Genomic DNA, 288,358 nt, shown 5'->3' with positions numbered 1-288,358 from the left:
CCCAGAGGCCAACTCCAGACCAAACCAGAGTACTACTGGGTTTGATACACCCAGAGGGAATTCTCTACAGGCACAAGAGCCCTTAGAGAACAAAGCGCATTTAAGTAGTCAACCCTCATGCAGCAGAACACCCTGCGGTGGGCAGAGCCAAGTCTCCCAACTAGTCAGCCTAGGAGTTAACCTCACCTACTCACAAGCGAAAAGTAATTAAAGATCTTCTTTAACAGGACAACATACACAACACAAGAGTCACCTTTGAAGTACACGCAGAGGAGAAGAACGAAGTAGTGCAAGTCAAATATAAAGGACACATACTACATAAGATAACCCAGCAAGAACTAAGAACTCTAGGGAATCTACCTAACACATCGAAGCAAACACAGAGAGTCAGCCAGAATGGGTAAACAAAGAAACATGTCCCAAATAAAAGAACACAAGAAACCTCCAGAATGGAACCAAATGAAACAGAGGTAACCAACCTATCAGAGACAGAGTTCAGAACACTAATGATAAGAATGTTTAAAGAGCTTAGAGACGACATAAAGAAGAATAGAGAAATCATAATGAACAGCCAGTTAGAACTAAAGAACACAATTACTGAAATAAAGAACTCACTTGAAGGAATTAACAGCAGGTTAGATGAAGCAGAGGTTCGAATCAGCGATATAGAAGACAAGTTAGCAGAGATCAACCAAAAAGAACAACAGAAAGAAAAAAGAATAAAAAACAATGAAGATGGTTTAAGAGACCTCTGGGACAACATCAAAGGCAACAACATGCGCATCATAGGAATACCAGAAGGTGAAGAGAGGAAGCAAGGGATCGAGAACATATTTGAAGTAATAATGTCCGAAAACTTCCCTAACCTGATGAAGGAAACCAACATACAAGCCCAGGAAGTGCAGAGAGTTCCAAACAGGTCCACACCAATACACATTACAGTTAAAATGGCAAAGGTTAAAGACAAAGAGAAAATATCCTAAAAGCAGCAAGAGAAAGGCAGAGAGTTACATACAAGGGAACTCCCATAAGACTATCAAATGATTTTTCTACAGAAACATTGAAGGCCAGGAGGGAGTGGCAGGAGATACTCAAAGTGATGGAAAACAAAGGCCTACAACCTAGATTGCTTTATCCAGCAAGGCTATCATTTAAAGTTGATAGAGAGATAAAGAGCTTCCCAAAAAAGAATAAGCTAAAGGAATTTAGTACCACCAAGCCAGCATTGCAAGAAATACTAAAAGGACTTCTGTAAATAGAAGAAAGATCAAAACAATCTAACTACAAATTTAAAAATGGCAATAACTATGTACCTATCAATAATCACTTTAAATGTAAATGGATTAAATGCTCCAATCAAGAGACATAGGGTGGCTGAGTGGATAAGAAAGCAAGACCCTTGTATATGCTGTATACAAGAGACTCACCTCAGATCAAAAGACACACACAGGCTGAAAGTGAAGGGTTGGAGTAAGATGTTTCATGGAATATGGAAATGAGAAAAAAGCTGGAGTTGCAATGCTTATATCTGACAAAATAGACTTTAAAATGAAGAACATGTTAAAAGACAAAGATGGGCACTATATAATAATAAAGGGATCGATCCGACAAGAGGACATAACCCTAGTAAACATCTATGCACCCGACATAGGAGCACCTAAATATATAAAACAGATACCGACTGACATAAAGACAGAGATCAACAGTAATACTATAATAGTAGGGGACTTCAATACACCTCTGACAACAAGGGACATGTCATCCAGACAGAAAATCAATATGGAAACAACAGCCTTGATTGACACATTGGACCACTTGGATTTAATCGATATTTTCAGAGCATTTCACCCCAAAGCTGCAGAATGCACGTTCTTCTCAAGCGCACATGGAACGTTTTCCAAGATAGGCCATACGTTAGGCCACAAAACAAGCCTTGATAAATTTAAAAAATTGAAATCATACCAATTGTCTTCTCTGACCACAGTGCTATGAAATTAGAAATGAACTACAGGAAAAAAACTGGAAGACACACCAATTCATGGAGGCTGAATAACATGTTACTAAATAATGAATGGATCAACCAGGAGATCAAGGAAGAAATCAAAAAATATCTTGAGACAAACGAAAATGAAAACACGATGACCCAAAATCTATGGGATGCCGCGTAAAGCAGTCCTAAGAGGAAAATTCATAGCATTGCAGGCCTACCTAAAGAAACAAGAAAAATCACTAATCAACAGTTTATCTTCACACTTAAGGGATCTGAAAAAAAACAGCAAAATAAGCCCAAAGAGAGTACAAGGAAGGAGATAATAAAGATCAGAGCAGAAATAAATGAAATAGAAACCAGAAAAACAATACAAAAGATCAATGAATCCAAGAGTTCGTTCTTAGAGAAGATAAACGAAATCGACAAACCTTTAGCCAGAATCATTAAAAAAAAGACAGGACCCAAATTAATAAAATCAGAAATGAAAGAGGAGAAGTGACAACAGACACCGCAGAAATACAAAAAATTTTAAGAAATTACTATAAGCATCTATACGCCAACAAATTTGACAATCTGGAAGAAATGGACAATTTTCTAGAGGCATACAACCTTCCAAGGCTAACTCGAGAGGAAACAGAAAACCTGAATAGACTGATTACCACCAGGGAAATTGAATCAGTAATCAACAATCTCCCAACAACCAAAAGCCTTGGACCAGATGGCTTTACAGGTGAATTTTACAAAATGTTCAAAAAAGAATTATCACTTATTCTCCTCAAGCTCTTCCAAAAATCCAGAAGGAGGGAAGGCTCCCAAACACTTTTTACGAAGCCACTATCACCCTGATCCCCAAATCAGACAAAGACACCACAAATAAAAGAAAACTACAGGCCGATATCTCTAATGAACATAGATGCAAAAATCCTCAACAAAATATTAGCGAACAGAATTCACCAATACATTAAAAAGATCATACAACATGATCAAGTGGGATTCATCCCTGGTATGCAAGGGTGGTTCAACATCCGCAAATCAATTAATGTGATACACCACCTTAACAAAATGAAAAATAAAAATCACATGATCATATCAATAGATGCAGAAAAAGCTTTTGATAAAATCCAGCAGCCATTTATGATAAAAACCCTTAAGAAAGTGGGAACAGAGGGATCATATCTCAACATAATAAAGGCCATATATGATAAACCCACAGCTAACATCATACTCAATGGGGAAAAGCTAAAACCATTCCCCTTAAGATCAGGAACAAGGCAAGTTTACCTACTATCTCCACTTCTATTCAACATAATGCTTGAAGTTCTAGCCACAGCAATCAGATAAAAAAAAGAAATAAAAGGCATCCAAATCGGTAAAGAGGAAGTAAAATTGTCATTATATAAAGATGACATGATATTATATAGAGAGAACCCTAAAGACTCCACCAAGAAATTATTAGAGCTGATAGAAGAATTTAGTAAAGTAGCAGGACACAAAATTAATATTCAGAAATCAGTTGCATTTGTATATACCAATAATAAAACATCAGAAGGAGAAATTAAAGAAACAATCCCATTTACAATTGCTTCAAAGACTATAAAATACCTGGGAATAAATTTAACCAAAGAAGTGAAAGATCTGTACTCAGAAAATTATAAGATACTGAAGAAAGAAATGAAAGAGGATAGAAATAGATGGAAACACATACCATGTTCATGGATAGAATGAATTAATATAGTTAAAATGTCCATACTGCCTAAAGCAATATACATATTCAACGCAATTCCTGTCAAACTACCAACGACGTTTTTCACAGAAATAGAACATATAATCCTAAAATTTATATGGGACCATAAAAGACCTTGGAGAGCCTCAGCCATCTTGAGAAGAACAAAGTGGGAGGTATAACGATACCTGACATTAAATTATCCTGCAAGGCTACAGTAATCAAAACAGCATGGTACTGGCATAAAAACAGACAGATAGATCAATGGAACAGAATAGATAGTCCAGGAATAAATCCATGTCTATATGGCCATTTAATCTATGACAATGGAAGCAAGAATGTACGGTGGGATAAAGACAGTCTATCCAATAAATGGTGCTGGGAAACCTGGACAGACACATGCAAAAAAATTAAGCTGGACCACCTCCTTACACCACATACAAAAATAAATTCAAAATGGCTTAAAGACTTAAGTGTAAGATCTGAAACCATAAAATTCCTAGAAGAAAATATAGGAAGAAACTTCACAGATGTTACCCGGACTAAGATTTTTACTGATATATCCCTTGCGCAAGGGAAGTAAGAGAAAAAATAAACATGGGATTACATCAAACTAAAAAGTTTTTTCACAGCAAAGGAAACCATCAATAAAGCAAAAAGGGACCTTACTGAATGGGAAAAGATATTTGCCAATGATATATTTGATAAGGGGTTAATATCATAAATTTATTAAACAACTCACTCAACTCCAAAAAAAACAAACAACCCAATTAAAAAATGCGCAGAGGAGATGAAGAGACATTTTTCTAAAAAGGACATACAGATGGCAAACAGACATATGAAAAAATGCTCAAATTCACTAATCATTAGAGAAATACAAATAAAAACCACAGTGAGATACCACCTCACCCCAGTCAAAATGGCTATCATCAATAAATCAACAAACAACAAGTGCTGACGAGGATGTGGAGGAAAGGGAACGCTTGTGCACTGTTGGTGGGATTGCAGATTGGTGCAGCCACTATGGAAAGCAGTATGGAGGTATCTCAAAAATCTGAAAATGGAACTACCTTATGATCCAGCAATTCCATTCCTAGGTATCTATCCGGAGAAATCCAAAACTCTAATTCAAAAAACTTTATGCACTCCTATGTTTATTGCAGCACTATACACAATAGCCAAGACATGGAAACAACCGATATGCCCATCGGTAGATGACTGTATTAAGAAACTGTGGTACATTTTTACAATGGAGTATTATGCAGCCATAAAGAAGAAAGAAATCTTGCCATTTGCAACAACATGGATGGACCTAGAGAACATTATGTTAAGTGAAATAAGTCAGACAGAGAAAGACAAATACCATATAATCTCACTTATATGTGGAATCTAAAGAAAAGAATAAGTGAATGAACTAATCAGAAACAGTTTTGGAGACAAAGAGGAAAAACTGAGGGTTGCTAGATGGGATGGGGGTGGGGATAAGAGGGGAGGTGAGGGGATTAGAAAACAGTCAGTAACCACAAGATGGCCACGTGGTTTTGAAAATTAATTTGGGGAATGTAATCAATAATGTTGTAAAGATTTTGTAGGGTATCCGATGGACACTTGTCTCATTAGGGAGACCACCTCAGGGATGATGGAGATGCCTGATCACTGCACTGTACACCTGAAGCTGAAGCTTCACAATAATAAATGTCAATTACAAGTTTGTATGTATATATATATATGTTTGTATATGTATGTACTTACAAGAAGCCGAGTACAGCATTAGGAATAGAGACAGTGGAAATGTAATGGCTCTGTACGATGTCAGAGGGATAGTGGATGGGGGGTGGGGGGTTCACACAGTGTGAGGGATATAAAAGATAAACGTCTAGTATTACTTTGTCTTGTGCACCTGAAACTAATAAAAAATAAATATATTTTTTAAAAAAGAGTTATGAAAAGGGGAAAAAAAATGAAGGGGTACTTGGTTTAGTACCTATATGTGGCTGTATCTTGCATATCCATCTTGAGAACCCTACAGGATGCAGAGATACCTAGGCTGCGGCAGGGTTCAGATAGTCTGGAGTCCTCAGCCCAAAGACTGCTTCTTGAATGTGCACATGAGTAGTCACTTGGAAGGGCTTGTGCTTGGTTTATCGTTCTGCTGTCACCATCTCAAAATTATTAATACACTTTTTAAAAGTGGACTCATATTTTCATTTTGCACTGGGTGCCGCAAATCATGCAACTGGTCCTTGATGAAGCCCAAAAGGGTTAATAAAAGTGAACCTGAAGGGGGATTGCCCAGGCCTGCATCCCCTCCCTAGGAACCACCCAGGCTCATCCCCTAGAAATAAATATGTCCAAACTCTTCGAATAAAAGTAGATAAGACCTTAACTGGAGTAATCTGGTTTTGACACCTGCGGAAACTGTTGAAATCTGTCCATTACTTGAACTCTAGCTTCGTTATAATACAATTAAAATAAAATGAACATTAAGGCTTCTCCCTCCACCCCCGTGGGTTTTCTGTATGCATTCTGGGTAAGAGCATGCACAGAAAGAAACTAGTTATATAACCAACATATATCAATCAAATTACCTCAGTCTATAAGTCACATCACCTAATGTAAGGAAATTTACCTACCGTTTCCTATAGAAGAAAAAGCTAACCTAAAGTAAGGGGCAGTTGGCTGCCCTGGCAACTTCTATGCTGGCATCTTTCTTCTTGAATAAACTTCCTTCCTTGCTCTCCTCATTTCAGGCTGAGTCTGTTTATTTCTTCACCTTTTGCGAACGACCATGGGTTACTTAACTTCCAATTACACAACAGTCCTGATCCTGCCCTAATAACTAACTGTACACAGTCCCACCATTACTTATAACAAAACTTTCAGCTTTTAAGACAGAGGATAGAACTTTTAGTTTGTTCTAGGTTTTAGTTCTTCCTCTAATTCTCCTTTCATCTGAGGCCACCCGCCTTAACACTTTCATAAGTCTGTTTAGTTGTACCTGGTTTTGATATGGGCCAAGCCAGTAGTCCTCCCACCCCCATTGAAATTCTTTCCTACAGGAATTTTAAGTTTCCTTTTTCTTAAAGTTTCCTTTTTCCCCATTATTTTTTAGCTCCTATCCCTCTGCTTTTTAATTATTTTGTAATCATAAGAAGTGTTTTTACCCCCTACTTTAGATAATTATCCTAAAATTTGTGATTTATACTTGTTGATTATAATCACTGAAGCCTAATATTCTTTCCAACCCATTCTGGGCCCAGCTCCTGGACAACTGACACCACCTGAGTGACCAGTTGAATGGCCACAGGCTCCATAAGAGCTGACGGGTTTTCCATCACATAGCCACCCCTCATCAATAGCTTCGAGCTCCGCTCTTTAAGAAATTTATTAATTAAAATCTATTTTTCCTCATTCAGGGGCTTTGGGGATACAGATGATACCCCAGCAAGATTACCAGTCCCAACCAAAGAACACAACATGGTCTTCCAGGCAGATCTCAAGAGCCCTTCCTCTCATTTAAGTTCACATAGGGCAAGAGTTTCGTGAATCCCCCAATAGGTAGGGACAGCTCTATGTCCCTGCCCAGCAGGAAGCAGATACAGAAGATAAGACCTCCTGTCCCTCAACTTCCCATAGAGATTTTATGGGGATCCCATCTCTCAGGAGAAAACAAGGCAGGCAATTGGAGACAGGCATTGGGTCTCTGCATTCCTGCACGTCCAACACAATGCAACCTACAGAATGCAACCACCCAAAAGACCTCCCCTCTCCACCCAAAACTTCTCCTTTTCATTGTAATCATCCACCCCTATGAGGAAACAAATGGGTACAAAAAAATCCCGAACTAGATTAAGCCAGTCACTTGCACCTGCATGGTAAAGGCCACAACAACCTTCATTTCACTGGGCCTCATTATATCATCATTATAATATCATACATATGCCCAGAAGTTCATTGATATCATTATAACAGACTGAATTCTCTTGGAACAGGCACAGTCTAAAAAGATAAGGTAATAGCCTATTGTCAATCACAGGTGCCAATCAAGTGGTCCCACGCCCAGAGAGAAACAGCCCATTCTAGAGAAAAACGATAAAAACTTCAAGTCCTCGCCCGTCAGTGCATTTTGGAGCCCCTTCTTTTGCTCTGCCCGCTCCAAAGTTTTTGGAGTGTACTTTTTCTCCTAATAATGATGTCTCGGCCTTTGGCCTTAGGCCCATTAAGCCTTTTGTATCACACTTTTGCTCAGGCCCGCTTGCTCCAATCCCTTTGGAGTACACTTTCTCTTCTAATAATGGGCCCTTGAGCCACTGCTTTCTGTTCAGGCCTGCTTCTACCTCTTTGAAGTGTACTTTTTCTTCTAATAACCTGCTCTTTCACTACTTTAACTTGGTATCTCATTCAGTTCTTTGCTCGAGATACCAAGAACCTGGATACTGTACCGAGGACAGCCCAACCTCCGGCCAAGATTCCCAGTTTTGCACGTGGCCCAGGTTCGACTCCCGGTCTGGGAATCTAGCTCAGGCTCTGCCGGGTTCAACCCCCAGTGTGGAAACCAAGCCTGGACATCGTTCCAAGGGCCCGCTCTCTGGTAACAGTTTGCCCACTAGAACCCTCTTTTCTTTTTCACTCAAGTAGGAAGAAAATTATTCTTTCACACACTCGTTTCAAAATTATTTATCAAGTCTCTTACAGGAAAATAGGCTTTCTTGGAATGGTAGAAAGTAACTTAGATTGATTTCTCCCAATTTCTCTTCAGTTTAAGAATGTCAATGATCTATATAGAGTAAAAGTCAGCAAACGATGGTCCTCAGGCCAAGGCAAAATTCAGCTCGTGGACTGTTATTGTCCTGTCTGAGAGCTAAGAATGTTTTTTATATTGTTTTAAAACAAACAAAGCATGCAATAGAGAAAACCTAAAATATTTACTCTCAGGCCCTTTACAGAAAATCATTTCCCAGTCCTTGATTTAGAGAGTAGTGACAATCTGTCTTCCCTCTCCACTAAAGTCATAATAGAAAAAATTACTCTAAGCTTTAGCAAAAGGAACCTGTGTGTGGGGACAGAGCCAGGAGAGCAGTTGCCAGGCTCTCGGCCTCACGTGGAAAGGTGCTGGCTCGGGTAGTAGATGGTTATCAGCTGTGTCTAGTTGTCCATCAACTCTTACCGGTTAGCCATTAGCCACTGATATAACTGCCATGGCTACACTAGCAGCAGTTGGCATTTGAGCTAGCAAGCGCGGATTGTGGATTGTAGAGAGGTGGATTGCAGTTAGCACGGCGGATTGCAGTTAGCAAATGAGGTTGGTTGGCAGAGAAGCATACGGCGGGTTGCAGGTTGTGTGGTTCCTGCTTCCTGTGTCTCCAACCCAGCCACCAGAGAGACTATAGTGATATGACTCCCCTATCTATGGCTCCGTGGGTGTTCTTTTTTGGCCTCACTATGTCCTGCATTCTTATGTGGGGAGCAGGACCAGAGACTCCACATGACACCCTGCATGACTGTGGGGACAGAGTCCCAGAGAGCAGTTTCCAGGCTCTCGGCCTCACATGGAAAGGTGCTGGCTCCGGTAGCAGATGGCCGTCAGCTGTGGCTAATTCACCATCAGCGGTAGCCAGTTAGCCAATCAACCACTGATATAACTGCCTCGGCTGGGCTCGTTGGTCGAGTCAGTCGGTTGGCAGGCAGAAAAGTGGACAGCAGGTTGCGGGTCGTGTGGCTCCAGCCTCCAGTGAGACTATAGTGGTATGACTCCCCTACCTAATCATATCCTGCGTACTTATGTGAGGAGCGGGAGCAGAGACCCCGCAGGCCACCCGCAAGACAAATGGAGCATCGAGCAAGGTCTCCCGCAAGACAATGCACTGTGGTCTTCAACATCCACTGGGTCCTTAGTCCTGATTTCCTTCTGGTTCTTTCTCACTCTCCACAGAAGCTATTTCAAGCCGTTCCTCCAATGTTTAAGAGCATCCCCTTGAGCTCTGTGCTCTTGGCAAACCCACAGAACTCTCTGAGGAGAGTAATCCCAAGCACAACGCTTTCCAGTAAAATGTTTGTGGTTTGTGCCACTTGCCAGAAGTCACTCTGCTGCCTAGCCAGGGGGCCAAGGTAGCTAGTTAGGTAAAGGGAGGGTACAGGGGAACTCTTCCCAATGGGGTGCTTGTTAGAGTGAGTGTTGGCAGACCCACCCCGTCGGATGCTCTCTGTTAGAGTACAAATGCTTAGGTGAACTCAATAAAGAGGAGCCCTGAAAACCTCAGGTCATTCATCCAATCCTGTGAAGCCTGTTGTTAATCTCAGTTTTAGAAGCACTGGGACCCAGAGTGACTGGACAACTGCTAAGCTGGTGTTCTGTGTGGTTCCTAGGTCCTGAGCCTCCAGGCCACAGAGTCCCATGTGTCTCTCTCTTGCAGTCTGCTGGAGCCTCAGTATCTGCAATCTGCTGCAATCACCACCCAGCACCAGCTTTTCTTATCTCACAGAGATGGTCTTTCTCCCTTGCCTTCCTCAAGCTTGCACTTACTACCGTGTTTCCCCGAAAATAAGACCTAGCCAGACCATCAGCTCTAATGCATCTTTTGGAGTAAAAATTAATATAAAACCTGGTCTTACGTTATATTACATAAGACCCAGTCTTATTTTACTATAAGATTGGGTCTCATTTTCCTGTGTCAAGAGCCTATCAAGGGTGAGGTGAGGCACAGGCCACCAGGTGCAGACAGTGAGGGGTATGTTGTTAGTATTTAAAACAAAACTGCTTAGTTGGTCTGCTTTTAACCATCTGCATGTAAGTTATGCAAGTAATTCCAAACAACGTCAGATAAAATACTCCTTCCTGAAAATAATCATTGGTCAGTTATAATGATTGCAGCAGTTATTGTTGAGTGTTTATAATACGTGTATAAGCTTGAAGTAAGCACATTTTGATTACTCCTTTAATAAACATTGTTTTGCATGGAAGGCAGTTTAGAGAACTCCGAGTTATGTAGTTGGCAGCCAACATACCCAGCCGTTGGTTTGGAGAGTCCAGTTCTAACAGATTCACTGGAGGTCACTCTGGGTACAGTTCCTATCTCCAGTCCTTGGGATACTGATACAGGATTCTGGTGTCTGATGTCCGGAGTTCATGGTCTCACGTACCCGAAGAATGAGGACTCAGACTGGAGAGAGGCAAGGCAAGATTTAAGCGGGAGCAGTTTTTATTGTAAAAGCGTAAGATGACAGGCATAAGAGAACGGGCTCTCCTAGGAGAAGGGGTCCAAAATGGAATGCCCCACAGGACCATCAGGTTGTGCAAAAGAAAGATGACATAGAAGTGCAAATTAGAAAAATGGTTTTAGAGGTGGCTACGGTGGCCATGCGGGGGCCCGGTGCCCTGGAGCCGCGATCTTGTGGCTGCTGCTGCAGTGCCGACCGGGAGGGGGTGGGGGAGGATGGGGGGGGCGTGGATTCAGGTGGGAGAGAAGCGGAGGGCAGAGGTCCCCAGAGGAGTTATCCGAGATTGCGGAAGAACAGAAGGGAAGAAATTCAAGTCTCCAGATTGACATTATGCCGTACAAACGCAGAACTCACTGGTGCTTGGATTTGTTTTGAGCCCGGCAGGTCCTGAATGACCTGTTCCAAGACCGGGTAATCCTGTCACAGGAGTCTTTAAGCGGCAGATGCCCTACTGGCTGTTTAACTGTCCAACCCGTGCCCTCAAAGGACGGGAAACAAAAGAGGTTACAGAAGAATGAGCAAGAGGTTTTCGGGTTCCCTAATAGGGGCTTACCTCCTGGCTGGCCCGAGAAAATATGTTACTGGAGAGTGGGCCCTTCTTGGTGCGTTGTCCAGGTTCTTAGTGTCTCCAGCAAAGAACTGAATGAGATACCGAGGTAAAATAGTGAAAAACCAGTTTACTAGAAGAAAAAGTACACTTCAAAGGGTTTGGAGCAGCCCTTGAGCAAAAGCAAGGCTCAAAAAAGGCAAGTCTCACAGGAGCCTGGGAGTTTTATCTGGAATGGGCTGTTCCTCTGCAGGTGTGGGACCACTTGATTGACATTTGTGATTGACAAGGGGCTGTTACCTAGCTCTTCATAGTACACATGTTCTCTGCAGTTTGAAATTGTTAACTACATGATTGGCCCTTCCCCCCTACACCTTAGCTGATAGTTTTGGCGGGCTCTGCAGCTTGAATGGCTTTGTGAGCTATTAAAGTGATTTCCTCTGGCTTTGTTTATGGTCTCCGCCTTAATCCCCTCCACCATGGCAATGTCCCTGACTGCCTATAGTTGTTATATCTCAATACTGTATTTTTGCTTTTAAACATAGATTCAACAATTGTAAAGGTGGAGAAACAGAACTTGAGTTACTTAAATTGTCATCTTATATGTGACGACTTGAAATTTTTGTCTGTGTTTAAAATTTAAAATAGTGAAACAATTCAAACTGATATTTTTGTTTGGTAAGTACAAATTTCAGTTCATATTTGAAATATTATTTGAGTAAAATCTTTAAAGTTGACATTTCTTCTTTTTTAATTAATTGTTTAAAACCGGAGAACGATTCAAGAACATATCCACATTGTAACAGTGACCCTATACTTTCTATTTTCAGATTTAAACCTCTAATGTAATCCAATTTGACAGTATGGGTTGGCTAGGGACTTTTTGAAAGTTGTTTTTTCCTCTTTTCTTTACGGTCTTTCCCTCCCCCAAACCTTAATAACTCTGTTTGCTATGTATTTACTATGCCCACCCGGTTCAATTGTTCTGTTTATTTCCAGCCTAGTGCTTGCCTGGCCAGGTGACTTGGGAGAGGTTTTTGCATCTATAAGGGATCCACTCCTGACCCTGAGGCAGTCCAGCCTCTGGGAAGCACTTTTTTTTTTTCAGGAATTGCCTGACCAACTTCTCCTTTCCGTTGTTCTGCCTCCCCTGGCATGTCTATAAAACCCTTTGCGGTATTAAGAGCAGGAAGGCAGTCTTTCTGACAAGGAGTTGTAAGAGACTGTTAGCATGAGAACTGCTATCTTCAGGTCAGGGTTAACAGCCCCTAGCCTGAAACAACATAATTATAAAATTCCAGGATGTGGGCAGTTGCAGCATGGAGACTAGAAGTCCTGTAGCTTATCTTATACTCCTGGTCTCCTTGTCCTGTAGTAAATCTTATACTCTTTGAAACTATGTAAGTCCTGTAAGTTTATCTTGTACTCTCAGAAGCTATGGAAGGCCTTGAAAATGCTATATAACCCCTTGGCTTTAAGTGTTTGGGGTCCTTGTTAAAAACCCGCTGCGTCGGGCAGAGACGGGGACCCCAGCCGGCTGGTAATAAACCTCGCTGTGTGACTTGCATTATTGTGCGGGTTCTCTGTCTGTCTGAGGGGGACAATTCCGGACCTTAACATTTGGGGGCTCGTCCGGGATGCCCCCCCTCAGGGGAACAGACAACTCCCGATACCGAGGTTTACATAGGGAACCGCGGAAGGAGGTTTGGCCACCTCCGATAGGGGAGGACTGAAACAGGTCCTCGACCGGAGAGACTGAAACAGGTCTCTGCCCGGTCCCAAACAGGGGAGGACTGAAACAGGTCCTCGACCGGAGAGACTGAAACAGGTCTCTGCCCGGTCCCAGTTGAGAATTCTCACGGGAAGGAAAGTGCGGGTTACGACCCTGGAGGCTTCGTTACTTGAAGTCGTGGGAGACGTCCCCGACGAGAAGGTGGCCCAGCGACGTCCACAGTGGACGCCGTTTGGACGGGCCCTAGGTAAGAATCTTGAGCGTGGTGAGACTGGTGTGATTGAAACGGCGCCTGTGGATGTGGTGTGGTTGACCGGCCGGTGGGTGTTGAAGAGTCCCGTGCGAAGTTGTGTATTTGCTGGCACTGTGTCTTTTGTCCTTTCTTTTGCCTTTTCTTGGTTTCTCTTTGTGACAATTATGGGACAGGTTCAGGTAACACCTAAGACCCTGCTCCTGAACCACTTTCCTGAAATCCGCGCCAAGGCTCGTAATCATGGTGTGGAAGTGAAGAAAGGTAAGTTTGATACATTCTGCTCTGCAGAATGGCCTACTTTTAATGTGGGCTGGCCCCCCCAGGGAACTTTTTCCCTAGACATTATTAAGAAGGTCCGAGATATTATTAATCGGCGCCATCCGGACCAATATCCCTATATTTTGATGTGGCAAGCCTTAGTAGAGAGTCCTCCCTCCTGGCTTAAGCCCTTTATCCCCGACAAGCCAGAAGATCCCCCCCCCCCTTAAAGTCCTGACCGTTTCGGGACCCTCCCGCCAGTCGGCAGTGCCCACGGCCAGCCCGAAACCCCCGGAGAAGCCGACCCAGGGACCCATCCTTCAGGAGGGGTCAGACATATACCCCTCCCTGATAGACCTAGATCTGGAAGAGACCCCCCCTCCTTACGCTCCGGTGGCGCCGCTCCCACCTGAGGCTGCCGCTCCTTCCGAGCTGCCTCACTCTACCGCCTCCCCAATGGCTCCCCCTCCCCCGGGTTCCCCTGCCCCAGCTCAAGGGCCGGCGAGAGGACTGAGGCCTCGCAGACGCCGGGAAGAGACCCCAGAGGAGGAACCATCCTCCTCCACCTCCGCTGGGGCGCCGATTCTCCCTGTGCGAGCACTAGGAGGAACTGGTCCAGATGGGGAGCGAGCATACCAGTACTGGCCTTTTTCTAGCAGTGATCTGTACAACTGGAAGGCTCAAAACCCTCCTTTTTCTGAGGACCCGAAAGGCCTAACTGACCTGTTCGAGTCTGTCATGCACACACACAGTCCCACTTGGGATGATTGCCAGCAGCTTCTTAAGACCTTATTCACCATGGAGGAGCGCGAGCGAATCCTCACTGAGGCCAGAAAAAATGTCCCCGGCGACAACGGAAGACCGACGACCTTGCCGAACCTGATAGACGAGCGCTTTCCCCTGAATAGACCGGATTGGGACTTTGGGAACGCAGAAGGTAGGGAGCGTCTCCGAGTCTACCGCCAGACTCTTATGGCAGGTCTCCAAGCGGCGGCACGCCGCCCCACCAATTTGGCCAAGGTAAAAGCTATAATGCAAGGGGAAAATGAAAGCCCGGCCGTGTTTTTAGAATGCCTCTATGATGCTTACAGACAGTACACCCCGTTGGACCCCCTGGCAGAGGAAAACCAGTCGGCTGTAATTATGTCCTTTATAAACCAGGCTGCCCCAGATATTAGGAAGAAATTGTACAAACAGGAGGGACTGGGAGAAATGTCTATCCGGGATTTAATGAAAGTAGCGGAGAGAGTCTTCAACACTCGAGAGACTCCCAAAGAAAGGGAGGATAGAATTAGAAAAGAAAATCAGGAATTACAGGAACGAATCAGGAAGGAAGACAGAGAGCATCAGAGTAGGGAGAACAGGAGGCAGCAGAGGGAGATGGCCAAGATCTTGTTGGCAGGCGTGCAAAGCACAGTCAGGGTGGGACCGAGTCCGGCCGGACCAGCCCGACCGTGGAGACCGCGGCCCCGACTGGATAGGGGACAGTGTGCAAACTGCAAAGAGTATGGACATTGGAAGAGGGAGTGCCCCAAGCGCCAGGGCCAAACAGGGCAAGACGCACGGGTCCTGCTGGCGGGGATGGAGAGTGACTAGGGGAGACGGGACTCGGATCCCCTCCCCGAGTCTTGGGTAACTGCGTATGTGGAGGGGAAGCCAGTAGGATTCCTGGTAGACACAGGAGCCCAGTACTCAGTTTTGAATAAGCCCACAGAGCCCTTATCTCAGAAAACCAGTTTGGTGCAAGGGGCAACTGGGTCCAAGGCTTATCGGTGGACTAGTAGGCGCCAAGTGGACTTAGGGCGCCACCAAGTGACCCACTCCTTCCTAGTTATCCCTGAATGCCCTGCCTCCTTATTGGGGCGCGATCTCCTGACTAAGATCAGGGCTCAGATCCATTTTGAGCCGGATGGCATTAAGCTATTGGATGGCCAAGGACAGCCCCTCCACATTTTGACCCTGTCTCTTGTGGATAAACATCGCCTGTTCGCCCTGCAGGACAACCCTTACAACCCTCCCTCTACAGAATGGCCCCGTGATATGGATTATTGGCTTAAAACATACCCTCAGGCGTGGGCGGAAATAGCGGGTGTGGGCCGGGCGGCCCGCCGAGCACCAGTAGTGGTGGAACTTAAAGCCTCGGCCCAGCCTATCCGGATCCGCCAGTACCCCATGTCTGCAGAGGCACGGAAAGGGATTGCCCTGCACATTAACCGTTTACTAGAAGCTGGAATACTGAAACCTTGCCATTCTGCCTGGAACACCCCACTTCTCCCCGTTAAGAAACCGGGGGGAAAAGATTATAGGCCAGTCCAGGACTTGAGGGAAGTGAATAAGAGGGTTGAAGACATCCACCCCACGGTCCCCAACCCTTATACCTTACTAAGTCACTTGCCCCCTTCACATGTCTGGTATACTACCTTAGACCTAAAGGATGTGTTTTTTAGCATAGCCCTGGCACCCAGCAGCCAACACATTTTTGCCTTCGAATGGAATGATGGCAATACGGGAACCCCCGGGCAGCTGACCTGGACTAGACTACCGCAAGGCTTCAAAAACTCTCCAACTCTGTTTAATGAAGCCCTAAATCAGGATTTGGACTCGTTTCGCCAGAGCCATAATTCAGTTACGCTCCTGCAGTACGTAGATGACTTGCTTCTGGCGGCCCCCTCCGAAGCTGAATGCCGACAGGCCACTGGAGACCTCCTTCAGGAGCTGGGGCAGTTGGGCTATCGGGCCAGTGCAAAGAAGGCTCAAATATGCAGGCAAACAGTCACCTACCTGGGGTATAAACTAAAAGAAGGAGCCAGATGGCTGACAGAGGCCATGAAAGAGACTATTCTTAGACTTCCAGTCCCGACCTCAGCACGAGAGGTCTGTGAGTTTTTAGGGACGACAGGCTACTGCCGGCTGTGGATTTTGGGGTATGCTGAAATAGCAAAACCTCTGTATGAGGCAACCAAGGATAAGGTCCCTTGGGCCTGGGGGTCAGACCAACAGAAGGCCTACGATGAACTCAAGGTCGCTCTCCTAAGAGCCCCGGCTCTGGCATTGCCAGACACCCTGAAGCCCTTCACTCTCTTTGTTGATGAGAGGAGGGGAATAGCGAAAGGGGTGCTAATGCAGCGTCTGGGGCCCTGGAAACGTCCGGTTGCCTATTTATCCAAGAAGCTAGATCCAGTTGCAGCAGGATGGCCCCCGTGCTTAAGGATCATTGCGGCAGTAGCCCTAATGGTGAAGGATGCTGATAAACTCACTTTTGGGCAACATGTGAAGGTAGTAACCCCCCATGCGATCGAGGGGGTCCTGAAATATCCCCCTGGTAGGTGGATGACTAATGCCCGACTAACCCATTACCAAGGACTCTTGCTAGATGCACCCCGGATCATATTCGCTGAACCCACCGCTCTGAATCCAGCCACCCTGCTGCCGACCCCGGATCTGAGAGCTCCCCTGCATGATTGCCAAGAGATCATGGCAGAAGTCACCCAGGTGCGCCCCGACCTCCAGGACACCGCACTACCCAACAGTGAGTTGGTATGGTACACTGATGGAAGCAGCTTCGTTATAGATGGTGTGCGGAGGGCAGGCGCAGCGGTGGTAGACCAAGGGGGAAACATCATTTGGAATGCCTCGCTTTCCCCAGGGACATCAGCACAGAAGGCCGAACTGATTGCGCTGGCGGAGGCGCTGGAACGGGCCAAAGGGAGACGAGTGACTGTCTACACCGATAGCCGCTACGCCTTTGGCACTGTCCATGTGCATGGCGCTATCTACCGGGAAAGAGGCTTTGTTACAGCGGAAGGAAAGACTCTGCGCAATCTTCCTGAGGTACGAAGACTGCTGATGGCTGTACAAATGCCCCGGACAGTCGCAGTTGTCCACATCCCTGGGCACCAGTCTGCCCAGACCCTGGAAGCTGAAGGAAACCGGCGAGCGGATGAAGCCGCCAAGGCAGTGGCAGTAGCTTCATCAGCTTTAGCACTCACCCTGCCCACACCTGAGCTCCCTCGCCTGCCCCCGCAACCTGACTACACTCCAGAAGACCTTCCGATGGATCCAGAACCACCACTGCCCGGAATCTGATCAGCAGGGGTGGCATCGGGATACAGAAGGAAGATTGATACTGCCGGCACAGTTAGGACTGTTTCTTCTCTCCAACCTGCATCAAGCCACCCACTTAGGAAAAAAGAAGTTGCTGACAATTCTCGAGTCCGCCCGCCTCCGGTTTCCCCGACAAGCGGCTCAGATTCAAGAGATTGTAGATCAGTGCATTGGGTGCCAGGCTATGAGACCCAGTAGGAAAGGACCCCAACATACAGGTACGAGGGTACGGGGAAGAGCGCCGGGACGGAGTTGGGAAGTGGATTTTACTGAGGTAAAGCCTGGGAGGTATGGGTATAAGTACTTGCTAGTAATGGTTGACACATTTTCGGGCTGGGTAGAAGCCTTCCCCATGAAACGGGAGACTGCCCAAGTGGTTGCTAAGGCATTACTAGAAGAAATTATTCCCAGATATGGGGTTCCTGAGGTTTTAGGCTCCGATAACGGCCCAGCTTTCATCAGTAACGTCCTACAGGGACTAGCCCGGGCGATAGGGACCAATTGGAAGTTACATTGTGAATATAATCCCCAGAGCTCAGGGCAGGTAGAGAGAATGAATCGGACTCTAAAGGAGACCTTGTCCAAACTGGCCATCGAGACTGGCGGGGACTGGGTGACCCTCTTACCCTATGCCATCTTCCGGGTCCAGAACTCACCATATGTACATGGTTTGACACCTTTCGAAATTCTGTATGGGGCACCACCCCCCATTATTGTTCGTACTCTACCAGATCATGACCCCAATGTGGCCCCAAGTTATCTGGCCAGTTTAAAGGCCCTACAAGGGGTCCAACATGAGATATGGCCCCTAGTGAGTTCCCTGTATGAAATTAAGGACGCCCCGAACCCGGAACATGGCATCGTTCCAGGGGATTGGGTATGGGTAAGGAGACACAGGTCCCGGACACTGGAGGAAAGATGGAAAGGTCCTTATGTGGTTATTCTGGTTACCCCCACTGCCTTAAAGGTTGACGGCATTGGGCCTTGGGTCCATCACTCTCACGTGCGCCGAGCCAGCCAGCTGGAGAAGACGCAAGCTAAGGAGTGGATCGTACGGCGACACCCTGATAACCCTCTGAAGCTGCAGCTCTCCCGACCTCGGGGAAGCGTCAAGCCCCCTGCCTCAGCTAACGATGGAATGGCTGCTAGCCCTAACTCTGCTCAACATCTGGGAGAAGAGCCACGCGGGGATCAACCCACACCAACCCCATAAGCTAACATGGACCCTAACAGATGGACAGACCCAAACAACCCTTAATAGCACCACACATACTGCCCCCATCAATACGTGGTGGCCAGACTTGTTTTTCGACCTGCGTGACATTTTCGGCACTAAACGTGGACGGCAGTATGACTACTCAGTCAGGTCCAAGCGGGCTGTAATTGACACCTCTCTAGGACATAGTGCACAAGGGTTTTGGGCCTGCCCAGGGAACCTAAGAAACAATTGGAAAACCTGTGGCGGCCCAGACCGCTACTATTGTGGTAGTTGGAGTTGTGTCACCTCCTATGACGGGCCCCGACAGTGGGACGTTGGGAACAGGGATCTAGTTAAATTCTCCTTTAGGGACCCCCACAACCGGGTGCCCCAGGTACGTGTCCAGTTTAACCAAGACGTGGCACGAAGAGAGCGTGGTTGGTTATCAGGATTAACTTGGGGGTTCCAATTAGATATAGGCCGTTGGGCATGGATAGGCCCCCACCCCGGCGGTCTCCTAACTATTCGACTATCGGTGGAAACGATCAGCACTCAGGTGGGTCCAAATAAGGTGCTGGCCCCTCTCGTCCCTACCAAGAACCCAGGTATATCAAGGGATAAAAACACCGCAGGAGGGACTGCGGGAACCCAGCCAAAGACCTCTGTAACTCCTTTGACGCCTGCTACGCAGCCAACCGAAGACTCATTGCGAAAACTGGTGCGCACTGTATACGAGACCCTTAACGCCACCAGTCCTAACCTCACAACCTCCTGTTGGCTGTGCTATGATATAAAGCCCCCGTTCTATGAGGCAATAGGACTTAATGCCACCTACAACGCCTCTAACGGTAAGAACCCTTCTCAGTGTTCATGGGGGATTGTAAAATTGGCTTAACCATGCAACTAGTGAGCGGCAATGGGACCTGTCTAGGGAAGGTGCCCCAGGCTAAACAAAGTTTATGTGCCTCCATAGACAGCTCCCCTAGTTGGAAAAGTGACACTAAGTGGTTAATCCCCAGAACTGATGGATGGTGGATATGTTCAAAGACTGGCCTCACCCCGTGCCTATCTACCTCGGTCTTTAATGCCGCCAATAAATTCTGTGTCCTAGTAACAGTGCTGCCCCGCATCCTCTATCACCCTGAGGAGAGTATGTATTCGCATTGGGATAGTGACACAAGTATGAAAAGTAAAAGAGAGCCCATCACCGCACTAACCATTGCCACCCTGTTCAGTTTGGGAATAGCCGGAGCCGGGACCGGCATAGCTTCCCTGGCTACTCAACAATCAGGAATGACCTCCCTAAGGGCGGCCATAGATGAGGACATAGAAAGGTTGGAAACCTCGATTAGTCATTTAGAGAAGTCGCTCACCTCTCTATCCGAGGTAGTACTCCAGAATAGAAGAGGACTTGATTTGTTGTTCCTCCAACAAGGGGGACTGTGTGCCGCGCTGGGGGAGGAATGTTGTTTTTATGCTGACCATACTGGTGTGGTAAAAGAATCCATGGCAAAGGTGAGAGAAGGGTTAGCTAAGAGAAAACGGGAAAGGGAAGCTCAGGAGAACTGGTTTGAGGCTTGGTTTAACAGATCTCCCTGGCTCACCACCTTAGTATCTACCTTAGTGGGCCCAATTATCTTGCTTGTGCTTATTCTAACCGTGGGCCCTTGCATATTAAACAAGCTTATTAATTTTGTAAAAGATCGTGTTAATACTGTCCAGCTCATGGTCCTAAGACAACAGTATGAGACAGTGCCCACCCGTGAGGACCTCTACGGCTGGCCCGTACATGAGCAAGATTCCTCATTATGAACAACACACGGGGGGAAATGTAAGAGACTGTTAGCATGAGAACTGCTATCTTCAGGTCAGGGTTAACAGCCCCTAGCCTGAAACAACATAATTATAAAATTCCAGGATGTGGGCAGTTGCAGCATGGAGACTAGAAGTCCTGTAGCTTATCTTATACTCCTGGTCTCCTTGTCCTGTAGTAAATCTTATACTCTTTGAAACTATGTAAGTCCTGTAAGTTTATCTTGTACTCTCAGAAGCTATGGAAGGCCTTGAAAATGCTATATAACCCCTTGGCTTTAAGTGTTTGGGGTCCTTGTTAAAAACCCGCTGCGTCGGGCAGAGACGGGGACCCCAGCCGGCTGGTAATAAACCTCGCTGTGTGACTTGCATTATTGTGCGGGTTCTCTGTCTGTCTGAGGGGGACAATTCCGGACCTTAACAGAGTCCACTGTCTTCCCTTAATGCTGGCATTTTGGAATTGTTGCAGAGTCCAAGACCAGAAAGAACCCAAGCAGCACTCAGAGAGTTACGAGAGTCAGCTTTATTACGCCGGCGGGCTCAGCGGGATCCTTCCTAAAAGACTGAGCCCCCTAGCAAGGTTTTGAGCAGGTTTTTATTGGTTGGGGACTTCCTTGAGTTGGGGAAGCGGTAGGTGTCATCTGGTGATTGGCTCAAGGTGTCGTTTGGGGTTATGCGGAAGTGGACTGGGGCTTAGGCTGGGGACTTCTCTCTCCGCTCGGGCCACCATTTTAGCTCAGTTCCATGTGGCAGGGAACCATTTTAAGGTCAGTTTCCCCATCAGAATAAACCTGCTTTTCTTCCCACCAACCTCGCCTCTTGAGTTTTTGGCTTTCTTGCAGCGAGCAGCCAGACTGGGACCTTTTGCTCAGTAACAACATCTGTGATACAACTTAGCATTTTTTCCTTAATTGTGTCTTTTGCATGCAACACAAAAGTATTAATGCACTTTTTCGTATACTGTGCTTTTTTTATTAAAATTTTTTTTACTCACATAAGTACAAAGTTCAATAACATAAAATTTTGCACTTTCTGCATTTACTTCCTGGCCATTTTATTATTTGCTGCATTTCATGATTACTGAAAATGTGTTACAAATGATCCACTCTAAATAAACCGAGGTAAAGCCGGACAATGGAATATTATAAAGCACTGAAAGTGAATGAGTTATCAAGCCATGTAAATACATGGAGTGATGGGCGGCCGGTTAGCTCAGTTAGTTGCAGGTTTGATCCCCACATGAGCCACTGAGCTGCACTCTCCCCAAGTAGATTGAAACAACTACTTGACCTGGAGCTGATGTGTCCTGGAAAAACACACACACACACACAAGACAGAGTGAATATCAAATGCACATTAAGTGAAAGAAGTCAATCTGAAAAGGCTACAAATTGCAACTATGACATCTGGAAAAGACAAAACTATAGCAACAGTAAAAAGATTGGTGCTTGCCAGGGGTTTGGGGAGAAAGGGGATGAACAGTTGGAGCACAGAGGACTATAACGGTGGATACTAATGATGGATACATTGTTGTGTCTGCTTGCTAGAATTCATAAGTCAGGTAGAAATCTAGAAGGAAGATTTATTAAAGTAAGAGAAGGATCGGATGGGCAGAGTCTGCTGGAAACTACTGCAAACTGAGTCTTTGTTTGGTCTCAAGTTTTATATTTTCTAACCAGGATGTAAATTGCTTTGGCCTCTAGTTGAGGGTGGGGGAAGTGGTGAAGCGGCTATCACTACCTTTGCATATGTTATGTAGATTTAAGTTGGAGCTAGGCGTGGATCCCATACAAATGCAAAACCTCTCCTAAATCACAGGGCCAGCACTGGGCTGAAGTAAATAGTAACACTGAAACTGATATAGTAAATGTATAGGAAACAGAATCAAGAGCCAAAGAAAGAAAAAGCTTTCAAAAAGTCCCAAACTAAATTATACTTGTTAAATCAAATTAGACCAGAGATCAAAATTTCAAAATAGAAGATTTAGTGCCGCCATTACTGATACAAGAGAATTAGCATGTCCCTTGGTAGACAGGGAGGTCCCTGGTGGAATAAACAAAGACAGCCATATCCTAAAACTCTAGTTTTTGAAATCACTCCTTCCCTCCAGGACAAAATGTAACAGGGCCTTAAGGTTAATCATAAAATTATTTTGGCCTGACAAATGGAGCAGACCTGATAGATAAAGAGTGGGTTACTTTGCTAATTCCTTCAGGGTGGACAAGCAGAACAAACCTGGTAGACGAATTTCATTAGAAGGCGCCAGTTCCCTTCTTCAAACAGCTCCCCTTCCCCAAACAGACAAAGGGAAGGTATAAAAGTAAGAGCTTTTGCCTCAGTCATGGGGCACCCCCCATTCGGGATCCCATCCTGCTCGAGAGCTGCAACCTCTTTTCCTGCCTCTAATAAACTATCCTCTTTTTAAAACTTTTTGCCTCTCCCTGGTCCGTGTTTCCATTCTTCAGCTTCACGAGACACGATCCCGGCCCACACTCAGAAACTGCTAGCAGATCCAACATCACCTACATCATTACAATCCCTCTGTCTTAACATACATGTTATATATTTGTCCAAACCCACAAAACAAGAGTAAATTCTTACATAAACTATGGACTTTGGGTGACAAAGATGTGTCAATGTAGGTGCATCAATTGTAACAAGTATACCACTCTGGTGGAGATGTTGATAATGAGGGAAGCTGTACATGTGTAGAGGCAGGAGGTATATGGGAAATCTTGGTACTTTCAGCCTCAATTTTACCATGAATCTAAAACTGCTGTGAAAGAAAAACAAAGTCTTAAAAAAAAAAAAAAAAAAAAAAGGGTCTTAAAAAGAAAGATCCATTCTGGGTGTCTCATAAACTCAGTACATCTTTTGTGTCCCTCTTCTAGTCCACAAGTTTTCAGCTTCCACTCTCCCATCTCCCAGATGCCACACTTGCTCCACAGCCTCATCTGCCTCTCCCTCACTACCTGTGACCTTTCCCTGTCTCCCGGCTCCTTTCCAGCAGCATTTAAACATTGCTCAAGCATTTCCCTATCTTGATTATCCCCTTCACTGCCAGATTTCTTTAAAGAGCTTTCTGCACTTGCTGGCTGCACAGGTTCACCTGCTACTCTATGTTCAGCCCACTGCAGTGTAACTGCCAAACCATGTCATGAATCTTCTCTTACCAAGACCCACAGCAAGTTACTGTTAAGTTTGTCAACAAAATCCAGCCTAAGAGAAAGCTCGTAAGAGTTTATTTGAGCCAAACTGACGACAATTGCTGGGAAGGAAAATCTCAAGGACAGAAAATGCTCCGCAAAATGGCGGTTTGCAGTTTATTTTATACGTAGAATCAAAAGAGGAAGGTTACATGAAATCCACTAGTGATAGATGAAGGGGGTGGGAGAAAGCACAGTGGGAACATCTTTGGGATTGGATAAAGTAAATTGGAGAAACAGGTACTTCTTTCACATAGGTAGTACGGATATAGTTCTCATAGAGATGTTAATCAAGAGACAAGAACAATAATGAGGAATTCTGTACTTTGCTGCTCTGGTCTGGAAAAAGGAATTACTGACATTCCAAGGATGTCATTTTAGGTGCAAAAAACAATAGACAGGTCCAGTTAAAGGCACAGATTAACTTTATGAAGGAAGCTGAAGATGTGACTTCCCGCCTTGGCCCATTTAGTTATGAAATTTTTATGCTCACGCCATCTTATGTGAATATTTTAGTCTCCTGAGCTTGTCAGGTTTAATATGTGGCCCCTTTTCCATCCACAAGTGTGGGGAGAGAGTTCCAGAGAGCAGTTTCCACTCTCTCCGCCTCGCGTGGGGAGGTGCTGGCTCAGGTAGTGAATGACCATCAACTGTGATTGGTTGGCCATCAGCTGTGACCGGTTAGCCAATTGGCTACTGATGTAACTTCGGGGCTGCATTGATTGGTTGGTTGGTTGGCAGGCAGAGAAGTGAATGGCGGACTGCAGATAGTGTGGCTACTACTGCGTGTGTCTTGCCCGGCTGCCAGAGAGAATATAGTGGTATGGCTCCCCTATCTATGGTTCCATGGGTGTTCCTTTTTGGCCTAGCCATATTCTGCATTCTTATGTGAGGAGCAGGACCAGAGGCCCCGCAGGCTGCCCCGCAGGCTGCCCCGCACGGCAAATGGCGCAGCGAGCAGGGACTCCCGCAGGACAACAAGTTAACAGTCACTTGTGAATATAGCAGGTCCTCGAATAATGTGATTTTATTCAGCATCATTTTGTTATACTGTTGATGAGATGTGTAGGAACTTAACTTATATCAATTAACCTTTGGTAAAACTGAGTTCATTATATGTTGTTTCGCTTAAAGTTGAGACGGGTTAGTTAGTATGACATCAGGTAGTTAGGAATTCCATGGTAGACTGAGCAGCAACTGAACTGACCATATCTTCCAAGCCTCAAGATAACCTGCAAAAACCTTAATTATACTCTAGGGCAATTGGAACATTTTCAAAAGTCTCCCCAGGCTGGAGCAGCAGAGTGGATCTGATAAATATCATACTGGTTGGCACCAGCATTCCAACATTCCCCTCCTGGGTAGAAATGGAAATATAAAAGTAAAAGCTTTTGCCTTAGCTAGTGGGCTTCCCAGTTTTGGGTACCCCCTCCCACTCGGGAGCTGCAACCTCTTCTCCTGCCTCTAATAAACTATCTTCCTTTACAACTCCTTGCCTCTCCCTGGTCTGTGTGTCTGTTCTTCGACTTCACGAGACATGATCCTGGCCCACACCCAGAAATTGCTGGCAGATCCTACATCAAAATCACAGAACCTGTGGCCAATGTTAAATGAGGACTTATTGTGTTTCTTAAATTACTTGACTTTGATAGTTGATTGATGTTTATTTCTTAAAATTCTCCTCCAAGATGCCACACTGTCCTGGTTTCTCCTGCCTTTTGAGTTGCTGACTTCCAGACAGACCCCCTTGCTAGAACTTTTTTTTTTGCCTGTCTCAGAGGTCTTCAGGGTTAGGTCCTGAGCTGTCTTATCTCCCTCTCCACAATCTCCTTGAATAATATCACCTTCAGAATAAGAACACCTAGGCTCAAAGAAGTAGAGTGATTTATCCAAGGTCACCTTATGTGATAGCATCAGAGTGAGGGGCTGTTTAAGTCTATTGTGTGCTAGGCATTGTGTTGGGCACTGGGGGATGCAGATTCGAATAAAATGTTATCTCTCCCACCTCCAAGTTTTGAAACCTGCATACCCCTATAGCTCTTCCCTTCTCCCCCATTTTATTTGGCCCCTGCTTGTCTAGCTTCTACTTATTCAGGTGTAAATTTAGATGTCACTTCATTCTGGGAAGCTTTTCTCAGACTACTCTTAAGAATGGCTGGGCTCTTTTCCCCTCCTGTGAGCTTTATACCACCCTCTATGTACTCCCTTGCATTTCTTACATTATAATTGTTCTTCCCCATTTCTTATAGTTGTAAGATCTTTCCTCTGCTTGAGCTGAGAAGAGCAAAGCAGGCCATGCTTCCAGGAACAACATCAACTCTTCCATTTTTCCAGGAAGGCCAGCTGCCAAGGCAACAGACAATAAGCTCATTGAGGGCAGCTGGTCTCTGTCTGAAGCACCATCACATCCTTAAAGAGATAGAAAAATTATACGCAATCAGGAAAATGGCCTTGGTAGAGGGGATTAAGGGAGAGACCACACAAAGCCAGAGGAAATAACTTTAATAGCTAGTTAATAGTTTCAAGCTGAAAAGCCTGCCAAACTTCAGGTGTAGAGGGGAGGAGGGCCTTTCAGCTTGTAACAAAGCCATTCAGGTTACAGAACCCGCAAAACTATCAGCTCAAGTGTAGGGTAAAAGGGGCAATTAGCTTGTAGTTAACAATTTCAAACTGCAGAGAACATGGGTAGTTTGAAGAGATAAGGTAATAGCCTTTTGTCAAACACAGGTGTCAATCAAGTAGTCTCACACCTGGAGTGGAAAAGCCCATCCCAGATAAAACCCCCAGGCCTCTTCGAGCCTCGCCTCTCTTGAGCTTTGCCTTTGCTCGGGACCGCTCTAAACCCTTTGGAGTGTACTTTCTCTTCTTTTTTTATTTTCTATTTTTAACTTTATAAATTATTTTTTTATATTCTAATTTATTTTTTTCATTAGTTTCAGGTGTACAAAACAATGCAATAGTTAGACATTTCACCCCTCACAAAGTGATAACTCCCCTCCCCCAATCTATTGCACCTCTGACATCATATATATCTATTACAATTCCATTGACTCTATTCCGTATGCTGTATTCCATATCCCGTGACTATATATATTAAATTATAGTTGCCATACAATATTATTCAACTTTAGCTTCAGGTGTACAGTGCAGTGATCAGGCATCTACACTGTCCATGAAGTGGTCTCCCTAATAAGACATGTTCCAATATGACACCCTACAAAATCTTTACAACATTGTTGATTATATTCCCCAAACTCTCTTTCATAACCCTATAGCAATATTGTCGTTACCAATTTATGCTGTTTTATCCCTTCCCCTTCTTCCTCATCCCCACCCCCCTCCCTTCTAGCAATCATTAGTTTTCCTCTATATCTGACACTATTTCTGTTTACTTTGTTCATTTATTCAGATCTTTACATTCCACATATAAGTGAGATCATATGGCATTTGCCTTTCTCCGTCTAACTTGTTTCAGCCAGCATAATGTTCTCTAGGTCCACCCATATCATTGCAAATGGTAATATTTCATTTTTCTTTATGGCCGAGTAATACTCCATTGTATAAATGTACCACAGTTTCTTAATCCAGTCATCTACCAATGGGCATTTTGGTTGTTTCCATGTCTTGGCTATTGTGCATAGTGCTGCAATAAGCATAGGGGTGCATACATTTTTTTAAATTAGAGTTTGGGATTTCTCCAGAGAGATACCTAGGAGTGGAATTGTTGAGTCATATGGTAGTTCCCTTTCCAGTTTTTTGAGATACCTCCATACTGATTTCCATAGTGGCTGTACCAATCTGCAATCCCACCAACAGTATACCAGGGTTCCCTTTGCTCTACAACCTCACCTTGTTGTTTGTTGATTTATTGATGCTAGCCATTCTGACTGGAGTTAGGTGGTTATCTCATTGTGATTTTTATTTGCATTTCTCTTATGATTAGTGAGGCTGAGCATTTTTTCATGTCTGTTGGCCATCTGAATGTTCTTTTTAGAGAAATGTTTCTTCATGTCCTCTGCCCATTTTTTAATTGGGTTGCTTGTCTTTTTGGTGTTGAGCTGAATGAGTTTTTTATTTATGTTGGATATTAACTGCTTATCAGATGTATCATTGACAATTATCTTCTCCCATTCAGTAGGCTGCCTTTTTGTTTTACTGATGGTTTCCTTTGCTGCGAAAAAACTTAAGTTTGATGTAATCCTATATGTTTATTTTTTCTTTTACGTCCCTTGCCTGAGGGGATATATCAGTAAAAATATTACTCAGAGTAATGTCTGCAAATTTACTCCCTATATTTTCTTCTAGGAGTTTTATAGTTTCGGGTCTTACATTCAGTCTTTAATCCATTTTGAATTTATTCTCATATATGGAATAAGGAGGTGGTATAATTTCATTTTTTTTTTTGCATGTGTTAGTCCATTATTCCCAGCATCATTTATTAAACAGACTGTCTTTACCCCAATTTAAATTCTTGCTTCCCTTGTCATATGACCATATATGAATGGATTTATTTCTGGGCTCTCTATTCTGTTCCATTGATCTATCTATATGTCTGTTTTTATGCCAGTACCATCCTGTTTTGATTACTATAGGCTTGTAGTATGATTTGATTTTGGGTAGTGTGATACCTCCCACTTTGTTCTTATTTCTCAAGATTGCCATGGCTATTCAGGGTCTTTTATGGTTCCATATAAGTTTTGAATTATATGTTCTATTTTTGAGAAAAAAATGTCATTGGTAGTTTGATAGGAATTGCACTGAATCTATATAATGCCTTAGGTAGTATGACATTTTAACTATATTCTTCCTATCCATGAACATGATATGTCTTTCCATTTATTTGTATCTTCTTTGATTTCTCTCTTCAGTGTCATAATTTTCTGAGCACAGGTCTTTTAATTCATTGGTTAAATTTATTCCGAGGTATTTTAATGTTTTCAAAGCAATTGTAAATGTGATTGATTTCTTGATTTCTCCTTCTGATAGTTTATTATTGGTGTATACAAATGCAACTGATTTCTGAATATTAATGTTATATCCGTCTACTTTACTAAATTTGTTAAAAAACTAAGTTCTAGTTTTTCAGTGGAGTCTTTATGGTTCTCTACATATAGTATCATGTCATCTGCAAACAATGACAATTTTATTTCCCCCTTTCCAATTTGGATACCTTTTATTTCTTTTTCTTGTCTAATTGCTGTGGCCTAGCAAGTAGTCCATCTTAGAAATTCCAGAACTATGTTGAATAAAAGTGGTGAAAGTGAGCAGCCTTGTCTTGTTCCTGATCTTAAGGGTAAAGGTTTTAGCCTTTCCCTATTGAGTAAGATGTTTGTGGGTTTATCATATATGACCTTTATTATGTTGAGATATGATCCTTCTATTCTCACTTTGCTAAGAGTTTTTATCATAAATGGCTGCTGGATTTTGTAAAATGCTTTTTATTGATATGATCATATGATTTTCAGTTTTCATTTTGTTAATGTGGTGTATCACGTTAATTGATTTGCAGATATTGAATCAAACTTGCATACCAGTAATGACTCCCACTTGATCTTGGTGTATGATCTTTTTAATGTGTTGCTGAATCTGGTTTGCCAGTATTTTGTTGAGGATTTTTGCGTCTATGTTCATTAGGGATATCGGCCTGTATTTTTCTTTTTTGGTAATGTCTTTGGTTTTGGAATCAGAGTAATAGTGGCCTTGTAAAATGTGGTTGGGAGCCTTCCCTCTTTCTGGATTTTTTTTGGAATAGTTTGAAGAGAATAGGTGTTAATTCTTTATTGAATGTTTAATAAAATTCAACTGTGAAGCCATCTGGTCCAGGACTTTTGCTTGTTGGGAGCTTGTTAATTACTGATTCGATTTCTTTGGTAGTAATCAGTCTGTTCAGAGTTTCTGTTTCTTCTTGATTCAGTCTTGGAAGACTGTATACTTCTAGAAATTTATCCATTTCTTCCAGATTGTCTAATTTGTTGGCATATAGTTGCTCATAAAATTTTGTTAAAATTTTCTGTATTTCTAGGATATCTGTTGTCACTTCTTCTCTTTCATTTCTGATTTTATTAATTTGGGTCCTCTCTTTTTCTTGGTGAGTCTGGCTAAGGGTTTTTCAATTTTGTTTATCTTTTCAAAAAAATCAGCTCTTGGTTTCATTGATCTTCTATATTGTTTTTTTTTGGTCTCTATTTCATTTATTTTTGCTCTGATCTTTATTATTTCCTTCCTTGTAATACTCTTTGGGCTTGTTCTGCTCTTCTTTTTTCCAGTTCCCTTAGGTTTAAAGATAGCCTGTTGATTAGTGATTTTTCTTATTTCTTGAGATAGGCCTGCATTGCTATGAATTTACCTCTTAGGACTGCGTTCACTGCATCCATAGATCTGGGTAGTTGTGTTTTCATTTTCATTTGTCTTGAGGTATCTTTTCATTTCTTCCTTGATCTCATTATTGACCCACTTGCTATTTAGTAACATGTTGTTCAGCCTTTATGTATTTGTAGGTTTTTCAGGATTTCTTCTTATAATTTTGATTTCTAGTTTCATAGCATTGTGATCAGAGAAGACATTTGATATGATTTCAATCATCTTAAATTTATTGAGACTTGTTTTGTGATGTAGCATGTAGTCCATCTTGGAAAATGCTCCATGTGCACTTGTGAAGAATGTATATTCTGCTGCTTTGGGGTGAAATGCTCTAAAAATATCGGTTAAATCCAACTGGTCTAAAGTGTCAATTGAGGTCACTGTTTCCATGTTGATCTTCTGTCTAGTGGATCTGTCCATTGGTGACAATGGGGTGTTAAAGTCCCCTACTACAATAGTGCTACTGTTGATCTCTGACTTTATGTCAGTTATAAACTGTTTTATATATTTAGAAGATCCTATGTTGGGTGCATAGATGTTTACTAGGGTTTTGTCCTCTTGCTGGATCGATCCCTTTATAATTATGTAGTGCCCTTTTTGGTCTTTTATTGTAGTCTTCATTTTAAAGTCTATTTTGTCCGAAATAAATACTGTTACCGCAGGTTTTTTCTCATTTCCGTTAGCATGAAATATCTTATTCCATCCCTTTACTTTCAGACTATGTGTGTCTTTTGATCTGAGATGAGTCTCTTGTAAACAATATATGCATGGGTCCTGTTTTCTTATCCATTCAGCCACTCTATGTCTTTTGATTGGAGCATGTAGCCCATTCACATTTAAAGTGATTATTGATAGGTACATATTTATTGCCATTTTGTTGTTTGTATTTCTGGTCTTCCTCTGATAGTTTGTTTTCCCCTTTCTTCTGTTTAGAAAAGCCCTTTTAACATTTCCTGCAATTCTGGTTTGGTGGTAATGAATTCCTTTAGCTTATTCTTTTCTGAAGCTCTTTATCTCTCCTTCAATTTTAAATGATAGCCTTGCTGGATAGAGCAATCTTGGTTGTAGGCCTTTGTTTTTCATCATTTTGAGTACTTCCTGCCACTCCCTTTTGGCCTGCAGAGTTTCTGCAGAAAAGTCAGCTGATAGTCTTATAGGAGTTCCCTTGTATTTAACTCACTGTCTTTTTTTGCTGCTTTTATGATTCTTTCTTTGTTTAACCTTTGCCATTTTAACTATAATGTCTTGGTGTGGGCCTGTTTGGGTTCATCTTGTTTGGAACTCTCTGCACTTCTTAGGCTTGTATGTAGATTTCCTTCGCCAGGGTGGGGAAGTTTTCGGTCATTATTTCTTCAAATATGTTCTCAATCCCTTGTTCCTTCTCTTCTCCTTCTGGTATTACTATGATGCGAATGTTGTTGTACTTGATGTTGTCCCACAGGTCTTTTAAATTATTTTCATTGTTTTTTATTCTTTTTTCTTTTTGTGTTCAGATTGGATGATTTCTGCTCTCTTGTCTTCTAAATCACTGATCCGCTCCTCTGCTTTATCTAAGCTACTGGTGATTCCTTTGAGTGTGTTTTTCATTTCAGGTATTGTATTCTTTAGTTCTAACTGGTTGTTTTTTTATGATTTCTCTATCCTTCTTTATGTCCTCACTAAGTTCCTTAAACATTCTTATCATCAGTGTTCTAAATGGTGTCTCTGATAGGTTGGATACCTCTGTTTCATTTAGTTCCATTTCTAGAGGTTTCTTCTGATCTTTAATTTGGGAAATGTTTCTTTGTTTCCTCATTCTGGCTGTTGCTCTATTATTGCTTCAATGTTAGATAGATCACCTATGTCTCTTAGTTGTTGCTGGATGGTCTTATGTAGTATTTGTCCTTTATATTCGGATTGCACAGTCTCCCTATTCTCCTGTCCCGTGTGTTCCAGAGGTGTCGCTGTTGTAGTTGATCTTTAATTGCTTGTCTGGGGATGGGACTGATCCTCCTCCCTGGCTGATTAGCTGGGAGAATTAGCTCTGCTCACAGTGTATGAGCTGCTGTGTGGAGGTTGACCCCCTCAGAGGAGGCTTGGCCCCTGAGGGCTCTTGTGTCTGTGGAAAATTTCCTTTGAGTGTGCCACTTGTAGGTTCAACCAGGTAATACTCTAGTTTGGTCTGTCACTGGCCTCTGGGTATATTGGTTCTGGTGTCTCTTGGGTGGGACTCCCACTCAGGGCTGTTTCAGCTCTGCCTGTTACCGGGCTGTGGCTACCTGGTAGGTGTCTCAAAGCTGTATGCCATTGGCTGCTGCCCGTGCTAGACCTGGAGTCATGTGGGGGTGGTCTCTGTGAATTGAAGCTGGCTGCCACCAATATTGGTCTTGAGGCAGTTTAGCAAAAGGCCCAGAGCCCCCTAGGCCTGTTGCCACCTTACAGTTGCCCGTAAGGCCCGATTATTGAAAGAGACTCTTTAGGAGCATGTGTCTAGCTATTTGACCTGGTGTTGAGGGTACCCTCAGCGATATGGCACTAGCTGGGTAGGATGGAGTTCAAGTGAGTTACAAGATGTGATTGGTGGTTTTGTGAGACGTTAATGTATATCCTGGATATACACCAATATCTGGCCTGTGATCCCTTTGTACAGCATACTGAGGACACTATAGCCAGCCTCCACCTCAATTTTACAAATTCCCAAGAGTTGCTCCAGAGTGCTGCGGTGCAGGTTTGGGGTCACTGAACACCGCAAAGATGATCCCAGTGCTCTGCGGACCGTCTGCTATTGTAAAAAGCCTTTTCCACAGTTTGTGGGGATGGTTTCAGTCACCCAGGCACCCAGAGTGTCCCCTGGCAATGCAGCTGTAGGTGGGCGAGGTGGTGTTAGAGGTGGGTAATGGTTGTGGTCAGTGGTTTCTACAAATTCAGTGTAGTCTCAGCTCCTGGACCAGTGCTAGGCCCTCGTCCTAGCACTTGTTTTTGCAAAACAAAAACAAAGCAGGGCAAACCAACAATACCAAAAAACAAATACACCCCCACAAAACTTGATAAATAACGATCAGACAGGAGAAACAAAAATATATAAAAGAGACAAAAACAGCAGAACAAGATGCAAAAACAGTAACCAAAGCAATAACAAGATAAACAAACTCGGGAAACAACAACAACCAAAAGAAAACAGACAAAAGAAAAAGAAGAAATAGGAACAGAAAAGATGAAAGAGAAAGAAAAGAAAAGTAAAAACAGGATAAACAGAAAAAAGGGAAAATGGTATTAATAATACAAAAAAAAAGGGGGCAGGAAGAAAAAAGAGGACCAAAAGAAAAGGAAAAAAAAAAAAAAACCAAAAGAACAACAACAACAGCAGAAGCAAAATAAAGAAAAAAGGCTCTCTGCCCACTTTAATCTGCAGGCCATTTGCTCAGCAATAGAGAATCTCTGGGTGACTCTGGCCTCCCTCTCAGGTTTGCAGTGAACTCTCAGGGACCTGCAATTGGATGCCATGGGCTCTGGGGGCGTGCTCACCACCAAAAATCCCCACAGGTTGTTGTGGGCTGTCTGCTGCTGTAAAAACCCTCTATCTCCTGTGGAGGTGGGGGACAGGCACAAGGGGCTCAGGGTGCCCCTGGCAACGCAGCTCTAGGTGGGTGGGGCAGGACCCCCCACCACCACGGGGGTATGGTCAGTGGCCCCCACCAAGACTGAGCAGCGTGGGCTCCTGCACTGGCAACCAGCCTGCACAAATGCGCCACAAATAACTTGGCCAGATCTCGCCGCCGAGCAGTTCCCCACCCAACACTCGTGGGAAAACTCTTAGTCTCTACCTGTCCCAGTCAACAGCCCAAGTGTCAAGCAGAGCAGCCCTACAGTCCAGTCACCACCCTGGCATGGCACAAGCTGTGGGCAGAGCTGGGACCTAAGGCAGCATGCGCTCACGCACATGCACACGCCTGCATCAATTCCACCAGGCCAATGCAGTCTGAACCTGACTCTCTGGGAGGGCTTAAGCCTGAAAAAATGGTCCCATCCTGTACAACACTTTTGTGTAAGCTCCACACGGGAAACAATGGTCCCCAAACCTCCAGCTCTCGCACCACAGGTGCTCAATTCAGTCCTTCCCTGCCGGCTCCTGGGCCCCCACCAGTGGAGTCACTCCCTCCTCCAGGGACCAGGTGAGTGCTCGCCAGTGAGCAAGTCTGTGTGCTGGCTCCACAGGAGGGCGACTGGGTTTCTAGTTGCCCTCCACCCCACTGTGTTGAGCGAACAGAGTCCTCACTGATTTCTGTTGCCAGCTATCATGGAACTCTCCTTCCCGGCAAAGGGACTCTGGGCTGGGGAGCCCCATGTGGAGCCAGAGGGCCCATCCCCAACAGAGTAAGCCTCCGCCACTCATGTGCTCCTCGCAGGGTTAGCTCTCTCTCCATGGGCCTGGAGTCAGTCTGCCTCATATCTCCACCGCTCCTACCAGTCCCAACGTGGTAGCCTCTTCTTTAAATCTTTAGTTTAGAGGTCTGTTCAGCTAGTGTTCAGATGAATTCCAAGGTTCTATGTTGTATACATTATTTGTAATTTTGGTGTGATTCTGAGAGGCAGTTGGCATAGCGCCATCTATTCCGCCATCTTAGCTCCTCCCTTCTGTACTTTCTCTTCTAATAATGGCCTTGAGCAAAGGCTTTCTGCTCCGGCCTACTTTTAGCTCTTTGAAGTGTACTTTTTTCCTAATAAACTGCTTTTTCACTACTTTACCTCATTATTTCATTCAAGTCTTTCCTCCAGATGCCAAGAACCTGGATATCACCCGGAGAAGGGCCTGTTCTCCGGTAACATATCTTGGTGAGCCAGCCAGTAGTAGCCTGCTGCTTCTCTGCTACCTGGCTCCCCATCCCCCTCTCCCCCCCAACCCAGCTGGGCACTACAGTAGCACCTGAGAGGAGTAGCCAAGAGCGCAGCTCTGGAGTACCAGGAGTACCTGGTTGCTGCCCAGCTGCCACCAGGCCACTGCAGCCACTGCCAGCTCACACTCCTGTAGCCACCTCTAAACCCACGTTTCTAGCTTACACTTCTACGGTGCATCATCTTTCTTTGCCCAACCTGATGGTCCTGGCGGGAGGGGGTGGCATTCCATTTCAGACCCCCTCTCCTAGGAGAGCCCTTTCTCTTATGTCTGTTCTCTTATGCTTTTTCAATGAAATTGCTTCTGCTTAAACCTGGCCTCTCCAGATCCGCGTTTCCATTCTTTGGTAAAAGCGGGATCACATTCCAGGGAAAATACATCAGGATCCTAATTCATTTTGGCGAGCCAGCCAGGAGTAGCTGCCCAGACATCAGGATCCTAATTCATTAATACCTATCATCCAATACCTGGCACATGGTAATTACTCAGAAATTGTTTGCTTTACTGAGTATGAATGAATAAATGAATGAATGAACCACTTGACTTTATGGTAAATGTTGGAATAAACTTTGAGAAAAGTCCCTGTAGGAATAGAATATATGAAGGTCTGCCTGGGAACATTTGGGGATGTAAACTCTCACAGTGGCTGGGGTACGTGCTTGGCCTTGGAAGGATTGGCTACCCTCCCAAGGATCAAGAAAATATTTACAGGATGTGGAGCCTGGCCTTCGCTTTGGCGCAGGTGGGCCGAGCTCCGACACATCTAATCTCCTACCAAGGACTGGCCCCGGCTCCTACCAGATCCGAGGGCAGTTCCTTGTGTTGCTAACACGTATGCTTATTGGCTCCTTGCCGCTGTTGTTAGTGATGTCCTCAAAACCCCAGAGAGCCGAGGCAGGCACAGCAGTAGGTGTTGTTCCCCGGCCGCCTCGGCTGCTGCAAGATATCCTGCCCGTGCTGATGACTTTACTTGACTGGGATTTCGCCCACGCTGATGAAAGGCCGTTGCTGTTTCTACGAGTCTAATTGACTGGGCCCTGGTGGTATGATGAATTGCCTCCTTGCTTGTTAGTGGTATGATAACATATCCCCCTAATCTCTGTCTTGTTTTACTTACTTTCGCTTTGTAATAAAACTCTTTAACCCCTTCATCCCAGCTTGTGGTGTGTGTCTTGCGTATGGGGCCTTGAAATTAAGTCTGTGCACAGCAATCGATAATACTTATCGATACAGTCCCAGGCACAGAAAAGATAATAGAGTAGGAAAGTTATTCTGTTTGAAGGTAGCCGAAGGGAGTAGCTGACCTCAGGAAGCCCGACCAATCCAGTGAATCTGAATTTCATTTAATATAGTTCTTGTGTGGGGAAGTCTATTTTTCTTTGTTATTAAAATTCTGAAGAATGTTACTTTATGTAGACATTAATGAAAGTCTAGTTTGCTCAAAAGGTAAGAAAATCAATACAGTATATATGTTGCTAGATGAAATAGTCTTTAAAATTCAAGTTAAGCATTTAATAGCATTGCCACCTAGTGGGTAGTAAAAAATTCGTCCTGGAGCTATATGCCACAAATATTATTTGGTAAAATTATTGTGAATAAGATTGTTAATATTCTGAAACTAAACTTAAACAGGTATTTCAGGAAGAATTCTGTTGGCCTGGTAGTTACTGCAACTTAGGAGATCTGACTGACTGCTTATCATGAAGTAAACTGATATTTCTAGTAATAAAAGTTCAAGATTTCTTCAAAATTTTTTGTTCTTAGAATACATCCCATTAAGAGTATACAGAGTACTGTGTTCAAAATATTCTTGAATTAATTCTTGTGTCTGTGGTTAAATTATCAACTTGATAGACAGTTAGGACTGCTTTAGGGTTTGTATTCATCTATTTTCATTTAATTTTTTCCAACACTTTATTATAAAATTTTCAAACAGTAAAGCTGAAAAAAATTTACAGTAAACACCTGTATACCCACTACCTAGAGTCTTCCATTAATACAGTACTATATTTGTTTTATCACATCCATCTAAACATCCTTGTATCCATTCATCTTATTTTTTGAAACATTTCAAAGTAAACTGCAGACATTAGTATATTGTCCTCTAAATACTTCAGGATCTATATCATTGTCAATGAAAAAACATCCAGCCTAAGAGAAAGCTTATAAGAGTTTATTTGAGCCAAACTGATGACAATTGCCAAGAAGCAAAGTCTCAACAGATTGAGAACATGCTCCGGAAAATGGTGGTTTTGCAACTTATACATTAGAATCAAAGGAGGAGGGTTACATGAAATCCATTGGTTGTAGATTAAGGGGGTGGGAGAAAGCAAAGCAGGAAAATCTCTGGGATTGGATAGAAAGCAAAGTGGAGAGACACACACGTTTTTTTACATTGGTGGGTACAGGATAGTTAATAGCATTTTACAGCACATAGAGATGGTACTTGGGGAACAAGGTAACAGTAAGGGATTTTGTAGTTTCCTGCTCTGGTGTGGTGGGTTGTGCCCCCTGGCAGGTCTGGAAAAAGGGATTACTCTGACATTTCAAGGGTATGTTATTTAAGATGGAAAAAGACAATAGATAGGCTCACTTAAAGTAAAGATTGACCAAGGACATGACTTCCCCCCATAACCCACCTTAGCTATGAATTTTTTTATTCACGCCATTCTATGTGGTTATTTTCAGTTTCCTGAGCTTGTCAAGTTTAACATGTGGCCCCTTTTCCATCTACATCATTAATGAAGTTTTTGATTTATTTTTTGCAATTGCAAAACATTTACAGAGTTCAAAAGTAAAAAAGTATGCATTCAAATAATCTCACTCCCATCTTGTACCCCACTCCCATAAGTAACCATTTTTCATTTTCATTAGTTTCTGATTTAGCCTTTCTGTATTATTTATATAAAAAATAAGCAAATACAAACATATATATCCTTATAATTTTTCTTTTTAACAAAAAGTAAAATGCTATATATACTTCCTCACTCCACTCTTTTCATTTGATGATATATCCTAGGAATTCACCACCTCGGAGATCTTCCTAATTCCTTTTTTATGGCTTTATAGTACTGTATCTCGTAGATAAACCATAACTAACTCAACCGGTCTCCTATGGATGTGCAATTAGGTTGTTGCCAATATTTAGGTATTATAAATAACGCTTTGGTGAAAAGCCTTGAGCATATGTTATTTTAAATTTGTTGTGGTATATCTTCAGAGTAAATTCTGAAGTCAATGTGTCAGTGTCAATGTGTAGGTCACAACTACATAGGCTACGCAAAACATATCTAAGGCCCACATACAGCCCATGGCCACTATCTATGCTATCCTCAATCCTTTAAATAATTCTGTACCAAAATCGTCTCCAGAAAATAGCTGACTGGATCCTTGTTAACATCATTTGAATTATAAATTCCAAAGCATCCATTGGTGATATGTTTCACCATCTCACATCTTTTAGCTGTGGTTATACTAATTGAACAAATGGTTTGTCAAAAATAAATTGGTGCAAATATTTGTGGTTGCCAAGGTTTTTATGACCAAACATTTTCCAGTATTTCCACCTCTTCACCCTTCCTTTAATCCTTTCTAAGTTAATCTTTAAAAAAAATTATTATTGAAAGTTTCAAATGCATATAAAAGTAGAGGGAATAGAATAACAAATCCTTATGTATTAATATACACTAACATCAACAGTTATCAATACAAAGCCAATCTTGTTTTATTTAGATCAATGGTCCCCTACCCCCAACAAAGAGCTATCCATCCCAAAATGTCAACAGTGCCCATATTGAGAAAGCCTCCTGATTTATACCTTTACCCTTCCTTCCCACAATTATTATTTCAAAGCAAATATCAGATATATCATTTCATCTGTAAATACTATTTACAGATAAAAACCACTGAAGTAAAAACCACAATACCATTATTACACCTAATATCTTTTTTTTTTTTAAAGAGGGTGCAGCTCACAGTGACCCATGTGGAGATTGAACCGGCAATCTTGGTGTTATCAGCAACACGTTCTAATGAACTGAGCTAGCTGGCCACCCACCTAATATCTTCACATAAAATATACAGTGTTCAGATTTCCTTTATTTTTTATCATTTTTTTCTTTTTTACAGTTGGTTAGTTGAAATCTTAAATGAATTCATACATAACATTTGTTGTTTTGTCTCTTTTTGGACTCTATAAAGCCTTCTTTCTGGTTTTGTTTTCGTCTTGCCATTTAGTTGTTGAAGAAGCAAAGTTATTTGTCCTGTGGAATTTCCTATATTTTGGATTTTGCTGATGACATCTAACATATTTCTCTGTCTTCAGTATTTCCTAAACTGGAAGATTTTCAATTCAGATTCAATTTTTGGGCAAGAATATTTCAAAAATGGTGCATTTATCTTTAAAGGGATTTCTAGGAAAATGCCAGTAAATCTTTGTTTCTAAATATAACTTTGGTGATTTGGAAAATAAATTCTGAACTTTTTTTCCATTTACATATTTAATTTTTAAATTGAGGTATAATGGATTTATAACATATTAGTTCAGGAATACAACATAGTGATTTAACATTTGTATATATTGAGAAATGATCATCACAATAAGTCTAGTAAACATCAGTCACCAGGCATAGTTACAGAATTTTTTTCTTGTAAGAACTTTAAGAACTTTTTTTTTCCATTAGAAAGCTTACATACATTTCTTTTCTTTCTTTCTTTTTTCTTTTTTTTCTTTTTTTTTAAATTGGGGAAGGGGAACAGGACTTTATTTAGTGTGTACTTCCAGGCCTTTTTTTCCAAGTCAAGTTGTTGTCCTTTCAGTCTTAGTTGTGGAGGGCGCAGCTCAGCTCCACGTCCAGTTGCCGTTTTCTAGTTGCAGGGGGCACAGCCCACCATCCCTTGCGGGAGTTGAAGCAGCAACCTTGTGGTTGAGAGGACGCGCTCCAACCAACTGAGCCATCTGGGAGGCAGCTCAGCTCAAGGTGCCGTGTTCAATCTTAGTTGCAGGGGGCGGAGCCCACCATCCCTTCCAGGACTTGAGGAGTTGAACTGGCATCCTTGTGGTTGAGAGCCCACTGGCCCATGTGGGAATCGAACCGGTAGCCTTCGGAGTTAGGAGCATGGAGCTCTAAATGCCTGAGCCACCGGCCGGCCCAAGAACTTTTTTTTTTTTTTTTAAAACTTTTATTTATTTAAGTGTGTTTTTCCAGGACCTGTCAGCTCCAAGTCAAGTAGTTGTTTCAATCTAGAGGTGGAAGGCGCAGCTCACAGAGGCCCATGTGGGGATCGAACCAGCAACCCTGTTGTTAAGAGCAGCGCGCTCTAACCAACTGAGCTAACCAGCTGCCCCCAAGAACTTTTAAGATTTACTCTCCTAGCAACTTTCAAATATGCAATACAGTATCATTAACTATAGTTGCTATGCTATACATTATATCCCTATGATTTATTTATTTTAAAACTGGAAGTTTGTACCTTTTGACTATCTTATTTTGTCCACTCCCCATCACCCCCAATCACCCCCTTCTGGCAACCACCCATTTGTTCTCTGTATTCATGAGCTTGGTTTTTAAAAACATTTTATTTGTTTGTTTTAGAATCCACATATAAGAGAAATCATATCGTATTTGTCTTTCTCTGTTTGACGCGTTTCACTCAGCATAATGTTCTCAAGGTCTGTCCATGTTGTAGCAAATGGCAAGATTTTATTCTTTTTAATGGCTGAATAATATCCCATTATATATATATCTATCTATATATATATCATATATAAATATATATCACATTTTCTTTATCCATTCATCCATTAATGGACACTTAGTTTGTTTCTGTATCTTGGCTATTGTAAATAATGCTGCAATGAACATGGGGGTGCAGATATCTTGACATTCTTATATCAGAAGATTTAGGAGCAGAGTCTTTGGAGCTCATATTCTGTTTTCTCAGATGACAGCTTCACCTGGCAGCTTCACATGGGATAATGGTCTTCCTGGACGCTCACCCAAGCCTAGACAGTCCCATGTAATTTCCCCACTTACAGCCCGGTACCTAATGAGATGACCTGTAATGAAGACGAATGATTTCTAATTCCCTGATAGCTTCTGAACAGCTTGGATCTAGTCTCTTGGGGACAAAATAAAAAACTCTATTCATCCTAGGGAGACTTGAAGGACAACCTGATTTAAAAGAAGGAAGAGTTTCCTTCTCTCTGAGATCCAGATCTCATTGGAGAGAAGGTGACAGTGGCAAAAAAAGGCACTGTGTTGCCATGCTGGTGGAACTCGTGGGAAATCTTTCTTCTGGAACTTGCCAGTAAATTTGGGGCTAAGAGGCAGTAAATTAATACCTGGCACATGTCCTAACACTCACAGTTTCTTTGTCTATGGAATACAGAGAATACTACATTGTTCACTTAGCAGGTTTTTGTGCTTATTAAAGTGAAATAGCACATGTGAACTGTTTCATATAAGATACAAATGTTAATATAGGATTAAGAATTATTTGGCTTTAAGGATGTTTTTCCTTGGTTTCAATCTCTTTGATGCTAACTTTGTTGACTTTTCTCAGGCTCTAGGTCACTTGAAGTTTTTCCTCAGATTTATTTGCTGAAGCACAGTCATTTGATTGCTGATAGGTGGGCTCTTGCCTTCCACAAGGGAGGGGTTCTATCCATATTCTCCTTTAACATCCAGACAGTCTCTCCCACGAACTTGCCTCTGTTACCTCAGCTTCTTTATTTTCTAGTTTTATTGTGACATAATTTACATACAACAAAATTAACTTATTTTAAGTCTATAGTTGAATGAATTTTGGTAATTATATATAGTCTTATAACCACAACAACAATCAAGATAGAGAACATTTTCGGGGCAGCCAGACGGCTCAATTGGTTAGAGCATGAGCTCTTAACAACGGGGTTGCCGGTTTGATTTCCACATGGGCCAGTGAGCTGTGCCCTCCACAACTAGACTGAGGACAATGAGCTGCCACTGAACTGCCGGATGGGTGGCTGGATGGCTTGGTTAGAGCAGGAGCTCTCAACAACAAGGTTGCTGGTTCAATTCCCACATGGAATGCTGGGCTGTGCCCCCTGCAACTAAGATTGAAAAACGGCATCTGGACTTGGAGATGAGCTGCATCCTCCACAACTAGATTGAAGGACAATGACTTGGAGCTGATGGGTCCTTGAGAAACAAACTGTTCCCCAATATTCCCCCCCCCTGCAAAAAAAAAAGATAGAGAACATTTCCATGATCCCCCAAAGAGCATTCTTGGCCTCAACTTTTTTTTTTAATCATAAAGTTTAATTATGGTTCAGAAAAAATTGAGTGAATAGCTTTCTCTGAAATAAATATATTGACTCTGTAGACTGCAGTCATTTTGGGGTGAGGCTGGTGAGTTAAATTACCCTATTTCATATTCTGAAAATGATAAAAAGTCCCATTTCCAGTCTTATTATAGAGATGCATGTGCCCCAAATGGCTGAGAATAAATACTACAAGGAAGGCAAAAGCTGGAAAGCTAGTGCATGATACAGGCTCTAAGAGAAATACCCAAAGTGGCGACAAGGAACATTTGGCTGGAATTTGAAGTTCTTTCCTGAATCTGTGACTGGTCAAACATGGTGAATTCATTGGATGTTGCGTGCTGGGGACACTTCTTGGTGGTCTTGGTCTTTGCCCTTTTGCTCCACATGGTGGAGGTTAGATCCCTGCACAGCCGCGAGAATCTGAGTACTTCGGTGACCTCTCTGAGCTCGCTGCAGCTATAACAACCCCACTACACCCAGAGCTACTCGCCTCAACTACTTTTTTGAAATTTACTTTTTAATTATTATTATTAGTTTCAGGTGTACAAAGCAATGTAATAGTTAGACATTTACATCCCTCACAAAGTGACAACCCCCTCCACCAATGACATCCCCTCACCCCTCTGACATCGCACATAGCCACCACATTTCCACTGACCCCATTCCCTGCAGTGCACTCCACTCCACATCCTGTGACTATATATATATTATAGTCAATATATATATATTGAACCACAGTTGACACCGATCACTATTCATCTTTAGCTTCAGTTACACACCGCAGCAGTCAGGCACCTACACCGTCCATGAAGTGGTCTCCCCAATAAGACAAGTGTCCATCAGTTACTCTACAAAATCTTTACAACATTACTGATTATACTCCCCTAACTATCCTTTGTATCCCCGTGGCAATTTGTGGTTACCGATTGTGCCTTCTAATCCCCTCACCCTCTCCCCTCGCCTCAACTACTTTTGATAGCTTGCATTACTAGGTCCTTGCTTTTTCCACTTTCACTGCACACTCAGGCTCATTTTCTGTGCTGGTCACCACCACATTCCATTTTTCTGAGATACGTCTCCATTTTCATCTACTTTACAGAATAGAAGTAACTGTCAGGTTTAGAGTTCAATAACCAAAGAATCTTTTTTGGCTCAACTAAAAGGTCCACCCTATTATTTCCTTAGTCATTTTACCTCCAACTGTGGTGATCTTTAGTGATCTTGCTATATTTTCTAATGCCTTAAGGAGACCTTTTAGGGTAACAGCCATCTGCTCTTCTCCAGGAATAGCCACTACACCTGGGGTGGGCATGGGAGAAACAGCAAGTTTGTGGGACAGTGCACCACACCCCCTCCCCTTGTATACCTATCTCAGCCAGAGTTTATTGGACCATGTAACCCAAGCTGAGCCAATCAGATTCTCTTCCCTAGGAAATTGAAATGTGGACCATGGGGGCCCAGAGACTGTCATTGGAGTTGTATGGCACTAATGGCATGATCCTGAAGACAGTCTCAGGATTCTTGATGCTGAAGTCCCCAGAGTTGTCCCTATTGTTTCTTTCCTTCCCATCCCATGAACTTCTTCTTTTTTCTTAAGTTAATCAGTTTATATCTGTTGTATGCAACTTGAAATACTTTATTAAACTGGAACCTGTAGTAACAGATATTAATTTCTTCCAAAAGGTAGAAATTTCTTTATTCACTACTGGAAACCTATTCTCAAGAGCTATCGAGGGTGGAAAATATAAGATAGCTTACTTGGTGAAGCTTCTCCCTGTACTGGAAAGACATATACCCAGACAATCTCTTTCCCCTTTCTTTACAAAAGTTCCTTCCTGCCAGTCTTAAGACTTTCCTCTACCTCAAGATTTTTATTTATTTATGTTTTTCACATATGCTTTTCCTTCATATTATTTCCACATATTATTTTCCTTCATATTTGATGATAATCCTCCCTTTTCCTCATGTCCATGAATAAAATTCTATGTCTCCTGTGTTATTTCTACAATTACCCAAAAATTTTCTGACAAATTTGTTATTGAAACACATCTTTTATGTTGATAAACATTACTATAGAGGACAGACATTCCTGAGATTGCTGATGCATAATATCAAAAGTTCAAATTCTAGGCCTCACATATCAAAACTTATGCCGAAATTTTTTCATTAAGAACAAGATTAACAAGAGATCCAAGATGGCGAAGTAGATAAACACTGTGCCTGCTTCCTTCCATGAACACATTAAAATCACAACTAAAGTGTAGAAAAATGAACCTGGAGAATCATCTGAAGTCTAGAAGAACAGAAGTTTTATAACTAAGGATATAAAGAAGAAGCCTCATGGAGACTAGTAGGAGGAGTGGAGGTGTGACATGGGCTAGCCCCAAACATCTGTGTGGCAGTTGAGAACCAGGAGGAATATCTCAGCTGCAGAGGTTCCCCCTGGAAAAGCAAGGGACCCAGTAGCAAACCAGCCTCCCCAACCTGGAGTACTGGTGCCAGGAAGAGGAGCTCCCACAACATCTGGCTGTGAAAAACAGTGGGATTCCAACCATCCAGGTGGGATGGAAGGCTGCAGGAAACCCAAATACTCTTATGAGGTATGATCAAAACACACGATGAATATTTAAATTAAAAAAAAATATTACAGTAAAAGACACATTGCCATTAATCCCCATCAAAATACTGCCTCTCCCCCCCCACGTGCTCCGAACACATTTATCCCATCGTTCTTGACTCTTTCTGAAACAGTTCTGGACGTCCTCTTTTGTGAGTGTCTTTAGTTGTGCTGTCATGGCTGCCTCCATGTCCTGAATCGATTCAAAACATTTACCTTTCATGGTCATTTTGACTTTGGGGAAGAGCCAGAAGTCGCACAGTGCCAGATTCAGTGAATAAGGTGGATGAGGAAATACCATAACGTTTTCGACAAAAATTGCTGTATCAGAAGTGATGTGTGGCAGAGCGTTGTCATGATGGAGGATGAAACCATTTGCCCATTTCATGTTAACGTGTTGTTTGTGATCCATGATTTACAGCACACTTTAAAACACACCTTCTCTCAACCATAGCTCTCACCCGACTGACTGCACCAAACAAGTTGAAACTTGTCACACACGGTTACTAAGGTTTGATGCACCACTTCCCATATTGAAGATCCCTGCCTTTCCATCGGATGTCATCGGGTAGCAGCACTCACTGTAATTTTTTATCACACCTTGTAAATAGCACACACACAAACTCTCTCACTTGCAGGGACTCACCTTGGGCTATGGAGGAGGGATAGTAACTTGGGGGTGTCAGAGACATATGGCAGCAGATTGAGGTGTGTGGCTTCAAAGTGAGAGCTGGAGGACAGTTGCCATTTTACCTGTGTGGTGTTCTCCTTACGTGGCAGCAGTGTACCATCTTTCTTGTGTTGAACCCACCCCCACAGGCCAAATCTGAGTCTGATTGGCCTGGTGAGCTCTGTTTGCTCCATCCTGCTGACTCACTGGGAGTCCGTCCTACTCAACTCTCCCAACACCAGAGGAGCTTTCCTTGTGAGCAGCCAGCCCCACCCACATTGCACTCTTTTTTTTTTGCAAACTATCAGAGTCCACGGACCCCAGGTAGGCAATGACTAGCCTCAGTGTGCTCTGAGATTTTGCTGAGTAGCTCCAGGCTCAGCACTGGCACCAAACCACAGTCTACATTAACATGTTGACTACAACTCTTTCCACTCTAGTGACTCCCCGAGACCGTGCCTCACCCAACTTGCATACTGCATGAGGCTTTATTAATGGCTAAACCTTAACGGAGCTGGCAGGTGGCAGCAGGCCTCGAGGTTTCCAGGCATTTTGAGGAGATACCCCAGGCCCAGTACAGGTGGCAGATGTCCTTGGTTCACAATATGGTCTCTCCCACATGCCTCCACGGTTAGCACAGGCAATAACTAACGATGGATCACTCTGTTGCTCCTACCAGATAGTCCGCAGACTGACACAGGCAGTGGGTGACCTGGGTCTGTACTGGAGTCCCCTTGCAAGAGGCCCAAGAACAAACATACTTCAATGTTGGCTCAACCACAGCAGAGCACTGCCAAATTAGCCCTACAAATGGTACACTCAAAGGGTGGTCTCAAAAGGCATGTGAGCCTGCTGGGATAAATCCCACTCATGGGGTAAGCCACCCGCACAAAACCTATAAGCTGTGAATGTGGCCAAACCCCATAGCCAATCAGCATAAGGATCAATCCCACCTACTGATGCGCCAATAGCAATCAATCAAGGCTCAACTATAACAGAAGGGCACATACAAACCACATAAGGGACACTCCTAGAGCACCCAGAGCAGGTGACCAGGAAGACCGTGTGAGGGCCACACAGGGCATCTACTACATAAGGCCACCCAGCCAAGACTGGGAGACATAGCAGATCTACCTAATACTTAGAAACAAATAGAGAGGCAGCCAAAATGAGGAAACAAAGAAATACATCCCAAATGAAAGAACAGAAGAAAACTCCATAAAAAGAACTAAACGAAATGGAGGCAACCAGAGATAGAGTTCAAAACAATGATTACAAGGATGCTCAAAGAACTTATTGAGAACTTCAACAGAAAGATAGCAAGCATAAAAAAGGACACAAAAACCATAAAAAAGAACCAGTCAGAAATGAAGCATACAATAACTGAAATGAAGAATGCACTAGAAGGAATCAACAGCAGACTAGATGAATCAGAGATCAAATCAACGATTTGGAAGACAAGGTAGCAGAAAACACCCAATTGGAACAGCAAAAAGGGAAAAGAATCCAAAAAAATGAAGACAGTTTAAGAAACCTCTGGGACAGGATCAAATGTTACAACATTCTCATCATAGGGGGACCAGAAGGAGAAGAGAGAAAGCACAGGATTGAGTATATATTTGAAGAAACAGTGACTGAAAACTTTCCTAACCTGGTGAAGGAAATAGACATACAAGTCCAGGAAGTGCAGAGAATCCCAATCAAGATGAACCCAAACAGTCCCACACTAAGACACATTATAATTAGGATGGCAAAGGTTAAAGACAAAGAGGAAATCCTAAATGCAGCAAGAGAAAGGCAACTGGTAACTTAAAAGGGAGCTCCCATAAGATTGCCAGCTGATTTCTGGACAGAAACTTTGCAGGACAGAAGGGATTGGCAGAAAATATTCTATGTGATGGAAAGAAAGGATCTACAACCAAGATTACTCTACCCAGCAAAGCTATCATTTAGAATTGAAGGACAGACAGATAAAGAGCTTCCCAGACAAGGAAATACTAAAAGAGTTCATCACCAACAAACCAGTATTACAAGGAATGTTAGAGGGACTTCTTTAAGATGAAAAAAAGAAAAAAAGATAAAAATTATGAATAATAAAATGGCAATAGCTACATATCTATGAACAATTACTTTTAATGTAAATGGATTAAATGCTTCAATCAAAAACATAGGGTGGCTGAATGGATAAGAAAACAAAATCCTTACATATGCTGCTTATAATAGAATCACTTCAGATTGAAAGGCACACATAGGCAGAAAGTGAAAAGATGGAAAAAGATATTTCATGGAAATGGAAATGAAAAAAACAAAAAAAGCTAGGGTAGCAATACTTATACCAGACAAAATAGACTTCAAAACAAAGGCTATAGACAAAGACAAAGAAGGACCCAGTAATCCTACTTGAGGGTATTTATATGAAAAAACCCAAACACTGCTTCGAGGGGACATGTGCATTATAGCATTGTTTATAATGGCTAAGATATGGAGGCAGCCTGGGTGTCTGTCAGTGGAAGAATGGATATAGAGGAGGTAATACATACATACAATGGAATATTGCTCAGCCATGAAAGGGAATGTGTTCTTACCATCTGCAGTGGCATGGATGGACCTGGAGGGTACTGTTCTGAGTGGGGTGTAAGACAGAGAAAGATAGATGCGATGTGGTATCACTTATATGTGGAATTTAAAGAACAAAATAAACAAACAAAACAGAAACAAACTCTAAGATACAGAGAACATACTGATGGTTGCCAAATGGGAAGGGGATTGGGGTAAGTGAAAAAGGGGAAGGGATTAAGAAGTACAAATTGATTATTACAAAATAGTCATGGGGATGTCATTGGCATAAGAAATATAGTCAACAATATTGTAATGATGTCAATAATATGTATGATGTCATATTGTACTAGATTTGTTGGGGTGATAGATGGGAGGGGGTTGTGGGGCACAGTAAAAAAGGTGAAGGGATTAAGAAGTACAAACTGATTGTTACAAAATAGTCATGGGGATGTAAAATAAAGCACAGGTTATTTAGTCAATAATATGGTAATAACTATGTATAGTACTAGACTAGTTAGAGGGATCACTTCTTAAATTATACAAATGTCTAACCAGTATGCTGTACACCTGAAATTAATATAAAATAATATCAAATGTCAACTGTAATTGAAAAATTAAAAAAGGGGGGGAAAAGGTGAAAGGAAATAAGAGCTCCAAATTTCCAGGTATAAAACAAATAAGTCACGGGGATATAATGTCACTTGTTTCCATGTCATGTGGTTGCTGGATTTATCATGGTGATAACTTGTTTAGGTATATAAATGTTGAATAACTATGGTGTACATCTGAAACTAATATAATATTTTATGTAAGCTATATTTTAATAAAAATCTTAAAAAAAGAAAGAATAAGATTAACAGATTTTCAAAGAAAGAGGTTTTTCTCCTCTTGAGAGCCCTTTTAAAATGTAGGAGCTGATTAGCATTACTTTTGATACAATAAAGTTGAAATGAAATAACCATAAATAAGAAAAGATCACACACAAATGGCAGAACCACTTAGGTATTTGCTTTGCATCAGTCTTAGAGTTTATCATTATAAACTCTATATATTATAAACATTATATTTGGAGTGGTTACTCCCACTCCAAAGTATGGAGCGGGCAGTTGAGAAGGGTAGAATAGGAAAGATAAAAAGCTTTCTACTATGTGTTGAATTGTGTCCCCCTCAAATTCATATGTTGAATTCCTAACTCCCAGTACCTCACAATGTGACCTTATTTGAAGACAGGTTCTTTACAGAGGCAATCAAGTTGACATGAAATAATTAAGGTATAACCTATCTTCTTACTCAGTTTATGCTGCTGTAACAAAAATATCAGAGACTGAGTGGCTTAAGCAGCAAACATTTATTTTTCACAGTTCTGGAGTCTGGGTAGTTCAAGATCAAGGTGCTAGCAGATTTTGTCTGGTGAAGTCCTGCTTCTTTTTTCATAGGTGGCCACCTTCTCACTATCCTTAAATGGTGGAAAGGGTGAGAATGCTCTCTGGAGTCTCTTTTATAAGGGCACTAATCTCATTTATGAGGGCCCTACTTTCATGATCTAATCATTGCCCAAAGGCCCCACCTCCAAATACCATCACTTTGGGGATTAGGTTTCAACATTTTGGAAGGACACAAATATTCAGGCTACAGTACATCCTAATCCAATCTAGCTGATGTCCTTACAAAAAAAGGGGAAATATGGACACAGAGACACATCTAAAGGGAAGATGATGGGAAGACACATAGGGAGAAGAAAGAGATCTATAAGCCAAGGAGACAGGCTTGGAACAGATTCTTCCCTCATAGTCCACAGAAGGAAACAATGTCTGCCATTAGAAAACAGAGCTGAAATCATTCATCTGAACATAAATCTTAACATTTTTTGATTCCTGTAACACTAAAAAGACATAACGCATAATTTGCTCTCTCTTTCATATAGGATGTTCCTAGTAACCCATCAGCTGAGCATGGACTATAGTGTACTCTTAGAGGTTCCCATTCTAAGGGAATGCAAGTAAAACCTCAATCATGTTCCAGGAAGGCTTTCTTTCCCATTGTGATGGCAATTTATCTGTTAATTTGACTGGGCTATGGGTTGTGCAAATATTTGGTCAAACATTATTCTGAATGTTTCAGTGATGTTGTTTTTGGACGAGGTTCATATTTAAATCAGTAAACTAAGTAAAGGAGACTGCCCTCCATAATGTGGGTGGGCCTCATCCAATCAAATGAAGGCCTGACCCTCCCTTACAACCCACCCTAAATCTATATCTCCTATGGCTTCCGTTTCTTAGGAGAACTCTAATACACCTGTCCTCCCTTATGTAGCCAGCAATTTAATCTCATCATATAAATTTACTTAACAACTTCTGTAAAATTAATACCATAAATTTTGTGAAATTTTCTCCATGCCTTTCAGAAATGGTCTGGGTTTAAGAAATAAAATATAAATATCAAATGAAGGTGAGATTAAGAAAAAAATTTCTGCTTGGAATGAACTTGTTTTGAAAAAGGAACACTGACACGCCATTGTGACAATTCAGCAGTTCCTTTACACAAATGACAACCAGCAGACCAAAATATGTCTTTTGTAAATAATGAACTTCTCAGGATCAATACTCACTGTTCTGAAACTTGAAAATGAAAACACCCCTTTATTTATTTTTTATTTTTATTTATTTATTTATTTATTTTTTTAATTAAAGTTTATTGGGGTGTCAATTGTTCAATTGTTAGTAAAGTTACATAGAGTTCAGGTGTACAATTCTGTATTACATCATCTATAAATCCCATAGTGTGTTTACCACCCAGAGTCAGTTCTCCTTCCATCACCATATATTTGATCCCCTTTACCCTCATATACCATCCCCCTCCCCCCTTATCCTGTGGTAACCACTAAACTATTGTCTGTGTCTATGAGTTTTTGTTTCTCATTTGATTGTCTTGTTCTTTTGTTGTTTTTGGTTCATATACCACATATCAGTGAAATCATATGGTTCTCTGCTTTTTCTGTCTGACTTATTTCGCTTAGCATTATAGTCTCAAAATCCAACCATGTTGCCACAAATGGTCCTATTTCATCTTTTCTTACCGCCGAATAGTATTCCATTGTGTATATATACCACAACTTCTTTATCCATTCATCTATCGAAGGACATTTTGGTTGTTTCCATGTCTTGGCCACTATAAATAAAGCTGCAATGAACATTGGAGCACACGTGTCTTTATGGATAAATGTTTTCAGATTTTTATGGGTAGATACCCAGGAGAGGGATTGCTGGGTCATACAGTAATCCTATTTGTAATTTTTTTAGGAACCTCCACACGGCCTTCCATAGCAGCTGCACCAGTCTGCATTCCCACTAACAGTGTATGATGGTTCCTTTTTCTCCACAGCCTCTCCAACACTTGTTACTATATGTCTTGTTTATGATAGCCATTCTAACTAGAGTGAGGTGATACCTCATTGTGGTTTTTATTTGCATTTCTCTGATGATTAGTGATGTTGAGCATTTTTTCATATGTCTATTTGCCATTTGTATGTTCTCTTTGGAGAAATGTCTCTTCAGGTCCTCTGCCTATTTTTCAGTTGGGTTGGAAAACACCCCTTTAAAATACAAATACAAGAAGATAATTATAATAGCTTAAGTAAAAGGTTTATGTTCATCGTGGACTGCTTTCACTGTGCGTTTTATTTTCATTTCCTTGGTACTTTATAATTGCCTGTTTACTATCTTTTATTTGAAGCTGATTTATCATCTTTAAAATTACTATGTGTCTCATATTATTTATTGAAATGTTATCTTAAAAATGAAAACTCCAGAGGGCCGGCCCGGCGGCTCAGGCGGTTGGAGCTCCATGCTCCTAACTCCGAAGGCTGCCAGTTCGATTCCCACATGGGCCATTGGGCTCTCAACCACAAGGATGCCAGTTCGATTCCTCAAGTCCCGCAAGGGATTGTGGGTTGCGCCCCTGCAACTAGCAACCACAACTGGACCTGGAGCTAAGCTGCTAAGCTGCGCCCTCCACAACTAAGACTGAAAGGACAACAACTTGACTTGGAAAAAAGTCCTGGAAGTACACACTGTACCCCAATAAAATCTTTTAAAAAAAATGGTAATACAAAAAAAATAATAATAAAAATAAAAAATAAAAACTCCAATTCTGCTACATTGTTTGAATTTGAACTTTTTCTTCCTGCTCTTTTATTTTTTTCAACTTTGTGCACATTATAAGTAACCTAAAATCTACATTAAACTATTTTAATAAAATTCAAAATTGGGGAATTGGGTAAGATGGATCACTCTACAAATAATCCTATGAACTTTTAAATAAGAATGTAATGAACAGTTATTTGTTCCCCGGGGCAGTTTTCAGAATAGAGATTATCTTGTAATATAATCTGCAATTTCTGCACTTTGGCTGAAAACCTTGGGAATTTAGTTTAGCATTAATAAATGGTAACAAATTATTTTACCTTTTGTTTTCTTTTTTCAAATTTTTATTGGGGAATATTGCGGAACATAGCGTGCCCCTCCAGGACCCATCAGCTCCATGTCATTGTTTTCAATCTAGTTGTGGAGGGCGCAGCTCACTGGCCGACGTGGTAATCGAACTGGCAACCTTGGTGTTATGAGCACTGTGCTCTAACCACGGAGCCCACTGGCAGCTCAGCTCCAAGCTCAAGCTTTTGCTTCTCACTGGCCCATGTGGGAATTGAACTGCGACCTTGGTGTTATGAGCACTGTGCTCTAACTACTGAGCCAACAGGCTGCCCACAAATTTTTGAAAGGTACATGCCATCTCAGTTGGTTCTACTGCCTGGCATTAACAATTTAATTTATCATTATTCTTTTACCATGCTAAATGACTGGGTGTTTTTTTTTTGGTTATGTTTGTTTCTTTCCTCCCTTCTCTGTTCACAAACTGATTATAAATGCTATTGGGCAAGATACAAACAGCCCTACAATGCACAGCAATAGAGTTTGTACTTAGCTAGAAGTGGCTGATAGAAAGATTATAGAAAATATCCATGAATTTTTTAAAAAGTTGTATAGTGTAATTGCAATAAATTAAAGGTTTATACATAAGCCAACATTACTGCATAAACTTAATCTTTTCAATATCCATAGATAGCTTCCTTACTGCAGACTTCGGTATATTTGGATGCCTAGAGAAAAATTCTGATTAAATTACAACTACTTATAACTTTTTTCCAGATCTCTAAAAAATTACTTTTCCTATAAATTTGGTCTTCAAAAACAGTATGAAAGCATACATTTTTGGAGACATTCCTAGTAGTTTGGGAGCTTGAGGATCTTCTGTCTTTTGAGAGAGGAATATTTTCAGAACCTCCCTCTTTCCACATGTAGATTTTGAGTCAGAAGATCTGAAGTCTCAGTCTGCCATTGCTTAGTGGTGTGAGATCTTGGGGCTGTAAGTTAGCTTCTCAGTCTTGTAAAAATGGGAGTAAAAAAAAAAAAAAAATCTCATAACACTACTGAGAGGATGCAGTGGGATATTGTCCCATTACGATATAATGTGAGACACAAATGTGAGCCACATCTGTAATTACAATTTTTTCTGGTAGCCATGTTAAAAAAGTAAAAAGAAACAAGTGAAATTAATTGTAACAATATTTGTATTTAATTCGATATATCCAGAGCACCATTTCAATGTGTAATCAATACCAAAAGTTATAGAAATGTTTTACCTTGTTCTTTTTTTACTAAATCTTTGAAATCCAGTGTGTATTTTACATTACAGCATATTTCAGTGAAGACTAGACACACTTCAAGTGCTCAATTGTCCTTATGTGACTAGTGGCCACCCTGGATGGACAAGAATAGATCTGAATGAAGTTGTCACATAAACTAGTTGATCATGTAGCAGGCAGAGCAGAAGGGATCTAACCTAAATTGATGAAATGGTTGTTGCAGAATCTGGGGGCTTCACAATTTTTCCTAAAATAGGCATCATTTCCTTTGGGATGTCGAAATAATAAAAATCATAATAATAATAAAGGTCAAACAACACAGTATGTATAAAGTAAAAGTCTCCCCACACCATTCTAAAACTAACCAATACTATGAGCAACTACAGACAACATTTGGGTAAGTGGGTTTCATGATAAGTCTGGAAAAGCATCAATTCTTTTATTGCTTCAGCAGGTTTTTAACAATGGTAATCGTTAGACTTTACCCTGTGGTTTGCTTCCCATTTTCCTATGAAGACATTTTTCTTTCCTGGCTTTTTAGTTCTGGAAAGAAATAACATTATCATTGATGTAGGTGATGTTGGATCTGCCAGCAGTTTCTGAGTGTGGGCCGGGATCATGTCTCGTGAAGCCGAAGAGTGGAAACATGGACCTGGGAGAGGCAAACAGTTTCAAAAAGAGGATAGTTTATTAGAGGCAGGAGAAGAGGTTGCAGCTCCCGAGTGGGAGGGGGTCCCGAATGGGGGGTGCCCCATGACTGAGGCAAAAGCTCTTACTTTTATACCTTCCCTTGCCTGCTTGGGGAAGGGGAGCTGTTTGAAGAAGAAAACTTGTTTGAAGAAGGGAACTGGCGCCTTCTAATGAAAGGTTTGTTCTGCTTGCCCATCCTGAAGGAATTAGCAAAGTAACCCACTCTTTATTTATCAGATCTGCTCCATTTGTCAGGCCAAAATGAATTTTATGATTAACCTCAAGGCCTTGTTACATTATGTCTTGGAGCGAAGGAGTGATTTCAAAACCTGAAGTTTTAGGATATGACTGTCTTTGTTTATTCCACCAGGGACCTCCCTGTCTACCTAGGGACAGGCTAACTCTTCTATATCATCATGAACTTTGCTTTATATTTTGCCTAGTGCAGACTATAACTTTTTATATATTTTTGAATATATGCTTACTGATTTTGGCTCTTTTCAATGATTCCTTTTAATTATGTGGCTGAATGAAGAAATTGGAATTCAGATTTACTACTTGAACTGGCTGGTGTTTTAAAATCAAGTGACACAATGCTTGTAGTAATACTTATTTCCACTAGTCCTCAGAATTCTAACTCTGGAAACCCAGTGTTCTACTGATGATTTCCAATCCATGGATTGTGTCATGAATTTAGATTTTATATTGAGACAGGTTCGTTAGCATATTGTTAGGCAGACAGGAAGGTCCCTGGTAAAATAAACAAAAGACAGCCATATCCTAAAACTCCAGGTTCTGAAGTAACTCATTCACTCCAGGACAAAATGTAACGGCGCCTTGAGGTTAATAAATTATCTCATAAATTCCATTTGGCCAAACAGAACAGACCTGATAGATAGGAATGGGTTATTTTGCTAATCCCTTTAGGGTGGGCAAACAGAACAAACCTGATAGACGAATTCTATTAGAAGGCACCAGCTCCCCTTCCCCCAACAGACAAGGGAAGGAATAAAAGTAAGAATTTTTACCTTAGTCACGGGGCATCCCATCCAGGAACCCCCTCCCAATCGGGAGCTGTAACCCTTTGCTTTTAATAAACCTTCCTCTTTTACAACTCCTTCCCTCTCCTGGGTCCGTGCTTCCTTTCTTCGGTTTCATGAGACAAGATGCCAGCACTCACAGAAAAATATTACTCAAACGAAGCCAGAACAATATGACTATGCTTTGTACATTTTGAGCTCTGTCAAAAAGAAATCCTGTGAGGGAGGTGGCAGGAGGGGGCACCGGGGTCCCGAGTATACAGATGACAAAGCATTTCTTCAAAGCAGTGCTATATAGTTAGATCTTTCCTTCCCTCTGAGAATAACCCAGGAAAAGTTCAGAGATGGGAAAACATCTCTTAATACCTATGGTAGGTGTAAACAAAAGATCTGACAAAACTCTGGTAAGCCCAAATGTACCATGTCCACATAGAAAGTTCTTTGAGAATTTTGCAGAGTAAGGAAAAGCTGGACTTACTACTAAGGATTCCCCGCTCCTTCAACTTTCTGTACTCTCAACGTCTATAACAGTACTTGGTATGTAGTGTGCTTTCCGGAACTCCTATCAAACCACAACAGAGTCAAAATGTAAAATGTCAAAATATCAAAGCACTCAATACAACTACCAGGTTTCCCCAAAAATAAGACCTAGCGAGACAATCAGCTCTAACGCGTCTTTTGGGGCAAAAATTAATGTAAGACCGGGTCTTATGTTAGATAAGATACCTAATATAAGACCCGGTCTTATATTAATTTTTGCTCCAAATAATTCATTAGAGCTGGCTCTTGTTTTCGGGGAAACACGGTAGGAGTCCGCAGAACGGGGATTTACAGAAATATAAGTAGTCGTGTACTACATATACAAAATTTTGTTCTCCTGGTGTTTACATCTAATGGAAACACTTTTTTACCAGAAGTAAAGGGGCAAAAAATAAAAAAGGATGCAGTTCCCAAGGCAGGGTAGGAGATCAGGACCTGAAGCAACCACCTCCCGAACGGTCAGAAACACCCTGACCTACGCCTGAATGTTCCCGCCCAGATACGCACTATTTCCAAAGCGCAGACGCAAGAATGGGTGAGGCCGAGGCAGGCGGATACAGGAGTTGATTGGCCGGATTCCGGCGGCCCCACCCCTCTTCGAGTCAGGGGTCAACGTAGTCGTCAGGGCGAGCAAGCTGAGTAGGTGAGGTTTTACTGCAGCGCGTGGCAACTGCTCTGGTGGAGGTGGGGGAGGTCTTGGGTGGGCCGGGGACCTTGTGCTAGGCTTGATAACGCTCTTTGCGTGCGCTGTGAGGACTAAGCGTTTTCATCCGTTGAGAGAGAGCAGGCGGTGTACACAGGGGTTACCCGACTATCCATTTCGCGCTCCCGCGTGCCGGAAGTCGGTCTTCCTGTGACTCCGCCGGGCCGCCGCCGGGTCGGGGTAAGAGGGTTTGGGAACGGTCGCGGGGACCAGGAGGGCGGTGAAGTGCGGGGCTGCTCCATTCGCTGGGCGGGTTTTGGCGCCTCTCCGTTCGCGCTCGCTATTGGCTGGCGGCGCGGTCCGTGAGGCGCGCGCGGTGGGAGAGCCCAGTGCCCTCTGCCAGTCGGGGTCGGGCGGGCGGTGGGGCCGGCGGTGTGTGGGACTCAACTTAGCTGTGCGCGCCTGGCTGTCGGGGAGGCGGAACGTCCACCCTTCTGACCTCGGGGGTCTGCACGCTGGGCTCGTGGAGAAAGCCGCTGAATCCAGGTCTCACGTTAAAAAACGGTACCTGTGTTAGTGACACCGGTTCCTCTGCGTATCAGTATTTCCTTTGGACCCAGGCCTGTGCTAGCGTTTTAAATCTAGTTTAAAAGAACAAAAGTAAGGGCGCAGGGTAGCTGACAGGATTGTGACAAACCTGAGGAATAGGACTTACCTTGATCAGTGGCTTTCAGCTTACGTAGTTGTGACACACATGAACACATTTTTCATCTCAATTTAGGACGCAGCCATCCAGCTAAAGAGAAGTTTCAGGAAGCAGGACTTACTCCCCACATGCTATGCACTCCGATGTTTTCTGCCTTTTCAATTCCATTTTGTTAAATTACATTTTTCTAAACGGTGTGCGTGACCCTTTGAATAATTTTGTGGTTCCCGGCCACAGCCCGCAGTTTGAAAAAACATGTCCCTGGCTCACTTAGTGGGTTCCGACCAGCGTTTGCTTCACTTGGAATAGAATAGAAAATAGGTGCATGATACAAATAAATTGTTTTGTTACCTAAACTTTTTTTTGTTTGCGTGTGTGCGCTAGGGCACACAATAAAAGGTTCATGAGATGGGTCTTATTTCAAAGTTTGAGAGCCACCGCACTGGGTGAAAGCATTGCCACCGATATCAGGGATATATCTGTTTCAGCGATAGATATGGCTGGGGATTCAAACGTTGGCTTGTTCTCTTTTCCTTGCTTCCATTAGTGTTTCAGTTCCTGATGATGGTTAAACATTTCCTATAAATGTAAATTCATAATCTCATTTGATTGGATATTAAGTCACTATTAAATTATTGCTGGTTACCAGAGCCAAGTTTATCACAGCTTAAATCTGCCTTTGAAACAGCAAAGTTGGGATGCTGTTCTTCAGGACAAGGTTGGGTATACCCAGCTATCTGTTTTGCTTTTTTCTGGTGACCATTTCTCAGATCTTTGAGAGCCTTGTTGTACTTAATCCAGGACACTATCATGTTTTGTAAATTTGTTTGGAATATACATATTTTTCCTTTTGCAGCAAGATTTTTCCAACCAGAATTGTGTGTGTGTGTATAAAATATAGGTATCAAGAGTCACTAACTTTAGTCACTTTAGTCATTGATAGAGCTGAATTTGGGTACAGTGAAAGAAAAGATAATTCCACCATACAGTAAGTGATATGATTTTTATGATTGTAAGTACTTTGAACAACAGCAAAAATCTAGACTCCACCTTCAGGTGCAAACCGTATTCCGTTTTTGAATTACTACACTTTTATGCTTCACCAGGTGTATAATGAATCCCAGTATGAAGCAGAAACAAGGAATTCAAGAGAATGTAAAGGTATGTAATAGAATTATTTGAATCTGTTGTAGAAAGCATGTTGTTAGAAGTATTTTGACATAATTTAGCCAAATTTAATCTGGCTGTGGTTTCTATAAATCTTGAATTACTGAATTTTTAACCAGAGACCAAGTACAATAGAGAACTTTTAAAGAATTAATTATGGTTGAATGTTAAGTTTTCTGATCCATGAACCTGGGATATCTTCCCATTTATTTACTTCATGCCTTCTTTAATTTCAGCACTGCATTGTAGTTTTCAGAGTACTGAGTTTTATATTCCTTTTAATTTTTTTTCCTAAATATTTTTAATGCTATTGTAGATTGACTTGTTTCCCTAATTACATTTTCGGTGTGCTCATTGTTACTGTATAGAAATATGATTGATTTTTGTATCTTGTTCTTGAATCCTGCAACCTTGCTGAACTTGTTTATTAGTTCTAATAGTTTTTAATAGATTCCTTAGGATTTTCTGTAAACAAAATTATTATTGCTTTCTTTGTGCTATCTTTCATGAAACTACTTTTTAAAAATTGTTTATGTGTGTCTTTAGAATTAGTGTCTGACCAGAGACAGATTTTGCATCGTATTGCACATATTTCCACAGTGTACCATACTCATTACCATCTAACCTGTTTGTTTTGCAACACTTTTTGAATCCCTATATTATACCGTCATTGGAAATCTTATCCCAAATATTTATTCTTATAATAACAGTAAGGACAGAGTTTGCTTAGTTTTGAATTTTTAATTTTGACTGGCTTCACTCTTAAGGTTCTAAATGAATTTATAACTTAGCTAGGTTCTACCACACAACCTGGGAGTGAGACTACGTCTTTGGGAAAACTGTACATACCAGTTTGCAGATTTGAATTAAATAGAATACATAAAAGCCTTTTATAAGCAATAGCAGTTGTTTTTTGATAGGTTGTTTTCTTTTTCTTTCTTTTTTTTAAAATTTTTGTTGGGGAATATTGGGAAACAGTGGTTTTTCCCCAGGACCCATCAGCTCCAAGTCAAGTCGTTCTCCTTCAATCTAGTTGTGGAGGGCTCAGCTCAGCTTCAAGTCCAGTCACCATTTTCAGTCTAGTTGTGTGGGGCACAGCCCACCACCCCATGTAGGAATCCAGCTGGCAACCCTCTTGTTAAGAGCTTGTGCTCTAACCAACTGAGACATCCAGCCGCCCCATAGGTTGTTTTCTTTGTCTTGCCTTACTATCCTCTTTACATTATTAATGCAAAGTATTATTCAAGAAAAATAATTTATGGATTTTGAGTCTATTGGCTTCCATTTAGGATGATGACAACTTCCCAGTGTGCTCTGTGCGTGTGTGTTTAAACTTTATATTACGAAAATTTTCAAATATTCAAAAATAGTCAATAGTATAATATTAACTTCCCTATTATCAATAATTATCAATATGTGGCCAACCATGTTTTCATCTACATCTCCATTCAGTCCCCCGACCCCCTCCTAATTATTTTGAAGCAAATCCCAGACGAATACTTTATATAATTTCAACAGTTAAGAAAAGTGGAATATTTACTAGCTAGAGTAAAACTATTAGTATCTTGGATATAAAAGGACCTGGTTTAGTCTGGCTTTGCCTTCAAAACAGTGTCCTTTGGTGTTATTTAGCATCTCAGCTTCAGTTTACTTATTTGGTATCATGTTCTTGCTAATGAGAGAATTGGACTAAAACTAGATTTGGAAGCATGAATTTTAGGACGTCATGGATCCTTTGCTAATTACATGTAAACTTCTGGGTGAGTGTGCTCTTGGTATGTTTTTGATTTAGAAACTTCACAGAATATCAGATCGTTTTCCAAAAAAATTAAGACTCATTAATATATAAAAACCTTTTTGGCTTTAAAAAGTCTTGTTCCAATGCATAATCTGTATAAAGAAAATGATAATAGCAATATTATAATTTTGGGCTTTGATGCTATAAAGCTTGCATTATAAAAATTGAATCTTGGGCGGGCCCAGTGGCTCAGGCGGTTAGAGCTCCATGCTCCTAACTCCGAAGGCTGCCAGTTTGATTCCCACATGGGCCAGTGGGCTCTCAACCACAAGGTTGCCAGTTCGATTCCTCGAGTCCCGCAAGGGATGGTGGGCAGCGCCCCCTGCAACTAAGATTGAACATGGCACCTTGAGCTGAGCTGCCTCCCGGATGGCTCAGTTGGTTGGAGGGCGTCCTCTCAACCACACGATTGCCGGTTTCGACTCCCACAAGGGATGGTGGGCTGCGCCCCCTGCAACTAGTAACAGCAGCTGGACCTGGAGCTCAGCTGCGCCCTCCATAACTAAGACTGAAAGGACAACAACTTGAAGCTGAACGGCACCCTCCACAACTAAGATTGAAAGGACAACAACTTGACTTGGAAAAAAGGCCTGGAAGTACACACTGTTCCCCAATAAAGTCCTGTTCCCATTCCCCAATAAAATCTTAAAAAAAAAAAAGTTAAATCTTAGAAGTTGTCTTTTATTTTTGTGACAGTAATTTAGCTGGCTTCTTTCACCATTATTTGTAGCAAGGACTTAAATAAATTAACACTTATTAAGGTTCCAAAGTTATTTTTTTTTCTATTTGTCTGGAGACTGCTGACCAATCTAGAATATAAATTATATCTGAAATGTTGGTGTAACATTTGTTCTCACAGTAGCTGGCATTTGTTCTTCAATTAAATAGTGAGATAATAATCAGCAATAGAAACTACTGTGGGAAAGGTGAACTCTTGCTATGTGAAGTACAGTGTGGAATTAGTAACTTTCTCACGCTGCTTTGGTATCATGTTCTTGCTAACCTTGTTTGAATATTCGCCATTGTTTGCTATCCCATGGTGGCACTATAACTAACAATTTTTTGCAAAAATAGAGTGCTTTCAGATTAGGAAATATATAGGAAGGTATTTACATATTACAAGGAAGGCAGTATTTTTGCCAAAATAATAGCTTGGGCATTTTGCAATATTTAGTGTGCCTCAAGCACTGACATTTTAGCTGTCTCCTAAAGAATGGGCTTGAAGCAAAACTGCTTCTATAGTCAGGTAACAGTTGTGTGTCTGGGGGTTCTACTACTCTTATGTTTGGTTTTGTGTAAAGTATGTCCTTAAAAATTATATTCTTTTGGTGAATACATATAAATGTGTTGTTGGGGATAGTCATGATTTAAAGGAAATCTGAGATGAATCCTTTTGATTAGGGATAGAAGTATTTTGCAGTGTAAATAATTAACCTTTTCGCAATTTACCTGTTTTGTGAGATTCCACCATAAATGTTATGAAGTTTGGTAAATTTCTAGTTTCTGTGTGGAAGATCTTTTTAAGAGGTAATAAAAATATTCCTGTTGTACTGAAATTTCACCATATAGTTTGAAATAATAGAGCTTAAAATTTTGTTACATTTTTGTTTTAGCTAGACATGAGTTGTTGACAAAATGACTATAGCAAGAGCATATATTGAAATGGAGGGAGAAAAGCCACTAGATTTGTGCCAGGTTTGGGCAATACGATTCATTCTTAGAATTTCTTCAAACTTTGTTATAATGTTGGGGGAAATAAGTTTGCTAGTTGATTAAACCATTGTCTTGTTCATATGTAGCATTATAAAATTATATGGTAGATCAAATATTAGTATTCTTAGTGTTTCCTTTTTCTAAATTACAGTATGACTAAGGCACAAACAATCCACATAGCACTCAGTAACCAGATAATGAATTATCTTGATTTTTAGAATAGTCCTATTCCAAGAAGAACTCTGAAGACGATTCAGCCTTCTGCCACTGGATCTCTTGTAGGAAGAGAAAATGAGGTATGTATTATTGAGCAAGAATGGGGTAGAGGTGATACAACTTTTACATTAAAAACATCTGCAGGATTTTCTTGGTTAGAAATACCTAAATCATTGAAATTTGGAACTAATTTAAGAATAATAATTGCATATTCCCTACAGAAGTGGTTTTGTTTTTTTGTAATTAAAGTTTATTTGGGTGACAATTGTTAGTAAAATTGCATAGATTTTAGGCATGCAATTCTGTAATACATCATTTGTGTGTCAGTTTTCTTTCCATCACCACATATTTGATGGTTTTTGTTTGTTTTTATCATTTTTATTTTAACATTTTTAAAAATTAGTTTCCGGTGCACAAAACAAAGTAATAGACATTTATCATTTATATCCCTCACACGGTGACAACCCCCCTCCCCCCATCCACTACTACTCTGACATCGCACACAGCCATTACATTTCCACGGTCTTTATTCCTAATGCTGTATTCCGCTTCTTGTAACTATACATATACATAAAATTGTAGTTGACATTCATTATAGTTCAGCTGCAGGCGTACAGTGCAGTGATCAGGCATCTACATCTTCCCTGAGGTGGTCTCCCTAATGAGACAAATACCCATTGGATATTCTACAAAATCTTTACAACATTATTGATTACATTCCCCAAATGGACTTTCGTAACCCCCTGGCAATCTTGTGGTTACCGACTGTGCTTTCTCTTTTTTTTTAAAGATTTTATTGGGGCAGGGGAACAGGGCTTTATTAGGGAAAAATATGTACTTCCAGGCCTTTTTTCCAAGTTAAGTTGTTTGTCCTTTCAATCTTAGTTGTGGAGGGTGCTGTTCAGCTTCAAGTTGTCCTTTCAGTCTTAGTTGTGGAGGGCGCAGCTCAGCTCCAGGTCCAGTTGCCAGTTTCTAGTTGCAGAGGGCACAGCCCATCATCTCTTGTGGGAGTTGAACCGGCAACCTTGTGATTGAGAGGACGCGTTCCAACCAACTGAGCCATCCGGGAGCTCAGCGGCAGCTCAGTTCTAGGTGCCGTGTTCAATTTTAGTTGCAGGGGGCGCTGCCCACCATCTCTTGCGGGACTCGAGGAATTGAACTGGCAACCTTGTGGTTGAGAGCCCACTGGCCCATGTGGGAATCAAACCGGCAGCCTTCGGAGTTAGGAGCATGGAGCTCTAACCATCTGAGCCACCGGGCCGGCTCCCGCCTGTGCTTTCTAATCCCCTCACCTTCCTCCTTCTCCTCACCCCTCCTCCCATCTAGCAACCCTCAGTTTTTCCTCTATGTCTCTAAGACTGTTTATGATTAGTTCATTCAGTCTTTTCTTTAGATTCCACATATAAGTGAGATCATATGGTATTTGTCTATCTCTGTCTGATTTATTTCACTTAACGTAATGTTCTCTAAGTCTATCCATATTGTTGCAAATGGTAAGATTTCATTCTTTTTTATGGCTATGTGATACTCCATTGTATGTACCACAGTATCTTAATCCAGTCGTCTACCGATGGGCATTTTGGTTATTTCCTATGTCTTGGCTATTGTGAATAGTGCTGCTATAAACATGGGGGTTTTTTGAATTAGAGTTTTAGATTTCTCCAGATAGATACCTAGGAGTGGAATTGCTGGGTCATGAGGTAGTTTCATTTTCAGATTTTTGAGATACCTCCATACTGTTTTCCATAGTGACTGCACCAATCTGCAATCCTACCAATAGTGCACAAGGTTCCCTTTTCTCCACATCCTCACCAGGACATGTTTGTTGATTTATGGATGATAGCCATTTTGACTGTGGTGAGGTGGTATCGCATTGTGGTTTTTATTTGAATTTCTCTAATGATTAGTGAGGTTGAGCATTTTTTCATGTCTGTTTGCCATCTTGTATGTTCTTTTTAGAAATACGTCTCTTCATGTCCTCTGCCCATTTTTTAATTGGGTTGTTTGTTTTTTTGGAGTTGAGTGAGTGTTTTTTTTTTTTTTTAATTGGGTGGGGAAGGGGAACAGGACTTTATTGGGGAACAGTGTGTACTTCCAGGCCTGTTTTCCAAGTCAAGTTGTTGTCCTTTCAGTCTTAGTTGTGGAGGGCGCAGCTCAGCTCCAGGTCCAGTTGCTGTTTTCTAGTTGCAGGGTGCATAGCCCACCATCCCTTGCGGGAGTCGAACCGAAAACCTTGTGGTTGAGAGGGCGCGCTCCAACGAACTGAGCCATCCGGGAGGCAGCTCACCTCAAGGTGCTGTGTTCAATTTTAGTTGCAGGGGGCGCTGCCCACCAGCCCTTGCGGGAGTCGAGGAATTGAACTGGCAGCCTTGTGGTTGAGAGCCCACTTGCCCATGTGGGAATCGAACCGGCAGCCTTCGGAGTTAGGAGCATGGAGCTCTAACTGCCTGAGCCACCGGGCCGTCCCCGAGTGAGTTTTTTATAAATTTGGGTTATTAACCCCTTGTCGGATATGTCATTGAAAAATATCTTTTTCCATTCAGTAGGATCCCTTTTTGTTTCATTGATGGTTTCCTTTGCTGTGAAAATACTTTTTAGTTTGATGTAATCCCACATGTTTGTTTTTTCTCTTACTTCCCTTGCTCGAAGGGATATATCAGTAAAAATCTTACTCCGGGTAATGTCTGTAAAGTTTCTTCCTATATTTCCTTCTAGGAATTTTATGGTTTCAGATCTTACATTTAAGTCTTTAATCCATTTTGAATTTATTCTTGTATATGGTATAAGGAGGTGGTCCAGGTTCATTTTTTTGCATATGTCTGTCCAGGTTTCCCAGCACCATTTATTGAATAGACTGTCTTTACCCCACCATAAATTCTTGCTTCCATTTTTGTAGATTAAATGACCATATAGGCATGGATTTATTTCTGGGCTCTCTATTCTGTTCCATTGATCTATGTGTCTGTTTTTATGCCAGTACCATGCTGTTTTGATTACTATACCCTTGTATGATTTGATGTTGGGTAGTGTGATACCTCCTCCCATTTTCTTCTTATTTCTCAAGATTGCTAAGGCTCTCTGGGGTCTTTTATGGTTCCATATAAATTTTAGGATTATATGTTCTATTTCTGTGAAAAATATCCTTGGTAGTTTGATAGGACTAGTGTTGAAGCTGTATATTGCCTTAGGTAGTAGCATGGACATTTTAACTAGACTAATTCTTCCTATCCATGAGCATGGTATGTGTTTCCTTCTATTTGTATCCTCTTTAATTTCTCTCTTCAGTGTCTTATAATTTTCTGAGTAAAGCTCTTTCACTTCTTTGGTTAAATTTATCCCCAGGTATTTTATAGTCTTTGAAGTAATTGTAAATGGGATTGTTTTCTTAATTTCTCCTTCTGATATATTATTATTTGTATATACAAATGTAACTGATTTCTGAATATTAATTTTGTATCCTGCTACTTTACTAAACTAAATTTGTTTATCAGTTCTCATAGTTTTTTGGTGGAGTCTTTAGGGTTTTCTCTATATATTATTACATTATCTGCATGTAATGACAATTTTACTTTTTCCTTACCAAATTGGATGCCTTTTATGTTTTTCTTGTCTGATTGCTGTGGCTAGAACTTCCAGCACTATGTTGAATAGAAGTAGAGAAAGTGGGCAACCTTTCCTTGTTCCTGATCTTAAGGGGAATGGTTTTAGCTTTTCCCCATTGAGTATGATGTTAGCTGTGGGTTTATCATATATGGCCTTTATTATGTTGAGATGTGGTCCCTCCCTTCCCACTTTCTTAAGCGTTTTTATCATAAATGGCTGCTGGATTTTGTCAAATGCTTTTTCTGCATCTATTGATATGATCATATGATGTTTTATTTTTCATTTTGTTAATGTGGTGTATCACATTAATTGATTTGCGGATGTTGAACCACCCTTGCATACCAGGAATGAATCCCGCTTGATCATGATATATGATCTTTTTAATGTATTGCTGAATTCTGTTCACTAATATTTTGTTGAGGATTTTTGCATCTCTGTTCATTAGAGATATTGGCCTGTAGTTTTCTTTTTTTGTAATGTCTTTGTCTGATTTAGGGATCAGGATGATAGTGGCCTCGTAACAAGTGTTTGGGAGCCTTCCCTCCTTCTGGATTTTTTGGAAGAGCTTGAGGAGAATAGGTGATAATTCTTTTTTGAATGTTTTTTAAAATTCACCTGTAAAGCTGTCTGGTCCAGGGCTTTTGGTTGTTGGGAAGTTGTTGATTACTTTTTCAATTTCCCTGGCGGTAATCTGTCTATTCAGGTTTCCCATTTTTTCTTGAGTTAGCCTTGGAAGGTTCTATGCTTCTAGAAAAGTGTCCATTTCTTCCAGAAGTCTAATTTTTTGGAATATTGTTGCTCATAGTAATTTCTTAAAATTTTTTGTATTTCTGCGGTGTCTGTTGTCACTTCTCTTTCATTTCTGATTTTATTAACTTGGGTCCTCTTTTTTTGGATGAGTCTGTCTAAAGGTTTGTCAGTTTTGTTTATCTTCTCTACCAACTCTTGGATTCATTGATCTTTTGTATTGTTTTTCTGGTTTCCATTTCATTTACTTCTGCTCTGATCTTTATTATCTCCTTCCTTGTACTCCCTTTGGACTTACTTTGCTGTTCTTTTTCCAGATCTCTTAAGTGTGAAGATATACAGTTGATGAGTGATTTTTCTTGTTTCTTTAGGTAGGCCTGCATTGCTATGAATTTCTCTCTTAGGGCTGCTTTTGCGGCATCCCATAGATTTTGGGTCGTCGTGTTTTCATTTTCGTTTGTCTCAAAATATCTTTTGATTTCTTCCTTGATCTCCTGTGGTTGAGCCATTCATTATTTAGTAACATGTTATTCAGCCTCCGTGAATTTGTGTGTCTTCCAGTTTTTTCCCTAATTTCATTGCACTGTGGTCAGAGAAGACAACTGGTATGATTTAAATTTTCTTAAATTTATCAAGACTTGTTTTGTGGCCTAACGTGGTCTGTCTTGGAAAATGTCTATGTGCATTTGAGAACGAGTATTCTGAAGCTTTGGGGTGAAATGCTCTGAAAATATCGATTAAATCCAAGTGGTCCAATGTATCATTTAAGGCTGTTGTTTCCATATTGATTTTCTTTTGGAAGACCTGTCCCTTGGTGTCAGAAGTGTGTTGAAGTCCCCTACTATGATAGTGTTACTGTTGATCTCTGTCTTTATGTCAGTCAATATCTGTTTTATGTTATTAGGTGCTTCTCTGTTGGGTGCATAGATGTTTACTAGGGTTATGTTCTCTTGTCGGATTGATCCCTTTATTATTATATAGTGCCCATCTTTGTCTTTTAATATGTTCTTCATTTTAAAGTCTATTTTGTCAGATATAAGCATTGCAACTCCAGCTTTTTTCTCACTTCCATTTGCATGAAATGTCTTACTCCAACCCTTCACTTTCAGCCTGTGTATGTCTTTTGATCTGAGGTGAGTCTCTTGTATACAGCATATACAAGGGTCTTGCTTTCTTATCCACTCAGCCACCCTGTGTCTTTTGATTGGAGCCTTTAATCCATTTACATTTAAAGTGATTATTGATAAGTACATAGTTATTGCCAATTTTTTTTTATTTGTAGTTAGTTTTCATCTTCTGTTTACAGAAGACCTTTTAATATTTCCTGCAATGCTGGATTGGTGGTACTAAATTCCTTTAGCTTATTCTTTTCTGGGAAGCTCTTTATCTCCTTCGATTTTAAATGATAGCTTGGCTTGATAAAGCAATCTAGGTTCTAGGCATTTGTTTTCCATCACTTTGAGTACCTCCTGCCACTCCCTCCTGACCTGCAATGTTTCTGTAGAAAAGTCATTTGATAGCCTTATACGAGTTCCCTTGTATGTAACCCAGTGTCTTTCTCTTGCTGCTTTTAGGGTTCTCTCTTTGTCTTTAACCTTTGCCATTTTAACTGTAATGTGTCTTGGTGTGGACCTGTTTGGGTTTATCCTGGTTGGAACTCTCTGCACTTCCTGGGCTTGTATGTCAGTTTCCTTCACCAGGTTAGGGAAGTTTTCGGACATTATTACTTCAAATATGTTCTCGATCCCTTGCTTCCTCTCTTCACCTTCTGGTATTCCTATGATGCGCATGTTGTTGCGCTTGATGTTGTCCCAGAGGTCCCTTAAACCATATTCATTGTTTTGTTTTTTATTCCTTTTTCTTTTTGTTGTTCTTTTTAGATGATCTCTGAACTTGTCTTCTAAGTCGCTGATTCGATCCTCTGCTTCATCTAACCTGCTGGTAATTCCTTCACGTGTGCTTGTTCTTTATTTCAGTTGTATTCTTTAGTTCATTATGATTTCTCTATCCTTTATGTCGTCACTAAGCCCCTTAAACATTCTTATCGTCAATATTCTGAACTCTGTCTCTGATAGGTTGGTTACCTCTATTTCATTTGGTTCCAATTCTGGAGGTTTCTTCTGTTCTTTTATTTGAGACGTGTTTGTTTCCCCATTCTGGCTGACTCTGAATATGCAAAAGAATTGCATATTCTTTTGCTTCAATGTATTCAGTATATCCCCTAGGATTGTTGGTTTTTGCTGGGTTATCTTATGTAGTATGTGACCTTTATATTTGACTTGCACCACTTCCCTATTCTCCTGTGCGTGTGCTCCAAAGGTGACTCTTGTGTTGTGTATATTGTCCTGTTAAAGTCAATCTTTAATTGCTTTTGGCTTGTGAGTAGGTTGGGTTGACTACTAGGCTGACTAGTTGTGAGACGTGGCTTTGCCCACAGTGGATGTTCTGCGTGAGGGTTGAACGCTCAAATGAGGCTTGGCCTCTATGGGCTCTTGTGCCTGTAGAGAATTCCCTCTGGGTGTGTCACTTGTTGGTTAAACCTGTAATACTCTGGTTTGTTCTGGAGTTGGCCTCTGGGTGTGTTGAATCTTGTGCCTCTTGAGCTGGGCCCTGGTGGAGGGCAATTTCAGAACAAAGCAAATCACCAAGCACAACAACAACAAAGAAAAAACCAAATACATGTAAAGTGTACCACATGTAAAATCACCCGATAACCCACACTCAACACAGGCAAAAATATCAAAAATACAGAAACAAAACAAAACAAAAAAAGCAGCGCCAGTTTTGGCTTAAGCCCACCAAATAACCTCCCGGTTGTCCTCTGCTGTACCAAAGAGTCCTCTCTGTCTTATGCAGGCAGAGCCAGTCACCTGGTGCTCAGCATGACCTTGGAACTGCAGTTCTAGATGAGTGGGGCTATGTGGTCTGGATGGTAGTTTTAGAAAGTAAGTGCAATTTCTGCTTTAGCCTGCATATATGCGCACAGAGAGTAGCACAACCAGCCCTTTGCCCATGTCTCCTGAGTCTTAGAGTACTTCTTGCGTGTGTGTGTGTGTGTGTGTGTGTGTGTGTGTGTGTATGTGGAGGGTGGGAGATATCTGAGCTGCTGAAAGCCCAGAGCTGGGTCTGCTGCCTGCTGCTGACCCCTGGGTGTATCTCCCCAGTTGTAATTGCCCTGCTCTAGGCAGGCCAGAAAAGGTGGGGGCAGGGGATGGAGGAGTCTTCTCTCTCTGAGCCCACAGTGTCACATTCTTTCCAGCCTCTTCCCTGGGTCAGAGCTGCAAGCCGGGTCTCCCCAGATCCTGAGAGCTGTGGCTCCTCTGTAATCTGACACTACTCTTCAGTTTAGGGGCCAGCTTAAGTCTCTGGAAGGGTGTGGGTAGGATTGGGAGCATGGGGGGAGGGGCCCAGATATGTAGTTTATGTCTTTTGTGGGACCTAGGGCCCAGCTGGAGGTCTCAACTGTGGTTACTGCCTCAAATGTTGGATATACTGTTCTTTAGGTAGGAGAGATCACCTGTGGGGACGCAGGGAAAGAGCCCACCTCCTGGCTCTTTTGGTTTCTGTTCTGTCGTGGGACCCCATGCATCTCCGGAGCCATGGATGCGGGCCGCATCTGCACTCTGCTCCCTTCCCTCTTCCCCTGCTCTCCCAATTTGCCCACCTTTAAGTAATCCTCTTATGAGTCTCTTAGCTGTTTTGTGTGATGAGCAGAGAGCCTTTGATGGGTTATAGATGTTCAATTTGTGGTAAGTTCCATAGGAGAACTCAAGAAACCACCTCGTTGCCGCCATTCCTATGACGTCCAGTTTTTATTTTAATAGTTCAATTGAGGAAGTTCAAAATTGGTATGAATATCTGTAGTAGAACTGGGGCGATTTAATAAGTTATGAATTAACCTACAGTAGTAGTGTTGGATGTTTTAAGAATAAAATGTAAGATTACTTCATTTACTTCTGTATGTAAAATTATGGATGAAAGTGTCTAGACTTTTGCTGGTGTAAAATATTGCCTTACCGTTGTACTAAATTATTTAAACAATAAAAATAATTTCAGGTAAGCCTTAGACCAAGTCTAATCCAAGATAGTTGTTGCAAACGAAATTCCTAAAATACAACTGCCTTTTGATAGAGTTTTAAATCGTGTGTTTTTTTTAAAGATCCAAAGATGTCAAAAGGATATAGACATGAGTGCTCATTTTTTATGACAAAACCACTCAGCTTTTTTTATTTCTTAACAAATTTATTAAACAGTGATTGCATATTCTTTTTAAAAGTTTTGCATGTTTTGCTTCTACATTATCTTTGATTTTTTTCTTTTAATATCTTAATATCTGCCTTTAACCAATGGCTCCTTTCTCCTTCCTAATTTTTCCTCCTTTCTTGGACTCTAATGATACATGTCTTACTCTAGCAGTTCTTTCTTCTAAACACACATTCTTCAGAAGTTGTTTGCCTGCTTTAGTTTCCAAATCCACTTAGCTTTCTAGTTTATTAAATAAAAATGAATGATATTGATGTACGTATTTCCATTATAGTTGTTTAAAAGCTTGTCCAAAACGAAACATTGGAATGACCAGTTAACATCTAATACTTCAAGCTCTGGAGTTGTTATTGTCCCAGAATATAGTGAAAATAAAAATCCTGAAGGAATTACCCAAGAAGCGTTTGATCTTATGATTACAGGTATGAAAAAAAAATTATATATATATAAAACTTCCACATTAAGTTTTAATTGTAATAAAGGTAAATAGTATTTGTTACACTGTTATGAATTTTGCTCACAGCCTCTTAATCTGCGGACACTATTAGATACTGTAATGTTTTTGATAATTAAATTTTCTCATGGTTGTAAATATACAAACTCTGTAAATTTGGACAAGTCGTGACTGTTTGGTGAGTTCCAAATATGGATGAAATATTAAAGAAAATGGTAGTGATTAATATGGAATCTTTGATATTGGATTGCCTTAAGGGTTTACAAGATTTGGAAATAGTCTTTTCAGAAGAAAAGTGCTAGAGACTGAATTTGATGAGAGAAATTTGAATATACCAGGACAATATAAAATAAGGGAGCCATTAGAAACATGGCTGAAGTAGAGGGAGTCACGATAAATGAGCAGCACTGTGCCTATAATAAATACTAGTTTTTAGTGGCATGGCAGTGGACCTCAAAAAAGGAAGCTAGTGATGGTTTTTAAGCATTGTGGAAGATCATTGGATAAAAAAATTGACGAAAAAAGGTAAGACATAGAGAAGTTAATTGAATTACCCAAAGTCATAGTGACATTTGGGCTCATTTTGATTTGCCTGGAGGACAGTAAGGAAAAAGATAAGTAGACAATAGGATTTTATCAGGCAAAAATAGGAAAGGTTGGCTGCATGGAATTAAAGAAGCTCTTTAGTAGTATTGTAGAATAAATAGGTTTTGTGACACTCATCTGACTTGGTTAAAATGAACAAAGATTTGCAGCCAAAAAACCCACTAAAGTCAAATACAGAAACAACTATACATATTGTTAGTATAACCACACAGATGAAAAAAATTAATCCATGTAACTTGAACATAGGACTGTAGTGGGATATATTGAAATCCTCAAAATGTTGGGGAAAAATAAAATAGAAAAAAATTGATTTGGTTTCTAACTTGAATCTTTTAAAAATGAGTATTACTAAGTAGAATAGGTAGTACTAAGATTGTAAATTTTATCGAAATGTAAAAAATTATTGGTTTTTTACAGCAGCATCGAACAGTAGTGGTTTTCAAAGTTATATGTAAATCATTAATTTATTTTAGAAAATCCATCCTCTCAATATTGGAAAGAAATGGCAGAAAAACGGAGGAAGGCACTCTATGAAGCACTGAAGGAAAATGAGAAAGTATGTACTGAATATAATTTGTGGCATTTTTTAACATTTCAGTTTTTTAACATTCTTTCTGCTGCTTAGCATATTTGGTTATAGCATTATAAACTAGTTTTAATTTGGGCCTAAGAAAAGTTGTATTAGGAAGGCAACTCTGTTACCAGAATTATTATACAAAAAGAACCTATTGTATTGAGAGTCAAAGATAACACCTTTGTTAGGAACTTGATTCTAGACGTGTTCATTAATTATATACTTGGAGGCATATAATTTATGGAATACTGAACTTTATTTATGTTGTATAGCTTCATAAAGAAATTGAACAAAAGGACAGTGAAATTGCCCGCCTAAAAAAGGAGAATGAAGAATTGGCAGAAGTAGCAGAACATGTACAGTATATGGCAGAGGTTATAGAGGTATGTATTTAACATTCACCTGATTCAGAATCATCTATTTTTCTATAATAGTGAGATAGTAAGAGTGATCAGTAAGTGTTTGGGGTCTGGAATCAGATTTCCTGACTTTCAGTCTTTGCTCCCTGCCTGGCACTGTTGAGTTTGTTGAGTCAGGCGGGTTATTTATCCTGTCAGGGCTTCATTTTCCTCATCTATAAAATGAAGATTAATAGGACCTACTTCGTAGATTTGTTATGAAAATAATGAGTTATAATAGATGAAAGTTAAGAGAGGTGCCCTCACCTATAGTAAGAGCCCAATAACCTTTAGATATTATTTATAAATAATTAATAATATTAAGAACATCTGTTTTCTTGTAGGGATTAAAAAAGAATTGTGTCTGAAAAATACGTGTAATATTGTATTTCAGTTGACAAAGTTTTAGACAGTTTTAAATTAATGCCAGTGTGATATTACTGTTATTTATAAAACTGTTAATTGGTACACTAAATAAGTTTGGTGGTCTTAATCTGACTTCAAATTTAGAAGTAGCTGATGTGTTTGTAAGAATTAGCCTGATGACTGTTACTTTACCAGTCTTACCCTAAAAAATGTCTTAAACTTAACTCATGTTTGCAGAAAATCATCTTGCAGATGGGATGAAAGATTTTCTTTTGTTTCTTCCCCCTTTCTTCCACTGCCCCTGCCTCCTCCTCCCCCTTCCCCCCCCCCCACACACTCTCTGGTTCAAGCCATTGTTTCTCAGTCTACTTGTGTAGGACACAGCTTCCTGGCCCATGCTGGTATTATGAGCCTTGCGCTCTCCCAGCTGAGGCAGTCTGGTTGCCAGTCGTTGGTTGGCTGCTCAGAGCAGCTCGCCGCAGCGCTTGCCAGCTGCAAGATTTTCAAATCAAAACTTCTTGTACTGAATTGCTTACATTTTATAGCTGTGACAGAATTAATGTTGAGGTTTTCACTTGGAAGTACTATAATAGGTGTTTCAACTGCCATGAAAGTGTTGGTGCACAGCAGATTAGGAAATTAGGAAACCTGGTCCTTCACTGCAGATAGTTTGAGAAGTACTGATTTCATTTGTACTCTGAAAGCATTTCAGCGCTTTAAAAAAATGATCAATTTATAAAGCCCAATGACTTAAATATGATCTAGCATGGTAGAGACTTGACATAATACTTGATTGTTGGTAAGTAAATTTAATTGAGAGATATGAAAAGTACCTCATTACAACATCGAGGGTTAATTATATTAGCATCTGATAATGGACTTGGGTTTTAAAGTTTTTGCAATAAATTATTGGTTTATTTAAAAGAGATTGAAAGGTGAACCTCTCGATAACTTCGAATCACCGGATAGTCAGGAATTTGATTCTGAAGGAGAAGCTGGTGAGGATTCTGAAGTGGAAGACTTGGAAATTGGTACATGTGCTGAAGAAATTGTATCTTCCTCTACAGATGCAAAACCATGTATATGAAATTCATTGATATTTGACTCTTGAGAAGTTACACTGCCAAGGTTTACCTCCATTATAGTTCTTTGTAGCAGAGCACATAACTTTATGCAAACTTGAAATCAAACTTCCTTGTTTGACTCCTGGGACCCTGTTATCGCAATAAAATACAAACTGTGTATTTTTAACCCGTGATGTTTTATGTAGATAGTATTTTCTCCGATGTCACACATGACAATAATACAATAAATAAACTTGTCTCCTATTGAGCATTATGTGTATCTTGGAAGAATGAAGTCTAAGGAGCCTATGTAGAAAATTTGTCTATTTCTATGGTTTTATATTGTTTTCTGTGTATTCCTCTGTTATTTTGGAGGAAACAAGGAGAAAATGAATGTATCCCTCTTTAGACTGAAATAGTTGAGATTTTACTGCCAAATCTGGTTGTACCTCAAGCTCATTTTGGGGACTTAATTTCCAGACCCCTATGACCAGATACTCTTCCTGAGTAGTTTTGGTAACGGGAGTGTAAGAATCTGGTTTCAAAAGCTCCCAAGTGAACATGATTAGCTGTATCAAAGCTCAACTGGCTGGCATGGTCACATTCTTCTTCGAAGCTTAAAATGGTGATAATTCTCTAGGAAGCATAGTGAGGGGCAGGTAAAAATCCAATTAAGAGTTGCAGGAATAGCTGAGAGTTCTGAAATTTTCACACATGTCATATTTGGTATATTACAAAGTGTGTGTGTGTGTGTGTGTGTAAGAGAGTGTGTGTGACTAAGAAATAAGAGGGGTGAAATTAATTAGGGGTTTCCCATATATATTGTTCTGAAGGAAAAAGAAGACAAAGGGAAATTGCAAAGTATACAGCATTGGGATTGAATATGTTCTGTGAGAAGTATACAAGTACCTTTGTATAAATTTACACTAAAGAACAATGTCAAGTATTAAAGGATTACATTAGGCAAGTTACTTGTCCTTATAGAGCTTTTTCTTTGTTTTGTTTTTTTTTTTTGTAATTAAAGTTATTGGGGTGACGATTGTTAGTAAAGTTACATAGATTTCAGGTGTATAATTCTGTAATACATCATCTATATATCACATTGTGTGTTCACCACGCAGAGTCAGTTCTTTTTCCATCACCATATATTGGTTTTTTTTGTTTGTTTTTAAGGAGGGCACAGCTCACAGTGGCCCAGGCCGGTATTGAACCAGCAACACTTTGGTGTTATTAGCACCACGCTCTAACCAACTGAGCTAATTGGCCACCCCCTTTATTCTAATATTGATATAAAATCTACCTCAGTGTCATTGTGAGGATTAAAACCTTGACTATAGTGCCTGAACTAAATGCTTAAAACTGGAAGCTATTGGGGCCAGCCCGGTGGCTCAGGCGGTTGGAGCTCCATGCTCCTAACTCCGAAGGCTGCCGGTTCGATTCCCACATGGGCCAGTGGGCTCTCAACCACAAAGTTGCCAGTTCGACTCCCGGTTCGACTGCCGCAAAGGATGGTGGGCTGTGCCCCCTGTAACTAGCAACAGCAACTGGACCTGGACCTGGAGCTGAGCTGCGCCCTCCACAACTAAGATTGAAAGGACAACAACTTGACTTGGGAAAAAAAAGTCCTGGAAGTACACACTATTCCCCAATAAAGTCCTGTTCCCCTTCCCCAATAATAATAATTAAAAACACAACAACTGGAAGCAGTTATTAATCTATAGCAACATTGTTCAATAATACTTTCTGAGACGTTGGAAATATCTGTGCTGTCCAGTATAATAACTAGTTAGCTGTACGTGGCTGTTGAGCATTGAAATGTGGTTATTGTGAATGAGGAACTGAAATTTTAGTTTATATTTAAGTAGCCACATGAGGTTAGTGGCTACTGTATTAGACAGTGCAGCTCTTTGTTTTAGGTATTGGCCACTAGCCTAAAGATAGAATTGAAAGGTGGCCAGATGACGCAAGCTCTGAATAATAGGGTTGCTGGTTCGATTCCCACATGGGCCAATGAGCTGCACTCTCCACAACTGGAGTGAAGGACGACTTGGAGCTGATGGATCCTGGAAAAAAACACTGTTCCCCAATATTCCCCAATAAAATTTATTTTTAAAAAAATTGAAGAGCTAAATTTTATGTATTTTTTACAATAATATAATAATTAAAATCTGGGTTCGGGAGGGGGAAATCAGCTGAGAGGCTGTTAGAATGAGAAGAGCTAAGTAGAATAGGATAACTTGGCAAATAGTATTAATGGAAAATTCCAAAAGTGCATTAACCAGGATTTGGTGGTAGGGAGCAAAAGGGGGGAAGAATTGAAGAGAATTACAAAATTTAAGAGTTAAAAGTATTAATCTTCTAGAAGAAAATATAGGAAAAAATATTAGTGACCTTGGATTTGGCAAAGATTTCTCAAACGGGACAAACAGCATGAAGTGTATCAGTAACTCGGGCTTCATAAAAGTAAAAAAAAATCTTTTTGAAAGACTTGTAAGAGAACGAAAAGACAAAGCACAGGCTGGGAGAAAATATTTGCAAAACATTCAGCAAAGGATTTGTGTCTGTAAAGAGTTCTTACACCTCAATAAGTACACAACCTTATTTTTAAAGTTGGGGGGGAGATTTGGACACTTCATCAAAGAATATATACAGTTAGCGAGTAAGCACATGAAAAGATGTCAACATGACCAGTCATTAGGAAGTTCAAATTAAATCTACAGTGAGATGTGTACCTATTGGAATGGCTAAAGTTTAAAAAATAATGTGATCATACCAAGTGTCAAGGATGTGAAGCAATAGGTACTCCTGCAGTGCTAGTGGCAGTATTAAATACTATAGATGCTATAGAAATGTTCAGCAATTTCTTAAAAGTTAACATACATTGCATGTGACCCAGTCATTCCACTCCTAGATATTTAAGAAATGAAAGCATATGTCCACGTGAAGACTAGTCTGCAAATTTTCAGTTTTATTTGTAATAGCCAAAATGTTCATCAGCAAGTGAATGAAGCAATGAATTGTGGCATATCCATACATTGGAATATTGCTCAACAGTAAAAAAGTGACGATTGGTGTACATAACCTGGATAGGTTTCAATGATGTTGAGAGAAACCAGGTAAGAGTACCTACTGTATGCTTCCATTTAAGTAAAATTACAAAACTTCAAACTGTAGTTTGAGAAAAGGGAGTACATGCCTAGGAATCTTGGGGTGGTTTTGAGGATGGATTTCAAGAGGAAACTTGGGGTGACCCTAGTAGGTGAAAAATTTGTAAGAATTTAAATGATGAGTCTGATTTTCAATTAGATATCAAATGTCGACAAATGTCGGCCTGGTGTGCAATAGATCATACCATGTTCTGGTAGAAAACAATCTCAGCCCCAAGATACGGCAGCTGGAAGACCTGCACTGAAATAGGGCTGAAAGGATGCAAGTGGGGCACCCGTCAGTGTCCACTACAACAGGTTGGGTTAGGATTTGGCATTTCTGGGTGTGTTGGCTTAATGTCATCTAATCCAAATGAACCATTGCTCCTCATAGTTTTATAGGTAATACATCTTCCCATGAATTCCCATTTTATAAAGTTAATTTCCATGAGGTAATTTTAAACAGCAGTGCTTTTCATAAGTTTGGTTATTGCAGTAACTGGAAATTTATATGGAAGTTTTCAGCTACCTAAAAGAAAACACTGAAGAATCATATATTGACTTTTATTATTTATTTCAATTTTCCAGTGTTGCAGATAGCTGCGTCATGGAACTGGATTTAGAGAAGTTAATTCCTGTGAAAACCAATTAGGAAATACAGTACCTCAGCAAAATTCTCAGGCCATCCAGACCAATTCTCACTAGCCAACATCTGCAGATGGTATTTTAAAGTGTTGCAGTCTTTAAGTTCCTGCACGCAAGACAAGTTATTGCATGTCATGACAGAGAGGACGTAGCAAGTCCAAAATTTAACCAGGAGGTGATTGTTGATTTCACTTTTGATGGTAGACTCAAGTCTGTTATCAAAAATACCAGTGAGAATGGGAATAAACTCCAGATGTTTTGCTCTTTTCTGGTTGACAGGGTTTAAGTAACACCAACATGCTACACTCTGGAGCAGCGGGATTTTTATTTTTGGTGCCATATTGTGATTTTGCAGCAAGTGAGCTACTTCTTTCATGTACTCAGCTGCAAATTTCCCAGCAGTTGGTCCTCCTGTAAAACAAGTATTTGCATTTTCAGAAGTTTTTGGTATATTTAGTAAGCTAGTGACATGGTGTGTTCATGTGTTCATATTCTTGTTGCTATATACTGACACTTTGGATACTTGGAGTTTTCCTCTTTTTCCCCATCTTGTTTGCTGCTGTGAGGATGAGAAAATGTGTGTTGCTAAGAGTAATATGAAAAGCATTCAAAGATTCCTGCCTGCCAGTTGTCTTTCATGAAGCATCCAGGAGTCCGTATTTCAAGGTGAAGGAAACCTGGCTGGTTCACCTAGCAAATCTCCCTCATCTCATTCCTGATTCTCTGCCTTCAGTATTTGAAAAAAATTCCAGAGCATTAGAGCAAACAAAACCAAAAGGCTGAGATGCAAAGCTGGATCTAGCATAAGAGGTTTTTCGTGAGTCCATTGCTCTGCCGTTCTCATTCTTGCCCATTCTTACAAATTTCTAAGTCCAACTCTTGCAGATCTAGGACCAATATGACCTTACAAGGTTTTCCTTGCTTTGGTTACTGACCTAACCTGGTCCTGGACTCTACTTTCATCATATAACTGCATCTCAGAACTTCCTAGTTCAAATCTCAAACTCCAAGAAGGCATTGGATGAAGACTACATGGTGAGGAGTAGCTGCCATAGTTGGCCAGATTCTAGCCACTGGAATTTTGACCTGGATTGAATTTCTCTTACTTGCACTACCACTGTGCAAAATTACCGTGATCCCAAAAGTGTTCTAGTCAACAAGCCCTTTCCTTCCCACCAGTACAGCTAAATCTAAATAACATAAAGGGTTCTGATCCTTTTATAATTAGCTAGCTCTTCCCCCAAATGGGAATACAGCTATGTAAGGAACTGAGCCTGCCTGGTGTGGTGGGTGTCATTTACCCCTCCTTCACATGGGAGTTCTGTGTTTGCTGTATTCTCTCTAACTCTGTGCCAGTGGCGCTCAGCCATTCTGACACCTAGAACCCTTTGGTCCTTGAAAACAGCAAATGTTTTCTCTTATGGATACCATTTGAAAGATTTAGTCTATCAAAGTACATCTAAGTAACTCATTTTCCCATTAAAAAAAATCTCCCTGTGACACATCTACCAACCGGAGCTTCTAATTAGGAGATGTGTTGTTAAGGACTATAAAATTTCATTACATATCCTGAAATTTATTAGGAGTGAGTTTGGACTTGACAATCACTAGAGTGATGTGTGTTTAAATGGCTTACCACTTAATTTTCTAGCCAAGTATATATATTGATCGTTGCTTTTCACAGATGCACCTATTGGCTTTCCTGGCAGGTGTTTCAGGAGCATTAAGTTCTTAATGATTTTTCTAAGCTATTTTCTCGGTAATGCAGTTTTACAAGTTAAAAAATCAAGTAGTTTTACTCTGTTGGAATCATATTGCTAGGTTGGAATTATATCAACTTAGTATAGATTCTTGGATTTTTTATGATAATGAGAACTTTGATAGTCAATTCCAGTATATACTATATTTTTAATAAAAGTGGGAGAACAATCAGTATTATTTGACAGACACGTTTTTAAAACGAGATCCTTGAGGAGAAAATAATTGGTAATATCTTTGGTGGTACAAAGACAACTAATAATTTAGGCAAAGGAAATGTCATTGGAATTTTAAGAGTAGAGCTATGAAAATCACTAACAGTGTTATAACAAGCACAAGGATTTTGAAACCCCTATTTTAGCACAGCTGGTTAAGTCGGTACCTGTGAAGGTCAACAGTCCGATTCTATAGGCGGCTTGAGCCCTCTTCTCAATGGCTAGAGATTTGTTCTTCAACATATGACCAAGTACCACAATTTTTTCTTTGTGAAAAATACTCTCGGCTGGAGGGATATGTTCTTCCTCTTTCTTAATGAAAAGGCCCTTAACAGTGACACTCCAGAATCTCTGGAGGCACTGATACAGCCCCACAAAATACTGATAAATCTGAGTCCAAAATTGCACATAATAAACACGGGTCTTGGCCATTGTGTAAAAAAGGCCAATGGTGCTTCAGTTATACCACTGGCAGTAACAGAACAGTCAAGAACTCTGGAACGCATCACTTAGCAACACAATAGAATGGAATACACAAATCGGGAAGCACTGTGCTGGGGATTTCGGCTGGGAACACATGCAAATAATGTGCTTTTTACCCTCAAGGAGTGCAGTTTCCTTTTTCTCCAATTAGCTTGACAAAAAATTGGAGAAGTGAATATTATCCTCATTTATAGATGAAGGAATTTCACGGTAAGAATAAATTCAAATTAAGAATAAGGTGTAGTGTGTTGTGTATATACCAACTCAAAGGCATGTGAAAAAATAAAGCAGACTGTACACGAGACTAGTAATTCAAAAATAATTTTTATTTTAACTTACATGATTGAAACTCTGATGAATACAAATGCCACAATACTAAAAGCACCCCCTTAAACCAAAATAAAATGCAGAAGTGAATACAAAAGATAATGGAGTTATTCATGCAATATTCAAAAAATAAACCAAACAAAATACTAGCGTTTGTGATTTGACTTTCTATAAAAAGAACCATTTCAACCAACTATAGACTGTACAATGTACTTTTAAAATGAAGGATATATGCATATATATAATATTTATAAATATACAAACATATATACAGATAACTTCACAGTTAAAAAGACTATTTGCCAGGAAGCCTGGCAAACAATTTTCACTTCAAAATGAGTTGTTTTTAAAGGTCTTGCTAAAATGTAAATATTTAAAATGACATCTAAATGGTATTTTATACAAAAACATCCAGAGTAGTTATTATTCCACAGTTTGTTCCACTCACACATATTATTTGATATCTTGGCATATCCCACCTCATACACTCTTAAGAGGAAGAAAAGTTATTTAATAGAAGCTACTGAGTGGTCTTGTATTTTATTTAATGGACTTGATACCTTGATTTGAGCAATTACTTGAAGTTGTTATTTAACTATTTGGCCAAGGGATCCTTGCAGTGGGGAGTGACCTCACTTGGGGTAGTAACCATACCTCAGGGCGGTCTTCTTCCTAATCTCTTGGTAACCTTTACAGAAGCAAGGATCACTGTTAATGTCCGTCTGCTTCGCTCCATTAGGATTTGTCCAACTTCGTATTCTTCCATCTCAAAGAGCATCCCAGCTTTCTGAATCCATGGCTTTTGGTTTTGATTAGTCTTAAGCAGCAAAATACCTCTATTGTAAAAGTATTAGGTTGGTGCAAAAGTCATTGCGGTTTTTGCAATTATTTTTAACCTTTTAAACCGCAATTACTTTTGCACCAACCTAACATAAAAGCTCTTGTTTATTAAAAAAATTCAAACTTTGTCTTTTTTTTAAAAATGAGTATGGGTATAATCTTATTAAGGTAGTTCATAGTCATCTACCTGTCTTTTTACCATAATGGAAACATGCTTTTGGAATTTTTAGGGTGAAGAAAAGAAATAGTGGAGAGTTGAAAAAAATTAAAAAAACATTAAACTCTTACAATGTCATTTTACCAGGTTCTGCAGGCAAATTTTTATTTGAAGAAATTATTTGTGCTTTGCGTTTAAGGTAAAATTAGGTAACTAAGGGGGCCACTGAACTCTGAGAGCACGACAGAAAAACTACAAGATGTACATATTCATCAAACTATCACAGGACTGTTTCACCTACTAGAAGAACTTCCAAAAAAGTACAAAGATGGCTATTTAAAAATTCCATACATATTGGATATGACAGACTCTTTCACTAGGTATTGTCAGACGCAATCAATGATGTAATCTAAATTACACACAGCGCTATTGTACTAGCGGAAGGAAAAGTACATGGGTACTGTGAAACCCGATTGTGAATTCTTTCTATAACATGTTAGATTTCCAGACGACCTCAACAGAACTCTTCAACTTTTAAACATTCCAGGTAAATCACAGCACACTCTTGATTAAAAGGGCCTTTTGTTAAGACAGCTGTTAGGCAGAGCTAACTGGTGATTAAAAGGCTGTGGCTACTTCAGTTCCATGACGACCTCCAACTTTAACACAGTCTCGAGGAAATCTGTCCAATTGTTCATATGCCAGCCGCCCATCTTCTCCTGGATGTACAACAGGAAGAAAGAATATCAATTTGAACTTAACTTTTTAATTCATCACTCTGGATAATAAATTAATACCAGTTGCTTAGATATGAACTACTGTTTTTTGCTAATGTTAGGTTTAGGTAAGGAAAGTAATTTTCTGTTGTTATTAATTATATTGTTTCTATTAGGTAATGTTTTGAAAAACCAAGAACTTTTGAGCTAATGCCAGAGACTAAAAGAATGCCAGGGTGAGAAACAAAATAGAACCTGTGAGCATGTGATGTTAATGATTTCACATAATAGATTTATTCCTGAGAAGCCACGTGGATTGTATTTTAAGTGCATCAGGGATTTCAATATGACTGCTCTTTGACTTCAGTGCATTGAACTTTTATGTAACTTTTACTTCTATACATTCTATGAGTATATTGGTACATACAAATGATCTTTCATAAAAGTCAAATTTAGGCTTCCAACTTTACCTAAAAAAATTACTCTTTGCCATGTAAACGTGGTGATGACGTCTACCACCAATAGCTAGTTCAGTTTTGTCAGTAGTACTATCTTGAACACCCAACATGTATTTGTAAATTATTTGAATATTTTGTTTTATTTTTCTTATTTAAAAAAATTATTAGAAAATGGGAAAATGAAGTACAGAAAACTAGTGGTAAGAAGCAGGCCACTACATTTAATGCAAGTGAGACAAAGATGGAAATAATTAGTTGTGCTCAATTGGAAGTTTATTGTGAAAAAAGATTCATGAAATGCTGGAAATATATCGATATTAGTGGGTTTTAGAAAAGGACTGTAATCATGGAATTTATAATCTATTGTAGTCTCTGGAAACAGAAGCCTTCCAATAAACCAAAAGTCTGAAAGAATCACTTAGGAGGCTTTTAAAAGTTCCATTGCAGAGGTACACCTCACACCAACAAAAGCAGAATCTTTGGAAGCGGACCAGGCATGGGTATATTTTAAAGCACCCCTGGTGATTCAGCCATAAATTGGTGATGTGACAGGGCATGGGGGCTGGGTGCAGGTAGCCACGCATGTAAAGAGCTAAGGTGAAGCAGGTTTGTGACTACTGGAGATGTATGTGCAGCTGAAGTGACTTGGGCACATTCAACAGGCGTCAGCTTCCTTAGGTTACACTGGAAATAGACACACGGTTGGCTGTGCTTTATAAACATCTGGCTAACCTTCATTGTTATTTCAGAACACGAAGGAATAAAAAGAGCTCAAACTAATAATACCCTGGGCACATTTTTAGAGAATTAAATAATTTCTATGCCGAATACAGCCATACGAATAACTTTTATCCTTTGAACAGACATGCTGGCTAAGATTTCTGTGCCTGGAATGTTATATTCAATAGCAGAAAGAAGCCTTATTGAACTGGAAATTATACAAAAGAATAACAATGAATGTGATTTTTCACGGTGATTATAAATGCTAGGAGATTCTCCCTTATGTTGTTAAACTACTAGAGTCAAAGTAGGGTGGCTTTTTTCCAACTAGTATTATTGACCAAATTATAGTTGAGGACTTGTAGGAGTCTAGTTTTTACACTTTATGAGTATGTTGTAGTAGTAAAATTATTTATAACAACTATTTATATTTTTTATGCAGAGTTTAAAAAGCCTCTCTCTACCCTCCGAACTCCCCAAAAGAATAAAAGTATGAAACCTGCTAAACGTAAACCTTTAGAAAGAGAAGGGGAAGATTTATGTGGATATTCCAGAATAAAATGAATACTTCAATTCTTTTGTTTGGCGTCATGGCTCAGGTGGGATGGCCAGAGGGGTAATCAGAGGTTAACCCTAGAGTTAGGGTGAGGTGGTGACACCTGGGGGATTGCTGCCTCCTGGGAAACCTCAGCCAATCATTGTCTTCCAGGTGGTGTCAACCGCAATCTGGTCATCCCATTTGTACACCCCATTGTACTGATTAGGGTTTGACGTCTATGTTCTTGAGTCCAAATAGTGCTGTGGGGACAGAGCCCCAAAAAGCAGTTTCCAGGCTCTCGGCTTCACATAGAAAGGTGCTGGCTCAGGTAGTAAATGGCCATCGACTGTGATCAAATGGCCATCAGCTGTGGCTAGTTGGCCGTCAGCGGTAACCAGTGAGCCATTGGCCACTAATATAACTGCCGTGGCTACGCTAGCAGCAAGTGAGGGCTAGCAAGAAGATGGTGGCTGGCAAGTGCGGATTGCAGTTAGCATGGTGGAGTGGAGGTTGCAGATTGCAGAGAAGTGGACAGCAGGTTGCAGACAGTGTGGCTCCTGCTTCCTGTGTCTCCAACCCAGCTGCCAGCAAGACTATAGTGGTATGACTCCCCTACCTATGGCTCCGTGGGTGTTTCTTTTTGGCCTCACCATATCCTGCGTTCTTATGTGGGGAGCGGGAACAGAGACCCCGCAGGCTGCCCCGCACTACAAGTTCACAGATTGACGAACAATCTAGAAAGGCTTCACAGAGCAGCCCTCACCCTCAGCCTCCAGACAGAACAGGAGCTGGAGAGAGACTAGAAGGATCAGTTCTACTTTGTATGTGTGTGCATGCCCACAGATAGCCATAGGGAGAAGATTGCTAAAACAGTACACATGAAACTTCTCCTAACAGTTCCCTTTGAAAGTGAAAAGTAAACATCATCTTAAAAAAAACTCACCAAGAGACAAGAGAGTTTCTGAGGCCACATTTCTGATTTCTTCAGCATCAGACTGACACAGGGTTACCAGCATTTTAATGCTTTCGGTAGCCTATAGGGAGAAAACCGTTAAAATTGTGTTCTGACAGTTGTATCTGAGGTTGCACGAGACAGCATTTCAGAGCTGGTGGAGACTTTAAAACCATCTTACCCAGGGTTCCCAAACCTAGCTGAGTGTCAGGAGCTCTTGTAAAAGTACAGGTTCCTGGGTGCTACTCCAAGATTACTGTATTAGAATTTCCTGGGATGGAGTCCAGGATTTGTACTTCTAGGAGCTCTGATGATCAGCTAAATCCCTCATTGCACAGAGCTCTCCAGGCCTAGAGAAAGGGAGTGACTAGCCTGCTTTTTCAGAGTAGAATCCACTTCTCGTCATTTTTTTCACTGTATCTCACTGCTTCCAAAACATCTCTAATTTAAGAATTCCTAATATTTAGCTTGTATGCCATTCTGGAGAAGGAGAATAAAGGTCAACAATGGGAATTCTCCTATTTGTTTATTCCACATTTATTGAGCACTCTATGAACCAGGCAGTTCACAGGTGTGGGGGATTCAGCAACAGACAAGACACAGTCCTGGCCTTCAGGAGTTCACGGTCTAGGAGAGCAGCAGATTGTTAAACAAATAAAATAATTACTACAATGAACAATAGGCTGAGTTGGGGTATGAGTGAAAAACACAGAAACATAATCTGGTCTGCTCAGAAATTTTCGTGGAGGAAATAATATCTTAGAGGAGTTAGCCATGTGTGGGCATGTGGGGTGTGTGTGTGTGTGTGTGTGTGTGTGTGTGTGTGTGTAGAGCATTAATTATGAACACAAAATGGACTCTAATAATTTTGATATCTCTGTCAGTCATAAAGTGACAGTCATGCCAGTGCATCCCGTGAAAGGCATACCCAGTGAATGCCCTAACCAGGTAACTTCAGATGCAACGTGAAGTATGACCATCTGGACAGCTGTATTGGACTGCTGATGAGCTTTACCGGACTGCACATGGGTGCACTGCACCCAGTCTTGAGCATAAAATCAGAGCTCTGACAGCCCATCACTCAGGCATCAAATGACAAGTGACAGCTGCCACCTGCACATGTCTTAGACGGAACACTTGAAACCTTGCCTCCTGACTATCTCACCAGCCTGGACTGACACCCAACGCTACATACCCCAGCACCGCAAGGACTCCCGCTGAACACCGGACTCTCATCCTTCTTTTGTAAGACTCTGTTTACCTTGCCTAACTCGGTTGCTTTCAAACCTATGTGACCCTCTTGTGTGAAACCGCTCTATCTTGACTACTGGAGGCTATCTTCTGGCCGGAGCCTTGGTTAATGACCGTGGGAAACTGAGTCAGTAGGGCTAGATCCATGACTTTATTCTAATAAAGTCTGACATTGTGGAAAAACACAAATGTGTGTGAGACTGCTACTTTGATAGCCACATCCCGTTCATAACAGTGTGTTTGGAGGTGGGGAGAAGGAAACAAATTCTAGGCAAGGGGAATAGCTTGTGACAGGGACCAAATCAAGGAGGGCCTGATAAGCCACAGTAAGGGTTTTGGATTTAATTCTAAGATCATGGAAAGCCATGTAAGAGATTTAAACAGGATTTGTATTTTATTATGAGCATTCTAATTGCAGTGGAGAGGATGGACTGAAGGGCGTTCAGATGGAGGCAAGAGAGACTGGTAGAAAGGATGCTCAAATCCAGGTGAACAGAGTGGGGATAAAGAGTGGATAGATTCGGGCTGTCCGGGTTGTATGATCCACTGAGATACAGAAGAGGAGGTGGGAGTGAGATGGGTGGAGTTTGAGATGACTTCCTAGTGGGAATATCCAACAGAAAGCTGGATAATAGGACAGGAAGACCTGGACAGAAAATGTTGGGAGTTATTAATTAGCATATAGATGATAAAGACACAGGCGTAGATGTTACCCAGGGAGAACATGTGGAGGGGGAAGAGAGCCTGGCAGAGTGTCACTACCAACAGCACTATTTAGAGCAGGTCAAAGAAGTAACTGCCTGCTACAAAACCAAATGTTCTTGCAAAGATTTTGAGGAGTTGATAATGGGTGACAAATTACGGTTTTCTTTCGTGGAAGAAAGCTAGGCCTATGAAGCGGTAGTGGCAGTGCTGGATGCCAGAACATGGTGAATTGCAGTGTAGACGCTGGGTTATTTTAACCCAGTGAGACAGATGGGTGCTTAACGTTGGAGGGCCACTTGATTTGAGGACTTCAATCTCAAGGTTGTTTCCAGTTTGATAATAGAAAAGAAAAATGTGAGGTGTCTGCTTGCTATCATTAATTTTTCCCTGACAAGTTAACTATTGTTGATTGGTTTGGGTGGATGAAGACCTGAGTCTGCACTGGTATTCACACCATGCTGCACAGAACCCCACTGTGAGCTGGAGGGCTGGCGATGGTTTAGAAAGAGGCCTTTTATTCAGCCCAAATGATCCTATCCTCTTGGAGAAAGGAAAAATGGGAGGAATCGGTTCTCCCAGACTTGGGATATGCTAGAGTTCAAAATTGTAGTTTTTACTGTAACCTGTGCAGCGTGAAAATCCACAGCACAGATACAGATCACTGTATCCTCATGTCTTGATTTACACTAATTCTGTATCACAGCTATCATCACTAAGATGGGACTGTATGTCAGGAGAGCACCCAAATAAATAGCAATCACTGTAGATGTTCTTGGCCGTGGGAAAGTAAATTTTTGACCAAGTAACAAAAGGCAAAATTTCCCAGAGCTGTTTTTCTTCATAGGTCATTAACTTTCTCTTTTGATGTGTTAATCCCTTTCTTCACTTCCAGACAGGCCTGCAGGACCCCTTGTCCCAAGCACCCATCCAGGATTTTAGCAAGCTCTAAGGTGTGGCCTCCTCATTCTTTTCTCAAGAGTAATTAGTCTTATTTTTTGTGATTAAGGTATGTTAAACATTAAATCTTGACTACTGAAAAGTAAACTCGTTAATGTTGGGAATTTTCAGTGCTTACTTTTTTCATTTACATTTTAGCTCTTTCACGAACACCTGACAGTTAAGATTGTAAGCTGCTTAATAAAAAGAGTTTATGGGAAAGAATCTGGAAATTTATTGGCACATTGAATTTTAGAACTTCTTTGCAAATGTTATGTGTCCCTGCTATTTTTTATACACAATAAAAATTGGTGAAATCATCATGTCATCTCTCTTTTGAGATATGCTTTTCTAGTACTAACCCAGAGGCAAACTAATTCCTTTGGGCTATTGAAAAACATAACTGTTTTCTGAAACATTTTTACTATAACAAAACAAAAATCAAAAGTCACATTTAGGGGGCCGGCCCGGTGGCTCAGGCAGTTGGAGCTCCGTGCTCCTAACTCCGAAGGCTGCCGGTTCGATTCCCACATGGGTCAGTGGGCTCTCAAACACTAGGTTGCCAGTTCAACTCCTCGAGTCCCACAAGGGATGGTAGGCTGCGCCCCCTGCAACTAGCAACGACAACTGGAACTAGAGCTGAGCTGCGCCCCCCACAACTAAGACTGAAAGGACAACAACTTGAAGTTGAACAGCACCCTCCACAACTAAGATTGAAAGGACAACAACTTGAAGCTGAATGACACCCTCCACAACTAAGATTGAAAGGACAACAACTTGACTTGGAAAAAAAAGTCCTGGAAGTACACACTGTTCCCCAATAAAGTCCTGTTCCTCTTCCCCAACAAAATCTTGGAAAAAAAAAAAAAGTCACATTTAGTTTCTGGGAAAAGAAAAAAAAAAGGACCCCAAACTAATATACAGTGCAAAGGAGATGAGAAATGATGCTAAAATGGGCACTTCTACATGCCCATGGAAGGACGTTGTTACTGCTGTTGGCTTAGTCTTGCTCAAAGCTGAACTGGAGGGGCTTTGAGGCTAGGCATTACCTCCAGGGTTTTCAGGGCCAGGCATGCTGCCTTCTGGAGCTGGAGGTCTGTCCTTGTTAGTGCTTCACAATAGTAGAGCAAGGCCTGGAAGAGAAGGAAGGACACCATGAGGGCATTTTGATTTGTTTGTGGTTTTAGAGGTATATATCATTTTTAGTACCTGAGATGAACTACACATAAAACAAGATATTTTGCACTACCTTCAGGTAAAAAAATAAAACCCCAAAACAAAACCGTTAAAATTCATGTTCATTAGAAATAAATCCATTCATATATAGTTATTTAATCTATGACAATGGAAGCAAGAATTTACACTGGGGTAAAGACAGTCTATTTAATAATTGGTGCTGGGAAAACTGGACTGACACATGCAAAAAAATGAAACTGGACCACCTCCTTACGACATATATGAGATCGAATTCAAAATGGATTAAAGTCTTAACTATATGACCCGAAACCATAAAATTCCTAGAAGAAAATATAGGGAGTAAATTTGCAGACATTACCCTGAGTAATATTTTTACTGATATATCCCCTCAGGCAAGGGAAGTAAAAGAAAAAATAAACATATGGGATTACATCAAACTTAAAAGTTTTTTCACAGCAAAGGAAACCATCAATAATACAAAAGGGCAGCCTACTGAATGGGATAAGATAATTGTCAATAATACATCTGATAAGGGGTTAATATCCAAAATTTACAAAACTCTCATTCAGCTCAACACCAAAAAAAAACAAGAAAGCCAATTAAAAAATGGGCAGAGGACATGAAGAGATATTTTTCTAAAAAGGACATACAGATGGCAAACAGACATATGAAAAAATGCTCAACCTCACTAATCACTAGAGAAATGCAAACAAAAGCCACAAGGAGATACCACCTCACTCCAGTCAGAATGACTAGCATCAATAAATCAACAAACAACAAGTGCTGGCGAGGTTGTGGAGAAAAGGGAACCCTCGTGCACTGTTGGTGGGATTGTAGACTGGTGTATCCACTATGGAAATCAGTATGGAGGTATCTCAAAAAACTGGAAATGGAACTACCATGTGACCCAGCAATTCCACTCTTAGGCATCTATCCAGAGAAATCCAAGAAGCTAATTCGAAAAAATATGTGCACCCCTATGTTTATTGCAGTGCTATTTACAATAGCCAGAACTCGGAAACAACCAAAATGTCCATCGGTAGATGACTGGATTAAGAAATGGATTGGTGTAAACTGGATTAAGAAACGTTTACACCAAAATTCAAGGGTGTAGCTGTATGTCTCAGTTGGTTAGAGCGCAAGCTCTGAACAATAGGGTTGCTGGTTTCATTCCCACATGGGCCAGTGAGCTGCGCCCTCCACAACTAGACTGAAGACAACGAGCTGCCACTGAGCCTCCGGAGGGGCAGCCAAATGGCTCAGTTGGTTAGAACAGGAACCTTCAACAACAAGGTTGCCGGTTCGGTTCCCCCGTATCCCCTGCAGCTAAGGATTGAAAACGGTGACTGGATTTGGAGCTGAGCTATGCCCTCCACAACTAGATTGAAGGACAACAATTTGGAGCAGATGGGCCTTGGAGAAACACACGGTTCCCCAATATTCCCCAATAAAATTTAAAAAATTAAGATAATTAAAAAATAAAGAGATTAAAAGCATTTAGGAGAGCAGCTTGGGGCTTCTGAAATTCTGGGTCCTTCCGGCAGGCAAGGTCTGATGTTTCAGCCAGGATTTGGAGCTTTCTTGTGCTAAGGAGGCCGTGGCCCTGAGAGTTGAGGAGGCTCTGCTTTTCGCTCTGATTCTGGAGAGATCAGCTAAGAGACTAGTGGATTACTTGAAGCTAAGGATTACTTGAAGGTGCGCTAATTGGGCGAGCAGGGGAAGGAAGGAAGGAAGGGAGCGGAGTGAAAATGCGCGGGCCCGCGTGGTCTCTGCTGGCAGCGGCGGCGGCGGCGGCGAAAACCGCGGTGGCACCCGCAGTTCCGGGCACGCACGGGATCCCAGGGCGGAATGGAGAGGACAGAGACCAGGAGGTGGGCTCTTTTCTTGCATCCCACGGCTGATTTCTCCCGCCGGGAGGGCGGCTAGGGGGCCCTAGGGTGGACAAAGAACACAGACTCCATACCTGGGCCCCTTCCCCCCCCCCCACCTTTCTTCCAATCCTACCCCCGCCCTTCCAGAGACTTAAACTGGACCCTGAACTGAGGAGTAGTGTCAGATTACAGAGGAGCCTTAATGCTCAGGTTCTGGGAAGCCTGACAGGCAGCCCTGACCCAGGGAAGAGGCCGGGAAGAGTGTGATTTTGGCTGGGCTAGGAGAAAAGAGACTCCTCCACCCCCAGCCACCACCTTTTCTGGCCTGCGGGAAGAGAGTGACGCGCAGCTGGGCTGGGAGAGAGAAGACCCCTCCATCCCCAGCCCCCACCCTTTCTGGCCTGCCTAGGGCGGGGCAAGTGCAACTGCCGAGACACTCCCAGGGATCAGCAGTAAGGCAGACATCTTCCGCCCACACCCCCCCCCCCCATATACACACACACTGAAGAAGTGCCCTAAGACTCAGGAGTAGTGGACACGGGGCTGGTGGGGCTACTCTCAGTGTGCATATGTGCAGGCAAGGGCAGAAACTGCACTGACTTTGTAAAAACTATCATCCAGACCCCTCAGGCCCACGCATTTAAATCTACAGTCCCAAAGTCACTCAGGGCACCAGGTGACCGGGTCTGCCTGTGCAATAAGCAGGGGGCTCTTTGGTACAGCAGAGGACAACCTGGACATTACTTGGTGGGCTTAAGCCAAGACTGTCACTGCTTTTTGTTTTGCTTTGTTTTGTTTTGTTTTGCTTTGTCTTTATATCTTTGATATCTTTGCCTGTGTCGAGTGGGGGTTATCGGGTGTTTTTAAACGTGAATGTATTTGATTTTTTTCTTTGTTGTGGTTGTTGCTGTTGTGCTTGGTGATTTGCTTTGTTCTGAAACTGCCCTACCAGGGCCCAGCTTAAGAGGCACAAGATTCAACATATCCAGAGGCCAACTCCAGACCAAACCAGAGTACTACCGGGTTTGACCTACAAGTCACACACCCAGAGGGAATTCTCTGCAGGCACTAGAGCCCATAGAGGCCAAACCACATTTAAGTGGTCAACCCTCACGCAGCAGAACACCCTGCGGGGGGCAGAGCCAAGTCTTACAACGAGTCAGCCCAGGAGTTAACCTCACCTACTCATAAGCAAAAAGCAATTAAAGATCTTCTTGAACAGGACAATATACACAACACAAGAGTCACCTTTGGAGTACATGCAGAGGAGAAGAACGACGTAGTGCAAGTCAAATATAAAGGACACATACTACATAAGATAACCTAGCAAGAACTAAGAACTCTAGGGGATCTACCTAATACATCAAAACGAACACAGAGAGTCAGCCAGAATGGGGAAACAAAGATACACGTCCCAAATAAAAGAACAGAAGAAACCTCCACAACTGGAACCAAATGAAGCAGACATAACCAACCTTTCAGAGACAGCGTTCAGAACACTGGTGATAAGAATGTTTAAGGAGCTTAGAGAAGACATAAAGAAGGATGTAGAAATCATAACGAACAACCAGTTAGAACTAAAGAACACAATTACCGAAATTAAGAACTCACTTGAAGGAATTACCAGCAGGTTAGATGAAGCAGAGGATCGAATCAGCGACTTAGAAGACAAGGTAGCAGAGATTACCCAAATGGAACAATGGAAAGAAAAAAGAATAAAAAACAATGAGGATGGCTTAAGAGACCTCTGGGATAACCTCAAGCGCAATAACATGCGCATGATAGGAATACCAGAAGGTGAAGAGAGTAAGCAAGGGATTGAGAACATATTTGAAGTAATAATGTCTGAAAACTTCCCCAACCTGATGAAGGAAACCAACATACAAGCCCAGGAAGTGCAGAGAGTTCCAACCAGGATAAACCCAAACAGGTCCACACCAAGACACATTATAGTTAAAATGGCAAAGCTTAAAGACAAAGAGAGAATCCTAAAAGCAGCAAGAGAAAGACGGAGGGTTACATACAAGGGAACTCCCATAAGACTATCAAATGATTTTTCTACAGAAACATTGAAGGCCAGGAGGGAGTGGCAGGAGATACTTAAAGTGATGGAAAACAAAGGCCTACAACCTAGATTGCTTTATCCAGCAAGGCTATCATTTAAAGTTGATGGAGAGATAAAGAGATTTCCAGAAAAAAATAAGCTAAAGGAATTTATCACCACCAACCCAGCATTGCAAGAAATACTAAAAGGACTTCTGTAAATAGAAGAAAGATCAAAACAACCTAACTACAAATTTAAAAATGGCAATATCTATGTACCTATCAATAATCACTTTAAATGTAAATGGATTAAATGCTCCAATCAAGAGACATAGGGTGGCTGACTGGATAAGAAAGCAAGACCATTGTATATGCTGTATACAAGAGACTCACCTCAGAACAAAAGACACACACAGGCTGAAAGTGAAGGGTTGGAGTAAGATATTTCATGCAAATGGAAATGAGAAAAAAGCTGGAGTTGCAATCCTTATATCTGACAAAATAGACTTTAATATGAAGACCATATTAAAAGATAAAGATGGGCACTATATAATAATAAAGGGATCGATCCAACAAGAGGACATAACCCTAGTAAACATCTATGCATCCAACAGAGGAGCACCTAAATACATAAAACAGATATTGACTGACATAAAGACAGAGATCAACAGTAACACTATCATAGTAGGGGACTTCAACACACCCCTGACAACAAGGGACAGGTCTTCCAGACAGAAAATCAATATGGAAACAACAGCCTTAAATAATACATTGGACCAATTGGAATTAATCGATATTTTCAGAACATTTCACCCCAATGCTGCAAAATACACGTTTTTCTCAAGCGCACATGGAACATTTTCCAAGATAGACCATATGTTAGGCCACAAAACAAGTCTTGATAAATTTAAGAAAATTGAAATCATACCAATTGTCTTCTCTGATCACAATGCTATGAAATTAGAAATGAACTACAGGAAAAAAACTGGAAGACACACCAATTCATGGAGGCTGAATAACTTATTACTAAATAATGAATGGGTCAAGCAGGAGATCAAGGAAGAAATCAAAAGATATCTCGAGACAAACGAAAATGAAAACACGACGACCCAAAATCTATGGGATGCCGCGAAAGCAGTCCTAAGAGGGAAATTCATAGCTTTGCAGGCCTACCTAAAGAAACAAGAAACAGGATGGCCACGGGTTTGAAAATTAATCTGGGGAACGTAATTTGGTGGTTACCAGAAGGTAAAGGGGTTGGGGGGTGGGGGTTGAGGGTGAAGGGATCAAATGTATGGTGATGGAAGGGGAGCTGACTCTGGGTGGTGAACACACAGTGTGATTTATGGATGATGTGATACAGAATTGCACACCTGAAATCTATGTAATTTTACTAACAATTGTCACCCCAATAAATTAAAAATAAATTAAAAAAAAAAAAGAAACAAGAAACATCACTAATCAACAGTTTATCTTCACATTTAAGGGGTCTGGAAAAAGAACAGCAAAATAAGCCCAAAGGGAGCACAAGGAAGGTGATAATAAAGATCAGAGCAGAAGTAAATGAAATAGAAACCAGAAAAACAATACAAAAGATCAATGAATCCAAGAGTTGTTCTTATAGAAGATAAACAAAATCGACAAACCTTTAGCCAGACTCTATAAAAAAAAGAGAGAGAGGACCCAAATTAATAAAATCAGAAATGAAAGAGGAGAAGTGACAACGGACACCGCAGAAATACAAAAAGTTTTAAGAAGTTACTATGAGCAACTATATGCCAACAAATTTGACAATCTGGAAGAAATGGACAATTTTCTAGAGGTGTACAACCTTTCAAGGCTAACTCAAGAAGAAACAGAAAACCTGAATAGACTGATTACCACCACGGAAATTGAATAAGTAATCAACAATCTCCCAACAAACAAAAGCCCTGGACCAGATGGCTTTACAGGTGAATTTTTACAAAACGTTCAAAAAAGAATTATCACGTATTCTCCTCAAGCTCTTCCAAAAAATCCAGAAGGAGGGAAGACTCCCAAACACTTTTTACGAAGCCACTATCACCCTGATCCCAAAATCAGACAAAGACACCACAAAAAAAGAAAACTATAGGCCAATATCTCTAATGAACATAGATGCAAAAATCCTCAACAAAATATTAAGGAACAGAATTCAGCAATACATTAAAAAGATCATACACCATGATCAAGTGGGATTCATCCCTGGTATGCAAGGGTGGTTCAACATCCACAAATCTATTAATGTGATACACCACATTAACAAAATGAAAAATAAAAATCATATGATCATATCAATAGATGCAGAAAAAGCATTTGATAAAATCCAACAGCCATTTATGATAAAAACCCTAAAGAAAGTGGGAATAGAGGGATCATATCTCAACATAATAAAGGCCATATATGACAAATCCACAGCTAACATCATACTCAATGGGGAAAAGCTAAAACCATTCCCCCTAAGATCAGGAACAAGGCAAGGTTGCCCACTATCTCCGCTTCTATTCAACATAGTGTTGGAAGTTCTAGCCACAGCAACCAGACAAGAAAAAGAAATAAAAGGCATCCAAATTGGTGAGGAGGAAGTAAAATTATCATTGTATGCAGATGATATGATAGTATATATAGAGAACTCTAAAGACTCCACCAAGAAGCTATTAGAGCTGATAGATGAATTTAGTAAAGTAGCAGGATACAAAATTAATATTCAGAAATCAGTTGCATTTGTATATACCAATAAGAAAACATTGGAAGGAGAAATTAAAAAAACAATCCCATTTACAATTGCTCCAAAGACTATAAAATACCTGGGAATAAATTTAACCAAAGAAGTAAAAGATCTATACTCAGAAAATTATAAGACACTGAAGAAAGGAATGAAGGAAGATATAAATAGATGGAAACACATATCATGTTCATGGATAGGAAGAATTAATATAGTTAAAATGTCCATACTGCCTAAGGCAATATACATATTCAACGCAATTCCTATCAAACTACCAACGTCGTTTTTCACAGAAATAGAACATATAATCCTAAAATTTATATGGGACCATAAAAGACCCCGAATAGCAAAGGCAATCTTGAGAAATAAGAACAAAGTGGGAGGTATAACAATACCTGACTTCAAATTATACTACAAGGCTACAGTAATCAAAACAGCATGGTACTGGCATAAAAACAGACACATAGATCAATGGAACAGAATAGAGAGTCCAGAAATAAATCCATGCCTATATGGCCATTTAATCTACAACAATGGAAGCAAGAATGTACGATGGGGTAAAGACAGTCTATTCAATAAATGGTGCTGGGAAACCTGGACAGACACATGCAAAAAAATGAAGCTGGACCACCTCCTTACACCATATACAAAAATAAATTCAAAATGGCTTAAAGACTTAAATGTAAGATCTGAAACTATAAAATACCTGGAAGAAAATATAGGAAGAAACTTCACAGACATTACCCGGAGTAAGATTTTTACTGATATATCCCCTCGCTCGAGGGAAGTAAGAGAAAAAATAAACATGTGGGATTATATCAAACTAAAAAGTTTTTTCACAGCAAAGGAAACCATCAATAAAACAAAAAGGCAGCCTACTGAATGGGAAAAGGTATTTGCCAATGATATATCTGATAAGGGATTAATATCACAAATCTATGAAAAACTCACTCAACTCAACTCCAAAAAAACAAACGACCCAATTAAGAAATGGGCAGAGGACTTGAAGAGACATTTTACTAAAAAGGACATACAGATGGCAAACAGACATATGAAGAAATGCTCAACCTCACTAACCATCAGAGAAATGCAAATAAAAACCACAATGAAATACCACCTCACCCCAGTCAAAATGGCTATCATCAATAAATCAACAAACAACAAGTGCTAGCGCGGATGTGGAGCAAAGGGAACGCTTGTGCACTGTTGGTGGGATTGCAGATTGGTGCAGCCACTATGGAAAACAGTATGGAGGTATCTCAAAAATCTGAAAATGGAACTACCCTATGATCCAGTAATTCCACTCCTAGGTATCTATCCGGAGAAATCCAAAACTCCAATTCAAAAATCTTTTGCACTCCTATGTTTATTGCAGCACTATACACAATAGCTAAGACATGGAAACAACCGAAACGCCCATCGGTAGATGACTGGATTAAGAAACCGTGGTACATTTATACAATGGAGTATTACGCAGCCATAACGAAGAAAGAAATCTTACCATTTGCAACAACATGGATGGACCTAGAGAACATTATGTTAAGCGAAATAAGTCAGACAGAGAAAGATAAGTACCATATGATAAGTACTTATATGCGGAATCTAAAGAAAAGAATAAGTGAATGAACTAATGAGAAATAGTTTTGGAGACAAAGAGGAAAAACTGAGGGTTGCTAGATGGGCGGGGTGGGGTGGGGGTAAAGGGGAAGGTGAGGGGATTATAAAACAATCAGTAATCACAAGATGGCCACGGGGTTTTGAAAATTAATCTGGGGAACGTAATTTAGTGGTTACCAGAGGGTAAGGGGGTTGGGGGGTGGGAGATGAGGGTAAGGGGTATCAAATATGTGGTGATGGAAGGAGAACTGACTCTGGATGGTGAACACATAATGTAATTTATAGATGATGTGATACAGAATTGCACACCTGAAATCTATGTAATTTTACTAACAATTGTCACCCCAATAAATTTAAAAAATAAATTAAAAAAAAAGAAAGAAACTGTGGTACATTTATACAGTGGAGCATTACTCGGCTATAAAGAATGAAATCTTAACCATTTGCAACAATATGGATAGACCTAGAGGACATTATGCGAAATGAAATAAGTCAGTTGGAGAAAATATAATCTCACTTATATGTGGAATCTAAAGAACAATAAATGAGCAAAGTAAACAGACATTGTCTCAGAGATATAGAGGAAAAACTGATAGTTGCTAGAAGGGAGGGGGGTGGAGATGAGGGAGAAGGGGAAGGGATTAGACAGCATAAATTGGTAACTACAGTATTGCCATGGGGATATGAAAGACAGTTTGGGGAATATAATCAATAATGTAAAGATTTTGTAGGGTGTCAGATGGGCGTATGTTTTATTAGGGAGACCACTTCAGGGATGGTGTAGATGCTTGACCACTACACTGTACACCTGAAGCTGAAGCTGAATAATATTGTATGTCGACTATAATATATATATATGTGTATATATATATATATATATATATATATATATATATATATATACACACTCATGGGATATGGAGTATATCATAGCATAGAATCAATGGAACTGTAATAGATATATACGACGTCAGAGGGGCAATAGATTGGGGAAGAGGGAATTATCACTTTGTGAGGGGTGAACTGTCTAATATTGCATTGTTGTATATCTGAAACTAATACAAAAAAATTCATGTTCATTAAAAGAAATGTCTCTTTATTCAATACATTGATCCTTTATATGCTACCAGGTCACGAACTCTGGGGAATACGAAGTTGGAGGATACAAAGTTAGTCCAGCTTTCAAGAGACCCTAGGGTCTAGTAGAACTGTTAAGACTTTTTAGAAGGAACTGCAGAGAAGAAACATTAGTTCTATAAGAAAGCTACAAGATGCCAAGTCACTCACATAGAAGAGAGTCACTTACCCTGGAGGTCAAAAACCAATTGATGGTAGCTATGCAAAAGTCGAAGTGAAATGGGACATTTATTATCATGATATTCATAATAGTCAAAAAGTGGAAACAAGCCAAATGTCCATCAACTGATGAATAAAGAAAATGTGGTCTGTTCCTACAATGGAATATTATTCAGCATAAAAAGTAATGTTCTGACACATGCCACAACATGGATGACCCATGAAAACATGCTGGGTGAAAGAGCAAGACATAAAGAACACATATTATGTGATTCCATGCATATGAAACATCCAGAATAGGCAAATTCATAGAGACAGAGGACAGATTAGTGGTTGCCAGGAACTAGAGGGAGGGGTGCAGTGGGAGTGACTGCTGATGGGTGTAGGATTTTTTTTCGGAGTAATGAAAATGTTCTGGAATTGGTTTTGGTTTTAATATTCTAAAAATCTGTTATATACTTCAAAGAGTGAATATTATCATATGTGAATTATATCTCCTCCTTTTTCAGTGGGGGTGTGGGTAGCTGGCCCCCAGAACAGCCTTTTGAGTTAATTTCACCATAAGACCAGAACTTTGTAAGAAAGAACAATATGAAGTTCATGCTTTTAGACCAAAATGGTATTAGAATGGACTATCGTCTCATGAGCACACAAATGTCCTACTGTACTCTAGCTTAGGTAATGCCTTAGGAAACTTAAACTCTTTTTAGAGTTCAACATTTGACCTTTCCATGGACAAGAAGGGGCCTATCTGAAGGCTAATTTCTTGAGCCTATCTGAAGGTTGATATAAGTTAGTTTCTAGAATGACTGTTCAAACTGTAAGGTGCTCCCAGAGGACCAACCCCTCTGCTTGGACTGGGCCCCAATGTGCATGAATTTTAGATGCCTGTTACTCCTGGTGGCAGTTGAATTTTTTTTTTTCACTGACCATTTTATTTTATTTTTTTAAATTAGTTTCAGGTGTACAAAACAATGTAATAGTTAGACATTTCTACCCCTCACAAAGGGATAACCCTCCTCCCCCAATCTACTTACTACCCCTCTGACATCTTATACAACTGTTACAATTCCATTGACTATATTCCTTATGCTGTACTCCACATCCTGTGACTATGTATATATTAAATTATAGTTGACATTCAGTATTATTCAGCTTCAGCTACAGGTGTACAGTGCAGTGGTCAGAAATCTACACCATCCATGAAGTGGTCTTTCTAATAAGACAAGTGTCCATCAGATACCCCACAAAATCTTTACAACATTATGGATTATATTCCCCAAACTGTCTTTCATATCCCTGTCGCAATATTGTGACTACTAATTTGTACTTTCTAATCCCCTCACCTTCTCCCTCATCTTCACCCCTCCCATCTAGCAACCATCATTTTTTTCCCTATATCTCTGACTGTTTCTGATTAGCTTGTTCATTTATTCTGTTCTTTAGATTCCACATATGAGTGAGATCATATAGTATGTGTCTTTCTCAGATTGACTTATTTCACTTGGCATAATGTTCTCTAGGTCCATCCATATCGTTGCAAATGGTAAGATTTCATTCTTCTTTATGGCCGAGTAATGCTCCATTGTATAAATGTGCCCCAGTTTCTTAATCCAGGCGTCTACCAATGGGCATTTCGGTTGTTTCCAGGTCTTGGCTATTGTGAATAGCGCTGCAATAAGCATATGGAGTGCATATATTTTTGTCAAATTAGCATTTTGGATTTCTCTGGATAGATACATAAGAGTGGAATTGCTGGGTCGTATAGTAGTTCCATTTCTAGTTTTTTGAGATACCTCCATACTGATTTCCATGGTGGCTACACCAGTCTACAATCCCACCAACAGTGCACGAGCGTTCCCTTTTCTCCACAACCTCGCCAGCACTTGTTATTTGTTGATTTATTGATGCTAGTCATTCTGACTGGAGTGAGGTGGTATCTCCTTGTGGCTTTTATTTGCATTTCTCTAATGATTAGTGAGGTTGAGCATTTTTTCATACGTCTGTTTGCCATCTGTATGTCCTTTTTAGAAAAATATCTCTTCATGTCCTCTGCCCATTTTTTAATTCGGTTGTTTTTTTGGTGTTGAGTTGAGTGAGTTTTTTATAAATTTGGGATATTAACCCCTTGTCGGATATTTCATTGGAAAATATCTTCTCCTATTCAGTAGGCTGCCTTTTTGTTTTATTGATGGTTTCCTTTGCTGTGAAAAAACTTTTTAGTTTGATGTAATCTCATATGTTTATTTTTGGTGGCAGTTGAATTAAGCCAAGGAAGAGATAAGTTATCTCTTCCCTAATTATGAGAGTGGTGGCTTTAAAATGAAAAATATTCTAACTCTGACTCAATAGTCTGATGACTTGACCCCAAACTACTCATAAAATGTTTGTGTGTGAATACACACATGTATATTCACTATAACATTTTTCAGAGTTGGAAATTACACAAATGTCCATGACTATGGAATAAGAAAATAAATCATGGTATATGCATACTCTGAAAGGCCAATAATCCATCAAATAGAATGAAGTAGATCAATATGTTCTGACATGGAAAATAGCCATGATATATTACATTTAAAAAATCAGTTACACAACAGAACAGTATGATCTCATTTAAGAAAAATAAGTACATATGTTAACATAGGTATATAGAAAAAATCTGAAGAAATATACACTAAGTTTTTAATAGTTTTCAGTGGGGGCTGGACTTACATACTTAGCTATTACAGCATATTTTTGTAGTTTAAATTGTTTTACAGAATATATATTACTAATAAGCGGAAACAAATTATTTTTATAAAATAAAAATGGCAAAATATTAATGTTAATGACAGGAAATTAAGCACGCTTTGGGCTTGATGGCCATGATTTTGTGTCCTACCTTTTCCCTGAAATGCTCGTTCCTGGCAGCTGCCGCCAGGTAGAGCCTCACAGCTTCCGTGACTCCATTGTTGTCCCCAGCTAAGAGGAGAGCCAGCGTTCTGAGTACCTCCCGCTGGGCCGGGAGGCTGCTGGGTGCAAGGCCGCTCATGGCCTGGAGCAGTTTTTCATCTCTTAGTGATTGCAGAGTCTGCACTATGGAAACTAGAATGAAAAGGAAACAGCATTTACCATCTGACAGTAAAGTAATGAGCTCATTAAAAATGTAAATGAGACTCAAGTATATACATAATAACAGATCCAAGTACATATGATAAAGGTGATGTTTCCAAATAGTGAGAAGAGAACAGATTATTCAAATAACTACATTAAGGCAAATGACGCGTTTCTCCAAAAATAAGACCTAGCTGGACCATCAGCTCTAATGTGTCTTTTGGAGCAAAAATTAATATAAAACCTAGTATTATATTATATTACATTATATTATATTATAAGACCCGGTCTTATATTAAAATAATCAAAGGAATTGATTCTAAAATTAGACCGGGTCTTATATTAATTTTTGCTCCAAAAGACGCATTAGAGCTGATGGTCTGGCTAGGTCTTATTTTCGGGGAAACACGATATATTATATAAGACCTGCTATTATATTTATATTATATTATATTTTATATTATAAGACCCGGTCTTATAGTAAAATAAGACCGGATCTTATATTAATTTTTGCTCCAAATGACGCATTAGAGCTGATTGTCCGGCTAGGTCTTATTTTCGGGGAAACACGGTGGCAAGTCATAGGAGAAAAAGGTGAAGGTGAAGCTCCATCGCATAATTGCTACTAAAATAACTTATAGATGAATAAATAGTCAAATGTAAAAACACATAGTGAAGAAAATACAAGTAAACACTTTACAGTCTTCCTGATGGAGCAAAATCTGTTGTCTTTGTCTTTTAGTCACACCCATCTGACAAAACCCTAACCCTGAGTAACCCCAACTCTGAGTTCTCTCTGTCTGCGCTCAGGTAACTGGGCTCTGATGGAATCCAGTTAGTTGATTGGAAAATGATAAAAAAAAAAATAGGATTTTTAGTCCCATTTGGACAAACTGACCATGTTCCATGACTAAGGAATGTATGCTAATCCCTAACTAGATTTCCAGCATGGGCATCCATGAACCACAAAAACATTAGGTAAGAGTATGTTTGGTCAGTAGAGATGGGAAAATATAAGCAAATATTCACATTCTATCAATAGAACAGCATCCTCTGTTCAACGGACAAGTTTGTGAATTAAAGATTTTTTTGCTTTAATTTCTTTCCTGTTTCTCCTGCTGTGGATGTTCTGGTAATTTTACTGCTTTATAAATAATACACTAGTAAAAACAATCTCGAGATAGTATTATATATAACAACTAAATAAATAATGGGAAACAACCTAAATGTTCAATAATCAAATATATTAGTATACATTCAAATGTAGCAATATTGTACAAGTAAACTAAATATTTAAAAGAATTAATAACATGACATATAATGACAAATAAAAAACAGAACGTTATATTCTGTAATGCACAATCACAATTTTGAAATTTAAAATCCAGGCATATTCAACTGAAAAATACATTAAATTTTTCAAAGTAGAAGAATGAGTGATTTGAACTTTTTTCTTTATACTTCTCTATGTTTTCTAAATTTTCTTATAATGATGGCCTTTTCCTTTCATAAAGAAAGAAAAAAAAAAAGACATGGAAAAGTCTAGCGTTTTTTTTCTGTTTCATTTTCCATTCCTACTGATAGGTGAGTAGTTGCTCCCTGGAGCCCTGTAATAAGAGGCTTAGAGACATCAACTGCCAATGATGGAAACTGAGTAATATAGAAATTCACTCAGAAAATTGATTTAGACTGTGACAAATTTAGAATCAAGAAATGAAGGATATAGTAAAATGAGGCCCTGTGTTCCTAAGACAGAGTCTCCTGCCTTGGCTTTCTCATTCTGCTGCTCTGAACTAGCCTTGTATTCTCAGGGGCTGGGCACAGACTCTCCCCTGTTCAGGCTACTGTGGCACTGGGTGGAGGAAAATTTTCTTCTTCTCACTGTGATGCCAACCACTGTGCTGGACATGTTGTTGCAGGGCTTAACATCCTGGAAAGAGAAGGGCTGAGCCTAGGTCTGGACCAGCCACGTTGCTGCCGCCCGGGGCTGTGCCAAACTGTCCTGTCCCAAAGGACACACAGCTCACTCCTCCCATCCCCTTCACCAGCACTGTCAGGTCTCAGAGGATTTACAGAGCACATACTTGAGAACCAGAAACAGCCCCTCACTGCCTGGCTGTTTCCCAAAGAGGTTTTAACTCATTGCAGATACTGATTTTGTTTCTAATATGTGAAGCACCCCATGAGAAGGCAATAATGAGCTTCATTGCCACACCCCAACATTGGTGCCGTTTTCCTCATTCCCTGGATATACAGCCTTAGATTTGGTTTTCCGTTTTTCCTTTCCCTTCCCAATGTGTCTCTCTTTCCCAATGAGGCTCTCTTTGGAACCTCATTTCTGCTTATTATTATGAAACCACCACCAAAGTGGCAACATAAAATAGGATTGCCTGTAGGCTTGATCCAATGAATGGTGAATACATTGATGACGGAAAGAAACTACAGTGAGTCTTAAATCATTTACCAGCTTCCTGGTAACGGTATACCCTGCTGGATGGTTGAGATGGTCTCAGTAAATCCCTGGTTCATTGCCAAGAGGCTTACTAATATGAAAGGTCCAGAAATCATTTAACAATCAAATCTCAGCCCAGCTGTTGACTTGGAAAGAAAAAAACTACCATCGCTAAAAACTATGACAAAAAAATGACCAGAGATAACTTCAAATTGAGCCACTACACATCACACCTTGCTTGGCCAGCTGGTTCAAGTAACTCTCCAGGTCGCTCACACCGTGGCTGGTGAAGTAACTGTAATACTGGAAAACGGTGATGATCTCTGAGGACAGGCTGGAGGAAAGCAGAGGCTCGGCCTGGTCCAGGATTTGGGACACTAGGGTTCGAAACACTATTTGGAAAGAGAAGATACAAAGCAGCTTTTAAGAAACATGACCATTCATTCATTCATCTTTTTTATTGCAGAATAGGATAGAGTGAAGTATGCAAGTGAACTAATCCTCAGGGATGACTTTTCACATATCTATATACCCCTGTTTAACGGCCATTTAGATCAAGCTACAGAGGACTGCTGGCACCCCATAAAGCTCCCTTGTTCCCTTCTCTGTCTACAGCTACCCACCCACCCTCTACCATAGTTCATCAATAATCTGACTTCTAGCAACATAAGTTAGCTTTGCCTGTTCCTGAACTTCATTTAAATAGAATTATACAGTATGTACTTTGGTATCTGACTCTTTTACTCATCAAAATATCTGTGAGATTCATCCAAAATGTTGCCTGTAGCAGTAATTTATTCTTTTAAAAATTGCTGTGTAATGCCCTATTATATGAATATATTACAATTTATCCACTGTCTTGGGCATTTGAGTTGTTTCCAGTTTTTGGCTCTTGTCTGTAAAACCACTACAACCTTCTTATACATGTCCCTTTTTGTGAACATAAGCACACACAAATATATCTCTTGATATATTTAGGAGCAGAATTACTGGATCAAAGGAGAGGAGTATATTTAGCTTTAGTACAAACTGCCTAACAGTTTTTACCATCTGACACTCCTGTATTGGTGACATACTAAGGAGCAATACAGAAATACAGAGCTTTAAAAAGTCACCGTTGATGCGCTGAATTATAACACGTTCTATGTCTTTCTGCTCTTAGATCTTATTGAGTAGATGATGTTTTCTCTGGAGAGTAAAACTTTTTGCAGTGCTAGCTGTGGGGGAACTGGTAGGGGGAAGGAACCCGACCAGCACTCACTCTCGCACCCCAGGAAAGAAATGCTTTCTTCCCCTGTACTGCTGTCCTCTACCTGGGTCTGCAAGTCCTGGGTAGTCTCTGTTGACAATTCTGGCAAAGCTGGCTTCCAGCTGTTTAATCACTCTGTCAGCTGAGCTGTGGTAGACGCCAACTGGGCTGCAGCACCTGGTCCAGAAGGACAGCAAAGACAGCTTTTTGTGGAATTCTGGAATGGCTGGAAAAGAAGAGCAACCCAATGAAGCAGATGAAGAGATATAGTTGGATGGGGTGGGGCAGGCAGCAAGACCAGGGGCCTTTTTTTGGTTTTGTGTTTTTTTTTAGACTGTTAGTTGGCAGATGGTCCAAAGGACAAAGAAGTCATGATGAGGAACTCATGTAGCCTGGGCAGCAAACGCAAAGCTGTTTGCTTTCAGTGATAGAAAACCAGCAGCTCTGCTCTTGGGAGATGTTCCAATCATCTCATCTCCTGTAACTTTACAGCAAACAAACCTACAGGATCAGAGAATCAAACCTCAGAAGGTTTTTCTGAAGGGCATGGAATAGAACAGTAGGTGGCTGCAGGAGGTTTTACCCTGCCCAATGGCTTTCAGACTGAAATTGAAGGGCACTGTGCCAGGGACCAGAGGGTCAACATTTCACTCGGGTGTGGTTGTGGGCCTGGAGGCGGGCCTGGGAGAGGAAAGTATGTGAGCCACTTGCAGCCTGAATGTCCTGCCCCTTTACATGTCTTCAAATGCCTGCCAAGATCACCTGCTCCGGCAAGACTGGATGCAGGGGGCAAAAATGTCCAGGGAAAACCCACAGGGCGTTTAGGCTTAATCAGAGATAACCTACAAGAACCTAGAGTTTCACTATTCCTATTAAGTATCCAATGTGAAAAAAGACATAAATTCTTGTCTTTAGAAAAGAGACCTGTTGCCAGACCATACAAATTCAAAGGCATCTTCCCTGTGTCAAATTCTCCTCCTAAAACTCTCTGACCCTTGAATCCATGTATTTCTACATTTTCCTGGTAGGGTTTGGGAGCATCTTGCATTTGACAGTCAGCCACTATGGAAGTTGTCTTAGCCACCTCCAAGGCATACTGATCATGTGTTCCAAAATGGTGTGCCAGCAGAAAAAGTCTGTGAAACTCTGCTTAGGGGGGGATGCTGGTTCTGCTTGTACACTAGTATCTGACTTCTGGAGGTCCCTGTCGAAAAAGTGGTGTGTCTGGTCTGACTCCGAAGACTGAAGCAGGGTGTTAATGAGACCACACTGGTGTGGAGACATCCCCATACTCCATGACCCAAGAATGCTTTTCTGCTATCTATCCTGACAAAACAGTGAACAGATGCAACAGAAAAGTGGCCCAGTGGTGTCACCATCATCATGAATGGTAGTGTCATTTGCAGGAGCTTACCTTCCACCACAGAACTGATATTCCCTATGTTCTCGTCACTGACCGCTGAGAGTTTCTCCATCACGTGGATTTGCTGAGAAAGCTTCTTTAAGAGATTTCTTGCCACAAAGGGGGTTTTGCTCGAGAAAACAATTTGCTGATAAAACAAACAAAACCACCGTTATCAATTATGTTGTTGTCAATAGCGCTCTCCCTTCCCAACCTCATCCTTCTTACACGTAGTGGTGATACTAAACAAATTCTATGGTATTTTTGTTCTAGTGTGATAATGTTCCCATTCCATGCCAGTTACAACATCTGATGAAATCAGACATGTTTTTTGTTGCTTTAAACTTTTTTCACACCTATATATATTCTGGAATTTTCTCAGTAGTGTGCAAAGTTATTGTAAATCCACAAATCCTCTGAAACGTGGAGGGAGTATTTAGGTTCCATATTGGTGTGTAAGCAGAAAAAGGTTTATTTTACAAGTGTAGTAATTTTTCATAGCATGAATTATTTCATTGTTTTCAAGCTGAAAATTAGGAGCATGGCATGTAATAGTCATAATTATAATCAAGCTATTCACTATAATTAATGAGTGCTTATTAGGGAACAGGTGCTAGTCAGAGCCTTATACCTGAATTAGCTCATGTTATTTCTCACAACAACCCAATGAGGTGGGCACCATTGATATCTCATTTTACTGATGAGTAAACGGGAGTACAGAGAGGTTATGTTACCTACTCAAGACCAGATAAATAGTAAGTGATTTCACTTGTGTGCATGTCACAAGAATGAGGAAGGGCCCGAGAGAGGAAAGAACGGAGATCACTGCTGTCTGAAGGTTCTAGTTTTTTCTGTGTCCCAGTCAGCTGGTAGGCATGGATGCCAAGATGTAGACCTGTACTGTCCTAAAGTATTTGGATTCCTAAAACAAATAGGATTTTCAAATGCAAAAGTCTAGTGCAGCAATGATGTACTAATACCTTTCATGTAAGTAAAAAATTAGAAATGAAATACTTTATTTTAAATATAATTATAGCTATTATGATTTCTTATGGAATGCCCATTTTTTATCTCTGGGCAATTATATACCAAATGAATAAATAAACTCACTGATTCAGAAGTGGGTCTGAGTTAGAAATTAAATTTTTAATTCTCATTCCTTCATTCTACATCTTTGTATCACCTCTTTTGTTTTTCTAGTGTTGATTTTCACCACAGAAAAGTTGAATTACAACCATGGCCTTATCATAGGGAGAAACACTGCACTGAATATTGTATGCCAATTAGTCTTTGGGAGAAAATATTCACCCTTTCATGAAAGAGAATTTTCTCATGTCTCACAAAATGACTTTACCTCTAAAAGGTGAACAGGTGGTTTGCTAAGCACAGTATCAGATTCAGTAAGCACAAAGAGCTGTGAAAACCATCTCATTCAAATGGTTGGTGAATAGAGAATAGCTATAAGTAAACAATACTCCTTGCCCATTTTGGTCAGAAAAAAAAATGCACCTTCTGTCAAATTGGTTGTCAGTATTATGACTTGTAAATCCAACAAGAAGAGGTCAACTGGGGTGTTAGCCAACCAAGTGGCAAGGGTCGTATTGCCAACATTTTTTCACAGCACATCAGTCGTTTGAGGTCACTTTTGAGTTCTTTATTCATGGAGGAGAAGCACATTCTTCATCTTATCATCAGTGTGTTACCGAAGAAGCAACATTGCCCTATTCCTGGACTTCCTGGGGCAACTTCTGCCTTACTGCTTGTCTTCCAGTTGGTCCCATGCTCTTTGGAACACAATTCCTCCTCTTTTTACTGACCAGCCCATCTCTTCCTGACCAGCTCATCCCTCTGAAACCTTTATTCATTTGCCTTCACATTTTTTTCCTGTTCCCCACATATCTAAGCAAGCTGAGAAAAAGAACAAGATTGAGAGAAGACAAGCAACAAGACAAGGAAGAAGCATTTAAGCAAATGCTTGGGGGAAAAACGCTTTGTTCAAGACAACTGAAACCCTGCCTGCAACAAAAGAATTTAAAAATATTTTGCATCACTGTTGCAAAATCTTAAGTAGTAACCAGGTTGAAATGAGAAGAAAGATAAGCTCCATGATGTCCCAGAATGAGAGCTAACTGATGTTGATCATAGCCTATAAAAGTGTTCTTTCCCATTGCTAATAACTTATTTGCAATCTGGGAAACCATGGTTCTATTCTGCAGCATTTTGCTTTTAGCTATCCAGGTGGTGGAAAACTTATGTGACATACATTAACGTATGTTCAGTAATACTGGCTTTCAAAGTCCATTTGTGGAAGGCAGAATACTAATTCCTTAATTTTCTTAATCACATTATTTTTATCCACTATCAAAATTTGAAAGTGAGAGCTAACTATATTTTGCCTACTTTCTTGTGAGGTCTGGGGGTCTAGGTTTTAAGATGGTAAATCCAGGGTCGAGGGAGGACAGGCACACCCATCAGAGTTTTTGAGTTGGCTCAAATCACAGCAGTTCTGTTCTCTTATTTATGAATTCTAATGGCAAAACAAAAAAAAGAAAGCACACTTTCCTGGTATGTAAACAACTTGGGCTCTAAACCACAAATTTAATCACCGATCCTACCTGAACAAGTTGGGTGCAGTACTGTAGGTGCCTCACGATGGTGATATCCAGGCTTTCATTTCCCGTGGTCAGTGGGAGAGGGCTGCCTGCCACACTAGTCCCGACTCCTGTATCTTCAGTCAGTGCCTCACTAAGATGCCCCCTGGCCTCCGGGTGTACTGATCTGTAACTGTTGAAGCAGGAAAGTGAATGAAACATTAGCTATTTCTGTGCGGAAACCACAGGTCAATTTAACATGGCTGGCCTAAGGCTCCAAGTAGCACCCACTGACGACAGTTTTTTGCTTGCCTACCTTGAAACACCGAAATACCTTTCAAAAAACTACTTAAATTCAGCCTGGTCACGAATTTGCCTAATGTTAAAAGATCATATAAACAAATTGCTTCCAGAATTCTCTGGTTGGTTTTCAAACACAATGAGCCCTTTGGAAAGTCGTCTCACCAAGAAGTCTTTGAAACATGCTCTCATGTTCCACTTGTACTTTCCTACTCTGTCAATGAGATGATCTGCCAAATTTTCTGGGATTAAACTCTACTCTGTATTTATGGTTTTCTAAGAACAATACCATTAAGAAATAATCTGTCAAGGCTTTTTTCCTGGCCTCAGATCAATTGCTACTTGAAGAAAAGGAAAAAGGAAAGCTGCCAAAAGGAGACATGATGTTCTACTAGGGACAAAAACTAAATAGGGCATTTAACTCTTTAGAGCAGAGCTTAGTTTTGATGTTCAGGCTTTGTTTAAACCCCACTGCTGAACTGTCTAAAGTTATACGATGGTGGGTACTTACATTTGCAAATAGATCTGTTGCATCTAATTTTATTCTTAAAATGAATCTGTGTACTAATGAGGGAATTGTCTCATTTCACACATGGAAGGACTGATTGGCAGAGAGGTTAACCAGAGTGTCCAGGTTCACACAGCTAGGCAGCTTCTGACTTCTAGTCTTAGACTTCCCAGCCTCCACAATTTAAAATGATCATGCACCAGAGCCTACAGGCGTTGGATGATCTGTTCTGATTCACATTTGCCTCCAAGGAGAGAACACTCAGTTTGGGTCCAGGCAGTCAACATGGATTTAAAACACAAGCACATTTTCCACAATTTCCCCTCATACCTCCGATGACATATAATAAAATTGATCAAATCAGGCATGTTTAACATGTCAATGTTCTATAAAATGTACAAAAGTTGTGATGTTTTTGTTGTTAAAATGCTTCTTGTAGCAAGAAGAAAAAAGTTTAGATTGATGCCTGACCTTGATACATTATGCAATAGTTTAAGATCACAAGTTACACAGAAAGATTTTTTTGTTTAAGAAGCATTTCACAAATTCAGTCAAGTTAGAAAAATCTCAGTCTAGAGTGTAGAAGTATAACTTAAGCCATTATATTCATTTCATAAATTGTCTTTGCTATGCTTTGAATCTGATCACAGGATCAATTTTATTTTTCACTTTCTTTTTGAAGAAGAGACCCTCCAGGATCAACAAAACCCCAAAATACTACCGCTGCCCACAAGGAGGTTTGTGTAACTTGGAAACCTGTTAATGTAACATGTCAAAGGTAAGATGGGTGGGAAATCCACCCTTTCCTTTGGGAAAGTATTTGTGTATTTTTTTGCAGCAACTGATGGAGGTGAGAATGTTTCCCTGGGCTTGTTAGTTTTGCTTCCCCTGAAGCTACAAAATGGACCCCAGGCTGCTAACTCTAAAAACACGGTTTGGTGGTACAAGGAAGCTTGAGCAGAAAGGGACAATGTTACACCTTCATCCTCCCTTCCCACTGCTCTACCCCAACCCCACCTTAGAGAAGGCCATACTCTCCACCTGGAGGGCTACAGATCCAGTGGTAGTTATAATCATCCTTTCTTATATTCTAAGGGAGATATGTATTAGGGGGCTTAAACCTGGCTTTGATAAGAGCAGTGATGAGCTTAATCTACTGCAAAGATCCACTGGGCTGAAGAGAACAAGAGATAAAGTGGTGGGGATAGCAAAGCACAATAAAAGGAAGAGATTAGAAATAGATGCAAACCAAGGCTTACCTATTTTTCTCAGTCTCAGTGTCTGAAAATACTGAGTCAGCACCTCCTCCAACAGTACAAACCTCATCACCATCCTCTTCCTCGTCAAAATCAGAGGTGTTCAGGAAATCAAAGCTTTCTAAAGCGCTCTCAACTGTAAGACTTAAGCTGGAAGACCTGCTGCGGCTTCCTGTGGGCTTGCACTGCAAAGGCAGAAGGCACCAAGGAGACCATCAACACATCCAGAAGGAGAAAGAGGACACATGACACCCAATCTGAGATGTAACATTTTCTTTGTTTCAAGCTTTTATTTATTTTGTTGGCATTCAAAAAAACACATTTAAAATCTTCATATTAAAAAAAGAAATACAACCATGGATAAAATAACACATCTGGGACTTTTCCCAAAATAATTCAGAGGAAAATAAGCAGGTAGTAGAACAGACGAGACAAGATTGGCCTGAGTTGAACATGATAGAAGCTGGGCTGGGGTGGGGCACATGAGGATCCATTATATATTAGCTCTACTTCTGTTTGAAATGTTTATAATAAAATATTTAAAAATTATATTGAGAAACAGAATTGCTACACTCCCTCTGCCTAGTTCTCAATGCCAGTAGGGAGATTGTGAAGGCTAGTATAGTGTTTATGTAGATTAAGGCCACTTGATAATTATGAGTATGTTCATAATTTAATGAATCGAAATCATTTGTTTTATTTTAACTAATTATCATTATTCGGTTCATTCTAGTCAACCAACAGACAAATTGAGAGCATCATGATTGAGCATCAAATTGAGAGCATTGATGGATACTAATCAATCTCTTATTCCAAGTTCCAAGTGGCAATGTCTTCAGTGTCCTGAGATGGGAGCTAGCTATCTAAGGCACATGTTTTAAAGAATTAAGAAAACAAGTCCCAGAAACAGAAGACCTCTCAAATTCACTTAACCCACACTCCCTAGGTGAGAAGCTTTAATATTAATTTTACATTCACAGCATATAATTTTTCTTTGAGCCTCGAGGAGAAAATGAATGGCACGGCACAAGAAGTAGGGCCTGCTTCCTCTGTCTTTAAAGGAACAAATTCTATCACTTCTCTGACTGGGCCCTGGAATTACATGAGCAACCCCATTCAATGGCCTGGAGAATTCCATATTGCTGGACATACACAGAAACATTACGGGCACAAAGTCAGAAACATTACGGGCACAAAGTCAGAAACATTACGGGCACTTCCAAATATTGAAGGGGATGCTGGGATGGATTGAACAGGACAAGTCTTGCAAGTTAGAAGAACTAAATGTCCTCCATCCAGTTAGGTGGCACTCCTTGCTGACTTCTTAAAACAAGGCAGGAAGGGCCTTGCAGGGGTCTGTCTCTGACACTCAAGATGGCACAAAAGCACACGGTCTTTTAAAACATAGTTGTTCATTCACCCTCAGAGATCTCCGTCCAAGATGCAGCATCTAGTTTCTGATCCTCAAGATGTTTAGCATCCTAGGAATGTGAAGGGGAAAAAAAAGAGAAAGCTTTGTCCAGCTGATGCTTTAATTCTGGCTGAAGACAAAGCCTTTTGCCTCAGACCTACACTCTGATGCTCTTTGCAATCTCAGAGAGAGGGAAGGAGACAAGCCAGAATCAACCCACTTCTAGGGTCTTCTTTCCTAAGATATCTGCAGAACTTGATCATGCATAGTAGAGATGTGTTTAAGTATTGGTCACAACAAAGAAAGGGGCTGTTAAAGATTTTAGTAGCAGGATAGTTTTGGAACAATAGCAGACTGAAATAACACTCTGGAGAGAAATCTGTGACCACCAGGTTTTTATAAGACAACATGACTTGCTTAGTGTTTCCTGGTGCATTGAGCTACTTATCAGAACCCTAGATGCCTAGAAATGGGAGTTCCATCACTGCTGGCTGTCTTTAAGGCGTTTGCTTTAGGTGGGGTCAATAGTGTCTTAGCTCTTTAAATTTAATACCTTTTGCTGACTGGTCAACAGTGCAGAGAGAGCTTGTTGAGGGGATAAAAGATGCTCTCACTGGAATATTAGACAAACAGCTCCCATGCATGAGCTCTGAGTTGATGTTTTTCAGTTATGTTTTACAGAAAGCAGTTCAGAGTGCCCTTTCCTGCTTTTCAGAGGTTATGCCTGCGGCTGAATCTATCGTGAGCACTCGAAGATCTGGGGAGTCACAGCATGAATTATCATCGGTCCTGGGCACAACTTCCTTTCACAGCAAGGTCAGTGTGACCAAGAGGATAAGATGGTCAAAGTCTTGGGAATGAACTTGCAGGTGGCATTGGGAAGGCCACATTTTAAAACACTCATACAAAGGGATATAACAGGCTTCTGCGGTTGACTCTTAGCTTGCTGCTGGCACCTTATTTTCCAGTCTATTTTCTAGAACAGGTTCCCCAAAGATTGGCTCTTTCAAGAAAAAGGATCCCAGTTCTCTTCTCTATGGCAATATAAATCAGTGGAAAAGCAAAGAATATAAGAAGCGGTGGTGGGATTTGGTACAAAAATCTAATTTCTATCTTCTTGTGCAGTACTTTATAAAATTGTGGAGTTAAGAGATGCCCATGGCTCTTTCTTACATTGGGCTGCTAACTCTGACTTCAACCAGGGACTGGGTTTCCTGCTTTCCTGATACCCCAAGAAGGATGTTAACCAATAATCTCTCAATGAGATTATGATGATCAAAGTACCACTGATTAGAATAACTAATTCTGGAACTAAAGGAGTTTAGCATTCTTTAGAGCTCTTCATGTAACTCCTAATCATGTTAGTTAATATCTATCATCAGGAAAATAAAAATTGATATGTGCTACTGGTGTTAAAAATCAATGCCATTTAAATGGTGCTTATCTATTCATCCTGTGATGGGACAGGATAAAAAAATAAAGATGCTATTTTATTTTATTTTTTTAAACTTTTATTTATTTAAATGTGTTTTTCCAGGACCCATCAGCTCCAAATCAAGTAGTTGTTTCAATCTCGTTGTGGAGGGCGCAGCTAACCTCACAGTGGCCCATGTGGGGATCGAACCAGCGACCTTGTTGTTAAGAGCACCGTGCTCTAACCAATCAAGCTAATCGGCTGCCCCCAAAGATGCTATTTTAAATAGAAGGTTATCTTAAGACATTCTCTCTCAAAACCTAACCCCATGTCCCTGTAAAGGTACTTACTTTTAGAATATCATCCAAATGCATGATTTCTTGGTTCAGATCCTGAAACTCTTTATACTGCTCTTTATGTGGTTCTAATGCAAGGAAAAGCCCATGAAAGGCATCCTCTAAGCTTCCATCTAGAAAGGATCGACAGCCTTCAGATTCTCCACTGACAGACCCCTCGAAGAGCAGCCTCTCGGTGGCTGCTGGCACCTCGGCTGAGGTGAGCCTCTTAACCAGCTGCTTTGTGATGTTGCCTTCAAAAGTGTCCAGTTCCACGGGCTTGAGCTCAGAGGCCTCATCGGACTCTTGCAGAAGTGCCTCTGTGACGTCCTTCTCAAGGAACAGGTGCTCGGTCGAGGCACCTGTGGACGCTCGGCGGGCCTCTGCTTTCCTGGACCCCTCTTCGTCTTCTTCCAGGTGAGGCTTCAGCCCTTTGCTGCCTCCCGAGGAGGTTCTGGAACATGCTGAACTGGAGTCTGTGCCCTCATTCTGGGAGGACAGGCTGCCGTGGTGCAGCTCAGCGGGGGTGATGGTGATTTCTGGATTTGCTGAGCATGTGTTGGAGAGAGAGCCAGCTGCGCTGGGGGAGAGGGCACAGTCCCCATTGGGCAGGTTGTTGAAGTTGAGAGACAGTGGCATTTTCTCCTCAGCTGCCCTTCCATTCTCAATGATATCATCAGGTAGATTAGACTGTGGATAAAAGACATCATATTATTATTTTAAAGACAAATGAGGCGTTTGGCATGGTTTATTTCCAGATAAAATCTAAGGCATTAAAGTAAACAACCAGAACTTTATAATAGTATTTATTTATTTTGTGTGTGTGTCTAGCAAAAGAAAACAAGCCCTTAAAAATTATTTCCATGTTGAATCTAAGTGAAAGTTCGATGTACTATTCCCATGTTTGACATTTTTCAAAAGAAAAGCTCGGGGCCAGGGAAACGATGACTATTTCCTACATCCCAGGATCTCACACTATGTGGCAGCCATAGTTATGAATAATAACACTACCATTTTTTATTTTTTTGGCATCTATCTTAAAAGACTCCAAATTCATGCTATTTCACTAGAAAGATGTGATGCTTTGTTCTCCTTCGGTTCTTATAAACTAGTATTTGAAAACCTCTACCCACAAATCCCAAGCTCTTGAAAATGTTTATTGATGTAGTAACCATGCCACAGATAATTCAAGGACCAAAATACATTTGCATCGCTTCTATAAAAACAGGAGAAAAAGACTGACACATCGAACACCTATCTTCCAGGACTGCAAACCCCAGAGCTCTCCCTCTGGAAGCCTGAGGCCTCTGTCAAGCACCGCCAGGTGGGTCAGGTATGCTCTGTGATTCAGGGAGCAGAACTTGGAAGAGAGAGGTCAGAAATATCCAGGTAGCCAAGATAGTCAATTATGCAGGCATAATTTCTAAGTCATTTTTCCTTAGACAGTAGTCTGTGTATAGTGTCTAAGTGGTGAATGTTACTCTGTGGGAAAAGTTTTCTAGTTATTTGAGATCAACTCCTTCAAAATGGATAATCTCTCTTGGATTCCAGATTTGATTTTTTTTTATTTTTATTGGGGAAGGGGAACAGTACTTTATTGGGGGAACAGTGTGTACTTCCAGGCCTGTTTTTCCAAGTCAAGTTGTTGTCCTTTCAGTCTTAGTTGTGTCGGGCGCAGCTCAGCTCCAGGTCCAGTTGCCGTTTTCTAGTTGCAGGGGGCACAGCCCACCATCCCTTGCGGGCGTTGAACCGGCAACCTTGTGGCTGAGAGGACGCACTCCAACCAACTGAGCCATCCGGGAGCTCAGCGGCAGCTCAGCTCAAGGTGCCGTGTTCAATCTTAGTTGCAGGGGGCTGACCCCACCATCCCTTGAGGGACTCGAGCAATTGAACTGGCAACCTTGTGGTTGAGAGCCCACTGGCCCATGTGGGAATCGAACCGGCAGCCTTCGGAGTTAGGAGCATGGAGCTCCAACCGCCTGAGCCACCGGGCCGGCCCCCCAGATTTGATTTTTAATTTAAATGGTAAATATGTAATTTCATTATATATAAAGCAATGAATTATCATAATAGTGTTGGAAATAACAAAAATGTTACAGCAAGTGAAACGGGGAGCAGACAGTAAGACAAGGCCCCCCCCCCACCTCCTTCCCGTCTTCCTCCAGCAGTGCGGCTGGTTCCATCACTGCTGGATCTGGGGCCACTAGATCCCAACACCTGCAGTCAGATGTCAACCCCAGCTCTCCAGTCTCATGTCGTTGGAAAGTGATTAATTTTCACCACAGGAGGAATAAAAGCAAGTCACTGGGGCACTCAAGTAACTTCTCAGGCTCAGTTTCCTCACCTCTGAAATTGAGTGTTTTCCTCTATTATTATTGAACTGTGTTCTCAGAGTCCTGGTGGTGGGGTGAATAAAGAGTTCCAGGGATCCTCCTCAGGAATTGCAAAGGAGGTGTGGGTTCCAGGCTTTTCTTTTCCACACCAGTTTACTTCAGTTCCTCCCTTCGCTATTTGTATCCCCCCCGTACATGTTATGCCTCTGGGAAAGATAAATGGAGGGCTTCTGGGGAGAGATGGGTGAAGGAGTCCTGCTTCCTGGACTTCTTCTGGGGGAGGGGATCCCTTAGCATCTCACTGAACCCTGGGGTCCTCCAGTGGCCCTGCCCATCCTTGTTTCATCTTCAGCACACACATGTCGTGGCAGCTCTGAGAGAAATGGGAGGCACTGGCTATGGCAGGGAGAGAGCAGGGCAGTCAAGATTCTTATTCAAATTCCAAAGTTCTCCCCAGTATTTATCTGGGGTCTCACACTCCCCAACCCACCTTGCACCTACTTAAGTGGCAAATGTTGAGTTAGAAGTTGAGATGACTTCCCAAGGGGAGGGCCTATAAACAGGCACTGCATGTTTTAACTGAGTTGGGACCCAGTAAAGGGCTGGTGCCTGGGAGAGAGTTGGACCTGGAACTCAGCCTTGGAGGGCTGGGAGATATAGGACAGGAGGAGGAGGAGGGAGTGCATTCTAGAAGGAGCTGTGTAAAATTGGTTTAAGTCCTTCTGAGTCAAGTGCCAGTTTTTGAATGTGAAAACTGTGCATAAAGATTGATATCAGTGATAAACTAGTTTATTTTGTGAAATAAAATCTTCCTTGACCTTAAGTGTAATTGCATTTTCTAAAAATGAAAATCTTGTTACCATGGATATCTTTGCCACCACAGAGAAAAATCACAGCACAGAAATAAGATTATTAGGACAAACGTCCTCTCCAAGTTGCATGCAGGACCAAGTGCCCCAGCCAGGGGACAGGACAGTGGTAACCATGACCCAGTGAGCAAGACAGAGAAGAAGAGACATGCCAGAGCACACATGCCACAAGCCCCCGAAGCCACGTCACACCAGGCAGGCCACCCACACTCACATAAAACTCTAGCACGGCCTTGGGTCTCAGCCTGAGGGAAGGCAGGTCACTGAAAGAGCGGCTGCGGTGCAGCTTGGCAAAGAAAGAGTCTTGCAAGGCACTCAAGACAGACAGCCGCCGGGGCTTATCTGGTGAAGGGTGCAACCATCTCTTCAGAAGTCAAAGCAAGATGGGGCAGGAGTTAGTGGAAAGCATCAGGTTACCATTTGTGTTTGCTTTTTAGCAAGCGTTTCTGATTAAAACATCCACTTCTTTAAAAGGCTAGTCTTAGAGAATATTCAGAGAAGTCTACATGTTATTACCAAAGAAATAGGTTAAGTGGGTGAGGGGAGAGAAAAGACAGAGAAGAAAGGTTCACCACCTGTGTGGATACGGCCAAAGGCATCTTGGAGTATGTCTTCTTATTCCTGCTTGATTAGGGTGAACTTTAAGAACAACATTATTATGAGTTACTGAGAATTCCTAATGCCATATGTCAAGCATTTCAGATACAGGATGCAAGCACTGCCTCAAGCTCATGTCTCTACTCCATAAATCACACTGAACTTACGAAGAAGGGGTGATCTTTGAAGGTGGGTGTTTCCGGGGTGCCCTGGCTGTAAATGGACATCCTTCTCTGGAGGGCTGCTGCCTTGTTCCCGGTGCTTGAAGATGGGGTTACGTCCTCCACGTCAAATGGACTGGAAAACAACAAATCCCAGTGAAGGCACATTGTTAGAGTCACCTACAGTTACCACACTGCCGGCCAAGAAAGCACCTCATTTTACTAAAGTAAACTTGAACCACTGGGAACTGGGCTGGTTTGGGCCAAGTTGGTTTGTGAGAAAATAAACCAAGAGAAAAGAAAGTAGAGCAGAAAACTGAGTCTAAGACCCACCCAAGGGACCACAGATTATCATCACAGCTTTAAGCACAACTTATCTATATACCTAAATATATCTCTCTCTTATTAATATTAGAAACATAAATATATTAGTACTTGCCCCAACACAGATACTGGAAAAAGTCTGTAAAAATTCTTTGAGCTTTGTAGGGATAGACACTTGAACAATACAAGAGATTATTAACAATAGATTGTTGTCCAGTTCTAAAGAAATCACTCAAAAAAAGAATCCTGTTCATTTCAGTTGACATAGAGCCTCTTGCGTGATTGAGAGAATAATAGTCTGTCTACGTTGACACCACTTATCCTTATGCCATCCTGTTCATCCAGCCAGAGGAATGATCCTGCATTTGAGATGTCCATGACTACAAGTTAGGAGGACGGGCTGAGTAAAAACTGCTGACACTGTTTCAATGACAAGGCAACAGGGTGCCTGCTGCTTCCATTCCCTGACCCTCTATATTGTAAAGGGGAGCCTGAACATTAATACTCAACACATCATATTGACTTGGTAATACATCCAGGGCATAGCATCACATGTGAACCACGTGTGTATTTAATAACATAGCGTGATGTTTCTCGCGGGGTGATATCAGAAAACCACTTTTTTCCACCCCCCTTCTTCGCCTCCCCCACCCCACACTCTGGTTCAAGCCATTGTTTCTCAGTCTAGTTGTGTAGGACACAGCTCCCTGGCCCATCTGGTATTATGAACCTTGCGACCCCCTCCCCCCCCACCGGCAGTCGGTCACAGGTCGGCAGTCGGTCTCTCACAGCAGCTCTCACCGGCTCTGCCGGACACTCATGGCAGCACACAGCAGCCCGGGGCAGCTCACACCAACCTCCGGGTGCTCACGGCAGCCCAGCTCCAGGGAGAAGTGTTTGTTGTTCACAATCTTAGCTGTAGAGGGTGCAGCTCATTGGCCCATGTGGGAATCGATCTGGCCACCTTGGTGTTAGGAGCACAGCACTCCAACCACCTGAGCCACCGGGCTGGCCCAGAAAACCACTTTTTAAGTTCATCAGTTTGACAAAATGTATCTCCTGTCCTTTGGAAGAATTCTATTTCAGTAACTAGAGTGTGGAGAGACTAAGAATATTCAAAATTTCCCAGAGTAGTGAAAAGTATAGGAGATAAAGATAGATAAGCAATTAAAATACCATAGTGAGAATCAGGATGTTTCTTAAGTAAAAATATTTCATTTTGACAGTTATTTTCTTCAAAATTAATTTACTGGAGAGATATATTTCCTCATACATATTTAAAGGTAGAAAAGGGGGGAAGGAGGCAGAATAAGAGCAGAATAGTGATAAGACAGAGGCTCTTCCTATGTTAGCATGTGTGAACATCACAGGAGAGCTCGTTAAACAGATTCTTGGGCCCTGAGAGATGTAAGTTTGGGGTGGGGCCTAAGAGTCAGCTTCTGGAACAAGCTCCCTGGCAATTCTGATGGTCTATGTACCACCTTCGAACAGAACTAGCCTGTAGCACATATTGCTATGTGATGAAATTGAAAAGAGAAACTTACTACCAGGTGATTTCCAGGTTCAGTTTGATGGTGCCAAGATCATTGATGTCAACAGCCACCACTTGAGGTCGGGCTGCAAATAGCTCTCTGGTTTCACAGGTCACGCTGCCCACCAGGAGGTGGGTTGCCAGCCCTTTGACTTCTGTGACCTAGTAAGAGAGCATGAAGGAAAGGCCTTAGAGGACAGCAGATGAGACAGGAAGGACACTCTTTTCCTTTTTCATTCCTAGCCAGTTCAGTCATTTCTTTCAGAGCATAGCTGAAATCAGAGGTGGGTATTTCCAAAGCCCACCTTACACTGACTTTGCCCCCTCAATATGAGAGTGGCTGTTTTCGCCATGTACTTGTGGTACAGAGAGGAGTCTGTGGGACAAGGGGGCAGCAGGCAGAAGTTATGGGCAAGGTCCCCACCAGTGGGGCCATCCCGCTGTGGCACCAGGAGACAACAGACGGCGATGACAACACTGTACCTTGATGGAAATTAATCCAGTGATCAGAGGCAGGAACACCATTTCCTCTCCATCCCAGCTCTGCTTGCCATTCACTTCTATTTTGCCTTTCAGTTTCCACCTCTGTCGGCCATACTTCATGAAAATCTGGGGAGAGGACACAAACAGCACATGTTTCACTGCCTTTATTGACCAAACATTGAGATCAAAGGCAAGTAAATGAAGCGGCTGCCACTGCTCACTTCTATACTATCTTCACTCTACCCTCTTAGTGCCTTCTCTTCCAGATCTCTTGGGCTCTGGAGTGTGAAGCAGATGATGACTGGGGAAGCAACTGTAAAAGGGGGAAAGTTCTGCATCTCTAAGGCAAGAAGTGTGGAGGACTTTCTTTAGTAAAAGTCATCACACAGCGCCCTTCTGCTCGCTCATGTCTCGGTTCTTTCTCTGGTCAGTTCTTCTTCAGTAGAACCACCATTGGACTAGTTCTCCACACTTTCCTGCTCCTTTAGAGAGATGAGAGACCATCAGCTAAAATCTACTTAGCAGTCAGAACAAGAATAAGACATCCTCCTTCTGGATGAAGGAGACGGAGCTGGACGAGGATTTTGAAATCCCACATACTCTGGGGAGAGGGTGTGCAGTCTCCCCTTGGTCAGACAACTTTACCCTTTAGGGAAAGACTCACCCCACCCCCGCCCCCCGCACCAAGAAGTATGATTATAGAGGGTTTTAGAGAAGATAGATGAAAAAATTATGTAAGTTCCCTTTTGAAGGTGGAAAAGATAAAAAGCTTTTTTACTTTATGGAGTGTGTGTGTGTGTGTGTGTGTGTATGTTTATATGGATAGATACAGATAAATTATATACATTTATTTTTTATTATAGTTGTAATATGTACACTACAGAGGGTGCCAAAACATTTTATACACATTTTAAGAAAGGAAAAAACTGTATGAAAATTGTACTACTCAATATTTACTGATAACAAAAGATGAATACAAGTCATATTTGACTTCTGCAATTACAAGAGGTGCTCAAAGTGGTTACTATCAGCGTCCTGACACTTCTGATTATGGCAAACTACTAAGTAATACATAGATAAGATAACATCTCTTAAAATGTGTAAACATTTTTTGGGCAACCCGGTATTATATTAGTTTCTGGTGTACAACATAGTGATTCAACATTTATATACCTTAATATTGAATGTATTTTTGTAAAGAAACATCTAAATATTATTATTCAACCATGATACTTATGAGCAGTCATGATCCTAGACTGGATTTGAATCAGAAAAAGAAAACTGCATAAAGTACAATATTGGAACACTTGGCAAAATATGAATATAGAACATATATCAAATAACGTTAGCTAAAATGCCAATGTTAAATTTGCTGGTGTTGAGGGTTATATAACGCTACATGAGAGAATGTCCTTCCATTTGTGAATGAAAAAGGGGCTATGTAATAAACCTGACAAGTTCAGGGGGCCCCATGGCAGACCCAACAAACTGAGTGATCAAAAGTAAACACACAGGATCTGATCTGATCACAAATTCCTAACTGGGCAGGTCATGGCAGGTAATCACATCCCAGGCGTGTAGCTTCCTTAGCAAATGTCAGTCTTTACCTTCAGTGAACCCTGTCCATTTTTCTTGTGCAGGTAAGATAACATACCTTTGAAATGTCAGAGTAATTTTCTTTTCTAAATCCCTCAAATGCACAACTATAGGCACCAGACCACATCCTGTCATTGTTATCTTATTCCCAGAATACCATCTCTATGTGTTGTAAATGTTAATTATTAACTATCCTATATCCACCAATGTGCAAGTATGTGTCTCTCCATTTTACTTTTTATCCAATCCCAGAGATTTTCCCACTTTGCTTTCTCCCACCCCCTTAATCTACAACCAATGGATTTCATGTAACGCTCCTTATGTCTCCTCCTTTAACTCTAATGTATAAAATAAACTGCAAAAGTGCCATTCTCTAGAGCATTTTCTCTATCGGTTGAGATCTTGCTTCTGAGCATGTCCTCAAAAATTTGGCTCAAATAAACTCCTGTAAAACTCTTCTATAGGTTTGGACATTCTTTCCTTGACACATTCTTAGAAGAATTTGGGATGAGGAATCAGGATGTTTGCACATTATTCTAAAATGGTTCAGCAAAATAATAACAATAGTAATAATAATGCAGCAAATATGGCATTATATTAAAAACTGATGAGTCTAGATGAAAGGTATATGGGAGGTCTTATATCAATCTCCAAACTTTCTTATTGGCTTAACTTTTTTCAAACTAACAAATGTAAAAAGGTAACTTAAGAAGCAAAATAACGACAACTAACCCCTCCCTCTCAAGTCTTGAATTCCAACACCCAGCCCAACAAAACACTTACTTCGTATTGATCTCCAGGACAGAGGCGTGCGAAGCCGGCCAGACCTGCAAGCAAGCATTGGGGTATGAGGTGCAGAATACATTTCCTCTCTTTATTAGCACACACTGGCACATTGCTACAACTCAAGTAAAGTGTCAGACTTTTGTGAACTCATGTAGTTACTTTGGGGGGCCTATCTGTGGGAACGGCTATTGTCAGAATTCCATCTTTCAGCGCTGGGGGGGACATTCCTGGATGGGGGATAAAGGAGGGCTTTCTGCAGCAGAGAAGGCTCTTCAGTGGGGGCTAGAGCTCATGGGTGCCAGTACCTTTGACCGATTTAAGGTCCAAGCAGGTTCCAGGATCATGGAATTTGGGCCATAAAGATATGTTAATTTATCTACCGAACATATACCCATGTAAATAAATGACTCTCTTGGTTTTCTTTCTGTCCCAAGATTTGTGATTTCTAATGAATACTTCCCATTTCGGTTAAGATTCCATGTACTTATTCCCATGGTTGTTCCCCAATTCACTCATTCTTCTGTTTTCCTTATCCTATGTATATAGCATAATACCTATTGTGTTAGGAAATCACTGAAGATTGATTATCACTACACAAAACTAGTAATTAAGAAAACAGAATCAAACCAACCAACCAAATGACAATCACCAGCATCCCCAAAATAAAGGTGGGGCTTCTTCTCTACTATACCATCCAGCAAGTCATTTCTAATGGGATTTGCTCATTTTGAGACCCAGTATGACATCTGGTGCAGCAGGAAACACAAATCTTTCAGACTAGAGGGCCACTATCTTGGGACATCTCAGGAACCCTGATTTCATCTGTCTTTTATTATTGAGAGCTCACCATGTGTGAGGATCTGTGCTTTGGGGGCAACAATCTGGAAATTAAGAAAGACTTTACAGATACACATAATACAGAGCAGCATATGCTTAAAACCCACAGGAATGAAACAGACAAAGACCTGTAGACAGTAAGGTGGAGTTAAATTTGAGGTTGATTTCTGTTTTATCTACCAGCTAGCCTACTTTAGATAATTTACCTAACTCCAGTTTCTTCACCTTTATACTAGGGATAATAATGTCCAGCTCACAGATTTGTTTGTAAGGACAGTAAGATGGCATCTGTCACATAGTAAATCCTTAATAAGTGGTGATAATTATGTATCCAGGAGTGTGATAATACTATTTATTGATCATCTGTCATATACGATTTATTTAAAAGATGTAACCGATATTAAAAGATATAGCAAACTGACACATGTGAGGGGCAACAGCAATGAAGAAACAGTAAAAGGAAATTTTCGCTTTTTTCTGTATTTTGAATTTTCATAAGACTGTTACTTGTATAATTAAAACAAAACAAAGAAGCTGTATCTCATTTAATGTAGGATAGTTTCATGAAGGAACGTAGCATTTAAATAACAGAATTTCACCTCAGTGATATGAAGACATGGGTGAGAAGATGCCTCCAGACAGAGTGAGTACCTTGTATTCATTCAATAATATTTCCTGAAGGCCTACTGTGTGTCAAGGATGGATAAAGTGTGGGGAAGAATGCATGTGAGTCATGTGCACAAGGAACACAGGGGACTAAGTTGTTAATAGAGGTTTATCAGTAATCCCAGTTTTACTGTAATCAGCTGTTCCTATGCCAAGCACAATGCAAAGTCCTTTATCCTAATAAGGCCTGTAAGACAAAGTTTTAATGAAGGAATAAAACAAATTTAATAAAAGTGGGCACTTTTAGCACTTTTTCATTTTCTGGTGAAAAGAACCAATCACATTTTATGACAAAAAATTCCAGTTAAGAATTCAGTACAAATGTTTAGAGTGAACTTTTAATAAAACTATTTATAATGTAATACGTATTAAGAAAAAAAAGGGAGAATATAAAACTTTATGTAGAGTATGACCTCCACTACATAAAAATATATCCACAGGAAAAAAAGTCTAGAAAAACATACAAACTTAAAAATAAGTACCTCTGGTAGGGATAATGGAGAAAGCTAAATGTTTGACATTTGGTAATTTTTATTTGATTTTTTCTTCAAATATCATGTATTTCTTTTGTAAGAAAAAAAACATGAAAAAGATCACCCAAGTTGGCAGGCAGCATCCACACAGAGAAAAGGTTGGTTGGATATTCATGACAATTTTAACAAAGTTTAGCACTAGGTGGAGCGATTTTGTACGACTTAAAATTTTTTGGTATATGTTTTCCAATGTTTTAAAAAATGAGAAGGTATCACTTTAAAAAAGTTAAAACAGAGATCTGAGAAGACATGAACAATCTCTCTCTTTTCCTACCACTGGCCTGAGTGAAAATAATTTTGATTAGCTGGTAAAAAAGCATCCCTAAGGTTCTCAGATTCCTCACATACAGACGTTCACGAGACAAACTGATCCTCTGGCTGCACAGCCTCCTCAAGCTACCCCTTATTGACTTTTGAATTCTTAGTTGTTTTTATACTGGTTTACACATAATTTTACCCATTAAAAATGACGGAGATGGTGTCACACAATGTGTTTTGCCTTCTATGAAGAGTCCTGTGAAGTTGTGAGACTGTGGGGCAGTGAATCGGCTTTCCACCAGTCGGATGGACATCGCCAGGGTTACGGTGATGGCGAAGCTCCAGGCTTAGAAAAGCACGTGCTGTTGCCCTTATCTCCCGATAGATGGCAGCAACCCAGCAGGTCGTCAGGCCTCCCCACTCACTGAGCCCGACGTCCATTGACAACCAGTAACAAGTAAAACATAACAAGTCATTGAAAAATATCTACTGAAATAAGAGCGGAATTAATGAAGCTGATTTTCACTAATAATTTTCTGGAAGATTTAGCTTTTTTTTTAATACTTCTGAAAGAAAACATAATTGACTGGTTTTCTAATAAAATACAAAGTGCTCTTTAAAACCTCTGCAAATTAGTTCACAATTCATCTGTTGCCTGTCTACCTGTGCAGTGACAACAGAAGCCTGATTTAAAAAAAAAAACCCAAAAAACCGATAAAAAGTTGATTATCACTACACAAAACTAGTGATTAAGGTGCTGGATTAAAAGGAAAAATTGGTGACTAAAAGGGAAAAATCCTTTGAAGTTTTTCCTTTCAAAATTACCAGACATTTCATACCTGAAGAACTTATCCAAATGGGAGAAAGGTACTTGGCAGTGATGTGCTTGAGCGTCTCAGCCCTTGTTATTAAAGCAAACTTTCTTGGAATTGCTTCAGTGGTATTACACTGACACCCTGATTATAACAAGAATGTAGCAAATGGCCATAGCCAGGCCAAAAGTGTTCTGGTGCTCTGCTTCTTAAAGTTCCACCTGCTTGTGTAAGCCATGTATGACAGTGGGTGCAGAACTGAAACTAACAGTGAGGCAATTAAATTACAGCCTAATGTCCTTTAAACCTGGATAAGGTTTCTTTCCACCTCTGGTCTGAGGCCTGCTAGGATTCTCACACCTGGGGAAAGCTTAAAGTTTCTCAGCAGCTATGTGATTACTGTTGCACTGACAGAAAAGCGTTGTTATGTCCACTCAAAAGACTGTTGTGGAGTGGGGACCAGGGGGGGACTTTATTTCCATGGTGCATCTTCCTTCAGCTTTTGAATGTTTTACCCTAAACATGTATTACTGATAAAAAAGCTCCTCCACACCTTGCTTGGAAGGCCCATATATGACAGTTTGCTCAGGGACCTTCCTGGTAGAAGGTTCCCATCTTTCCTAGTTCTATAATGATCTTCCTTTCCAAGAGTCACACTTTCTACTCCAAGGAAAACAGCTGTACAACTGAACAGCCAGGAGCTCCTGTTACAAGCCTTACTGGTTTATTGACCAGGAATAAATAATGCAGATTTATGAGCTCACTGATAGTTCTTCCCTCTCTGGAGGACTGACCTGCCCCAATAGCTGTAGGGGCCAGCAAAGGCTTTTGGATATACACACTCCCTGGAACTTAATTTGAACTAAGTAATAATTAGGAGGGAGAAGAACTAGTTTTCCCTAGGAGATCACATCTTTTAATCTCCATCCTGGTCAACAGTTCCTGGGTCTGGCGCTCCCTTTTTAGCCTGGCATTTGAGGCTCTTCAAAGGCTAGCCCTGCCTAATTCTCCGCACTCTTCTCCCAACGAGTCTTCAGCCTCACCGACTCTCTGTCATTTCTGAACACGCTGTTCCCTCTTTGGTGAGTGCTATTCCAGTGCTGTTCATCTGCCAGAACGGTCCCTCTCATTCTAACTCAAAAAGTTGCATTTGGGAGCCTTCCTACTCACAGACACTCACAGACAGGTGAGAGGCATCCCTCTTCCTCTCTCCCCCAGGCTCTGGTCACACTATTGGCCCAGTAGGTCACTTATTCCACTGAATTAAAAGGCACTGGCTCCTACATCCATTTTCTCCAGTAGACTGTGTAGGACTCAAGGCCAAGGACAATCAATCAGGATGTAGCCTAGTGCTTGGCCAATATCAGGAGCTCAGTAAGTGCTTGATCAATTGTCTTTGTCATTTTACCTCCCTACTCTTCTCCCCACTCCCAACAAAAACAGTTGTCTATGTGTTGGGGGTGGGGCAAAAACAGAAGTGTGGACAGATGTGGCAGAAGGAAGTTGGGTTACGAGGCCTGCGAATGTTATGAAATATCCTGTTTATGTCAATGCGTATGGTGGGGTGGTTATTTTTACCAGAATGAATAACAGATAAGAAAGTAGCTAATTATAAAGATGTAAGATTTCTTGGCAGTGTGAGAGGGCTTTCCTTTATTAAGAGAGAGAAGAATTTCCATGGGGATGTTACCCTGGAAAGCCTTCACAGATGTAGTTTCTGAGTTTTTATGTTAGATTAGGGAAGTGGAAGTAAGATAAATCCACAATGAATGAGGAGAATTAGGTCAGGTCTAAGAGACCCCCACTGGAAGAAAACTTGAGTCCAGATAGAAGCTAAGGATACTGATCACATAGGAAAGAGACGACAACATAGAGAGACAGAAATGGAAGAGTAGGAGCCACAGAAAGTTTTCAGTCCATCATGACAACCCATTATAACCAGAGATATTTTGGCCAGGTGCCCAGGTCCAGTGGATGGCAGGCCTCCAACATCATCCTCTCACTGACCACCAGCCTAGAAGTTCCAGATCTGGTGGGCAGGGGGTCCTTTTGTTCCTCCCATAGGAGAGACCCTCCCATAGGAGAGACCATCCTTTGAGCAACAGTTTGTTGTCTGCTTAGTTCTATTAGGACTTCCCTCCTGACAGTGGGCAGGGGTGGGATGTACTAGGAGCCAAGGGCCCTGGAATTCAGTTTCAAGTTTGACTCCAACTTATGGTATGACTTCCGGGGCAGGTCATTGAACCCACATTTCCCATTGATAAAATGGGGGAACTTAGCACCCCACCAAAAATTGATGCTCTTGAAAATAGTGAACACCAGAAATGGAGGAAATATGGTAGTCCTTGTATTAACAGTGAGGAGATTTGTGTGATCTGAATCACTCTCAAGATTCCAGGCTCTGTGACTGTGTGATCTGCATAGATGGTACTTGAGTGTTGAGAGCAGGAGAGGGAAGTGTTTCTTGTTGAACACTGATTCAGGGCACTTCTTTTCCAAATTTAGGCTGCTGATAGAATCATCCTGAGAGAGAGAGTGTGTGTGTGTATAAATATATATATGTATATATTTATATACATATTTATATATATATAAATATATACACACATATAAGTATATATATTTACATATATACATATATGTACATATATATACATATATGTACATATATACATATATACATATATGTATATATATATGTATTGCATATATATATATATATATATATGCAAAAAAAAGCAGTAGTTCACTGTAATCAGAAGTGTCTGGATGCTGATGGTAACCACTTTAAGCACTCCTGTAATTGCAGAAGTCAAACGTGACTTTTGGTATCAGTATATATTGAGTATTATAATTTTAGTACAGTTTTCCTTTATTAAAATGTGTATACTTTTTTTGGTGCTCTCTCTCGCTCTATATGTATATATAGATATAGCTATATCTACATATATACATATATGTAGATATAGCTAGATATATGTAGCTATATGTACATATATCATATATAGATAGATATATATAGATATAGCTATATCTATATATATCTATATATTTATTTATTTTCCAGGCCCCTCCCCACAACTTGCTGGGATAAGGGCAGGGCCTGAGTGGTTATAGAACCACTGGCTCAGGTGAGGACGCAAAATGAAGGGAATGGACCTAAAAAACTGAAAAAGCACAAATGCTGACCTCAGTAGTAAAGTGTTGAGACTTAACCCTGAATAACAAACTGCTTCACTACCATATCAGCTAAAGAGCAGAACGCACCATTTTGGGGGCTGAGAGTCAAGGTCGTTTTATTCCAAGTCTACTCATGTCATGCAGAGTACTTGACAAAACCGTTTTCCGCCTGAGTTAGATGACTTATTCGAAAATGAAGCTCACCCCCTTCTCTATTCCCTTAATTGCAAAAAGGACAAGAGGGTGATTAAATCCCCATTAGCAACTGAGTGATCAAGCTGCTAAGAAAGCTCAGAATAAGATTTGCACAAGCACAGCCTTCTTTGCTGTTGTCAAATGGGCCAAAACTCAGAAAAAAAATGTACTTGCTGTGATGGCTGCTTACTTGACAGCCCTGTTGGTCACTGAGCTGTAAATGTGACAGCACCTGGGTGACATTCCATCTTCTAAAATCAGAGTTTTAGAAAAATGCTGTAGTATAAATCAATAATGCTTCTAGATCAAAACTTTCTGGAGAAAGACACTGGGAAAAAGAAGAAAATGCACAGTCCTCTGGGGGTTTAACAGGAAAATAAAATAAAATTTAAAAATTGTAGGTAGTTTACAAGGAGCACGGAGCATAAAGGAACAATTTAAATCCCACCACGAAGAAGCTGCTAGACAAATCTAGAATGTGTGATGTTCTGTACGACAATGGTTTCTACGACAAGTCAATGGCAGGAAAAAAACAAGGAGGGGTCTGTTTTAGATTAAAGGAAAGCTAAAAGATACACCTAATGACCAATTGTGATGTAATTTGATTTGAACAAACTAACTGTACAAAGCATTTTTGAGACAACTGAGGAAATGTAATAATGGAATGGATTAATAACAAAGGCCTATTCATTTTATTTGATGTGATAGTGTTTAGCATTGTGATTCAGTAAGAAGATGTCCCTATGCTTTAAGAGATGCATCTTGAAGTACACAGGGGTAGAGTCACATACCTAGGTTTCATTTCATCAAAAGACTTCTATTTCATCAAAGGAAAAACAAAGAGAACAGATGAAGCAAATGTGGCAAAATCTTGCTCATTATTAAATCTAGGTGATGGACTTATGGGGGTTCATTGTAAAATTCTCTTCACTTTGTGTATGTTTGAGATTCTGTCATAAATATAGAAGTGTGTAGGTAAGTCGAGGACGAAAGGGTCTAGAGCATCAATAAATGAACATAAGCAGGAAAGAGAGAGAGTGAGTGGCATACAGTGTCTTTGCAAGGAAAATAAAAATAACGTGTGCTCCCAAAATACAAGGAGCTCTGTGGAGATGGTTCTTCACCCTCCCTGAATGGGGAAAAGAATACCTTTCATCTTGATGGAGAACTCCCCCAGTAGATTCTCCAGCTCTGCTTCAATGGTGCACATATTCTGGGAAGGGTACAGGAGACAGGCGTTAGAGCTAGGTTTCTTACACACATGAGCTCAAAGCACGTGACATTCTAACAACTTGAACAACAGGAGGCATTTACCTGCTTGCAATGAGCTACACAGCACTTCTAATGAAACATTCTTGACAAAATGTGTAACCTAGGTCTAAGCAAGCTTTTTAGAGCATAGAACAAGTTAAATTGTATCATAAATACATGAATCCAGAATGTGGAATATTTTATAAGATGTGTCCTGGATTCTACAAAAAAGCAGTATCATGGAAAAAAATTCCAGATAAGAGAGACCAAATGAAATGTGTTAACCTGGATTGCATCCTAATTTGAAAGACAATAAACTAAAATAGTTGTAAAAGACACTATTGGGCCAAATAGGGGAAATTTGAAAACGCACAGGATATTTGTTAACACTATAGGATGACTGTTAATTTTCTTAGTTTGATAATGGTATGTGGTTATATAGGGGATACACATATTACATAGGTTACCATTAACAGATCTGTGCAAAACATATTTATGGGGTGAAATATCATGATATCTACCACTTACTGTCAAATGACTCAGCAAAAATAAATAAAAAATTAAATAAATAAACAGCATAAATAAATAAATAAATAAATAGATAAATAAATAAATAAATAAGAGCTTATGGAAGGGGGGAAGCAAATATAGCAAAATGTTACCAATTGTTAAATCTAGATGAAAGTATGTGGTGTTCAATATACTAGTCTCCACTTTTCTATACGTTTGAAGTCTTTCTTTAAAACATTTGGTGCAAAAAGAGTACAGGGGCTCAATTCTACTCAAAGTGAGTGAGGCAGAGATCCTGCTGCAATGCCACAGCACCCCAAAAATGATTCCTGGGTCTGACCAGAGTCTGTCTTCTCACTATAATGTAAGGGAACAGTAGAGGCAGAAGGAATGACACCATTTATGCTTCAGGTTAGATATGTAACTACCTTTACCTTACTTGTTCAGTATCTGAGGATCTAAACAGAGCAATCAGAGGTAGAAATCAAAAGGAAAAATACTGTGGCCAGGGGCTGTCTCAGTGAGGTTCTTCTGCAGCTTGGCCAGTAAAGCTTTTGGTGCCATCTCTGCTATCCTAAGCAGCAGTCCCCATCCCAGCCCCTGGGGTGGCATCTGCAGGCGTCTCCCACAGCAAGGCTGGAGGCTTGGGGCGGCCTCTCCTAACCCACAGCAAGCTCAATGAGCATGGACAGAAATGGCTTCCACATGAGTATTTTTTGCTGAGGATTGATTTATAAGGCTAGGGGTTCTGATTCTTATTTGTTCCTTTGTTCTGCTCCAAATGATCCCTCTCCTGAAAGCTTTTAGTACCTCAACAAGCTTAGCAAAGCTGGGGAGAACTTCCTGAAGTTTGAGCTCTGTGCAGCTTGAAAGCTTTGAAAACAGTCTCGGTACTGTAAACCAATTTTCTCCCTCAGAGCACTGGGCATCTCTGTGATGGAATGAATTTACGGTTTCCAGAAATATCAACAATGTTATCATATATGTCAAGATTGCTGCCATGTCTTGGAAAATGGGGGGCAGCTAGTTTAACAGTTGAGGACATCCATGGTCAGAATTTTCTTCTGTCTCACCCAAGTACCCTTTGATGAATATTGTTGCACTTGCAAAGGCACCCAGAGCATCCTGCCCTAACTGTTCTTTGTGATAAAATCCTGTTTGTTTTTCTTGGTCTCCACCAAGAAGGTACAAAATCACCTGATGCCAAGTGATGTATGAAGCTGCAGAAGTCCTGGACTTCTTTTTTTCTCTAAGGCAGCCCTTCCTCTTGCTGAAATTACACCCTACATCTTTGAGTTTGTGAGCAAAGTATGATGCCATGTCTTGGCCCTTGACCAAAGGTGGGTATTTCTGAAATGACCTGCAAATGTTCAAGGACAGGCAGCTCCTACAGGCCAATTATCGGCGTGGGGACTGTGAACAGCCTCTATAATTGGCAACCGCTCTTTCGATTTCAGAGACATGAAGAAATGAGGTCTAATGAATTGGGGCTGTTTCTAAGCCAGAGGTTCTCAACCTGTGGGTCCAACAACTTGGGTGGGGAAATGTCCCTAAGTCATGAAGATAGAAACAAGCCATAGCAGTATTACTAGTGCCTGTGACTTTGACACTGACAGAAATCATATATATGTTCATATCACATCATTTCTTGCAGATACCTTGAAAAAGCACTGATATTTTTCACTCCTTTGAATGTCACAATTTCGAATAACTAGTGCCACTGGTATAGATCAATTTAATTTGATGTGTTAACACAGCAGCAACATAGCACAGTATCACACATTTGATTTTTAAAATATTTTAATAACTGTACTGATAATAATGAAACAATTATATTTCAATGTAATTTGTTTCCTTTGAATTCCTATGTATTTTATTTTCTGCATTTAAAAAGCATTATTCTGAAAGAGGCACTTAGGTAAAGAAGCCCAGTTTTAGACCATAAAGACAAGTGTAGTGTAGACAAGAGGCAGTGCTGGAGTGTACATACAAATCGATCCTGCACAAGTCATCCAAGAGGTTCCCCCAATCCCCACCCCGGCCAATCCCAGGGCTGAGACAGATGCCCACCTCTGGGAATTGTCCAAAGACCCCCATCAGGCTGATGACTTCACTCATGAAGTTTGACCTCTGTACAACTCATGGGATAGTGAGAAGTGCAGCTTTAATAATTCAGTCATTTCATCAAAGACATTGGTATTAGGTGACGCAGCGAAAAGCAAAAACCTCCCTGTGTCATGTGTTCGGGCCCAGAAGACAGTGAGAAACCAGGACAGCACACTTCTGTTCAGTATTCTTTGTCTCATCTTCTTTAAGATAGAATGGGAATTTCTTACAATAAATTGATCATAGGCAGAAGGGTTAGTGACACCCAATATCCATGCTGATCTTAACCACAAGGTTCAACTTCTGGGGATAAAGTTCGATGAGACTGTATACTAGAATTTGGAAGTACATTTAAATGATAAAAACCAGGGCATTGTGACTTAGTCATTCACTGAAATCATCAAAAAGCATTTGTAGTCCACTTGTGCAGACACTGTATAGGGCAGCGTGGAGCACACAGAGAACTGTAAGGCTTGGACTGTAATGGCTTCGTAGTGACTAACATCTTGTGGTTTTACAAGTGCATGAATAGGCTTATTACAAGGCACCAGGGATGATTGCATGACAGGTGACTCTTAGGGACTGACAAAGGCATATGCTCTGGAGTCCAGTGAAGGTACTAAGAAAAATACAACCAATGACCTACCCAAGAGTCATTTTAAACAATTCTACTGACGGCCTCAAAAAAGAAATAAAAAGCAAGAGAGGCAAATAGTAAAATGTATCTCTCTGAAGAGCAGAATGAGGTTACAGGTTGCCATCCCTTTTTCTTCGCAGTTACCCACATTCACAGCAGGCCAGGTGAGGCTGGGCAGCTGAGCAGGTGAGCACATACCTCGGTGTACTCTTTGTAGCTCCGGTTGATCTCTGACAGACTCTCCCGGGCGGCCTTGCTGGCAGGGGACATTGCGAAGGCTTGCTTCATTTTGCTGGCACCATCTTGGAGGCGTCTTTGGATACAATAAGCTTCATAGAGCTCATCTACCTGCCAGGATCAAACAGGAAACACAAGGGAGGTAAGTACTGATCACACTTGAAAAAAGTTACACAGGCCATTGTTAAGTGCTTAAGACACTGTTCCAGGGCCAGCCGGGTGGCTCAGGCGGTAGGAGCTCCGTGCTCCTAACTCTGAAGGCTGCCAGTTCGATTCCCACATGGGCCATTGGGCTCTCAACCACAAGGTTGCCAGTTTGATTCCTTGAGTCCCGGAAGGGATGGTGGGCTGTGCCCCCTGCAACTAGTAACGGCAACTGGACCTGGAGGTGAGCTGCGCCTCCCACAACTAAGACTGAAACGACAACAACTTGACTTGGGAAAAAAAAAGTCCTGGAAGTACACACTGTTCCCCGATAAAGTCCTATTCCCCTTCCCCAATAAAATCTTTAAAAACAAACAAATAAATAAAAAGACACTGTTCCTGACCTCAATGAGGAGATTCTTGGAGAAGTGTCATCCTTTTAGACAGAGACCTATCATTTTTGTTTTAGCCACTATAATTCATTTTCTACTTCAAAGCAGATTTTACTCTAAGTCTTTTTACCCAATTACGCAAGATGAAAATGAACTTAACGTGCGTGGACTGTGTGAGACTATGGGATAATGAAGATAGGAGCCTCCTATATATGCAACAAACACTAGAAGAGTTTATATAGTTTCACATGAGGTGAAAACTTTGTAGTATACTCGGCTATTACCACTGTATTTGAAGACAGACTGTCACAAGGTGATAGTCACACATTCAGATTTAGCATTTTTTTCTTAATTAAAAAAGAACTAGAGACTATTTACTGAAAATGATTTTTGTAAAGTCTTGCTTGGCTCAACAATAATAAAGAGAGAAAATGAAGTTAGGTTATTCTTAAATTAGGGTGAAGCACAATTGTCAAAACTTATCCAACTGAACATTTAAGAACTGTGATATTTTTTGTATCTAAATTATACCATAATCAAAAAAATAAATAGAAGCAATGGGAATGAAAATTTTCCCTGCTACACCTCTACATTTATGCTTCTAAACAATCATATATCCTTTGCAAATGACTACTGATCACACTCTATAGAAGCCTGTTATCACTTAATGGTTCTCAAGCAGGGATTCTCAATCACCCAAGGATATTTTGCCACCAGGGGATGTTTGGCAACATCCGGACACATTTTTCAGTGTCACAGCTGGGAGGTGCTACTGGCATCTAGTAACTGGTAAAGGCCAGGGATGCTGCCAAATATCTATAATGCAGAGGACAGTCCCTCTATAACAAAGAATTATCTCCAAATATCAGTAGTGCTGAGGTTGAGAAAACCTGTTCTAAAGTTAATTCCTGATGATATTTATCTTTATAGTCTTATACTATTGTTTTCATTAAATAACAACCTATCTTAGCCAAATGGAGTTAAACTTTAGGATAAAGGATAACTGTACTCATCTGAGCAGAAACCGGCCCATCTGCAGGCAAGCATCTGCATTACCTATAAGCCAGCAGTGGCTCTCATCAAATAAACTAATTAACTGACTCATTCAATTAAATATAATTTGTTAGGCATCCTGTGTATATGGTGCTGCAAAGAGAGTCCTACCAACCTTCAATAACCACTGGGATTGGCATATCTAACAGTGATGCACACAAGATGGATAAACACACACCTGCCTAATACTGATTTGGTTTTCCTGCTTTTTTCAAATTAAACAGTGAGTAACTTGTCAAAGCTTGCCTGCCACATAAATACCTTCTAATGGATGCCATTAATAAAAATGCAGGTCAAAAATAAAACTATTTTTGAGTTTAGCAGAAACAGAAACAATTTCAGATCTGCCTAGGTAATAGATACCTTTCAAAGTGGGAATGTACAAAGGCAGTAGCATATACATACAAAATCATCATAGAATTTTAAAAGGAGAAGATTCTTAGGATCATAGAGACTGAATACATGCACCTCCCAAGCCCCACTTCCCAGAGTAGAAAGACAAGGTCCACATAGATGGTACAGCCCAGTGAATATGATGGGAAACTGACCTTAAAATGGTTCCCTGCCACATGGATCTGAGCTAAAATGGTGGCCCCAGCGGAGAGAGAAGTCCCCAGCCTAAGCCCCAGCCCACTTCCGCATAACCCCCCCCAAGCCACACCTTGAGCCAATCACCAGATGACACCTACCCCTTCCCCGACTCAAGAAAGTCCCCAACCCATAAAAACCTGCTCAAAACCTTGCTAGGGGCTCAGTCTTTTGGGAAGGATCCCGCTGAGCCCGCCGGCGTAATAAAGCTGTGTTCTCCCTGATCTCTGCGTGCCACTTGAGTTTCTCGGTCCTTGCCGTTTTTCTGCAACAAATATGGGGCAGAGCTGGGACTAGAACCTAAGGCTTCTGACTCCTAGTAGAGAGATCTGCTAAACCCCGCAGTCTCTCCACTTGGAAGAGAGTTTGATGTGTATAGATGGGAACAGGAATTGTGACTGGTGTGATTTAGTAGCTCCCAATGGGAGACTTTTTCTAGGTTGCACTAGTATCTCCTGATGGCGTTTAGAACAAGGGGGTGGCAGCCCTGCTTCCCACTAGACTGATTGGACCATCCATAACTATTTGTAGGGTTCAAGGCTGGATGTCAGGGACCCTGACAAACTGGTGCATGTCTAGGGGGCACTAAAAATGAAAAGATAGCTGGAAACCATGCCACATAAAGAAGAGTGGAAGGAGCTAAGAACTTGAGAAAGATTTAGGGAGGTACTGACAGCTGTCTTTAAGTGCTTTAAAGGCCTTCATGAAGAAGTTTATGGGGTACCAGGTTGTATGTGGGACCATACTGAGAAATTAGGGAAGCATGACGTTTTTTGTAGGGTCAGTTTGGTTCAGTCTTATCTCTCACCAGAGTATCTTGAGACTAAGCCCTCCACCAGGCATGCTGCATGCTACATGGGAATCTCTTAATCGTGTTTGTTGAACTGAAGTAGAGTCATAGCTGTGCTAGATTATTAGGCTCTCCAAACTCATTTCTTCTCTATTTTCTTCTCTATTTTTACTGCCTATTGGAAGACTTGATTGCGAATCAGCTTAGGAGTCAATTCAATAAGAAATTCTCCATGGACTAGATGCTATGCTTAGGCCAAAGTTGTATTGATCAGTAAGTAAGAACTGAAAAACAGAGGCAAAGACAACAGGAACTTTAATACCTTACTAATGTGAAACTCCAGGCGTCTCATGTATCTCTCAATCGTTTTAATTTGCTGGAATTAAAAGAAGAAGTTTGAGAAAGTACAGCCATTTACAGTTCAATTAATCTAGATGTGTCAGAATATCTTTATCATCTCATACTCAAAAGAACCAGAAAAGGCTAAATATTTCCCTCCTATCTGTTGCTATTTTAGAGATTCCCTAGTATTAATTTGGGAAGTATTTTTAAAAAATAGTGAATTAATATTCTGAGAGATAAACTTGAGTTGGTTATTGGAATCCTTGTGTTTCACATCAAGGGAGGCCCATCAAATGGAATGCACTGGATTTCTGGCAGCAGTATCATATTGGAGTATAACTGAATTCCTTTATAACAACATATTTTATTAGCTTGAAGATAAACTGTTTTCCCTCCACATTTTAGTGTTTCTGAAATTGAGGTGCATTTTACAAGTGCCATTGCCTGTGCATTCTCAGAGATAGTCACAGTTATTTATGTGTCATCGCTTCATTTGAGTATACATATTATTATTACATGCATTAAATTTAATTACTCTTTCAAATGTTTGCAAACAGATTATACTATAATTCAGCATTAAAGGCATTGTATATGAAAGGCATGGAAAGAGACAGCATCATATGTAACTAAAAAAATTACATTTAAAATAGGCCTAAAAGCTTTGTTACTAAATATAAAATACAAATTTGAAATGAAAAGAAAGGAGTGTGTCATAGTTTAACTGGAATCATTTTTTTTTCTTAGTGGCACATAAAATAATGGTGTGTTTTCCAATCAAAGATGTCTTTGATTTGATGAAATATGATAGTTTACATTTAGATAGAAGACAGAGAAGGACTTCCAAACACTTTGGAGTTCTGAAACTTTTCAGCACACTGAGAAATCTTACAGCCAGGTGGCATTTTTATGAAAGTGATCTTAAACATGTATTGGATCTGCAGATCATAGTCCTTATTCATCATCTCATTAGATAAAAGCATGAATTTTTCTGGGATTAGAAAAATCATCAGTTCTCTAGTATCTTACTGTTATCTAAGAGGGGATCACTGGCCTCTACTCAAGGACACAGGGTTTTATTTTTCAGTAACACCCGAACACGGAACAATAACTTACCTTGTCTAGGTCATAGAGCACACCCTAAAATAAAAAAAAAGGAGTATCTGGATTAAAACATATCTTTCTCAAAATTGTTACTGAAATTAACAGAGGGTTTTAGTCTGTATTTCTGCGTTGTCAGTGAAATAACGATCAGCCTCGTAAAGTTCACTGGGTTTTTTGATATTTGCTTTAAAAGAGTAAAGCTCCAGGTTATTTTAAATACCAGTAAGAATACTTTTAAGAGTTCCTATTTATTTATACTCCATGTCTCCAGAATTCCACCCAGTCCTCTCTGCCCCTTGGGAGCATTAAGGATTTCACATGCTTTGAGCTCTTCTCTCTTACATATTGAGGGGCATATAAATTCATGTTCATTTTTTAATTTTTTAAGAATAAATAATATAATAAAAGGTAACAATGATATATGTGTTAAAAAAATACTTGCCTTCCTGCTTAAACATGTAAAATTGGTACTTATGGAGGGTCCTCGAGGGTGGTAATGTGCGTTTCACAAATTATTTTTAAAGCAAGTACATTTCCTGTGTGCTCACAGTATCACAGTGGAATCAGTACTTCCCCACATCCCCCATGGAGAGGGTTTTTATGGAATGTTATATCTTTCCTTCCACTCACCATTGTTCTCCAAGGAGGGACACTGGTTGCCCATTGAGGATGCTCAAGAGCATTCAAAAACTCTGAAGGCCATTCCATAAGGAGCTCCACATAGATAGGGGCCATTTACCCTCTAACATCATTAGGATATAAAACCCTTAACTTCTATAAAGCCTTTAACCTCTAGACATTGAAAAAAACAATATGCATTTTAGCACATCTCCTAAAAAAGAAAAAATAGCAGCTATTAATGGATAGCTATACTTCCTGGAAATATGTAGACTTTCACTGGGCTTTCTGATGCCCTGAAACATTAAGATATTATCATTTAGAACTGAACAAAGTCATTTAAAATCGTATATACGTTAGAAACACCTCTCCAACCAGACAAGTTATCAAAATTCATTAGAAAAGAGGAAATTTGCAAGCATCTCAAAGAATGCAATGTGTAGTTCAACTGGCTCAAGTGCTCCTCCAACTTCCCCTAAGTTTATTGACCCTCCTTTCCTTCTCTGACTTCACTACCTGTTACATGTTTAAAATACCAGAGATAAAGCTAAAGTTCTGGGTTCCCAATTCTGTACTAATAATATGCTAGGGAAATTCCAACTTTTCATTTCCTTTTATTATTGAAGGGAAGGGTTATAGGGAGTTTTTTTTTTTTAAGTATTTTTCCCTGATTATAAAGTTTATCTGCATAAACGTGCTTGGAAAACACTTAAGCATATCAAGAATAAAGCATTTCAAATACATCAGGAAGCAGACAGTATTTTGCCCCTTGGATCTGCTTTTCTTGAAGGTTCTTCCTCATCCCCATCCCCATCTAGTAGAAGATACTTAGCTAAAAAAAAAAAAAAGAACATTGTGTTAACATCTTGATGACTGGGTGGTACCTACCAGGCGAGAGTTTCTTCTCATATCTTTTAACTGAGCTGTCAACTTGTCCAACTCCGTCTGGTGAACCTCCAGATATTCACTGCAAAGACAAGACAAGGTATAATTATGAACTTTGTGACTGTCAAGTGAAATCTGGTGTTGCTGACCTTTTCCTTCTGCAGAGATTAAGAATTTGAACCTCGCTCTGTGGAGGGCAGAGTTGGTGGGGAAGAGGCACTATATTTTACCAATTTCTCAACATTATGAAAGCTCTAGTAATTGCATCTGATACTATCCAGATGATCAAAAAGAAGAACCCCCATGAGGTTGAAAGCCCAGAGCAGAAAAAAACAGTGAGGAGGGAAAGGGCCAGAAAACTATGGAGTCCATCCTAGGTCTGGGCTCACAGAATTCTATTTACTGCAATACAACACTGACTGTACATGTGTCACCAAACATTGGGGGGGAAGTCTTATTCTAGAAAAATAATCCCTATTAATATACTCGTGAAGGTTTCAGAACCCTTCTTCAGCAAGCTTTAAAATAGATCTGCCTGTCTACCATGGTTTAAGTGGAACCCAATACTATACAGAGTTCAATATAATCTCATTACTCTTTCAGCTCTCCTTCAATGTTATGGACATCATGTTGAAACCCAATAAATTTCACATTTTTGGGACTCATTTAAGGCTTCCTTGATGATGGTACGAGAATAAAATATCTACTACACAAATAGACATTTAAAATTTATCTCATAAACTTGTTTTACCTTTGACCCCCCACCTTCCCAACATTCTAGAAAGGAAAAAGTTTCAATGCATTGTTAGGTTTCATGTTCTTACTCAAGTCCACTTTTCAAGGCCCTGTAAATCTGTTCCACCCTTTTAGGTTGAGGCTCTTTGGGAGGGCTGTTGTTTTTGTGTCCTAAATTGTGCATTTTCTTCAGTTTGGCCTGAGGCTTCTTGAGAGCAGAGGTATTTTCAATGAAGGAGTTACATCTATGGAAAGAGAAAAGAAATTGTGAGTCTCAGGCATCCAAAAGGATTTGACGAAAGAAATTCCTTTTAATCATCTTGTATTTGTATTTGTGTCTTTTGGGGAAGGTAACATTCCCTTATATATTAATAGATCTGAGCCATCCTACACCAAGTTTTTTGGTATTAGATTTAACTGCTGAAATCTGGAAGCTTTGCTGGGCAGCGGCCTCCCCGAGTCACAGCCTAGCTTCAGGTAACGTGCACTCTGAGTAAAAACATATCATGCCACCGAAACCTCATAGGAAGCCAAGGACAAACCCCCCCAAGTAGAAATAATGAACAGGCAGAAAGATATAAACTAACTGAAAAATATGTGCATTAGGCAACGTCAAGTACAAGCATCTATTAAATTTGACTAGGATGTGAATGAATGCCTTTTTGATAAAGTGCCATAAGTATGACAAATGGCTAATTTGTATACTGTTAAAATAAAGAAAAGCACAGAGCTGCACTGACAGCTTTTTCTTAAGCTTTATTTTTATGGAGCACATTATGTTTAGGTATTACATAAAACTCAACATCTCTGTTAGTGGCAGGGGGGCAGCCCAGTGGTGAGATGGACACCCGATAACTACCACTCAGACTACTGATCTGACTAGGAGACCAAGAGGCCAAACTGCTCCCTGACCCAGCTATCAATTGAAAAGCATGACCTCTGAATCATTAGGTACGTGCTATGCATCTCACAAGTTAATTATTAGTTATTTTCCTCTGCCATCACTGCGTGCACCAAAGCAGACTATACAAATCAAAGCACATCAGGCTCCTCAGAGCATAAGACCTTTATGCTGTCAGAAAATCTGAAAACAAACTTTACTTCATGTTACCTATTTCACTATCTGTGATTTCTTTCTTGAGTTCCCCTAAGTCCTATTTTAGATGAGGGGAGAGTCCAGGGAAACTGGAAGACTAACTTTCCCATGTCTGAATGACATCTGCTCTTCAGAGGTAGTCTTTATTCACTGCATAACTTCATACCAAACAGTCTCCAAAATCTGGATGCAATGGAAAATGTGCTTCACAAAGGGGTTTGTGTGTGGCGGGGAGGTGATTTCAAATTCTATTACAAAGCTATTGTAATTAAAATAGTATGGTACTGGCATAAAAACAGACACATAGATCAATGGAACAGAATAGAGAGTCCAGAAATAAACCGATGCCTATATGGTCATTTAATCTATGACAAAGGAGGAAAGATAGTGTCTTCAACAAATGGTGTTGGGAAAACTGGACAGTGCATGCAAAAGAATGAAGCTTGACTACTATCTTACGTAATACACAAAAATTAACTCAAAATTAAAGATTTGAACATAAGACCTGAAACCATAACACTCCTAAAAGAAAACATAGAAGATAAACCACTCGGACTGGTCTTGGTCATGATTTTTTTGAATCTGACACCAAAAGTAAAAGCAACAAAAGCAAAAATAAACAAGTGCGGCTACATCAAACTAAAAGGCTTCTGTACATCAACAAAATAAAAAGGCAATGGGAGAAAATATTTGCAAATCACATATTTGGTAAGGGATTAATATCCAAAATATATAAAGAGCTCATACAACTCAATAGCAAAACATCAAACAATTTGATTAAAAATGGGTAGAGGACCTCAGGAGACATTTTTCCAAAAACATACAGATGTCCAACAAGTACACGAAAAGGTGCTCATCATCACTAATCATAAGGGAAATGCAATTCAAACCCACAATGAGATATTACTGCATGCCTGTTAGAATGGTTATTATCTAAAAGACAAGGGATAACAAGTGTTGGTAAAGGTGTGGAGAATAAGAAAACCCTTGCACACTGTTGGTGGGAATGTAAATTGGTGCAGCGACTATGGAAAACAGTATGGAGGTTCCTCAAAAAAATTAAAAATAGAACTCCCATATGATCTAGGATTCCCATTTCTGGGTATTTGTCCAAAGAAAATGAAAATACTAACTTGAAAAGATATATGAGATGTGATTTAAAAATACCATGAATGTTTAAATAAAAAAATTTATTACAGTAAAAGACACATTGCTCTTAATCCCCCTCAGAATACTCCCCCATGATTTGAACACACTTATCCCATCGTTCTTGCCACTTTCTGAAGCAGTTCTGGAAGTCCTTTTTTGTGACTGTTTTTAAGTGTGCTGTTGTGATGCCTTGATGTCTTGAATTGGTTCAAAATGTTTACCTTTCATGGTCATTTTGACTTTGGGGAAGAGCCAGATGTTGCATGGTGCCAGATCCAGTGAATAAGGTGGATGAGGACACACCACAATTTTTTTTTTTATTAGTTTCAGGTGTACAAAACGATGTAATAGTTAGATATTTACACCCCTCACAAAGTGATAACCCCCTCCCCCCAATCTAGTACCCCTCTGACATCATATATAGCTGTTACAATTACATTGACTTTATTCCCTATGCTGTACTCCATATCCTATGACTATATATATATATATTAAATTATGGTTGGCATTCAATATTATTCAGCTTCTGCTTCAGGTGTACCATGCATCAGTGGTCAGACATCTACACAGTCCATGAAGTGGTCTCCCTAGTAAGATAAGTGCCCATCTGACACCCTACAAAATGTAATGTTTTTATTAGACAGAAATTGCCATACCAGAAGTGATGTGTGACATGGAGCCTTTCCATTGATAAAAAAATACAGTGGTAAAATACAGTGATAAAAAAATACAGTGAATGCTGCTGATGAGTGCCATCCAATGGAAAGACAGGGATCTTTGATACAGGAAGGGGCGCGCAGAACCTTAGTAACAATGTGTGACAAGTTTCAACTTGTTTAGTGCAGTCAGTTGGTTGTGAGCTACGGTTGAGAGAAGGTGTGTTTTAAAGTGCTGTAAATCATCCTCCATCATGACATTGCTCCGTGTCATACATCGCTTCTGTTATACGGCAATTTCTGCCAAATAAAAACATTACAGTGTGTCTTCATCCACCTTATACACTGGATCTGGCACCGTGCAACTTCTGGCTCTTTCCCAAAGTCAAAATGATTCAGGACATCGAGGCAGCCATGACAGTGCGACTAAAGACACTCACGAAAGAGGACTTCCAGAATTGCTTCAGAAAGTAGCATGAATGATGGGATAGGTGCGTTTGAAGCGAGGGGGAGTATTTTGAGGGGGATTAATGGCAGTGTGTCTTTTAATGTGCTAATTTTTTTTTTTATTTGAACATTCACCGTATTGTTTGATCACACCTCGTATGTATCCCCACGTTCACTGCGGCATTATGGAAGCAACCTGTGTCCATCAACACATGGATGGATAAAGAAGATGTGGTACATATATACAATGGAATATTATTCAGTTATAAAAAGAATGAAATCTTGCTATTTGTGACAACATGGATGGACCTCGAGAGCATTATGCTAGGTGAGATAAGTCAGAGAAAGACAAATACCTATGATCTCTTATATCTGGAATCTAAATAAAACAAACAAACCCCCCCCCCCAGAAGCCATAGATACAGAAAGCAGGCTAATGTTTACCAAAGGTGAGGGCTGAAGGTGGGCTAAATGGGTCAAGGAGGTCAAAAGGTAAAAAGAAAAAACGGTAGCATTTCAAACTAGAGAAAAAAGGACTACCATATATGGTGTTGCAATGGATATATGAAAGGCCTTTACTGTTCTGTAAGAAAATACGTCAATATCCACCCCCAAAATATGTAATAGACTTGCCTTAACTAGTTATTCCCAAAGCAAATACTAAGGGGGAAAAAACTTATGAAAGGACATTTAACCTCATTAGGGATGATATAAGAGACTGGAGAGATTTTTAGAAAATGCTCAATATCAACAAATGTATGAAAAAAATGCAAATCTTTTGTTGCTGGTTAAAGGATAAATGGGTTCAAACATTTGGAGGCACTTTGGTAATATTTATCAAAAGACCTTAGAAAAGGGTGGAGGGGTGGAGGTAGGGAGAGCTATATATGTATATTGGTAGCTTAACCTAAATATTCTGCCATCTTTTTTTTTTTTTTTTTTTTTAGGAGGAGTTCTAAATGCTAGAAAAGAAATGACAGCACTTAATTTTGGTATGTTACATCTTTGGTATATTACATGTGCGTGTTGACAAGGCCACATGCCCACAGACCCTCTTCACAGAATCAAAGCTTGCATCCTTCTCAAGCTGCATCCCAGGAGAGAACCACGCACGACTTGCCTAGATCGTCTCTCCTGAAGGCCGCTGAATCCCGCAAACGACTGGCTTCTAATGATGCCATTGGGCCCTCCCGGGGAGAAGGACTGGGATCCTACAAACATATTTTCTGGGAGTCGGGCTGGTAGTCCTGTAAGACAAGGGAAAGATTATGGTAAATTACAGGCAGGTTCAGACAGAAAACACACTAAACTTGTCTACAGTGAGAAAAGGTGTGACTCGAGGTCTGGTGGGGTGAGTCATGAGGCCGTTAGATGCTAGTAAAGCTTCTTTCTGCCACGTTCTTTTTAAGCCAAAGGGTTCACTTTCGGGAGAAAAAAACAAAAAACATAAAACCACCAAACCTACCTCCTGAGACATAAATAAAAATAAATTACACGCAATTATCAGTCACTTTAGGTATCCTTCAGGTATTTTATTTCAAAATAAGTTTTCAACCATATCTTCAAAAAAGCATAAACATTTTGTAATGTTGACCTTCATTCAACAACAGTGAAAACACAGAAATAGGCCAAGTCAAAGTTTCAGCCAGGTCCTGCATCACATTCAAAACACAGTCAGGTCATAGGGTAGAATTTGACACTTAGAAGTCATAAGACTAAAAACACAAGGTTTCTTTAGAGATGAACTTACTTAAATTTGTTCTCTCTTTTTCTACCCTGAAATATATTTGGAAAGATAAGATTGTATCGCTATTGTGGCAGTGCAAAAAGAGAGAGCGCTCACAAAAGCAGTGATAATCTAGGTAATGATAAGAACCTGAGAAAAGGGGGGCAGTTGGTTAGCTCAGTTGGTTAGAGTGTGGTGCTGATAGCACCAGGGTTGCCGGTTCGATCCCCATATAGGCCAATGTGAGAAAAAAACACAAAACAAAACCTGAGAAAAGAGACAAGAAAGGAAAGAGGAAAATGCAGCAAAAAGCATACCCCAGTTCAGTCACTTGCTCCCTTTGGTAAAGGCTTAGCACGACTGACCAAGATACACTGTCAAAACACAACTTCAGCTAGACAGAAGCCCAAGGTTAGTTCCTCCAGAAGATTAGTTCCTCCAGAAGACTGCCCTAGACTGTTAGGTACTTCTATTTCCTTGAGATCAGGAAGAGTCAGAGCACATACCACTATCTTAGCAGGTGACCTCAGTCCAGAGAAGTGGGGCTCTCAGGAGAAAGGGGAGGCAACTACAATCCAGATTGAAGAATTCCACAGTGGACAGAAACCATGCTGGTGAGTTTAAATAGCCTCAATTGCCCTTTAAAGAAATTATGAAAAAGTTTTAAAGAAATTATGTAAAATTTCTTTTTTTAAAGAAATCATGTAAAATCCTCAGCCTATGAAGAAAGCTGAAAAATGACAGCAGCAGAACTCTGGTAGTCCATCTAGATGTGATGGAAAAGCCAATTTCATTATATATACCCTACTCAAAACTATCCAAAGTAGCTCTGCCAAAGGAAAAGAGGTTTGAGTGAACAGTTTCCCCAGAGAGGACACAGCCTCCTCCCCCATGCTGCTGCAGGTCTTTAAATCTCCTTCGCCCCTCACCACCAACCCCAGCTCTGGGGGTTCTATGCATTCTTGCAGGTATTGGTGCTGACTCACTAGGCAACAGGCTTGCTCTTTGATCTGGGTGGGACGTGAATCCCACCCATTCCGGTGAGGGTGAAGTGGAGGTGTGGAGGAGGGAGGGAAGCATTCTCTAGAATTTTTAAGATAATAAAGTGGAAGTATGTACGTGCAGTAAAATTACCATCTAGTGCATGAATGGCAGGATAAAAATGCAGTTGCAGATAAGGCTCTATGGTTATTTCTCCCCACTCCCCAGGCTCAAAAATAATCACGATTCACTTAAATCCTTAATGATGCTCTCCCAAGTGCTCTTTGTTGCTTACTGAAAGGTCTGTCTACTTTTCATTGAAAACAACTTCTTAGGTTCATAAACCATGCTTGGGCTACCTTTGTGTCACATGCAAACTTGTAATAAATATCAAGAAAACACCGTAGTTTATGTTCTTTCTGTGCTCAATAATTTTATAACCAAAACCCACCTTACAGTCTCAATATAGCAAATTTGATTAGCATTGTATCTCACTTTGTCAATTATTGTTCAATAGGTCTACTGCATCATGGAACTCTTTGATCACAGGAAAAGACAAAAGTATTTGAAATATTTTAACTGTATGATTGTCTTGCATTCCCTAGAAATTATGTTTTTTTAAACCAAAAAGATTTTTTTCTCTTATTCATTGGATCACTAGTTTCAATTCCAGTATTGATGCCTGGCTCCTACTCTTAGGCATTCTGATTTAATTAATATGGAATTCGACCTGGGTATTGGGATTTTGAAAAGGTCCCCTGGTGATTCTGATGTTCAGCAAAGAAAAGAAAAAAAGAAAAAAAATGATGCCGAGTTGGTTGACATTTTAAAACTTAAAATAATCTGCTATAATGTCTCAAATCCAACTTTTAAAATACTCTATTCAGTCTTTTTTTTTTTTTTTTTTTTAAAGAGTTTATTGGGGAAGGGGAACAGGACTTTATTGAGGAACAGTGTGTACTTCCAGGACTTTTTAAAAGTCAAGTTGTTGTCCTTTCAATCTTAGCTATGGAGGCACCCTCCGGTGCCGTTCAGCTCCAATTCCAGTGCCATTGTTAGTTGTAGGGGGCGCAGCCCACCATCCCTTGCTGGAGTTGAGTTGAACCGGCAACCTTGTGGTTGAGAGCCCGCTGGCCCATGTGGGAATCCAACCTGCAGCCTTCGGTGTTAGGAGCTCCAACTGCCTGAGCCAGCCCTACCACTGAATGGGCCGGCCCTACCATTCAGTCTTAAATAAGCCTCTCTTTCTAAAGTTTAAATGTCTTGTTAAATGAATCAAACACAAGAAAGTGAAACATATGAGCTGGATTGTAAAATAACTTTTTCTTCCTCTTTTTCTGTAATAAGTAAGAAACATTCTTGAGAACAAAACAAATATTTGTCCTAGACTCTAAGACTATAAAATGCTTTGGGGTGAGTAAAATCCTCAGAAGCTTTTCATTATTTACACGTTGAGTGGATGACCACTGGGAACATGTCTGGATAACTGCTCTCAAAGTTCTGTTTTGCCTTTCTGGTCTCAGAAATGATGATTATCTATCAGGAAATGATTTGGAGGAGAGCTGGGTTAAGCTGAGATCTCTATCCTGCCATTAACTACCCTAAAGGCTGCTAGCACCACCCATAAAATAAAAAAGGTCATAAAATGAGCCTGTGTGCACCGTTCACACAAAGTTAGGGTCTTGGAGAAAAGAAGGAGTAGGCTGGGATGGAGCAGAGCTGAGCGATTAGGAACAAGAGCATACAAAAACACCTTCCCACCCCTAACTCTGAAGTAGTGGGGAGACTTCTTTGGTGCTAGTCTTTCAGCTTCTGCAGTTCTTCCCCAGTTGCAAGTTCTTTTGCAAGTTTCTGTCATCATCTTTTTGACAACTCCACTCCCACCTCCTGGCACAAGTCTTCAGGCTGCTCTCTGGCTTTCTAGAAGTCCCACACACCCATCTCTGCCTCGCTTCCAGGCAAAACCTCCGTTGAAACTACACTACTCATTTTCAAGCTTTAAGGATTGAAACCGGTTATCCATGCCGGAGTCATTTGCTTTTTAACAGGAGATGCTCCTTGGGACCAAAAGCCTTCACCTAAAGAAAGGACTATAGTAGAACTGCAGTATTACTGCTGTAGGCATGTAAAGTGGTACCCAAAGTTTGCAGGACAATTTGGCATTGTCAATTTAAAATGTAAAAGATACTGGTCCTTTAACATATTACAGCTACTCTTTGGTATCTCTTGTAGAGATAAACTCAAGTTCACAAAAAAGCATATACATGGATGATCATGACAGGCAACATAATAGCAGAAAAGTGGAAATGATATAAATGTTAATCATTATTGGAATGCTCAATATATTATGGCATAACCATGGGATAGAATACTATGTAGCAGTTAAAAACAATATGCCCACCTGACCTGAAGTCCTTGAGTCTGTTTAAATTATAAGGTAGCTCATCAAGTCAGCAGGCAGTTTTTAGAGAAGAGCCCCAAGCCTAGAGAGCAGGATCTGGGGAGGGGGCTGACACAGATAAAATGAGATCAAGGGATCAAGAACTCCCCCCTCACCCAAGTCTCATGCCCTGTTTGGATCAGAAATAAAAGGTTGAACATAAGTACAGTTCAGAGGGAGAAGCAGCCAGCTATCTGGAGAATTTAGCGATAAGCTGACTTAAAAATAAATGCATGAGTGATAGAAGTCAACCTAGGAGAGTTATTGGCAGGATGGGCAATAAAAGTCATTGTCACCCAGCAGACCCAGGTAACAGGCCCTACAGTGCAGCCCATGGTAGTTCTGCCAGTACAAGTAGAAAAAATGGAAGAAAAATGTTTGGAAAGTTCCATCTAGGTGGCAGTTTTATGTCCCATTATATTTTACAAACTGGTGTGGGGACAGAGCCAGGAGTGCAGTTTCCAGGCTCTCAGCCTCACGTGGAAAGGTGCTGGCTCAGGTAGTAAATGGCCATCAACTGTGATTGGATGGCCATCAGCGGTGGCTAGTTGGCCGTCAGCTGTAACCAGTGAGCCACTGGCTACTAATATAACTGCTGTGGCTACGCTAACGAAAAATGGGGGCTAGCAAGAAGATGGTGGCTGAGCTAGCAAGAGGGGATTGCAGTTAGCAAGGTGGATTGCAGCTAGCAAGTGAGGATGGTTGGCAGAGAGAAGTGGATGGAAGGTTGTGGATCCTGTGGCTCCTGCTTTCTGTGTCTCCAACCCAGCTGCCAGCGAGAATATAGTGGTATGACTCCCCTATCTATGGCTCCGTGGGTGTTCCTTTTTGGCCTCACCATCTCCTGTGTTCTTATGTGGGGAGCGGGAGATGAGACCCTGCATAAAACCCTGCATGACACTGGTATTCTGGCTCATACTTTCCTATAAGTTTGCTTAGCCTGAGTGAGCAAACCTGTCTCCCCAAATTTGAACAACTCCTGTAGGGGACCCATAAGTGTTGGCATGCTAAGTGAAGGGTCCTGGTAGCACAGCAACAGGCCAACCTCCTTCAACACCTGCCAGGCACGAATCCTCAAACTGAGCAGTGCAGAAGGGAAGTGTTGGAGCCATTGACTAACCTAGATAGTAGCTGGACAAAGCCTCTAGTCAGCTAAAAAAAATGTCAATACTGATTGTTAAGAGTTAAGTATACTGAGACCCATTAAAAGAAATAGGAATCATTCGATTATTTTTAGTTTTTTCAAGGATGAAAGCACCCTGCTGTATTAGGAAAACACAGAAAAGTAGATAAAAGGCAGGGCAGGGAGGGGGAGAGAAGAATCATACTGTTTCTGTCATCCAAAAACAACCACCAGGACCAGGATAATTTTGGTGTATATCATTGTCTTCAACTCTTCCCTTTCCATTTAAAACATGATAATTTTGAACACGTTGCATGCTAAATTTTGTGTTTTGCTTTGTCTGTCAGATTCTTTTTTTAGAGCTATGTCGAGGGGTTTATAAATTAGCTTTTTTCTTAAACTATTTTTAAAAGGATATTTAGGTCTCTCCCAGATTCCGTGTGCTCCTCTGGATAATAAAAGGAAATCCAACCAGCCTACATTAGGCATTTTGATTTCTGATTTTAAGATATGGCCAAAGTCCAAATGAACCCCTTTAAGGATGGCACGAGCGTCTCTCTTTGGGAAACAAGACAGCACATTCACATCTGCACACTCTTGATGATGTTTTAGATCAAACATCATGAATTTAAAACAACACAATAGCTGGACATCATTGCCCTAACCCTTGTAAAGTTTTTATGGTATCTTCCTCTTTTTTACTTAAACAAATCTTCTATCTAATTAAAAACACAAATAAGTAATTCTGGAAGATCCCCACTGATGATAAAAAATATAAGAGATTTCTGAATGAAGATAGTAAGGACATCTTAGTTCTTGCCAAAGCCTTTCTCATGAGGGGAGAATGTCAACTTAAAAACCAATAGTTGCCACAGTTACAAAGCTATGCCACTTCCACAAGTTAGACTGACACTAGCCATCTGAGATAAGGCAATGACCACTAGGTAAGCTGGTAGGTTGCTGGCAAACAAAAAATTCTATAATCAATTCAAGTGTTTCTGGTGCCAAGGATAGCAGCAGGCAAAGGAGCATGACAGAACCTTTTTTTATGCGAGGCGGGGGATTTCTGGAAGTGTTCTAAAACTTTGTGATGATTATTGCACACCTGTATACATTTACTAAAACTCAAACTGTACACTTACGATTAGTACATTTTATCAAATATATGGTGATGGAAAGAGAATTGACTCTGGGTGGTGAACACACAATGAGATATATATATATATATATAGATGATGTATTATAGAATTGTACACCTGAAATCTATGTAACTTTACTAACCATTGTCACCCCAATAAACTTTAATTAAAAAAAAAAGATTAGTACATTTTATGGTATGTGACTTTTACATCAATAAAGCTATGAAAAATACCATCAATTTCTAGAAAAAGTCGTCATTCCTTCTGCAAGAGAAAGTATACCAAGAAATTGAGACTTAAAAAGGAAAAGCTGAATCAATAAGCAACCACCTGAGGAGCTGAATGCTTTCATGACAAGATCCTTTCCTCCAATGAGGCCACGTGAAATGCAGGACGCTGATCACTTTCTTTCTTTTTTCTCCCCTTCTTCCGCCTCCTCCCTCCCCACTCCGGTTCAAGCCATTGTTTCTCAGTCTACTTGTGTAGGACACAGCTCCCTGGCCCATGCTGGTATTATGTCTTGCAATTCCCCCCCGGCTGAGGCAGTCGGTAGCCAGTCATCGGTCGGCTGCTCACAGCAGCTAGCGGCAGTTCTCGCCGGCTGTCAGCCACCAGTCATTCCTGGCAGCACATGCTGACCTCCGGCTGCTCACGGCAGCCTAACTCCAGAGAGACTCATTGTTCACAATCTTAGCTGTAGAGAGCGCAGCTCACTGGCCCATGTGGGAATCGAACTGGCGACCTCGGCGTTAGGAGCACCACATTCCCATCACCTGAGCCACCGGGCCGGACCCCCCGCTTTGTGTTCTGACTCATTTCTTCAAGCCTGATTTTTGTTCCTCCTCACTCCTTTCCTAACAATGCCATCCTGTTTGTGCTCCCCACATCTTGGTCAAAAGCTGAAGTATAATTCAGGTGTCTGAAAGAGGCAATGCGGACTAGATGTAAATAGCCTGCTAGGCTAAATGATTATTCAAGATGAATCCTAAAAATAGGTGTCTGCTTATTTTATGGTTGCAAGGTACCTATTACAGAAGAGTTGACTAATCTTTAAAAAAAGTAGGTATATTTAAGTCTTTGGCTACTTTCCCCCCCTTTCTTCTGCTTCCCCACTCCCCCCACTCCCACTCCCCCCACTCCGGTTCAAGCTGTTGTTTCTCAGTCTAGTTGTGTAGGACACAGCTCCCTGGCCCATGCTGGTATTATGAACCTTGCACTCCCCCTGGCTGAGGCAGTCGGTCGCTGAGCACACGGTAGCCCACAGTAGCCCACAGCAGCCCACAGCAGCCTGGGGCAGCCCATGGCCACCCAGCTCCAGGGAGAGCCGTTGTTCACAATCTTAGCTGTAGAGGGCGCAGCTCACTGGCCTGTGTGGGAATCGAACCAGGCATCTCAGCGTTGGGAGCACGGCACTCCAACCATCTGAGCCACCAGGCCAGCCCCTTTGGCTATTTTTTTAATGCACTGCTTTAAAATAAGTCAGGGCAATGGTAATATTTACTTCTCAGTTGTTAACACTGTCTGCTAACCAAATGATTAATGCATGCATGATATCTAACAATGACAAAGACAAGTGATGTGACTGGATGAAAAAGTTTGTAGAACAACTCAATATAGATTCACTCCTTGCAAGAAGATAGAAGAAGAGTCAAGATGGACTCTTAGGCAAGTACTAAACTTGCTTAACCTCAAACTGGTTATCTGTAGAAAGAGAGTAGCATTTCCTCCCCATTTTAACAGACACGCATTATAAGGTTCAACTGAGATCAAACTATTATTCAATCTTACCATCACACAGCCACTTAGATATCTTCTAACCTGACTTCCCATTAGCCCCATGGATGGCAGGACTTCTGCTTAAAAACATACATAAAATGAGGAAGTGCTTTACAAAAGGTAAAGTACTTGAGAAACACAAAGATTGCAGTAATGAAGAGTTAGGTTCAACTAACTTAGAAGAAAAAGGAACTCATTTTCAGATCTCTGGAAACTGGTATTGATGGTTCTCTTTCCATGTTTTCTAAGACTCCATCAATCAACACATAATTATTAAGTACATATTATATTCTCAATACTCGCAGGATGCTACCTTCTATCCAAGATCCAAAAAGAACCATAGACTATCTCTGCTTTAAACAGTTGTAATAATTTAATTAGAGAAGATAACATGACTGTACCTAAGCATATGGAGACAATTTGTGATGTAAGAAATAACAGAGAGAAATTTTAAGTGGCACCAATTTCTGAGTGCTCCAAGGAAAGTAGCAAAGTAGAGATGACAAGAATGTGGATTCTCGAGTCAGACAAATCTGTGCTCCATTTGGGTTCTACCATTTACAGCTGTTTGAACTTATGCACGTTACTTAACTTTTCTGAATCCCAATTTCCTCGTTTTACCACAGAGGATTTTTGTGAGATGCAAATGGATAATACACACAGTGCCTGGTAAGTTAATTCTTAATAATAATTTTAAATAATAGTGTTATCTCAAAAGAGAGATAGATAGATAAATGAGACAGAAGCAGTCTGAAAGTTTCATAAAGAAGAAAAAACCAGCTACGTCCAGAAGAATAGGCATGATCTGAACAGGTGAAATCGAGGGATGTGGGAAATGTGCATCTTTTTGAAGATGGTAATTTTTAGATAATTTAAAAGCTGAACTACTCTAAACACTGATAGGACAAAAACAAGGGAGCCCAGTTCAAAAGTCAATTTAAAAAAAAAATTTGATTTTGAAATAATTTGAAGCTTATAAAAAAGTTGCAAAAAAAGTACAAAACTGACTCTGGGTGGTGAACACACAATGTAATTTATAGATGATGTGATACAGAATTGTACACCTGAAATCTATGTAATTTTACTAACAATTGTCACCCCAATAAATTAAAAAAAAAAGTACAAAAAGCTCTCATATATCCTTCACCCAGGTTCATCATTTGTCGACATTTGTCACATTTTACTTTGTCATCCCCCCTTATACACACATATGCCCGTTAATTCCTGAATCATCTCAGAGCAATTTGCATATAAATGTTTATATATTTTTTCTCCTCCCCATTGCAAATGTGATGCAAATGTACTCCAAAATTCATCAATGTGTATTTCCTGAGAACATGGGCAGTCACTTACATAACCTCAGTACAATGATCAAAATTGGGAAATTTAACATCAATACAATTCTATTTTCTAATGTACAGACCTTATTCAAATTTCACTGATTGTCCCAATAATGTTCTGTATATTGTCCCTCTACCCCCATTCTAGGAGCACAACCAGGATAACACTATGCCTTTCCTGTCATGTGTCTTTAGTCTGCTTTTATCTGGAAGGGTTCCTTGGCCTTTAATGTCTTTCATGGCATTGACATTTCCATAGAGTACAGACCAGCTGTTTTATAGAATGTTCCTTAGTTTGGGTTTGTCTGATGCTTTCTCATAATGACATTCAGGCTATGCATTTTTGGCAGTGATGTCAAATAAGTGATAATGTTGTCCTTCTCAAGGTATCGCCTCAGAAGACGCAAGGAGTCACTTGGTCCTATTACTGGTGATGTTAACTTTGGTCACTTGGTTAAGGTGTTGTTGGCCAGTTTCTCCCTTGGAAAGTTACAATTTTTTACCTTTGTGGTTGGTAAGGAGGTACTTTGAGGCTATGCAAATATCTTGTTTCTTTAACACAGGAGTTATAACATCTGTTAATGATTCTTGACCAAATCAATTATTACCATGGTGGTGACAAAATGGTACCCTTTGAAATCAATCATTTTTTCTACTGTATAAAAGCTTTCCTTATTCCTTTTATTTATTTGTTTGTTTCTTTATTGTCAGGTAGACTCATTAATTCTTATTTATTTATTTATTTTTTAACAGGACTTTATTGGGGAACAGTGTGTACTTCCAGGACTTTTTTCCAAGTCAAGTTATTGTCCTTTCAATCTTAGTCGTGGAGGGTGCCGTTCAGTTTCAAGTTGTTGTCCTTTTAGTCTTAGTTGTGGAGGGTGCAGCTCAGCTCCAAGTCCAGTTGCCGTTGTTAGTTGCAGGGCACGCAGCCCACCATCCCCTGCGGGAGTTGAACTGGCAACCTTGTGGTCGAGAGCTGGCGCTCCAACCAACTGAGCCATCCGGGAGCTCAGCAGAGCTCAGCTCAAGGTGCTGTGTTCAATCTTAGTTGCAGGGGGTGGAGCCCACCATCCCTTGTGGGACCAGAGGAGTTGAACTGGCAACCTTGTGGTTGAGAGCCCACTGGCCCATGTGGGAATCGAACCGGCAGCCTTCGGAGTTAGGAGCACGAAGCTCCAACCGCTTGAGTCACCTGGCTGGCCCGATTCTTATTTTATTCAATGGGTTTAATCCCTTAGTGTCATTTGATGCAAAAGCCAACTAACTGTTCCTGAAGCAATTTTTGAGCAGCTTAGCAGAGGGATATTGCCTTTGAACTACCAAATTCTGCAGTTTTGGTAGGAATTAACACACTGAAGGCCTCACTTGGATTATAATTATTTTCCTGAACATCTCCTCTCTTTAAACAAGCTACCATCTTCTTGAGAGTCGGTACCATCTCTCTGTATCAATTCCTTTGATTCATAGTACAGAATGGGATAGAAAAGCATTGACTCTGGAGCCATGCTGACCCAGGTTTCATCCAAGTCACCCATCCTTTCTGAGCTCCAATTTTTCTTGTCAATAAAATGAGGATAATAATACCTAAGTCAGAGAGGTTGTTACCAGGAGAAAATGAGATAACATATGGAAAGGCCTTAGTGTGGAGTAATGGTCTTTCCTATTAACTAGAACTTGCCTTTTGAAGCTGTATCTGACTTTTACCAATGAAATGGAATGTACTAATTACAAACCCATATGTGTTATATAGGTGAAGAGATATACAAAAATAAAGTAATCTGACATTACTGCTCCCCTCTTTCTCTCTATTTTAGTCCCCCACCAAGTAATAGCAGCAGAACATGGTGAAGCTATTTTAAGGGTCTGGCTGAATCATTTGAGGAGTAAAGAAAAAATGTTAATAGCATGTCTACTCACCAGGACAGTCAGTTGTTGGAGCTTCTAGATAATTAGCACCATTTCAGCCTGTGGAAATGAAAACTCTGTTTTTTCTCCCTTTCTGGTGGATTAAATAAATACAGGGAATAGCAGCTGGCCTCATGATAATTAAAAGATAGATGATTCAGGACATAAAACAAGCTAAATTTCACAAAGGGATTGAGTGGATTTTGACTAATGTCGTATTCATTTTAAAATGCAAAGTCCAGAATACTCATAGACCTTCATTTGGTACAAAGTACATATCAAAATAGAACCAACTGTTTCCTGGTTCAAAGGAAAAAAGCACTTTGTACTTCAATGAAGGTTGATGCTATTACCAATAATAAGTATACATATATTTGTAATATATATATGTATATAAATATATACCAGGGTGCCAAAAAAATGTATAAAAGTAGACACTTTGGTCAACACTGCTCAAGCAGTAGTTTGCAGTAATCAGGAGTGTCTGGACACTGATGGTAACCACTTTGAGCACCTCTTGTAATTGCAGAAGTCAAACGTGATTTGTATTCATCTTTTGTTATCGGTATATACTATTACAATTTTAATACAGTTTTCCTTTCTTAAAATGTGTATACAGTTTTTTGGCACTCTGTGTGTGTGTATGTGTGTGTGTGTGTGTGTGTATTAAGCCCTGCAAAACCCATAAATATCAAAAGGGAACAATCTCTTGGGAACATGGTACTTATAGACAGATTGATGCTGCTGAGAGAAAAATATACCCACCACGAACCCTAATTTTTTGACCACCAGATTAAAAAAATAACACTCCAATACAGAAGAAAATGGCCTCATGCCTGATGTTACCAACACCTCGGGCATTCCTGCGTGCAGCCTGTTTATCCCTAGAGCTTGGTGACTCATTTCTAGCTAATGGTGATTATTGCTTTACTTCAAAACAGCATCAAAATGATAATGACATCTTCTATTGCTGTTTGACTTTACTGAAATTACCATTTTTATGAGCCCATTTTTTTTGTTTGTTTCCATTAGAACTGAACTACATTTTTGGAAATCCTAAACAGAAAACCCATTAGGTTCTGGGAGAATGTGCCCAACAGTGTGCTGGGAATCTAACTGACACACTGTGCACTTGTTCCCTTGCCCCACACGTGTGACTGACACTGGTATTCATTAACAGGCATGAGAATTAGGTAGAACTGAACTTCATAAATAAAGCTGCATGGTGTATTTCATCTCAGAGAAAGGATAAGAAGTTATTTTAAAGCTTTTCCAATGTGGCCTACGTAATCAAACTAATATATATTTCATGTGGTTAATTAATTTATTTCTGGCCATCCAAACAAGTAAATTGAATTGATGGAGGACTAACTGACAATTGTGTGATAGAAAATATACCTAAAACCATGGACTCAATTATGGTTATATGATCACAGCCTCCATTTAAGCTGGGAGGTTACAGTTAAGCCCTTACAATGTGAAAGTAACGCAATGGACTTAAAACTAAGTCAGTCCTTTCGAACTCGAGTTACATTAGTCATTTTATTCCTGTTGTTATGACAACACTTTTAAAAGCAGCATTTCCAATGCTTAGCATTCAGGCATCTTATTATAGTCTTGAAAACAATACATGAAGGTATGAAGTGCTGCTCCTAGGGGCTTTAAAAGGGTCCTGGTGCTCATGAAGAGATGCAGTTTGAACACCTGGCCTCCTCGCTCTGCCCCCTAGACCTCCTTAACTTGCTGTTTTCTACCAAACAAGTAGTGAGGGCTCATCTAGGGGAGGGAAGCTTAAAGAATTTATGTGGGAAGATATGAATTATTATTCACAGTCTCTATTCTGCAGTTGCATTTGTGAATGAGACCTTCTTTCATGATCTTATGTATTTCATTCTCTTGATTATAGCCTGTGTCATATAGTTTTTAGGTCTGTAAATGATGGTATGTTCTGATCGACTTCAATTCCTTATTGTTAGATATTGGAATGATTTGTTTATGCAACTCTAATTTTGTAGAAAGACTTCTCATAATACACACTTATTATGAAAATTAATAATTGATAAAGGTATATTCTTGTTAGAGTGAAAACCTGTTATATGAATCAATGACCTCTTGTGTTTGTACTACAGTGTGATAAAAGTGTAGAATTGTTTATTAAACTATGTCATTATTTTTTAAAGCAACATACAAATAGGAAGATGTTTTTGCTAAGGAAATGAGCTTGTGGAACATTGGCACTTTCTAGTCATTATGTACTAATAGAGAGAAATTTATATGTTGTATTTAATTCTCTCTGCCTTGAAGTGAATTTCTCTGATAATTTTACCTTTTTCTTCCCAAATCTGTGGCATTTTCTGTGAAGTCATGTGAATTATTACTAAACAAAGTACAGCTGATAAAAAGAAAAATGAGGAAGAAAACTATAACAAATGGATTCATTTCAGTAGAACCCAATGTCAAAAAGTTATTCTAGGATTCTAACAGAGTAAGGCTATGTATACAAGTGCCATCATATGCCAGCATTTTCTAAGTTGAGTGGCTTCCCAGTGGCCTGTGCACATGTTCTCTGTGTGGTAATTTTAGCAAATTAAACTGATATAATAAAGAGAGTGGTTTCATTACTGGTCCTCGCTCCTGCATAGCAAGAAGGTGGCAGATGAATAACATCTGCTGAGTTATTTTTGGTAGCCAAAAGCAAATAATTTATAATCAGAATGCAAAGCAGCTAGGTATAGCTATGTGCAAATACCTAGATTATCAACAAAGCAGAATTATGGTCCTTTTTATGGTACCCTCAGGATAAGAAGTTAACATGCATTCTTATCTGTCTATGACCCTTTTGCCCATTAACCGTCAGCCAGTTTACCAAGAGAGGAGTCAGATCCATTTTTATACAGCAGGAAAATGAGGGTTGGAAGACTTTCCCAAAGACTACTTGTATCCCCTATTGCACCCTCAATCACCTGTTTTCTTCTAGGCCATTCCTTATGATCACTCAGAATTCATCCTCTGGGTCACACCAGAATTATTTGAAGGGCTACTTTTTATTTTCTGAGACTCAAATCTCATTCTTTAATACTTGGCCTTCTGCTGGCCCTTGTCCTTTAGTTATTTTTTCTATGGTTCACTGGTGAGAAAGTAGGTTTTCACTCATTTTCTTGGGTCCTTACCCACTGTCACTATCTACCCCATCCTGTCAGCCTAGGCAAAGTTATAAACAGTAGAGTGACAGCTGGTGATTCTTTGGATAAGCCTGGGAGAAATAAAGCAGGTAACAACAGACTTTCTCCAGAGTTATCTCCACAGGGCCCCAGACTCCTTACTGATCAAATAATTTATTCATGGCAAAAAAGGGAGGTGGAAGGACAAGAAGAGACTTAAGAGACATACCAACCAGATGCAACATGTGGACCCTATTGTGATCTTGATGACACACCAACTGAAAAAAGAGTCATTTTGAGACACTTGTGACATTGTAATATGGACTAGATGTTAGATGATACTAAGGAAATATTTCTCGTTTTGTTAGCTGTGAAATGGAATTAGGATTATTGAAGAAATTGTCCATATTTTAGAGATGCACATTGACGGATGTAGGAGTGAAACGACATAAGGTCTAGATTTGCTTCAAAATACTTAAACGACATTAATAACAAAAGGGACAGACGAATCAAGTGTGGCAAATTCTTGACAACTGTTGAAACTGGGTAACGGGTAGTCAGGAATTTGTTATCCCATTTGCTCTATTTGTGTGTATCCTTGAATAGTTTAACAATTTATCAGGTGTCTACTAGTCCAGTGCTGATCAAAGAAAGCAGTCCCAAACAGCATATGGGTGTCAAGGCACTTAATTAGCATAAAGCAGGCAGTGTAATCTCAGAGATAGTAATTCTTAATCTTTTATGGAAAACTTTAAGACATATGAATATAAGAATGGTGAATGCAAGACAAATGCAATACATGATAATCCCTGTCTTCCTCAGATCTCAGTGCAGATCAAGATGAGGTCACCGAGAAGGGAAATTTGTCTGTTTTCTCTAGAAGGAGAAGGAGATTTGCTTTGGACTTTTTGCTTGGTGGGTCTACCCTATCCCACTTCAAAGCAAACAAAAAGCCTATAATTTGACCACACTGGCTTTAATAAGTTCCAGATCCACCTAATTTTCCACTCTAGTCAGGCCAGCATCTGTGTAAACACAGCAACTCTAAAGTGGGACCATCTCTCTCGGACCTGGAACAGGCCAACAGGGAAAGGGAGCTGTGTGGTCAGGGAGTCTCAGGTTTTGCCTCTGTCCTCAGACTTGTAGAGAGAAGCTTGTGAGAATATTTTGAGACTTTCACTGTAAACAAGGGGATAAAGAGATCTACAGCTGTCAGGACTTGTAGAAACAAATGCATACTTTGAGCAAACTGGCAGCATTAATCTGCGCATTGTTAGCCATGCAAAAATGAAAAGATGACATATCTTTTCATTTGTCAATCCCACGTAGGAAAGTTAGGTGTTCAAGCCAATCGACAGGCCTTCTCCACCATATGAGCTTCCAAAAATTTAGTACTCGGTGCTAAATTTAGAAGAATTTAGAATAGTTGACAGTTTGGAAATCAAAATAAATAGAGCTGTTTTTATCTGTAGTATCACCCAGGGGCCTCAAAGAAACACCTTTATCAGTGAGGAGATTCGTAGTTCCAAATGCATTGACATCTACTCTTTATCTGGATAGCAACCCTGTAAATTAGGTAGGGAGGTTCACATGATTCCTGTATAGATAAGGAAACTCACCTACAGGCAACTGTTCCAACAAGATTGTTGGCAGAGCTGGAACAAGAGTCAGAGTTTCTATGTCCCAGATGTGCTCTTCTTCTACAGATCTCCACATTCCTTTAGCCGAGAAAGCAGAATTCCTCCCTTTGTCTGATTCTTAACGTGACATTCCATCAATCTGGAATGGAGGGTCAGCAGTACTTAGAATGCCTTTGGCCCCACACACATCCTCAGTCATTACTGATTAGGTGCTCATATAGTTCAAGAACAACTAATGCTTATCTCACCATCACATCCTTGCTTTTTATTTTCTTACTCCATAACCATTCCTCATAATAAGGTCTCATTATGGGTTAATAACATAGTATAACGATAACATAATTTTAGATACAGCAAAATAAATGGATAATCTTTGCTGTTAAGGGGTAATGCCCTGTACCTTATTCTCTTGTAGTTAAATCCAAAAAGTCATGCCCACTGCTAAGAACTGATTATTGGGTTTATTTGAAGACATCTACTGCACTAAAACAAACATTTACCCTACATCTCAGCCTCTGTACCTTCCTATTAACATAACTATCAATAATCTCTAGAAAGGCCTAGTATAATGCAACATCTAATTTAGAAATTCTTGAACCTGGATGCATGTTAGAATTACCTGGAGAGCTTTCAAAATATGTCATTTTCTTCATCCCCAGATATTTCGATTTAGTTAATCTGGAGTGGGGCCCGAGGATAGGTTTTTTTGTTTTTTTGAATCTTCTCAGGGTTTAAATTTTCTCTGTGCACAGGGTATGCAATAATCATTGACCACATTTGGACCGAGGATAGGTTTTTTTGTTTTTTTGAATCTTCTCAGGGTTTAAATTTTCTCTGTGCACAGGGTATGCAATAATCATTGACCACATTTGCCTTCCATTCTTTCAGTATATACAAAATTAAGAGTCATTAATGTTCTCTCGTTACCTGATTCCAATTCCACTACAAAAATTATTTGAAATGGGCATTGCAAGCCTTCACCAGAAAAATAGGACAAAATTGTAACTCTTATTTAATGGCAAAACAATAATAATAACAATAAATAAATAAAAAAGAATGGTTCTGGGAATCTTAGGATTTAAAAGAAAAACTTTTCCACTCTTGGGAAGACTTTAAAGTAACTACATGTCAGGATCAGAACTTGTGGTCATCTCTTCTTCTGTTTTCTAATGCTATGCTGACAAGACGGATGTCTTCCTAATCAGGGCTGTTGAGATCCAGCCTGCCTGGGTTTGTGGCCTGGCTGCACAACTTTATAGGTGTAGCCTGGATAGGTTGCTTAACCTCTCCAGACTTCAGTCACCTCAAATGTAAAATGGGGATGATAAAAGGACCCAACTCATAGGTTGCTGTGAAAATTAAAGGTTAATGAATATAAAGTGCTTAGAATAGTAAATAAATGTTTGCTATTTTTATTGTTACAGTCATGAGGATGTATTATCAAGTCGTTTTCAGTTTAATAAGGTCTAGATTGAGACTGCCGGTGCCTGTCCCACAGGAGAAAAGTTTTAAAGGAGGTTGCTTTCATAAGTTTTATAATTTACCTACTCATTTATAAGGACTGTGCATTCCTCAATTCTCTTGAAAGTCAAATTAGTAAACTGAGCTAGTTTTCAATTTAGAAACTATATAATATCTGCAGAGGAGGTAAAGGTAGTTGATTCTCCTATTTAAAAACTACAGTGAGTATTAAATGCAGTGCAGGGTCCTAGGATGTTTTCCTGCTAAGCAGGCATTTTTAAGAGGCATTTTCTACAGTATGATCTGTTAGCTATTCAGTGAACACCCTCCAGATAATCAGCCACTCTGAACTTTTTATTTTTTGGAGGTTATCATTCACACTGTATGTTTCTCAAACATCATTGCAAGATTGTGGAACTGAAAGTGCAGAGAACATCGAATGGGGGTGTTGAGTACAGGCACATGGGATGACCAGAATTCAGAATGTGAATTAGGCAACGTCTTTCAAAAAATGATGTGAATTCACATAAGAATGTATTCTGATCCCTAGGACAGATAGAATTTTTCTCTGCACCAAAAATGTAGTATTTGACAGGATGGGCTATTGTTTTCAAATCAGCAGTGCAGGAGTTCCAGGCCCAAGAGCAGATGCCCTCCAACTGTTCAGCCTGGGATATTCAGGGTGACAAGAGAAGGGGCAACAGGTGGACAGGTGGCTGGACACAGTCACTGTGTTCCTACCCTTTGCCACTCTCTGGATAACACTGTGTGCCACAATTAATATCTGCAGCAAGAAAGGTCAGTATCTGATTTACCAGTTACGCTTCTGTTAGTACTTCCAGAGTCAAGAGAAATGGTTTAAGAGCATTTGTCTTTTTAAGGAGAGTACACATAATATATTACATGTTTTCTGAAACAATTTCATGCCATCACAGCTCTAATGAATAGAGGGACTTAAATTACATAGAATCTTAGAGAGTGTCACAGCCAGTGTCTTTGTAAGGGGTGGAGATAAGCAGCAAGTAAGAACAAGGAAACAGCAGGGTCCAGAAGCTCACAGAGACACATCAAGCTGTGTGGTGGGTGGTATATGGTTGGACTGCAGTCGCACAATTGGTGTGAATCTCCCCTTTGGAAAAGTGACCCCTGCTCGTTTCCTCTTCTGTAAAATGGGGATCATAACACTTACATCTTAAAGTTATTGTGAGAATTAAGGGACATCGGGTCTGTGAAGTACAGCCAGGCACAAAGTATGTACTCGGTGAAATTGATGCCTATCATCATCACCATCATCATCGTCATCGTCGCCATCCAGCTCAAGAATAAAAAGACAAATGGCCTTATTAAACAATGAAAGTTTAATGTTTTTATGCTGTTTTATTTTGCTAATCAAGTTGTTCTTGCTGGAACCTAAAATCTGAAATGATAAATTCTGGGCTGGTCATAAGATTATTAGGAAGTTGCAATTCAGTTTTCTACTGTGTTTCCCTGAAAATCAGACCGGGTCTTATATTAATTTTTGCTCCAAAAGACGCATTAGGGTTTATGTTCAGGGGATGTCATCCTGAAAAGTCATGCTAGGGTTTATTTTCCGGGAAACATGGTAAGCTGGGCTCCCCTGTGAGGGGTGTGGGGCAAGGCTCCTCCTGCTAACACTGTTTAAAGACAAAATCTGATTATGGCATGTAACTTTGCTTAGAAAATTTGCATCTTCGCCCCCTCCACCCCCCCAAAAAAAAGAGCAATTGAGGGCCAAATATCCGTGTTTCTTTTTCTCTTCATGAAGTTTTCTTTGATGTCTCCTTTTGGATCCTTAGAACTTAATGGAGGGATAAGGAAATATGAGTGAAGCTCAACATGCAAGATGATTGTTGCCTTTTGAACTTCACTGTGATGCTTTGGTTTAAGTAGCTTAATTTCACTTCCTCTGTGTAGGTTCCCACATAAGACATTTCTTTTATAATTCATTGCTAGGGATATTCATCCTCTGAAGAACTGCTATATTTTGTACATCCATCTTTCTGATAGCAATGACGTAAGTGATAACCTATTATGTCCCCCCTTTTTGCCCAGCTACCAGGAAGTTGAAAGGAAAACTTGCCACTCAATTGTAGCATGAACATAATGCTTTAAAGTTAGAATATTGACTTTTTCCAGCTCCTCCTTTTCATATTTATTCTCATTTCTAATTGTAAATTATTGTAACCTCAAATTTTTAGAAAGTCATGGAGCATAATTTTTTTAGTGAACTTTTTACCAAGTCTTACTGTTCTCTTAACTACCACATATGAATTTAAAGAAGCCTGACCAGCTACCCATTGTTTGACCAAGGTCATGAAGATATTTCCATCTGTGTCCGCACATTGCCCCATAGTTTGTTCCAGCTGCTTGTCTTAGTTTAGTTTTTGGGAGCCACTGGATCACAGTGGTTTAGGGACATTGTGGAAACTAGTAATTATTACTATAAATCCCCCATAAATCTTGATAAAGGAAATAATCATCACTCCAACTGAATTAGTTCCATAAAAGAAATTATACTCAGGCTAACACAAGGCCCATGAAGGTAATTTTTCTTGTCCTGATTTGAAAAATGGGCACTTCTGGAAGAGATCAAACAGGAGTTAAGTCAATGAATCAAAGCAATTGTTCTGAGAATTATATTGAAACCTAGTCAGTCCAAATCTGAGAACTCTATTTGTGATGCAAATTCAAGGGAAAAAATACTTCTGTTTAACAAACCAATGCAATTTTGCATATCACACACATCGGTTACCACTTTCAATCTTTCCTGAGAGAGAGAAGGGTAAAAGCGCATGCATTAACCAGACCCAATAGGATTCACTTTTCTTCAACTACAGGTCATTATCTTGCATAATTCTCCTCAGCAACTAAGACTGCGTGAATTAGCAATGATCTTGTTTTCCTACATTCTGTAATTAAGACAAAATTGATCAACGATTACTTGACATGTGGATATGGATTAGACAGTAGTCCTTATAAAAGGGAAACAATGGTTTCCTTTTTCTCTCATTTGCTTTTTCTCCAATTGCCTCCCCTTTTGTGGGATTGTTTGAATCTCTGGGACATCATGAGGGACAGCAGTGAGGGAGAAGAAGGCTTGCTGTCATTTGTCAGGATGCATTCTTTCCTTAAAGTGTCTGTTTATTTCCCCACCACAGGGCACATTCACATACACACTGCTCACTTAGCAGGAATAATGAACCTTTCAGCAGGATGATGTTAAAAAGCTTCTTGGTGATTATAATAGAGTCCTGAAGAGCCTTATTAATGCCCTCAGATCAGCTGAGAACTTCAGCCTGAAAACTGCTCAGTCTGAGCACTGGGTTGCTAAACCAGGTGATCTGGCCACAATCACCTGGGTTGTGAGAGAAAACTCAGGCTTAGTGAATATGCTAGCCACTGGCAGTTGCTGTGGGAACTCTAAATTTGGGGTCTTCAAATCCTCAGCCACAGCTCAGACTCTGATGACAGGTGGCTCAGGTTTAAAACTGGGCTCTGCCCGTTAATTTTGTGGAGCCTCGGTTCTCTCATCTATAAATTGGAGATGATAATAGTAATTATCTTGGAGTTCTTGTGAGGATTCAATGAATTTATATTATACATGTGCCTGGCACATTGGAAATGCTATCAAATGATAATAATAATTATTATTATTGTGTTAAAAGTTTTTATTTAGATTGGGTGTTTTACTACATAAGGGGAACTTTATGTCAACCTTTAATATGACAAACATGTACTCGTATATACATTGGAATTCAGAATTTGCATTTATTTTAAAAAATTGCAATGGCTTCACACTCCCTGTGCTCAGGAAGGCCTCACCTCTGGACTTGCATTCAGAATCACATGATTTACTTAAAGGGAGATGACACAGGGAAGGTCGTTTTTGCCAAACATAGAATCTAAGTGCAGGTCTAGCTGGGCTGATTTCCCCGCAATTAGATTGTAAAGAAATGAGACTAGTTCTCTAAATGAAAACCACACATTCCCTCAATATGGTTTTTTTCAGTACCTCTAGCTTGATAACTGTATATTCACATATATGAAAACATCTTGAGCTAATGTAGCCTCTTAACCTCTTCTTGGTTGGCTATTTTCTTCCTTCAGTGGAGAAAGAGCCATTTTGCAACAATCAGAGAGCAAAAAACAAAAAAAGAGAGAAAGAAAAGAAAAGAAAAGAAAAAAGAAAATTACATCTGGGATATATCTTAATGTGAAGAAACACACTTTGAGGATCTAAAAAAAGAAAAACAAACAAAAAAAACCCTTGAAAAAGAAACACCACATGTCATTTCTATCCTATTTTAGGCTAAAGACTATTATGACAAAATTCAAAGGGCAAACTTTTTTGGGGATGTCATGGGAGCCTGAACACGGAGCAGTTCCTGACATTTCTTGTGTCATTATATGGGCAGGTTTCCACTTATAAAATACAGTATCCAATAGAGAGCATTAGTCAGGTGATAAGAAAAAATAGTCAGACTTCAGGCTTCCAGTGAATTTGGCTTCAAATAGGCCATATTTTGGTGACTGAAGATGGTAGACAGGGAGAACAAACTACCCTTCCTTCTCTCCAGCTTCACATTGTTTTTGCTGCAGAGGCTACCTGAGTGACATACTGGGGGGAGTGAGAACACCTCCAAGCTAACATCCTAGGATTGTGATCTTGGACAAGCCTGTTAACCCTTTTGTATTATTTCCTAACTTGTTAAACCAGAGACATTAATGTTAATCCTGCCTATATCACAGGGTTGTTCTGTGGTTTAATAGATGTGGAAGTTGTTGAAAACTAAAAAAATCTATTGAAACATAAGGTACTATCACTTAGACTAATGTATTACTATATGTACTATTATCAAAGGGACCTGGAACTTGTACAGGAACAGCAAACTTTAGGTATCAGGGAAGGAGGCATGTGCAGAAAAGCAATGGTAGATAAAGTCAGCCTGCTGGGAAGAAGGGACTGCAGGCATGCAGCCCACGTATTTCAGGGCCTGGATCACTGTGTGTAAGTCCAGGTACTGTTTCATCTCTTTTTCTCCATCCCCTAGGTGGGTCTCCGACTTGAGGACACCCCCAAAGTAAAGGTTTGCAGTGCCTCCACCTGCCTCATTGAGGCAGCTCTCCTTTGGAAAAAAGTTATTTTTGCCTATTCACGTATTGGATTAGCCAGTTTGAAACTCCTCAAAGCTACCAATTCCACCCCCAAAAAACAAACCCAAATGTGTGACTGTTTGCCTCTGAATTCTACTTAAGAAGTAACTTCTCAGGCCAACATGCCAGAGGAGGAAAAGGTGGGCTTTAGAGTTGGTTATTCTACCACTGACAACTGTCCTGCTATTTACCTCACAGTGAAGAAATCTGATAGGAATAACACAAGACAGTGGTTTTGATTGATCTTTTCTCTACATCTGACTGTTGACCAATCCAGTTACTTATTGCTGTGTGAAAAATCACCCCAAATGTAATAGCTAAAACAATAGCAGGGAGTCAGGACCTGGCAAGGGCTCTGGGGTACAGTCCTGGCAGCTGGACATAGAGCAGTAGGGACTGGAAGAGTCAGAGGCTAGCCAGGCATCTTTCCCTCTTGTTGTCTCAGGCCTCTCCATGTGGTCGGCTACTTTGGGCTTCCTCACAGCATGGCAGCCTCTTCCATGGCAGCTGATGTCTAGTTCTAGAGTTAATATTCCAGTCAATAGGAGAGAGAAGCTGAGTTATCTTTTATGATAGCCTCGGAAGTCACATTCTTTATTGGTTGACAGAGTCACACTTTTGAGGAAAGGGAACATAGACCTCATTTCTCAATTGAGAAGTGTATCAGTATCTTGTAGGAAAAGCACGTAGGGTGCAAGACAGTGTTGAGGTCATCTTTGGAAAACCTAATCTGCCATATGGGCTGACTGTAAATAGTTAAGAGTTGAGCTGTAGAAAGCCAATATTTATCCCTGATACTGGTACTGATGTACAATCTCTCCTTAACCACCGTGCAAGGGATTTCTAACAGACCAGATAGTAACTCTGAGTGTGGTAAAATGGGCAACTATTCTGGTGTTTCCTCCTCTCCTCCCCCTTCGCCTTAACGACTTAATAACACTTGTTAAACTTCCTAAAAATCTCAGGCATCTACTTATGTTCCACCATATGCCACCATCCTTCAGAACAGGAGAAATAAGACTGCCATCCATATCCACCTGTGTCTCCCCAGGCGCCCCATGGCTTTCCATGGCAGTTGCACTGCATACACATGACTGGCACTCATATCATTTCGGTCCCTTCTGGGTTGCCTTCCTGTACTGAAGCCAGGAAGCTGAAAGCAACATTTCTCAGAATCCCCTGCAGCTAGGGTTCCACAGCTGCTGTAGGGGGTCTCCACCAGGTGTACTTGCACAGAATGGGAAGGCAGAAGTGATGGGGAGGCTGTGGGTATTAGGCTCAAATGGCTGATGTAACAAATTACTACACATTTAGCAACTGAAGATGACACATTCATCACTTTACAATGGGGGAGGTCAGAAGTCTGACATGGGTCTCACTGACTAAAATCAAGGTGTCAGCAGCACCATGTTCCCTGCTGCAGGCTCCAGGGGAGATCTATTTCATTGTTTTTTCTAGCTTCTAGAGGCTACCCACGTTCCTTCTCTTGTGGCCTCTTGCTCCAACTTCAAAGCCAGCAATGTTGCGTCTGTCTGACCCTTCTTTCATAGTCGTACGACCACAACTGGGAAAGGTTCTCTGCTTTTAAGGACCAACGTAATTAGACTAGGTCTACCTGTAGAATCCAGGATAATCTCAAGGAGTTTGACTTCATCCCATCTGCCAAGGTAAGGTAACATGTTCACAGGTTTTGGGGATAAGGATGAGGACTGCTTTGTGGGTTGGGGGGTACGTTAGCTAGCCTACTGTGTTATGCTTCTGTTTCTTCTATTGTCACTGCTGGTAACCATCTTCATCGACTATCTGGTTTTCTGTGGTGGCTTTCTGGCTGGCTGTTTCATTCAGGAGCCAGTAGCTTCTCAAATCAGCAGGCATCTTCTTGATTATTGATCAGGTATTTCCATTAGTGGTCCAATTTTACAATGTGACTTTCAAAGTTGTTCTGGGAAACTTGACCCAGAGTGTGTTTCCTTGGCCTTCCTGACCCAACCATTCTGTAAGCCATTTTATTATATATTTTTTCTAAACAGTGGATTCTGTTGTCTGCAACAGAACTCTGATGCATGTTCTCAGAACTATGTTTCTCTTTTCTAAGCTCCACTTATTTCTGAGGATGGAGCATCACCAAAACAACACTAAACTAGATTAGAACTTGGGAAGATGTGAATCATTTCAAAGTAGTTAAAATGCTACCAATAACCTTACAAACTACAACTACGGCATTGTCATTCAAGAGTTACCAGCGGGCAGTTGTCCTCGAGTCCTCATTTAGGGAAGTTCACCTTGGACATCTGCATAGCAACAGGGCACCTAATGTGTGTCACTTTAATTAGAAGGTGGACTATCGCAGTGAAGGCCAAGGCAAGGTCAGTCTAGGCTTCATATATAGCACAAAGGGGGGAGATCAAACGCTATACTGGTAACAACCTCTTGGGAGATGCACTAGCTCCAGGAAATTGTCAATGTGAATTTATTCCTCCTATTAGGACAAGAAGAAAAACATGTGCTCTTTGTGTTCATCTGTGTTGCTTTCATATTTGCAAGGTACTCACCCCTCTTCCTGCCCTTGCCTCCCTTCCACAAGTCCTCCTAGAGGACAAGGACAAAAGGAGACAAGCTTGAGAATAGCATCATTGTTCCTCAGTTCCTTCCTGAACAATTTGTTTAAGAAGGAAGAGATCACTTCTACGGCTAGAGGTGAAGGCCAATAACATCAAACCCCAAAGATAAGTGATGTATACAAGAAAGTTATAAGACATTGTTCTCTCTACATAGGTTGTTTTTTGGTATGGTCATTGCCAGCCTTGTTTTACTATCATCATCGTTATTAATAGCCTGATTTCATTATTGGTCCTTGTCAGGCATGCCTTCTCACTGTCCTGAACTTTCCCAACTTCAGCCTTGATCTGAAATCTAGGTCACAAGCTGTTAGTTAATATTTGATGTCTGCTATTTGCTAGGCAGCATGCAAGCCCTGAGGATATAGGAACAGACAAAACAGACAGACCCTCTGTGTCCTCAGGGAGCGCACAATCTTGCTTGTCTTTTTGTCTGAAAAATCTTTTCTTTTCCTTTCCATCTATCTGTATGTAATCTTACTATAGGCACACAAATGAAATCTTCACCAACTACTCTAACCAAAACCTTCTTCTCCCTCTGACCTCCTATAGCCCTTATTTCTAGGGTGACTGTGTGTCTAATTTATCATCCAAAGCAGAACACTTCTGAGTGAAAGGGGGTGCTATTAATAATTATGCTGTAACAACAGATGTGTACAGGGCAAACCAAGCACACTGTCCAACACAACTGGGGTGCTCCTGCTTCTCTACCAGACTGTGCACTCCCTGGAAGGCATAAATCAATATCTTATACTTTACTGAGTGAAAAATATAACTTTGGCCAGATCCTAGAATAGTTGCTCAGTAAGCATGTGCTTAAGTTGAAAAAAATTAATACTCCCTTAAGTTACATAACACTGTAGACTTGGACTTCCAATCCACCTCACAAATAAAAATGATTATTAATCAGTTTGTTATATTTTAGAATGTTAACCAGTGTGAGAAACATTCCCTTTGTCTGAGACTCCTCCCTCTTGGTCTGGCAGAGAGCTCGTTTTGATCTTATGGAACACAGTACAGGAACATTACACCTCATTTGATTTCACTGTTTAAAAAAAACTAATATCCTTTTTAATTAGTGTAATGAATGTGTGAAAATATTCATCTCCTCCACACAGTGTCATGTAAAGAATGCACAATAAAATAAATAGGAGTGGCTTCTTTTCTTGATGGTGTCCAGGTTTCCTCAGAGGGAGGACAACCCAGCATCAGGCCATGTGTAAAATGGTCTTTTCTAGGTAGCCTGCCACACACTCCGAGAAAAACATCTATTTTTAGGGAACATTTCCAACCAAAGTAGGATAAGTGTATTGTGACCAAAAAACAACCTTGGCCATTAACCTAGAGAGAAACGTGGTGGCATCAGACAGGAGAGATGAAGGGGGAAGGATGGATGGGTGTTTCAATATTAATTCATTCAAGATACATGTGTCAAGTGTTTTTGTTCAGTTTAATTGACTCAAAGGCTTCCATGTGCACAATAGTAAGGTTTTCATTTTTAGGCTGAAAATGTTGTGTTGAGAAGCTGCCTATAAAGATATGATTGCAAAAGTAGAGAGAAACGGAGCCAAAGGAGGGTTCCTTCCAGATGAAAAAGCATATACTCATCATTGTGTCCTTTCTGCACAGTTCTAATTCTTACATTGTGGGGTGTTTCAATGACCACTGTTTTATGACACCATTCTACATCTCAGTTTGCCTTTGGGGGACCAGTTATGTGCTGCTGGCCTGTCTGTCTCTCCTCTCCCAACCCCCAGCTCCAATTCCCTTGCTTCATTGTCTGTTTTCAGTTGGTATTCTTTTCTGGTTGAACGGCCACAAACACAACCTGTCTATCTCATCCAACTCATGGAGTTCAGCTTGGCAGATGAAAATAACCTTGGCGAAGGAGCTGTTCACAAGCAGCAAGCCCTGTTCGGGGTCACTAGTGCAAAGGAAGCCTGAGTGGAAAGTCAAGTCTGCCATTGCCCCCCAGCACCCATTGTGTGCATAAAACGAACTTTCATTTCTATCACCACTTCCTCCCAAGAAAAGCAAGGAACTGGTTTTAGACTTTTGACTTCTTTTCAGAATGAAAACAAGACAGCTTTTAATCTGTTCACCCTACCCCCGACCCAATGAATGCAATGAACAGTAAAACAAAACAATGGTTTGCAAACTCTTCAACTCAAGGAAATGTTGTTTGTCTCATCTGACCATTTAATATGAAATGTGCAAGCTGCACTGCTCATTCTCCACAACTGCCTTGGTCTGTGTCTCTTTTTTTGTTGCTTGTGTCTTTTCACACCAAGGAATGAGACAATAATCTGTGAATTAAACCAAAATATAAGAGAAATGACTTGGTTACATTTAGAAGTGGGCATGTGGTGAGTATCACAGCTGGGTTGCGGGGCTTAACCATAGTAGGGATGCTTGCATTTAGTGACCTCAGATTTAGAGGAGAACACCTGGCAGTCATCGGCAGGGCCCCAACTCAATGAAAGTCACTACTAAAGAGTGGAATTTTGATGTGAATTTTGCTACCAACATCTATAGATGGAAATACTATCTCCATCCTAGCCTCCTTGGCTTCTCCAGGTTACCCTTTAAAAGGGTTGTGCCCTCTTCTGCTGGAAATAATTTTACTTTGCAGTCAAGAGAAGGAAGAACCATTTCTGGAATTTGTATGGTGGTACACAGAATTCTGTGTGAGTCCCTAGTGCATGCTTTCAAATTTTCCTCACTCCATCTCGAGATTTCTTTATATTTATGCTGAAGATAAAATATTCAGAGCAAAATCTCACATTGGAGTATCAGAGGAAGAGAGAAGCAACACCAATTGGGGTCTTTTGGAAAATCAACATATGCAGCATGTTTTCACTAATCAGTCTCCACAGTTCAAGGTTTTCAGACGTGTAGGTGCAGCAGACTTTTGGACAAATGCTTCACCTTCCTTGGGGAGAGCCATGACTTGGCAGGATTTCAAATAAACGGGGAGCTGGGCCAGGAGGCTGACCCCGAAGCCTGGGCTGGGAGGAAGTGGTGAAGGAGGGGAGGTCGTTTCCTTTAGCTGCTCTTACCCTGAGTAGACACACCCCTGCAATTTGTTCCTACAGAAGGAGATAACTCCTGGCCACATCCTAATTTACCACTGGATAGCCTGAGGATGCTGGTTTTTGGAGAGTTCCCAGCTGACATCCCCCGCCTGTGACAAAACCTAAAACACAGCTGGATGGAAACACAACGTGGTACATGGTGGGTGTTAGTGGGCAAACTTAGAGGCTGGTCCAGAAAGGCTGGAGGCACAAGAGAAGAGAGGAAACGAGTAGGAATACTGGGGTGGGGTGGGAAGGAAGAGAAGAACATTCTCAGAACCAGATCAACTTGATAGAGAAAAAAGGAAGAAATGATTGTATGTCCGATAACAAAGCTGTGAATGGTCACACCAGACTCCCAGCCCCATAGACAGGGCCCAGTACAATTTCTCTGGGAATGGGGACAACAATGAGTCACACTCCTAAACTACAGCCACATGCATGGATATGAGCGTGGAGGAAGTGGGGAGCAAGGAGGAAAGACGGCCCCAACATTTTCTAAGACAATCATGACTGATCACCTGACCAAAAGCTTATACATTTCCACTCAGTCATTCAAACACACGTAGGAATCTCCGGGATATGAACCTGTGACTCCGTGAAACTCCCTTCTGCACCTCCTCCCCGCCCCCCAACACAATCAGCTAGGTTTTCTCGGTTTCCCACTTGGTCTCCTGCTCCCGAGGGAGCTGTCACTTCGCACCAGGGACGTGCACGGCCCTCTGCCACCTTAACAACGCGATGATTTTCACTCGTTTAATATCAAACAGCACCCACACCCTTCTAAAATGAGGCTCTCTCTGTTCCCCGCTGCCCCGGGGGAGGGGAGAGGAGGTTGCGGTCGCGCAGTAAGGGTTGCAGCTGCTTTCCCTCTCCAGACTCTTCCCCAGCCACCGAAACTCGCGGTGGTGCTCTTGTCCTCGGGTGCATCGCCCCTCCCCCATCTTTCCAACACAGGCGGGCTTCAGAACAACACATTCTTCTTCTTACCCTTCCTCTCAATTCTCATCCCCCCACCTCCTACCTCCAATTCGGGATTTAAACACGCCGGGAAGAGGCTGGTTTTTGGCCAAGCTCAATCCGGACAGGCTGGGAGCAAGTTGAGACCAGGAGCCCATGATCCCAGCGCTGAGCCGGCGTTGAGTGGAAGCCGGCCCCCCAGGACCCCCGTCCCAGAACGCTTGCAACCTCACTCCCAGGATACGGATCTAGGGATCCTACGTGTCCCCAACTCAGGCACTGTCCCGGGCTCCTCACCATCGTCTCGGCCAGTCTCCCCACTCTCCGGGGCACCTCGGTTCTCCCCAGTCCCCCCACTCTCTGGGGCACTCTCAGGTCCGCCCAGTCGCCCCCCCACCCCCGCAAAGACACCTCAGTTCTGCCTGCCAAAGTGCGCGCGCCCTTTCCTCTCAGCAACTTCGCGCATCTCCAGTGGGGTCAGACACCCAAGCGCCCGCGAAGCTGGAAGCCCAGGACGCCCTAGTACCTGCGGCTCCCAACGTGCAACGAACGCTCGCCACGCAGACCTCCCGGGTTGTGAGCAAAATCAGGAGCAAAAAGGAACGCATAAAACGGTGCACATACCTAAAGACGACGGCTCCTCGTCATGACAGGGATACTTGGGGCTCTGGAGTGTAAAAGCCTCCGTTCCAGTGCGGCTTCGCAGACAGCCCGATCTCGCTCTCTGGGTACAGGGACAGAGGGCCGCTGGAGCAGTTGTGTCCCCGCGCGCGGTCCCCAGCGCCCGCTGCGCGCGGTGAAGGTGCGGCGCAGCGCTGAGCCGGCGCACGGGGAGCGCGCAGCGCGCGCGCGAGGCGGGAGAGCGCACAGGTTGAGGCGTCATGATGCCCCGCGGGCAGGGAAGACCGCCGCCTGACAGCTACTTGAGCCCAACTCCCTAGGCTGGGCTTTGTGTTCGCCTTCCGCGCCTCGTGAGCGCCCGACTCCAGTGCACTGGCTGCGTTCTCAGCCTTGGAATAGTCGGCGGAACCCGCACCGGGGAGAGCCCCCTGGGGGAGAGGGCAAGGTGCGCTGGCAAACAAGGAGGCGCTGTCAACTGACCTTCTGGGATCTGGAATAGAGGCTGTGCATGCAAACGGTGCGCTGGGCGGCAGCGGCGGGGTGTGTATGGTGCGTGGTGTGTGGTGTGTGGTGTGTGTGTGTGTGTGTGTGTGTGTGTGTGTGTGGTGTGTGGTGTGTGTGGTGGTGGTGTGTGTGTGTGTGTGTGTGTGTGGTGTGTGGTGGTGTGTGTGATGTGTGTGGTGGTGTGTGTGTGTGTGTGTGGTGTGTGGTGTGTGTGGTGGTGTGTGTGTGTGTGTGTGTGGTGTGTGGTGGTGTGTGTGATGTGTGTGGTGGTGTGTGTGTGTGTGTGTGTGTGTGTGTGTGGTGTGCCGTGCACGCGGTGTGTGTGTGGGGGTTGAGGTTGATTGCCGGTGGAAAGCCTCCCTGGGGAGTCTGTATGGGCAAAGAGATCTCATCCTGGTGGAGAGAAACGGAGTTGTTTTTTATTTTGTTTTGGTGAATTTGAACTACACATAAAGCTTTCCTTTACGAAAGTGTGGGTCTGTATGACAGACAAAAACATTCCACAGAAAGTCTTTTGAAGTGAAAACTGTATGGGACTGGCGTCTACAAGGACCCAGAGACAACGTCCTTAAATAGGGATCCCTGTCTGTGCCTCAGTTTCCTTGTCTATGAAAACATTGTGTATTTAGAATATGTTTAATAGAACAGTACTACAAGTGTATCCCCTCCCCCAACTGGGGATTCAGTGACTTTGGGAGGGAATTAGTAAGAATCAATGAGCTTAGACATTGACCAAAAGGGAACATCCTAGGATGTCAACTTGGGAAACACCTACATCCAGTTCAAGGAGAGTGCACCCACAGGCTTGGGACAAAGTGGCTAAAACCAGAGCCTAATCAATCCTGTCACAGCCCACCTAAGGGTACAACACCAGAAGCAGTGTGCTTGATGTACTGGTCACCGAATCTCTGCCTTAGACAGTGAGGAGCAGCCTGAGCAGTGACTGCCTTGACGGTCTGAGCCCTTCATCACAGCTAGGTTGTTCGAGACACCCACCTCCCTCTGTCCTTCTTTCAATTTACAAAAGAGTTTCTGACAGCAATCAATGTCCTAATGTAGACATTTCTTCAGAGGAGAGAATGTGTTGACTACATGATAGGCACATTCCAGTCTGTCTGGCAAGATATCCTTCCTATGTTGTATTGGTATTCTGGTCAATACATGCATCCCTAGTGAGTCTGGTTAACGTGAGCCAATCCTTATAGTGCTAAACACTACAGTTTATTGACTATCTTCTTATGTCCTGTATTCTGGAGCAGATACTTTACAAATATTTTATCATTATTATATATCAGATTATAATTCTGCAGTAAGCATCGTTACTCCCTTTTCATGAATGGGACAATGAGACTCAAGAGAGTTAATGTGATTTGCCCAAGGTCACACAATTTAATGAACTTTAGATACACATGCAAAAGCTGGGTTTTGACACCTGCAAAAAACCATGGGCCATGGTGGCCCTGCTATCCTGTCTGGCAAGAGAGATCCTCACTTTTCTCTTCAGTCTCGACCCAGCCTCATCCCTGTTGTGTCCCTGTGCATACCTGACAGTTGAGCCAGGCTTTGCTGTTTCTTTATCTCCTTTCTCATTTCTTTTTATCTATGGAACAGTCCCTTCCTAACTCTACCACCTTCCTGATGTGTAATGGGACTGCTGTAAGTGTTACACAAATCTTATGGGAGGGAAAAGGCAGAGGATAAAAAGAAACAATTAGATGATGCAAGGTGCTTTATAGACAACACCTCACTTAGCCTACAACAATCCCCTTTTCTATTACTGTCCCTGTTTGAAAGATAAGAAAAGTGATGCTCTGAGAGGCAAGTAACTTGCTCATGATCACAAAGGTGAAGCAATTATTCAGTCAGAGGTGATTTAAAAATTTAATGCTCTTTTTACTATAGTATGTTCTACTCCACACCCTACTTTCCTTTTTTTGGTATCCTGCTGAGGGTTGGTTCAGGGGGGCAGGCTGTGCACTTACTGAGCTAGAGGTCAGAAGTCTAGGAGATGCCACGGAGTGGCTCTGCAGACTGCGGCCTTTAGATTTCCCTTGAGGTTGCCTCGCTCGTTGTCCTAGATTTGGGACTGAAGCTCTGAGAGGGAATGAGGAGGGTACAGTAACCTGCAATCTCCCTTGACCTTCTGTTTCAGGAAGGGAGCATAGCCTATGGAATATAGAAGATGAAGGCCCAATACAGGGCCACTTCCCTCCTTGTATTGGAAGCTCCTGGTGATGGAAGCTGTCCTGGGTAACTTGTAGCCCATCAGTTCCTAGCACAGACTCTTCCTAGAGCTCAGGTACATGTATGAGGGAAGGACCAGGCAGCACAACTATACATGACCAGAACACAATCTTTATTGGATTGTCTGGTTCAAATCCCGGAGAAGTTAAGTGATATGCCCAAGTTTGCATAACCAAATAGAGACTGCACAAGAACCAAGGTCTCCTGCTACTTATTTCAAAGGTCTTCACACTGCCTCCCAAGTCAGTGTCCCTGCTGTGTTCATTGAAGTCCTCATTCTTGGGTGGTTAATTTCTCCCTATCTCCACTCTCTGGTTAGAATGCCTTTTACTTCCTTCTCAGTCCCTGCTATTGCCAAAGCAGAAGTCTTCTATCCCAAAGCTTCACTGATCAAAGCATTCATTGATCCTTTGCCTGAGCTCTTTAATCTCATCCAGGGAAACAGTGAAGCCCAGAGCTTGTCAGCACTGGGCGTAGGGATATTACAGAAAACTCTGCTAGTGAGAGATTTTACTTCATTCTTTCATACCATTAGAAAGCTATGGTTCTTCCAAAGGATAAACAGTTTAACACAAGTGCCCTCACCTCCTTCCCATGTCAATCTTAATTGAAAGCACCCCTAGGTACAAATGAGAGCTATTATTTCAATAAGGTATTATTTCAACTCAGGTGCCAGGCACTCTGCTAAGGGCAGGAGACACAGAGGTAAACATGAGAGTTATGGATCCCATCTCATGGAGATTGGTGGTGAGAATGGTCGTAAATAACTGAGGTGGGTGTTATGAAAGAGGAAGTCCCATGGGTGATATGGGAAATGTGATTATTTTTGGTACATATAAGAGTGTTTGAACTTCAGCAATACTGAAGAGTTTCTTTCCAGAGCTGAATTTTATCTTGCTCTTCTCTTATGGGCATTTTTAGCCAGTTTTGAGTTAGGGAACAGAATTGGCCACATGAGCCTGATTGTTCTTTGAGCCACTGATCAATTCTAGTAAATACACAGTTAATCAGAAGAAAGGAGAGCATCCAAGATGCAACCAATTTATTTCCCTGCTTTAGAGCTTCAGACATTTCATACAGCAGTCAGAAAACCATGGAAGACCCATAATGAAGTAAAGTTAATGCTCTGATGAGGCATTCTAGTTTTGACTCCTGGTCTAGTTGACTAGTGCTGAAGAGAGGTAATCAGACAATCTCTCTTCATAACTATGATGCTTAATATCCACGTGGATAGCAGGTCTATCACACTGATTTTGAAATTCCTTCTCTATTCTTCTCTATTCTATTCTCTATTTTCTCTAGACTTTTCTTTACAGTTATATGGCCACCCCAAAGCAGAGCCAAATCATGGCTTAGAATGTTGCTAGTTCTAAGATTTTCCAATTCCTTTCTCATACTATCGCTCTTCACCCTCCACCTGCTCACACCTACTAATTCTTTATTTGCTCCTCCGACAATCATTCTCTATTTCTCGGTATTTTTAATTTTCTAATTTATGAAGAGCATAAGAATCACTTTGGGAAGGAGTTTAAAATACAGATTTTCAAGTCACACTCCTTTCCGTTCTAAATCAGTCTTTCTAACAAGCACACTAATGGTTCTGGGGCAATCGTGCCAGAACACACTTTGGGAAACACTGGTCTGGATAAGGTCCAGACAGATGTCCAGCCTCCTTGGCACTATGGTGTGGTTCTAGAAATCTTTGCAGTTGCACCTTACCACTCTGCAATGCCAGCCCTAAGCTCATCCTACTATGCTCAGTGTCCAGGGAATAGCCCTGGAAAGAGTCTTGGACTTCGAATTAAGACGCTTGGGTTCTATTTTGGTTCTACCAATAGCAAATGTAGGGCAAATCACAATCTTTGTGATCTCAGTGTCCTTACCTGTCGAATGAAGGGTTTAGACAATTTGATCGCCAAGCTTCCTTTTGGCTCTCACATTTGACAGTTCCTGCTTCCATCTTTTTGCTCAGGCCATTTCAACTGCCTGGAAAGTCTCTGCTGAGTGTCTCCTAGCTCTGCTGTTTGTCTCTAAAAATCCTGCCTGGCTTTTAAAGACCTGTTCAAACAATACCTCTTTCATGACATCTTCCTTGACCCTCCTGTAAGTACTGTGTCCCCTCAATACAGACCCAATCTCATATCTTCCTTCTGTCATAGCTATTTGGTATCCTTTTCCTCATTAGTTTATAAGCTCCTTAATGTCAGGAACTACGCTTAGTGCCACTTACAGTATTGTAACCTCTATAACAATGGTTTGGAGAATAGTCAATAAATGTTGACTAGATGTGGAGTGAGAGCATAAAATGCCCCTGCTGGCTTCTGTCACCTTTTCTACTGAAAAAAAAAAGAGCATTACAGGCCTGCATTTACTGGCATCAGAGTTGCACCTACAGAAGTATGTTTCCCCCTGACCAGTGTCAGCTACGTCTTGCTTAGGACTTTCTGAACTGATGAGAGCAAGACCCCATTTTCCTTTGCCCATGTCAGGTACTGATGATAAGGTCCTCCAGGGAGTGACTACCGCAGGCTGTTGTTTCTCTATCATTGTCACACTTATCTGCTTGCACAGTGGGAAACTTTTGTGGCCAACATTGTGTCAGTAGCATTTTAGTGTGTACCAGCAATGAATGTCTCAGGGGTGCTGAAATCAGGCCTATGCACTCAGTTTACCCTGACCCTGAACCCCATTCTACCCCACTTCTGGCTCTACACCAAATGACCTGGAGGATGCATGGATGGAAAATAATCAGCAAAATATTCAAAGCTGACAGGAAATAAAATATGCCCTAAATGCATTACAGCAAAAAATCCTCTTCTCTCTAGAAACCTGAGATTGTATTTCTCATATAGTATTTAAAAAAATTTTTTTTTTATTGGGGAATATTGGGGAACAGTGTGTTTCTCCAGGGCCCATCAGCTCCAAGTCATTGTCCTTCAATCTAGTTGTGGAGGGCGCAGCTAACTGGCCCATGTGGGAATCGAACCAGCAACCCTGTTGTTCAGAGCTCATGCTCTAACCAGCTGAACCATCCAGGCACTCCTTCTCATATATTATTATTATTAAATTACATGTAGAGGTCGGTTTTTGTAATACTATGATTTAAACCAGCAGTTTTCAACTTTTTGGTCTTAAGACCAAAATAACACTATAACGTAATCTGGATTGGCCATTTTATAGTTTACATGTTTTTATACATAGACATGTTTATATACAACATAATCTAGTCTAAATCCTTTTATATTTTTCAAAATCGTTGAGGATCTTGGGTACCCCCTGCAAGACTTTTGGGGAAACCTCAGGGGTCCTCAGAGCACGTTTTGAAGCCTCCAATCTAGACTGACAAACTTTTTGGCAGAGCATTAACTTTACTAATTCCTATAAGGCTGAAGGTAAAATTTAATTCAATAAAAATTATGACACAAATATATTAGCATAAGTATAAAATGATTCAAAATGAATGTAGAAGTGATTGGAAACTATCAATATATGTGTAAAAACAATCCTAGGTACTTGATATAAAGGCTTTTTTTAAGGTTCTAAATTGACTTTCTTTTTATAATAAATCCCTTCCCTTTTCTCTCATTATTAGAGGAAACATAAAAGAATAGATTTGTCTGTAAGGCTCTCCAAGGTGATTTATTTATATTGTGTCCCCAGACCCAATGCAGTCCCTGGCTTGCAGGGTATCTCACATTGCCCCTTTCTGTCTGCTCTCCAACTTTCTCTCCTCTGCTGTCTGCCCTGGAGGCTCCACTATCTGGACCACATGAACAACTGCCCTGATCTGTGATGTACAGTTGGGTTTGACCAATGCGGAGCACTAATGGGAGGGAGACAGGAAAAGGAAAGAAGTGAGGTGATTAATCAATTCCCTGGCTCCTCCCTGTGAGGTCACTCTCTCTATACAGCCCTCTCTCCTTGCAGTTTCTAGCAACCTCTTCTTCTCCCATTCTTTGGACCCAGCAATGGCGCAGGTCCCACTGTGCCCTCTGCCTCCCCACAAGCCACTCACACCTTTGTAAGTCATCTTTTTGTAAAGAAACCTTCCTTGAATTATTTTAATTCTAGGGAGCCATCAGGTTCCTGATAGTGCTCTGATTGGTACACATTAATAACTGCCTATTGATTATTGAAAGTTTAAAGATCTGGTTTTATCCAGTCATTCATACTTTAAATATATTTTTTCTTCAGGTAACTCCTTTAATTATTTTCATTACCTTTCAATTTCAGGCTAGAGCTGTTGTTGCACAGAATCTGTTTAATTCCTTTCCTAACTTACTGCCCCCAGCTATGCAAAAATCTTTCCAAAGGTCGGTCCTCTCTAATTCATAATGTTGAGGCCTTAACTTTAGGAGGTGATTTTAGGATGAATTTCAGGCTCAAAAGCCATATTACTTAAAACTTTGTTGCTGGCTGTTATCTTCACAATCTTCATGGACATTATTTTGGAGTCCAATTAACATCTGAAACAGGTCTCAGTGAGGTTAAATGAGTTGTTACTACAATTCAAGCAAAGGTAGAAAGTGACAGAGGACATCAAGGTAGCTTAAAACGCAGGGAAAAGACTCTGAGGCCATGACTGAGGTTCCTTCTGCTTCTTTGCTCTGTTCCTCTGTGCTGCTGCCCTCATGTTCCTGCTCTCCAGCCGTGAATCCAGCTGTATGTTTAGAAAGCCAGTGCCTCCACTGTGAGGCCTAGAAACCATTCGGTATCTTTGCTGGCTTCAGGATCTAGTGTCTCTTTGTTTCCTAAATCACTCCTTCACAACCTACACTTCCCCCCACTAACATACATTTTATGCAAAGTTGGAGACTGGATACTAGATCATCTCTGTGGGCCACACAGTTTCACTCTGTGGAGGTGAAAGTGGAAATCTGACCCTGCCCACAGCTTGCTCAGCCCGTAAAGACTTCTTTGGTAGCAGTGGCCTGGCCCCATTTCCCTTCTTCCCTTTTCTACTCACACACAATCCTCCTCCCTGGCAACTCTGGATAGGAGCTATGAAAACAGAACAGAGCCCTTTCCCCCTCCATAATTAGCCAGACAGGTAGAGCTGCTGCAATATCACATTGACAGGGCTCTTGCACTGAATACATTATTCACACCCCTCAAGTGCCATCAGCTATCACATTCAAAATAGGTCATTCATGCTGAGGCCGCTAGAGGTGAAAATTTCACCGCCATAGTAATGAATGTAAGTGCTTTGGGTTAAGCAAATCTCCAAACAGTGTGGCCTCCCCTAGCAATCCAGTTAAATATCTCTCACGGAATCCCCATTATGTTTTCATTAGTGGCAACAGGAAGAGGCTGAAATAGCTGTCTGCTAACAGCACCAGGGCTGGGGGATGATGGCCTTATATATTTCACTGACCCTCTCTCAACGAGCCTCAAGGGACTGCTTGAGGAAGATAAACTGAACACCTGCTCTTGAATGTTCTCTGCACCCAAGACTGTGGCCAAGTTAGAATGAGGATATCACCAACTGGGCATTGGACTCTCTGAGAAGGGCCTCACAGCTGTGGATGCAGTATTCAAAAGGAATTCAAATTCAACAGCTGGAGGCCACATACCTCTATGTTTCAGATCCTAATTCACAGACATGCAGACTCTTTATCACTCAGAGTACACAGGTCCTCTTCTCAGCCTAGATCTCGCATTTAACTCAACTCAAGTGCCTGGTGGAATGCAAGTATTTGACTAGCTATTTCAGTGTTTGGAGAGTTACTGGCACGTTAATATGTTCTTTTAATGGTTTTTGAGGGTACAACAGACTATCTTACAGGAGGAAGAACAATTTTCCCCAGGATTAGAATAAAGAGAAGTGATTGAAGACATCACTCGGGGGATTTGAGTTAAAATAAGAGCAAATGTGCTGACTGCAAACTCTTGACTGTTGAATGGGTGTGTGACGGAGGGAGGCTGGTACATCTCCCTGAGAAAGGGAAAAAAGGGATGGAGTTTAGCAAAAAGAATTGACCTGTTGCTTGCTTCTATGAGAGAGACCAAAAACCTCTTTAGTTCTCTTCCAGCTGAGGGTCTATGGAAGTACAGCTTTGGAGTAAAAGAGCAAGACATGCAAGCATTTTAACTTGCTGAGCACTGCACCAAATACAGGAAGCCACATGAAGATGGAGAGTCATGGAAGCACTTCCACGATTATCATGCTTATCATAACAGTGCTCCCAAGGATATCAAACTCTCTACTTCAAATACCTCCAAGAAGCCTACCAAAATTACCCAGGCCTCCCCTCTGACCTTTCCTTTAATCTCCTTTCAGTGGTTGTGAGCAATTTGTATTGCATTCGTGAACTCAAGGCTTGATGGAAAAGCTTATATAGGTTATATAGCCTATATAATCTTTCTAGGATTGTGTCAGATATGCCCAGCCTTGGTGTAGAATCAGAACCACATCTATCTCACTTGGAAATTCAGTTCCCTACTGTGAAATTTACATGTTTCAAGAAAAAACAATTGTTCTACAGACTTTCAGGAATGCCTGGCTCTTTCCTGTTTTTTGATGTACCCATTCCTAACTCTCTCTCTCTTTCTCTCTCTCTTTTTAGTGTGGTAAAATGCATATGACATAAGATTTACCATCTTTATAATTTTTAAGTGTACAATTTAGTAGTGTTAAGTATATTCGTATTGTTGTACAACCAATCTCCAGAGCTTTTTTCATCTTGGAAAACTGAAACTCTATACCTATTAAACAACTCTCTCGTTCTCCCATCCCCCTAACCCGTGGCAACCACCATTCTACTTCCTGTCTCTAAGAATTGATGGTTCTAGATACCTTATATAGTGGACCCATACAGTATTTGTTTTTTTGTGACTGGCTTCTTTCACCTAGCTTAATGTTCTCCAGGTTTATCCAGATTGCAGCATGTGTCAGAATGTCCTTCCTTTTTAAGGCTGAATATTAGTCCATTGAATGTATATACCACATTTTGTTTGCCCATTGAGCAGTCAGTCGATGGATACTTGAATTGTTTCTACATTTTGGCTATTGTGAATAATGCTGCTATGAACATGGATATACAAATATCTCTTCATGACCTTGCTTTCAATTCTTTTGGGTCTATAACCAAAAGTGGAATTGCTGGGTTATATAGTAGTTCTATTTTTAATTTTTAAAAGAACCACCATACTGTTTTTCATAGCAGCTGCACCATTCTATATTCTCACTGGCAGTGCACGATGGCTCCCTAACCTGTTTTTTAAATTTATTTTAAGTGTGTTTTCCAGGACCCATCAGCTCCAAGTCAAGTAGTTGTTTCAATCTAGTTGTGGAGGGCGCAGCTCACAGTGGCCCATGTGGGGTTCGAACCAGCAACTTTGTTAAGAGCACCACGCTCTAACCAACTGATCTAACCGGCCGCCCCTCCCTAACCTTTTTAACAGCAAGATGTTTTTCCCCTCTGGTAAGTTAGAACTTCTCAGAGATGCCTAAGAGAGCTAAACATTGCTGCTTCTTCTAAAGCTTAGCAACCGGGAGCCAAGTGGCCCTCACTAAAAGTGCGTGGGTATGTATAGCTGTGCTTTTCATTCTCTCCTTCGTGCCTGTTTTGAAAAGGCTTCCTTGTCCTCAAATTAACATGCAGGCGGAGAGGACACACACCCATCTGCCTTAAAGATGAAGGACCATGGTCATGAGCCAGCGCTGTTTTGGGATGATCAAAATTCTGCTAATCCTATGTAATCTCCTAATGTAGAGGTAAGGTATTTCCAATTTGCGTTTCTTTAGGCTATGCCTCTGAGGTCTGGCACCATTTCTCTTTGATGAGTGGGCAGATTTGGAGTGGTATGTGAGGAAAAGCCAAAAAGATGACTTTGAGTCATACTCATGCATCAGTCATTTCTCACTACATGAGGAATTCCAAGGGCTTCAGTTCTTGGAGCCATGTGAACTGAAAGAGTCAAATGGGGAGGAGATTCCTTTAATGATGCAGAGGTATAAGTGGGCAGGACCCTGGACGTTTCCTGTGTGCTGTCTTCTCTCACTTAATTCGTTGATGGCCTGGGAGAATAGATTCTCGGTCCTACTGTGTTTCTTTCCTCCCTTAAGTGATGTTGCTTTCTCTGCCCTCTCCCACTCAGGTCACGCTGTCTTTGGTTTTGTCTTGGACCACTGATTTTTCATCATTCTTCCAGTTTGTTTTATAGAGTAATGTAATATGGTGACATAGTCTCTTAAAAAGAATGTCTAAATAACAAGTCGGGATGGGGACAAATCTCATCTTAAATGGACGTGTAACGATGAAAAGACCCTCTCAACAGGAGTGAGAAGGGAAAGGGCTGGAGAGAGAGATGGTTAAGAAATTCTCAGTGATGTAAGAGGCAAAATGATTTGGAAGTTGATGACCTGAACCGGGGTTGCCAGGCTGTTTTTGTAAGGAGCCAGACAGTAAAATTTATGTTTTGTGGGCCAAGAAGTAAACAAACAAACAAACAACAACAACAACAACAACAAACCAAGGAATTTATGTATATAATTCCATATTATGAGGGAAAAAAATTTCACTTTTTTTGGAAGAAACTCAAAATATAATAATTATTAAGATTTTTCTTTTCCCCCGCTAAGGAGAAGAATGGAATTCCTTTTCTTTGGGATAACATTTTGCTTAATTGGAGTTCAGAAATAGTGTTCCTATCATCAAATCAATTGCAAAGGCTCATCTGTAAGAACCATTCTTATCTTGCAGACTGGACAGAAACAGGCAGTTGTCTTTCCAAGAATGGGGACGATTTGAGTTGATCCATTTCTAGTCCACCTGGCTAAAACTGGTTCCATTTCTGACTTAACTGACCAGTTTTGTGCCCTGGTCCTAACTTTCACTGAGTGGTGCTCAATAAGTATTTGTTGGTTAGTTCACAGCAGGTTGATCCTATTAACTTGTGCTCTGCCCTATGCAGGATTATTAAACAACTGAGCTAATGTTTGTCCTCCTGTACATGTGCATGCATATTAATATATTTACACAACAATATGCATACATGGATTATTGTGATTTCCTCCAGGAGGTTTTACCATTGAAAATATTAAAAAAGCAATGGAAGTAAAAACAAAACAAAATACCACTAGAGGGGACAGTGTAGAAGATTTGTTTAAAATCTTAATTACTATCCTAAAATGCTATAACATATATATAACTCAAATTTCAGTGGGTGTTGGGGCGAACGGATGGGCTCAGTTGGTTAGAGCACAAGCTCTCAGCAACAAGGTTGCCAGTTCAATTCCCACATGGGATGGTGGGCTGTGCCCCCTGCAACTAAGATTGAAAACGACGATTGGACTTGGAGCTGAGCTGTGCCCTCCACAACTAGATTGAAAGAACAATGACTTGACTTAGAGCTGATGGGCCCTGGAAAAACACACTGTTCCCCAGTATTCCCCAATTAAAAAAATTTTTTTTCAATGGGTGTTATCTTTAAATTGGAAATGTTTTAACAAATATAGGAAGCCCAGCCTTTCTCAGATTACTTTTTTAAAAGAACTTTGTAAACCACATCAAAATCACAACTAAACTACAGAACAACCATCAATGAGTATCACTTGAAGTCTATCTGAACATATAAGTCCTATAACTAAGAAGAAGCCACATTTAGACTGGTGGGAGGGGCATAGACCTGAACAGGCTGGTCCCATGCCCACGTGTGGTGGTTAAAAATCAGGAGGGAGATCTTGGCTGCGGAGGTCCCCTCTGAGGAGTGAGCTTGGTCCCAGGCCCACACCAGGCTCTCCAGCCAAGCATTCCAGTGCCTAGAAGAGATGTCCCCAAAACTTCTGTCCGTAAAACCAGCAGAGATGGTGGCTGAGTGAGATGGAGGACACCTGGAGACCCTCTTAATGGCTCTCACATGGACTTGCTTGCTGACGGACTCACTTGCTCTGAGCTCCAGTGCTGGGGCAGCAGCTCAAAAGGCACAAAGACATACTGGAAGAAACTGAATTGTCTGGCTTCAAGGCAAGGGCTAGAGGGGCAGCTTTCTTCCAGATAGAAGTGCCAGCAGAAGCCATTTTCCTATGTACAGCCCTCCCACCACCCAGAGTGAATACTTAGGCTGATGCCATATCTGGGTCCCCATCAACTTGGCTAACACTCTTCGCCTTGCCCTGGTGATTTCCTAAGACAACACCCCACACAACTTGCAGACCCAACCAAGCAGCTTGCAGTGGCTTTTCCATACAAATGGACTGTTTTGGCTCATGCTGCAGACTCTAAAATCTCTCAAACATTCATAAACCCTAAATAAGCATCATCTGGTCTCAGCATGGCCCATAGCTCTAGTTTTGCAGTCAGCCTCAGTGCACAGCTTAGCCTCTCCTGGGAACCTCCAAGCCCAGCACAAATTGCAACCACCTGCAGATTACTTTTTAGCTCATACCAAGTGGCCCTGGGCAGAGCACAGGCAGCAGCTGACCTTGGCCTTCACCAGAGCCATTCCCAAGAGGCCCTGATACCAATATATTAAGTGGCCAGCTTCAGACTACACCAGAGCATCATGGAACCACTTCCACAAACGACATACCCAAAGAGCAGACTGGGAAGGCAACAGAGCTGTGCTAAAGTGAATCCTGCCTGTAGGGTCAGCCCCTGGAAAACACCTCCTCCATTGTAGTCATGGCCAGTTTTCATAACCAATTAGCCCAAGTGTCAATCCCTTTCACTGATGTGCCAGCAGCAATCAAGGCTGAACTACAATAGGAGGGCACACACAACCCACATAAGGGACAGAACCGGAGCACCCAGCTCAGATGACCAGGGAGTCTGCCACTAGGCCCCACAGGACACCTCACTACGTAAGGCCACTCTACTAAGAGTAGGAGACATAACAGCTCTACCTATTATGTAGAGAAAAAAAAAACACAAGGAGACAGCCAAAATTAGGAGACAAAGAAACATATCCCAAATGAAAGAACAGAGCAAACCTCCAGAAAAAGAACTAAACAAAATGGAGACAAGTAATCTACAAGATGCAGAGCTCAAAACACTGGTTAAAAAGATCTCAAGGAGAACTTCAACAAAGAGATATGAAACATAAAAATTGAGATAAGAAATATAAAAAAGAACCAGTCAGAAATGAAAAATACAATAACTGCAATAAAGAATACATTAGAGGGGGCCAGCCCAGTGGCTCAGGTGGTTGGAGCTCCATGCTCCTAACGCCAAAGGCTGCTGGTTTGATTCACACATGGGCCAGTGGGCTCTCAACCACAAGGTTGTCGGTTTGATTCCTCGACTCCCACAAGTGATGGTGGGCTGCGCCCCCTGCAACTAAGATTGAACACGGCAGACACCTTGAGCTGAGCTGCTGCTGAGCTCCTGGATGGCTCAGTTGGTTGGAGCGTGTCCTCTCAACCACAAGGTTGCCGGTTCGACTCCCGCAAAGGATGGTGGGCTGTGCCCCCTGCAACTAACAACAGCAGCTGGACCTGGAGCTGAGCTGCGCTCTCCACAACTAAGATTGAAAAGACAACAACTTGACTTGGAAAAAGTCCTGGAAGTACACACTGACAATAAAGTCCTGTTCCCCTTCCCCAATAAAACCTTAAAAAAAAAAAAAATTAGAAGGAATCAACAATAGATTAGATGGAGCAGAGGTTCAAATCACTGATATGGAAAACAAGATAGCAGAAAATACCCAATCACAACAACAAAAAGAAAAAAGAATTTAAAAAATGAAGATAGTTTAAGGGACCTCTAGGACAACATCAAGCCTAACAACATTCACATCATAGGAGTACCAGAAAGAGAAGAGAGGGAACAAAGGATCAAGAACCTATTTGAAGGGCCGGCCCGGTGGCTCAGGTGGTTGGAGCTCCATGCTCCTAAATCCGAAGGCTGCCAGTTTGATTCCCACATGGGCCAGTGGGCTCTCAACCACAAGGTTGCCGGTTCAACTCCTCCAGTCCCGCAAGGGATGGTGGGCTCCACCCCCTGCAACTAAGATTGAACACGGCACCTTGAGATGAGCTGCCTCCCGGATGGCTCAGTTGGTTGGAGCTTGGGCTGTCAATCACAAGGTTGCCAGTTCGATTCCTCAGCTCCTGCAAGGGATGGTCGGCAGCGCCCCCTGCAACTAAGATTGAACACGGCACCTTGAACTGAGCTGCTGCTGAGCTCCCAGATGGCTCAGTTGGTTGGAGCGTGTCCTCTGAACCATAAGGTTGCAGGTTCGACTCCTGCAAGGGATGGTGGGCTGCGCCCCCTGCAACTAAGATTGAACACGGCACCTTGAACTGACCTGCTGCTGAGCTCCCAGATGGCTCAGTTGGTTGGAGCGTGTCCTCTGAACCATAAGGTTGCAGGTTCGACTCCTGCAAGGGATGGTGGGCTGTGCCCTCTGCAACTAGCGACTGCAACTGGACCTGGAGCTGAGCTGCACACAACTAAGACTGAAAAGGACAACAACTTGAAGCTGAATGGCACCCTCCACAACTAAGATCAAAAGGACAACAACTTGACTTGGAAAAAAAGGCCTGGAAGTACACACTGTTCCGCAATAAATTCCTGTTCCCCTTCCCCAATAAAATCTTTAAAAAAAAAAAAAAAAACCTATTTGAAGAAATAATGACTAAAAACTTCCCTAACTTAGTGAAGCAAATGGACATACAAGCACAGGAAAGACAAAGAGTCCCAAACAAGATGAACCCAAAAGAGGCCCACACTAAGACACATGATAATTTAAATTCCAAAGGTAAAGACACAGAGAGAATCTTAAAAGCAGCAAAAGAAAAAGTTACCTACAAGGGAGCTCCCCTAAGACTTTCATCTGATTTTCTCAACAGAAACTTTTCAGGCCAGAAGGGATTGGCAGGAAGTATTCAAAGTGACCTACAACCAAGATTACTCTACCCAGTAAAGTTATCATTTAGAATCAAACGAGAGATAAAGAGCTTCCCACACAAGAAAAAGCTACAGGAGTTCATCACCACCAAACCAGTATTACAAGAAATGTTAAAAGGACTTCTTGAAGAAGAAGAAGAAGAAGAAGAAGAAGAAGAAGAAGAAGAAGAAGAGGAAGAGGAAGAGGAAGAGGAAGAGGAAGAGGAAGAGGAAGAAGAAGAAGAAGAAGAAGAAAAGGATAAAAATTATGAATAATCAAATGGGAATAACTACACATCTATCAACAATTACATTAAATGTAAATGGATTAAGGGCTCCAATCAAAAGATCTAGGGTGGATGAATGGATAAGAAAACAAGACCCTTACATATGCTACCTACAAAAGACTCACTTCACATAGAAAGATACACAGACTAAAAGTAAAGGGATAGGAAAAGATATTTTATGAAAATGGAAGTGAAAAAAAAAAAGTTGGGGTAGAAATACTTATACCTGACAAAATAGACTTTAAAACAAAGGCTATAACAAGAGACAAAGAAGGACCCAGTAATTCCACTTCTGGGTATTTATCTGAAGAAACCCCAAACACTAATTCTAAAAGTCATATGCATATATATGTTCACTGCAACATTATTTACAATAGCCAAGATATGGAAGCCACCTAAGTGTCCATCAATAGATGAATGGATAAAGAAGTGGTACATATATACAATGGAACATTATTTAGCCATAAAAAAGAATGAAATCTTGCCATCTGCAACAACGTGGATGCACCTATAGGGTATTATGCTGAGTGAAGTAAGTCAGACAGAGACAGACAAATACCATGTGATTTCATGTATATGTGGAATCTAAAAAACAAAATAAATGAACCAACAAAACAGAAACAAACTCATAGATCCAGAGAACATTTTGATGGTTGCCCGATGGGGGAAGAGGGTGAGAAAATGAGGAAAAAAGGGGAAGGGATTAAAAAGTACAAATTGGTAGTTACAAAACAGTTACGGGGATGTAATATATAGCATAAGGAATATAGTCAATAACATTGTAACTGTATGGTGTCAGATGGGTACTAGATTTATCAGGGTGAATGTGTAATCATTATGTTGTAATCTTGAAACCAATATAATATTGTATGTCAACTGTAATTGAAAAATACAAATCATTAAAAAACAAAACAAAACACAAAAATAAAAACTAAAAGAACTCTGTAAAGTAGTGCTGGGGAGGCAGTATCTGTGGTGTGTTTACTTCAAGCAAATATTTATTCAGGGAATAGGGTTTGTATATTGTTAACGATGCTGTTAAAGATGTTATTCTTTGCCTCCAGCATTCATGACCAAGGCAAAGAGACTCTATCCATAAGAAAACTGCCATTGGGGTGGCTGGATGGCTCAGTTGGTTAGAGCACGAGCTCTGAACATCAGGGTTGCTGGTTCGAATCCCACATGGGCCAGTAAGCTGCACCCTCCACAACTAGATTGAAAACAACGAGCAGCCGCTGAGCTTCTGGAGGGGTGGCCAAATGGCTCAGTTGGTTAGAGTGTGAGCTCTTAACAACAAGGTTGCCAGTTCAATTCCCCCCATGGGATGGTGGGCTGTGCCCCCTGCAACTAAAGATTAAAAATGGAAACTGGACTTGGAACTGAGCTTCACCGCCACAACTAGATTGAAGGGCAACCACTTGGAGCTGATGGGCCCTGGAGAAACACACTATTCCCCAATAAATTGATTTTTAAAAGTATATCTGGCATTGCAATAAAGCACAAAAATTTTAAAAAAAGGAAATAAAAAGAAAACTGCCATAATGTATATTATTCTTCAATATTCAAATAATTTTCAGAGGGAGACCAAATTTGTAAAAGCAATAAAACATGGGTAGGACATCACATACTTGTTCTGTGCCACGCAATGGATTTATATTCTGAGACCTGCCTTGGTCACATAGTGGAGATAAGATTTGTTAATTTATGAGCTACACACACCTCTGTATTCTCAGGAAAGCATTTGAAGTGAGCAATCTCAATGGCTGTGGTCTTATTAGCTTGTGTCTTTGTTAATCACAGGCCAGGAGTAGAAGAGGGAAATTGTATAGATTTGACAGGTTGAGACAGCTGAGAAAATCATAGTAAAATGATTGTATATTGTTAAAGATATTATTCTTTGCCTCCACACTTATACAGTAAGCCCTTAATAGTTTTCCATTATTTCATATGTTATCTCATTTAACTTCATAGTAATTTTTGAGGAGATGACAACCATCATCACCTTCATCACATCACCATCATCATCATCATCACCATCATCACTACCATTATCACCATCCTCACCACCATCATCATCACCATCACTACCATCATCAATATCACATTACCACCACCACCATCATAATCTTCATCACCATCATCACTACCAGCCCGACCATCCCCATTGCCATCAAGACCACATCCACTACCCCATCCTCATAAGCATCACCATAATTATCATCATCTCCATATGGAAGATGGAAAGTGAAGCTTTTGAAAAGTTAGATAACTTGCCTAAAGTCAAACTACTAGTAAGTTGAACTAGGTCTTTTAAGTCCAAATATTCTGCTCTTTCTACTATGCTACTTTCCCTCAGTTTGAAAGTCCGAATGGTAAAAATCAAAGATTTAAAAACAATGGTGGCTTTAGAATTTTTGTATGCAAAGTACTTATAAGGTATAGCAATATGGCTGGAAAAGGGGTCTGGCCCTCCACTGGACACTGTTTGCAGAGCAAGCGTACAATTTTTTACTCAGTAAAGTGCAGATCATTCAAAATAGCAATGTTTTCTGAAAAAGCTTTTTATCATGCTTTATATCAAGATTTAAAATTCTAATTTATTTTTCAGTTTTTAAAGATGCTAATGGAGATTTATAGGGGGCCTAGACATGTCCCACCCCAGAAATTTCCTTGGTACCCTTCAGCCTGTAAACCAGACACTGAAGGAAAAAAAATTGTTTTTCCTAACATAGCAGTCATGTAATTTATCTGAAAGTGTGAAAGTGGTTGAGAGCACCTTCCAAAAGTCATATCTGCATATTTGATTCTTTGATGTACTGTTCTTCAAATACCGTTCTATTGATTCATTGTGCTGTTATAAAAAGAAGAATCCCACCATAGAAAACATTTTCATATTTACTTCCTCTCAGAGTTGCCAGTTTATAGAGAAAAAATAATTATATTCAACTGTTCAGCCAGCTGACTCAATCTGTGATAGGAAAGTCGAGTTATTTTCTCCCTGTTTCTTAGCTCAGTACTTTTTACTGAATGGACAGTTTAGAATGAAGTCAAGAGGGGAAAGGGACCAGCTGGTCTTTCCCTCTTGCTGTTTGAATTGTATAGTATAAATATTTAAACGTTTAACTCCCAATGATCCAAAAACTAAGAAGGAAAAATTGCAGTGAAAAGATGGCCCTGTAACCCATAGGTCAAAATCTTTCTCTTAACAATATCTAAAAATGATCAAGTAGATGGTTCTTTTATTCTTGAAGGGAAATTCTAGATGACTGATAAAATATGCTCTCTCTACACAACAAAAAATGAAGTGGTTTTTCAGCTTAAATAACCTGGCTTGTCTATCGACAAGGATCGAACACTGAACACTTCAGATTCTGGACAAACCCTCCTTCACTCTGATGTACACATGCTGTTCAATCATCACTCTCCTAGTCAGCTGGGCACATCCACATTCCAGCACCCCCTCCCCCCCGAAACCATCTCCCAATACAGCCTGGAACATGCTGGATGTCAAGAAAGTAAATGAATGTACCATATCACACCAACACCTGCATTTTGGGTTTTGCTTTCTTCTCTCCATTTTTACTTGCCAGGACCAGTCACTATTTTTCTTTTTTCCTCTCCAACCCTTCTCTGCCTTTTTTCTTGTACTTGCAATAGTCATTTCAATTTGACTCAACTAATACCTTTTCCTTCTTTAATACCTCCTCTGAAATGATTGAATTGTAAACATCTTTGTTAAATATCACAGCTGTTTGGTAAACAATCAATAGGCAAAATTTAGCCATCCAAAAATAAACAAGAAGTTGAATAAGCTGACACTTGCTATGCACAATAGAACACATGAGGTGTGGTTAACTAGATAAACCACACCTCTTTAGTGAATATGCTGACTTGAGTAAGTGAAGTGACTTCTATTAAGGAGGAAGGACAATACTCTCAATTTGTTACACTGTTTTGGTCATAACAACTATACATTTCTTTTTCTGTAAAAAAGATTATTTTGTCACACATACAATGGATATACATATACTTTTACTTTTCGACTCAAGTCCTATAGAAGACATACTCAAGTATGTCACATACCATTCCTAAAAAGACCTTTCTGGCTGCTCATAGAGATATTAAATAAGCATTTAAAAAAATGCTTTATTTATAACATTTGGCCCCTTTTGGCTTTGGCCTGATCTAAATAGGTCACTGTGAGGTCACTGGAGGACATAAATCAGGGGCGGGCTGGTGGCTAAGAGCCTGCATAGCTTTAGTGCAATGTGCTATTTTAGTTTGTGCCCCTGAAATGACACCATCTCTTTGGCACCAGCCAAAGAAGGCTTCCTAGACATCTATGGGAAGAGATTGTTTTGCAGTAATCCGAGGCAGAGGTCACATAGGCATGAATTACTGTGGGAAGGTCTGTGTCTGCTCTCAGACCCTGTGACAAAGAAAACAGGGAAAATGACTTCCAACCAAAGCATTTATCCAGGAATCTAAGGGTGGAAATTGATCCAAGCAACTTTGGCAAATCATGAAAGCAAAGAGTGACAAACTCTTTTCAACCCAGGAAACCAGGACAACCTCTTCCTGTCCCTCCTCCAATTTGGTTACTTGTGTTCACTTGAGACCCCCAGATATGGATATTTTTGAGAAAAGTCCACCATAGCTAAATAACAACAATTATATTCATATGATACAAAACGTGGCCACAATCAAGCAAAAAGCTCCATCTCTCTCTCTAGCCAAAGTGCAGACACTTTTAATAATTTTTCCATAGAGCATATAACTGAACCAGTCTGAACTTTCAGGATTTATTGGTTTTATACATAATCATAATTTAGTCTCTTCTTCCTTCTTTCTTTTAATTTTGGCGAGGGCAAATGTAATTCAGTAAACAACATCAAAATATGCTAGACTACAACAGATTGGATAATTGTTTACATTTTTTTTTTTTAAATCTACCTTGTCTTCATAAGCAATCTACCCAGAAAGACAGAAAGTGGACATCTATTCTACTTACAGTTCTTTTTTTTTTTTATAAATCTCTTGCAATTGTCTTGCTCTTTCTGAGCTGAAGTTCCCTTTGAAAGGGAAATTTTGTTAATTTACTTGGCTTGGGGAAAGGAGAGAGGTTTGGTTCAAAGTGCGTTGCATGTTTTTCCAACCACCTGTTGGTCACTTTAAGAGCAACAGGCAGCTAATGTTTGAGGGGACTTCCTTTTTTTTCTTTTTTTTAAACTTTCATTTATTTTAAGTGTATTTTTCCAGGATACATCAGCTCCAAGTCAAGTAGTTGTTTCAATATAGTTGTGGAGGGCGCAGCTCACAGGGGCCCATGTGGGAATCGAACCAGCAACCTTGTTGTTAAGAGCACTTCACTCTAACCAACTGAGCTAACGGGTCGCCCTGGCGGTACTTCCTTTTGACAGTTCATCTCCATCTGGGAGAGTTCTCCTCCTTTGGGGAGGTTGAAACAACTTCCTAGATCCAACTTCCTGGATCCTAGACACTGTGATCCAGGATAGAAAAACTGTTCTCATGCTATGCTGCATTATACCAGCTCTGGCTAACATTTGAAGGTCTGGCAAAGCTTTGCAGTTTCCTGTGGTCTTTCTATAAGAGAGGTCTTATGTGAGTCTCCAAGGAATATATGAGCCTGAGAAGTACTTTGCATATAGAACTGTGAACTTGTGGTGTTTTATTATTCTAATCATTGCACTTGTCAACAGATTACTGAGCAGAGCTGAAAATGGAGGCAATGAAGGCTTGTGGTTCTAAGGAAAGAAGTAATTGCAGCTTTAACTTGGGCCAAGGAGTAATTTTGGCTGCTAAACTAACAACTGACCACCTGGGGAACTGTTCCATCCCACACATGAATTCTGTTCTGTTTTTGAAAGCTGGCCAAGGGCCTCCACTGTGCCTGAAACTTTTTTCTTTTTTCTGTCATCATCATCATCATCATCATCATCATCATCATCATCATCATCAAAATTGTTGTAGTTATCATTACTATTATTAGCCATCCAGCTATTTCAACTAACATACACTAGGCTAGCTGTCAAAAAGACACAGTGACAAAACAGATGAAAGTCCTTTAATTTGATAAGTTTGAAACAACAATGGGAAAGGGGCCTCTAATTCCAGTTTACTGGTTTTTTTTAATATCTTGGTAATCAAATCAATCATTTCCCCAAGAAAGAATGAATCTACCCAATAGTAACCATTTTTTAACTGGCAGGATAATGTTGGTGTTGTTTGGAAAGCAAACTTGAGATGGGTGTGTGTGTGTGTGTGTGTGTGTGTGTGAGAGAGAGAGAGAGAGAGAGAGAGAGAGAGAGAAGGGGAGGGGATGTGAGGGGAGACGAGAGGAGAGGAGAGGAGAGGAGAGGAGAGGAGAGGAGAGGAGAGGAGAGGAGAGGAGAGGACGGGAAATAAATATTGGGATTTCTGGTGGGTAGGTGGATCACTGCTCTCTCTCTCCCTCTCTCCCCGCCGCCCACCAAATGCAACAAAAGCAGTTACCCACCAATACTTCTTCATTCTGTGAACCTTAACTTTTTTTTTTAACCACAGAAAACAATAGCTGAAGCAAACAGGATCTCAGAAAGGCAGTTAAACAACATGTTGTGAGCATGACTCATTTTTTTCTTCCAATATCTTTATGTGGTACATAAATCTAAGTGAATTTATTTTTTCTTTTAACCAAATGGACCTAAATTCCAATCTATGTTCCTTTAGGGGGAAATGGTCCTTTTAGGAATGTGTCCATTGCAAGGAAATATGGTTGCCTTAGTAACAAGCTCCTGGGCATATTCCTTCGTTTATGTTAGAGGAAACTGTACCAAAAGCTTTTTGTTTTCTTAGGCATGCTAAGAGAGCTGAAATCATGGATGACACCTAGAGCAAGCATGAATTCCTCTAGGTAGATGTAATCTGGGCAGAAAGGATTAAGTAAGAATGTTGGAGGTTAAATTATGAGATTTTAAGAGAATGTATACTCAAACGTCTTGTTTTTGATGAAGAATGAGACCCAAAGAAGATGAATGGCTTGTGTAAGATCCTACAGCCTTGTAACAACAGGTGCAGGGCTACAGTGCAGACTCCTAACTTCTCCAGGGCTGTTTCCATTCTATCAGACCTCTGAAAAGTTGTTTCTAAACTCAAGCTCTGTAAACAAGTCCTATTTTGAATATACTCGGTTAACCAGACATGAAAAAACTGTGGTAAATTCCCTTTTTACATCACTTTCCAAGTTACTCTATAAAGCCTTTTTGTGAATATATAATAGGAGTTAGTATTTATTGAGTACCTACCTACCATGTTCTAGGCAAAGCACTTTCCCTGTAACATTTAATCCTTACACCACCCTATGAGGTTTGTATTCCATTTTATAAATGATTAAACTAAGGCACAGAGAGATTAAGTAACTTGCTCAATGTCACAGAGTGAATTAAGTGGCAAAGCCCAGGCAGTGCAACTCCAGAGATGAAGCTCTTGACTGTTACCCCACACAGAGCTTTCCTAACATGTGGGACCTCCTGGATAAGCTTTCACATAAACTGGCAAATGTGAGCCATGACTCTGAAAACCGAATACAAAAAAACCCCACAGAAGTTGGATTTACAAGGATGCTCTCTCTAATCTTTGAAGATTAAATTAAATGAGATAATCAGTCTGGAAAGTATAAATCATGTCACATGTGAAGTGCAACGCAAATATTAGGAATCTGTTATGAAGATAATCTGTACAACCCAATAGGTATTGCCGTCCCAATTCACCTCTGAGGAAACTGAGGTTCAGTTTAGCAAATTAAATAACTTGCTTAGGTAGTAGGAGGCAAAATGAGAATTTGAATCTGAATCTTGTCTGTCTCCCAACTTGACTCTTTAACATGGCTGCTGAGTTTAAAACAATCACCTCAATACTCATGAATGCTCACGATACCATACAGGCTCATCAAGCCTGCTGTGCTGCGGACTGACCTCTGAGGGGTGGGGCGCACACAATCCGTAGTGCAAGCATCAGTCTATAGATGGCGCTCTTTAGCACCGTCTCCAGATGTAAAAGAAAAACCCCTTTGAGGCAGGAAATGTGGCCTGGGCATTTTGGAGGCTGGATGAATAATTACCAATTTGTCCAATCTAGCCTTAATGCCCTACTTGTGAACATTTTTTAAGTTCTGAGGGAAGTAAATAGTTAAGTAGGAATAACCAGAGAAAACACCTTCAAGCACAAGTGGAAGCAAAGCAACAGAACGTAAGTCAAACTTCAAGTGGCTCTAAATACCTGTCCTCAGAGTAAAGCAAAAGACTGAGAATTTGGCAAACAGCAACGAAGCTCCAGTAGATATTCTTCAAGCTGATTTAAGTTGTGATAAAAACTCAAATTATGGTTTTAAATAGTTTTGAAACTAGAACAAAATAATGGAAAGACAGACATCAAATCATTAAAAGTGGTTATATCTTAGATGATTAGATTGCAAGTCTTATTATGTTATACCCTTTAAGTTTTCTTCAATGAACTGTATTACTTGGGTAACCCCTAAAAACTTACTAGTAGTCCTTTAAAAAATTACTTGATAGAGTTTTTTAAGAAAATTACTAGATACGGTTTCTTATGGAAAACAACTGAATTTATGAAGTCCCTGAGTCCAGATTACTGTTTATTCAGACAGCTCCAAGTTCTGGAAAAACTCTTGCCTATGGGCCAATTTCATAGACAGCATTTGAAAAAGAAAGTTGTAGATTAATAGATTAGCTACTTAAAATCACAACCCTTATAGCAAATCTCCACTCCATACGTCTACATGTGGAAGAGCAGCGAAAGAAGAAGGAATACTAGGCGTTTCTGGTGGGTGTCAGAAGCTAGCATGGCTGCAGCATCCCTGCCTAGGAGAAAAGGAAAAGGGAGAGGCCAGGAGAATTGGGGTCCGAGGAAGAATGAGAGATGCAAAGCGGAAGAGCAGAGGCAGTGCAGATCAAAGCAATAGGATACATGGGGAACTGCTCTGATCCATTTGTCTAACTGCTATCCTAGCAGCCTCGCTGTGGGCTTCCCTACAGTGCTAGACAAAAGAGCATTGAAGAGGAATAAGGAAAGATTTAGTACTATATTCCAATCTAAACTTAACCTTTATGTAGTCATGACACACCCACACAAAAGGCTTATGGAGAAACCATTCCATTCTTTTGTCCCCTGCTTTGCGTTATATTCCTTGAGTGTCTAGATTGATATCCGCAACCACCATCCCATCCAGAATTCATTCAAGGTCCTCAAGTCCTTGCCCAAACAGGGCAGAAGTTTCCAGTAGCGGGCAGAAGTTTCCAGTAGTGTCAATGCTCAGCAAAAGAGACTAAAATGGCTCCTGTAAGAAAGACATGTTTACCTTCACCAAAAATATCATCCTCTTCATCGACCAGGAGCTCCTCAGGGTCCAGAGACTGCATCTTGGACAGGACAGTCAGTGTGCAGCAGTGACAGGCAATCAATCCCAGAATCAGCCCCGACCACCCCAGCAGCAGGCCCTACGGTCCCAACTGCCACACTGCCCCCAGGGCAGTTTCCTTCCTCGGTTGCCTAAGCCCTGAGGAGGGCAGCTTCCGCATCAGCCCTGAGAAAGCAGTTTCATTCATATGAATAGGCTTCACGAGCCTTTTGAAGCATGCATTCCAGGTGGGGTTATTCTCACCACTGAGAGAAAGGAATTTTTCTGGAAGGGGGCTGCAGATTCGGTGAGATCTAAACACAGATATCACTTGAAGTCTGAGCGCAATGAATTCTATTTCAAAGCCACAACTTTCATATTTTCTTAAAGAGAAAGGTGGGCTTTTAACTTTCTTATGAATCTGAACACAATGGGTCATGTTGAAAGAGAGGGGTTCACATTTCTCCTATCTTGGTTTTGCTTCAGTGACAATTTATCTGAAAGAAAAGCAAGCCAAGCCACTATGCTAAACCAATGCTGGCATTTGGAGGGACAGAGCTTTAATTTACTCAGTAATAGTTGCCTTTTTCAGTGAAAATCTGTTGCACTTGAGGATTAGAAACTTTGCAGCACTTAAGCTACATTTAAGATACATCTAGGCTCGTACAGGCTCAATTAAATCTATGGTTAATAAATAGATAACTAGTTGTTTGGGTCAAACAACTTCCATTTCACAATACTTACTCAGTTTGATTCTTCAGACTTTATCACTAAAGGAGAAAGGAGAAAATATTACTCAGCAGGCAGCTCCTCCCAGAGGGAGGAGAAACCAATGAGCTTCTGTGTGAGTTCCAGGGGCCGGCATCACTGTACCCAACTATCCTAAGTGTGCTGAGTTCTGTATGGCTGTTTAAACACAAATCTCCGAGTGATGCTGCAATTTCATTCAGGGGTTTCCCAGTGCTCCTCGGTTATTTTATAAGACCTCTCAGGCAGCCAGAGGCTCAGAAAATGCAAATAGAGATGATGGTGGGGAACTGTTGACCCAACGTGTTTACCTCTGGCAACTTTATTTACTGAGTAGGTTTTTAAAAAATACATGTTAATATATTTTTAATATATTTCCTTTATTTTTTGGAGCAGTTTTAGGTTCACAGCAAAATTGAGTGGAAGGTACAGAGCTTTCCTGTATACGCCCTGCTCCCACACATGCATAGCATCCGCATTATGGATATCTCCATCAGAGTGGTACATTTGTTACAACTGATGAATTAACATTGACATGTCATTATCACCCAGTCATAGTTTAACTTAAGGTTCACTCTTGGTATTGTACATTCTATGGGTTTTGACAAATATAAAATAACATATATCTACTATTATAGTATCATACAGAGCAGTTTTTTTTTTTTTAAAGTTTTTATTGGGGAAGGGGAACAGGACTTTATTGAGGAACAGTGTGTACTTCCAGGACTTTTTTTCCAAGTCAAGTTGTTGTCCTTTCAATCTTAGTTGTGGAGGGTGCAGCTGTTGCTAGTTGCTAGTTGAAGGGGGCGCAGCCCACCATCCCTTGCGAGAGTCGAGCCGGGCTCCAACCAACTGAGCCATCTGGGAGCTCAGTGGCAGCTCAGCTCAAGGTGCCATGTTCAATCTTTAGTTGCAGGTGGCGGAGCCCACCATCCCTTGCAGGATTCAAGGAGTTGAACTGGCAACCTTGTGGTTGAGAGCCCACTGGCCCATGTGGAAATTGAACTGGCAGCCTTTGGAGTTAGAAACACGGAGCTCCAACCGCATGAGCCACTGGGCCGGCCCCCAGAGTAGTTTTAATGTCCTAAAAATCCTGTGCTCTGCGAATTTATCTACCCTAAAACCCCTGGCAACCACTGATCTTTTAATTGTCTCCATAGTTTTGCCTTTTCCAGAATGTCATATAGTTGGAATCACAGAAAATGCAGACTTCTCAGATTGGCATCTTTCACTTAAGGTTTCTGCATTTAAGTTTCCTCCATGTCTTTCACAACGTGATAGTTCATTTCTTTTTAGACCTGAATAATATTCTATTGTCTGGGTAAACCAGTTTAGTTTCATTTGCTAAAGGACATCCTGATTGCTTCCAAGTTTAGGCAGTCATGAATAAAGCTGCTATAAACATCTGTGTGCAGTTTTTTGTGTGACATGTTTTTAACTCATTTGGGTTAATACCAAGGAGCACAACTGGTGGGTTGTATGGTAAGAGTATGTTAGGTTTTATAAGAAACCACCAAACTGTTTTTTAAAGTACCATTTTGCATTCCCACCTGCAATGAATGAGAGTTCCTATTGCTCCACATCCTTGCCAGCATTTGGTGTTGTCAGTGTTCTGGATTTTGGACATTCTAATAGGGGTGTAGTGGTATCTCATTGTATTAACAAGTGTATTTTGAAGAGCCTCCTGGTGCTGCTCTCCAAGCTAAGAACCTGTCCCCTCCTCCTTTCACTGCACCCTTGAAATTACACCAGCTTCTCCCAAGGGAGAATATGAAAATTGGGGCTGGAGAAGTCCAGCTATGAGAAAGGATCACCCCAGAGGAATTCTAGTCATTCAGTCATGAAGAGCTACCTGAGCCCCAGTGGTGTGCTTCCCACTGTGCTGGTTGCTGTTCGGTTTTCAAAGAGCATGTTCAGCCTGGGGCCTGCTGGAACTTCCAATCTCCCTCAGCCATGGCTGGGACCATCCTTAGTGGGAAGAATTTGGAAATGTGTGGGTGTTTTGGGTTGCACAATGACTGGGGGGTATTACTGGTATTTAATGTCTTGGTAACCTTTCTGCAATGCATGGGACAGTGGCTCAAGAGGAAGAACTGTTCAGCCCAAATGCCAAAAGTATCCCTCCCCTACTTGAGAAATACTGGGAGGCAGATAGCCTTCCTTTAGATCTCCTTTGCTTCCCTCCTTTCTGAACCTCCACCACTCCCCAACCCTAGTGGACTCAGGGGTTGCACTGAATGATCTAAATTAAATTAATTAAAATGAGCTTGAATTGTAAAATGGTGTAGCCACTATGAAATACAGTAGAGAGGTTCCTCAAAAAAAAAAGAAAAAAAAAAAAGAACTACCATATGATCCAGCAATCCCACTTCTGGGCATGTATCCAAAAGAATTAAAATAAAGATTTTGAACTGATACTTGCACTGTCATGTTCATTGCCACATTATGCACAATAGTCAAGATGTGGAAACAACTTGAATGTCCACAATGGATAAATGAATAAAGAAAATGTAATATATATATATATATATATATATATATATATATATATATACACACACACACACACACACACACACATACACAATAGAATATTATTCAATCTTAAAAAACAAGGAAATCCTGTTATATACTATAACATGGATGAACATTGAGGATATTGTGCTGAATGAAATAAGCCAATCCCGAAAAAGACAAATACTGTAGGATTCCCTTTATATAATGTATCTAAAGTAGTCAAATTCACAGAAACAAAAAGCAGATTGGTGGTTGCCAGGGGTTGAAAGGGAGAGAAAATGGGGAGTTGTTCAGTGGGCATAGAGTTTCAGTCATGCAAGATAAGACAGTTCTAGAGATCAGTTGTTCAACAATGTGCATATAGTTAACAATTCTCTACTGTAGATTTAAAAATTAATAGTGTAAATTTATGTTATGTGTTTTTTATCACATAAAAAAAATGAGCCCTAATATAAGAAATATAGATGTGTATTGGAGCTGCATTTGCTGTGGCTGGGATGAGAGGAGGGGTGTCAGTTTTGGTCATTTACTACATTTCTCACCCATTGTTCCATGTCCTTTAATCTTCACAATCTCATAAGTGGATGCTATTATCTCATTTTATAGACGAAGCAATCGGACTCAGAGCTTAAATAACTTTCCTGAGAGCACACAGCTAGTGAGTGGCAGATTGGACTAATGCCAGAACTTACGCCATTACCGCTCATCAAAACAGCTTTATGGAGTGACGGCGGGTGATCTGGGTCACTGCAGCATCTCAGTGGCTCTTAGGGATCTGCACCATTTCCATTCCATCCCAATTCAGAACCACCAGGTTACCATGTTAACACTGGGATTCCCAGCCGTTCCACTTCAATAAGTTAGCATAACTTCTCTAGGCCTATTTCCTTATCTTTAAATGGAAAAAATAATATCTTCTAGTTATGGATTGAATTCCTGGACTCCCAATTCATATGTTGAAGTCCTAACCCCCAGTACCTCAGAATGTGACCTTATTTAGAAATAAGGTCATGGCAGATATAACTGGTTAAGATGAGGTCATACTTGGATACAGTGTGCCCCTAATCCAATGTGACTTGTCCTTATAAAAAGAGAAAATTTGGACAAGAGAAGAATGTATGTGAAGATGAAGACAAATCTATAAGCCAAAGAACACTGTCAGCAAATCACCAGAAACTGGGGGAGAGGCATGGAACAGATCCCCTTTCACCACCTCAAAAGGAACCAACCCTGTCGACACCTTGATCTTGGATTTCTAGCCTCCAGAACTGTGAGACAATACATTTCTGTTATTTAGACTACCTAGTTTGGCGTACATTGTCATGGCAGCTCTAGCAAACTAATATACTTCCTCCTTTGGCTTGCTCTGAGGATTAAATAGGATAATTCATGTAAGGGAACTGACACAGCACATGGCTCACTGTACATACTGAGTTATAATTATCTAACTTAAATGTCTTATAGGGCAGCTTGAGCCATTTCTCTGATTGGAGCCTCAGTGGGGACAGAGCAGTCACCATGCTTTGCAAAAAATCTCAATAACCCTTGGTAAATCTCTTAGTCTTCTCTTCTCCAACTTAGAGATTTGAAAAACACAATCTCAAAGGACAAATCACAAAGGCCACCAAGAACAAACGTCTTGAAAGCAGGAATATAGAAAACAGGGTGCTGGCTCTCCAAAGCTCATGATCACCTTACAGGGATAAGGCACATGCACGATGTGTGAGCTAAGAAGGAAAATTAATGAACTACAGATGCACACATCAATATGGATAAATTTAAAAACATAATGTTCACTGAAAACGTCTCCTAAAGATATATGTATGATTCTATTTATATAAGTGCCAAAAATGGGCAAAATGAAAAAAAATATAAGTAACAGCTAATACTTATATAGTGCCAGGCATAGTTCTAAGTGCCTTGATTCACTTATTTCTCGCATCAACCCTATGAGTGAGATAGGTATAATTATTATCTCCATTTTAGTTTAAGGCCCAAGGGGTAAAATGACCCACCCAACATCATGCATCCAGTAAATGGCAGAGGTGAGATTTGACTCAAGCCTAAGAGTCCACATTTAATTACCATTACACTGTCTCTCATGGATGTGAAGCATAAAGGAATACTGAGCTATTTGCAGCTCCCCCACTGTAGCCATCCAAGCCTGTGCTCACATGGCTCCTCCTTCTTCTGTTTGTCCTACCAACTTCGGAAATATCCCTTCATCTTTCACGGCTTGTTCTAAAGGCTGATACCTCCATGAAGCCTTTTCTAATAGGACAGGTAGAAATGCTTGCTCTGCTCTGGTGGTCCACTGATTTATTTATGTATCTATTTCACCCTGACCCTTCACTCCTCAAGGGCAGGGGCCATTTCTTCTGAAACTTTGTATCTCCAGGCCCCTAGGATAGGGCCAGGAAAAAAAGTCATTGATCAATGTGTATTTTTTTAAATGAGTAAATAATGACTAAATGAATGGCCAAAAGCTCTAGTGTGAATTGAATATGAGAGAGCAAGAATTCTTACTTAGGAATTAGCCCTAGCTATAGGGCTATCTATTTTCTATAGGATCTATAGGAAAAAAATTTTTCTGTATTCTTTAACTGGCAAATTAAACTGATGAAAGACAGACTAATGGGAGAAAAGGCATACAAATTTTATTAACATTTTTATATGCATAGGGGCTTCACACAAAAGAAGTGAAAAATCCCAGACAAGTGGTTAGACTCAGGGGCTGTATACCATTTTAACAAAAAGTGATAAATTGTGGAGAAATGACTAGACAAAAGAAGGTAGGGGAAGGTTTGGGCCTCTGGTGGTGGTAAATAGTGGGAAGGTGACTAGGAAATGTGGGATAGATAAGGGTTGTTTAATGAGATTTGTTATGCAGACTCATCTCCTTGTTGTCTGGTGATAAAAGTGGTCTTCAGTGATAGGCATTCTCCTCTTCCTGGTATGGGAGAGGGGAACACCTTTGCAAAGAGAAATTTTTGCTCTGCTTTTAGGCAGAAAGGGAGAGAACTAAAGTTGTCCAGTGTCTGCTGCTTGTCAATTGCCTTCAGCTAAAAATAATCCTAATATCAATGTGGCATATTTTGGGTTAACATATGCTGATCCTCTTCAAATCCATACTAGAAAAGAAAGACCAAAGCTGGGGAAACAGTACTGGCAGTTGGGCAAGTGAGTGAGGTTATGTTAAGGGCTATAGGTTACAGAGAGTAGTTTTAACTAAGCAGTAAGTGGTAAGTCTGGCACAGTGATCAAAGAACCTTGCTTTTTAGTGATTGAGGCAAACAGCTCTGATAATTGGATTTGGGGAAGAGAACAAAAGTAAAGATGAACCAGTGAGAGACAACTCTTTTGATCAAAGGCCGATTTGTGATAATCTGGGCTAAATTTAACAACAGAGCTTCAAGGTCAAAAACACTGGAACATAGCAAAGCTTTTCTACTGTAAACAATTGATACCCATTTTTTGCTGTATCAAGTGTGCAAATTTCAGACATGCAAGGCCTAGTCCTTGCTTTTAGGAAACTTACTCATCCATTCCTGTATTCATTCATTCATCCATCCATCTATCCATTTGAAAAATAATGAACATATACGATATTTCAGTCACAGTGGGAAACAGTTAAGTAAATGTGTAAGTGACTGTCCATGTGTTGTGTTGAACATATGAAAATCGACACAGTATTATTTTGTGGTATGAAAATTTAGCTTATAATGCTCAGCTATTTATTTAGTAATTTTGAACATTTCTGCATGATTTTCTGTTTTGAAAAAAAATTACTATCTGTGGAGCATTCAGAGGAGGAAGTCACACTAGTGGGAAAATGTCATCATCTAGTGGCTTTCATTCCGTTAGAGGAAGAGCTTCACAAACTTCTCCCTGTACCTACTTCTGGAGAATTTCCCACTCCCTCCAGAAAGTGTTTTTAGATACTTAATTTTTAGATACAAGATCTTCAGAACAGGAAAAAGAATCTGAAATAATTAGGGGATAAAATGTCCTGAAACAGAAAGAAGAACAAAGTAGAAGGGAGGAATTGAAACTGTGAGGAGTGGTTGGAATCAAGAAAGAAAAATAAGGTTAAAAACACGCACACACACACACAATAACCTCCAAAGAACCAGAAATAATCTCATCTTTGGGTAACTTTGCCCATAAAAATGCACATAAAATGAACCTAATCACAAAATGCCATGACCAAGCCGCTGGGACTAAAGGAACATGAGTTTTAATGGCGTTTCTGTTTTCATGTTGCAAAGAGAAGACACCCACTTCATGGGATGGCATTCCTCTCAGAGGATTTGGAAGTCTTCCTACCCTCCTACCCCAGTTTTAGGGGTATCTCTTGGCTATAGGAGCCACTCTCAGGATCACTTACTTCAAGTGCCGGGGAAGCCTGCAGGACAAGATAGTCTCCTTCAGTAGAACTAGACAATGAGGGGAGTTGCTCAGTGAATGAATCTGCTCTTCACTATGGAAGGAGGAAGAAGAGCCCAGCAAAAATGGTCTCTATAGCAGGACTCATGCTGGGTATGGTTTGCAAGGTCATAGTTTTGGGCTAAGCACATGATTGTTGAGAGTGGTTAATCTGCAACTGGTGACTTTTATTTTTCTAATGGCACAAAGGCACTTGTACTGGGATTTAACAGAACAGTTTTAATCCTAGCTTTGCTACTACCCAGCTCTTTGACTGAAGTTCTTGAATCTGACTCAGAATCCTTAAAATGGAATAATAACCCATTTTTCAGCTCTCTGTCCTCAAGTTGCCCCCAATTAAAATATAGTCTGAGTCAATACCTTGTACTGGTGATACAAAGACAACTTCAAACCAGTATGCAGTCCCAAAGCCTCACCAGTGTAGAAATCCTATGACTTCCACTGACAATCTTTAAAAAAAACCCAAAAAACCATTTAGTCATAAGAAAATTATATATATACATACACACATCACACATACTTTTTCTAACAATGAAATATGATAGAATGATCAAAAAAGACTTTCAAGTATAAAAATACATTATATTGTAAGAAGGGGCATTGTCCCAAGCTTGGGCTGGGACTTTGTGGTGTGGTGGGATCAGCAGCACCTTCAAGGATGTATCTAACATTCCTAATAAAATGTGCCATCAATTTCCTGAAAGATTTTAATGAGATAAGACTCCTTCTGAAATACTGATTTATCCTACTCACTGAACTTACAGTCTTATACTGAGCCTAATGATCTTAAGAAATTCTTTTTAAAAAAGTCTAATATGTTCATGTTCATATAAATATCTTTTCTTCCCTCCCCAATTAAATGTCTCTGTCAATAGAGAATAGTTATGGTAGATTTTTCAGGAATTTTTCTTTTGTGACAAATACAAAATTTAGCTTCAACAATTTATCTGAGAAGTTGCCTTAACAATTAAGACAAAATTCTGTTGGGGGGTGGGTGGGATGGAAATATGAATCCAACAGGAAAAGGGATGATGTAAAACATTTCCAAATCTTAAAGAGTGTGTTCATGTAGGTTTTTTAGATGGACAATAGAGATATGTATGGTGATATACAGAGGGTGCCAAAAAAAGTATACACATTTTAAGAAAGGAGAACTGTATTAAAATTGTAATACTCAATATATACTAATAACAAAAGGTGAATACAAGTCACGTTTGACTTCTGTAGTTACAAGAGGTGCTCAAAGTGGTTACCATCAGCATCCAGACATTTCTGATTACGGCGAACTACTGCTTGAGCAACGTTGACCAAAGTGTCCACTTGTATACATTTTTTTGGCATCCCCAGTATATTGGTACAGACCCCATGTTGAGGAGAGCAGACTGCAGCAGGCCCTGTAGGCCAGGAACCATGATCGGGGGACCTGGGAAGTACATGGAAGCTGGGGGCCCATGGCATCTGGGCATCACAGAGGGAAGGCCCAGAAGTTCCATCCCTTTGCACATACTAGCGTTTTGGGTTGTGACCCATTCATCTCCCAACATGGTATTCTTAGCCTCAGAATTTCTTCTAGGGGAGAGCAATGAATGTAAGGATTTGAAATTTGGGGCTTATATTCTGATTTTGGCCTACTGTTTTGAAAACTCTTCCCAGCATGGCTTTTCTTTAATATACAGAGGGTGCCAAAATAATGTATACACATTTTAAGAAAGGAAAAAACTGTATTAAAATTGTTACACTCAATATATACCAATAACGAAAGATGAATACAAGTCACGTTTAACTTCTGCAATTACAAGAGGTGCTCAAAGTGGTTACCATCAGCATAATTTTAATGCAGTTTTTTTTCTTTCTTAAAATGTGTATACATTTTTTTGGCACCCTCTGTATATGTTTTGGTGACTTCTGATTATACAGAGGATAGAAAAATAATTTGGGGTAAAGAGATGTTTCTAAGACTACATTCAAAAAGGAAGGAAAGAAGGAAGGAAAGGAGGAAGGAAAGAAGGAAGGAAAGAAAAGAAGGAGGGAGGGCAGGAGGGAGGGGAAGTAAGAAGGGAGAGGGGAGGAAGGGAGGAGAATAAAAAGAAAGCATGAAGAAAGGGCAGAATATATATATAATTTTAAGTAAGGATATAAGGCCTTTTTATTCTTTTTTTAAATTTTTTTTTTTAACTCGGGAATATTGAGGAACAGTGTGTTTTTCCAGGACCCATCAGCTCTATGTCAAGTCATTGTCTTCAGTCTAGTTGCGGAGGGCACAGCTCACTGGCCCATGTGGGCATCACACCAGTGACCTCAGCGTTAGGAGCATGGCGCACCAACCTACTGAGCCACTGGGCTGCTCCAGAATATTTCTTTTGGAAGGAAAATACTTCCAGATTGTGTCTGTTGTTTTTGAAAGGTTCCATGAGAGGATATCCAGAGACATTCCTTGATTTGAAATTTCAGTCTCTTGGAAATTCAGAAATTTGGCTCTGGGTGCTGTGTGAATGCTGCCAGGCAGAAGTGAACCCTGGACAAGTCCTTAACACCTTAAATTCTCACTCCCAGCTTCCTGGCTCACCTTAGATGAGCTTCACAAGTGCTTTGGCAGGCACCCAGAAAGACCTAAATGCATTTGAGTCCATTTGGATGGAGAAAATGGAATTTATAAACTAAGAAATCACCATTTCTCCTTTGTTTCCTGGCAGGTTGGACTCTGAAGTTCTCTTCCTTCTTTTGTGTTTTGTTTTGAAATATAAATAACAACAAAGAGTGTCAGTGAAGACAAAAGCCTGGAAAACAGAAAAAACAAGGCAATGCGTCCTATTTGCTGACTCTGGCTTTCCAATATTCCCCATTTATCAGCTCTATAGTGGTTTTAAGCTTTACCTCCAAAGAACTGGAATAGCAAAAGCTACTTCCATCCTTGAAAACTGTGGCCCAGACACACCACACAGCTGGTGGAGATAGAGGGTGACCCAATTCTGCTTTGATGTTTTACAGTTCAATGAGCAGCCTTGAACTTCAGCGGAAAAGGGGAGCTATCCTTTCCTGTCTTCCCTCTAACTAAAAGAAAAAGCTAGTGAAGGAGGGGGAGGACAAGGAGAAGGGGGGAGGGTAAGGGCAGGAAGGAAAGAGAGAAAGAAAGAAGAGAGAAAAGACGGGGAGGAAAGGTGTTGCCTTGATTCTAAACACAATACTGACCATGCAGATAGCCTGGGAGCAGTAAGGTGATGAGCTCAGCTCTCAAATGATTGCACATGGGAATTTGTAGTTAATAATCAATCTGAAAATATTAAAAAAAAAATATCCCCCTTTAAGTGCAAGCCCAGGTTGCCCATGAGAAAAACTTTGTTATTACCAATAGGTCATTATGTTGAGGCACCAGTCGCCCCTCTCCTCTTCTCTTCGTCATGCTCCCTCTGGTCCCTGTTCTCTGATTTCCCTCCAGTAGACAGGTTTAAAATCAACCTATGGTTCATTTCATCTCTGCACATCTGTGTCAGTTTTTTCTGCTTACTTCTTCAAAACAAGACCTTTTTTTCTTTTCCTAGAATCATATCTGGTGTGATAACATATTGAAAAGTGCCACCCATCCTCTCTGAGACCACAAACAGAGCTGAAGCAGTGAAGCAGACTTGTAAACAAGGGTGTGGACCCCAGAGTGTTTGGGGCCAGAGGAAGAGAAAGACTCAAGAAGGAAAGAACACTGCAGCTTCAAGTGGGAGGTGAGAAAAAAACAGGCCACCTTCCCCACAAAACAGGAATCAAAATACAAAACTCAAACCTTACGAAACTATCATGAGGTTGAAGGTATTAAAATTTGCCTCTACTGCAGATTTTAGAGACTTCTTTCATTACACTGAGGGACACAAAAGTTATAAACTTCACTCCTTCACAGTTTAGCATGAAGGGATAGGGCACAGGGGAAGGTATGGGGAAGGTATAGAGAAGAGAGCGGGGTATGGGGAAGCATGAGATTCATCTCTGAGTCTCTACACATAAAGGGTCTCAGTGCTTCTTAGAATACCCTGACCACCAGCTTTTGGGAAACGGTTTGGTTGGGCCAACTTTCTGCTGGTTCTTAGCTCCACTAGCAAATAAGCAAGCAAATTTAGAGAAACTGGGTAAGGGGTAAATTAAGGCAAATGGGTGGGCTTCTAACAACGTGGACTTGGCAGGTGGCAAAAGCAGTATAAACCTCAACTTCCCATCTTCTAATGTCATGGAAACCTGTGATGGTGATGGGGCAGGGGGCTCACTAACCTTCCAGGTCAAAGAGCGGCCCCAGAGATCAGAAGTTGCTCAGTAAGAATTCAGCAGGCCAGGACTCCTTTTCCCAGGGAAGGCCCTGGGCGCACTGACCCACCCCAGGAAGGGGTAGCTGCTTGAAAAATGTGAGAATGATGGGTGAATTATGTTTTTGAAAATTTCATCCAGTGTTTTAATGAAGTACCAAAAAAAAGGGGGGGGGAGGTGTTGAGTATTGTGTGTGGGTGGGGTGCAGGGAGCAGGGAGGAAGGGGCAGTTCTACTTATTCACTCTTCAACCTAGAAATGACCTCATGCACAAGACTGCAAATACAACCAGCTGTCTGCGGCACCCACATGGTTCTGTTGTTATTTATAGAATGGTATAAAAATTCTGGGTGCTACCATGAGGCAGGGTGCTGGGCAGAGCAGTCAATGTTCCTGGAGTAGTCCCTACTAGTGTTTCTTTCATTGGACAGTATCTAGTAAAAGTTTTATGCAAAAGTAATGAGCTATTACAGATTATAAATATTATCTGGTAATAATAATTCTGTTAAGTTCCTGCTTGGACTACATAAATCTGTAAGGGGAGGAAGTTGGTAATACCTCTCTTCAAAGCAACGTTATTTCTCTTTCCTTCCTCCCTCTCTCCTCACTAACAATCCTTTCCTTGCTCTCAGGAAAATTCGGGCCCTTTTTTTTATCTCTTTGCACACCCCTACCATTTCATGGTTTCCTCTATGATGATGATATTGATGCCAATTCAGGTACATTTCTCCCAAGAAATTGAGCAGTATGTGTTGCTCCTTCTGAGTTCCTTATGAGGCAAGAAAGGGAGCTCAGTGTGACTGTCCTCACTTTATTGGTAGGGAGATTAAGGACAAAGAAAGTAGGTGAACAGGCAGTAGGGCATAGGTAATGTGGTGGAGTCGCTAGAGCAAGTTGAAATGCTTTCTAAGAGTGAGTGAGTCAAGATTGTGGAAACCCATGCCAGTGAAGTTCTTACAGGGACAGCTGACTGGCTCCATTTAAGTGAAAAAAATATATTCATGTAAAAAACTCCCCAAGTACACACACCTGACAGGCAAAGGGGACCGGTTGGGTGACTAGGGTTTGCTACATGTGGGGGACTGATTTCTCAGATCAAAAGATTTGTGCTGACCTCTGCAGTCTCCTAGAACACAGTCCAGGCATTAGACTTGAGGCTGCAGGATCCAGGTCAAGTTTATCAGTTGTTAAGCCAGGCTATTCTGTTAGACTTTCAAGATCCTAGAAGGAAACCATCAAGCAAGACCTTTAGGCCTGATGGGAAGCAGCATTCCACAGATCTTTTCTAAATGAATGAGTGGTGATTCCCAGCCTTCTCTAATCTTATGGGTGATCAGATTTTAGAAGGTTCCCATGATTAGGGACATAGTGGAATGATGCCAGAGGGTGGGAACAACCTTTGCTGTACAGTGAACTGGATCCAACCTCCCAACTTAGGTTGGAAAACAGTAATCACACCAGGTCTCGTTTGGCTTTTGTTCAGAAGGATTTGTGTTATTTTCCAAGTACTGAAGACCTCAGGCCCTGGTGAGAGAGGCACAAATAGACATTATATTATGTAAATTTATCAGCTAACCCATGAGTTTTGCAGTTGAATAAGTGTCTTTCTATGAAATTGTCTGCCAACTATTGGAGTGGAGGTCTTCCAGTTTTATTGACCAAGATAACACTTCCATAAAAGGACCCCCTCGAAAGCTGTAGAAGAAGGAATTCCAAAGCAATGAGTTATAACAGTAATAAATGTTTCTCCACCTCTTTGTCCCAGGCTTCTGCCCCTATAGTTCATTGTCCTAGCTCCTCTCCTCTTTTTAATGCACTAAAAGAAAACTATATAAGGGACTCTTAATAGAAACATTAAAAACTGGTATAAGGGAAATTTCATGGTAGGAAACATTATGAAGTTTTGATGGAAAAAAAAAGTTCAGACCTTGCTTTTTGCATTTTCTGGGTAAGATTTTCACTGGTTCCTAATTCACAGAATACTCAACTTTAATGGTAATATTTAGTTCCCTTTTCTTTCTACTCACTGGGATAAGATGGCATATGGGAACGGAACTCGTGGTTAAAGATAACCTTGTCACAAAAGGGCTCCACCCTGCTTACCTTCCGCTGGATCTAGTTGTAAATATGTAGTGAATGGTAAATGTGGGGCTTCCTGTGTTCTGCAGTGTGCATTGCCACACTGTCTCCAATGGAGCAAACAGAATGCAAAATTGACACCTCTTTTGAAATGTGATGAAGCAACAAAGAATTCAGAAATAGGATGACCACATTTTCTGTACTACATTGCACTCTTTTGCACAATATGTAATAACACAACATGAGAAACCTACAAAAAAAGGAAACAGAACAATTGAGGTTGTTGGCTAGGCAGGCTGCAAGGTAAAGAGCAGAATATTAAACACCCCACCTAGCCAACATCCTGTCGTGGCTGTTATTTCTGTCTTCAAGCTTCTATAACTCTTTCCTCTTCCATTATTCTTTTCATCCATCCATCCATCCACCCATCCATCCAACATTTATTGGGCACCCTGTTATACTAGCTGCTGGGAATACAGACTGTCAGTGATATGCTGATGAAGGTTAAACAACTAGCTCTTGGGTGGAGCAGCTGATTTGCAGTGTGTGCTGATAATGCAAATACTCCCACCATGGCTGATTTCAAGCTACCAACATGACATCACTGAACACAAAATTAGGAAGAGATGCACAGTAGCACACCATTATATAGTGATTCCACCATACAGATAGAATAGATGCAAAAACCCTCACATGCACAGATAATAGTTTAATGTGGTAATTAGCAATGAGTTTTGAGTATGAAGTTTGTCAATAGAATTTATTTAATTGTATATTTATATAATCTAGTTTTATATAATGGCTGTTTTAACAATCAGTTCACAACATTTCTGAAAATTTAACAATTGGCCCTCGTGAACAGATATGATGCGTTGGTTCCAGCAGACCACTGGACAGAGCTAAATAATGTATGCTGTCTGCTTTATGTAAGATTTCTAATCTAGAAAGGGAGATGTATACATATGCAAATAAGTAGACATTGTATAGTTGCTATTATGAGGATCTTCATTTTTTAGATGAGGAAACTGAAGCCCAGAGAAGCTGTTCAAAGTTACATAACAGTAAGCGGTAGAATTGGGGCATGGACCTGGGCAGTCTGCCTCCACACACTGAATGCTTCACAACTCGAGAGTTCTCAACTTACAGAGAACATCTTCCCATGTTGATAAATATTACTCTCTGTGCCATGCTTACACCCTAGTATCAGACAAATATTGAGTTTTGTTTTCTTGTGGCTCTTTTAAGTTTCTTTTTCAACTAATATTGCATGTAGAACTATTTTTATGCTGGGAGAGGATTCTCATTTCAGCTTTTTCCAGCTGTTTAACCAATAATCCAAGTTGTATTTATTGAATAACTGCTACCTTTGTTTTGTCTTCTATCTTCTCTTGTCTTTGGAAATTTGTTTCATTTAGCGTCCACCATCTTTCCTGGATCTTGAAAATATGCAATATGTTTCCTTTAAGTTATCTGTGCATTTGCTTGATTAAATAATTGATGTACTTGTTCATTCAATACCATTTATAAGGATGCAACAGTAAACAAGATTTATTTATTTTTTATTTTTTTAAGGAGGGCACAGCTCACAGTGGCCCATGCCGAAATCGAATGGGCAACCTTGGTGTTATCAGCACCACGCTCTAACCAACTGAGATAACCTGCCACCCCAACAGTGAATAAGATTTAAAAAATGTCTCTTGGAACTTACAGTGTAGAGATGTATACAACATTTTTTAAAAACACTTATGTTGCACTTATATATAATGGGACTTTTTTTATATAATGTGCCAGGCACTGTTCGTAGTGATTACAAACATTATTTCATTAAATCCTCACAGCAAGGCTATAAGGTAGGTACTATTTTTATCTGTAGTTTTCATATGAGGTTAAGTAACTTGCCCAAAGTCACTTAGCTGGTAAATGGGGAGTTGGGGAAAGTTAATTAGTTAATTCCAATTTAACACAATAAATGTACAGCGTTCTGTGGGAGCTCCTAACAAGGGCACTTGATGGGTCCATGGCATCAAGAAAGAGTTTGGACGGAGTGATGTCCTAAGGATTACCAAAAAATGAGAAGGAGTAGGCTGGACATAGACTGGTGGAGGGAACTGTGAATAGGGAGTGGGAGGCAGGAGTGGAAATGTGTAAGCTGGGGAAATCAGTAGTGTAAAGGCCTAGAAAAGAGAGAGGGGATGTTAGGTACTAGAAGCTGAAAGAAAGTGTGGTTGGAACAGAAAGTGGGGTAGGGAGGGTGGGAGCTGACAGTCCTAGAGTTGGAAGGGTCAGTAGAAGCCCATCGTCTTATGAGCCACGTTAAGATATTTTAAAAATACAAAAGGAGATATTGAAGGGTTTTAAGCAGACGATAGAATACTCTAGCTGCTGAGTGAAAGATGGATATCAAGGGGGCAAGCATGTGGGCAGAGCAAACTGCTAGAGAGGCTCTAAACAATGATCTGGGTGAGAAATGGTGTTGCCATTAGTGAAATAAAAATGGGATGGAGAAAAACAGGTGGATTCAGGTGTTCCTTTGAAGGAACATGGTTGGACAGAAGGTGAGTCAGTGATTATGACCTGGCGCTTGGCTTAATTAATACATCTCCCATATTACCATCTATGGCTTTGATAAAAATATGGATAATAAATAGACTAGACTTGATATACAGAGGAGAAAAGATAACTTGCATGTGGTCTAATCAGAACATTCCTATGACTTCCCCCTTCCCTACTCATGAAATAAATCCTCATTGAGGGAAGTCTGCAAAATTTATCAATATGGCAAGTGTTAAGAGTATTATTTATGGTGGTGGGATTAGGGACAATTAAAAAATTCTTTTTTGCAGTTTACTGAGGTATTTCATATACCATAAAATTCATTCATTTAAAATATTTTAGCTCAGTGTTTTTTAGTATATTCAGAGTTGTGCAACCATTACCACAATCTAATTTTAGAATATGTTCAATACCTCAAAAAGAAACCCTATACCCATTAGTAGTCACTCCCTATTCCAGTTTCCCCACCTCACCTCATCCCAGCCCTAGGCAACCATTAATCTACTTTCTGTCTCTGAATTTGTCTATTCTGGGCATTTCACATAAATCACATTATATAATATGCAGTCTTTTGTGGCTTGCTTCTTTCACTTACAAAGTTTTCAAGGCTGATCCTCGTTAAATACTTCAAACCTTTTAATGGTTGAATAACATTCCACTGTATGAATTTACCACATTTTATTTATACATTCATCAGTTAACAGTTGGATGTTCTGTACCTTTTGGCTATTATGAATGAGCTGCCATGAGCACACGTGTACAAGTTTTTGTGTGGACATGTGTTTTCCAAAGCCGCTGCACCAGCTTATATTCCCACCAGCAATGTGTGAGGGGTTCAATGTCTCCACATCCTCGTTAACACTTTTTCTCTGCCTTTTTCATTTTAGCCATTCTAGTGGGTGTGAAGTGGTATGTCATTATACTTTTGGTTTTCATTTCTCTAATGACTAATGATGTTGAGCAACTTTTCATGTGCTTGTTGACCATCTATATATCTTTTGGGGGTAAATGTCTATACAAATTCTATGCCCATTTAAAAATTGAGTTATTTATCTTTGTAAGACTTTTTTTATATATTGTGGATAGCAGCCCCTTGTCTGATATGTGATTTGCAAATATTTTCTCTCATTCTGTGTATTGTATTTTCTTAATTATGTCCTTTAACATAAAATTTTGTAATTTTAAAATTTTGATGAAATTTTATTTATTTGTTTAGTTAGTTAGTTATTTAGTTTTGTTTATTTGTGCTTTGTAAGAAACCATTGTCTAACCCAATGTCATGAAATTTACTCCTACGCCTTCTGCTAGGAATTTTATAGTTGTAGCTCTCACTTTTAGGTTATGAAAATTAATTAGTGTACTGTTCTGATTCATTCCAGAATTTTCTCAGAGCAAATCTAGGCTGCCCACGACAGGTTCTAGGAGGATCCACTCAGGAAAAGTAGTTGGTAATGGTGTAATGGTCCCATGAAAGTGGGATGGATTGCTCTAATAGACTGCGACCTTTCTCCCTGAGAGGGTGGCTTCACTTCTGGCTGACTACAGAAGTAATGATTAAGCCCAAAGGATGAAGACAGATGGAGACTGTTGTGGGGGAAGTTCTCTTCCCTTATTTTATGTTTCCACATGGAGGAACACATATTAGAGAGATGATCCTGTCCTCAGCACTCACTCTCTCAGCTTCCTCAGTGGAGGAAGAGTGAATTAGCTGATTGGAAAATTTGGAAAAAGGCTCTGAGCATGCTCCAAACAGCACCTCCGCCTCTTTGGACCAGCTGCCTGCATATACTCTGTTCTCCCACACACTAAATTGTGCAGGGGCAATGCCCCCTGGGGGTGGCCAGTAGTTGTCCAGTGCTGTTTGTGGCTGGGAGGGTAAGTATACTTAATCCTGGGGGTTCAGAATTAGCCCATCACTTGGCTGACAGATCTCAGCCACTCTCCAGCCAGGCCTTCATCTACGTTGGAAATGTGTCTGCAATTCCTGTAATACTGGTGTGATTTGATTTTCTTCTGCCTACCTCCTGTGTCTAAATCTCAATTGGTTCCAAGTTCAGGAAGAAAAAAAGGATGCATCTCTGTTTCCTTGAACCTCCAGAAAATAATGCAGTTCCCTAATTTCAGATATTCTCTGTACACTGTAAGTAACAGACATTGCAGACTCAAAGGAAATGAAGGGGGATGGCTGTTATGAACATCCAGCTCCCAAGCTCTTCCTCTCCCAGAGTCAGGAGCTAGGGGCAGGATGGGTAGCAGCAGGAAAAGCAACAGTGGTGAGAGTAGGGGACACTTTGTCCATTTCTAGCTGTTTTTGTGCCCATTTACCAATCGGCAAATATTTAAGGACATTTAAGGAGATTCTGTCCTGGGCAAGATGCCATCTTAGTCCCTGCCAGGGACACAAAGAACCATAAGGCAAACAGAGTCCATCCTCAATGGATTTATAGTCTTGCTGGAGAAACAAGGCACACAAAAAAGACAAGTTACAATACAAGACAGGATGTTTTATAGGCCAGTGAGTTTTATAGGCAGTTGAGATGCCATAAAAATTCAGCAGAGGAAGGGAACACTTTGAACTGATAAGAAATTGGGGTGGGGGAGGGGATACTTGCTGGAGAAGAGAGTATTCCAGGCCAGGGGTGCAGCATCTGAAAAGGGCCTGAAGTTAGGAGGTTCATGATATTTTAGAAAGCGATTTCAGCAACATTTGAGAAGTCCCCTGTTGTATGAAAAAGCCAAGGGGTGAGGTGGATGCAGTATAATATGGTGATGAAGAGAACGGTTCTGAAGCCAACCATGCACACTGGAATTCCAGCTCGGACTCATCCGTGTCACATACCCTCCACAAGCCTCAGTTTCCCTATCTATGTGCTGGGCACTGTCATAGGCACTGAGGATACAGCAGTGAATAAGAAAAGTCTTTATCTTTTGTTTACTGTAGGACACAGGTGCTGTTCTAAGCATTTTATAAATGTTAATGTATTTAGTTCACAGAGTAACCAGTGAGGTAGATACTTTATTACCCTTATTTGACAAATGAAGCAAGTGTGGTCCAGAGAGCCTAAGCATCTTCTGTAAGTCTCACGGCTAGCAAGTTGAAGAGACAGGAGGCGTACCCCAAGCCATCAGGCACAGGACCCATGCTTTTAACCATCATGCTAACTGGCCTTTGAGGTGGAGGGTTCGTGAAGGGTGTGGCAGTGGAATATGTGATTGCATAGTGTGGTAATGAGCTTGAGCACCAGAATAAGGAAAATAAGAATATCTTCCAATTGCAATTCTTTTCAGTTTACTGCTTTGCTGCTTGAATATGTTGTTTGAATTTAAAATTATAGGTTCCATGTGGCCATTGAAGGTCTTGCAGGAGAGATAAGTAAAAAACTATTTTAGATTTTTCTTCCTGTGTCATAAATTATGGTTTGAGGAGGAGAGAGATTGGAGTTAGGGAGACAAATTAGAAGGGGACGATAAGGGCTGGATACAGAGCAGGGGCAGTGGGAATGAAAATGAAGAGACAGATTTGAAAGACACTACTAAAGGAAGAATATTAGTTCCAGTTAAAAATACTTAATATACTAGTCTATCCCAATAGTCAATGCCATAGATATACAGAGCTGTGGTTTTTAAACAACTCTTCAATAACTGATTAATTAATCTATCTATCATGCTGAAGGCACAGTTATCATTAAAAGGAGGCAGTTGATCTCAAGGATGCATACCTTTCTTTCATAGTACATCTTTTTATTTGATTTTCATGGTAATAGGTATTTCCTGAGAGAGGTGGGAGAAAAGAAACTTTGTTTCTGTAGTAGGTTTTGAGCTTTTAGTTGCTTAAAGAATAGCATTTGAAAAAGGGTACTTTATAGCTAAAATGGGAGATTGTAGATAAGTGTATGTAAAAAGGTGAAAATCAGTTCTATGAAAATCTCAGAATTTAGAGAATATACATCTGCTAATCTTCAAGAGAGATATTAGAAAGTCAATAGCTGTATTTGCTTGAGTCTTACCTTGGTAGGGCATGAACGTCTTTGGGGGGTTATTATTCTGTCTACCATAGAGGGAGAAGTCTTTAGGTCATTTGGTCCAATTAAGACGGTGAACGCTTTTACAGACTATCGGCAGATCAATGATTTTTAAAAAATGTTTTAATGTAAAATAAAACATGGATAAAGAAAAACAGCAAAACAAATATATAGCTAATGAATTATCATAAGGCAAACACTATTATAACTTCCACCTAGGTCTAGAAGTTCAATGTTGACAAACACTGCAGAGGGACCTCCTGTGCCCATCCCGTTCCCAATCAGTAAATTTCAAAATTACTTATCACATGATAAACACAATTCTGGGTAAATTAATTCTCCTCTGTCTTACAAGGGTTTCAAACCCTAGAAATATGTAGGATCTCTGAGTACCACACATGAATGAACTGAATATCTTGACACTTGCACAAAATCAATTGTGCAGGAAACTAAGAAGCAGAACGTGACTGAGTGAAAAGTATAAAAAGGAGCATCTTTCTTTTTCCTCCTTTGGCTCTGGTCCAGTTTCTTCTTTTCAGCTGTAGAGAAGGACCAGAGACTATGAAATCATGCTTCCCATCTAAGACTCTCTGCTTTATATGTGATGCTCAAGATCTCAACCTGAGACCCCAAAGCCTCCATCAGTACAGAGAATAAGATGGATAGGTTGCCATCAAGCTTTCTGCAGGACCTGAATTTTGCATCTTGCAAAACTCCTTGTTCAATAACAATAATAATATAACTAAGGTGTACATGTAATTGACTGAATGATTCTTTCTGGGAATGAAACATTCAGTGAGGCAATTTCTTGGGAGGAGTGGGAGCATTTTTCATATCTGAGCTACTTGAAGTAAGCCACCACTGGGGAAGTCACAGACCAGATTTGCATGGAGTTTTTTGAGTCTTATCATCCTTATTAATATGATATTAAGTTTACAAAATCACCTAACCCTAACCCAAAATGCTTTGTTTAATGCTGTGTTTCAGATGCCTGTCTCAGACAGCTGGGGTGCCACATGTTGGGGCTCTGGCAAGTGGGGAAATTACACCTTTGATGACTATGAAATTGGGCTTGATTGAGTTAATCACTGGCATTGTGCAGATATGCAACTGGGAGATTTTCATTCTAACAATTATGCACGGTGAAGTCACGTGATGCTGGAGGCTCACCCCTGTATGTATTTCTGTCTGAATGAGTAGGAGGATGGAGAGCAAGCCTGATTCAGGGCACAACGCTGCCAGGTGAACCCACATCATGCAGTCAGGGAAAATAAGTTCAAGTAACGAGCTTAATGAATTCACTATGCTATACCTGCTTCCTCTGGACTTGGCCATGGCAAAGAATTTTTATCTAATTAAATATATTCTTATGCCATTATCCTTCAAAGGAATTCATAGGCAGAGCATCTGGCACATGGGAGGAGCTCCACAGACATGTTTCTCTCTCTCCATGATAAGTCCTTGGGAGGGGTTGGTCTAGGGAGTTGTGCGGGTGGAGCTATTCCAGACCAGCACCCTCCTTGTAACTACCTATTACCCTAAACACCCTGGAGGGGGGCTGCATGGGGCAAGAGTGCCTTCCTCCCTCCTGCCTCTACATATAGACTGATTCAAATTGCTGACCAAACAAAGGAGTGTCTCCCCATTGGGAAGTGGGACAAAATTAGGGGTGCTATTCAATTTTTGAGGAAGGTTTTGAAGAAAGCCAGCAGAGCCTAAGCCATTCTCATTATTATCGAACCTCAGAGCTCTGGCTGGGGCAGGAGCAGGCTGCAGCTTGGGAAGGCAGCTCATTTTCAGAGAGTTCTGGGGATGGAAGGAGACTGTGTGGGGGGGCGTGGAAGTGGAAACAAGAAGAGAGGAGGATTTAGGGGGAATTTTGGTCTAAGATATTGTGCAAGTACAGAATAAAGGACAAAGAGATCTTGTCCACTGCCACCACGCACAGTGTGGTAGAAGAAGAGGGCGTTGGGGATCATCTGCTTCAACCCCTTTATTTTGCTGCTGAGGAACTGAGACCTGGTGAGAAGGATCAAGATCACACTGCTGGTGAGGAGTCAGGTGGTCCTGTGATGCAGGTCTCCTGACACCTCCTGTGCGCATTTCCAAGGTGACACACTGCACTTACAAATCCATTTATAACATAATTGGCTTGTCTTCAAACTAGCATAAAGCTGCTATTAGGGCAGATATTACTGGGTGAATTAAAGAACATATTCATTGTTTTCTTGTGAAATAATATGGGATCTAACGCAATCCTGAAAATAGCTATGTATGGTAGGTATTTTCATTATTTTCTTCATGAAGGAGAGATGGAGGTTTAGCAGAATTTATGTCATTTAGAGTTTAAGTGGCTGGGACTGAATTGGAGCCCGGGTTCTCAGACCCCAGAACCCAGGCAAATGTCTCAGCTGCAAGACCCAAGTCCTGCCTGATGCAGTGAACTTTCACACATGACACTGACCCCTCTGCATCAAAGGTGGGCTTCAATCGCCTTTCATATATCTGACAAGGATTCTGAGCTATTGCTGCAACTGAAAAGAAGGGTGGGGCCTCTCTCACTTGGAAGAACATTTGTGGGGTATTTTCAGTGACGGTGTCACCATCTCCTGAGTGGAAGCAGCTACATTTGGCCTCCAGCCAGAGAACCTAGGGATTAGAATCTCAGTCCTTCTGCTCTCCACTGTACCAGTGATTCTCAGCTGGGTCAGTTTTGCTCCCCAGGGGACATTTGGCAATGTCTGGAAACATTTTTCACGGTCAAAAATGGGGTTAAGGAATGGACGTTGCTACTGACTTCTAGTAGGTGGAGAGCAGGAATGCTGCTAAACAAAGTCTGGTTCAGCAAGCTATTTATTGCCAAGCACTTTTAGGCTATCCCCATGGACAAGATGGAGACATATGTGCTGGATATTGTTATGACTAACAAGCTGGCAGCAACTCCAGGAGCCTGCTCTGGATAGAACCCTTTCAGAATTCTAATCAATAGTTTAGAATGGGTATTTTGCTAATTTATTTTTGGCAGCATTATTTTCCCCCTATATGTTGTTAAGAGAAAGCCCTGTAAAACAGATGAAAGCAGACCTTGAAGGGTCAGATGACACTGGGGAAGGTACCCTTCATCTTCTGAAGTAGCTATGGGACTTTTAGGGCTCTGTAGTCTGAAAACCAAGCTAGATAGAACCATGGGGGCCACACTTACCAGATCTGCAGATCAGACCACTGGGATGCAGGGACTTCGCTGGTTACGAGCATAGGCTCCTAAACTGTAGGAGGCAATACGGTGGACTGCCTAAGAGTTTAGCCTTTAAAATCAGCAAATATGGGTGTGACTTTGAGCAAGTTAATTAACTGTGCCAAGTGTCAAATTCTTCAACTATAGAATGAGAATAGTAATTGTACCTTCCTCAGGGTATTTGTGAGATTCAAATGGAATAATAATAAACATAAAGCTTTTGTTATATTTTGTAATTATTAATATTATTATTATCATGAATTATTTTTACTTGAGGGAACCAAATACAGTAAGATGACATTTAATAGGGTAAATATAAAATTCTATATTTGAATCCTACAGATAGGCAGAAACACAGAGATTGAGTTCATTAGTAGTTCATATAGAAAAAAACAATAGGCATTTTAGTTGACAATGAAACTCAATGTAAAAGTCAGTCACATGATAGCAACAATATCAAAAAAGCACTAATGCAATCTTAAACTGCATAATTTAGAAAATTTCTTTCTTACTTTATCCTGGTCGGTTCACCACTCCCATCCTGGGAGTCATACTCTCATAGAAAGATAAGGAACTTGGGTCATTCAGAGAAGGTTGGTGAAGGCTCTAAACAGGAACTACATGGTTGAGGAACAGTAAGGCAATCACGATATTTATGTTGAAGAAGGCAAATCTCAGAGCAGGTTGATAAGATTGAGGTTTTCAGATGTGTGGGTAGGCCTCAGGGGTTCTGTAGTGGCACAAAGGGTAGAACCAGACGGTGGATACTTCAGAGAGGTAGCTATAAGCTCAGTATAAGAAAGAACACTCCAGAAATAAAGTTCTTTCTCCAGCAATACAATGAACTGCCTTGGGAGGTAACAAATTCCCTGTCATTGGATGTGTGCATAAACTCACAAGGCATATTACAGAAAGAACTAATGGGTGGTTAGACCAGATAATTTTTAAAGACCTTTCAACCTTGAAGAATCTATGTCTCAGTGACTAATAAATTTTGAAATGTTGATTAATGACTTTATTTTATGGATGGAGACAGGGATGGGATCTCTTTATAGAAAACATTTGTTAATGTGAATCCAGGACCAGCACCCATTCCGGGATGGGGCTTGCTCAACTGCTGAGGGACATAGATACATTTCAGCTCTTTTGACAGTTTTAAGGCACAAAATTGAGAAAAAGTAGTGTGAAAAGAGGAAGGAAGGAAGAAAGGAAGAAAAGAAGGAAGGAGGAAGGCAGGAAGGCAGAAAAGCAGGAAGGCAGGAAGGAAGGAAGGAAGGAAGGAAGCAGGGGAGGGAAGGAGAAAGAGAGGGAGGCATCGGACAAAATATATTCGTTTGATCTGAATAGACATTTCTTCAAATAAGATATTTAAATAGCCAATTAGTACATGAAAAGATGCTCAACATCATTATTCATCAGGGAAATGGAAATCAAAACCACAATGAGATACACTTCACACCCACTAGGATGGCTATATCAAAAAGACAGATAATAACAAGTGTTGAGTAGGATGTGGAGAAATTGGAACCACCATACATCACTGGTGGGAATGTACAATTGTGCAGCATCTGTGGAAAAATTTGGCAGTTCCTCAAAAGTTCTATTCCTAGCTATATACTCGAGAAATAAAAACAATATCTACACAAAATCTTGTACACAAATGGTCATAGTAGCATTACATATAACCAAAAAATGGAAACAACTTAAATGTCCATCAGTTGATGAATGCATAAACATAATGTGGTATATACATGTAGTGCAAGAGTATATGACACTGAAAAAGAACGAAGTACTGATACTTGCTGCAGCATGGATGGACCTTCAAAACATTATTGTAAGTGAAATAAATCAACCAAAACAGACTACATAATGCATGATTCTATAATATGAAATGTCCAGAATTAACCAATCTATAGAGATGGAAAGTAGATTAATGGTTGCAGGGGCTGGAAGAAGGGGGAAATAGGTAGCAACTGCTAATGGATGTAGGGTTCCTTTTTGGGTGTTGAAAACTAATGTAAAATTGATTGTGGGGATGGCTGTCCACTCTAGATATACTAAAACCCATTGATTTGTACACTTTAAATAAATTGGTGAATTGTATGGTATGTGAATTATATCTCAATAAAGATAGATAGATATATATATACATGTATATCTTTATATTATACATATTTCCAAATGAATATATATATATGAATATGTATTATATATTCATTTGAAAACTCCACTAAACGATAAACTTTTAACTGTAATAGTCCAACTAAACATAAAGAGTTTAAAAATATTACGGCAAGTATAACAGAGAATGGGAAGTATCCTTTAATAAAGAATTCTTCCAAATAAAATAAATATAAATAAAAAAAGAAAAGGATTACTAGCACAGTAAAAAACTGGGTAAAGAACACAATGTGCAAGAGAAGTACAGATGAACAGCAAACTCAGAAAAGCATGAAACTCATTAACAGCTAAAGAAATGCTGGTGGAGGGGTTCATGGTGCAGTCTTATCGGAGGGCAAATTTTCAATATGCTCTCAGAATCTCAGAAATACTAATCCGTGTTGATAATTTTACATCGGGAATGTAATGAGGAAACAATCAAAGAATATATGCAAACATACTATTCTGGCATTATTTGTAAAGGCAAAAAAATTTGCTGATAACCAAATGTATGATAATAAGGAAATAATTACATGAATGATGGCACATTCATATGTTGAAATATTATGCAACCATTTAAATTATGTTTTTGAAGAAGGCTAAATTATACTAGAAAATGCTCACAATGTTAAGATAAAGAAAAACCTACTGCATGTATAGCATGATATCAGTTTTGTGGAAAATAAGCTATACATGTAGAAAAAATACACAAAATGATGATAGGAATCAATGTTTTCTATTTTCTGCTTGAAATGTCTCTGATTATGCGGCAAGGTCTACAATGAGTATGTATTCCCCCCTTTTCTTGTATTTATTTTTAATTATAATAAAGATAAATGTTTAATTTAAAACAAAGAAATTTGGGACATGAAACAACCACTTTAATCCTTACTTAAGAGCAAGGTCCACCTAGGACATTAGAGGAAATGGAGACCAAATATTTATCTCCAAAAATGAAGCATAGTGGTTTCACATTTTACTGTTCACATATAAGAAGACTCAGGGGAATCATATATAATAAATACCTTTCTAGTTTTGATAAAAATCTTAATGATGGAAGAACATAGTGAAGACCAGCCATTGGCATACCAGTGTGGGAGGGTAGCTATTGCTTCTTGAAAGGCTGTCCTGAGTTTTTTGGTGGTTTCTAGAAACATTTTGTTGTTTGAAAGCCTAGTTATTCAGCTTCTAAATGTTTTGAGAACTAAAGCATCAGCATCTCAAAAAAAGTCAGATGTCTTCATTCAACTGCCTCCCCATCCCCATATATAATCTGAAATTATGTAATCAACAGTGGATTTGGGAGAACCAACAAGAATATCAGTCAAAATTCCATCAACATGTGGATAATATGAAAAATAAACAGGCAGGACTGCCTGTTTATTTTGAAATGAACCCATGAAGGGAAAGCAGCACTCAGACTGTTCAGCTGTGAGATTTGAAGCTTCCTTGGAACTGCCAGAATGATGTTTTTTTTGTTTGTTTTGTTTTTTGTTGTTGTTTTTATTAGGTTTATTGGGGTGACACTTGTTAGTAAAGTTACATAGATTTCAGGTGGACAATTCTGTATTACATCATCTACATATCACATTGTGTGTTCACCACCCAGAGTCAGTTCTCTTTCCATCACTATATGTTTGATCCCCCTTACCCTCATCTAACACCCCCCTTACCCTCTGGTAACCACTAAACTATTGTCTGTGTCTGAGTTTTTGTTTCTGCATTGCAGCTTTATTTACAGTGGCCAAGACATGGAAACAACCAAAGTGTCCTTTGATAGATGATTGGATAAAGAAGATGTAGTATATATGCACAATGGAATACTATTCTGCCATAAGAAAAGATGAAATAGTGCCATTTGCAACATGGATGGATCTTGAGATTATTATGCTAAGTGAAGTAAGTCAGACAGAATGACGTTTTGATATCTCGTTAGGATAAGTAAGAAAACCCTCTAAAGTGAAAAATGCTTTCAAAACAACTGTATTACCTAAATATGAATCTAGTGTGAATGGGTCATTCCCCTTCTATGTGTGCTCTGTTTTCCAGGCCAGTTTATTGCAGTTTCAGACCTATTTTTATTAAGCTGCACGCCACCACTTATATGCTCTTGTGTACATCCCTTTATTTCTCTAAGCCTGAATTTCCTCATTTTCAATATGAGGGTGCTTTCAAATTTTAAAATTATATCATTCACTGAAACCACCACTTTTATTCACACACAGCTCACATGAATAAATACATAACATTTTAAATGACTACGATTTTCTCCAAAGATAAAAGCCAATGGCTCAACCAAATGGCCATGGAAAAATGTCACCTCCTCTCTCCAACCACACACCTTCTCACACCAGACAGCACAGTGTCTGAAGTCCCTCCTCCAGAGATTTGTCACTTAGGAGTAAGTTTGATGCATTTTTTTGTCACTGATGCTGCACAGTGAGTGATGGCTAGTTTCCTCGGGGTCAGACTGCCTGGATGCAAATCCTAAATTCCACTTAGGTGTGTGACCTTGGCAGGCTTTTGATCATGCAATCCTTCAGTGATTTTATCCATAAAATGGGGCTCACATCAATACTTTTCTCACAGGGTGGTTTAAGAATTAAACAGATGTAAATTCTCAATAAATGTTCATTGTTATTTCCTCTGGTGGGAGAATTTCAGAACAATGTGAGCATCTCAGAACAAGATGGGAAAAAGCACTGATACGGAAATGGTGACACAAACCTCACCTACTGGACATATTTGCTTAGGCCTGAAGTTTATATTTTTGGAGAGAAGTTTAATATGACTTTCTCTATTTCACGAACTAGTTTCTTCCCATCGCCAACTCTCTTTTAGAATTGATCTTCAACATTTTCTATCCCTCCTTATGGAACAATTACAAACAACGGGCTCGATTGTCCTCTTCCAGTCATCCTGCAACTTATCTGGGTGGGACAGATCCCCTCTCTGCTTCACTCCCACGGGTCTACTATACCTGGCTGAACCAAGAACCTCAGAAGGAAACTGCAGTGGTGGCCTAGTTATTTGAAAAGATATAAATTAGTTTTTTTGCTAGTTTCTTAGCCCTAACACACATTCTTTTTCTTGTTTTTAAAAGTCACACTGTATGTTTACTGTCCTATGGGCAGGACCGTGGCCCCTCTGAGTCATCCCCAAGCCACACAGTGAGCCCACACCACCAGGAGGAATGTGTTTTCTGCCATCCAGACACAGGGAGCTTCTCGTTTTGCAGAGATCCTGATGAGATTAATGTAAATTGGATTTTATTTTTCTTTCTGTAACCATCTGGTGTTTTAAAAAATGACTTTTGTAGTTTGATGGGAAGCCTCCAGTTCTGCTTTGCTAGGGAAAGAAAAGGCTCCTTCCATACCATGTTGGGATCCAGAGGCAAAGAATGGTCCCATCTGTCATCCATACGATGAGTTTTCATTTGAAAAATTATAAGCCTACTTTGAGTACTGGAAGCAAGTTGGTGGTATAACATAGTGATTAAAAACACAGGTTTAAAAACTGACAGATTTGCGTTCAAATTTCCATTTAGCCACTTACTAGCTCTGTGAGTTACCAGTCTCTTAGCTACACTTTCCTCCTCTGCACAGTGGGGAAATACATCCCTCATAGAAATTAAATGAAGTTATGTATCTGGCACATGGTAAGAACTCAATAAATAGTAGTCAACATTATTATTGCTAGTGACAATGTTTTTGACCACTAAATAGAACACCGGAGGTAGGAGAGCAGGTGGGAAAATAGTCTAGAAGGAACTACATCCCCAGATTAAACCCCTCTGCCAGGTTGCACTGGAGAAACCTAGACAGGCTCCTTGGCCTTGAATATTTAATGTAATCCCAGTCTTCTCTTTGCTATTCCACAGTCTCAGCATTGTTGATCCCAGAACCATTGAGAAGCTGCTAAGAATCTCACCAGACACGGTGAATTACTTTGAATTACTCTCTCATTGGCTTTGCCCAGATTCCAAAATTTGCCAAGCAAGTAGAGCACCTCTTAATTTACCTGGTGGAGCAGTATCAGTTGAGCCTATAGGTTTCTCCAGTGCAAAGAATTTTTTGGTTATCTTAAATGTGACCCAACAACATAATGTTTTATACATATATGCATTTTTATATAAATGAATTTAAAAAATAGAATTGTGTACTTCTCCATGGTAAACATAGCCATGATTAAGCTGTGGTTTTCTTTCCTTTTCCTCCTTTGCTATAACCACAACTAACTGTGGTTTGTGAAGTAGGGAAAAAGTTGGCTCTCACCTGTAAGGTAAAGGGTGAATGAGTAGTGGTGGGCACACATAGCTCCATAACTCTCCCCCTGCCAATCCATAGGCACACATAGGATGAATGCAAGAACATCATGGGGGCTACGGGTATGGACGCCTCACTCCATTTGTCTAGCCACCTCCCTGCCCCCAACACCGCAAAGGCTTCCCTTGGTGTGCTGGAACTGAGCTCTGGGAGGTGAGGTTGGTCAGGATGGGAGCAGAGAAACAGAGTGAGCTGGAGAGTACTGGGGAGGGGCAGCAGGCACGTTCTTTCTCTGGTCCTCTGAATGAGCACATTCATTCATTGTCCCAGGCATCTCTCTCAAATTCCTCTGCTTCTCTTCTCAGTGGGATAATTTTCTCCACCTCTGTATGAGATACAAAAACAAAGGTGGGTCTCAAATAGTTGAAATTCTTTTCTATTTGCCACTGCTTTTGCTCTCCTCCATTTGAACAAAAGGGTGTAAAGTTTGGATGAAAACCAACGGGGTTATAAAGAATTTTATCTTTGGATAAGTCTTTCAATGGTTGCTTTCTGTGTCCCCCAAGAGCTTCAAATTGCCTCATGAGTAAGTACAAAGCACTTATCAACCCAAACAAATATTTTCCCAGGTTTCCCTTCCCTATGGAGCCCCAATGGATTCTAAAATGAAAACAGTCAGCATAAATTCTTGTTTACCCTGCACACGTTTTCTCCTCTAAAGCCAAAGGAATTTTGAATTTAGGAAGGAAAGAGATAAGGTTGAATGAGATGTATGGGACATAACGAGGGAAGGACTTTCTCTATCCACCCCTGGGGAATGTTTCCTCTGGCCCCATGCTAACCAGTTGGGTCCTCACTGAGTTTGCTCTGGTTGCAGGATTGTAGTGTGAATCTACTGAATAGACCCAGGGACTCCTGGCCAGCCCCTGAACCCCAGCTTAGCCTTGTGTCACCTGCAACCTGGTATATTTTCTTAGTGGATAATACCACAGACTCTGGAGCCATAGTGCCTGAGGTCTGATCCCTGCCTCTACTGCTTTCTAACTGCACAACCTTGAGCAAGCCACTTAACCTCACTGTGCCATAGTTTTGCCATCTGTAAAATAGAGTTTATAGTAACACCCTCCTTAGGGTTGCTGAGAGGATTCAGTGAGGTAATACTTGTTAAAAAAAAAAAATGTTTAGAAGGTTTTCTGGTGTCTAGTAAATGCTAATTATTATTTTCTAAGCCCAAGGTAGTATAGAGAGGAAGGGGCTCACCTTGTGCCTTGGTGTTACTGAAACAGAGTTTGGCAGAATTTGCTTTAGGCTGGGCCCCACATGTCTGATTTATGAAGAATGAACTGATTAAAATGACCCTCATCAAAAGTATTTGCCTCAGTACCACCCTTTCAAAGGTGTCTTAGCAATCTCTGACTTCTAAAAGATCTTTCCTTCATTCTTTTTTTTCTTTCTTTCTCTCTCTCTCTCTTTCTTCTCTCTCTCTCTCTCTCTCTCTCTCTCTCTCTCTCTCTTTCTTTCTTTCTTTCTTCCTTTCCTTCTTTCTTTCTCTCTCTTTTTTATATTTTTTCTGTAACAAGAGAAAAACATGTGTGGTAAAAATCCATATGATTCTAAAATATAGACAACGAAAACTAAAAGCATTCCTTCACAAAACCTGTTTTCCACAGACTTAACAATTATTGACTTTGTCCAAAAATAAAAAAATAAAATAAAAAGAATAACAGTTTTGTTTGGTTGTTGCTATAGGACCCAAATTCTTCTGGTTCTGCTGTCTATTCATGCAGAATGAATTATTCAGTAGTTAGTGTGACTAACATTGTCAATGTGAACATAACTAATTTAGTGCAGGTTTTTTTTTCAGTTTCATTTCTAAGTGACTCAAATTGCCTTGTTACTGCTATTCCCTAGAAAGATTCATTCTTGATTAATGTTGCATTTTGTTAATTACGTGTTTGTGAGGCCAAGTGAACTTATCATGTCTTCAAGTACTAAGTATCCATTTTGCAAAAAAAAAGAAAAAAAATCTTAGTGTCTACATTTCTTTATACATTAAAGAAGAACATTTCATCTCAATGACTTGCTTACTGTATAGCTTCCCGAGAACATAAAATTGATGCACTATATTAATTTGCCAGATGGTCATAATAAGGACCTAATAAGTGTGAAATGTCTCCATTCAAAACTAGCTAAAATATATTTTTTGCAAATTGTTAATCACTCTCAGTTTTCTCATCTATAAAATTTGAATAATTTTATAACAGTTTCTATCTTAAAAAGTTAATTGTGAGGACTAAATGAGGCAATATATTTAAAACACTTGGCATTGTGCCTGCCCCCATAGTAAGTGCTCAATAAAATATTAGTTTCAGCTATCATTATTTTTACATGAACTCACCCATGATTTAGGAAATAAAATCAGCCCCAAGGTCTTAGCTCAAAGACTGTTTTATAGTAATAGAGGAAAAGGGGGCATTACAGCCTTGCCCTCCCCTTTGCCCTGGTGCCCTGGTCCCCAACACGGCTGCCTGATGGAGTCTCCTCTTGGTGCTCTGTGCATCCCCCTGTTGTGAGGAGAGTGGCACTGTGGGCCATGGAAGCTCTGCCAGACACTGAACATAACTCTGAACAAAATGGAAGAGCATTGGGCTTGGCATACGCTCCTCAGGAAGTGCTCTCTATACACAACATGCGTGACTGGCACCAGTCTTCTTTGCTGTCAACATTTCTGTACTGGAGAAGCTTTAATTTTTTTCCAGTTAGGGGTGGAGGACTGACTAAAACTCATGAGAAAACACCACTACTTGAGCTGTTATCATCCTTGCAGTGTTTCCAGCAGTGGATACGTTCATCTTCAACTCAGTAAAACGTGGCTGGCTTAAAGGGATAGAAGGCAGCTTTGCTGGGAGAAAAGGGGTTCTTGGAATACTTCTTGGAATTCAAGAGCTCCCTCTCTTCTAACACTGCTATCAAATGGCCAGGAACAGCAGCCATGGGCACATGAGATTCTGAAAGGCAAGAAGTGGTGGGACCAGGGGTTCTACAAGTGATTTCAAAACAAAACAAAACACGAAATGAAAGAGAAGGCTGTAAGTGAGCAAAGTCTCTTGACAATAGCAGGTTGCTGACTGGCCCTGAATATCTCATTAGAAACGAAATCCTAACCTGAGTGGATTATAAACCTGAGAATAGAAGGCAGTTACTCAGGATATCAAGCTGGCTCATCACCTCCAGCCCGAGTGTTCTTCATCATGTGATGAAAGGGCCATTGACAAGATGACTTTGTGTCTCCACACCCTCACCCCATTAGACATGATTTGGGAATGAGAAGCAGGGAATTCCAAGACCATGAGGCCTGTGCTTAACACAAACCAGTCACGGTCATTGGGCCTAGATAAAGAAGTGTCTGGGCTGATGAAGAGGGTAAGTGCAGAGAACTATCTTCAGACTAGTCTTATTCATAGTAAGTCACTCTGGGAAACTTCTATTCTCATAATTTGGAGCAATAGTTAACAGAATCAATAACAGAATCAACATTCAAGGGATGTAGAAAGGCTGGAATATTTCATAAACAGAGTGAAATATAACAGCTACAGATTATAGAATCCTGCATTTAATTTCCAGATATCAATTGCATGGACAGAGGATGGGGAAAATCTTGATAATATAGTTCAACCTGATAAAGACATAGGGAAGCACTGTCCAAACCCTCTTCTACGGAATTCTCTCTTAGGAGATTATGGGGACAGAGCCCCAGAGAGCAGTTTCCAGGCTCTCGGCCTCACGTGGAAAGGTGCTGGCTCAGGTAGTAGATGGCCATCAACTGTGGCTCGTTGGCCATCAGCTGTAACCATTGAGCCATTGGCCACTAATATAACTGCTGTGGCTACGCTAGCAGCAAAACAAATGGGGGCTACCAAGAAGATGGTGGCTGAGCTGGCAAGAGCGGATTGCAGTTAGCATGGCGGATTGCAGCTAGCAAATGAGGTGGGTTGGCAGAGAGAAGTGGACGGCAGGTTGTGGATTGTGTGACTCCTGCTTCCTGTGTCTCTAACAGAGCCACCAGAGAGAATATGGTAGTATGACTCCCCTATCTATGGCTCCGTGGGTGTTCCTTTTTGGTCTCACCATATCCTGCATTCTTATGTGGGGAGCGAGACTAAAGATCCTGCCTGACACCCTGCATGACAAATGGCGCAGCGAGCAGTGTCCCCTGCATGACACATGGCGCAGCGAGCAGGGTGTGTTGTCGGCCGAAACTCTGTGGAATGTACTGGAGCAGTTTATACATATAAAAGCTCAGTTTCATAAGCAGGATACAGTGCTGGCCAAAACCTACCAAAGCATGGTGAAGCGGTTTGTGCATGTGAGAGCTCAGCTTCGGGAGGCCCATAAGGAGTGACACTGGGAACAGGAGGCGCAGTCTGCCTGGGAGACTCAAGCCTCCAGCTGGCACACCACCTTCTTGACCATGGACGGCGTTGCCTTCATTATGGTGATCTGCTGGGGCCTTAGGCTCCCAGGGTTGTGAACATCTTACATGGAGGCCTCCACCCACTCAGACACCTGTCACGGCGAGCAAGATTCCGACCAGGGAGGAATAGAGTCTGACTCTGGGCAAGAGAACGTGTGGCCCCCACACAGTGTGTGGTGTCTGGTAGCCACTGTTCTCAGGAGTTAGACCCCCAAGGAGAGGTGGGAGGACGTGGACGGCTCTCCGGCCAGCGTGGAGAGGGCCCTGCAGGCTCTGGCTCAGCAGTTGCCAGAGGAGGCGAAGGCTACAGCTGGCCGTGTGGGCTGGATGTTCCTCACGGCCTTGAGTCTCAACACGGACAGTGTGCTTAATGAAATTGCCCAGGTGCCAGACCAGGTGTCCTGGTTGGAGGCGCTGGAAGCCCGGGTTCGCCTGTTAGAAGAGAGGCTCCACAGTGGAGACTCTGAGGCAGAGGCAGAGGAAGCGAGTGGAGACAATGTAGGTCCCAACTCCCAAGCCCAGCCAATCTTGAAGCAAAAGGTAAAATGTGAGCAACCTTTGGGCCCTGGGGACGTTGCTGCAGGCAACCCAGCTGTGACTGAGTTCTCAACCTACACCCCTTACACTCCCACTGAGTTGCAGGAGCTGGGGAGGCTGTGCCGACAGCGCTCTGGAGAGCCAGTCTCGGCTTGGCTATTACGTTTATGGGATGAGGGAGCAGACAACATTCTCTGCTCCCCAGGTGACATATAAAAGCTAGCCTTTGTGACAGTGCATCCGTCCCTGCGACAAAGGTTACAGAACTGCCATAGGTTGGCCCAAAACCAGGGCAAGCATTCTCTAATGGAGTGGCTCACTGCTGCGGTACACACAGTATGGGGACAGGCTGGCGAGCTGCCAGACACTGTGAATCAATGGCAGTCATATATGGAACTCATTCAAATCATCTGTGAAATGGGTATGAGGCATGCTATTTTCAACCCTAATATGCAGGGGCCGGATGACGAGCTTTTTACAGCCGGAGAGATCTGGTTTTGGATACTACACCTGCGAGTGCTTTTGGATCCTTGGTTGCCATTCTTACGCCCTATGTGGGGAGACGGATTCATGAAGTTACAACTGCCATGGCCACCCTAGGGGATGGTGAAAGCGGGAGGCGAAGGACGTTAAGACAGGAGGTCCTCGCAGTTGAGACCTGGAAGCCCAAATCTAAAGTAAAGGGGCGAGGTCACGGGCCTCAGAGAGTAACACGCACACAGATGTGGTGTGATCTCGTGGCAGCAGGGGTTGATAGGAAAAAAATAGACTGACAATCCAATGCACTCTTTTTGGAACTTTGGAAACAGTTGCGTCCGGAACAGCAATTCCGGAGAAGCCTAAAGGAGAAGTCTGGGAAAGCACGACCCGTGTTCCTCCAGGACTTCATGTGGCCACTTGAGGCCGACTCCTTTCAGCTTGATTGGGGGGGTGAGGGGGGTCAAGGTACCCGGTCAGAGGGGACGAGCGGGGACCGGAGGCCCCACGTGGAACTGTCCATACATTGGTCCCCTTCTAATGTGCAGAGGGTTTTGGCCCTAGTGGACACTGGCACAGACTGCAGTCTTGTTTATGGGAACCCTGAACTGTTCCCCGGACCAGCAATCTGCATTGATGGCTACGAGGGGAAAGACTGTGACTATAAATGCTGTTTCCTTACCACTGGGTATAGGAAGGCTTCCCCTTCATACCTACAAGGTTTATGTCTCCCCCGTTCTGGAGTATATTCTAGGGGTGGATGTGCTACATGGCCTCAGCTTACAGACGTCGGTAGGAGAGTTCCGGATCTGGGTGGTGAAACCGGTGACACGCGGGCATGCTCACCACCCGCCTCAAGTGTTGCCACAACCCTGGCGCGTGGTTACAGTGTGACAGTACCGCCTGCCAGGAGGACAGGAGGAGATTGGTCGTACAATATTGGAATTGGAGAAGGCACATATTTGAGGCCAACGCACAGTCCCTTTAAGTCCCCAGTATGGCCTGTCAAGAAGCCAGATGGGACCTGGCGAATGACTGTGGACTATAGGGAGTTAAATAAGGTGACGCCACCTTTGCACGCTGCAGTGCCTTCAATTCATGATTTGATGGATCGTCCATCTGACTGTCCGCCTGGGAATGTGTCATTATGTAGTGGACTTAGCCAACACTTTTTTCTCCGTTCACATTGCACCTCAGTGTCAAGAGCAGTTTGCTTTTACTTGGGACGGGCGGCAGTGGACTTTTCAAGTCCTTCCGCAAGGATACTTGCACAGCCCCACTATCTGCCACGGGCTCGTGGCCCAGGATTTGGCACAGTGTGATCGCCCGTCCTCTGTGGCCTTGTTTCATTGTGTCAATGATATTTTATTAACATCAGATTCTCTTTCAGATTTAGAGCAAGCAGCTCCCTCTCTTCTCTGCCACCTGAAGTCAGGCGACTGGGCGGTGAATGAGGAAAAGGTCCAAGGCCCTGGCTCATCCGTCAAGTGTTTGGGTGTTGTGTGGTTGGGTAAGACAAAGGTCATACCTGAGGTGATTATTGATAAAAAACAAGCCTTTCCCCGGCCGACCAAGGTCTCCTAATTGCAGACGTATTTGGGTCTGCATGGGATTGGACAGCGGCTATAGAGCAAGCCTTCATTGCCACAAAACGTGCGGTGCAGCAGGCACAGGCTCTGCAGGTAGTGGACCCCGGCCGCCCATTTGAACTTGATGTTCACGTAACCCAAGAGGGGTACGGATGGGGCCTCTGGCAACGGCAGGAGCGTCTCTGGTTGCCAGTGGGATTTTGGTCCCAATTATGGAAAGGAGAGGAGGACCGCTACTCTCTAATAGAGAAACAGCTGGCTGCTGTGTATGCAGCCCTAGTGGCCACAGAAGCCATCACAGGAACTGCACGGGTGTTGGTTTGAATAACCTATCCTGTCCAGGGGTGGGTCCATACGTGAACCCAGGGACCCAAAACTGGGGTGGCACAGACCACCACCCTCACCAAGTGGGGTGCCTACTTGGAGCAACGTAGCTCCCTTAGTTCAAGCCCTTAGAGCACAGAGCTACAACAGGTCCTGTGGAGCTTGTAGCCCAGGCTGAGCCAAGCACTCTGCCTAGAGGGGAGAACTTGGAGCCCTTGTCCTACAAAGAAGGACAGCCTCCAGTACCTGAGGATGCCTGGTTTACTGATGGTCCTAGCGGAGGAGCTGCAGCTGTTTGGACAGCTATTGGTGTGCAGCCCAAAACAGACACAATTTGGTTTGATACTGGGATGGGCCAGAGTAGCCAGTGGGCTGAGCTACAGGCTGTGTGGATGGTAATCAGCCACGAGCTCGGGCCCCTAGTTATTTGTACTGACAGCTGGGTGGTGTTCCGGGGCCTAACGCTGTGGCTCCCTACGTGGAAACACCAAAACTGGTTGGTAGGACACCGTCCACTGTGGGGTCAAGTCATGTGGCACGACCTCTGGGACCTAGGGCAGAGAAAAGAGGTGACCCTAATGCATGTCACAGGTCACTCCCCTTTAATGTCCCCAGGTAATGATGAAGCAGATGCCCTAGCACGGGTCCGATGGTTAGAACAGGCTCCTGCCACTGATGTGGTCCATTGGCTGCATAGGAAATTGCAGCACGCCGGAAGCCGAACCATGTGGCAGGTGAGCAGACACTGGGGTCTGCCTTTGAAATGGCAGGAGATAGCAGATGCCTGCTATGACTGTGCCGTCTGTGCCCAGGACAACCCCCAAAGGCGGAGGCTGCCCTGGGAGACACAGCAGATTACGCGAGGGAGGGTGCCCCTCACTCGTTGGCAAGTGGATTACATTGGACCCCTGCCTAAGGCCCGCAATGCAGTGGTTTACAGCAGTGGACACTGCTACGGGGTTGATGTTTGCTTGGCCGTGTCCGGCTGTGGATCAGCGACATATAGTGGTTGCTCTCACATGGCTGTGTGCCCTCTATGGGCGCCCCCAAGTCATTGAAAGTGACAGGGGTACCCATTTTACGGGGCAAGAAGTGCAGTGCTGGGCTGCCAGGATGGACGTGCAATGGTTGTTTCATATCCCGTATAACCCACAAGCAGCTGGCATGATCGAACGCTACAATGGCCTTTTGAAGCAAGCCCTCCAGGTGTCAAATCACCCTCCCACAATGTGTGACTGGGCCTCGCGTGTACGGGACGTCCTGAGAATCCTGAATGAGAGACCAGAGAAGGGAGGGCCCGCACCAGTAGAAGCTCTGCTACATCGAACATCCGCTCCCATTCAATTACAAGTTGCCACAAGTGAGACTCTGTTAAAGCCAGAATATGGCAGAAATGGAAACATTTTGCTGCCAGCACCCACATGCTTGAAAGCAGGGGAACGGCAGCAACGGACTTGGCCCTGGCAGGTCAAAAGCCCCCACTGTCGATGGTTGTGCCTGATAGCCCCATGGGGGGCCGGTTTGAGTCATGATTTGCAAGTGACGCCAGGGGTGGTGGCTGAGTGGCCACCGCAAGTGACTGTAGTATACGAAGGTACCGATACCGGGATGATTTTGCAGGGAGCCTATGTGCTCTTACTATTGCCTATTATGGGGTCCCCTGTTCTGTTACATGTTGAAACTATGCAAGGGACCCCAAGCACTGCCATAAAGGTCTGGTATCACAAACCAGGAAAGGTGCCAGTGGCAGCGACCCTCCTTTCCCAGGACAAAAAGCTAGCGTGTATCCTCCCAGATGGAAGGGATTTGCTGGTTCCTAAGACTGCTGTTTCTTTTCTTCCATAGGTGCTTGTAGGCTAATATGGCACAAACACCCTCGCGGAAGACGCTTGTCGCGTAGATTGTGAGGCGAGACCCTGTAGGGGTGGAGTGTGGGGACAGAGCCCCAGAGAGCAGTTTCTAGGCTCTTGGCCTCATGTGGAAAGGTGCTGGCTCGGGTAGTAGATGGCCATCAGCTGTGGCTAGTTGGCCGTCAGCTGTAACCATTGAGCCATTGGCCACTAATATAATTGCTGTGGTTATGCCAGCAGCAAAAAAAATGGGGGCTAGCAAGAAGATGGTGGCTGAGCTGGCAAGAGCGGATTGCAGCTAGCAAATGAGGTGGGTTGGCAGAGAGAAGTGGACGGCAGGTTGTGGATCCTGTGGCTCCTGTCTCCTGTGTCTCTAACCCAGTCACCAGAGAGAATATGGTAGTATGACTCCCCTATCTATGGCTCCGTGGGTGTTCCTTTTTGGTCTCACCGTATCCTGCGTTCTTATGTGGGGAGTGAGACTAAAGACCCTGCCTAACACCCTGCATGACAGAGATTCACAGTGTGCATTGTGTGATATTAATTCATATTTTCCTGAGCACTTATTAATGCTGGGCATTATTGTAAGGCCTTCATGTATACTCACTCATTTAATTTTCATAGCAACCCTCTGTGGCAAGAACTATTATTATTGTCCTAGTTTACCTATGGGGAAACTGAAGTGGAGTTGTTAAGTAACTTGCCCAAGGTCACAGAACTGGTAGAACAGGGATTTAAACCACTGTCCACCCTTTTAACCACTATGTCATAATGCCTCTCAGATGACTCATAAGTAAAGAAACTGGTTTAACTTTGAATTAGAATTTGATGTACTTGTGCAAACAGTAAACATTTCTTTTCTTTCTTTCCTTCTTTCCTTCTCTCTCTCTCTCTCTCTCTCTCTCTCTCCTCTCTCTCTCTCTCTCTCTTCTCTCTCTCTCTCTCTCTCTCTCTTTCTCTCTCTCTCTCTCTCCCTTCCCTCCCTCCTTCCCTCCCTCCTTCCTTCCTTCCTTCCTTCCTTCCTTCCTTCCTTCCTTCCTTCCTTCCTTCCTTCCTTCCTTCCTTCTTTTTTAAATACACTGCAATTACATTTGGTAGACTAGTGTTTCTTGAAACCACAATTTGGGAACTAGTGTAAAAGGTTTGCTGACTCCAAGGGAGGCCAACAAAATGGTATAATTGCCAAAAAAAAAAAAAAAAAAAAAAACCACATGGAAGTAATGCTGTATGGCAACAATAGAGGTATCTTATTCAAGAGATGCTAGCTAGGGGGCCGGCCCAGTGGCTCAGGCGGTTAGAGCTCCATGCTCCTAACTCCGAAGGCTGCCAGTTTGATTCCCACATGGACCAGTAGGCTCTCAAACACAAGGTTGCCAGTTCAATTCCTCGAGTTCTGCTAGGGTTGGTGGGCTCCGCCCCCTGCAACTAAGATTGAACACAGCATCTTGAGCTGAGCTGCCGCTGAGCTCCTGGATGGCTCAGTTGGTTGGAGCTTGTCCTCTCAACCACAAGGTTGCCGGTTCGACTCCCGCAAGGGATGGTGGGCTGCGCCCCCTGCAACTAGAAAACAGCAACTGGACCTGGAACTGAGCTACGCCCTCCACAACTAAGACTGAAAGGACAATAACTTGAAGATGAATGGCACCCTCCACAACTAAGACTGAAAGGACAACAACTTGACTTGGAAAAAAGTCCTGGAAATACACACTGTTCCCCAATAAAGTCCTGTTCCCCTTCCCCAATTAAATCTTTTTTAAAAAAAGAGACATGCTAGCTATCCTACTGTGTGCTCTGTGCTTGTCTGGCCTCACCTGGTGCACTCTGTTCAGTGCTGGGCATCATGTTTTCTCATAAACCAAAGATGACAAAGATTGATGATAGGCATCACTATCATTTGAGGAATAGCTGATGCCATTGGGGATATGAGGTCTGGAGAGGGGATGAGGAAAGATATGATTTACTACTTCAAATATCTGAAGGGCTTCCATATATTCCTTTAGAGAATAGAGGTGGGATCAATAAGTAAAATTACAAAGAAACAAATTTCCACTTAGAATAAAGGAAAATGTTCTAGAATATAACAGGCTTTTTGTAAAGTCTGGAAATCCTGACTTCTGGCCAAGCAGTAGTCAGGCTGGCTGGCATGGCCAGGATACAGCTATGGCATGATGGAAAGAGCATGGTCAAAAGACCGTGCTCAAGTCCCAGCCGTGCTCTTTCTAGCTAAAGGACTTACATTCCAGCCAGTCTGTTTTATCCACAGTCAAGTAGAGGTAAGGACACATATTTCACAGGGTCCTGTAAATTTAGATTCTAGGGTAGGAAGAGGTTTAGTGATGGAGCAGCTGATGGGTGGTGTTGTGTGGGAAATTGCCTTGCTGCAAAGGAAGCCTCAAGTCTATACCAGCAGACAAATTATCCTGGAGGTCATGGAACAGAGGGACTCCCAGACCAAAGTAAAAGAAAGGCTCAAATCACATATTTGATTAAGGCATTTAAAACACACAGAGATGCAAAGGGAAGAAGTAAGATGGAATCCATCAATGTGTTTATAACAGCGTTACCACAGGGTAGAAAGACCATACCATTAAAGTTGGGGGTGTGCAATGTTCAGAAAACAAAGACTGACACTAAACTGCAAACAAACTGATTTTGTCCTCAGGTACAAATGCTCTTGTCATTTGGTGGCAAGTGTAGCTTAAACGTTACAGGATAAATGAGAAGGCCCTGGAGGTTTGTCAATGTCCTCACTATTCACAGTATTATACCTAAATAGAAGATTCTGTCCTTCTCCACACTGATAATATTGATTAATCTAATAAATTCTCCAGAATTATATTGTCTTGTCATCATAAAGGACCTCAATCAAACCAGATATAGCTCAAAGTATTTCTGTACCACGTTACAAATCAATTTGTTAGACAAAACTCCCCGTTCATCTGTAAAGTGTCATGGGGCCACCTACCAGCATAGGTCTTCATAGAATTCATGTAACAATGATATTTTGTACTCTTATTTTCTTACTTGTGCATTTGCAAAATACCCCTAAATAACCAGTGTCTCAAATATTTCATTTGAAAGAGACATAAAAAAATCTATGTCTCATTTTAGTCAATGAAAAATTATTATTCTTAACCATGAACAGAGGGTCAGAAACAGGCTCTCATAATTGGGAATGAAGGACTAATTTAGCTTCTGGTGAATGTGACAGGTATTTTCAAGGGGGATTAAAAACAATCTCTATGGACATGTTTTTTTACCAACTGACAAACATACCATGGTAGAACTCTTCACCTACTTCTCTTTAATTTGATCTTTTCTTTATGGCTAGTGAACTCCCAGCCCCAATGTAGTTCTCCGACTATGGTGACTCACTTACTTGGTATGGTCTGAATGTGTCCCCCCAAATTCATATGTTGAAACCTAACCCCCAATGTGATAGTATTAGGAGATGGGGCCTTTGGAGGTGCTTAGGTAGTTAGGGCAGAGCCCTTCAGAATAGGATTAGTGCCCTTTTAAAACAGACCCCAGGGAGATGCCTCACCCTCTTTTCCAGTTGAGGACACAAGAAGACACCTCCTATGAACCAGGAAGTGGGCTTCACCAGATACCAAATCTGCCCGCGCCTTGATCTTGGACTCCCAGTCAGCAGAACTGTAAGAAATGTTTCTGTTTATAAACTACCCAGTCTATGGCATTCTGTTATAGCAGCATGAATGGACTAAGATACTTGTTCATTAAAAAAAAAAAATGTTTTCAGATGACAAAAGCAATAGAACATTCAGAAAGTGAACAAAATGAAACTACAATTCCATGTCCAGCACAAAACTGCTTAAGTTTTATATATTCCCTTCTAGACATTTAAAATTCTAAATCCTTACTTAAAAATATTTCTGGGGTGGCCGGATGTCTCAGTTGGTTAGAGCACGAGCTCAGGGCAACAGGTTGGTCAGGGCAACAGGGTTGTTGGTTCGATTCCCACATGGGCCAGTGAGCTGCACCCTCCACAACTATATTGAAGACAACGAGCTGCTGCTGAGCTGCTGGAGGGGCGGCCGCATGGCTCAGCTGGTTAGAGCAGGAGCTCTCAACAACAAGGTTGCCGGTTCAATTCCCACATGGAATTGTGGGCTGAGCCCCCTGAAACTAAAGATTGAAAACGGCAACTGGACTTAGAGCTGAGCTGTGCCCTCCACAACTAGATTGAAGGACAACAACTTGGAGCTGATGGGCCCTGGAGAAACACACTGTTCCCCAATATTCCCCAATACAATTTATTAAAAAAAAAAAAAATATATATATATATATATATATATATATATATATTTCTATTAACAAACATGAGAGCTAATTATAGAAAAATGATAACATCACAGAATATAATCAAAGGAAAATAATTAGAATAATCTCTAATCCCTCCATCCAGAAATAAGCACAGTTAACATCTATAAATCCAGTTTTTCTTTCTTCCTTCATAAACCAATAAGTATTTTTAAACAGATTATTTCTCAATGCTTTTATGCCTCTGTTCTGCCTTCATTCATTCATTCAATAAACATTTATTGAGCACCTACTATATATCAGCCAGCACTTTGTTGGGGTTAAAAGAATGTACAAAATTGCAATAGCCCCTCGTGATTCTCATGACCCTTATAGCTTAAAGGGGAAGACAGATCTTAAACAAACAATTAGTAATTTTCCTTTGAGGAATAAATTGTATTTGTCTATTGACCTTAAAGCTTCATCACCCTTTCAAACCTCTCCTGCTTTCTCGCCCTGCCCCCCAAATTCTAGTCTCCCTCTGTTTTTTGATCATTAATATGCCATCATCACAATTCAACTGAAAAGTGCCCTGGAATTCTCTATTCCTTCCTGTACATTGGCCCCCTGTGTCCTCCCAGAGCAGGTGAGTCACCAAGCTTGGAGGCAGCTGCTGAGTGGCCTTGCAAAAGTTTCTGATAACACCTATAGGAACTCTGAGAATTCTGAGAATTCTACCCTTAGGAAGGGGAGGTGTTTGGAACAGGAAGTCAGATAGAGCTGTGGGATGTAGCGCAGTTGTCTGAGGAGCTGGGCTGAGAAAGAGGGAACATCCACTTTCCTTTCTGGCTGCCAGGCAGCACTTTGCTTTGGGGAAAAACACAATTTTTTCCCTGGCTGAAAGCCTCAAGGAACTGGAACTGAAATGTTGTCTGCTCTGCTGCCCTGTGCCTGGTGGCCCTGGAACAGGATGGCAGTCTCAGCTCCAGGTTCTGAGGCGGCCTCTTTCTCAACCAGAAGCAGGGTAGTGTTCTCCATAGTCAAGGGAATGGAGTAATTATTTGATTAACTTCACTCAAGTTTATACTCTGTTTTGGTTGTGGAGACATGGACATTTTTTGTTAATGTCTTCCTAACACTGCTGAGGAAAATGGCTAATATCTTAAAATTTTCACTAGATGAAGACAAGACTATTAAATGCAACATACCATGAACAGAGGCTGTTCCATGTTTGCATGGTAAGCTGGATCTTACAGTCCACCTGAATCATGGTCTGCACCCCTAAGGATGTCATTTATTTGAGAACATTTGTTGTTCTTTCTGGGTTGAAGGACTGAGCCCAGAGAATCATGTTTGCATCCTCAGAGCTGACACAGTCCCTGGTCCATAGTAGACACTCGGTACTGTCACAAATGCTTACTTGATAAACTGTGAATGTGACACACTGAAAAATGTTAGTGTTAATGAAGTGAATGGGTTTCCTCTATGCACATAAAAAATGAGATATGACCAAATAAAGTTTTACTTTATTTCCAAGGCAATCATTTTTATATTTTTATTTCATTCCCTTTTTGTTTCTCTAAAAGCCCTCTGCTTTGTAAACTTACTTCTCTTCCCCACACACCTTTTATCCATTGCCCCTTTCTCCCTGCCCACATCCATCTCCCTTCTTGGTGATCCTGGCACCCATGGTATCAACTATGACTTCTCCGTCCATGACTCCTAAATCTACATCTCTATCCAAGCTTTTCTCTTGGGCCCCAGACATGTTGTGCCAACTGCCTTTTTGCCCAAAGTGACTCCTCATGGGAGGGAAGCCACAGTGAGAGCTGCCCTAGCCCCTCACCAGTACTGAGTTTTGACTACTCCATAAGACTGGACATTTTAATTCCTGAGTCAAGTCTATTTTTGTAACTAAAAATGACTAGAAGATTTATCTGAGGGTGACCAGAAAAATCATGCACAGGCCACCTAATCTTTATTGGGAAACAAAGAAGAACCCCTAACTCTACCCCCAAAAAACTAAAGGGACAGTAGGAGAAAATAAAGTTGCATTTTGATATAAACCTCACCTCTGGCTTATTCGACATACCTGTCCCACCTTGGATGTTCTTCATCAATCTTGGCCCAAGTCCTGCCTCTCCCACTACTCGTCTTCTCCCCATGCCAGCTCGCAGACCTGAGGCACCAATTTCCTGCAATTCTTGGTCTCCCAACCTTCATCTCTTCCTCTTCCATTGTACCTTCACTACTGTGGCCAATGCAATCCATCAGTGCTCTTAGTAAGCCTTTTTGTCTCTCTAAAAGCCACCAATTGCTCAAAACTTCCTGGTAGTCCCCCATCCCCAGCCCCCACTCTCCAGTCTGGAGAATGAGGTTTTAGCTGCTTTGCGTGAGCCTCAAGGCCCTTCACAAACCCTGCTTCTGTCACTCATACCATGTGCCTTGTCCTCTAGCCACTGGGACTGCTTGCCGCTCTCTGAACATATCATGCACCCTTGTTCCTTTGCTCTTACTCTTTCCTGGAGTCATCTCCTCTCCTGTCCCATCACATCCCTTCTTTGTGAAAATCCTGTATCCTCCTTTGAAGGCCCAATGGAAGTGTTATCTCTGCCAAGCTTCTCAGGCAGAACAGACCTCCCTCGCTTCCTCCTTTGGGCTCCACCAGCACTTTATTCATTCCCAGTGAAGAGCACTGTACTCACTGCTGCGATACCAGGGGATATGAGATACGGCCTTGTCCCAAGGATCTTTAGGATGTTCAGTCTATGAGACACTGACAAGTAGAGAGGCACAATGACAGTGGCAGTGGCAGGGTGGGCACTCAACCATGACCTGGTTTATGCTATACATTTATAACACAGAATTGTAAGATAACTGAGCACATACATCTCCTCCACTACGTGGTGAACCGCTGGTCTGGGAAATGCCAAGGGTACCTCCTCTGGGACAGTGCCTCACTCAGTAGACATTTCATAAGGGTTAGTTTAATAGCAGTAAAAGATAAAAATTCCACCTGTAATTTGTGTAGTGATTTATAGATATCAAAATATTCTTCCTGAGCCCATTTAATTTATTGCTCCAGGACAGTGGTTCGCAGGCTTGGCTTCTTTTAGAAAACATGATTGCCCAGGTCCCACCAGAGATGTTGATACAACTACTCTGGTGGGGGCTCAGGCATTTGTATTTTAAAAAAACAATGCTTTTACCACACAGTGAGGATGTAGAAGCACTGCTCTGGGCAGTTCAGCAGACACTACCTCAACATGGTACACAGGAAACCAAAGCAGGGAAAGGTTAAATAACTTGCTTGAGTGCATGCAGCTTCCTTAGATGGAATCAGGACACTGATTCAGGTTGGCTCTGGTCACATTCACCTCAGGGAAGGCAGCAAAAGCAGTGAATGGAGCTCTGATTAATGTGCAGGGTCCTGCTGGCCGCATTCTGCTGCTCCAGGCTTAGAAAGCACCAACGATGATGGCCTCCTGAGGGAAGGCACGTCATTAGCAGTAGGGAGCCGAAAGGCAAGTGTAGCTTACTGCGGCCAGTGTCCAAAACAAGAGAAGACCTGCTTCCTTGTGTCAGGTCAGACAAAACACAGCATTCTCTGCTCTGTGCTTCTTTGCCTGTCAACTTTTATCTCTATTAATTGTTTCTCTGAATTTACTTGCCCTCTTCCAGTGACTCAGTCTTAGATACGCCAGCCTGAAATGTTATTTGGTTAATTAACCAAAAGGAATCTCTTAGAACTTATCTGAAGCCTCCAAACACCAAATTTCCCTGGAAACATTCACTTCTGCCAGATTCCAAGGTTCATGAAAATACCAATGAATTAGAGGAAATAGTTTTGCAATTTTAACTTTGATTGGACTCAGTTCAAAACCATAAAACTAAAAGAATGAGAAACCATAAAACTAGTTACCACCCAGATAGCCCCTGGGTTATGAATAATTGTATTCTAAACGTTTGTAAATCAGCTCTGAACTCATAATAGACTTTCCCACCGAAACCGTGTTTTAGATAATGGTAATGTTCTCAGGGTTTCCCATAAAGTCTATCTAACTCATGAGACAACTAGGAATATTAACAGAGTGGAGCATTCCAGAAATTCCCCATAATTATTTTCTGAGATGAAAGCAGAGTAAGGAAAGATCAATACTTCCTAGGGGAGACCTGCCCAATTATCTCCAAGCCAGTGAGGAACTAAGGTACAGCCTTTGCTGTCCTAGGTGGCATGAAGTACCAACAGAAATGGTGGTTACACAAGTATTTCGTGTTAGTAATTGAATGTATAAACACATATGTGTATATATATATGCACACATCTCATACGAGGTGTGATCAAACAATATAGTGAACGTTTAAATAAAAAAAATTTATCACAGTAAAAGACACATTGCCATTAATCGCCCTTAAAATACTCCCCTTGCTTAGAACACACCTATACTATCATTCTTGCTACTTTCTGAAGCAGTTCTGGAAGTCATCTTTCATGAGTGTCTTTAGTTGCACTGTCATGGCTATCTCAATGTCCTGAATATTTTTGACTTTGGGGAAGAGCCAGAAGTTGCACGGTGCCAGATCCAGTGAATAAGGTGGATGAAGACACACCGTAATGTTTTTATTTGACAGAAATTGCCATATACCAGAAACCATGTGTGACATGGAGTGTTGTCATGATGAAGGATGATTTATGGTTGAGAGAAGGTATGTTCATACCCGACTGAAGCTCACACCCAACTGAAGCTCACACCCAACTGACTGCATCAAACAAGTTGAAACTTGTCACACATGGTTACTAAGGTTCGATGCACCACTTCCTGTATTGAAGATCCCTGCCTTTCCATTGGATGGCACTCGGCAGCAGCATTCACCATATTTTGTGATCACAATGGAAATGCTCCATGTCACACATTGCTTCTGGTACAGCAATTTCTATCAAATAAAAACATTACACTGTATCCTCATCTACCTTATCCATCAGATCAGGCACGATGAGACTTCTGGCTCTTCCCCAAAGTCAAATGACCATGAAAGGTAAATGTTTTGAATCAATTCAGGACACTGAGACTGCCATGACAGCACAACAAAAGACACTCACAAAAGAGGACTTCCAGAACTGCGTCAGAAAGTGGCAAGAATGATGGGATAATTGTGTTCAAAGCAAGGGGGAGTATTTTGAGGTTTAATGGCAATGTGTCTTTTACTGTGATAATTTTTTTTTATTTAAACATTCACCATATATTTTGATCACACCTTGTATGTGTATACACATGTGTATATATATATACACACACACACACACACACACACCATAACAAGCATATATGAGGCCTGACAATTAAGTTCACAAACTCATCCTAGAAAAAGTGCTACATACCTCATTGCTGAATATCACTATGGTCACCTTCGAAGTACTCCCTTTGGGAAGCTATGCACTGATGCTAGTGCCTAGTCCACCCTTCAAAGCAATTTTGGAACTCTTTTTCTGGAATGGCCATCAGAGCTGTCGTCATATTACCCTTGATGTCCAGAATGTCATCAAAATATCTTCCTTTCAATATTTCCTTTATCTTTGGGTAAAGAAAGAAGTCATTGAGGGCCAGATCAGGTGAGTAGGGAGGGTGTTCCAATATAGCTATTTGTTAACTGGCTAACAACTCCCTCATAGAGAGTGCCATGTGAGCTAGTGCATTGTCATGATGCAAGAGGCATGAATTGTTGGTGAAAAGTTCAGGTAGTCTAACATTTTCAAACAGCCTTTTCAGCACTTCCAAATAGTAAACTTTGCTAACCATTTGTCTAGTTGGTACAAATTCATAATGAATAATCCCTCTGATATCAAAGAAGGTTAACAACATCATTTTGACTCTTGATTTGGACTGATGGAAATTTTTTGGTTGTGGAGAATTGGCTGACTTTCATTGTGCACTTTGATGTTTTGTTTCAGGGTCATATTGGCACACCCATGTTTCATCACCAGTGATAACATGGCCCAAAACATCATCTCACCTTTCCAAAAGGTCTTGGCAAACTTCGACTCTCCTTTGCTTTTTGTTCATCGGTGAGCTCCTTCAGGACCATTTTTGCCTACACCTTTCTCATGCCAAGATTTTCAGTTAAGATTTTCCTAACTGTTTCTCTATCGATGTTTACTTGGTCTGCTATGCTTCTCACAGTCAGCCAATGATTTTGACACACAATTTGACGAATTTTTGCAATGTTTCTGTCAGTTCTGCCTGTTACTGGCAGCCCTGACATCTCTTCATCAGTGATGCGTTCTCTCCCTTCATAAAAATGTTTAATCCATTTGTACACTGCCATTTTATTCATGGCATTATCCCCAAAAACTTGGACTAACATGGCCCTGATTTCACTTCCACTCTTGCCAAGTTTGACAAGAAATTTAGTGTTTGTTTGTTGCTCTAACTCAAGCTCAGACATTCTTGCAATCGCATACAGAAACACACAACAATAATGAACACAACTCAGCAAGATACTGCCACACGTCGATACAAACTCAGCTGTGAGACACTGCTATTCCAAGGTTATGAAACCTTATCAAGCTGTTTATACAGTACTGCCAATGTAAGCACACGGTGGCAAGTTCATGAACTTAATTGTCAATCTTGTATGCAAATCCATAGAGATAGAAAGCAGATTAGTGGTTGCCAGGGGCTAGGGAGGGGAAAAGAAAAATGGGGAGTGACTGCTAATCAGAATGGGGTTTCTTTTGGGGGTGATGAAAATATTCTGCAATTAGATAGTAGTGATGGCTGTACAACTTTGTGAATGTTCTAGAAAATCACTGAATTTTCCACTTTAAAAGGGCAAATTTTGTGGTATGTGAATTGTATCCCAACATAGTTGTTAAAAAACAAACAAACAAAAAACAAACCAACAACCCAGAATTGCGATCTTTGAATAATTAGAGGGGGAGATCCAGGACCACCAGTTTTTCTCTTATCAGGAGAGGATGAGCTGATTAAGTAGCACTCCATTGTCAATCACTGGAAACCTTTGATTTATTTCTATTCTTTTATTCCAGAGAGGTGAGCATCTGCAGAATGCTCTCTGACAGAGTGAGATACTCATTAAAATACACAAAAATAGCATCCCACCTACTGAATATCTGTCATGTATGTTCAGATTACTTTTCTTTTCTCTCTCTCAAAAAAAATCATTAAATAATTACAGATCCCCAAAAGAAAATGCTAACTTTTGATTGGCTAACATTCATGTCATATTCTCTGAAAACTCAATGATTTTTTTTTCCCTAGAGCAGTGCATCTTCAATGGTGGTCTGAAGAGAGCAAGTGGCCTGTCCTTGACTAGCCAGTAAGTCAAGTGTCTACAACTCTTCTTTCAACAGGGCAGGGCAAGGAGGATGAATGAGGCCGTAGTGGGTTGGGGATAATGGGTAGGAAGCAGCTGCCTTGCCTAAAGCGGCAGCCACTTTAACATCAATGGACTGTTATCAGGAGGTAATAAAAGATGGAAATCTGGATTTTTAAAATGTAAAATCATTTTTAAAATGCTGGTAACCACATTTAAAAAAAAAAAAATCTAACTTACTTGTGCAGGCTAAACAAAGCATTTGTTGCCTGAGTTCCAACCATTGACCACGAGTTTGTGACCTAAGCTGCAAGTGGTCTCTGCACTTGCTCTTTTGTACAATTAACATCAAAATTTGAAGCCAGATAAAGTGAGTGTTGAAATGGGACTTGGGGTTCATCTAGTCCAACCTCCCACTGCATGTTAAAACCTTTCCGCAACAGATGGTTGACCCTGACTTTAAGTAAGGTAATAATTCAAGCCAGAAACTTGCAGTTTCTTGGTTGGCTTCTTATTTTAAAAATTGTGCAGTGCAGGTTAGGCAAGGAGGTAGAGGTCAAGGTAGGTTAGGGGAGCAGGCCTAAGATATGGGGCCATAATGGACTTCAGTGTTGATTTACGGGGGATGATTCTCTTTTATAACTAACCCTAGTCTTTTTTTTACACCTTAATTCAATAAACTGCATCGGCATGCTTGGCGCTTATGTTTTCCAGAATTCCCAGAAAGAAACAGAATTTGAAATTTCAGAACTATTGTTCTCTGACTCCCTTATTCTACAGATGACAGAACTAGGATCCATGAGGCTTAAACTGTTTGCTAAAAGAAAGACATGTCAGACATTTGTAGCTGAAGCCTACTGTAGTTAATATTTCTTTCAATGGGTCAAGTTGCAGCTCGTAACTAAAATCCAAACAGAACCGTCATCACCTTGAAATTTCCTGTAGCCCTTTGTACCCGACTCTCTCCATAGCACTCAGTTTTTCAGATAAATGAAGATTTAAAAAAAAAATGCTGGTATTTATTTTACTTTCTGAGTTACCTTAACAGAATAATGAAATAAGTAGCAGAAGTTACTTCTATAGAGAGCCAGCTAGAAATTACTCATGATCCTGAAGGTTGGCCTAAATCACAGATAATCCTCACAACCCATTTCACTAGTTCCCATCTTCCTAATAAAACCCTTTTGAGTGCTGCTGATAAGTGTTGAATTTATCAATTTGTGTTTCCTTTTCTCTATTCACCCTCTGAAAGAGATTTGGCAGATAAAGGGAAGGATAAGGAAGAGAAATGAAGGTCTCAAAAAGCCCCCCAATTTAGCCAATCTATCACTAAATAATTGAAAATTGTGTGCAACTTGTCACAGAATACTATGAGTTGAATTCTTTTGGTCATTAGGGACAAGGAAAAACAGGGTCCAGCAAGTATGTGGAGAGGGGCCTGTGGGATCATGCCCTTGGCTTGCATTGTTATTTTTTCCCCCCTTGGTACAGCGCCTACACACCAATTTGACAAGCCAAAATAGGAATAAGAACACAATGCCCTCTTATTAAACGCAGAGATAGTTATGAGTCACATTACAAGTCAACAAAAGCCTCAGTTCTGATAGTCATCAAGATTTTTTGCAGCATTTATTCTTGCTCCTTCTCTATACACAGTTGTCCCCAAAGTACTGAAATGATAGATTGCAACATGATCACTTTAGAAGGGGATCAGAGCCTTTGAGCTTCATCATGCATGTTAGCCAGATCTCAGCCTGTGTCTCCTCTAAATGTAGTCGGGAACCTTCTAAACCTTTTGTGTGAATCCAGGAGGGAAAATTGCCTGGCAAATTCTGACAAACATCTCTTGAAGAGCATATTTGTACTGGTAAGAAGCCCAGGCCAACTGTTGCTGGGTTGCCATGGCAACAGACATACACACCATTTACACATCAACTTCTGCAATGAGCACAAAATAACAAAACCTTCCTGATAGGATGGGATGGAAAGTAGGAGCTGCCTCATCCATGCAAGCTTATGAAACGGTGTTTTCTGTCTTCTGAGGGGGTTCTGGCGGGCATGTTGCTCTCTTTGATTATGTCATATTTGAAACCCACTGGAAAATTCAGAGGATCTTCTCTATCTACACTGTGTAAATTTCAGGACAATTCAGCCAGTTATTATCAGTAAATTCTCATTTCCTTTTTAAACCCTGTTTACTAACTGATGCCAAACAATATTATAGTAATTGGGGAGAAAAGGAAGTACCTTTTTTGCTGATATCCCCTGGAAATACATTTCACTAGTTTTCCATGTAGGTTTTGTGGGGCACTCATATACCAGAAGGGGAGCTGGAAGAGGAGGAGGAGGGCTTCTATAGGCCTACAGAGAGTGAGTTTAATCACTCTCTGAGAGCTTTGATTTGAAAATGCAGTTCTAAAAATATAATAATAAATAGCTATTCACTTCAGTACTTACCAAGGCATAGGGCATCAACAATAGAACAAAATGAAATCAACTCACAATGATGAAACATTTAGACTTAGTGGAAGCTGGATTCCTGCAGGTGTATCTCTGGGATGTAAAATGGAGGATAAGGGTGGGCTGTGTGCATTACATTAGTCTTGAAGGAAAACCTCAGGAACCCTATTCATGAGAAGTAAAATTAGCTGTATGTTCCATTTTCAAGACATTTGTTATTGCAATAAACATTCTACAGCATGACTTAATTGCCTCTGAAACACCTCAGATGAAAGAGAAGGAGGAAAAATAAAGTGTTGATCGCAGAGTGACAAAATAGTCATGGATCTGGGAACATTCAGTAACTAGAGATGGATTGAGAGTCACAAAGAACACATTATAGTTCCATGTCTGATGATGATTAAGTGCCCTCAACTGATTCGCTGTTTTTTTTCCTCCCTATAATTATGAACACTCATCAAATAAGCTCTGGCCTTAAAATATCAAACTATCTTCTTTTATTCTGCCTTTCTATCTTGCAATTAAAAAAATATTTACTAATTCCAATTTATAAAAAAATTAAAATAATTCCAGAAAAAAACCTAGGGATAAAGATTCCCTCACTGTATTCCCTCACTTCTTGGGGGATTCACCTCCTAGTCTTATACTTAGACATGGAAGATTGACAGGCTGTAGAGAATAAAAGAGCTAAAGAAATTAGCCTGCCTCTCTCAGAGATTTCAAATTCGCATACAGTCAGCTGGCAGATATTTGGGGGACCTATAGGTTGGCACAGTGTTAAAAGATATGACATTAGTGCCTTCTAGGAAGAGCAAAATGTCTGTAGTTTGCTACAGTCCTCCCCACTCTCTAATTTAGTCTCACACCTAGACTGCCCATTTATTTATGTTGCCTGCTTGGAGGCTTTGAGTTCACAGTTATGTGTGCATTTGCCAGTGCTCTTCAGCTTTTCTTCTTTTTGGTGCACATTCAAATTAAGTCCTTTCTTTAAGACTTAACTCATGGGCCCCCTTTTCCAGTCCACTGTTCTTACCTGGCCATGCTTATTCCTCCATCCCACGCCCTTGGTTTCATTTCTTACTTGTTCTCTAATTTGGTCATGATGCCGAATAGTAACCAGACAGCAAATCCTGGAGGTTGTCATTTTCTGTTCTTGTGTTTTAACCCAGGAGAGAGGGGTTTGCAGTGTGGGAGTCCCATAAACCCAGATCTGTTCAGCGATGGTTGGGAATACAGGGCCAACAGAATGAGGGACAGTGGATGCTGGCACAGCCCCATGGGTTTGCACTGGTTTCAAAACAAAAAGCTAAAATCACTGTAAAATATTAAGAGTTCCTCATGACGGGAATATTTCTTTTGGGAGTTAAGATTGGTATTTTGGTTATTAGTAGAATAGTTAAAACATATGTTTCTGCTTAGAACCTGTAAGTAATAGAGTTGTCAGCAAGTAGGATGAGCATACATATACAAGTAATTTCATAATATCACATAGGGCAGCCATGGGATTGATTTAAGAATTAGGTAACTATATCAGTTTCCTATGGCTACTGTAACAAAACACCACAAACTTGGTGGCTTAAACAATACAGTTTATTCTGGAGGTCAGAAATCCTAAAATCAGGGTGTTAGCAGGGCTGCTTTCCTCTGGAAGATCTAAGAGGAAATCTTTTCCTTGCCTTTTCTAGGTTTTAGAGGCCACTTACACATTCCTTGGCTTGTGGCCCTATTCTCCATCTTTAAAACCAGTCAAGCATCATCTTCAGTGTTTCTCTTTGATTCCCTAGTCTCCCTTTTATAAGGACCCTTAAGATTACATTAGGCCCATCCAAATAATTGGAATAATCTCCCTATTTTAAGGTTAGTTGATTAGGAACATTAATTCCATCTGCAACCTTAATTCCACTTTGCCATGTAACCTAATTTATTCACAGTTCCAGGGATTGGTGTAAACTTCTTTTGGGTGGGTGGGTGGGGCATTATTCTGACTACCACAGTGACAGAATTGTAATAAGACAACACCTAAGAAAATGACTGGCTTTCCTGGAGTAGTTGGGGAAGCTACCATATAACTCTATTTTAAAACAGTTATATTCTATTTACTGGTATCCTAAAATTGTTTATAGAATTAAGGAGTCTTGACAAGAAGATGCAATAGTGGAGCAACACCTGATTTTAAAAATGAAGATCAATTATTTTTCAAGAAAGGGGATGATTCATTGAGTTAGAAGCGTGTTGTCAGAATTTAGCTTCTTTCTTTCTAACCACTGATTCGAAAGAAACTAAAACTTCAAAAATCAAGGTGTGTCCCCTCCTGCACCATCCAATTCACACACACACATTTAAGTCTCATGACTCCACAACTCCTGAACCATTTATGTAGAAAACACAAAGAAACTAGGACCACCCCATCCCTCATTCCCAGTCCTCCTGGTTAAGCACCATTTCTTGCTGTAATTCAAATGAAACACACATACTACTATATTTGGATGGACCGAACCTATTTAATCTCCAATACAGGATAGAGAAAAGTGGGGGCAGGGGTGGCACGGTTTTCCACATAGAAATTGGGGTGGGAGGCTGAGAAAAGGAAGAAGGATGTAATCTATGCCATTCAGGAATTTTACGTGGTTGCAAGAAATTGTTAAATGGGCCACAAAGTTGTTCATTAGGAGGCAAATGAACGTACAATCAGTTTTAGTATGAGAAGCCAAAGCTTTGTGGGAAATCTTGAATTTATGGGGAGGGAGGGATGGAGAAGAATGGGAAAGTGTGTCTCTGTTCATTCCCTGATCCTGTCCCCTCCCCTCATTCCTAAACTTGGGCTTGGTGACTCCATTACTGGAAGATATTTATTTAATGGTTGCTTTTACTCTACTGGGGACTTCCTTTCCCTTATGTCATTTTGTAACACATGCCAACTCTCTCCCCTCCTTTGTTTTTTCCCTGAAAAAAATATGAGTGTATAATGATTTATTGATACTGAAAAAAAAATCAAGGTGCAGACATAAGTATGTGGTGGTGCCCACTTTCGCTTTTTCTCTGCAGACCACTATGTGGAGGACAATTATAATTGAATTAGCCAGAAGAGCTGTTGCTAGGAAAATGGCCGTGGGGTGGGGGGATAGGGAACCTCCTCTCGGCAAGAAAAATATTAGTAGTAATGGCAAGAAGAACTCAGATTTGTGAAATGTAAAGTCAGGCATGCACTCATACCCTTCCTGATTCTATTGTTTCTTTCTGTGGACATGTGCTGAGCATCTATCATGAATCAAACATTGCCAAAAACAGGTTACAAAGAGAAATAAAGTCGTGTTTGTCCCCAAGAAGCTATTAATCTAATAGGGGAAAAAAGCAATGGTATTTTGTTACTATACAGTACAAAATAAAGTTATTAAATAGACATAAATCCTGGGAAAATCCCCAAAGTGAGAGAAAGCTAAATGTTCTCCTTAAGAAAAAAAGTTTTTACAGAGAGATGACATAGAAACGGAGGCTGGAGGTGAGCCTCTTGAAATCTCCCCTGGAATTTACAACAAATTGAACAACTATAACTCCACAAAGGACTCTCTGCGCAGAAGACAAGCAAGACTAAGAGGTGCACAACTGAAATCATCTAAAGGTGGGCAAATTGGGCAAACAAGGGAGGAGGGAAAGGAGAAAGTGTGGAGACAGGGTTGTGCGGGCACAGGACACATACCGGAGCTCAGAGCTCCAAGCTCGCTGCATTCCGGAGCTACTGCAGCCGCTGGAGAGGGAAGAACCCGGACTATGAGTGCTTTCCTTATAGCCCACAGTCCTGCCTGAGGGATCAGCATATACCACAGCCGAACCCCACACTCATGGCAGAGACCTCAAAGCAAAGACTGAGGGAAGAAGGGTGAAAGTGGCATTTCAAGCCCTCACTGCCAAGCAGAGGACGGAAGGCATAGGCACGGAGCCTAGCTGCCCTCTCCCCACCCTCCGAGAGCTCGCTCCACCCCCACCTTCCCAGTGCTAGAAGTGGAAGAGCAGCATTGTCAGATTAAAAAAACAGAATATTTGCAGTTCTCATAACTGTGGCCCACAGCCACAGACTCACAGCTCAACTAGTTCCGGGAAGGGGGATGGAGCCTTCGGTGCAGGACTGGCTGTACTGGTGGTCACTGCCATTGCTCAGAGTCACCTTTCACACCCCATTCCACCCCTGCCCCCACCTATCTGGATGGATCCCTGCAGGGGTAAACAGAGCCACTGAAACACACAGGCCCTGAATCTGGTGCAGTAAGAGCTTTGGAATTTCAGAAGCTATCCACATCCCCCAATGGAGGCAGTGTCCTGAGACCCAGGCATCTGGCTCACACAGGAGAAGCCCACCTTCCAGGGAATCCCCCATTGTGTGAGAAGCTGGAACAGTACAGAGAAAATATAACACTACAGCATGAGAGAGAATAAAAGTTTGCAGTCAGAGAGAAAGTAAGCATTCTACCAACACCTACTGGAAAGCAAAAGAGAGACCTCTTTCAACCAACCTGTTGCAGTACCCACTCCTATAGATGCCTAGGAAGATAAATAATAATTCATTAATTGCCATGAATAACCAAGGTAACAGGACAGCTCAGAATGAAAATGAAAACTCTCCAGAAAATGAACTTAAAGACATGGAAATATGTGACTTAAATGACAGAGAATTCATGATTGCAGTTCAGAAAATACTCAACGAGATGCAAGAAAACACAGACAGGCAGTTTAATGAATTCAAAAACACAATCAAAGAACAAAATGAACATTTTACCAAAGAGATTGAAATTTTAAAAAAGAACCAAATAGAATATCTGGAGATTAAGAACTCAATAAAAGAAATGAAGAATGAAATAGCCAGCTTAGGTAAAGAGTTGACCAGATGGAGGAAAGAATCACTGGCGTCGAAGATAGAAATATGGAAATGACACAGATCGAAGAAGAGAGAGACTTGAAAGTTAAAAGAAATGAAAGAACCCTATAAAAACTCACTGAGTCCATCAGAAAGAACAATAAACGAATAATGGGCATACCAGAAGGAGAAGAAAGGGAGAAGGGAACAGAGAGTATATTCAAACAGTCAATGAGAACTTCCCAAACTTGTGGAAAGAACTAGATCCTCGAATCGAAAAAGCAAATAGAACACCTAATTACCTCAATCCCAACAGGCCTTCTCCAAGGCACATTGTATTGAAGCTGTCAAAAATTAAGAACAAGGAAAGAATCCTCAAGGAATCCAGGGAAAAGAAGACAATAACTTACAAAGGAATGCCCATTAGGTTATCATCAGATTTTTCAGCAGAAACTCTACAAGCCAGGAGAAAGAGGACTCAAATATTCAAACTATTGAAAGAGAGAAATTATGAGCCAATAATAATATATCCAGCAAAAATATCCGTTAGATAAGAAGGAGGAATGAAGACCTTTCCAAACATACAGAAGCTGAGAGAACTTTCCAATTTTAGCATATGTGCTGCTGAAGCGAGCACGAGGGAGTTTTCTAACACATGACCTGCACTACAAGAAATACTGAAGGAGGCTATTCAACCTGAAACAAAAAACCAAAAGAATACAAAACCATGAGTAGTATTATGGACTGACAGAGAGAAACTGGAAATGGTAATCCCTACACCAAATAAGACACTATACACTTAAACATAACATACAGAGTAAAGAAGAAAAAAAAAACACTTAAAAAAAAGAGGAAAAATACAACTTGCTACTGCAGCACAGAAATCAATTCACAGTATAAATAAGGATAATTTGTGACAACAAAAACATAAAAGGGGAGAGAGTGAAGGTCTGAACCGGCATAAGGGAATAGAGAAAGTAAGCATGCTGAAGAAAATGGAATACTCTAAATATGAAACTTTCTTTTATATAAACTTAATGGTAACCACTCAAAAAAATCCAGAACTGAAATATATAACATAAAAAAAGAAGAAACAGAGGAACAAATCATAGAACACTGAAATAATAGACAGCAACAAAAAGGCAAAGAAACAATGGAGACGCAGTCCTACCAGAAAAGCAAAGATAGAATAATAGGAAATCCTCATATATCATAATCACCCTAGATGTAAATGGATTGAACTCACCAATAAAAAGTCACAGAGTAACAGACTGGATCAAAAACTAAAGCCAACCACATGCTACCTCTAAGAGAGACATCTCAGCTACAAGGACAAATACAGATTCAAAGTGAAAGGGTGGAAATTGACACTCCAAGCAAATGGTATTCAGAGAAAAGTAGGTGTACTCATGCTGATATCAGATGAAACAGACTTCAGCTTAAAAAGATAACACGAGACAAAGATGGACATTTCATAATGGTAAAGGGGACTATACAACAAGAAGACATAACAGTCATCAATATGTATGCTCCCAGTCAGAGAGCACCGAAATATAACAAGCAATTCCTAACTGAACTAAAGGGAGAAATTGACTAAAACACAATTATAGTAGAGGACCTAAGTACATCATTGACAGCTATGGCTAGATCATCCAAACAGAAAATAAATAAAGACATTTTTCTAAAAAGGACATACAGTTGGCAAACAGACATATGAAAAAGTGCTCAACGTCACTAATCATTAGAGCAATGCAAATAAAAACCACAATGAGATACCACCTCACCCCAGTCAGAATGGCTATCATCCATAAATCAACAAACAAGTCCTGGTGAGGATGTGGAGAAAAGGGAACCCTTGTGCACTGTTGGTGGGATTGCAGATTGGTGCAGCCACTATGGAAAACAGTATGAAGGTATCTCAAAAATCTGAAAATGGAACTACCTTATGATCCAGCAAGTCCACTCCTAGGTATCTATCCGGAGAAATCCAAAACTCTAATTAAAAAAAAATGTATGCACCCCTATGCTTATTGCAGCACTATATACAATAGCCAAGACATGGAAACAACCAAAATGCCCATCGGTGGATGACTGGATTAAGAAACTGTGGTACATTTATACAACGGTATATAACGGGTTAGGATTAGGGTTAGGGTTAGAAGAAGAATGAAATCTTACCATTTGCAACAATATGCATGGACCTAGAGAACATTATGTTAAGTGAAGTAAGTCAGAGAAAGACAAATACCATATGATCTCACTTATATGTGGAATCTAAAGAAAAGAATAAATGAATGAACTAATCAGAAACAGTCTCAGGGACATAGAGGAAAAACTGAGGGTTGCTAGATGGGGGGGTGGAGATAAGGGGGAAGGTGAGGGGATTAAAAAGCACAATCGGTAACCACAAGATGGCCACGGGGACAGGAAAGTCAATTTGGGGAATGTAGTCAATAATGTTGTAAAGATTTTGTAGGGTATCCGATGGACACTTGTCTCATTTTTAAAAGAAATTGAAGACACAAAGAAATGGAAAAACATTCCGTGTTCATGGATTGAAAGAATCAAGATAGTTAAAATGGCCATATTACCCAAAGCAATATACAGATTTAATGCAATCCCCATCAAAATCCCAATGGCATTTTTTAAAGAAATAGAACAAAAAATCGTCAGATTTGTATGGAACCACAAAAGACCCTGAATAGCCAAAGCAATCCTAAGAAAAAAGAACAATACTGGAGGTATCACACTCCTTGACTTCAGCTTGTACTGCAGGGCAACAGTAATCAAAACAGTATGGTTTTGGCAGAAAAACAGACACACAGAAAAATGGAGTAGAATCAAGAACCCAGAAATAAACCAACACAAATATGGACAAATAATTTTCAACACAGAAGCTGAAAACATACAATGGAGAAAAGACAGCCTCTTCAATAAATAGTGCTGGGAGAATTGGAGAGCCACATGCAAAAGAATGAAATTAGATTGCTATTTGTCACTATGTACCAAAATTAACTCAAAATCTATCAAAGACCTAAACATAACCTGAAACAATAAACTGCATAGAAGAAAACATAGGTACTAAACTTATGGACCTTGGGTTCAAAGAGCATTTTATGAATTTGACTCCAAAGGCAAGGGAAATAGAAGCTAAAATAAATGAATGGGACTGTATCAAACTTATAAGCTTCTGCACAGCAAAAGAAACATTAACAAAATAAAGAGGCAACCATCCGAATGGGAGAAGATTTTTGCAAATAATGCCTCTGATAAGGGGTTAATATCCAGAACATATAAGGAACTCGTACAACTCAACAACAACAAAATACAATCCAATTAAAAAATGGGCAGAGGACCTGAATAGACATTTCTCCAAAGAAGACATACAAATGAACAATAGACATATGAAAAAATGCTCAACATCACCAATCATGAGAGAAATGCAAATCAAAACCACAATGAAATATCACCTCATACCGGTTAGAATGGTTATCATTAACAAGACAAATAATAAGTGTTGGAAAGGCTGTGGAGAAAAAGGTACCTTCATACACTGTTGGTGGGAATGCAGATTTGTGCAGCCATTATGGAAGGCAGTGTGGAGGTTCCTCAAAAGATTAAAAATAGAGTTACCATATGACCCAGTAATCCCTCTCTTGGGTATCTACCCCCCAAATCTGAATACATTCATCTGTAAAGATATACGTGCTCCGATGTTCATTGCAGCTTTATTTATTCCAAGACATGGAAACAACGAAAAGTGTCCTTCGATAGATGATTGGATAAAGAAATTGTGGTGTATATACACAATGGATTACTATTCTGCCATAAGAAAAGATGAAACCGTACCATTTGCGATAACATGGATGGATCTCAAGATTATAATTAATGCTAACCAAAATAAGTCAGACAGCAAAAGTAGAGAACTATATGATTTCACTGATATGTGGTATATAAAACTGAAAACAACAAAAGAACAAGACAAACAAATGAAAAAACAAAAACTCATAGAAACAGATAATAGTTTAGTGGTAAGGAGGAGTCGGGTGGTAGATGAGGGTAAAGGGGATCAAATATATGGTGATTGCAAGAGAACTGACTGTGGGTGGTGAACACACAATGTGATCTATAGATGATGTATTACAGAATTGTACACCTGAAATCTATGTAACTTTGCTAACAACTGTCACCACTCCCCCCCCAAAAAAGAGTAGTTGAACAATCCGTAAAAAACAATTGTATTTAATGACAAGTGCCTGTAACTGAGATTTAGGTTTGCCAATGAAAGTTAAAAGTTGATTGTTATATAAAATTACTTAATAAGGAGCTATGCTTTTATAGAAAAATAATATGAATGGATAATGTGTTATATTCTTGCTTTTTTCCCATTAAACCAGAACTGTTTATATTGCCCTTAGAAAAACAATATAGTGGTGCCACCTGGTGTTTACTACCCAAAGTGCTTGATTTAACCTTGAAATTTCAAATACAAGGTGACCTTGACTAGCTCAAGAAACCTCCTTATTAATGCTTTACCTTAAAGTAGCAAATTGATATATGGTCTCAGAATATCATATAAAGAGAAGACACTTAAAATTCTGACTGAAATAAACCCAGTACTACCCAGAATAATCTACCACCAAAGAGAGTTTGCATATAATGCTGAATTTCTATTATATAATAAATAATAATTTATTATTCTGTTATTATTTCTCTTTTTTTGTTTTTTAAAGAAAAGCAGGGATTCTTCTGCACAGAACTTTCCTGTATCAATTGTTTGATTACACTGCACCCTTGTCCCCAAGTATTTCAGCCAACAAATACTATTCATTTCTTAAAAATTTGTCCTGTAGAATTTCCCACATTCTGGTATTGCTTAAGTTATTCCACTATTTCTTGTATTTCCTATTTCTTAAACTAGTAGTAAGTTCTAGATTAGATGATATCTTGATCTGATTTCAGTTCAATATTTTTGGTGAAGACTACTTATAGGTGATGCTGTCTACTTCCCATTCATCAAATCCCGAGGCATACCTGTCTGGTTGTCCCATTTTAGTAATCTGAGGATCGATTGGTGGGTTCATGCAATATCAGTGAGATCCCTGCGTCGTGAAGTTCCCCAATAACTTCTCATGGAGAGTTTGGAAATCCATTGATGATCATTGTCTCCATCCATTATTTCATGAAGTTTGCAAAATGGTGATTTTATCAATTCTATTATCCCTTCTACATTTTTCAGTTAGTTTGAAATAAAGTCCATACAGGGAAGAAAGGACAAATACATGATTTCTCACTTTTAAAAAATATTTGGAATAAGTTAGTGTCCATCCTAGGAAGCTCCAAGGGTGACAAATGATGTTTTCTGTGTTTTATTATGAATTCACAGATTTTTGTGTATTTCAACTGATAGCAGGCATTTTTCTTTGTGATGCTCAAATTGTCCGACCTTTGACCAATGTGTATATTTTTAACATAAGTACTTCAATAGGTAGCAAAGTTGTTAAGGAAACAGGCACACTCCTGCACTCTCAGGACAAACTGTTATCACTTTCAAGGAGGGCAATTTGGCAGTACATATCAAAAGCCTTAAAAATATTTATGCCCTTTGATTTATACTATAGTATCACACTCAAGGAAATCTTTTCTATGAAAATAATAAGAGATGTGGACAATAATTGTACAAAGATATTGATTCTAGTGAATAATTAGAAAGAGATGTCAATAGGCTTTGATACATTTGTATGTTGGAATATTATATCTCCCATATTAAAAATCCAGTTTTTGAAGAATTTTTATTACCAGGAGGCCTTTTAAAAATGACAGGAACAGATAAAGAAGTTCATCCTGTTCCCTGTCCCTCTAACCTCCAGCACCAGTTGTGCCTTAAAAGAAAGGAAAAGTAAAAGATTTGAATTTAAACCAAATTTCTGAGGATAAAATTTTCTTTAAAAACTCTTTTCAGAATATAATTGATTAAAATAAAAACAAATCATTTGTATTATTACTAATAGTTAGAACTAATAAATGAATTCATCAAAGATGCAGGATACAAAATCAATTACACAAAAATCTGTTGCGTTTCTATATACTAATAAGAACTACCAGAAAGAAATTAAGAAAACTATCCCATTTACAATTGCTTAAAAAAGAATAAAGTACCTAGGAATAAATTTAACCGAGGAGGTGAAAGACTTGTACACAGAAAACTATAAGATGTTAATGAAAGAAATTGAAGAAGACACAAATAAATGAAAAGATATCCCATGCTCAGGGATTGAAATAATTAATATTGTTAAAATGTCCATACTGCCCAAAGCAATGTTTAGATTCAATGCAATCTCTACCAAAATAACAATGGCATTTTTCACAGAACTAGAACAAACAATCCTAAAATTTGTATGGAACCACAAAAGACTCCAAGTAGTCAAAATTATCTTGAAAATGAAGAACAAAGCTGGAGGCATCAAACTCCCTGATTTCAAACTATGTTACAAAGCTATAGTAATCAAAATAGTATGATGGAGTGAAAAGAGACACATTGATCAATGGAACAGAATAGAGAGCCCAGAAATAAATCCACACATACATGGCCAGTTAATTTATGATAAAGGAGCCAAGAACATACAATGGGGAAAGGACAGTCTTTTCAATAAATGGTGCTGGGAAAACTGGACAGATATATGCAAAAGAATGAAACAGGAGAATTAACTTACAAATTAAAAATCAACTCAAAATGGATTAAAGACTTGAATGTCTGAAACTCTTAGAAGAAAACATAGGTGGTATTTGGATGCTAGTGCACTTTTATTAGATATTTATACAGGCATGCATTTGCCACATGTATAAAGCAGAGCCAAGTTTCATTATTTGAGGCCTCACTAATTCAGATTTATGATAATTCACATAAAGATAGTCTAAAGTGCACTTTTGCTTAGCAGATGAAAAATAAGGACCAAATGGGCAGGTTGAAGAGAGTAATCCTCTAAAGCAGTTTGGAAGATCAATATGTACACAATGAGACACTAATTATAAATCCTTCTTGTTTATCCTTAAAAACAAGAAGACTGAGAATTTCTAGAAAGCAATACTTTTGTTATTCTATTTCGAATTGTACATTTTTCTTAATCTGTACATTTTTTAAAAGTGAAAAAAATAATATATACTTTTAAAGAAATCATTTGTATAAATTCAGAATATAAATTTTCCTGTGATTTCTTTGAATTGGTGGCCGAGCACTGTACAGTGGAGATGACAGTGGTATGAAATGCAAAACCATGACAATTTTAAGAGAGTAAAGGGAGGAAAATCATGAATGTAGAGCAGGAATGCCCTGAAAGGAAAGTGGCAGGAGATAAGAGGTTGGAGGCCCAGAGGAAATAAATAACATAGTATTCTCCAGTTGGGGCCGAGGGCAAGAAGACACAGGCCTGTGCATCCCTGCTTTGTCCAGCCATTCCATGGCAGCTGAAGTTGTGTCAGGGTCTGTCTGCTGACACCTGGGGCCCCACAAGTCTTGACACAGCAATGCCAAAAGGAACCACTTAGGCAGATGGCACTGTTTGGATCTTAAGTCTCCTTTAACCAAGTGTTCAATTTTTCAAATATTAAAGCCAAAAAAGAGTAAGCTCATTAAGGACTTCCTGACAAATTATATTTTTAAAATAAAAAAATTAAGTTTGAAAGGTTTACTTTAATATACTAGACCAAGAACAGAGAGATTTGTATGGTTCTGCAAGCTGACAACATTTTCACATGCATTTATCTTCATGCTCATGACTATTGTGAGGGGTGTGTGTCCATAAATATACACATATTCTTATGCAGTTAATCAATTTCTTGGATCTTGATATTTCAGAGAAAGAACTGGTACTCACATAGTGGGTTGTATTTAGACTAACATATTTTTCAAGACAGTTTCCATCCCCTAAGACCCTTCTTCCCCACAATTTAATACACTACATTAATACTGCTGATAAAATTTGCTATTTGTTAATTTTTCTGCTTCTAATCAGAGACCAAGTTAGTCTAGCCCCAAGTTAACTTGGGGCTCTTTACATCTGTCTACAAACAGCCCATTTGAGTATAGAAGGCTTTGAGATCAATCACCAACCTGGTAATGTTCCAACTCTTCTGCTGTTTTCATTCTTTTTAAATTTTGTTAGCTGCATTCGTATTTTTTCCTCTCCCTCTCCTTCCCTCTTCCCCCCACGCCCTCTCTTTTTTCTATCCTTGGCTGGAGATAGCTGACATATCTGTTCAGATCAATGTCTATACAAAGAGAGCACTTTCTCAACCAAAAGAACCCCCTTGAATTATTCAAAGTCGCTCCCTTTCTGAGGTTTCCCATCCTTTTTTCCCCCCAGATAGTATAAGCTGGAATGGGGCATTTGGCAATGGCACACCCAGACTCAATCATTCAGTCAGGAAGGAGGAGGGTCAGGCTTCTACAGAAGCAGTTCTTTTTCTGGATGATGAGAAAACAGGTAATGCCGTGTTTGAAGGTATATAAATAATTCTTACGTTAGTATGAATATTAGGGTCCCTAACACAAAACACAGTCAAATTCCCTATGATTGGCAGAAGTGCTGATAAACAAGATGTAGAACTGAGGAGAAACTCAGGCCGTCGGGGCAGCCGCCGGCTGTCTGGACCGAGGCTGTGCAAGGACCACTTTAGCAGGTGCCTATACTGGGCCTGGGAGAATCTGTCACCCGTGGATTATAAAGAATGTTCTAAGAGGCTTCTTTCTTTGTTTTTCTTTGTGCTTGGGGTAACCCCTCACTCACCTCCTCCCAAATCTTTAAGCTTATGGCTTTAAAGTAAAGGAAACCAAGAGAGAAATTTGCCGAGTGTAGACAGAGCAGAGAAGAACAGCCTGACAAAGTGACTGCAGCCCAAGGAATCTGACATATGAAATCAGAACAGCAGCAAGATCCCAAGGCAGCCAGTTGGGAAAGGCAGTCCTGTGTTACAGGACATCTGGGTGTCCGTATCCATGTAGCCATATGGCTTCCCCAAGCCAGAGCATAATCTCAGAGGGAGGAGCTTGGGGGGAAACGTGAGTCATCCAGGCTCGACACTGTCTGCCCACCCCGCCAGATAACAGGTAAGCCAGGCAGAAAGCCAATAGTAAGCCAGGCTGCTCTGTAAGCTGATGCGGTCCCACAAGCGGGAGCCATCTGCAGAGTGGTAGCCTTGCTCAGATGGAGGCTGCTGGGAAGGGCGCCTGGACACTCCCCCTCCAAAGGGCCCCCATTGGCCCTTGGCCTCAGCTGCTCTGAAGACACAGAGGTTTTTAGAAGAGACCACCAGAGCTTTCTATGAACCAGAGTGCCCTCCAAAGCCATGCGGGGTAAGGACTAACTGGCTGGGTTCTTACCTCCTTGGGTAGAATGGTCACTCCAGCATGGCCATAGACAGGAGAGCCCCCTTCAAAACCACAGTCACACTCCCAGCCACAGTCTGGGCATGGTCTTTGGAACCCAGACTCCTCCTTACAGGTTACAGTTAAGCATACCACTGCCCTGAGTCAGGAGAATGCCAGTCAACAGAATGAGATGACAAAGCCACATTAACACTGGGAAGGAAGTCATAGTGGTATCTTTGAGACGGCAGCATCCCTAATCTCAAACATGTATCAGCTTTGTCACTGTTGTCTTTTCATGGACAGAGAAAACTCGTTGGGGTTCACAAAGGGTGTCATCCTGCTGCCTCCACCATCAATGCTCCACCTAGACACAGAGTCCTACCTTTTAAGGAGGCAAAGCAATATGTTCCTCTTGGGCCATGTCATATGGATGCATTTATTTGTACACAAAACAGTCTGGGGACTGTTGTGGGGGAGGACATACACTCCAGCTTCCCAGAAGGACAGGAGTTAGTACACTCCTGGGCCAGGGTGGCTTCCCCTGGCCCAGCTGGGTTGCTCCTGCCTGGTGTGGAGCAGGCTGGCAGATATGGGGTGGGGTTGTGTTAGAGGCTGATAGAAGGCTCCTTCTCCAGTAGCATTTTCCCCAGCCCAAAAGCATGGTGGTGGCTGTGGTCATCCCTTTACACTCTCCAAAATGTCACCATTACCTCTTCTAGTCTCTTAGTTCTCAATAGTTAACACTGCTATGTGCCAGGCACTGTGCAAGGCACTTGACATATTGTATGTCTTTTAAATCCCCCAATAACACTGTGAGGTTGGTATCATTGTAACAACCATTTTATGGCTAAAAAAGTGGACATTCAGCGAGATGGAGTGACTTGCCTATAAGAAGGCTATAAGAAGTTACAGAAGTAGGATTTGAAGTAACATCTCCCCGTTATCAAACTGTATATACTTTCTAGGCTTTCTTTCCTGTAACCCTCCTAAATTTAGCAGATGAAAGGAAAGAAAGGGTCACAGGGCACTCTCTTATCTCTGCCTACCCCTCATTGCCATGCCCTGCCCAACACTGCTGTCAGCATTCAGAAAGTCCAGGCATCTGCTGAGATATTGCTCTGTCTCTGTCCCTCTTTACCTGGGAAGGTCTCAGTCCTACAACCACAATTCTGCCAACAACCACTGAGCCTCAGGAGAGATCACAGTCCTGGCTAACACCTCAACTGCAGTGATGGGAGACCCTGAGCACACAAACACAGCTAACTCACATCCGGACTCCTGACCCATGGAAACCATGAGATAATAAATGCATGTTATTTTAAGACAGGAAGCGTGTGGTAATTTGTTATGAAGCAACAGAAAACAAATACATGTTTCAACTATTGAGGCAATTCTAATTGATCAGAGATAGAAGCACTACGTTGGAAGTGATTCTAAGGCTGGGCCTAGCCTCTTTGGGAGAGAAAGACATAGAGAGATTTGTGGTTGATTGGCAATGTCTGCATGGGCATATGGGAATGGGGAGTGGTGGCATGCGCCTCCTGCTGCCGTTCAAGGTCCCTTTTTGTATCTAAGGAAAAAAGGGTAACTTACTTATTTTTTTTTTTTTATGACAGTATGACCCCAAGGGACAGCAATGTTTGGGTTTCCAAGTCAGAGGGTCAGAGAAAGAGGACAGGAAAAGTAACCAGAGATTTCAGCAATTGCAAAACAGTGTCTAAGACTACCCTTACAGGCTGGTGTTTGCAGTGAGAAGCTTTTCCCTTGTCTTCACTCTTTTTTCTTTCCCACTGCCTCTAATTCTCTGCCTTCAAGCAGAGGATCAGGTGTCTCATGAGTTGCAACAATCAACCCAAAACAATGTCACTTGATCCAGCTGCTATTTCTGACTCATACCAACTCCAATCCAGCAGGGCTCTAGACCATCCTGGAGGAATGTCAGAATCCTCGCCTTTCTCTGTTGCCAAAGAGGTCAGAGCTAGTCTGCTTAATTTCAAGCTTGGTTTAAACATTTATTAACATATCATTGTTTCATATTAAAACCATACAGAAATTGAATCGTAGTACCCAGATGTTAGTCTCATAATTTAAGTAAAACCTCTGTAATAAAATAGTCCTTTCCCCCCAAGTTCATGTTTTTAGAGCGTAGGACACTCCCCATCATAGGCAATACCACAGATCACACATGGTCCTAAATCTGTGGAACTACAACTGTTTTCCTATAGACACAGAATAAGGTGTCACAAAACTGGAACTTGAACTCAAGGTAGGCACAACTGAAAGAAGTAGATGAATAAGAAGGTGGAGGCTCTGAGAAAAATTCTAATGGATTCTTCAGTTATATTAAAGTATTTTGTTGAGTGCAATTCCTGGTATGTGGGGTGTCATTTGTAATCCAACCAGCCCAACATGGCCTCCTAAGATCATAGACTATGACTGTGTTTGTTACTTATGTTCCTCAACCACTCATTCATCTTAATTTAAATGTCTTCACCAGGGTCTTTTAACACTTAAGAAGGACTCACCAACATATAAGTAGGCTTAAATAACACCGAGTGATGGGCCTCAAATGAGAACACCACCCAGTATCTCAACTAGGGCTTAGTGGCCCACAGTAGTCACATTTTGCATCAGAGCATAGCCTTGGTTATTACAGTATTTAAACTTTAAGGAATTTACTGCCAGTGTTTAAAGTTGAGAGAATTCACTTAGAAATTAGCATACGTTTGTTGTTGCTTTTCTTGAAAAGTTGGGAAATGTGGCAACCTGTTGGATCCCTATTTCTCATTAAAACAATCTGATGACATTGAATATTTGGTGCTTCCTGTGGCAGGACAAGGCTTTCCCATCTACCAGTCTCTCCCACTCCTTATTACCTCCCCAGATGGAGGCCAAATGTCAGTTATAATTTATCACCATGCTTTCACTGTTGTTTTTCTCATGACAGAGATAAGAAGAAGATGAGCTTCATTACTGCTGTGAAAACAGTCCTTTCACTCATTTACTGCAATTTGAGTCTTATCCCCTCAAACTGAATTTGCTGACATCTGAGGTAAACAAACCTTTCCAGCAACAGACACACACAATATGTTACTTCTTGGTGAGTCGTAGCATATGCTTGGAGTGCTTTTTTTTCTATCAGATTGCTTCCACACTAATATCTCTCTTTGGTTAGAGTTCCTGTCCATTCAAGGGGAGTCTCCTAGTGCATCTGATAATTTAAGATGCATGTGGTTGGGTCCTTTAAAAGGAATGTGACCACTGACCTCAGAGCTTCACCAGTTCTAGCTACATAACTGGTTGGTGTGAGATCCACACATTGCACTTTCCCCCATAATAAATGAAAGTTCCAGTTCACACAACTCTTTGACTAGTGTAAATATTTATTTGTATTTCCCATCTAAATGAAGAATAAAGAAGAGGAGCCCTCTCTTGCTTGCTACTTGAAACAAGGTGTATTTAATTATCTCTAATTAGGAGAAAACTATAGGAAGGAGATAGGAAGAGAGAGGGGAGTGGATGAAAATGAAGAAAAGATCATTGGAAGAGAGAGCACCGGACAGTGAGGGGGTGGCTTGTAGTGGATTTGCAGGAGGGGCAGAAAGGAGTGTGTGGGGCAGGTATGAAAAGGAGGGCAGAGAAGGGGAATGGGCCACATCCAGGACACTCACGGTTTAGCTGCCTCCTCCGGATCCTGTCTCTCCATGGCCTGTTTCTGATCCAGTGTAATCGCGAAGGTAACACCATGGTTCCAAAGTGGGTCTAAGACCTTCCCATGGCAGGTGAACAAAGGCTCCCAGCGATACAGGAAGTCAAGGCCAATGTATAAACATTAAAAAGAAAACAAAACCTTCTTCTCCTTTTTTATATCCAGGGCTTCCATTGACTTCTTTTATCTTGTAACTTTCCTTTCCTTTCCTTCCCTGAGCTCCCAACCTGCCCGAAAGCAGCTGCAGGCTGGGCAGCCTCCTGTGCCATGTTTTATGCATGAAGATGATGGGGCGGTAATTTATCCTGTGTCTGCCCCACGTCACAGGAGCTGCCCGCACAATGGCTGGGGGAGGGCAGGTGTATCCGCACCAAAGAATGGCCTGAAATGGGAACCTGCTCTGCAGGCAGGATTGAAGATGGGAGTTCTGCTGCCAGGAACATGGGGCAGGGCTAGTGGGGCCCAAATCAGGGCAGCAGCTCTCACATTCTAGGGAGCATGATTTATGTACTGCTGTGTCCCTAGCACTGAGGATAGTGCCTGGGACAGGGTAGGCTAACAATACATGTCTGTGAAATGAATGAAAGGTTCAGTGCTAACCACATGGGTCCTTTACATATTCACCTGCTCAGTTCACTGTCTTCAAATATGCTTATTTCAACCTTCTCACCCATTCCATTGCCCACACTTTTCTCTCCACCCACCCGTTCATGCTTCACAATCTCATTTGTGAAGTTTACCTGAACCAACACAGATGCATCTGTGCCTCTCACACTCATCTGGCCCGTGCCTGGATGGTCCTATTTTATTAGAGCTTTTGTTTGTTTTAACGTGCACATCTAAATAGTGAGTAAGCTTCTTGGCGGCAGAAACTGTGTATTCCTCTCCCCAAGCTTTCATGTAAAGTGGTTTGCATGGGCAATTGGTGGCCTCAAGGAGTAACTGAGCAGCTTTAGCCTTTCTCCCCATACCTCCATCAGCCTCTCCTCAAAACACCCCCAATACATTTACAGTCTAACAAAATACATGGTATTGGCTATAAAAACACAGCCTCAATACATGACCCTTAGGTGCTGCACCTTCCCAAGCAGATGGCTGTTTTGAAGCCCCTTATGTAGACACTCTAGAGCTGCACCTGGGAGTGGAAGCTCTGTCTATTGATCGCTTACTTTATCCCAAGCTCTTTACGCAGTGTCAGATCGCTCCAGACACCAAAGAGTTATTGATCAGGCCTTAGGAATCATCTTGACATAAGGTTGGAGCTGGAAAAAGTGACATTCAAGTTACCAAATTTAGCCCAAAATAATCCATACGCTTACTGCAGGCAGAAGCTCTGTCATCTATCATTTGTATCTCTCATGGTGCCACAAGCACCGGGTGGGGGCGGGGTGTGTGGGTGGGTAGACTGCAAGGGTGAGCGACCATGCTCCCTTCTGTCACCTGCTTTCACTACTCAGCTCTTGAAAGGCTGTGCCTGCAATGAACTTGAACATGGAGAATGTGATACAAAATGAAATAGTTCTTTTTGCAATCAGCATAAGATCTTCTTTCTTCCGCATTAAGCCACATATTTCCTCAAGCCCCAGCTGCATGAGTCACTGCTCTTCTGATACACATAATTCACAGAAGCTAAGGAGAGAGAAAAGTTAGGGCTGGTGGGGTAGAAAGCACAGTCAGGTCTGAAATGAGCAGCAGTTGAAAAGTTTACATTTCCTCTACTCCTGTGAATTTAAATACAAATCTTGCCAGTTTTCTCATTATAATCAGAGGATATATATATCAGAGGATTCTGTCTATGGTGGATGCACCACCATCTTCTCTTCTTATTCTTTTTGGTAAGATTGGAGGCGCTCAGACCCCTGGCTCATACCTCTGGTTCTCTTTTCTGACTCTTCGAGCTGTATCTTTTCTTCCATTAAGTACACACTCCTAAATGCCTGGAATAAATTATCTGTGTGTGTTATTCTCCCAAGGAGCATTTTCACCTAGTTAAGTGTAGAATATCAATTTTTACTCTTCTTTGGGCCCATGTTGCTATAAAATTTTCATAAGTCACAGAATTTCATGGCAAAACAGAGATTATGTTAGCAACAATGTGTTAAAAAGAATATGGGGGAAAAAGCATAATTATATGATCTTTTCTTTCAACTCATTTTCAATATATGGAAGCTAGATGTTCAATTTAGGAGAAAGAATACCAGCAAGTCTGTTTCTATTTTAAAACCATCCTGGGGAGAAATAGACCTTCAATTACTCCGAGGAGAATGGAAACTGCTGAGCCTAGGCATACTGTGCTACTTTTAAAGAAAAGAAAGGTATTAAAGAAAATTTCGTATTATTTTAAATATAAGCTATCAAGCACCAGGGGGAAAATGACAGCACAGCGCCTGATTGATTTCTCTCCTGCCACAAACATACACAAAAAGGATTGAGGCCTCAGTTATTTCTTGGAAACTGGAATGGGATTGGGAGCCAGGTTGTAGTTGTCTATTTGTCCACCTGTCTATCTATCTACTCACATTGGTTGAATACTTAGAAAGAGATAGGTTTTGTATGCTTTAAGTAGATATATGATTTTATTTCATTTTTCCCATGTTCTTATTAATAAGTAGTTATTAGTAATCCCATTTTACAGATAAAAAAGTGAAGGCTAAAGATAGTTACTCTGAATAGTAATTATCTAATACATACAGAATTTAACATATATTAACCATTGTCATGATAATCCTATGCCCATTTTGCAGCTGGTGAAACTGAGGAACAGTGAAGTTCAGTAATTTGCCAAGGCCACACACCCAGCAAATGAATGATTGAATTCATATAACCCGTCTCTATGTTTAACCGCAACTATATTAACTCTTCAAATTAAATAATTAAAAAACACTGCAGTGTAACAATATACTGTGCTGTACATATTCAGTGCTTCTTAAGTTTAGCAATACTCTTCCATTTTTGAAATATGTACCATGTAGCCTTGGCAAAAACAATTACTGAATAATAAAGAATTAGAACATTCAACAACTATTAGAGAATTATCTTAGACAGCATCACATGGAAAACTCTCATTTTAGAGAAAATGAATCTGAGGCTCAGGGGGTTAAGGGGCACATCCAAGTTTGCACAGCAGGTGGTAGACTAGGGCCAAGTTTTAACCCTCTCCATCCCTAAACCTCAGTACAGTGTTCCTTTCATTGCTTGTTGCTCAGGTCTGATTTCACAGGAGTTTCTAGGTCAAGAACATTTTTGAAGAAGGTTTTGTGGAAGAGAGACAGAGAATTTTGAGTTGGACTATGAAAAAGAAGCAATGAGGCTAGAGAGAGAGAGAGAAAGGATGGTGCCTATATTTTACCTGCTCTCTTCTCATTAGGCACAGTCCATCACTACATTCTCTCTCTTTGCCTCCTCCCTCTCAAATCAGCTTCTGCACAGCATTTCCTGTCTCAGTGAGTACCACCTTCTACCCAGTGGCTCCAGCCAGAGACATAGCTATCCTCCGTGCCCTCGCAACTAGCAATCAGCCACCAGCTTGTTCAGTGGATTCTACCCCTAGGTACCTCTCATATCTTCTTTCTAGCTATCCTTACAGTCATAGTCTTGGCCCCAACTACCATCACTTGTCACCTGAACTGCCACAAAGTCTAATCTGGTCTTCTGAATGCTCAGTTGAACTCCTGGACTGTGGGCAGCATATGGCTCTGGAATTAAACATGAGGATTGAATCCTGACTGTATCCTTTCAAGCTGCGTGAGCCTGGATAATTTACTAAACCACTTGAGAGTTTCGTGTCCTTGACCTTGGATGAGAACAATTATAGTTCCTATACCATAGGGTTGATGTAAGGATCTGATGACTCATCCGTGTGTGAATGGCTTGGTGCATAGCCAGCACTTAATAATTATTAGCTATTAATCTGCTTATACACTCCTCTTTCTCTTTGTGGAGTGGTTTTCTTTGCTTCCCTGGGCTTATGTTCAAGCCTGGCCACCCCACAATGGCAACCTCACTCCTAACTCCACACCACCCCTATCCAGGCCAACAGCGAGACTGAATATTATTCTCAGTCTCCAAGCCAAAGTCTCAGGAGAAAGTTTCCTTGGCTGGGTTGTGTCCATGGAGGGAGAGGAACTCAGCTGTGGAGGGTGAAATTGCGTGTGGTGAGGTTGAGGGTGGAAGTGATGGTGGTAGTTCTCAAAGAAAGAAAGGGTGGCTAACCCTCCCAAAGCAATGAGCCCAGCAACCCTGCATTTTTATTTGTCTGTGTGGTAAGTCTTTGAGAAGCACTGTGATGCCCTTGCCAGCACCTTGAGTCCTTTTTACCATATCTGTGAGCTCCTTTCCCCAACTCCTCTGGCTTTTGCTCCTAACCTGCCCTCCATCTACTGAGTCACTGTGCTCACAAGTGTGGAGTTAGAGGGCCTGGGGTTTATATCCTCACATCCTTTAGGTGGCTGGGAGCCGGGGACTACCAACCACCCGTGAAGGTGTTTGAGAGCTCTCACCACCCTGGCCCTAAGTGGGGACACACCAGAGCTCCCTGGATCAGGCCAAGGGGGACTTTGCCTGAGATGGTACTTGGCCTGGACTCTTCCCTTCTCTGTTCAACTTCCCCCCTTCCTGGCTGCCCCAAGAGCATTTCCTTAATAAACCACTTACACATAAGTTCCTTTCTCAGGGTCTGTTTCTGGAGCTCAATTTAAAACAATCCCATGAATCAAAAAAATGAGTCTGAACTCATTCGTAAGCCATTAGTGAATGTAAATGATGTCCTTGTGAAAGGGATTCTTTCCGTCCTCTGAGAGTTGATTTGTTCCTCACCCGGCATTCTTCAGTGGGTCCCACCCAGTGAGAGAAGCTGTTGGGGAGCCCAGTGGCTCTGCCCTCAGAAAATGATCTTCTTTCAAAGAAAATAGATCAAAGAAAATAAGGAGGGCAGCCACTCTTATTAAAAGAAGAATGTCGGTGTGGTATGTGACTTGATCTTTGTTCCTCCCTCCCCCACCAGCTTGGAGGGCAGTTTTAACTTTCAGAAAAATAGCTAGCCAAGTCTAGCTGCCTGTCTGAACACTAAACACGGAAGGCCAGTAGATGGAAGCAGGATACAAGATGGCATCTCTGGGACAAACTGACACATTAGCTGATTCTCATGTAGTAGTACTCACTCTTATTGCAGGGGTTGCTTCTGCTGATGATAAGGACAAACACGTTGAATGGATTTCAATGAAAAATGTTCTCCCATGGAGGGATCACACAAGGCTTCAGACTTGATGCCAGCCAAGGAGCGCCTTTGGGCTAATGGGGTCACTCCTTGGAACTGAGCCAGTCTCAATGACAGGAGATTAGACAGTTACTGTTGTGGTGGATTTTGAGTGTCTCTAGTTCCTAACTTCACTTCAAAATATTCTGGCCACCCCAGCTTGACACTGATGACTCAAATTCTATCACACAAATGCATCTCTTTGAGCTGAAAACATGTCTATTATTAAAATGTAAACCTTTCAAGAGCAATAACACATTTCCCTCTTGCATTAACCAGGACTTGCAAGTGACAGAGTTGCAAGTGACAGAAACTTAACTCAAAATGGCATAAGCATAAAGCAGGATTTAATTGGGTCGGTAATTATGATAGACTGACTTCAAGCACAGCTAGATAAGGTGCCAAAATAATGTTATCAGAAATCTGTTTTCCATTTGCCAGTTTTGCTTTTCTCTGTGTTGGATTCATTCTAGATGGCCTCCAGCACCTCCCCAGTCTCTTAGCAACTCCAAAGGGAAGGAGTGCCTCTGGGCTTCCTCCCAGCCCAAATCCCAGGACTGCTTCTCATTGGCTCAAATTGAGTCATGTGATCTCCATGAACCAATCACTGTGACTCTGACTGATGAGGCCTAGACACATGCCAAGGGCTGCAGTGGGGAAGAAGGTTGGTGCAGCAAATAAAATTTCAAGTGCTTTTACCAACAGAAGAGAGAATGGGCAACAGGAAAGCAAACCAACCCCTGTTCACCACACTGACTATCTGTTTTATGTCTCCATGGTGATAGCAGGGAGCAGCTCTCTACAAGATGAGGCAGAGCAGAGATTGTAAAAATAAATCCAGAGTGAGGGCACCATATTGGGAAGCCTGGTGGGGGTGGGGCACTGCATTAGAGCTTGAGGAGCCAGGGGCTCTGAGATTTTAATTGCACACTCTCTATCAGAGGCTGAGAACATTTCAAGACTGTGTGAAAAGTAGCAGTAGAATTCCAGGTAGCTTGACAAGTGCTGTGCAGGAGGCCGGCATTGCAGCTCACAATTTATACCAATAGGCTTCTCCTGACTCGTAAGCTTGGACTTCAGCCTTGTTTAACAAGAAGGAAATAATCTATTAAGATTTCTATATAATAGTCAAAGGATCCTTTGTCCTCTATACAGAGCAGGTAGTGGATGTAGAGTGGAAAGGGGAGGAGAACAGTTGCTTAGAAATTTCCCCAATTCCTCCGAAACTGAGGCTGTGTGCTGGGAAGCATTCTACCCCCACAAGAGCTGCTCTGCTAGCCTGTCTCCAGAAAAGCTTTTAGCATTACAGAGGACAGGTTTTACGGGCACACAGAGAACACTCTACACACTGTTTCCAATCCTTGCAAAGGTCCAGGGGCCACTGGAGATCATTTAAACCACTTCCCTCAACCCCTAGGTCATGCCCAGGCACTGGGCATAGGAGACAAACTTAACCACTGAGAGATGCCACTGGTCTCGAGTCCCTCTAACAGAGGGGTTAGGACCAAGGCCACATGCAGTTCAAGTTTCTGGATCCAAATGGATGGTGTGACCTTGGGCAAGTTGGTTAATGAGCTCTCTGAACCTTGGTTTCCTCATTGGTAAGATTGGGATAATGAAACCTTCCTCGTGTCTTAAAAGAAGCAATGTGTGGTATATATTTAGGAGAGCGCCTGACACATAATAGAGTTACATAAATGTTAACTATTGTTACTAACAAGTATTAATATAAAATGTCACTGTGTTAGGTCGTGTGACCACAGAAGGAAACAGGAGCTGTTGCTCCTCTCACCTGATCTATCCCAATGGGGACCCAGAATCTTATCTCAATGGTGAGTCAGATCCCCCTAAAGGAGCCATCTCATCTACCATCACTCACAGGTACTTCAAATCACGAGTCTATACAAACCAGCACAGGAGTTGATATTGATTGTATTCACACTCTGGAATGAGAGCCGTGTGCTTGGAACATTACAATGACTTGGAACATTATTTACAATAAACTATAAATGATACCATGAGTTGCTGACATGAATCGTTCATTTATTTCCAATATAAGTTGATGAAAATCCTAAGCTGATAAGGAGTGTGGTGATAAGAATGGACCCTGTTCTGTTCTGATTTTGGTTTTTATTGTTCTCTGGCCCCAATTCCTACCTCCTCTATGTCCAGAGTTAGTCTACAGTGGCCTAAGTTCAGATAAACGCTAAAACTCCCTAATTACTCATTAAAGAAAATTATTCATTTTGGTACAGCACTATCTGTTCAGGGCTATATATTTGCAATTATATTCCTAAGGAGTTCTTGCTTTCCCTAATGAGCTTTGCAAACTATTATCCCAGGATGAATTTTTATCCTGGGAAGGGTTTTTTTTCCTTTGTTTGCCCAGTTTTGTAGCCCAGTTCTTTCTCCTTAATCTGAACACTCTTTTTCTTCCAGTTGCCTCTTTTCTGCCCTGAGTCACTGATGGGAGATGAAAATGAATTTTGGTATTTTGTCCTCTTGATGGGAGGAGTCCATTCCAGATGGCACTTAAGTTCAAAATGGTTCTCTTTTGGGGCAGGAACCTGACATTATTGAACAGTAACCTATCTGGCTTTATAAACACTTTGTAAAAAGTGAGAGAAAAAAATCACTGTTATCAGTGATAACGTAACAATAATAATTATTAGGCATGTACCATATTCAGAATTCACTGTAAGTTTCATTTACTGCACCTGAGCTCGAGGGCACGTCAGCTGGTGGGGTGAGGGCAGCTGGAACTCAATGTTGCAATAGTCATAAGTTCTCTTGTCACTGTGCCCCAGATGTCTAGTTGAACTTCATGCTTAATAATGTCTGTCTACACAGAGGGCATTGGCATGTGTTGTTCCTGGGCTGTGAAGCCATTGATGTTTTATTTTTATTCCAGAGAAATATTGGCCTGAGCCTCCTGGAAACATTGTTTCATTGCCTGCCCTTGTAAGAATTTGCTTGACCTATTTTGTGGAGGCAAATTAATCCTGGTCCTGGAGTTTTTTCATGCAAAATGATTAGATGAAAATTTCTACTGCTGAATAGGTCCCATTTGCCTGAGTTGATTACAGCTACTGAAATGACCAGCTCTAAATGCCATTTTAATGGAAACAAGGTTTTCATAGGTCCAGACTGGCTAGGCCCATGCCTCAAAAAGGAAAGGTCCTCTTCTTTGTTTCTATAGCTGGATGATTGGGCAGGGCACCATTCTGTGAATATCAGGTTATTACTAACACATGAGGTTCTCTCATCAGGACCACATCCTTCAACTGTGAGATTTGTGGCTACACAAAGCAGCATAATCCTCCCATGTTGTTTTTTTAATTATGTAAACAGGAATATAAAGCTGCCCAACTTCTCATCCTCCCATAGACGGGCTGAGGAGGACACTGAAGATCGAATTCTTAGAAGATGACATTTCAAAGTTTCTCCAGGGCCCATCAGCTCCTAATCATTGTCTTTCAATCTAGTTGTGGAGGGCACAGCTCACTGGCCCATGTGTGAATCGAACCGGCAACCCTGTTGTTCAGAGCTCATGCTTGAAACAACTGAGCCATTCGGCCGCCCCCAGAATCTAGTTTTTGTGAACTGCAGGGGATGTCCCTTAGAGGGAGATGTCACAGTCTTGAAGCTCTTTCTCATTCCCAGTTGGCCCAAAGTTTCACAATTTGAAAAGAACAGTGGGAGTAGAGGTGGTGGTGATGATGTGAAAGTGACATTGCTTTGACCAATAAAGAGAAGTTTGAACTCCACTGTCGCCAACTTAGGAAAATATCCCTTGTGTGGGTTTGATTCAACTGTTCTTTGCACATGTATCTGAAGGAGGATTAGTCTCTAAGATTATGCTAGGAATGCCCAAGCCTGCCTGGGCAGTGGGGGCCTGGAAGCGAAGCCACGGGGCCCCTTTCTCTCAGCCAGTGGTCTGAAGTCTTGCAGTAGTAAAGATTGGGCCTGACTGCCTCTGAAGACCATGAGAAATGTTTGTTTTAATGGAAAAATGTTAATTTATTATATGATTGCAAAATTGTATATGTTTACTGCTAAATTTGTGATGCTGGAAGAGCATGAACCATCAACAAAAAAAATGTATCCTACCCAGTAATACCCATTGCTATCATTGTAAGGCATATTCTTTCATTTTTCATGAATAGATATGATTTTTTTAAAAGTGGAATCATGGTAAAACACTTTTTTATAATCTGCTTTTTTCTTTTTCCCTCAGTTCAATTTTTCCCCGGTTTTACTGAGGCATAATTGACATACAGCACTAGATAAGTTTAAGGTGTACAGCATAATGATTTTTTGTACGTATAAATGAAATGATTACTATGATAAGTTTAGTTAACATCCAGCAGCGCATATATACACAAGAAAAGAAAAAAAATGTTTTTTTCTTGTGATGTGAACTTTCGGAATTGATTCTCTTAATCACTTTAGTATATACCGTACAGCATTATTAACTGTTGTACATTACACCCCAGTACCTATTCATCATATAATAGAGAGTTTGTACCTTTTAACCACCTTCCTCCAACACCACCATCTACCACCACCAACCACCCAAACCTACCTCTGGTAACCACAAATCTGATCTCTTTTTCTGAGTTTTGTGTTTGTTTTGTTTTGTTTTTCCTTGAGGAGGTATTAGAGTAAACATTTTGGACTGGAGGAAATGTACTGCCTGGGAATAAGCATGTCCTGAGGTCAGTGTCTGTGGACGGAAAGGGGTTCTCTAATTAGTGGGTGAATGATGCCAGGACGAGATGGAAAGAGTTTTTTATTTTCTTTCTTCTCCTACAGAGAGGACTGCGTTGGAAAGCAGGAAGACCGATTAACAATTGTGTGGACTTCAAGGGCCTTCTTGGAAAGGATTTAATGCCTTAGATGTTTTTCCGCCAAAATATGGGACAGCCACGTTCAGCAGAAAACTTAGTTTAAACCTCCTGCCGCATAGTTTCCTGAATTATCCCAATGCTTCAGGGAAGTGCACAGAGAAGCCAGGAAGACCTGAGGGCCTGCTTCCAAGGAACCACTGGGGGCCCAAATGAAGCCCCTCTCTTCCTAGATACAGCAGAGGCGGCAGATTCTGGCATTGGGGGAGAGTAGCTGCTTGGGTCACTGTGGACTCTTCACTGAATGAACAACGTCCAGAACCCAAGGGGCCAAAAGGAATGGCCCTGGGGTGATATGGCCCTCTTCCGCCACCTACCCACAACATCGGCTCATTGCAGTTCCCAAATGTGCCTAGACTACCTATGAAGTAGACCAGTTCAGAAAAGAACCAATCCAGGAATACCAAAACTACTCAAGGAGCATTTTCTGCATTCATACTACAGTTTTCTGGCTCTTGGTTTTTCCGGAGTTGGGATCCTGAAATGCCAGATGAACAACTGGTCTTCCCCGGCACCCTCTGCAGTGGCTTTACAGTAGGATTGGGCAGACTGCAAGGCACCTCCCCATTAACGGCTTTCCCATCACGCCCTTGAGTGGCTTTGAACGAGTTTCAGGGCATTCAGCTTTTTTTGCCTTTTTTGGAATTGCAGATGCCTGAGGGGAAACCAGCCCCTAATGCCAGGATTGCCTCAAAGGGTTTTCTTTCTCTCCTGATCTTGATAGCAGTGGAGGTGGTAGAAAATGGCTAGACTATGGGAATATTTTGACGGTGGAGGTGACAGGATTTGGGGCTGTAGTGGATATTAGAGCAAGTTGTATGAAGGATGATGTCATAGCTTTTGGGTTAAGTCACGGAAATGTGATATGAGATATCAGAGAGGGCAAAAGGGCATGTGATGTGGAGGTATACACAGGTAGAAAAGAACCATGTCAGATGAGTAGAAGGGGATTGAGGACATGTAGGGTCAATGGATTGGAGGTCTTGGTAATATCAAAGAACTATTGGAGCAAGGATATCAGAAGGAAATAACTGGAAAGGTAGCATGAGAATAAACATAGGCTTGGTAATGAGAAAAGAAATCCATTAAAAAAAATCTTTTATTTGCTCATATATGAGCAAATATATAACATACATTCTATTGATATACATTACATTTATTTTAGTTATAATTGAATAATTTACTATATAATATAAATCAAAAAATATTATTCTTGTATTCCCAGCATTTCTGTTACACATAATGTGTGAGATGAACCAGAATAATCAAATGTCATTGGTGTTAACTTTAAGAAAATAGCCAAAATTTCTATTATGAAGTGTGAATTTAGAGATTTAAAGAGATAAATTCCACTGTTGGATTCTTGTATCTTCAGAATTAAAGAGGTGGTATACATAAACAGAAAATCAATTTTGATGTTCAAATTAGTGAAGTGTGTGTGTGTGTGTGTGTGTGAACATCAACACGTAAAATAGAAACATCAACATGTAAAACAGAAACAATCATTTTTTCTTAAGGATAAATTTTTGTGTATGTGTCTTCGTCATGTGACTATCATCAAAAACTACAGACATTAGCAGAAACATGAATAGTTGCCTATTCTAACCATTGAAATAATGTTTTTAAATGTTCAGAAGAGAATTTCCTAGAATTTTCAAGATCTTTATTGTTGGTTTTTCTACTGATTTTGAAAGATCTTTGTCGATTAAACTCATTTTATTAATAGTGTTCATATTTTTTGTTAATCAAAGATCTCTCTATGTTAGAATTTATAACCTGCATTAAATAACAGATTTTGTCACTGAATCAAATTAATTCCAGTCCCAGTGAAATTTTACCTTTTAGGCAGACTCTTAGTGTTTTGGTAAATATATAAATTCAACAAAGCTTTTTGAAAAGCTGAAAGCAGCTCACAAACCCTTCTTACTCAACTTTCTTCATGGACCCTATTTGGGGAATCAGTTTATCAAGGAATAACATATCTATTTTTCCATTCTCCTTTTAATATTCCATCTTAATTTTTTTCTTTTTTCTATTTTCTTTTTATGGTCCCTCATTTATCTATTTCTCTTCTTTCTTTCCGTCTTCTTGTAATCCAACTTCTGCCCCTATGCTCCTTTCCTTTTTGTTCACAGTGTTCTGGGAAAAATTTTCTCCTCCTGTTCTATTTCTTCTATTCTTAGATTCACATCTCTGCCTATTATGCTTTGTTTTCCATAGAGAATTTGTTCCTATTGGGTTCACTTGTCCTTTTACAGAGGATTGTGGATAGAACAAGTAAAATATTAATAATCTGGCTATGTGGTGATCCACGAACATAAGATTTGTAAATATCTCACAAATGCAAAATGCAATTATCCATGGCTGATGTCAATAAAGCATAGTCACTTTGGTATAAGCTTCTTGTGTTCAAGACCTGGTATCAGTAAATTATTGAATTTTTCATGTTGCTTGGCATCTCTGTGAATTAAAGATATTATTAATGAACAACATGATGAATTTCATTTTTCTATTGCATTGGAGCAAATTTTTTTCTTTAGTTCAAGTTATATAGTCTATGATGCTTTAAGGTAAGCAGGAACCTGAAACAAAAATGTAAAGTGGAATATGACTCTCCTCTCCACTTTTTACAGATTTGTCAAATGATTGACTGTTAGCCACATGACTCTAGTTTTGAACTTCATCCACTCTTTCTGTCTGGAATATTCTTTTTACCATCCTTTTCTTCCATGTCAGCTTATTACGAACTTTACCCAATCTTCAAGCCAGTCTCCTAACACTCTCCCACATGCCCCCCAAATACCACCTTTACATAATGCTCTTCCTGGTCCTCTAAAAAAAATCAAATATAATCTCTCTCTCTCCTCAGTATTCTCAGCACTTAGTTTGTACAACACATATAGTGCTTATTAAATCTGCCTTATCATCTAGTTGTATGTTAATTCCCTTAGCATCCCTCATAGCCTATAACCCTAATATAGAAAATCTAGCACAGCGCCCTGTGCTAGACTAGAGTATGGAACAAAGAATTTTACAACTAAAAGAATGCTTGATTTAGATGCTTAATTTTACCAGTAAGGATGCTGAAGCCTAGTTTAAGAGGCAAGTCCCACTGACAGTTGGAGACAGTTTTCTTGTTCCTTTCATTCTTGAATGCGTAGTATGAATAAAATTGTGTGTGTCCTGGAATATACAAGTAAGAGTGTCTACTTTTAAGAAATTCAGAGTCTACTGACCAGAAGAGACAACAGATTATTATAACATAGCTATTTGTATAATCAATCAATCAGTCAATAAATTTACTGTCTTTGTAGTAATATTACATGATATTTCCAATCACAAGTGTGTAGAAACAGGTTTTGTAATTCAGGTAACAAAATCACATCCCAAGCTGGATGTAGGAAGGCATTCAAACCTGATTTTTGCCAGCCAAGCTAGTCTCCATCAGCCTGAGAAAGTTCTAGTGAAAATGGAGAGGTGATGTTTTCCATCTTACTCTTTTTAGTTTCTTTCCTTTCAGTTTTTGTTGCTGCTTTTCTTTATGTGATCAGGATTTAGCTCTGAACACTCACTGACCACCTGAGATAATTTTTTTCTGGTTTGTGAATTAGCTGTATGTTCGCTTCAACCGGACTAAAGAGTCTGTGGAGTTTTGGCTGGATGCACTCACAACTCATTTCACTTACTTATTTTTTAAACTTAAATGTCCTTGTAATGTTAGTTTCTTTCATTCCCCTCAAGTCTGGTTTTCTGACAGGGACAGTCCTGCTTAATTCAGGGGCCAAAAGGAGTCTGATGGGATGCATGGTAAGGTTGCCTCCCAGATATGCAGGAAGCCTCACCTGGGACATCTCCGTCCACCCTGCCCACAGCATCAGAAAGGACTGCCGGTTGGGTGGTGTTAGAAGGAGTTTTATTTGAAAGTGGTTCCAAAACCGGTAAGAGACACAAAGCAGAGAAACAGGTTTTGGTAACTTCTACACCTGTTGTTTTGCCAGGATCTGTTTGGTACCTAGTACTCATCCTTTCCTAAGAGACAGGGTTTATGTGCTGTTTCAGCTGTTCCTGTAGCTTAGCATTTGCAGTGTGTTGAATGCAGTTCCTAAAAACATGACAACTGTCTTATTTTTATTTTACTGTGATACTCCTTGCTTTAAGGAATACTTGTGTGTGAAAAACAGATTTATATTCTGTACACAAAAGCATTAAGACCTGGAATTGGTAAGGATGCAGGTAACTGGGTCATCTCCTATGTTATTTCTGCAAAGGTGGACTGGCTTCCTGAAGAAGGGTTTAGCAGAGTGCACCCAAAGCCTCCTCACTGTGTGTGAGCTAGACCCAGCAGTTCCACTGCTAAGAATTTATCCTGAGGAAATCACTATAAAGTGTTCAAGACACACTTACATGTTTATTTGACAAATCATTGTTTCCAATAGTGAAAAATTAGAAACATACAAGTAGATCAAAAATTGTTCCATAAAAATACAGGCACAAAAGTATAGACAGCATGATCCTATTTTTATAAAAAAATGTACAAGTATGTGCTTGTAAACAGAGAAAGCAAGATTAACTAGACACCAACATATAAATTGCTCTCTCTGGAGGGTGGGATTATTTGTGGTTTAAACTTCTTCTTGTATTTAAAATTCTGTTTGAATTTTTTACAGATACATATTATTTTTATGATATTTATTTTTAGATAAATATCTAATTTATGATATTTATTTTTAGATACATATTATTTTTATAACCAGAAGAATGTTGAATAAGTGCATACCCATTTTAAGAACAACAAAGATCAATTAGTCTGTGACTCCCAAAATTTCTTATGGGATCCACAGACATTTATGACCTTTGTTATCCAAATACAAGATAACAAAATAGTCCTAAGCATCAATATCCTATAAGTTTCCAAGACAGAAAATATTTTTTTAAGAAAAGTAACCTCTAGAATTCCCCCCAAAGTTGCCACATTCTTCCCCCCACCCAGAACAA

General features: G+C 40.8%; 3 protein-coding genes across 12 annotated transcripts; 1 reads left to right on the top strand and 2 right to left on the bottom strand.

Annotated features, from left to right (window-relative positions):
• Nucleotides 1-56,937: 56,937 nt before the first annotated feature.
• GMNN (geminin DNA replication inhibitor) lies at nucleotides 56,938-74,902 on the top strand. Of its 4 annotated transcripts, none has more exons than XM_033092507.1 (7): nucleotides 56,938-57,040; nucleotides 58,853-58,907; nucleotides 62,643-62,720; nucleotides 71,528-71,675; nucleotides 72,787-72,869; nucleotides 73,160-73,270; nucleotides 74,577-74,902. In XM_033092507.1, exons 2-7 carry the CDS (start codon nucleotides 58,860-58,862, stop codon nucleotides 74,736-74,738), a joined length of 630 nt encoding a protein of 209 aa, XP_032948398.1. In that variant the 5' UTR covers nucleotides 56,938-57,040; nucleotides 58,853-58,859; the 3' UTR covers nucleotides 74,739-74,902. The 4 variants fall into 4 exon arrangements, with proteins under 4 accessions (XP_032948398.1, XP_032948400.1, XP_032948399.1 ...); XM_033092509.1 differs by lacking the exon at nucleotides 56,938-57,040 and adding an exon at nucleotides 57,049-57,081; XM_033092508.1 differs by lacking the exon at nucleotides 56,938-57,040 and adding an exon at nucleotides 57,088-57,280.
• Nucleotides 74,903-78,361: 3,459 nt separating this feature from the next.
• On the bottom strand, nucleotides 78,362-81,043 carry ARMH2 (armadillo like helical domain containing 2). Its single transcript, XM_033092506.1, has 2 exons — nucleotides 80,647-81,043; nucleotides 78,362-78,917 (listed from the first exon to the last, which is right to left on the bottom strand). Exons 1-2 carry the CDS (start codon nucleotides 80,909-80,911, stop codon nucleotides 78,490-78,492), a joined length of 693 nt encoding a protein of 230 aa, XP_032948397.1. The 5' UTR covers nucleotides 80,912-81,043; the 3' UTR covers nucleotides 78,362-78,489.
• A 224-nt stretch (nucleotides 81,044-81,267) lies between these two features.
• On the bottom strand, nucleotides 81,268-273,346 carry RIPOR2 (RHO family interacting cell polarization regulator 2). Of its 7 annotated transcripts, XM_033092505.1 has the most exons (23): nucleotides 176,388-176,766; nucleotides 146,362-146,488; nucleotides 141,983-142,138; nucleotides 141,162-141,240; nucleotides 139,668-139,691; nucleotides 138,535-138,588; nucleotides 135,207-135,356; nucleotides 131,654-131,717; nucleotides 124,021-124,064; nucleotides 121,642-121,767; nucleotides 121,172-121,320; nucleotides 119,310-119,439; nucleotides 118,760-118,909; nucleotides 115,359-116,033; nucleotides 112,187-112,368; nucleotides 110,144-110,312; nucleotides 107,541-107,676; nucleotides 106,191-106,352; nucleotides 105,111-105,269; nucleotides 102,214-102,416; nucleotides 89,612-89,695; nucleotides 85,662-85,752; nucleotides 81,268-83,005 (listed from the first exon to the last, which is right to left on the bottom strand). In XM_033092505.1, exons 1-23 carry the CDS (start codon nucleotides 176,644-176,646, stop codon nucleotides 82,905-82,907), a joined length of 3,474 nt encoding a protein of 1,157 aa, XP_032948396.1. In that variant the 5' UTR covers nucleotides 176,647-176,766; the 3' UTR covers nucleotides 81,268-82,904. The 7 variants fall into 7 exon arrangements, with proteins under 7 accessions (XP_032948396.1, XP_032948390.1, XP_032948392.1 ...); XM_033092499.1 differs by lacking the exons at nucleotides 118,760-118,909; nucleotides 176,388-176,766 and adding an exon at nucleotides 273,165-273,346; XM_033092501.1 differs by lacking the exons at nucleotides 118,760-118,909; nucleotides 176,388-176,766 and adding an exon at nucleotides 269,506-269,601.
• Between the last annotated feature and the right edge of the window lie 15,012 nt (nucleotides 273,347-288,358).

The sequence above is a fragment of the Rhinolophus ferrumequinum genome, chromosome 22 (genome assembly GCF_004115265.2).
Source record: "Rhinolophus ferrumequinum isolate MPI-CBG mRhiFer1 chromosome 22, mRhiFer1_v1.p, whole genome shotgun sequence".
Classification (NCBI taxonomy): Eukaryota; Metazoa; Chordata; class Mammalia; order Chiroptera; family Rhinolophidae; genus Rhinolophus; species Rhinolophus ferrumequinum.
This window is presented reverse-complemented; position numbering and strand designations above follow the sequence as displayed.

What these genes read in the sequence shown, in the direction of transcription:
- GMNN (XM_033092507.1), top strand. Translation starts at nt 58,860, where the DNA reads ATGAATCCCAGTATGAAGCAGAAACAAGGAATTCAAGAGAATGTAAAG. An exon ending in GAATTCAAGAGAATGTAAAG is followed by an intron (nt 58,908 to 62,642) that starts GTATGTAATAGA and finishes CTTGATTTTTAG; the next exon opens with AATAGTCCTATTCCAAGAAG. An exon ending in ATATGGCAGAGGTTATAGAG is followed by an intron (nt 73,271 to 74,576) that starts GTATGTATTTAA and finishes TTTATTTAAAAG; the next exon opens with AGATTGAAAGGTGAACCTCT.
- ARMH2 (XM_033092506.1), bottom strand. Translation starts at nt 80,911, where the DNA reads ATGGCCAAGACCCGTGTTTATTATGTGCAATTTTGGACTCAGATTTAT. An exon ending in CGGACTGTTGACCTTCACAG is followed by an intron (nt 78,918 to 80,646) that starts GTACCGACTTAA and finishes CTTGTTTTACAG; the next exon opens with GAGGACCAACTGCTGGGAAA.
- RIPOR2 (XM_033092505.1), bottom strand. Translation starts at nt 176,646, where the DNA reads ATGACGCCTCAACCTGTGCGCTCTCCCGCCTCGCGCGCGCGCTGCGCG. An exon ending in GTTCTCCATCAAGATGAAAG is followed by an intron (nt 124,065 to 131,653) that starts GTATTCTTTTCC and finishes GCTTGCTTGCAG; the next exon opens with GTCTGGCCGGCTTCGCACGC. An exon ending in AGAAACTCTCTTGTCTCTTG is followed by an intron (nt 83,006 to 85,661) that starts GTGAGTTTTTTT and finishes TTGTACATCCAG; the next exon opens with GAGAAGATGGGCGGCTGGCA.